Source organism: Heteronotia binoei, chromosome 19, assembly GCF_032191835.1.
Source record: "Heteronotia binoei isolate CCM8104 ecotype False Entrance Well chromosome 19, APGP_CSIRO_Hbin_v1, whole genome shotgun sequence".
Lineage (NCBI taxonomy): Eukaryota > Metazoa > Chordata > Lepidosauria > Squamata > Gekkonidae > Heteronotia > Heteronotia binoei.
The window spans coordinates 20,529,979-20,818,336 of NC_083241.1; the positions used below are offsets into that span (position 1 = coordinate 20,529,979).

At 46.1% G+C, this 288,358-nt stretch overlaps 1 long non-coding RNA gene across 1 annotated transcript; it reads left to right on the forward strand.

Moving 5' to 3' along the window:
- Nucleotides 1-150,709: 150,709 nt before the first annotated feature.
- Nucleotides 150,710-156,666, forward strand: LOC132587512 (uncharacterized). The gene is made up of 2 exons (XR_009556444.1): nucleotides 150,710-150,818; nucleotides 156,531-156,666. It is a non-coding gene; the product is annotated as an uncharacterized LOC132587512 (long non-coding RNA).
- The last annotated feature ends 131,692 nt before the right edge of the window (nucleotides 156,667-288,358 follow it).

The following is a 288,358-nucleotide window of genomic DNA, read 5'->3' on the forward strand; positions in this document are numbered from 1 at the left end:
TGCGAGGGGAACCCTGTAAACTAGAGACCTAGCCCTTACCGATGGGGATCAAGGAGCACTGGGACCAGGAATCCTTCGTCATTGCCCCATCGTGCTCCTACCCGGTGGTCCTGGGGGTTGGCTGGCTAGAGAAACACGAGCCCCGCACTAGGTGGGGAGCGCAGACCATTAGGTTCATAGACCCCCTTTGGGCAAACCACCTGTGGAATCCAGCCTGGGGCCCACGAGCTCCGGTAGCTAAGGAATGGGTGTGCATGTCAGTAGAGGAGGTCCACGCCATCCTGAGAGCCTATCGGGATCTGATGGGGGTGTTTAGCGAGCAGGGAGCCAACCAGCTACCCGCCCCCCCATCGGGACACGGACTGTGCCATAGAACTAATTCCGGGGGAAACCCTGCCCCGAGCAAAACTGTACCTGATGGGGTGGGCAGAGAAGAAAGAGCTCCGCAAGTTCCTAGACCAGAACTTGGAGAGGGGCTTCATTAGACCGGCCACGGCCCCCCACGCTGCTCCAGTCCTATTTAGGAAGAAGAAGGATGGCTCGCTTAGACTTTGCCTGAACTTTCGCGGGATAAATGCGATTTCCACCTCCAACGCCAACCCCATCCCCATCATCCGGGACTTGTTGAGTACGGTGTCGGGGGGCAAGAGCTTTACCATATTGGACTTGAGGGATGCGTACTTCCGAGTGTGCATCAAGGAGGGGGACGAATGGAAGACAGCATTCAATACGCCCATGGGACAGTTCGAGTACCTGGTTATGCCCTTTGGACTGCAGGGGGCCCCAGGGGTGTTCATGAACTTTATTAACGATGTACTCAGAAAGTTTTTGTACAAGAGGGTGGTGGTGTACCTGGATGACATCATTATTTACTCGCAGGACGAACAGTCTCATGTGAAACTTGTGAGGGAGGTGCTCAGCAAAACTATGCCAAACTGTCTAAATGCGAATTCCACCGGACTGAACTAGACTATTTGGGGTTCCGCGTGTCAGAAAAGGGGTTGGCGATGGACCCAGCCAAAGTGCAGGCGGTCTTAGAATGGGCTCCCCCGAGGACACGTAGACAGCTCCAATCATTCCTCGGGTTCGCAAATTTTTAAAGGACCTTCATAGAGGGGTTAGAACAATTCTGCAGGGCCTGCAAAACCATCCTGTTCCAAATGGCCTTCACCAGCTGATACTACTAAATTGCCAAGTAAACTTGCCGATGAATAGCACTAAATGTATTAACGTTTTTAGAATTTTATGGATTTTAATTTGTCTTCAAATGTTATTTATTATATAATGTATGTACTGAATTTTATGCTGTTAGCCGCCCTGAGCCGCTTGGTCGGGGAGGGCGGGACACAAATAAAATGTGACTGACTGCCTGACTGACTGACAAATCGCCCTTCCTTTAACAGAGCTTCTAAAGACGAAAGGGAAGGGGCCTGACGCCAAGAGGCCGGGAGCCCGATTAGATTGGACCCCAAAGTGCCAAGCGGCCTTCAACAAACTAAAGCGCCTGTTCACAAGCGAACCGGTCCTGAGCCACCCCGATGAGCAGCGGGCCTTTGTTGTGCAATGAGACGCCTCATTGCACATGGCCGTCGGCACCATTCTCATGCAGAGGGACGAGGGCGGGAAGTTGAAACCGTGCACCTACATCTCCCGGAAGTTCTCGGGAGAGCAGAGAAATTGGTCAGTGTGGGACAAATAGGCTTTTGCGGTGATATTCGCTCTAAAAACGTGGCGGTCCTGGTTGGAGGGGGTGAAAGTGCCATTTGAAATTTGGACTGACCACAAAAACCTCGAAGCCCTCACGGGAAAACAAAAATTGAGTGAGAAGCAAATCTGGTGGGCAGGATTTTTCTCCAAATTCTATTTTACCTTGCAGCACATGCCAGGAGCGAAAAACTTCTTAGCGGACACCCTCTCGCATCTCCCGCAGAACGAGAGCCAGAGGGAGGAAATAGTAGACTCCTTAGTTCTGCCCTCCCAAGTAGCGGCCATGGTCACCACCCGATCGCAAAAGAAGAGGGAGTTGGAGGGGCTGAGTAAGGAAAAACTAGCCGCAGAGACAGAGGGGGAAGGGGAGGATTGGCCCGACGGAGTACAGAAGGGGAGAGACGGGTTGTGGTACAAAGGGGAAAAGCTGTACGTCCCGAAAAGCTTAAGAGCAGAGGTGCTGCAGTTCTGTCACTCTAATAAGCTGGCGGAGCACTTTGGCTACATAAAAACCCTGCATCTAATTAGCAGGCAGTTCTGGTGGTCGTCCCTAAAAAAGGACGTGTCTGAGTACGTGGCTTCTTGCCCCATTTGTATCATGGCCAAAAGAAGGGGAGGGAAGACCCCAGGACTCCTCAAGCCCTTAGAAACGGCGAAACGCCCCTGGTCAGTGGTGTCTATGGATTTCATTGTGGAGTTACCCCCCTCCCATGGGAAGACAGTGATCCTGGTGGTGGTAGATACATTCTCCAAACAGGCTCACTTTATTCCTTGTGCACAACTGTCAACCGCAAAGAAATTGGCCACGCTGTTCTTTACCCACGTGGTCAGACTCCACTCATTCCCGGATAAGGTCATTAGCGACTGTGGCCCACTGGTCGTTGCCACCTTCTGGCAGGAGTTCTGTAAACTGGTGGGGATTGAGCAAGGCTTGAGCTCTGCCTACCACCCCCAGACGGATGGACAGACTGAGCAGGTAAACGGGGTTCTAGAGCAGTACCTACGCTGTTTTGTTAACCACCCACAGTCCGACTGGGTCGACCTGCTCCCATTAGCTGAATATGGGTATAACAATAGTATGCATAGTTCCACCAAGGCCTCCCCCTTCTCCACAGTATACGGGTACGAGGGAAAGCCCATGCCCCTATTGCCAGGAGGAGAGTCCCCCTCGGAGCCTACCGCCTTTGAGCAGTGGTGGCAGGGACCAAGTGGGAGCTGGAAAATGATTCAAGAGAATCTAGAAGCAGCCAAAGAAACCTACAAGAGGCAATATGACAAGTCCCATGCTCCTGTGTGGGACTTCAAGGTGGGAGATTCTGTGTTTGTGTCAACTAAGAACCTGCCACTCAGCCAACCTTCCAGGAAACTAGCCTATAGGTTTCTGGGGCCATTTAAGATCAAAAGGGTCATAAACCAGGTGACGGTGGAACTAGAGCTGCCAAAGGCACTTAGTAAAATACACCCTGTATTTCATTGCAGTCTTCTTCGTCGGGACCCCAGGGCTTCGGCCTGGCATCCTCGAGCACCAGCCCCCCAGCCTGTGTTAATTGGAAACCAAAGTCATCACAAGGTCCAAGAAATCCTGGACTCTAAAATCAAAAGAGGGGTCCGGTATTACTTAGTGAAATGGAAACACTTTCCAGCCAGAGAAAATGAATGGGTGGCTGAGGAAAATATCTCAGCACCAGATCTGATCAAAAGGTTCCATCAAAAATGTTCCAATGGGGCTATGGAGGCGGCTTAGGGGGGGCAGTATGTCAAGTCTGTCTATAACTCTGGCTCAGTCAAAGAGCATTCTGGGTAGAACCAAAGTATAATCAAATGCTGCTACCCCTCCCTTCCTGTAGTGAGTAGCCCTGCTTTGAAATGGAAAGATGTGAAAGTCTTATCTGTGCCTTCTCAGGCCTGGTTCTCTGAAGGGAGTCAGGAGCCCACTACGATCAAGGCCATGCAAGCCTGAGAACGAATTGGTAACATCAATGTGTGAATGTTCCCTGCATAATTCTCCCCCCTTAGGAATCTCTTTGAAGTATCCCTTATATGCAATGTATCTACAGTTTATTCTTTAGTCTTTTCAATGCTGGCCTAGCCTCAAGTATCAGTATCAATAAAGTAGTTTCTTTGTATCAACGACTCGTTATTGAATCTGCCAACTTGACAGTTGGCCCCTTTCCTGGAGCACGGCAACCTGGCAGCAGTGATCCATGCAACTGTCACCTCGAGGTTGGACTACTATACTGCCCTCTACATGGGGCTGCCCCTGTGCCGAACCCGAAAGTTGCAGCTAGTGCAGAATGCTGTTGCCCGGCTGTTATTAGGGCTTCCTAGGTGGGAGCACATTCAGCCGGGGCTCCGGGGACTGCACTGGCTGCCAATAATATACCGGGTTCATTACAAGGTGCTGGTTATTACCTTTAAAGCCCTATATGGCCTAGGACCTACCTACCTTAGGGACCGTCTCTCCCCACATGTTCCCCAGAGAGTACTCAGATCTGGTTCCCAAAATCGGCTAGTAATCCCCGGGCCAAAGGAGGCCCGTCTGAAGTCAACTAGGGATAGGGCCTTTTCAATCACAGCCCCCTGCTGGTGGAACCAGCTACCAGAGGAGGTGAGAGCCTTGCGGAACCTTGGGCAGTTCCGCAAGGCCTGTAAGATGGTCCTCTTCCGGTTGGCATATAACTGACTGGTATTCAAAAACTGCGGAGGAAGGCTGTGAGAATAGCACCGAACTGTTAGACTGTTTCTTCTTGTTTACTATTTTAACTATTGTAAATTATTGAATATGTATTTTAATATTTATTAATCTTAATTGTTCTGGATTTTATGTTGTAAACCGCCCTGAGCCCACCTTGGTGGGGAGGGCGGGATATAAATCAAATAAATAAATAAATCGAGTTGCTCACCATTGTATTATTATTGGCAACAAGACTGACCTTTTGTAGTATAACCCCATGAAACCTTCCAGCATCATCAGTTGTTGTGTAAGAAAACACACATGCACACACAGAATGGAAATGAATAAATTATACATAATGAACAAAGAAAGTTAAGGTAAGACCTTGGTGATTGGGAGGCCCTCACCATTTGAGGACAGAGATTCAATGACGTTATGATATTTCCACACAGAGTCCATCTGTTCTTCATACACCATATGGACATCTTGCTAACAATTAACATGAAGACTGGCAGAAGACATTTTGTTCCTCGTGTACCAAGCGATATGCCAGACAGTTAATCCACAGGAACATCTGAAGCTCCTAGTCCATTCTGAACCAGCCTCCTTTCTTCACAGAAAATGTACTCAGTTCTGTTAAATGGTGGGAAATAAGAAAAGCCTTGCTGGATCAGAGCAGAGCTCTCTCTATTTCAGCTTTGTTTCCAACAGCGACCACTCAGATGCATCTTGGAAGTCCGCTAGGGAAAAAGCGCATCAGGAATTGAGGAGGCCAGCATCTTCAGAGATGTTCCCTCAAGGTACATGCGTGGTTGAACAGCAACTCCAGAGCCAGTTTAGCTGGCTGCACTAGGATAGCTAGTAAGATGCCAGGGCAGCTAAGATGTTAGGACAACTCTCTACCAAAAAAGTACCTGAACCTTCAGACGTTACATAGCTTTTCTCACCCAACAGTATGGAGAGGAGAAAAGCAGTTCTGACACTGCTTCTCTTTGGTACGTCAGCTGTTAAGAGCACAGACATAGACTACAGTTGGGGTCTCTAGCATGGGGCATCTTCTTTCAACGCAAGCCTTGCATTTGTGCCACCGACAACTTATTTGCTATCGACATCTCATCTTTATTGGCATATCTAGCAAGCCAACAGACCTCAGAATAAAGGAAAGAGGCACTGTTGTGCTTAACAGAAGAGAAGCCAAGGGCTCAGAACCAGCACTGTATGTAGAGGAGAGCAACAGCCAGGTGTGGTCTACAACCGGGACTGAGGCACAGGACACAGGATTTGAGGGCATTCTCCAAAGACAAGATCAAACAAAGCACACATACCAGTGCTGCTCACCATGGGAAGACTTACCTAGCTTGCACTTATTTTAATGGTTTATTGTTTTTATATTGATAAATTATTAATTTAATTGTAAACCACATTGAATAGAACTCTGGAGAAATGGCATAGAAAATAAATAACTACATTCCTGGCACCACAATTTTATATATGCATTTACAGTGCATCCCCCCTTGCAGATATCAAAGGGTAGACATCCCCTCTCTGTAATGCAGTTATTTCCCCTCTTATTAATTATGCTGGATTTCAGTTCTACACTGCAAGACTATACAGAATGTAAAGTAGGGTTGTCAATTTCTAAGTGAGAAACAAATGGATACACAGAGGTATTGTAACCCTGAATAACTAACCACATTACAGTATATCAAACTTACGAATGTTTCTTATCAATAAACTTTTATCCCAAAACCTCAATATTTGTAGACTCATTTCTAAACAATATCAATATACAAAAATATATAATTTCCCAAACATTCAAAGGTGACTGAGTACCGTGTGTCCAATTTCTCCAACACTCAAAGGTAATTAAATACAGTATGTCCATAGAAGTCCAGAACAGTAAAGATGAGGCACTGTATGCTTCAATGAAGAAATTATTCAAAAGTCCCTTATGGACATGCTATAAGAGACTCTTGAATAATTTCTTCATTGAAGCATTAAAGATAAAGATAAAAGTAGTCCCCTGTGCAAGCACCAGTCATTTCCGACTCTGGGGTGACGTCACATCACGACGTTTTCACGGCAGATTTTTTACGGGGTGGTTTGCCATTTCCTTCCCCAGTCATCTACACTTTCCCCCCATCAAGCTTACATTGAAGCATACAGTGTTTTATTGCAAGGGAACTTCAGGAACAGAATGGAAAGGGAAGTTTTTACAATTACAAGTTATTACCAAACTTGGAACAAACACCCATCCAGAACTTAATAAGGATATCGGTTTCTTATCTCATTACATATACTAACCTCATTCTCACCAAGAAGGATTATACATCCTCTGTAAGGACTACACATCCTATGTATTTTATGCATCTCTCTCTCTCTTTCTCTCTCTTCTATACATTCTCTGTATCTTTATGCATTCCTGTCTCTCTCTCTCTTTTTTCTTCTTTTGAATAATATAACGGAACACTGTTTGTAATAGAATGCAATATATAGGTAGGGCTTTCTTTGAGCAGGAACACACAGGAACGCAGTTCCAGCTGGCTTGGTGTCAGGAGGTGTGGCTTAATATGCAGATGAGTCCCTCCTGGGCTTTTTCAACAAAAACCCTGTGTGAAATAATGGTGATGTAAGGGGGTGTGGCCTAATATGCAAATGAGTTCCTGCTGAGCTTTTTCTACCAAAAAAGCCCTGTATAATAGGTATTGATTTCTTCAGACACAACACCTCTAAGAACATATTGGTATAGTTTTTGGAACATATAGCAATTGTTACTGTCACACTTAAGGGGAGGCAGATGGGCATTATAAAGTTAACTTTTCCACAATTAGAAAAGATTCTCTTACACACATCTTTGTCAGGTTGTATGAACCCCCGCTTAAGGTTTTTGTCCAAGAACTTTCGGAGTTCCGCTTTCTCCGCCCAACCCATGGAGTATAGTTTCGCCTTGGGAAGCTGTTGCCCCGGGATCAATTCAATGGCGCAATCCGTGGGGCGATGGGGTGGTAGCTCATCTGCTTCCTTCTCGCTAAAAGCTAGCCTTAAGTCCCGATACTCCTTGGGAATCGAAGCGACTTCCTCGAGTGTGAGGCAAGCCCGTTCGTTTTGGGGGGGAGCGTGCGGCCCCCATTCGGGGCGCCAGTGGTGGTGTTCGCACCTCCAATCGGGGAATCGGACGATCTGTTCCGCCCACCTTATGTCGGGTTGGTGGCGGGCGAGCCAAGCTGAGCCCACCACCACATCGAAAGAGCAAGAGGGGGCGATTACGAAAGTCTCAATCCCCCAGTGCTCTTCGGTTCCTACCGGGACTGCTTGGGTCTCAAGAGTACACGGTTCCCCCCTCATGGGTCCCCCGTCCATCTGTTGAAATTGCATCGGTTGCGGTAGAGGCGAGGTGGCTAATCCCAGTGCCTCTACTAAGCGGGGGGTAATTAGGTCTCTGTTACACCCTGAGTCGATTAGCGCTCGGGCGTGCATGAACCGCTTCGCTGAATATGGCTATAACAACAGCCTCCACAGCTCTACCAAAACTTCTCCCTTCCAAATCATTAACGGCTACGAGGGCAAGCCGTTTCCCACGCTCGCCCTCCCCGCCAGCCCATCCGAGCCCACTTCTTGCCAACAATGGTGGGAGGGCCTTCGTGAAGGCTGGAAGGGTATTCAGGAAAATCTGGAGGAAGTGAAAAAGGCTTACAAAAAGCAGTTCGACAAGAAACATTCCCCCAAGTGGGAATTGAGGGTGGGGGATACGGTCTTCTTATCTACAAAGAACCTCCCCCTCCCACAAACGTGCCGCAAGCTTGCTCTAAAGTTCCTGGGGCCCTTTAAAATCAAAAGGGTCATAAACAAGGTAACCGTAGAACTCGACCTGCCCAAGTCTCTAAGTAAGATCCATCCTGTTTTTCATTGCAGCCTTCTTCGGAAAGACCCTGGTGCTACGTCATTCCATCCCAGGGCCCCGCCGCCCCCTCCGACGACAGTGAGGGGTCAGAGTCACCATGAGGTCCAGGAAATTCTGGATTCCAGAGTAAAAAGGGGCCAGTTGTATTACTTGATCAGATGGAAACACTTCCCTCCGAGCTGTGACGAGTGGGTCAAGTCACAGGATGTATCCGCTCCGCAACTGCTGAAAAAGTTTCACCTACTGTACCCACACAAGCCCAAGTTGGTTCCCCGTGGGGGGGGGGCGCTTAGGGGGGGCAGTATGTCAGAACTTGTAACTATTGCTGAGGCTTCACTGTAATGTAACCAGTACCTGCCTTGTACTTTCAGTATTGCTCATGCTCAGATTATAACTGAACCAAACTGACTCCATGTTGTAACCTCTTAACAACCCCGAGTGCCTATGTAGTAATTAACCTTGCCCTGCTGGTATCCAAAATATTTAGGGCTGTAGAATGAATTATGGTGTGTCTCTGCACATTCTCACACTGGTGCCCTTTGAAGCCAAGCCGTGTGGCCTTCAGAACGAGGAGGTAACCTCCTTACTGATAGTGGATGGTGGGAAGACAGATGTGCTTGCAATGGTGTGAATTGTGGCTTTGTGATGTGTTTGCTTTAGTGTATAAAACTGTACCAGTGTTGGCCCTTGCCATCACTGTTATCTCGTCTCTTCCAGTACTTAGTTCTCTCTAATAAAATCCTAGCTTTGAAACCAAGTATGGGATCCGTTTGAAGTTCTTAAGTTCTGACAATCTTCTATTTTGACATATTTATTGCTTCGAATGTTGTTTCCCTTTAATTGAATCCATACAGCTGTTGATCCTATGCACTTTGTTGTCCCTTCTTTATCTCAAAATGTCTACATCTTGTTATATGTTTTTCTCAACCCTGTCTATAAGTCTGAATGTTTTTCTCCCATTTCATTGTATCTGAAGAAATGTGCATGTACACACAAAAATTTATACTTTGAATAAAACTTTGTTGGCCTTAAAGATGCTATTAGACTCTATATTGTAGTGTGGTTAGTCATTCTGGGTTATGATACCTCTGTGTATCCATTTGTTTCCACTTCACTGTAACCCTTCTCCCTGTTTTCTTTATCAACTTCTACGCAGGGCCTGGAGATGTACTGGAATTACAGCTGTTCTACAAACTCCCCTGGAAAAAATGGCTGCTTTGGAGGTGGCCTCTATAGCATTACACCCTAGTGATGTCCCTCCCCTTGCCAAACACCACTCTCCCCTGACTCCATCTCCAAATCTGTAGGAATTTCCCAACTCAGAGTTGGCAGCCAAATTGTAAGCCCATTAATGTCAGTAGGATGAGACTGGAGTACTTCTGCATGGAATTGCAATGCAGATTTACAAATGAGTGTGAGGCCCAAGCTGGCCTAACAGTAAAGGGATCTTGCTTCTGCTACTCCAAGAAAATAACCCTCTAGAGTGTATACTGTCAGCACACCACACTTTTGATAAACTGCTTAAAAAAAAAGTGATGCTCTTATTCTCAGTAAACACACATAAGATCAGGTTGCAAATCACATTCTTTCAGGTTTGTGAGAACCATAGGTCTGATGTGCATGTGTATGGAGCTTTGCATTCTATTTTGTCCACCAAATGACACACCACTGAATCTGAATAACATGGCCAATTGGACAAACGCTAATTTTCAAAGTCCACTGTGTGAAGTTCATGTCTTGTTCCAATATAGCCCAAAACTTGCCTTCCTGACAGTGAAGATGACATGGCTAAGGGGAGCAGGGGAGCAAACACATAGATCTCCCTACTGGGCCAAGTACTGCCTCCCTAGGGCCATTTCAGGTTAGGAAAAGAGTGAGGGAAAGAAGGAGGCTGAAGCCTTTTCTCCATGCATGCTGCAGTGATGGACCTAGAGATACTAGCCTCCAGGTGGGGCTTGGGGATCCCCTGGAATTACAGCTCATCTCCAGACCACAGAGATCAGTTCCTCTGGAGCAAATGGATGCTTTGGAGGGTGGACTCCAATGCATTGTACCCTCCTGAGGTCCTCATCCTCTCCAGGCTTCACATCCAAATCCCCAAGAGTTTCCTAACTTGAATCTGGCAACCCTACTCCCATTCCCCACCAGTGACCTGGCAACCCTATCTGGGCACCACACAGGCAGGAACTGAGGTGAAACAAGAACTCAGAACTAGAGTTGCCAACTCCAGTTTGGGGCGCTCCTGGAGTTTTGGGGCACAGCCTGGGAAAGATGGGGTTTGGGGAAGGAAGGGACCTCAGTGGGGCATAATGCCATTCATTTCACCCTCCAAAGCAGCTATTTTCCCCAGGGGAGCTGATCTGTGCTGTCTGGAGCTCAGTGGTAACCCCTGGAGACCTCTAGGCCCCACCTGGATATTGACAACCCCATTCACATCTGACTGTTACAGGAGAACTGAACTCATGTCCTCTGCAAGCAGTATTTTCTTCCACCTGTTAATAATGCATTTTATCGGGGTATCATGAATTCTAAGACCATATGAAAAGGTAAAACACACTAAATAATCTGTCCCTTCACACCATCCACCCTGACCTGGATAGCCCAGGCTAGCTCGATCTCATCAGATCTCAGAAGCTAAGCAAGGTTGGCTCTGGCTAGTACTTGGATGGGGGACCTCCAAAGAATACTAAGGGTGTGACGTTCATCTGAACGTCTCTTGGCTTGGGAACTACAGGGCTGCCATCAGTTGTGACTTGACAGCACTTTTCAGCACCACCAGCACCACATAGATTATCATCATCTAGATCTCTATCTCATTTCCCCTAAGGTCACCTTTTCTAAACTAAAAAGCCCCCAGATCTCTGTGAGGACAGGCTAAGGTGAACTGCTCCATCCCCTTGATTATTTTAGTTTTCTAACCATCTCTAGGCTGAACGTTCTTTATGATCTATTTTTGGCAAGCTGCCTTTGCCTTTTAATGAAAAGGGCAGTTCATATGTTTTTGGAGTAACTGGTAGACTTTTAAAAATGAAAATAAAACCAGAGCTTGAAACGCACCCTTGTAAAGACATCACAAGCGACTCAATGGATAGTCTTCTTAATAGCATCTTCTGTACTGTAAGCCAACGTGCAATCTTAACAGTTTGAGATCTCAAGATTCTCATTTACAAACTAAGCTGCAGAATATGAAGCCAAGAGAGAAGTTGGGGAGGGGGAAAACAAATTGCAGTTCTAAGTATAGTTCCAGCCGATCATCTGCACTGCGCACTGGAAAGGGCTCTTGAATGTAGCAGCCTTTAATAAAACCAGGCAGACGGATCACTTATTCCGAGTGTTATTGTTATCAAAGAGCCCCCTCTCAGGCTTCAAAATGGGCAGACATCTGTTACATCTGTGTTGCAATGAGGAAAAAAGACGATGAAAAACACCCCAAGGAATATTCCACAATTTGGCTCTGTGCTCAAATCTCATAATGTCAAATATAGAGAATGTTACACAGTGGGGTGTCCAGGGATATGGGACGCCTATCCAAAGAGCTGCCCTAGTTTCCTGTTAAAGGAAAATAGGTCAAAGTATAATCCAAGCCTGGCAACGAATACACATGAGTTGCTGGCAGCGGGTCTTGCACATGCTTGGAGTACTCCAACTACAGGCAGCAGGGTTGACCAGGACCTTTCTGGGGCTCAGCTCACAAGGTGAAAATGGGAACACAGACAACCACTTCCAACAGCCATTCTCTATAGATGAAGCCCTCTTCAAAGCTTTTAAAGCTCCAAACCTTTTCAACAAATTTTCGTTCAGTAGATTGCCTCTTCTCTAACCTATTTCTGGTAGCCTATCTCCTGAAGTACCTGCCAAATGACTAAACCTTCTCTGTACTTTCTAATAAAGAGGTATACAGTGGCCCCATTCTTGGCCATTCTCAGCTGCTGACTCAGTGCCCTTGAACAGTAGAAGTCCAATCTATTCAGGCAGAGTAAAACTGTGCTATTTTGAAGGGCCTTTGGCTGATTGGAATCAAACTGTTTGGCTTATAGCTGTGATGGTGTCTCAGTTCCCTTATTGGGATATAGTATCTTTGGGATTTTAATTGCCACTCATGTATGCACATTTGTTTTTATGACTTGAACTTATTGTGTTTAACTATATATACAAGCCACCTTGGTCCCACGTTTGCAGGAGAAGTTGGTATAAATATTTTAATAAATAAACAACTTTACCTTTATTTCATTTTCAATCCCTTCAACCACAGCTTGGTGGGATTATGGATAAAATGAAAACAGAACAAATCAATCAATCAATATTGCAGGGAGCGATAGAGTCAGAACCCAGCACAACCCAAACATTTCCTTTTATGTTTTAATTTATTTTAGATACTTATACTTTGTTTTTTTGCCCCATGAAAACCCAAGGCAGCTTGCAGCATCATTTCCCTCTGTTCCATTTTTTCCTCACAACAACAACCCTGTAAGAAAGTTGGGCTGAGAAAGAGTGGCTGATCCAAGGTCATCCAGCAATTTTCGACAGCAAAGTGGGATTTGGGATTTGAACCTGGGTCTCCCAGATCCTAGTCTGGCATCCTAACCACTACATCACACCAGCCCTATCCTGATCTCGTATTTGTGATGAAGATCAGCAGTGCTCCTCACTCTTCCACTCCTTCCCACATAAATGTTCTTACCTTTCTTCTCAGCATGAAGCACGGTAAGAATAAACGTCTTGTGTTGCCATCAACCAGGATTGTCAATTCAGCTTCTAAACTTGTTTTGAAGTCAATGCTGTGTAAACAGACACGGTGTGTCTGTTAAGTGCCATCAAGTCACTCCCAATTTCTGATGATCGTATGAATGGATGGCCTCCAAAATGTCCTATCATTAGCAGCCTTGCCCAGGTCTTATAAACTGAAGGCTATGGATTCCTTTATGGAGTCAATCCATCTCATGTCCAATCTTTCTCTTTGCCTGCTGCCTTCAACTTTTCCTAGTATTATTTTCTTTTCCATTGGCTCTTGTCTTCTCATAACGTGACTGAAGTACAATAGTTTAAGTTTGGTCATTTTAGCTTCCAGGCAGAATTCAGGCTTCATTTGATTTAGAACACACTAGTCATTTTGGCAGTTGATGGCATCCAGTTCCATTGTAAAAAGAGTGCCTGCATGCAAATAAGCACTTAGGCAAGAATTAATTATATCTTTGGACAAATCTTCAAGGCAGCAGTTAAACAACGAGCTATGGATAGGATAACAGCCTTATCTTTGTCAGATAGCAAATATAATTAATGATAATTGTGTGAAAATAGTGGAAAGTGTGAAATCAATAAAAGAAGATTTTATAGAAGAATATAAATCACAACGGAATAAAAAAATATGAGTGTTTCCGTCTTCACATATCCACATGGACTACATGAAATCTGCCAAATAATTCATTAAGGGGTAATGCATTATGTCTGTCCAAGAAGAAAAGTCTTCGAAAGGTTGGAATATTTAAAAATTTTAAATAATCTGGAAGCACTCAAAAAGATGGGGTGCTCAGTTCAGAAAGGAGGTGCATATTTCCATAGTATCCTCCAATATCACATTTCAAATTAATCAACTTTATTCCTGTTATAGAATCAGAGAGTTGGAAGGGGCCATACAAACCATTTAGTCCAACCCCCTGCTCCATGCAGGATCAACCTAAAGCATCTCCAACAAATAATCATCCAGCAGCATTTTGAAGACTGCCAATGAAGAGGATCTCACCACCTTCCTAGGCAGCTGGTTCCACCTCTGAACTACTGTTAATTTTTTCCCTCCTAATATCCAGCCGGTACTTTTCTGCTTATAATTTGAGCCCTTTACTTCGGGTCCTGTTCTTGGCTGCCAAGTGGATCAGCTCCTTGTCCTTCTTTAAATTACAGCCTTTCAAATATTTAAAGAGAGCAATCATGTTCCCCCTCAATCTCCTCTTCTCCAGACTGAACATTCCCAAGACCCTTCATTGTCCAACGTCACACCCATACATAGCAATGCGGAATACTATAGTATGAATTGTCTTTATCTTGGACTCCAGCAACACACTAAAAGCAACTTACACAAAGATCTTTTCTAGTTCTTTCATGTTGCCCTTCTCAGCCTCAATCTCCTTTTGATTTCTTGGTTGCAGTTGCCCTTGGTGATGGCACCAAGAAATAGAAACACTTTACTAATTTCAGTTTCTTCAGCATCAACTTTAAAGTTGTCTAATTCCAGGAGCTTCCAGTGTGAATTTCCAACAGAGCTGTTGTTTCCTGAATAAGAGGGAAACTTAATCTTTTGTTCAGGGTAGTAAAGAGCCTTATCGGGTTCTCTGCCTGCATATCTCAGTTAGAGATTTGCCCAGGATGACACCATAAATACTTTGAGCCGTTGATCTCAGCTGAAGATTGATACCGGAGGGTATCTTTCTGAGGCTTTGTAGAGCCGACAAGGAAAAGGAGCGTCGTCCAGCATCTACCAAGGATTAAGAGCCATTCAATTGGATTAAGCATGTTTGGATCTCACTCTCTTTTGGGACTGATAAACATCTGAAAGACCAGGAAGACCGAAGTTTAAAGAACATAGCCGCTAAGGTACTTTGATCATTATCTATCACTCCAGGACATTTCTAAGCTAATCTAAATAACAGAAGGTGGAAAAGCCTGAACAGAGACGAAAGTGAGGGGAGGAGGAGAGACTGTGAAATTTGGACTTTGTTAAATTAAAGGTATTCATAGAATTTGGGAAAGAAGAAAATTGTTTTGAATACCTGTGGTCAGTGACGTAGGCTTCTGTGTTTTGGCTCTATACTTGCAATCAACATAACAAGCATTCAAAGACTGCGATACTTGGAGAATGAGATGTGAGCTTTGTGATACAGGAAGCAAAAGCTGAAGGTGTACTGACAGTCAATGTAACAAGGATTACAAAGATCGCGATAGTTGGAGAACGTGATCCAGGAAGTAAAAGCTGAAGGAGAGAAGAGCAAGAAGAAGGTCCTTGCTGGGAATTTTTAACCATAGAGAAAGTACAATCACCATTTTGAAAGAGGGGAAATTGCCAAAAATTGATAAAAATCAACATCTCAGCCCAGGAAGGTAGGAGAAAGACGAAATTAGTTTTAAGCTACTGGACTTGGTGCTGAACTTAGATTTGGAGCCCTCTGAGTTTTTTTTTTTTTGGGGGGGGGGTTATGTCAGAAGGAAGATTAACTTGTGCAAGATCTCATTCTTTGGACAAAATGCAAAGCCGGTTTGATACCATGGAAGCCAGGATTATGAAGGGCATGGAGAATATGATAACAGCTAGTAAAAAAGAGCTTAAGAAAGATATTGGAGATCTTAAAAAAGAAGTTGAAGATTTTAAAGATGAATTAGGTATGGTTAAAAACAGGGTCAAAAAGGTTGAAGAGAAAGTTGATACACATGCTTCCACCTTACTAAAACTTACTAAAAGAGAAGGTAACAATCCATGACTGCAGATTAATGGAAACTCAAGTGCGTCTGAGAGGAATACCTGAAGGGGAGGAAACTGATTTAATGGACTATATGGTGAAAATAATGGCTGATTATTTAGAGGACGATCCTGAAAAATTTAGAAATATGCTGGACAGTGTTTATAGAGTTAATTCATAATATGCAAAAGACAAAGGCCTACCAAGAGACATAGTTATAAGACAAAGGTCCAAGGATATGGCAGGGAAAATTCTAAATAAAGGTTTTCAAAAAGCCCTGACAATGGAAGGGAGTAGAGTCAAAATAATGAAAGAGCTGCCAAGACAAGTGATAAACGACAGGAAGAAATATAAGAGATTAACAGAGAAGTTGCGTGCAGAGGGCACGAGATACAGATGGATACAACCCGAGGGTGTGGGCTTTGAACAACGTGGAAGAAGGGTTACAATAAGGAATGAGCAAGAGATGTACAGTTTTTTTTGAAGAGAATAAAGACTCTGCACCATAATGGAGTACAAGTTATTATCTTGGAATATAAATGGACTAAATTCACCACAAAAACGAAAAGCAACATTTCATTGGATTAAAAAGCAAAAATGTAATATAATTTCTCTACAGGAAGTTCATATACAACAAAAGGATTATAAATTTTTGTGGAATAAACAATTGGGTTTGGAATTTTTTTCATTGGCGGATCAAAAGAAAAGGGGTGTGGTCTTTTACATCAAAGAACTATTAGAACCAAAACTGATATTTAAAGATAAAGATGGAAGATATATAGCAGTGGAAGTGATGATGGATGCAAAGAAAACGTTGTTATTAGGATTATATGCGCCCAATGGAGCAAAAGATATATTTTTAAAAGACATTAATCGACAGTTGGATGAAATGTCCTATGACCAGATCCTGATGATGGGTGATTTTAATTGAACAATACAAAATAATATAGATAGATCGGGCCAAAAGAGGAAAGAAGGAAAACTGCCAAAATCATTTTTTGAGCTGGTTAAACAAGAAAGTTTGGAAGATATTTGGAGAAAATTTAATCCTGAAGTAAGAGACTATACCTTTTTTTCAGCAAGACATAATTTTTTTTCCAGAATAGATATGCTATGGGGCTCCAAAAGTTTGGGCCTCATAACTAAAAAAGTAAAGATTCTACCAAAGGTGTGTGCAGATCATAACCCAATATTTTGGATTACAAAATTGAAAAAGAAAACAAGAAGATGGAGAATAAATGAGGACTTGCTACAAGATAAAGATATTGTGACCTCCCTAGAAAAGGAAACTGCAGCGTTCTTTCAAATAAATGACACTGATGGTATAGAATTCCAGACAGTTTGGGATATTTATAAAGCAGTTATGAGAGGACTATTAATCACATTGAATAATAAAGATAAGAGGGCCAAAGAAAAGCAGTTGTTAGATTTACAAAATGAAATTAAGAAAAAAGAAGGGGAACTAAGAAAAAGACCAGGAAAAAAGAAATTAATAAAGGAAATTACAATACTACAATCCCAAGTAAGGCATTTGTTGAATAAAGAACTAGAATGGAATTTAAAAAGTTTGCAACAGAAATCGTTTGAAGGTGTGAACAAACCTGGGAAGTATTTAGCCTGGCAACTGAAGAAAAAGAAAGAAAATAAAATCATTAACAAAATTGTGGCAAATGGAAAAGAAATAGTGGATCAAGAAGGAATTAAAAGAGAATTTTTTAAATATTATGCAAATTTATTTAAAGGTGTGAAAATTAAAAAAGAAAAAATGGAAGAGTATCTGTGAAATATTAAGATAGCACCCCTGACTGAGTGTATGAAAAAGATTTTGAATGACCCAATAGAAAAAATTGAAATCAAAGCAGCAATAAATGTAATGAAAGTAGGTAAGGCTCCCGGGCCGGATGGACATACAACTAAATTTTATAAAACTCTTAAAGTTTTATAATACCAAAATTGCAAAAACTGTTGAATACGATAAGAATTAAAGGGGAAATCCCAAATACTTGGAAAGAAGCTGTAATTTTGCTGATCCTTAAGGAAGATAGAGATGTCACAAATGTAAAGAACTATAGACCAATTTCATTACTAAACAATGATTATAAGATTTACACAAGAATCTTTGCAGAACGACTTAAGCAATATTTGATTAACTTTATAAAGGAAGATCAAGTGGGATTTCTCCCTAAAAGGCAAATAAGAGACAATGTAAGATCTGTTGTAAATATTGTAGAATACTATGAGAAACATCCAGAAAAAGAGGCGGCATTATTTTTTGTGGATGCAGAAAAAGCCTTTGATAATTTGAACTGGGACTTTATGTTTGCAGTAATGGAAAAAATAAATCTGGGAAAACATTTTATAAGAATGACGAAAGCAATATATACGGATCAATACGCAAAATTGTGTATAAATGCAGACCTTACAAAAGAAATGAAGGTGAGCAAAGGTACAAGACAAGGATGTCTGCTTTCACCATTGCTGTTTATAATGACTCTTGAAATTTTGTTAAGGCAAGTACAAGATGACAAAAATAGAAGGATTGAAAATTAGAGGATTTTCTTATAAAGCATTTGCAGATGATATCGTGTTTATAACTGAGAATCCGATTCAAGTGATACCTTTGTTGATAGCTAAGATAAAAGAATACGGAGAAATGGCAGGACTTTATATAAATAAAGAGAAGTCAAAATTTCTATGTGAAAATATGCAACCAAACAGACAGAAAAAATTGCAGACTTTGACGGGATGTGAAGTTACTCCTAAAGTTAAATATCTAGGTCTAGAAATAACTATGAAGAATATTGATTTGTACAAAAATAATTATGAAAAGTTATGGTGCAGGATGGACAAAGATATGATGAAATGGAACAGACTTTATTTGTCTTTGCTGGGCAGGATTGCTGCAATCAAGATGAATATTTTGCCAAGAATAATGTATTTGTTCCAAACTATTCTGATTGTGAAAGACAGTAAACCATTCAATAAATGGCAAAGGAAGATTTCTGATTTTGTATGGGCTGGGAAGAAACCAAGGATTAAGATGAAAATTTTAACAGATGCAAAGGAGAGGGGAGGTTTTCAACTTCCAGACTTAAGACTGTACCATGATGCAGTTTGTTTGACATGGATAAAGGATTGGATAATGCTGTTAAATAAAAGCTTTTATTGTTAGAAGCTCATGGGAACAAATTCGGCTGGCATGCTTATATGTATTACGGGAAAAATAAGATGGACGGTCTTTTTTCTCACCACTATATTAGAAATAACCTGCTAAATACATGGATAAAATATAAGAAATATGGTGATGAAAGAAAGCCACTTTGGATAGTGCCAGCAGAAGTAATAAAAATAACAGCTGAATCTGATGAAGAGAGAGGGATGTCATATAACCAACTGTTAAAGATTCAAGGCGATAAAGCTGAATTAAAATCAGCAGAAGAGTTAAATAACAAGTATGACTGGTTTCAAATGCAACAAATAAAAAGCTTGATGGAAAATGATATTAAATCTGTTGGAATTAGACGTGAGCAAACGGAATTGGAAAGAGTTCTGCTTGGAGATAATGAGAAATTAATATCGAAAATATATAAATTATTGTTGAAATGGTCTACAAAAGAAGAAGTAGTAAAATCTCAAATGATTAAATGGGCAATTAATGTAAATAAGGAAATACAAATGGATACATGGGAGTATCTTTGGAAGAACTCGATGAAAATATCAACATGTCAGAGTATTAAAGAGAACTGTTTCAAGATGATGTATAGGTGGTATATGACGCCGAAAAAACTGGCAAAGATGAGTAATAAGATGTCGGATAGATGTTGGAAATGTAAGAAACATGAAGGTTCTTTTTATCATATGTGGTGGACTTGTGAAAAAGCAAAAAGTTTTGGCAGATGATACAACAAGAAATAACTCAAATTTTGGGATATGACTTTAAGAAAGTTGCAGAGACCTTTCTGTTGGGATTACAAATGGAAAAATTTCCAAAAGAAGATAGAACTCTAATTTGGTACTTGCCCTCAGCTGCTAGGACATTGTACGCGCAGTTGTGGAAGCAAGAAAAAATACCAGAGAAATGGGATTGGATTGTGAAAGTTTTATCGTGGAATGAGATGGACAAACTAACAAGAACTTTAAGAGACTATGATTTGGAAGTGTTTAAAAGGGAGTGGAAGAAATTTAGAGGATATATAGAGAAAGAGTGGAATGTAAAAGGACATTGGACAATTTTTTAATAATGAGTATGAGAAAAGGAAGAAATTGAACTGTGATTGGTTAAGGGTACCTTTATAAGTGAACTCAAGTATATCACTTCGGTGGGAGTCTAGTAACGGAGGGAGGGGGGATCAGAAAATATCATATGGGTTAGGGATAGTAATGATATAAACAGACACTGTTACCATATGTTATTAATAAAATTGTTTAAACCGTAAAGTTGTCTAATTCTTTAGCAACTCTTCATGTTCAGCTGTAATCCTGCTTTGACACTTTCCACTTGTACCAAGCTTTGCTATTTTCTGCCAGTAGTGTGATATCATCTGCATATCTTAAACTGTCAATATACCTTCCACCAATTTTCACTTCAACTTCATCAAAATAAATTTTTCTTATATGTTCTACATATAGCCTGAACAGATAGGGAGATAAAATACATCTGAAATTTTTGCCAATCAGAAATCATTCTGTTTCTCCATATTCTACCCCAACAATATCCCACAGTACAAATTGTGTATCAAAACCAATCAGAGGCTGTGGCATACCCATTTCTTTTAAAATCAACCAGTGGTTTGTTCTTCCAATTGTTCTCATTGCAGCAATTTCTTCACTTCTAAACCTGCAGGTTCTTCCCCAAGAAGAACCTATCATCCTTTGAAAGAACCTATCATCCTTTCATAGATTTCATACAGTCCTTCGATGCATTCTTCCCATCTTTTTTTTTGTCCTGTTCAATTAATGTATTTCTGTGTTGACCTTTCAGCATGCCTAACCATGCCTTAAATTTCCCTTTTGATTTCTTGGATCTTGTGGAACAGATCTCTAGTTCTTCCTTTTCTGTTGTTCTCTTCTATTTCTTTACATTGGTTATTATAATAGTGCTCCTTGTCTCTGTGTGCAAGTTACTGGAATGTGGTATTAGATTTATTCTATTTCTGACACAGTTTATTTTGCTCTTGTCTATCTTTAGCAATTTTAATCATCCATCAAAGTTTTGCCTTTCTTTTGGCTACAGGAATAATCTTTGCACATTCTTCCATGATAATATCTTTGGTTTCAACCCATAATTCTTCTTGTCCATGTTCACTTGAACTTAATAATGCAAATACGTTCCTGACATGGTCTTTAAACTCTTCAGTAATGTTGTTTAAATTGTATTCTGGCAGTATGAATATTCTAGTGCTTTTCAGCTTTTGTCTATTTGATATTAACAATATACCATAATCCGTTACTTTTCTTGTTTTAGCATAGAGAGTAGAGAGTATCCTCTTTCTCCTTTCTTCACATTCTATAATCTATTTGATTACTGTGTCGGCATCTGATGATGTCCACACATGCAATCATCTATTTTGGTTGCATGAAACATGTGTTTGCAAAGAACAAATTTTTGTCTTCACAGAATTCTATGAGCTGCTCTCCTAACCCAAATCTTTTAATAGTGTTTGATTCTGCTTTGTTTCTTACTTCTGCATTCCAGTCACCTGTGATTATCAGCATACCTTGTTTAGGTGTGTGATCAATTTTTTTTCCTGGGTACTTGCATAAAACTTTCAATTTCTTCTTCATCAGCATCTGGAACTTAAACTTGAATGATGCTTATGTTGATAGTCTTTCCATGAAGTCTGATTGATATTATACAGTTACACTTTGCATTATAGCCCCTGACTTCTTGTCCTACATCTTAACTCACTATCAGAGCAACTCCATTTCTTCTGTGTTTGTCATTTCCAAAATAAAACAGGTACTTTTCTGACTGAAAATATCCTAATCCAGTCCACTTTAGTTCACTTGCTCCCAGGATTGCAATACTGACCTAGATAACATCAGTCTTCTGACTCAGTAGAAGGCAGTTTCATGTGTGTGTTCAATGAATTACTGATTACATGATTATTTGGGGTAGGATTGTGGGGAGGATCATCTGTTTTGCATGTCAGTTTGCCATTTGCCCACTGGTAGCAGGCTCACTCCTGTTCCCAACCCTCATCCTCTGCCTTCAATTATTTGAGGATTCAGGAGAAAAATGGAGGGAATGGGGCCAATGATAGTACTCTAAGAATTTCTCATAATCTCTATGATAAAGACCATTAGGAAAAATACCTAGAGCATCACCCAGAAGTGATGTCATATCCTCCTGAAAATTCACCATCCCTTGGCACTGTCCCCCAAATTTCCTAATGTTTGGCAGGACATGCCTAGGAAGTTTAATCCCTACCAAATTTGGATAAAAAGATGAGGCAGTAGGCGGGCTTATTTTGAGCAGAAACACACAGGAATGCAGTTCCGGCTAACTTGGTGTCAGAGGTGTGGCCTAATATGCAAATGAGTTCCTTTTGGGCTTTTTCTACCTGGCACTAGGTAATACGAAAAGCCTGAGATCCAGGAGCATTGCTGCTGGTCAGAGTAGACAATACTGACCTCAAACAGTCCAAGCATCTGACTCAGTAGAAGGCATCTTCATGAATCATAGAGCATCATGAGTCTCCAAGTCTAGTTAGTCTTCCAAATGCCTAATTCTAGATTTAAAAAGTCAGATGCAATGCAATGCTAAGAAATGAACTCCCTGTAGTAGTAAACTTGCTTTTTAAATATAACTTCAACCCATAATGAAGCTTAAAACAAAACAAGCTGTAGATATTAGTTTTAAATACATGGAATTCTTCCCATTCTAATGGGTTCTTCTGTCCCACAGATTTTGGCAGATTAATTTCTATTTAAATCAATAGTTAATGCACATTTCAGCTAATGACTTAACATGCATTACTACACAGAGTATTTACTGAAATCACATACATATTTGTACTGAGCATTTTAAGCAGCTATTTAGCTGTAGCTACTGTAGCATGCAAGAGCATCTGATTTGGTACCAGATAGGCACTTGTTGTTGTTCAGTAGCACAGTCGAGTCCAACTCTTTGCAACTCCATGGACCAAGTCACACCAGGCCCTCCGGTCTTCCACCATCCTCCGAAGTCTGCTCAAATTCATGTTAGTTACATCAGTAACACTGTCCAGCCATCTCATTTTTTTGCTGTCCCCTTCTTCTTTTGCTTTCTGTCTTTCCCAGAATCAGGATCTTCTCCAGTGAGTGCTCCCTTCTCATTTGGTGGTCAAAGTATTTTAGCTTCAGCTTCAGCATCTGACCTTCCAGGGAACAGTCAGAGTTGATTTCCTTTAGGAATTACTGATTTGATCTTCTTGCAGTCCAAGGGACTCTCAAGAGTCTTCTCCAGCACCACAGCTCGAAGGCATCTATTCTTCTGCGCTCGGCCTCCCTTATGGTCCAACTCTCACAGTAGACTCAGTTCCCAGTATTACTACTGGGAACACCATCGTTTTGATTATATGGACTTTTGTTGGCAGGGTGATGTCTCTACTTTTTATTATACTGCCTAGGTTTGCCATAACTGTCCTCCCAAGGAGCAAACGTCTTTCAATTTCATGGCTACAGTCACCATCTGCAGTGATCTTGGATTAAACCCCTCCCCCCCCGATAATGCTGGGGTACACTGAGGGAGATCAGCAAAGAGTTTGGCAATTGCATAAATTAGTTTGCTCTGGGGCCATCCTTCCTGAGCTAAGACAAAAATGTGTGAGCCGAAGTTGAAAAAACTGTGAGTTAGTTAGCTCACACTAACTCAGCTTAGAAGGAACAGTGCTATGCATACCTTCCCTTCCAACCAATTTCTCACCCCTGCTTCAAGCTCCTCTCCTGCCACTACATCACACAGCTCTGACCTTCTGAAACATAAAAGTGATAACTGAAGTGGGACAGGATGAGCCCCTTGTGGCCTCCAGGGCCCTGGCACTTCTGGCCCCAGAGGGACAGCTCAGCATCTTGTGGACTAAGAATTCCATTCCACATGCATCTGAGTTGCTGGCTTGCAGCCACCATAAACATCCAACCTGCTAAGCAAATATACTCATTGTTAAGTGACTTATTAAAATCCAGCAGCTACATAAATCCTCCAAAAAACAAACACTGGTCATAAAACAAGTGTAAAGAAACAGCTATAAGCTTAGAAGAACAAGTTCTGTATGCTGTAATTCACATGTAAATCTGTTAAATAGCAGCAACAGAGACTAAGGAACATCTCCTCGTTCCTCTCTCTTAAAATGAAGTGTTCAACCAAGTGGCAAATCTGTGACAGGAATAATGTGTTTAACTGAGCAGAGATACTACAGGTATACAGCAGAAGACATCAGGAGAACACTTATGTTAATTTATTATCCTTGAGGAATATTGCCCCATGTTTAATGCAAGCATTTTGCATCAAAGCAATGTGAAAATAAAAATTCTAACAGCAATTTTGTAACTCAAGCGGGAGATTAAGATTTGAAAAGAAGAGCAAGGGAGAAAGATGGAACGGGAACATTTCTACAAGCCAATTGTTTTTTCCAGTTATGATTATGTTGCCAACAAATAGCAGTGCTAAACTTTTTAAAAATCTACTAGTTATTCTATAGACTCTTAAATAAGATAGGCAGAACAAACATTTGTGCACTCACTGGATAATTCTTATTAAGTCTAAACTAAAAATTTGTGCGTGTTTGAATTCTTCCATCAACATTTGCATGGTCAGTGTGGGAGAATCTTTTGCTGGACAGTGAAGCAAATTGCACAACAGTCCAAAATACATCTCCATTATGTTTTGGTCTTGTTCCAGAGATTCCCAAAACTAATTTTAAAGGCTCTTTTGGCAAACTATAGAGTCCCTCAGGTAAGTCTGACAATAACAGACTGAGGAAGCTGCAAAACTGCAAAGGCCATGCTTAAATTTCTTGGATTATGCTCTGTTTGAAGGAGAGTTGAAGGAGAGCTGCCTTTACCTGATGCTGGCAGAGGTCAAAAAACTTACCTGTGAGAACATACCTATCCCAAGCCATACTGCTTTCTGCACAAAGCAGTTACACATAATGAACTACTCTACTACTACAATATCTCTGCCCAGGTTGTGAACTTCTTGGGAAGAGAAAGAGGTCTTTCCCAGCTCCTGTGATTTCCAAAATAGAGATACCAGCTCTACCACTGACAGCTCGGAAATTCTCTAACCTCTGAATTGCATTGAAGGATTTTTTTTAATTTAAAAAAAAATCACATCTTTTTTTAACGAATTTCCTTTTCACACTTTAGCAACTGTCAAAATCTGTTTGGTTGCACTGAATTTAATCCATATTGTCAAGCATGAGATTTCAAAATAACCAGTCCTTGGATTTTTGAAACAAAGTTTGGTTTATTGATAATCCATCTGGCTCAGCCGAGCTGGGTATTGGAATTGATACAGTATAACAGTGAGATGCATACTTAACGATGGCACATCAAAGGCTTCTATAAACAATTCTACATTCTCTAAACCATTCTACATTCATGTGTGAAACTTCACACAGTAACTTTCTTATCTCTATTATGGCTGGCGCTTCCTGGGCCCAAGCCTGGCTGGCCTGGGAATTGGTCCCAGGAGGTTTTATCTTCAAAGAGTACATTCCTGCATTTGTTAGTCAAAACGAAAGAGTTCTCTACTTTGATGTGCCTGAGTGTTATTCATGGTTAGTAACATTTCTATATTTTGATAGCTATCATCAGAAAGAAATAAACAATGCTTGACACATATACCAATGACAAAATTGCCTTGGGGCTGCAATCCTGACAATCTTCTGACAGGACAATGTATCTAAACCCTAACATGTTTTGGATGGCAGTTTGATACACAGGGCAGGGGGGCATGACAGTAACTTTGCCACACTCAGTGAAAGCAAGAAAGCAGAGCAAGAATTCTGAATGCCTTAATAGATTCCAAACCCCAACCTGACTTCCAGGATGGTGGGAGCAGGGTCAGCGCTAATGAGTCAGCAGCAGGGTAGGCCCCCACCTATGGCAGCAACTGGCCACAGGGGTCCCCTGCAGGAGGAAGCTCAAAGTGGGCTGGGACACTGGAGAACCCCATGAGGATGAGATGGAAGAGGCGGCAACAGGGCTGAGCAGGGAGGCCTCCCCGTTGCCCCTTTCCCTCCCTCCACCACCCTGGACCAAGGGAGCAGCATGGCCACCAACCTGTAGATGGACAACGTGTCTGTGGCCAAAGGAGGCAGTGATGGGGACGGGTGGTGACAGCATCCAGGGCTGTTTGCCTGCCAAGCATGGTGGCAGTGGCAGCCCTGGCTCAGGCAATGGTGGAAGAAAGCCTGCGTGATTGAGCCCGCCCACTGGAAAAAGCACGGCTACTGAGGGGCCGCAGCCTGGGGAGCAGTGGGAAGCAAGGCACAGGCCAGCCAGCAGGGAGGTGAGCTCCATGATGTCACTGCCTGGGCTGACTAGAGGCTGTGTGCTGAGCTCCCCAAAGTGGTGGAAGCTCTGGCTCTGCCTGCTTCAGTTTGGTGTAGTGGTTAAGTGCGCAGACTCTTATCTGGGAGAACCGGGTTTGATTCTCTACTCCTCCACTTGCACCTGCTAGCATGGCCTTGGGTCAGCCATAGCTCTGGCAGAGGTTGTCCTTGAAAGGGCAGCTGCTGTAAAAGCACTCTCAGGCCCACCTACCTCACAGGGTGTCTGTTGTGGGGGTAGGGAGGTAGAGGAGATTGTGACCACTCTGAGATTCAGAGTATAGGGCGGGATATAAATCAAAAATCATCTTCTTCAGTCAGTGCTTTCCAGAGCCTGGAAAGCAGCTGAAGCTGGTGGCGCTGTGGCAGTGCTTTGAGGGGGGGGGGAGGAATGAGGGAGGGTTGTCTTTCAATCAGGTGTTTGTGTGCAAATGCAGAGCTAGCCAGGGTAGGGGGGGGGGGGGCTCCTTCATGCCTTTTCTCTCTTCTCCCCTCCCCCCATCCCGGCAGTACTCTGTTACCTTCCCAGGTGGGCCATGGAGACCTGGGAAAGGAGGTGGGTGAAGAGCAAAAAACAAAAGAGCCAAGCGGGAGCTGCTTGCACACTGGAACTGGAGGATCAGGAGCAGCAAGGCTGCAGCAAAGCATTGCAATGGAGGGCCCCTGGAGGGGGAGCAGAAGGGCAGAGTGGGCCGCAACCTAAGATAATCAGAACAGCCTTGTTGTGCGCTTGAGTCCAGCCTCCTGCCTCATCCCAGCTTCCTCCCTCTGCTCCCTTTCCTGCCAAGCCTCTTCCTGCTGCCTGGGCCATCCTTCACCCCCCCCCCCCCACCTTCTGCTTCCCTTCTTCTGCTCTTCCCACTTTCACCCTCCTTCAGCATCTTCTGCCTCCCTCTTACTCTGCTGCCTGCCCTTACCAGCCATCCAGTGCTTGCTGCTTCTCCTCCTAAGTACCCACCCAGCATTCTGACCACACAGCTGCTCCCTCTTCCCCTCCTAGGATGAACAGCTGCCCCTCTGCTGCTCCCTTGTCTCTATCCTGGAGTTCCTGCTTCTTTCCATCCAGCTATCCTCTTGACAACTTCCTTGGCATCTCTCCCCCCCTTTTGTGCGGCCCTTTTCCAACCAATGCAGAACACTGAAGGAGGAGCATTCCTGGGTCTCAGGGCATTAAAAAAGTTGAACTTGAACAACAATGAATTAAAAGGTCCTCTGAGCTGACACTTTCCTTGTCGTAGAGAACTTGGAGTATCTCCAAGCTGAAGGGAGGGAATTGGGAGAGTGATGGTTTCCAGTTATTGCTGACCTAGCCTACCTCACAGGGTTAAAACGGATAGAAGGAAGTACTTCTTCACCCAAAGGGTGATTAACATGTGGAATTCACTGCCACAGGAGGTGGCGGGGGCTACAAGCATAGCCAGCTTCAAGAGGGGATTGGATAAAAATATGGAGCAGAGGTCCATCAGTGATTATTAGCTACAGTGTGTGTGTGTGTATTTGGCCACTGTGTGACACAGAGTGTTGGACTGGATGGGCCATTGGCCTGATCCAACATGGCTTCTCTTATGTTCTTATGTTCTGATAAAATAGAAACAGAAAAAAATAACACACACAAGCATGAGCTTCTTGGGGGAAAGTGTAAGACAAGTTAGTGCTGGAGAATAATGCCCTCCATAAATGTCTAGATAAGCCTCCCTGATTCATTTGGAGGTTTCCTCCGCAAATAGGGAGGATGACCTAATTTGCAGGGCTGTTGTAGAGGGATGTTGCAATAAATAGAGTCCACGCCCACCCACCCACTGCCTTTGGCCGCCCGTTATTCTGTTTTTTAACACTGGTTGGGGAGGGGCGCAAGTAGGCAGCCTCGCTGAGGGCGCCAAAAATCCTGGCACCAGCTCTGGGTGGGAGTGAGGGTAAGGTGGGGGTGGGGAGAATGATGTCATGAGCTGTTTTTGGTCTCCATTAAGGAGAACAGTGGGATATAAATAAGCAATAAAGTTACAGATAACCCTGAAACATCAATTTATACATAGTTGGGCAAAGATGGTTCGAATATGACAGCAATGCAGAAAACAAAAATACTTCTTTTTCTACATTAGATCCTTCTTATACTCAATTACTGTTGCTTTGATATATCTTTATCCCCCTGGATGGAAGCTGAATGGATTAACAATCCTTAAATGGCTTTACCTGTCCATATTCTTTAAAAGCCCAGATCTCACTACTGGGTTCCAGCTGGAAGCTGGATCACACCATCATGCAGTGCCATTTCACCCCCTCCCATTTCCCTCCCTGCCACTCCACTGAATACTTGTGGGGGGTTTGTCCAATATAAGCAGGCAAATGATGACTCCACCAGGCAGGTGACCTTGGCAGAGCAGGCATCCAAATCTGGTTCTCCCAGGCAGGGCCAGCACATCCATTAGGTGACCATAGGCCTATGGGTGCGACCATAGGGGGGTGCTGAATTGGGCAGCCCTCTGGGGGTGGGTGGGGGGAATGACTAAGTGAGCGAGGAAGGGAGAGCCACTGCCCTTCCCCCTCACAAATAAAGCCCCTGCCAATCAGCTGATCTGTGGGCCCTTCTAGTGCCCTTCCACGCATTTTAAATCAAATGGGAGGGAGGAGGAGGCATGCGTCCAGATCACAGCACCCACAACCAGGCCATGTGGTGACACAATGCATGGTGGCAAAGAGAGGAAGGGAGCTCTGGCTGGTAAGGCAGCTATGGTGAGGCTGGCCAGGCACCAGAGGGGGGGGCAAGATCAGGGGAGCATGGTTTGCCCAGGGGGTAGGGGGGCATCTTGCTTGGAGCAGCAGGCATGGTGGGGCACTTTAGTGCTGGTGATGCTCCCAGGTTTTAGTCTGACACTCAAAGCACTATTGAAAGAGCTGGGGAACAGGAGATTAAGAGCCATCAGGAGACTCCAATATTTGCATTTTGAAATAGGGATGTGATGAAAGCAAAGCTTTTAAAAACATAGAAAAATATGTTTCAGGAGGTCTAGAAAAAGAATTCCTAACAATGGAACTGTGTAAAATTATTGTTTATCTTAATCTCAACACAAATAACAAAGGATGTGAAATGCACTAGTAAATATTCCAGGAATAGACAACATTTTAACAGTAGACAACATTTTACCACCCAAGATCTGCTAAGTTACAAGATTTAAAATAGAAACTAGCATTATGTACCTTGATTACAAGAATTATCACAAGCTGAATTAGAATTATCTTTATTATATTCTTAGAGTCTAAACCACAGGTGTCATATACTTTTGGTTAACTTTCTCTCTTTGTAATATATTCCTGTTATCATAGCACATATACATTAATGTTTGCTATCTAATAAGTAGAAAAAATATGAGTTAAAAAGAAACCACAAGCATCAACTATATTATTTGGTAAAGAAAAGGGTGATAGAAAAGAATAATATCTGCACAACTATATGTAGTCCCAGCCAGATACTATCTTCTTCCTTCTGTGCCGGGTTTTCCCCCCAAAGAAAAAGCCCAGCAGGAACTTATTTGCATATTAGGCCACACCCCCTGACACCTAGCCAACCGGAACTGCGTTCCTGTGCATTCCTGCTCAAAAAAAGCCCTGCTTCTGTGGCTATTGATTAGAGAGAGTTCAGATCTCAATGAAAGCAGTTTCTACCCCATCTCCTGATCTCTGTTCCCTCCAGCAAAGCAGGGCAATAAGCTACTTGTTGTCCAGTCTGTGGGCATATATATCACAGTGGTTTGAGTGAAAGTTGAAAAGGTCAACCAGAAAGAGTCAAGGACACCAGAAGGCATGCAAGAATTGAGAAGGTCAAGATGGGCAGCTATGTTAGTCTGTCTTTAGCAGTAGACAAGAGTCCAGAAGCGTCTTAAAGACAAACAAAATTTGTGGCAGGGGAGGATCCTTTGTGAGTCAGTCGTATCTTGCCACAAATTTTGTTCATCGTTAAGGTGCTACTGGACTCTTGCTCTTTTCTGCAGCAACTATTGAGAAGCAATGAAAGAATAAGCAATCTCCCCTCATAAAGATTAAGTATACTTCTAAATGCATCTTGGATTTAAGAGCAGTATATGTCTACAGTATGCTCACCTTGTATTTAAAAGCATTTCATTCATTCTAAAAGAGAGAATATTTCACAGGATTTCCCTCTCCCCCCCCCCCCCCGGTACTCCCCAGAATTTCCAATTTTTCCATCAGAAAAACTGGGGAGGAAAGGCCTCAGGAGGAAAATCCCCCCCACAAAGTTTCTATTTTCTTCCAGACCATCACATCTCTATCCATCCAATTTCTTATGGTGCTTGACAAGACCCTAGAAAATGCCATTTGTATATCTCCATTTTCCAGAAAGACCTTGCCGTTACCTATCTTACGATAAATGTAGACAATGTCCAGGGACTAGGCCTTTTCCATGGTGGAACCACATTTTTGCAACTCTCTTTCTCAAGATGGCCATAAGAGCCTTGATTACTGATCTTTAGATGCCAAATAAAGACCTTTCTAGTTAATTCTGCTTTGGGTTGAGTTCCTCCCAGCTTTGATTTATGCTGTTTTGTTTCCTGGCCTGTAGTTATGATTCATTTGGCATTTATTTATTTAGATTTCTATCCTGCCCTCGCTGCAAGTGGGCCCTGGGCGGGTAACAACACAATGAAGACATTAAAAACTAATTAGAATAAATTCTAAAAACAATTCTACAATTTGAAAACAACTAAAGATGGCAAAACATACACAGTACTTGTAAATAAGCTGAACAGAACGGGATGGAATCGAGTGGAGTCAAACAATATCACTGCTCCTCCACATGGGCAGATGGCTGGGCAGTATCAACAGGGAGGCCAAGTACATGAGTTGGCTCCTTTGCAATTCATCTGCCTAGGTTTCAGAATTTTTGCCATTTATTTGTTTAAATTACTCTTGTGGTTTCACTTTATTTCATTTTCACTTCTAGCTACTCAGAATACTTAACTTTAAAAAGCAGAAGACGTAAAACTTACAATCTATACATTACCTTGTACACTGCCTTATATTTTGCATTGTTAATTTATGTTTTTGCTCCCAAATCACATGGCCTTGCTTTGTTCTAGTATAAGCCAGAGAAACCACTGAACATAGGGTTATCAACTATATAAGGAACTTCCTAGAAATGTGGAGGTGGAAGGTGGATAGGGCAGGGATGGTTTAGGGGAAGGAACTCAGTAGGGCAGGGGTGGCCAACGGTAGCTCTCCAGATGTTTTTTTACCTACAACTCCCATCAGCCCCAGCCATTAGACATGCTGGCTGGGGCTGATGGGAGTTGTAGGCAAAAAAAAAATCTGGAGAGCTACTGTTGGCCACCCCTGAAGTAGGGTATAACGTAGGGTTGTCAGTTCTGGGTTGCAAAATACCTGGAGATTTTGGAAGTGAAGCCTGGGGTGGGCATCCTCCAAAGTGGCTATTTTCTCCAGGGAAACTGATCCACATCATCTGGAATCCACTGTAATAGCGATCTCCAAGCACCACCTAGAGGCTGGCAACCCAATTAAATGTCATGGAGGTAGGGTGGCCAGACCGTCCCGGGCACCCGGGAATGTCCTGGTTCTGGCCCCCTATTCCCGCCTCCCGGGCTGGCTATACCGGGACCATTAGAGGTCCCAGTTTAGCCAGCCCCGGAGGCGGTGGGCCGCGGGCGCCGGCGGGGAAGGCGGCGAGTGAGGGAGGGAGCGTCCCTGCGCGTGCGCAGGCCCCCTGCGCACGTGCAGGGATGCTCCCTCCCTCACTCGCTGCCTTCCCCGCCCGCGCGCGGGGCCCGGTGGCGGAGGCCTCTCAGCGGCCTCCGCTGGTCGCTGGAGGCCCTCCAGAGACTCTGGAGGGCCTCCAGCGAGCAGCGGAGGCCGCGGAGAGGCCGCGGAGAGGCCGGTGCTGGTCCCTGGAGGCCCTCCAGAGACCAGCGCCGACCAGCGGAGGCCTCTCCACGGCCTCCGCTGGTCCCTGGAGGTGGGGGGGCGGCTGGCGGGAGGGGCCTTCCTTCCTTCCTTCCTTCCTTCCTTCCTTCCTTCCTTCCTTCCTTCCTTCCTTCCTTCCTCCCTCCCTCCTCCCTTCCTTCCCTCCTCCCTCCTCCCTCCCTCCCTCCTTCCTTCCCTCCTTCCCTCCCTCCTCCCTTCCTTCCTTCCCTCCCTCCCTCCTCCCTTCCTTCCCTCCCTCCTTTCTTCCTTCCTTCCTCCTTTCTTCCTTCCCTCCTTCCCTCCTCCCTTCCTTCCCTCCCTCCCTCCTTCCTCCCTCCCTCCTTCCTTCCTCCCTCCTTCCTTCCTTCCCTCCCTCCTTCCTTTCTTCCTTCCCTCCTTCCCTCCCTCCCTTCCTTCCTTCCTTCCCTCCTTCCTTCCCTCCCTCCCTCCTTCCTTCCCTCCCTTCCTTCCTTCCCTCCTTCCTTCCTTCCCTCCCTCCCTCCTTCCCTCCCTCCTTCCTTCCTTCCTTTCTTCCTTACCTCCTTCCCTCCCTCCCTCCCTCCTCCCTTCCTTCCCTCCCTCCTTCCTCCTTCCCTCCCTCCCTCCCTCCCTCCTTCCTTCCTTCCTTCCTTCCTTCCTTCCTTCCTTCCTTCCTTCCTTCCTTCCTTCCTTCCTTCCTTCCTTCCTTCCCTCCTCCCTTCCTTCCCTCCCTCCCTCCTTCCTCCCTCCCTCCCTCCCTCCCTCTGGCCACCCCTGGAGTAGACAATACTGACTTTGGTGGACCCAAGCACTGATTCAGTGTAAGGGAGCTTTGTGTTTGTGACTGGACTAGACAATACTGACTTTCGTGGACCCAAGCACTGATTCAGTGTAAGGGAGCTTTGTGTTTGTGACTGGACTAGACAATACTGACTTTCGTGGACCCAAGCACTGATTCAGTGTAAGGGAGCTTTGTGTTTGTGTCTTCTGGTGCGATTTTGTTCTCAGATCCTGTATTTACTTCATCAGTATATGGGATAAGGCACTTTCTCAACTGTGCTGCATAATGCAGCCTATTTATTTTGTCCTGTTTGCTCTGTTGGCTCTATCTGCGCCACCTTCATCACTTTCGGGGTGTGGATCCCCCAGTGGGGTGGTCTCCCGACTCCCTCCGCCGGCTGTTTCTGATAGCCCTGTGCCCCCTCTTTCATTTGATATGTGTCCCGTGCGGGTGCCACCCTCCCGCCGGGAGATGCCGCAAAATGAGCCCCCTTGAGGCTTATGGCGGCAGGGCTCGGGGGAAGCGAACTAGACTGCTGTTCTTTTGAGGGGTTATAGAGTGTTTCGAGCCCGTCCCTGTGGCATCGGTCCCATCGTTGTGGGGCCCAGGGGGCCGGCGCAGCGGCACGCTGAAGCAGCCTGTCGGTCACTTCCGGGTTCCTGTCCTGCATCTCGACCTGTGTTATTCGTGACAGGCTGCTTCGGCGTGCCGCTGCGCCGGCCCCCTGGGTCCCACAATGATGGGACCGATGCCACAGGGACGGGCTCGAAACACTCTATAACCCCTCAAAAGAACAGCAGTCTAGCTCGCTTCCCCCGAGCCCTGCCGCCATAAGCCTCAAGGGGGCTCATTTTGCGGCATCTCCCGGCAGGAGGGTGGCACCTGCACGGGACACATATCAAATGAAAGAGGGGGTGCAGGGCTATCAGAAACAGCCGGCGGAGGGAGTCGGGAGACCACCCCACTGGGGGATCCACACCCCGAAAGTGATGAAGGTGGCGCAGATAGAGCCAACAGAGCAAACAGGACAAAATAAATAGGCTGCATTATGCAGCACAGTCTCACTGGAATCTGACTGGCTTTTCAGCATGGAACCCGTTCTCTCTAGTCTTCTCACTTTGAAAAAAGGGGGAAAAAAAGAGTTTCATTTAACTTTACTTCCCCCTTTCCCTCTCTATAAATAATCTTGGTGTTTCCGGCGGTGATATTTGGGGGATTTTTGGGGACGTCACAGGAAGTGCTGTGAAGTCACTTCCTGTTTCCGGCAGTGGCATTTGTGGAAATGATGTCATTTGGGGGAAATGATGTCACTGGAAGTGATGTCACTTCCTGTTTCTGGCAGGTGGTGTGGGGGAAATGATGTCACAGGAAGTGATGTCACTTCCTGTTTCTGGCAGGTGGCGTGGGGGAATGATGTCACCGGAAGTGATGTCAATTCCTGTTTCCGGCGGCACGCCATCACCGGAAGTGATGTCACTTCCTGTTTCAGGCGGCGCACGCGCTTTGCGCGCACACACCCCTGCCTTCCCCCCCAAAAAAGGTGTCCCTGGCTGACCTTCAGACATTATGACACCCTACATGGAGGTCTATGTTTTAGCTGCTGTATATTAAAGTTTTTAAACCTGTTCTTTATTCTTTGTGGACCCAGAAATATTGTAATAAATATCTGTAGCAAACAAAACAACCTGCTCTTTTTTCTGCAACCATAGCTGGATTTGCTGGCTGAAATTCCGAAGCAAGATGCACAGCAGGTCAGAACACATGGCTTTCCTTTGACACCTCATTCTCCAAGGCCTTATCTCTCTATGCAGAGTGGAATTCTTAGTATGGACACAATTAAGAAGCGTTTGTTTAGCACAGGATGCGTACCCTGTGGGTTAAGCCGTTAGCAGAGTGAGCCCCTTTTAATAAAAATCTATCTTAGCCTTCCTATAAATGTGGCATTTACTTTCATAGTAAGCCTCCTTCAGAAAAAAAGAGAATAAAGGCACCATGTGTGAAACACAGCACAGTTCTGTCTACTGATGTGTTGCCATGGGATAGAATAATAGAAAGACCAGAATAAAGTTTGGATCCAGTGGCACTTTTAAGACCAACAAAGTTTTATTCAAGGTATAAACTTGCATGTGCGTGCACATTTCTTCAGATATAATCAAATGCAAATTACCGATCCATACATATAGGTAGAGGGTGAGCAGTAAACTAGCATAATGAATGAAGATGCTTAGCAGACTCAAGGACCAAACAAGCTTCATTTATATGGTTATCATTTGTTTGAGTTTAATTCAGGGAGGAAACATAGTGAAAAAAATAAATACCGGTATGTCAAAGCTGGAGATGGATGGGCAGATCCATCCTTAATTATGGAATGCTGAGAGTAACTGAGACTCTGTTGTTACACTCCGGCTGTCTCCTCTAGGCATGGAGGCCACCTTACAGCATCTTCTTCTTTGAAGTGGGGAGAATGGCTGCGTAGAGTTCTCTCCCTTGTATCCAGACCAGAGAAATACATTCCAATCTACCATTCATTGTGTTACATAGAACCAGAGAATCATAGAGTTGGAAGAGACCTCCAGGGTTATCTAGTCCAACCCCCTGCACAATGCAGGAAACTCACAAATACCTCCCCCTAAATGACAAGCTACTATTATTCCAACTAACTACAACAAAAGCCTTTTCCTTGTAATGTATAAAACCATGTTCATGGTTTTTTAAAGGGAAAAAACTGAGCCTGGAGAAAAATTCCTGATAATGATTAGAATTTTTTGGAACAGAATCTTTGAATGCTACTGGATCAGGGTCAAGCTTCACGCTTTCATTAGAATTTAATGGGAAGGTGTTGTGTAGGTTGTGCTGCTACGGATAGGAAGTTCAGCATCTGCACAGTCCATGGGGGGAGGGGACAAGACCTGCAAGTGAAAAACCAGCATGCCAAGGAGAAACTGCTTCTCCTTGACAAGCTCTTGTATTTCCTTCTGTGGATATTCAAATATGCACTTTCTCACTTGTACACACCCCTCTATCGATATGCTGCCTGAAGTCATAGAAACCAGGAACAGAATGTGTCCCTACCAGCAAAGAGAGTGCCTAAGTCAGAGGTGGCCAAACTTGCTTAATGCAAGAGACACACAGAATAAGCGTCAGATGTTTGAGAGCCACAAGACAAGAACATCAATGTTTGAGAGCAGGCAGGAAGGCAAATAGATGGAGAGGTGGAAAGAAAGCGATTTACCTTTAAATGCCTTTTCCGGCCAACCTTCACAGGGTGGCAGGGGCTTCAAGAGCCACACAGTATGTGTGAAAGAGCCACATGTGGCTCCTGAGCCACAGTTTGGCCACCCCTGGCCTAAGTCAAATAAAGAAGCTTTGCAATGTTAAACTGTACAAAGCCCTTCATGGGGGTGGGGGAGGGGAGAGTTTTCACCAGCATGTAAATTGTCCCTCCAGAAGATAGGTGGGCAAACTTTCTGTCCTGTAGAATGCCTCTGAAATCCTTCCCACCATCATCTGATGCACAGGGAAATGGTAGAGGCAGGGAGTGAAGAGTGGGGGATAGAAAATAAACAGGTACCAAGAGAATGACACATTCTCCCCTCCACCTCAGTCTGGATTTTAGGCAGGAGGGATGGAAAACATGGTGACCTCTCAGCAAGCAAAAACCACACACAGGCTCAAAAACAGAAAGTGCTTCTCCAAACAGCTGCTGTCAATTTCCCCTCCCTTTCAACCAGCTTCAAAGAGGTGAGAAAATATTATACCTTTCTTGATGCTATCACTGTGCTTTCCTTTAAAAAATAAAATAAAAAATCAGTACTTGCTTTTTAAGTACACTTAGTGGGGGCTTTTTTCCAGATGAATATATGAAGCGGCCTTTTCAAAGATAGACCTTATGGGACCGTTTAATGTAATACCTTCTACTCCAGTGAACAATATTATATTTCCTAACAACACCAACTTGCTTCTTTTCAAAAAACAAAAGGCCAGTCTTGGTTTTCCTCCACCTCTCTAGAACAGAAGGGGTTTGAGAAGATCCAAAAAAGGTATCACCTTTGAGTACTTGAAGATGGTGATCATATCACCTCTCAGCCGCATCCTCTCCAGGTTAAACATCCCCAGCTCCTTCAACCTTTCCTCATAGGACTTGACCTCCAGACCCCTCACCATCTTCATCACCCTCCTCTGGACCCGTTCCAGATTGTCTATATCCTTCTTAAAATGTGCCCAAAACTGAATACAGTACTCCAAGTGAGGTCTTACCAGAGCAGAGTAAAGGGATACCATCACTTCACATGATCTGGATACTATACTTCTGTTAATACAGCTTGTGTGTGTTGCACTGCTTTTACTGCATTTTACTGCATATACATTATATTGTTTTCCTTGTGTGGAGAAACGCCATCTTGGTTAATGTTGGTGCTTGGTTGGAGGGGAACACGAAACTACTAGGCAGGCTGTGCGGCCTAGCCTTCCCTTCACTCCCCCCCTCCCATTTTGAATTTGATACATGCAAGCACCCAGAGGAAGCAACAGAGGTTTTGTTTTATTTTCGGGTCAACTGGAGTAGGGAAAGTTTAGTTTAGTTAGGATGGAGCGTGCCCAGAGATGGGACATCCTGAAGATGACAAAGCCACAGCTCCAGGAAGAGTGCGCAAAGCAAAAGCTGGAGTGTGACAACATGACTGTAGTAGATATGCAAGACCTGCAGGGGCACCTGCAGAAGGGCACCCCACCCAGTCAGAAGCAACCTTACGGCTACAATTGGAACTGGAGAGAATGCATATCGAGGCAGACCGAGACCGCAGATGGGAGGAAAGAGAGAGGGATGAGATCCACAGCCGGGAGGAAAGAGAGAGGGATGAAAGACAGGCCGAGATCCACAGCCGGGAGGAAAGAGAGAGGGATGAAAGACAGGCCGAGATCCGCAGCCGGGAGGAAATAGAGAGGGATGAAAGACAGGCCAAGATCCGTAGACGGGAGGAAAAAGAGAGGGATGAAAGACAAGCTGAGATCCGCAGACGGGAGCAGGAAGAGCAACGTCGCCATGAGCTTGAGGTGCTACGTCTGAAAGCTGAACAAAGCAAAAAGATCAAAGTCACCCCCAAAGACTTTGCAGTGTACAAAGAGGGAGAAGACCCCTCCATATACCTCTCCAACTTTGAGAAGGCAGCCAAACAGTGGGGAATTGCAGAGGAAGACTATATGTCTTACCTCTGTAGCATCCTGACTGGAGAACTTTCAGCCATCTATCACAGCATGCCTATGGAAGATGGGGGGATAACTTTTGCAGCCTACAAAGCCACTGTATTTAAAAGGTTTAAACTGGGGGCAGACCACTTCCGAAAGCAGTTCAGGGGTTTAGCCCCACAAGAATGTAAATCCTATTCTGAATTTGGTGTAAAGCTAGGTGATCTTGGGAAGAGACGGGTAGAGGAAGAAAAGGCCCAGGATTTTAAGGCTTTGTTTCAGTTGTTGATTTTAGACCAGTTCTACTTCAGACTTCCCAAAGAGTTGAAATGCCTGGTAAAAGATAGGAAACCTAAAACCATTACAGAGGCCTCAGAACTGGCGGATGAGCTGGTGCAGAACAGAGAGGGGTTGAATTGGATCCCTTCCCAGTTGGGAAGGGGACAAAAGGGGTCCCTAAGGGGTGGAAAGGAACAACCGTCACCCAAAAGGGAAGGGAAACCTGCCCAGGAAGAGGGTAGGAAATCCCCTGATTTGACTAATCAAGATCGACCCCAGATTCGAACGTGCTACAGCTGTGGCCGGCCTGGGCACTTAAGGTCAGCCTGCCCAGAGCTGCAAGTTGAAACCCCCAGACCCACAACAAAAGCACCAGTCACTCCAAAGGTGAAGGAGGAGTATGTGGCCGTGATAAGCCATGAATGTCTTTTCACCAGAATGGAGCCTGCAGAGGCCTGGAGTGATTTTGTTGAACCAGTAAGGCTTAAGGACAGGTTGGTTTTGGGATATGCTGACACTGGCTCTTCAGTCACCCTTGTGAGGGCAGATCTGGTGTCAGAAGCTGACATTGTCCCTGATATGGCATTCAGAATCAAGGGGGTTCTGGGACCACCCGCCGAGATTCCTGTGGCCCGGATGCCAGTAGAATGGCGAGGATCAGCAGGTCTTATGGAGGTTGGGGTAATGAAGGAACAGACAGTTCCAGTGTTATTGGGCCGGGATTTGTTGGTTGGCCAGTACTCTATCAATGCGGTAACCCGCAGCCAAACCCTCAGAGGAAAGTGGGAGGAGGAAGGCAACTTTAGGGAAGCCACCTCACCACCAACCAGGGAGGGGGAAATAGTCCAGATTACTGAGGACGAAGAGAGGTCAGTCACCCAGAAGGGGGAGGACCAGCCTGTCTCAAGCCCTGCAGGAGGGGGTGCCCAATGGGAAGAGGGGTGCCAATTCCCCCAAGGGCAGCAGGATGCTGTGGAGCCTTCCAGGCAGGAAGGAGTTCAGTTGGTTGACACTGAAAAACCAACTGGGGGGGGGGGCGGAGAACCCAAACCAAACTTTGGCTGAGTGTCCTGGGAATAGTGGGACTATGGGTGGCTTGGAGGAGCTGAGGGCAGAGAGTCTAGGAGACCCAGAAACTTTCCTGTCAGAGATCCAACGTGACCCTAGTCTGGAACCGCTGCATAAGGTAGCAAGGGACCAGGAAGTGGAGTTCTCAGAAGCTCTGACTGAACAAGTGGTATGGAAGCAGGGTCGCTTATATAGTCTTTGGTTGCCATCTGGTAGACAAGTGACTTGGGAAGCAGTTCAACAGCTTGTGGTTCCCAGGAAATACAGGCTGAAGCTCTTGGAGCTGGCACATGACATACCATGTGCTGGACACTTAGGGATTAACAAGACCAGACAGAGGCTTTTGTTAAATTTTTACTGGCCGAAGCTGGCTCAGGATGTGAGGGACTACTGCAAGTCATGTCCAACCTGCCAAAAGGTGGGCAAAAGTGGGTGCAAAGCACGAGCTCCTTTGCAGTCCCTTCCTATCATGGGAGAGGCATTCCAAAGGGTAGGAATCGACATTGTGGGCCCGTTCCCAAAACCCACTCAGAGAGGCAAGCGATTTATATTAACTATTGTGGACCACGCAACCAGGTACCCAGAAGCAGTGCCTCTAGCCTCCACTGAGGCTCCAGTAGTAGCAGAAGCCCCGATCAAGGTGTTCTGTCAACTGGGGTTTCCTGCTGAAATTCTGACAGACAGGGGGCGTAACTTTCTGTCAGAATTAATGGAGTGTTTGTGGAAATGCTGTGGAGTGAAACATCTGAAAACCACAGCCTACCATCCTCAGTCAAATGGGTTAACGGAGAGGTTTAATGGGACTTTGAAAGGAATGCTAAGAGCCTATGTTGATACTCATCCCCAAGACTGGGATGAAAAACTGCCACAATTATTATTTGCTTATAGGGAGGTACCCCAGGAATCCACCGGGTTCTCTCCTTTTGAACTTATGTTTGGCAGAAGAGTCAGGGGACCTCTAGACCTGGTCAAGGAGAGATGGGAGGAGAAAATCCCAAAGGCTAAAATGTCAGTAGTGGACTATGTGTTGTCCTTCAGGGAACGACTGCAAGAGATGATGGATCTGGTGAGGGAGAACCTGCTCAAAGCTCAAAGCAATCAGAACAGTTGGTATAACAAAACAGCCAGATCCCGAACTTTTGAAATAGGGGATAGGGTGATGGTTTTCCTGCCACTGCGCACTAATAAACTAAAAGCTGCATGGGACGGTCCCCATGTAATTGTGGACCAATTGGACGATATCACATATGCAGTGTCTATGGAGAGGTCTGGGCAAAAGACTAAAGTGGTGCATGTGAATATGCTAAAGCCCTTCTGAGAGAGGCCCATGGTGCTGCATATAACCAGACAGGAAGGAAATCTTGAGATGATAGATGATGACCCATTGGATGTTCTAGCCTATTTTTCAGAACCGGTACAGTGGGAAGAGTTGTTGTGGTCTGAAACTATATCCATGCCAGACAAAGAAAAGATCCTTGTGGTTTTGCACCAGTTTAAGGATATTTTCAAGAAAGAGCCAGGAAGAACAGGCCTGGCACGACATGGGATTGACACAGGTACTCATGGGCCTATCAGGGGCCCCCCTTACAGAGTCAACGGTAAGGTGCTGGCAGATATCCGGAGGGAGGTCCAAGAGATGCTGAGGATGGGAGTCATCCAACCCTCAGTAAGTTCGTGGGCAGCTCCAGTGGTGTTGGTGGCCAAACCAGATGGCTCAATTAGGTTTTGTGTGGACTACCGAAAATTAAACAGCATCACAAAACCAGATGCATATCCTATGCCCAGGATAGATACCCTGCTGGATATGCTAGGCTCAGCTAGGGTGATATCTACTGTGGACTTGTGCAAAGGTTACTGGCAAATGGAATTGGAGTCTGAGGCAAGGGCCAAGTCAGCCTTCATCACCCCAGATGGACTGTTTGAATTCAGGGTGATGCCCTTTGGCCTCCGAAATGCTCCCGCATCCTTCCAAAGGTTGGTGAACAACCTGTTAAGTGGCATGTCGGACTATGCTGTAGCTTATATTGATGACATCGCCATTTTTAGTAAGGACTTGGATTCTCACCTTGAACATTTGGTCAAAGTGCTGGAGGCAATCCAGAAAGCAGGCCTCACGATTAAACTGAACAAATGCCAGTTTGGAATGTCAGAGGTGGTGTACCTCGGACATAAGGTGGGGAGTGGGAGAATCACTCCACTGTGGGACAAAGGGGAGGCAATCCAAAAGTGGGAGGCCCCAAAGACTAAGAGGCAGGTCAGGGCCTTCTTGGGACTGGCTAACCATTATAGGCGTTTTGTCCCAGACTTTGGATCCATCGCCGACCCACTGTCCTCTCTCACCAGGAAATATCTACCCGACAAGGTGGCCTGGACTCCTACCTGTCAGGCGGCTTTTGAGCAGCTGAAGACAGCTCTGGTTTCTATGCCGGTACGCAAAGCTCCAGATTTTGATAAAAGGTTCTTTGTTGCCACCGATGCCTCAGACCATGGGATTGGGGCTGTTTTGATGCAGGACTGGGATGAGGCCAAACATCCTGTAGCTTACCTGAGCAGGAAGCTCATTCCTCGAGAAAAGAACCTATCCTCAGTACAAAAAGAGTGTCTAGCAGTTGTATGGGCGCTAGATAAACTTCGCCTTTATTTGTGGGGACAAGAGTTCACCCTCCTGACTGACCACTCCTCTCTGCAATGGTTACAGACTATGAAGAACACCAATTCTAAATTGCAGAGATGGTCCTGGAGGATTCAGGAGTACAATATGAAGATCGAGCACATTGCTGGACGCCACAATGTGATCGCAGACTTTCTGTCCAGAAAGGATGGTGACGCTTAAGGTATCAGCCTTCATGTATTGGAGAAATACCTGAATGTTTGTGTAATATTTTGGTTAATGGGTTTCTCCTTGTTTGGTTGGATTCGGCTACGGGGTCACCTCTGTAGGAGGCAACCCCTCCGGCTCAGAATTTAAGGAGGGGGACATGTGGAGAAACGCCATCTTGGTTAATGTTGGTGCTTGGTTGGAGGGGAACATGAAACTACTAGGCAGGCTGTGCGGCCTAGCCTTCCCTTCACTCCCCCCCTCCCTTCCGGAGTTAAACCATTGACTCTTGGAGGAAAGCCTCCTAGAGAGGCAGGAAGTTCTTTTGTTTCTTTTTATTTGAATTAGAGGGGAACAGGCAGTCCGCAGCTGGCTCTCCAAGAGGGAGGTTGTGAGTCTGTGGGCTCCTGACTGTGGGAGAGGCCTACTCAAGAGGAGGACCCCAGGCAGTCAGACCGAGTAAGTGATTCACAAGGTAGACCAAGTTTACACCAGGGACGAGGGGATGCGTTTGAATCCACCTTTTATTTGCCCTTCTTGTTGCTGATCGGGTGCTGTGCTAAACTTTTACATGTAACTGTTTTTGTTTTTTTTAATTTTTTATTTCTCTTCTTATTAAATATTTTTACTGTTTTGAATGCTGGCAGTCAAACTCTGTACCACATAGATCCCCAACCGCTTTAGACCACGCTGCTTTATGAAGGGGGCACCAGGGAAGGAGGAAGGCATGCAGTTGGATAAGGTGCCAATCCTCCAAAGGTTCCCCGAAGAAGTGCTGTGGTCTCTGTGATACCCAAGTACAGGGTGGCAGAGGACCTTGAGGCCTGGCCTCATAGCTGGAGAGGGGGATTGGGAGTCCTGTTCCTCTCAATCTGAACCCCTAGACTGAGCAGGTGGTGGCAGCGAGCCCAAGTGGCCGGAGGAGAAATAGCTCCCTCCAGGAGTGGGCAACTCAATAGGGAGTTGACGGGACTGGGTCTGAAGGCAGAATCGGGCCGGTTCCGTCACACCTTGCATTGCCTTCTCATTCTGTAATCTGCCTTGAGTGTCAATGAGTGGAAAAGGCAGACTATAAACATAATAAATTGGGTTGGAATTGGAAGTTAAATCAGGGTTTTGTTATGAAAAAAAAGTTAAATATTTAGGTATTTATTTAACGACGGAATTGAAAACCCTTGTAAGGGATAATTATGAAAAAATTCTAAAAGAAATTAAAACAGATTTGGAATGGTGGGGTGAGTTACAAATTTCTTTATTGGGAAGAATCGCCTCAGTTAAAATGAATGTACTCCCGAGAGTTTTATTTTTGTTTCAAATGATACCAATCATCCTACCTAAAACCTTTTCCCAACAATTAAATAAAATAGTGACAAGATTTATTTGGCAAAATAAAAAGCCCAGGATCAAGTTAAAAGTTCTGCAAGACAGTAAGGTAAGGGGGGGGGGGTTGCTCTACCAGATTGGCAGACTTACCATAAAGCCTGAATTCTGACCTGGGCCAAAGATTGGTTGTTGTTGAAAAATAAAAGACTTTTAACATTGGAAGGAGCCGACTTGGTAAGAGCCAACATATGGTACAAAGCGCCAACAAAAGGAAGTGTTTTTCTTAGACATGAAGTAAGGAAATCATTGTTTAAGACATGGTCAGAAATTAAAAGTCAAGTGTATAGATATACACCTAGATGGCTTTCCCCCGTAGAAGCATCTGTACAACCAAACCCTTTTTGTTGGGAAGACGACCATACATATGAGTGTTTACTAGATACTAAGTATGATCTGAATGTTGACGAAAATCCTAAAATGGACTGGTGGCTTAAAATGCAAATTAAGGTATAAAGTGGATAAGGGAGTAGGCTTCTCTAAAAAATTAAATGAATTTGACCTCATTATATTGGAATCAGATCGAAAACTTATTTCCAAAATTTATAATTGGTTACTAGAATTGAAGATGCAAGACAAAAGTGTAAAAGAAAGTTGGGTTAAATGGATGCAAGAATTTGGCTACACTATTGAATTAATAGAATGGGGAATAATATGGAGGGAAAACTTGAAATTGACAAAGTCCTCTATTTTTAAAGAGAACTTATACAAAATGGTATACCATTGGTATTATACCCCTGTAAAGCTTTCCAAGCCTTTCCAAATACTTCTGATAAATGTTGGAAATGCTGCAAAGTTAAAGGCTCGTTGTATCATATTGTCAGGCATAGGTTCATTGAAGCTCACAAGTAAGCAGACTTGGTATTTTGAAACAAAGTTGCATTTATTGGATACTTCAGAGTTACTTCAGCATGGCAGGTATTGGAACTGAAGGAGATCAGCTCGAACTATTGGCATTTAACCTTCTACATCAAAGCAATTGTTTCTACCCCCTAATTCCCAAAACAAAAGGTTACTTTGCATGTGAGACTTTTCCCAATGCTCCCCCCCCTTATCTCTTCCATTGGTGGTTATATTTCCCAGAGGCAATGTCCTTGGGGGCCTCCGGAGAGGAGGTGAGAATCTGGCACATGCTGTCTACTTCAAAGAGACCTTGGCAACCTTTGATATTCCTTCTATTTTCTACTCTCCTCCCCCTCCTTGCTACCCTGGCTTCTATGTTAGTAGGCCTTTCTAAGCAGCATTGAATATGATTAGTAACAGCATTGATTAATAACATGGATGAACAGAGCCTGACATACTGCCCCTCCTAAGCTTTTGCTCGGGGTTTGTCTGGGTGCAGTAGGTAAAATTGCTTAAGCAGTTGTGGAGCGTTTAGATTGGAAGCTTTGACCCATTCATCGCAGCTGGGCGGGAAGTCGTGTCAGTGCACCAAATAGTAAAGCACCCCCCTCTGGATTTTAGACTTCAGGATCTCCTTGACTTCGTGGTGCTTCTGCCCCTTCACCAAGATGAGCTTGGGCTCTGGCCCCCGAGGGTGCCACCTCGACCCACCCGGATCTCGACGCAAAAGGCTGCAATGGAAAACAGGGTGCACTTTACTAAACAGTTTGGGCAAGTCCAGTTCTGCAGTCACTTGGTTGATCACTCTCTTTATTGTGAAGGGCCCCAGGAACTTGTACGCTAGTTTTCTGGATGCTTGGGGCAACGGCAAGTTCTTAGTTGAAAGGAACACAGTCTCCCCCACTTTGAAATCCCAGTTTGGGCTGTGCTTTTTGTCAAATTGGGCTTTGTAATCCTTTTTGGCTAGTTCCAGGTTTTCCTGGATCACCTTCCAGGTTTTCTCCAGATGGCCCCACCACTGCTGACACTGTGGGCTTGGAGTCGCCCACCCCTCCCGGCAGCGAAGGGAACGGCTTCCCCTCATAGCCATTAACCGCTTGGAATGGAGTCATTTTGGTGGAGCTGTGGAGGCTATTGTTATATCCATACTCGGCAAACGGCAGCAGCTCCACCCAATTAGACTGTTGGAAGTTTATGTAGCACCTTAAGTACTGTTCTAGAAGCCCATTCACCCGCTCACTTTGTCCGTCCATTTGCGGGTGATAGGCCGAGCTTAATCCTTGCTCCATTCCTGCCAGTTTGCAAAACTCCCGCCAGAAGTTGGCAACGAACTGCGGCCCGCGGTTGCTAATGATTTTATCAGGAAATGAGTGGACCCGGATCACATGCAGGAAGAATAAGTACGCTAGTTCCTTAGCCGTGGGCAGTTTGCGGCACGGAACGAAGTGCACCTGCTTAGAGAAGGTGTCCACCAGGACCAGGATCACTGTCCGCCCTTGGGAAGGGGTCAATTTTACAATAAAGTCCATCGACACCACCGACCAAGGTCTCTCTGCCGTGGGGAGAGGTTGCAGTTGCCCCGGCACTTTGCCCCCCCTTCTTTTGGCCATGATGCAGGTTGGGCAGGTCTGCACAAAATCAGAAATGTCTTTCTTCATTTGGGGCCACCAAAAGTGCCGGTTCACCATGTGGAGGGTTTTTACGTAGCCAAAGTGGCCGGAGAGCTTGTTGGTGTGGCAGTGCTGTAAAACCTCCAGTCGCAAGCTCTTTGGGACATACAATTTTCCTTCATACTACCAACCCCCCCTCACCTTTCAGCAGTCCGTCTGGGCGCCCCTCTCCCTCCTTCTCGCTTTCCACTATCAGCCTATTCCCCCCCCCCCCCAAGGGTCCGATCCCTTGCGTTTTGCTTTTGATCGGGTTTGCACCACCACAGCCACCGCTTCCGGGGGCATTAGGGAGTCTATCACTTCCTCTCGCTGGCTTTCATGCTGCGGGAGCCTTGAGAGGGCGTCAGCTAGAAAGTTCTTTGCTCCGGGGATGTGCCGCAGGGTGAAGAAAAATTTGGTGAAGAAGCCCACCCACCGGATTTCCTTCCCTGTTAGTTTACGGCGCCCCGTGAGTGCTTCCAAATTTTTGTGGTCTGTCCAAATTTCGAAAGGCACTCGCGCCCCCTCCAACCAAGATCTCCAAGTCTTTAATGTAAAAGTCACTGCGAACACTTCCTTGTCCCACACCGACCAGTTGCGCTGCTCTTGCGAAAATTTTTTATAGATGTAGGCGCATGGCCGTAGTTGACCCACCTCGTCTTTCTGCATTAGTATGGCTCCTATGGCCACATCGGAAGCGTCACATTGAACCACGAAGGGCTTAAGTTCGTCTGGGTGCACTAGCACAGGCTCACTCGTGAACAGTCTCTTAAGGGTGTCGAATGCCCACTGGCACTCCCGGGTCCAAGTTAGTTTGGCGCTCGTTTTCTTAGTGTCCAACCCCTTCCCCTTCGCCTTTAGGAGGTCGGTGAGGGGCAGGGCCACCTTTGCGAACCCCTGAATGAACAACCTATAGAAATTTGTGAACCCGAGAAATGATTGTAGCTGTCTACGTGTCCTCAGGGGTTCCCAATCTAGTACAGCTTGTATTTTAGCCAGGTCCATGACCAAGCCTTTTCTGGACATTCTAAACCCCAGGTAATCCAGTTCCTCTTTATGAAACTCACACTTAGACAGCTTAGCGTACAGCTTATTCTGATACAGGGTGGTCAGGACCTTCCTCACTAGCTTCACATGTGAGGGAAGGTCTTTAGAGTAAATAATGATGTCATCCAGGTACACCACCACGCCCTTGTACAGGTACTCCCTCAGCACGTCATTGATAAAGTTCATAAACACCCCCAGGGCCCCCTGCAGTCCGAACGGCTTCACTAAATATTCGAACTGGCCCATCGGAGTATTGAAAGCCATCTTCCACTCATCCCCCTCCTTGATCCTTACTTGGAAGTAGGCGTCTCGCAAGTCCAACTTCGTAAAGATGGACCCTTCCGAGACGGTGCTTAACAAGTCTTCGATTAGGGGGATAGGGTAGGTGTTGGACATGGAAATCCCGTTTATCCCTCGAAAGTCAGTACAAAATCGAAGGCTCCCATCCTTCTTCTTCCTGAAGAGGACCGGGGCGGCATGAGGCGCCATGGCGGGGCGGATGAAGCCTCGCTTGAGGTTTTTCTCCAAGAACTTCCTTATCTCTGCCTTCTCTGCCCACCCCATGGAGTATAGTTTTGCTTTAGGGAGGGATTGGCCCGGGATTAATTCGATGGCACAATCCGTGTCTCGGTGGGGGGGTAGTTCATCAGCCTCAACCTCGATAAACGTCCCCCGTAGGTCCTGGAACTCACGAGGGATGCTTTGCACTTCCTCGACAGACACGCACAGCCTCTCATTCTTCAACGGGGCTTTGGGGCCCAATTGCTCCCGCCAGAGGTGAGATTTGCAGCGCCTGTCGGTGAAGTCTATAGTCTGGTCCCCCCACTGGATGTCTGGTTGGTGCCGCGCTAGCCACCCCACTCCGAGCACTAAGTCAAAGGATGAGGAGGGGGCAATCACGAAAATCTCCAAGTCCCAGTGATCGTCAATCCCCACCGGAATCTTCTGGGTCTCCTCCACACAGGGCTCGCCCTTCATCACTGTCTCGTCGATTTGCTCGAACTGGATCGGGCAGGGGAGGGGTTCTCGGGGCATCTCTAGCATCTCTACCAGTCGGGGGGTGATGATTTCCCTCGTACACCCTGAGTCTATAAGGGCTCTGGCATGCACGAACCTCTTCAACTTCACATTCAACAAAGTCAATGGGACAAACAAAAGGGACCCAGATATAGTCACCCTCAGCGGCGCCCTGACTTCAACGACCTGCCATCCAGCACCCATCAGTGCAGGTCGCTCCCGTTTCCTGCCGGCTCGGCCTCCCAGGCATCTCCTCCCAGGTCTTCCATCATTATAGAATCCTCGTCTAGCACCATTGATAGGGCGGTGCTGCTTTGACTCTGCTCCTTAGGCCGGGTCAGCTTCTTGGTTCCCGCCGGCCCCGGCTTGGGGGTTCCGGGGAGCCCACGGAGAGGGGGCTCCGGGCAGTTTGCCGCCAGGTGGCCTGGGTCTCCACACCGGTAACACTTGCGGGTCGAGGGGGGAGGCTTCGTCACCCCCCACCCCCCGTGGCTTTTTTGGGCTCGGGCTTCGTGCTTGGTCTGGATTCTCGTGTGGTTTTGCCCCCCTGTTGCTGCTGGTGTTGGAGGGCCACCATCTTCATATTGGTCTCAACCTCGCCCGCTAGTTGTATCCACCCAATTAGTGTGGTGGGTCTAGCTTGTCCCAGAGCCCGGTCCAGCAGGTTGGCGTTCAGGCCCTTTTGGTATGCTGTTATCTTCATCATTTCGCTCCACCCCCGGATTTTTGCGCAGTGGGTCCGGAACTCGGCAGTGTAGTCCCAGATAGACATCGTTCCCTGCTGCAAGTTCTGGATCGCGGTGATGGCCCTCGTCTCTTACAGGGGGTCCTTGTACTGCGACAGTAGTGCTTGGAGGAAGCCCCCTATGGTATCTAGTTCGGGCCCCCTGGTCTCGTACAGGCTCACGTACCATCTCTGGGCGGCCCCTTTCATCTTCGACCCCAAATAGTCCACTCGGCTGAACTCGTCGGGGAAAGTGTTCCCCCAATAGCGTATATAGCTGGTCACCTGGATTATAAAGTACTCCACTCCCTCGGGGTTCCCATCAAACGTGGCGTCCAGCTCGTGGGATTTTGCTCGCCTCCCTCCCTCGGCCGGAGCGGCCGGTGCAGCTGGGGCTGCTGGTGCTGCTGGGGCAGCTGGTGCTGCCGGGGTGGCCAGAGGGGCTGCCGGTAGTGGTCTGGTCAGTCTCCCGATGCCCTCGACCAGGCTTTGGTTGATCTGCTTTTGAACCTCCTGTAGCATCAGGGCCATGTTCTCCTTCATTTGCCGTCTCAGGTCTCGGGCTAGGGTGGACATCTCTCCCCGCAATGTCCCCAACGGCTCTGGGCCTCGGGAAGGTCCCTTGTCCTCCTCCTCCGACCCCCGCTGTCGGTCCTCTGGGGTGGGGGACCGCTCCCCCTGGTACGTGCCAGTAGGCAAGCCGCTGCCACTCCCCGGGTTCCCTTTCGGTCTGGGCTGGTTCAGGATGGCCTTGTGCCAGATCGCAGCCTCGTCCATCAGGGTGGTTGAGGTGCGGGGGTGCCACGTCATCGGAGTGATAAAGAGTCCTTGTACGTGCCTCGTTCCCCTGAGTTTGACCGCCCTCCTTTCGGTGACATGCCGCACTGGAGACCCTGGGATGTCAAGTGGTTCTGAAAGTTCTCGGTCGCCGGGTGCCCTTTCAGCCATCCGCTACAAAGTTACCCATGCTGATAAACCTTCTGCGGAAATCAGTTCCAAAATGTCAGGCGTAGGTTCATTGAAGCTCGCAAGTAAGCAGACTTGGTATTTTGAAACAAAGTTGCATTTATTGGATACTTCAGAGTTACTTCAGCATGGCAGGTATTGGAACTGATGGAGATCAGCTCGAACTATTGGCATTTAACCTTCTACATCAAAGCAATTGTTTCTACCCCCTAATTCCCAAAACAAAAGGTTACTTTGCATGTGAGACTTTTCCCAATGCTCCCCCCCCCCTATCTCTTACATTGGTGGTTACATTTCCCAGAGGCAATGTCCTTGGAGGCCTCCGGAGAGGAGGTGAGAATCTGGCACATACTGTCTACTTCAAAGAGACCTTGACAACCTTTGATATTCCTGGGAAGCTATTTTCTACTCTTCCCCCCCCACCCCTTGCTACCCCAGCTTCTATGTTAGTAGGCCTTTCTAAGCAGCATTGAATATGATTAGTAACAGCATTGATTAATAACATAGATGAACAGAGCCTGACACATATGTGGTGGAAATGTGATTTGGCTAAAAAATATTGGGTGCAAATATCGCTATGGAGCCAGAAGATATTAAAAATGCAAATCCCTCATGTACCAGAGTTATATTTATTAAATATATGTAAAATGTCGATATCTAAAACAGTGAAAAAGTTACTGCTTCATATTGTTACAGTGGCAAGAATTTTATATGCTAAATATTGGAAAACGTCTCAAATACCAAATAGAGAGGAATTTATGTCTAAATTGCTAGAAGCATCAGAAATGGACTTGTTAACTAATAGATTGAGAGGAGGGAATATAGAGGAATGTGAGAAAACTTGGAATCCTATGTATGAGTGGGCAAAACAGTTGGGTTTTGAATTGACAGGATAATATATATGTATTAGTTTTAGTTCATACGCTTCATTAGATGATATGTATTGGTTAAGAAGTATATATGCTTTTTATGTTTGTTGTGTATTTTGTATGTATGTTTACGTTGAAGTGTTATCAATAAAAAATTAAAATCGAAAAAAATAATAATAATAATTTGGGTTGTCAGCCTCCACGTTGGGCCTGGAGATCTCCCGATTTTAAAACTGATCTCCATCTGGCAGAGATCAGCTCCCCTAGAGAAAATGGCTGCTTTGAAAGGTGGACTCTATGGCATTGTGTCATGATGAGGCCCCTCCCCTCCCCAAATCCCACCCTCTCTTGGCTCCATCCCCAAAAGTCTCCAAGTATTTTCCAACAAAGACCTGGCAATAAGACCTAGAAGTACGTGAATAAATATATAAATGGCAAAGTCTTTACTAGTCACGAATTCTCCAAGCTAGGAGCTGTAATAGTCCTGAAGCAAAAGCCCTGCAAAGGAGCTAGAAACTGGATCAAGCAGGGATTTTGCTGGGAGGGAGGGCTGGCAGAAATACAGAGTCTTAGAGAAGAGGTAGCCCCAGCAATAATTAACCAGTGAGGCTATCAGGTAGGGTTATCAAGTCCCTCCACCACTATGCACACACAGCACAATGACATCACCCAGAAGTGATGTCATCATGCCAGGCACATCGCACAGGGGATGCTCTAGGAATCATGGTAAAACTCTTGGTACCAAAGAGTTTTACCACAATTCCTAGAGCAGGAGTGTCAAACATGCAGTTTGGGGGTCGAATCAGGCTCCCGGAGGGCTCCTATCAGGCCCCCAAGCAACTGGCTGTCATCTGCTTCCTTCTCCTTATCTCTTAATATTTTTAACACATTCTAGGCTTGTTGCAGGGAACAAAATCTCCCGTGTCTGAGCCCTGCTTGGCTGTTTTACACTATCTGCCCATCGGAGTGTAATCCATTTCACCTATATATTCCCCCCACCACCAACCACCTGCTAAAGCAGTGAACCAGATTAAACCGGTTTGCACTGTCTGTGGCAGGATATTAGCTATTGAGAGACTGCATATATTAACTGCCAGAAGAGACAAGAGGGTTTTAACACATAAGAATCACAGAAGGAAGAAGAAAAGCGGTGGAGGGGATCATTTATGTGCCTCTCATTTCTGTGGCCTTATAGCTTATCAGTTCAATCCGGAAAAACACAGATATGTTAGGTCAACGGAATCCAAGCAGAAACCATCTATAAACAGCAGACATGGAAAAAAGATATACTGCTGGAGATAAACCTTACAGAAAAAGCCCCTCTAAGCATGTCTGCCAGTTCAGCCTTTTATGCACTGGTGTTTTGCGTCACTTTCACCATACATGTCCCTTGGATTCTCATTGTTGTTCTATACTCCCATCACTTTCACCTTGCATCTCCAGTGGGTTTCCTCCCCCCCATTCTGCATTGTTTTTCATCCCTTCAGTGCTCAGTTCACTTTCTGTTCACTCTTTGCCCAGAGTTTCTGAGAGTCGTTTTGCTGTGGCTTTCCCCCTTGTTTCGCTTCCAAGATGGAGGCAATTCAAAAGCAGACATACTCTCTCAGATTTCCCCCCTCCATCCATTTCCAGCCCCTCCAAGGCCACTCCTTGGTCCACAATGAGGTCGTTCCTCCCACTCCTTGTTGGTTAGTTTCGCTCGGGACATGTGTTTTGAAATAGGAGACTCTTCAAGCCACACTTACTCTTGGGTTGTCTTCATAGAAGAATTTATTTATTTATTTATTTATTCGATTTATATCCCGCCCTACCCCACCAAGGCGGGCTCAGGGCGGCTTACAATACAAAATGCTAACAAATGATCAGTTTAAAATACATTAATAATTATACAATAAAATACATTAAAATACATAAAAATACATAAAACTCACATCAATATGCACTATGCTACCTTTTCCTTAAATCAATTCTTCAAGTATTCCAGTGTTCAATATTCTGATGTTCATAAGTTTAAATATTCAGGCATCCCGATATCAATTAGTTGTATGCCAACCGGAAGAGGGCTGTTTTACAGGCCCTGAGGAACTGTTCAAGGTTCCGCAGGGCCCTCACCTCCTCCGGGAGCTGGTTCCACCAACAGGGGGCTGCAATTGAAAAGACCCTGTCTCTGGTCGCTTTCAGACGGGCCTCCTTTGGCCCAGGGATTATAAGGAGGTTCTGAGACCCCGATCTCAGTGCTCTCTGGGGAACATGTGGGGAGAGACGGTCCCTAAGGTAGGTAGGTCCCAGGCCATAAAGGGCTTTAAAGGTCATAACCAGCACCTTGTACCGAACTCGGTATGTTATCGGCAGCCAATGCAGTCTTCGGAGCCCCGGCTGAATGTGTTCCCGTCTAGGGAGCCCTAACAACAGCCGGGCAGCGGCATTCTGCACTAGCTGAAACTTCCGGGTTCGGCACAGGGGCAGCCCCATGTAGAGGGCATTGCAGTAGTCCAGCCTCGAGGTGACCGTTGCATGGATCACTGTTGCCAGATTGCCGTTCTCCAGGAAAGAGGCCAGCTGCCTTGCCCAAGATGAAAAAATGCGGACTTGGCAGTGGCTGCTATCTGGGCCTCCATAGTTAGAGTAGGCTCCAATAGCACCCCCAGGCTCCTAACCCTGTGCGCCGCTGTCAGAGGCACACCATCGAGGGCCGGTAAGGGCATCTCCCTCCCTGGACCACGGTGACCCAAGCAAAGGACCTCTGTCTTCGCTGGATTTAGTTTCAGCCCACTCAGCCTGAGCCATCTAGACACGGCTTGCAATGCCAGGTCCAGGTTTTCTGGGACACAGGCAGGCCGGCCGTCCATAAGCAGATAGAGCTGGGTGTCATCAGCGTACTGGTGGCAACCCAGCCCATATCTCTGGGCAATCTGGGCAAGAGGGCGCATGTAGATGTTAAACAACATCGGGGAAAGAACTGCTCCCTGAGGGACCCCACAATCAAGCGGGTACCTCCGGGACAGTTCACTTCCAATTGCCACTCTTTGTCCCCAACCCTTGAGGAAAGAGGCAAGCCATTGTAAAGCCAACCCCTGAATCCCCACGTCGGCGAGACGGCAGGTCAGCAACCGATGGTCGACCGTATCGAATGCTGCCGATAGGTCTAATAATATCAGTACCGCCGAGCCGCCTTGGTCCAGATGCTGCTGAAGATCATCTACCAGGGCAACCAGCACTGTCTCCATCCTATGACCCGGGCGGAAGCCCGACTGATGGGAGTCTGCTGGTTCTCCCCCTTCATCAATGTACAACTTCCACTATTGCTTACCCATTTAATTTTTTTTTATATGCAAGCAGGATGAGTCTAGCAAAATGAGTTTTTTGTTAGTCTTGGACTGCTGGAGGAAATTACTGATGGGAGCCTCTTGGCAAGCTCTGAAAAGAGGGAGGGAGGGAGGCATTGTGTCTGAGTTGTTTCTCTTTATTCTCCATGGATAACCTGCCTTTTCCTCGGGGAACTGAGGCATCTGAGCTGTCCTTTTTCTGCAAGCAGGACCCAACGGCTCTGAAAAACAGGCACATGCAAGCAAACACCATTTGCCAGCAGTTTTGTTCAAGCATCAGGCTGAGAGACCTATTTCTGGGAATGACTGGTTAGCTCATTTGGTTACAATGTGGTGCTAATCATGCAGAGATCACAGGTTAGATCCCTGTATGAACCAGTTCCTTTTTGCAAAACAAACAAACAAGCTAGCTTTAATTGGTCTTTCCACTTTGCCATTGACAAAACCTCAGTTTAACAAACTGAACTTCTTTCGTTGTTAAATATGGGGACATTCTGCCAAAGGAAATGTCATGTTTCTGAATGGCTCTGATTTTGGCATTCATTTGGCATTCTAAAACAAAGTGCATGTATATCTCTGAACTTTCTTTAGTATTGTAGCCTGAATGTACTGAATGTACATTCAATAATCACTTCAGACCCTTTTTTGTGAGTCACTGATGATGTGCTGAACTGTTTTGAGAGCTATATGTGACCACTAATGGTATTCTGTTATTGTTTCTTTGGGGCCTGTCTTCTAACAGGCTTTCTCTGGTTATCGTTCCGGCATTGTCAATCTGTTCAGGTGGGTATTTTAGTTCCAAAAATATTTGTTGTAGATCCCTCAGGTGACAATCTCTGTTTGTAGGACTGGAACAGATGCAGTTACAGCATAGAGCAGGGGTGGCCAAACTTGCTTAACATAAGAACCACATAGACATCAGATGCTGGAGGGAGGGAGCCAAACAGATGGGGAGCAAAGGAGGGAAGAAAGCAACTTTAATTTAAAATGCATTCTCCAAGCTGCCAACTGGCTTGGAGAAGTGATTTAAAGTGATAAATGCCTTCTCTAAGCTGCCTGATGGAGTGGTAGGGGCTTTGAGAGCCAAACAATATGTGTGGAAGAGCTACATATGGCTCCCAAGCCGCAGTTTGGCCACCCATTGCATACAACCTGGCTATGGTCAGTCCCTAGTTTAAAAATGGTGGTTTTGAAATCTTTAAAAGTTACTTCCCCCTCCAGTTTGAAAAATTAAAAGACCTAGGGATTGATGCAAGATAGCTTTTCTTTTGTGGAATGTAGACTTTAATCTGGGAAAATTAGGTTTGATTCCCCACTCCTCCATATGCATCTGCTGGTGTGACCTTGAGTCAGACACAAGGCTGTTCTCTCAAGAGCAGTTCCTGAAAGAGGTCTCTTAGCTCCGCCTATCTCACAGGGTGTCTGTTATGGGGAGGGGGAGGGAAAGGAGATTGTAAGCCACACTGAGACTTTGAGTGAAAGGTGGGATAAAGATCCAATCTCCCCCTCTTCTTCTTTCTCATCCTCCTCCTCCTCCCTTGGCATGCTGTAGGAGATAGCAGCTAGCTTCCCAGTTAGGATGCTATGGAGGTAGGATATGAAGTTTACCACTGCAAACTGCCCCCCCCCCACACACACACTCTGCATAGCTGCTTTCTCAAAAATTGAGAGATATACTGAGGGTTCTTTCCCCTTCTTGTATGGAACAAAGTCATTGAGGGTAATCTTTATTTTGCTGCTTTCTTCAGCCTGCAGGCACAACATCTTGAGGTCATGTTTCTGCTGCTCTTCTTGTATCTTTTCCTTTCTCTCCTACAACCAGTTTGGTGTAGCAGTTAATTGCACAGACTCTAATCTGGGAAAACCGGGTTTGATTCCCCACTCCTCCACCTGCACCTGCTGGTATGACTTGGGCCTGTCATAATTCTCTCAAAGCTGTTCCTCTCAAGAGCAGTTCTCAAAAGAGCTCTCTCAGCCCCACCTACCTCACAGAGTGTCTGTTGTGGGGAGGAAAAGGGAAAGGAGATTGTAAGCCGCTCCGAGACTCCGAGCGAAGGGTGGGGTATAAATCCAATCTCCTCCTCCTCTTCTTCCCTCTTGAGCTTTTTTTTTGCTGCTCTTGCCTGCAGGCTTCCCTCTCCTCCTCCTGCTGCTCCTCCCACAGCTTCAGTTTCTGGAACTCTATTTCTGCCTGCAACTTCTCCATCTCTAGCTCCTTGAGTGGGACTTTGTACTTCTGGCTTGGGTGCTCAGCTGCAGCTGTCGCTAGGGACTTGCCAGCATTTAGCAGGAGAGCATCAACAGCCCTGGTATTGTAATCTATATTCTGCTTCTGACATTCTTCCTGCAGCACTTTCTTAAGAATCTCACCTGCTCTGGTCACCTTGAGCTCAGCGGGGGTCCACGGAGCTTGTCTCTTGCAGTCCCCCTGAATCAGGCTGTTGGAGAGGTGCCAATATGTGGCACCTCTAAAAGAGACCCTGGAGGGGTTTCCGATTGGCATGGGGCTTTTGCAGGGAGACAGGGATACAGCAGTTCCTGTCCTTCTTGTGTGCTCCACGGCCATGATCGCCATTACGGCAGAAAGAGGTGAACACCCGACTGCTTGCTTTCTTTTCTGCTAACAAGCCTTTGATGCATTGCTTTCCTACTTCAAACACGGCAATTCTACTCTGCAAGTAAGTTTGCTTTTCATACCATCAGCTAATGGGTCATTTTACATAACAACAAACGGGTCAGTTCAAAGGAAGGGAGAGAGGTGAATCCCCCCCCCCCCCACTTTCCAAAAGATAAAAAGAACAACTTTAAATGCCAGCAACAATCTGAATTTGACTGAAAATAGATACTTAAATTGACCCGGATTATGATTGAATAAGTGATAAAGAGACTATTATTTGGTTATAATTTCGTCTGAACAAATGAAATATATTCCAAAGATTTGTTGTCTGAGTGCAACTGAAATGGCAACAATCAAGATATACGGCTGGTGGAGATTTGGAAGGATAAACTAACTGGATTTCTGAGTTACTTTTCAACTTTGATTATTAGACTGAGTTATTCTGTGGAGTAAAATGGCATCACAAAGCGAAATGTTTCATTAAAAAGTTACAATGGATATCATATTTTCTCTAAAGCAGGACCTTGGTTTATTAACAGAGTTGATAAAAAAAGCAAATGGGAGCTTTTATGTTGAAAGCTAGCGAAAACTTGACTCTACATGGGCAGAGTGACAAAGAGATCTTGGTGATGTCTGTGGAGTTGGAAATGGAAAAAGATCCGCCGGGAAACGAAAAGGAGAAAACTAAAATAGAACCTTATGGCGCAGTTACTAAGAAGAACCGGAAGTTAAGGCTGAAGGTTTTTTGAGAGGATCTAATGGCGTGGGATTTTTACTATCATTACTGAGAGGGGTGCTTGCATTAAGGAGAGAGGATGCACATTTCATCAAAAAAATCAAAACGTGAAAAACTTTCAGGAAGAAGGGATTTTAAATTGTTTTCCCTCTCTGTAGGTAGCTGGATAATATGGAAGATTTTAGTTCACCAAGATATGAGATTTTAAGGGAGGATGGAATCCCGCTGGGAAAGTGCGGGCCGGCCTGGCTTCAAAGGCCATCTGCAAATGTTGACCCTGGGCTATCTGTTACACTTCAGTGATCACAGTTTGTTTGAAATGCACAGGCACACACAACAAGGGGAATGGTTAGCATTTTGGGCAAGCTGCTTGGGTTAGTATTTGTTTTCAATATGGAGTCTGTTAGGCTAACAGCGCATAGGAAAGTTACAAGTTCTGACAAAGTTACAAGTTCCCACTACCACCACCACCTGACCTTTCCCCAGAATTGCCCAGTGAGAGGGTCAGGACCCCCAGCTTCCTGTCAAAGTTCTGAGGCCTTGCCTCTCTGTCTCCTGCTGCCCAGTGTGGTTTGCCACATAACACCCAGACAGACTTACACTAGGCTTGCCAATTCCCAGGTCCCAGCAGGGGATCTCCTGGTTTGGCAGGCTCTTTCCCACCCCCAGTCAGCTAGTCAGCAGGGGGAAGCCCTACCCCAACAGTCTCCATGTGTCTTCAAGTCTTGGAAGGCTTAAGAAGATGCTGGGAACAGCTTGCTTCTAGAAAGGTGTGTGTCCCTTTAAATCTTCGAGTCAGGCTGAATGGGAGTGGAGTGTGCCTGCAGAACAACACCCATAAGATACAAAGGCAGCTAGAAGTAAAGAAGACATAGTATTCATGGCATGGATTCTGACATCACCACAGGGTGATGCTGCATTGTGTGCCCCTGGATGAATAGCCACTCAACAACTGCTGGCCTGCCCCCGGCATATCTTTTAAAATAGCGTGTCCAAGACATTGGAGGTCTATGTGGTACAGAGAAACACAGTCAGCATCCAAAGTTATAAAGCATTTATTTAGAAGAAAATATTTACAAAGCATACTTTTAGTACAGCACCAAACTGAGAAAGTTTACAAACTGAGCACTCTGTCTCTTTCACTACACATGCCCTATCAGATGTTAAAATACAGGACAGCCCCCTTTAGCGTATGTAGTTACAAATCCCTACAAAGGTACCTTTACCTCAAAGCTCCTTCAAGTTTTTAAGGTGAGCACATGATAAATGACTAGGGTTGCCAGGTCTTTGTTGGAAAATACCTTCAGATTTTGGAGGTAGATCCAGGAGAGGGTGGGGTTTTGGGTGGGGAGGGGCCTCAGCATGGTAAATGCCACACAGTCCATCCTCCAAAGCAGCCATTTTCTCCAGAGGAGCTGATCTCTGCCAGCTGGAGACCAGTTGTAAAAGTGGGAGATCTCCAGGCCCTACCTGGAGGCTCTACTAAACAAAAAAAAACTTCTGGCATATGAATAACCACATTACAAAAATATATCTAGCCAGGAATACTGTCAGTTCAATAAGGGCAAAATTATCACTGCCTACCAGCTATATGCAAGTCTGCTCACTGTATCCCATTTCATTGTCTAATATTAGTACATTGTGATCTGGGTATGGAGGCTGGCAACTCTATCAGTGACTGAGAGGAAAAGTCTGTGTATGCTCATGGATGCAGCATCCCAGGAAAAAGAGAGCACCTTCCTGTTGCAAGGAGATTTTATCATCTCTTTTACTCCACCCACTGACAAGGTCACACCATGTTAAAGAGGTGTTTCCTGGAGATTTCTAGGAATCTCTTTTCTGGAGACCTTCTAGCAATGTTCCCCCCAAACTCTGTTCCTTGCTTGAAGGGGAGATCTTGGCTCTAGCTAGATCTATCGGCATTTGTATGAAGCTGAGCTGAGCTGAGCCTGGGAGTAGGGATGTGCAAAAAAAAAAAATTCGGAATTACACGGATTCGGAAGTGCACAGGGAAAAAAATTTCGGATTCCCCATGCACTACTGAATACCGTATTCGGAATAGCCGCATATACGGTAGATGCACGGCTATTACCGAATATACGGCCCTATTATACCCTATGGGCCATTGAAATCAATGGCAAATAGGGTATATTTGAAGCCGCCTGGAGGGGGGGGGGTTTGAGGGAGAGCACCCAAATTTGCAGGGGACCTGAAGGGGACTCTCCCCTCCAACCCCCCCAAGTCCCAAAAAGATTGGGCCAGGGGATCCCATTCCAGGGGCACCCAAAGAGGGTGCCCCTATTCCATCATTATACCCTATGGGCCATTAAAATCAATGGCAAATAGGATATAATTGAAGCCGCCTGGAGGGGAGGGGGTTTGAGGGAGAGCCCCCAAATTTGCAGGAGACCTGAAGGGGACTCTCCCCTCCAACCCCCCCAAGTCCCAAAAAAATTGGACCATGGGGTCCAATTCCTGGGGCACCCAAAGCCAAACCTAACTTCACACCAGAGAATCTCTATAGGCCCCAAATGCACTACATCCCTCTATCTAATCTATGAACCCTGGGCCTGCAGGCCTGGCACCAACATAAACCCAGTTGCCAACCTCACTGCCACACAAAACACAATCTGCTCAAGGTCTGCTCTGCAGACCTGCTTGCAGCAAACCCAGATGCCAGCTCTCCAGCCCTGCCCCAAACAACACGGGGAGAGCTTGTCAACCACAAAAAGCCTGCTGGTTCTGGGTCTCTCACCCAGGTGCCAGCTTCCCTGCCACAGAACACACAATCTACAGATGCCAGCTCTCCAGCCCTGCCCCAAATAACACGGGGAGAGCTTGTCAACCACAAAAAGCCTGCTGGTTCTGGGTCTCTCACCCAGGTGCCAGCTTCCCTGCCACAGAACACACAATCTACAGATGCCAGCTCTCCAGCCCTGCCCCAAATAACAAGGGGAGAGCTGGCAAACCACAAAAAGCCCGCTGGTTCTGGGTCTCTCACCCAGGTGCCAGCTTCCCTGCCACAGAACACACAACCTACTCTATAAAAACAAGAAAGTGACCCAGCCCACACACACCCTCACCAACCCCCACACCAACCAGAGGCAATTTAAAAAACCAAAACAAAACCAGCAGAATCACAAAAGGCCAAGTGTTAAAAAAAAGTGGCCTTTTCACCAACAAGAAAAGGGGGACAAAAGTGGCCTTTTAAAGAATGGAAATTAGGCCAAACAGCACCCGCCCCAAGAACCCAAAGAAAAGAGTAACAGCAGCAGCACAACACAGCACAGCAGCAACAAATCAAACACTGAATACTTTTAAAACAGTAAAAAATTAACTTTTAACAATACAGGAACTTTGCCACCCCCTCCCCCCCAAAAAACCCTTCACCCTAACCCCAAGAAATTAAAGCCACCCAAATCAGGAGAAGTAAAAGGACACTGCACTTTTAAAAGTCCTCTCACTAAATTAAGATATGGGCAGATTGTCAAACCCCCCCCCACCCCAGGCCCCCTCCCCAAGCAGAAACCCCAAATAAGCTACCCCACCACCACCCAAATCTGGATAAGTAAAGGGACTCTAAGTCTTTAAAAAAAGTCCTTTTACCAACAATAAATAAAAACAAGAACCCAAAGAGTGTTTTACCTTGTCTTCCAGGGAAGTCTGAGTGAGAGAGCTGCAGCAGGCAGCAGCTTAAGCAATCTCTTACACACAGCATGGAGGAGTCAGCCAGGAAGTGAAGACTCCTTAGAAAGCCCTTCAAAGCATGCATTTCCAATGTATTTTACAAATGCATGCTTTGGATTGGCTGTTGGGGCTCCTCTTCCCCCTCCCCCCTCCCTGATCCCAGGGATGTTAAGGCAGAGGCGGGAAGGTGCCAAAGGAGCTCCTTTGAAGCTCCAGAAGCTAATTGCCGCCTTTTGTTTTGAATTGACAGCTGTTTGCTTATGAATAGCTATTCGTAACTACACAGCGAGCCTATTCGGCTGCCGTGTAATGGGCGCTTATGGAAGTCGGCTGCAGGCTATTCCGTATGCGGCCGAATCAACACTGGTTCGGCTGTAAATATGGCTCGGCCGAGCCGAATGCACATCCCTACCTGGGAGGTCACTGACAGACTGCCTCCTTCCCAACCTGTTCTCTGCGCAGAGAACAAAACTGTCAAAATGCAAAGTGGAGGCTTTGCTCATCTCAGACCTCCCAGGCAAAAATGTATTTCTTTACAGCATGTTTCCAGTTCTCCAGAACTCTTAATCAATCTTTGCACATCATTCCAGTTTGCTGATACAAAAAAGAATACATTAGAATGTGGGAGATGGGTTTAGTACATGTAATGAGATAAACAACCAGTATCCCTTAAGTTTGTTAATACAAAACATTATTCTGATACTCTATTCTAAAAGAGAAATACATTGGAATACGGTGGATACTGTGGCTCTACTTGGTGAGAATGAGTTTAGACTTTCTTGACTTTACTGTTGTCCAACAAATGGTATCTAAACCAAACTGGTTCTTTCAATTTGTTAATTATAGTATTTTGGCATGACTTGGTACTATTTTGCATGCTTAATCACTGCCCACCAGCTATATGCAACTCTGCTCACTGTACCCCATTGCATTGTCTGATGAAGTGTGCATGCACACAAAAACTTATATTCTGAATAAAACTTTGTTAGTTTTAAAGGTGCTACTGGACTCCAGCTTTGTTCTGTCGCTTCAGACCAACATGGCTGCCCACCTGGATCAAATGTTTGTTTTTGTATTTTCAATGGGATGCTTCTGCTTTTCCCTGCTTCTTTCTCCCAGAGGGCCATGGGTACAACCTGACATCAGCACCATTTTAAATTTGCAGACATGTTCAGCCATTTCACACAGGATGCTTAACACAAGGCCCTAAGCTCATGGGCTGAGATGCCCCCCCCCCTTATTAAGCAGCTGTCAAGCATGGGATTTCTTTCTTAGTAAAACTGTATTTTCCCACTGTTGTTTTATTGTATTGCACATCAAAGCCATGTAACGTATTCTGTAGTTCTCACTAGTAGCAAATGCAGGAATGTCCGCTTTGAAGATAAGGTCTCCTGGTGTACTTTCCCAGGGACAAACCTGGACCCAGGATGTTGCTAAACTGCAGGAACAGATAAAGTAGTGAGAGTGTTAGTTTCACATGCCTGTTAGAATTCCTAAGATATCTTTGACGTGCCCTCTTAAAGTTAGTATTCTTGAGTTACTCTGTATCACTTCCAATTTGATATCTACCAGAGCACAATGGATTATCAATAAACCAATACTTTGTTTCAAAATCAACGGCTGGTTATTTTGAGATCTAATGCTTGACAGCAGCCTGATGAACAGCTCTGTTGAACTCAAAAGCTTGCACATTTTTCGGTGTCCTTTTGGTTTGTCCTAATAAAAGGTATGCCACAGCTTTTGTTTTGGGATTTTTCTGATATGTTTTGCTGCTCATATGAACTGTTGTTAATGCAGATCCACTCAAATATGCATGGTGTGTCTTAAAAGTTGATGAAAGCAGTAGACAAGTGCACCTTTAAGACCAACTAAGTTTTATTCAGAATGTAAGCTTTCATATGCTCTTACATTCTGAATAAAACTTAGTTGGTCTTAAAGGTACACTTGCTTACTGCTTTGTTGTATTGCTTCAGACCAACACGGCTGCCTACTGGGATCTATCTTAAAAGTTGATGGTAAGTCACAGACACCAACGGGCACGGAGAGCATCTCATCTTTCAAAAATCAAACCCAGTTTTGCCTAACGCCTACATGCAAGAAAAGTTGCAAAGCAGCTGCCTAAATATGGCTGGCGGAAGCGGTTAAATGAAAAACAATCTAAATGGAATGAAGAAATCACCAGGTACGTCCTAGTGCAGGCACACTCTTAACTTAAACCATGGTTTGAATAAACACTGCTTTTAATTGCCTCTTTGCAAGCCTCTGCAAAGTGGGATTATCAGCAGCTGACCAGTACAAAATGCTGGTCTTGTCCACCACAATTCTCAGAGGTGAGACACACTAATTTGTTTGCTTAAATGTATAAAAAGTGTGGGTGGGTAGCTGAGGTTGCTGAGGGAGCCATCTAGCAACCATCTCTCTGCACCTCATTTTACTTCCCATAAAGGGGGGTTCTTATGGTGTTAGTTGATTCCACTAGGATGTTAAGAATATGAAAGTAATGGAAATCTAAGCAGAGACCAGGAAGGTAATTAGCTTTACATTTCCTAAAACACTGCACATTCTCACCACCACCCCTTTGCCTTTTTTGGCTAGGTAGATTTCAGCTATTAAAAAAGTCTAACTATTTATTTAAGTATGTGGGGGGAAGAAACTCTGTGAAAGGAAACCTTGTTAGAGAAAAAAAGCTTGTATTTTACAGCAGCCAGGTCTTTTCCATAACAGGCTCTGTAAGAACCTGGGGTTATCAGTTCAGAGCCAGTGAGGAGGAGGAGAAGGAGGAGGAGATTGAATTTATACCCTGTCCTTCACTACCTGAAGGAGTCTCAGAGCAATTTATAATCTCCTTTCCCCTCTTCTCCCCACAACAGATGCCCTGTGAGGTAGGTGGGGCTGAGAGAGGTCTTCAAGAACTGCTCTTAAGAGAACTGTAGCTGATCCAAGATCACTCCAGCAGTTGCATGAGAAGGAGTGGGGAATCAAACTCGGTTCTCCCAAATAAGAGCCCGTGTACTTAAGCACTACACAAACTGGTTCTCAGTGGTTAGAGACCATGTGCAAAAAAAAAAAAAATCGGTATTACACGGATTCGGAAGTATACGGGGGGGGGGATTCGGAATCCCCGTATACTCCTGAATACCGCTATAGCAGCGCCCGCCTCACGGCCTCACTGGATCTCTATATTTTAGTCTCTTCGGGGTATTTTTACTTGTTCTGTTGATGGGACCACAGCCGCTTTGTTTATTCTTCCCACAAAATATATAGGCTCACGAGAACTTTAACTTAAACCACAGATTTATTGTAACAAAAAGTCTTAAACTGGGGATATGGGAGATATTTACACAGGCTTATATGTTGGTTAGTTGTTTCAAACTTACAATCACTTTTTCTTTTGTTTTGAGTCTTTCACAGTTACACAGTTCACCTTTCACTCACTCTCCACCTCTAGCCAAGGTCTGGCCTCTTGGGATTGATGTGTCTAGTCTCACCCCTCGACTGGAGTCTCTCCTCTCAGCCCTTCTTGGTGTCTCAGACCCACATCCACTCCCTCAACCTCCTCACTAGATCTTCAGAGTGGTTCCTAGGTGTTTGTGACCGTTCCGGTCTTAACTGACTCACACACACACACAGCCCTCTTGGCTGGTTTTGGTCGAGCTTGCAGCCTCTGGAAGACTTCCCCGTCTCCGCCTCAAGCGCCTTCACAGGATCAGCTGCCCTCTCAGCCCTTCTGGCAGGCTCGAACTGACCCTCTCAGTCTCTGTCAGGTCCCCACTGACAGACTTCTCTGACAGGCACCTTCTCTGTCAGAAGCCAACTTGACTGAACCACTGCCTCAGCAGCTTCTCTCACTCCACTTCTTTTCCCTCCCTGAGAGCTCTGAGCACTTTGCCCGCACCCTCAGGTCACCTGACGCAGCCCTGTGCGTCTTCAGTTTATGGTTAACCCATTGCTTTCCGTCCCTCCCCCTTTTGAGACATTGCGCAAGGCGAAAGGTCTCAGCCTTTTGCTGAGCAATGGGACATGGGCACACTTACTTGGGTTACACTATGTCATAACTCTTTTGTCATAACACCAACTTCAAAATTACATGCATTCTTCATCAGTTATACAGACTAATATCTTATAACATTACCATACATACGGACTTTTAAAATTTTACATTCTTCTTGATAGTGCATCTGCCATCACATTTTGCTTCCCAGGGATATGCTGGATGTCAAAGTTGTAATGTTGGAGCTGTAAACTCCACCTTATGAGTTTGCTGTTCATATCTTTAACCTGGTTCAACCATTTCAGGGGAGAATGATCTGTACACAGTGTAAACTTCCTTCCCCATAGGTATGGTTTCAATTTACCTATTGCCCACACAATCGCTAAACACTCTTTTTCAATTACTGAGAGGTGTTGCTCTCGGTCCAATAACTTTCTACTCAAATACAGAACTGGATGATACAGTCCTTCCTCTCCTTGCTGACTTAATGTTGCACCTACCCCAACATTAGATGCGTCAGTAAAGAGGGTAAACTCCTTTGAAAACTCTGGAGTTTTCAACACTGGTTCAGTGGTCAGAACCACTTTCAGATGTTCATACGCTTTTTGACACTCTGCATTCCAGATTACTGGATCAGGGTTCCTCTTCTTGGTGCACTCACATAGCGGTGCTGCTATTGTGCTAAACTCAGGTATGAACTTTCTGTAGTATCCTACTACGCCCAAAAACGCTCGAATTTGTTTTTTGGTTTGGGGTCTAGGCCACTCATGTATGGCTTGCACCTTTCCCCAATCTGCTTTGATCTTACCTCCTCCTAGCACATGTCCTAAATACTTAACCTCGGTCATGGCTAGTTGACACTTAGATGCCTTGATGGTGAGACCCGCATCTTTCACTCGCTGTAACACAATGGCCACATGCTGCAAATGTTCCTTCCATGTAGCACTGTAAATAGCAATATCGTCAATATACGCAAGAGCAAATTCTTTCAGTCCTACTAGCATCTTATCAATTACTCTCTGGAATGTGGAGGGAGCATTCCTTAACCCAAATGGTAACACAGTAAACTCAAAGAGTCCCTCTTTGGTTACAAACGCTGTTTTCTGCTGATCTTTAGGATCCATAGCTACCTGCCAATAACCTTTTGTCAAATCTAAGGTGGTAATAAAATTGGCAGCTCCAATTGTCTCGACCAACTCGTCTATGCGAGGCATTGGATACACATCCGGTACTGTGATTTTATTCAACCTCCTGTAGTCCACACAAAACCTCATAGTTTTGTCCGGTTTGGGTACTAGGACTACAGGTGAGGCCCACGGACTTTCTGATGGTACAATCAAACCCAATCTCAACATTTCTGCTACCTCCTGCTGAACATATTTGGCATTCGGGCCAGTCACTCTATATAGTTGGAGTGCCACAGGCCTCGAATTCCCTGTGTCAATCTTGTGACACGCTAGGTTTGTCTTACCTGGTACATCTGAAAAAAATTGTTTTGTACCTTCCCAATATTGTTTGTAACTGGCCTCTTTGTTCTCCATTAAGAGAAGGGGCGAACTGAACCTCATTAATGGTTTCTTCCTGGGATATTTTCCCCCAACCCGACAATTCAGTTCCCACACTCACTCCCTTCTTTGCAATTAAAACCAAATTACCCCTGTCAAAATAAGGTTTTAACATATTTACATGGAACACTTTACATTGTTCCCCATCTTCACGTAAGTTCACTACATAGTTCACGTTGGAGACCTTATGGGCGATGGTATAAGGTCCCTCCCAGGCCACATCTAACTTGTTCTTCTTCCTGGGCTTCAACACCAGCACTCTGTCTCCTGGCTTGAACTCTCTGTCTCTGGACTTGGAGTCGTACCACTGCTTCTGCCGTCGTTGCGATCTTCTCATGTTGTCTGCAGTCTCCGTCATCTGCTTGGCAATTCTTCCGGCGGTGCATTGTTCTTGCTTCTGCTGAATGAGCCGCTGCAATTCTGTTTCATCAGTTGTGATGCATAGCTGGTCTGTGGATGGGGAAGCCATACTGCTCAAAACTTGTACAGTTGGTTTCCTAGCTTGGACAACAGTTCCATTAGTTGTCTTGGGAGAGGATGACAAAGGAGCACACCTGCCAACTGACAACTCTGATCAAAAAGGCTCGCTGGTCTGGACGGTTTCTTGCTCTGTTGCTTGGCTGTGTCCTCTGCTCACTGGTTGGGCCACCTCAAAGGGTTCCAAAGAGCCAAACATGCTCTCCCCTTCTTTTTCTGTCATCTCCCCAGTTCTCTGCCATAGTTCCTTCAGGCTGTCATCTTGTTGCTGCTTTCTGAGGAATTCTGCAGCAGGGATGGTCTGCAACATTGTTTCCTCTTCTTCTGCTGGTTGCTGTACACACACTTCAGGAGCTGCCTCTGGCCTGCTTCTTGTAACAATGTTGACAGGATTAGCTTGCTGTCTCTTTAACTCAGAAGCTAAATCATTGCCCAATAAAAGCGATGTTCCTATGTCACTCAGGACTCCCACAATCCAATCACCTTGGAACTCTCTATACTTGACAGGAACTTCTGCCAGGGCCACTTCAAATGTAGGTCCTTTAATGCCTTTTATGGTGTAAGATCTCCCAGGCAAATACTGATGACTTTTTACTAATCCTGGCTGTACTAGGGAAACCTGCGCCCCTGTGTCCCTATAAGCCTTGACTTCCTCGTCATTTACTGTCACAGTCTCAGTATACTCCTCACTCAAGCTTTCCTGTACCTTCCACACTTTCAGAACACTAGCGGGTCTTTCTGGTGGTGTGTTCTCTGGAAGTGAGGGGTTTGTTTCTACTTCTTTCTGTTGACCTTGTACCATTTTAACTGTCTTAGCTGGTGGGGTCTTTTTTTCCTTTTTCTGGGCAAGTTCTGGCATAGTGCCCTATTGCCCCACATTGGAAACAAGCAGCCTGAGTCTTTCTGTATGGAGGTGGACTGTACCGCTTTGCAGGGTTGTTGTTACCCACCCCAGACTTCTCTGGAGAGTTCCAGACTCGGGTTTTTTTTGTTGGAGCAGTCCACATTGATCTCCCTAGATCTGATTCAATCTCATCTAGAATCACAGCTGCTTCTTCTACTGTTTTCAATTTCTTGTCTCTCAGAACCCACCTATACTGAGAGGGGACTTGGTTATAAAACTGTTCCAAGCCGACTAAGTTTTTCAGGTCTTCAAATGTGGAAACTTTACTCCCTTCTACCCATCTGTTAAGGGCTCTGTCTAACCGACAACCTAGTTGAGAGTATGTTTCTCCAGGCTTTCTTCTGATTTCTCTAAATTTTTTCCTGCTTTGCTCTGCTGTTAAGCCAAAACGGACTCTGACCCTTTCCTTATATAATTGATAGTCAGAAGTTTCCTCATCCCTCAGTTCAGAGTATATTTCACTCAACTCTCCACAGATCTGAGGTCTCAAATAAGTCATTCTGTCCTCATCAGCAACTCTTAAATCCTTACAGGTTCTTTCAAAATTAAACAAAAAAGCTTCTACATCATCCCCTTTTGGTACTTGGGGAATTTCTTTTGTTCTACTGTGAGTCGCCTTTCATTTCTAGTATCACGTTGAAACTCTGGCCTTCCCTGAATCTCCTGGAGTTTCAAACTGTACATTTTTTCCTCATGTTCTCTCTCTCTATTTTCTGATTCCAGCCTAGCCATCTGTATTTCTCTCTCTCTTTGTTCTCTCTCTGATTCCAGCTTAGCCATCTGCAATTCTTTCTCTCTTTCTCTGTGTTCTCCCTCTGCTTGAATTTTGGCCATCTGAATTTCTTTTTCTGCCTCTATTCTGGCCAATTCCAACTGTATTTTCATAGCCTCTATGCTCTGACTAGGATTCTCCTCAGGAATCTCTTCTTGTGTCTGCCCATCCCCCGTGGCTGTGGTAGTTCTCTTAGGAGGAGCCATTTCTGACAGGAATTTTTCACAAAACTGTCTTAATTCCTTTATTGCAGTGTCCCTCTACTTTCTGTGTGTCTTAGTGACACTTAGTTTGGGGTTTTTCTTCGAAATCCCGACGCTGGCAACCAATTATAGCAGCGCCCGCCTCACGGCCTCACTGGATCTCTATATTTTAGTCTCTTCGGGGTATTTTTACTTGTTCTGTTGATGGGACCACAGCCGCTTTGTTTATTCTTCCCACAAAATATATAGGCTCACGAGAACTTTAACTTAAACCACAGATTTATTGTAACAAAAAGTCTTAAACTGGGGATATGGGAGATATTTACACAGGCTTATATGTTGGTTAGTTGTTTCAAACTTACAATCACTTTTTCTTTTGTTTTGAGTCTTTCACAGTTACACAGTTCACCTTTCACTCACTCTCCACCTCTAGCCAAGGTCTGGCCTCTTGGGATTGATGTGTCTAGTCTCAACCCTCGACTGGAGTCTCTCCTCTCAGCCCTTCTTGGTGTCTCAGACCCACATCCACTCCCTCAACCTCCTCACTAGATTTTCAGAGTGGTTCCTAGGTGTTTGTGACCGTTCCGGTCTTAACTGACTCACACACACACACAGCCCTCTTGGCTGGTTTTGGTTGAGCTTGCAGCTTCTGGAAGACTTCCCCGTCTCCGTTTCAAGCTCCTTTACAGGATCAGCTGCCCTCTCAGCCCTTCTGGCAGGCTCGAACTGACCCTCTCAGTCTCTGTCAGGTCCCCACTGACAGACTTCTCTGACAGGCACCTTCTCTGTCAGAAGCCAACTTGACTGAACCACTGCCTCAGCAGCTTCTCTCACTCCACTTCTTTTCCCTCCCTGAGAGCTCTGAGCACTTTGCCCCCACCCTCAGGTCACCTGACACAGCCCTGTGCGTCTTCAGTTTATGGTTAACCCATTGCTTTCCATCACAACCGCATTCGGAATATCCGCATATACGGTAGATGCGCAGCTATTTCCGAATATACAGCCCTATTATACCCTATGGGCCATTGAAATCAATGGCAAATAGGGTATATTTGAAGCCACCTGGAGGGGAGGGGGTTTGAGGGAGAGCCCCCAAATTTGCAGGAGACCTGCAGGGGACTCTCCCCTCCAACCCTCCCAAGTCCCAAAAAGATTGGGCCACGGAATCCCATTCCAGGGGCACCCAAAAAGGGTGCCCCTATTCCATCATTATACCCTATGGGCCATTGAAATCAATGGCAACATAGGGCATAATTAGAGGCTACTGGGGGGCAGGGGGTTTGAGGGAGAGCCTCCAAATTTGCAGATGACCTGCAGGGGACTCTCCCCACCAACCCCCACAAAGTCCCAAAAAGATTGGGCCAGGGGATCCCATCTTTGGGTGCCCCTATTCCATCATTATATCATTGAAATCAATGGCAACATAGGGCATAATTAGAGGCTACTGGGGGGGCAGGGGGTTTGAGGGAGAGCCCCAAAAACTGCAGGGAACCCGCAGGGGACTCTCCCCTACAAAACCCCCAAGTCCCAAAAAGATTGGGCCAGGGGGTCCCTGTCTTTGGGCTCCCCAAAAGGCCCATTGCCAACAATGATGGGGAAAGCCCAACTACAATTGCTGTGGGGAAAGTGGCTCTGGCCAGAGGGGGGTTTGAGGAAGAGGCCCCAAAACTGCAGGGCAGCTTCAGGGGACTCCCCAGCATGCAACCCCCCTGGCCCAAAAAGACGGCACCCATCTGCGGGCACCCCAAAAGGAACACTGCTCCCAATGGTGAGAAAAAACCAATTAGAGCCACTTCCTCACTGTAATTGTCGTGGGAAAAGTAGCTCTGGGGAGCAGGAGGTTTTGAGGAGAGCCCCCCAAACTACTCTGCAGCTTCAGGGCACTGTCCCACACAAAACCCACGAGGCCAAAAAAAAAATTGGACCAGGTCCAATTCCTGGGGCACCCAAAGCCAAACCTAACTTCACACCAGAGAATCTCTATAGGACCCAAATGCACACTACATCCCTCTATCTACTCTGTGAACCCTGCAAGCCTGGAACCAATGTAAACCCAGTTGCCAACGTCACTGCCACACAAAACACAATCTGCTCAAGGTCTGCTCTGTAGAGACCTGGCTGCAGCAAACCCAGATGCCAGCTCTCCAGCCCTGCCCCCAAACAACACGGGGAGAGCTGGCCAAGCACAACAAGCCTGCTGGTTATGGGTCTCTCACCCAGGTGCCAGCTTCCCTGCCACAAAACACACAGTCTACAGATGCCAGCTCTCCAGCCCTGCCCCAAACAACACGGGGAGAGTTGGCCAACCACAACAAGCCTGCTGGCTCTGGGTCTCTCACCCAGGTGCCAGCTTCCCTGCCACAGAACACACAGTCTACAGATGCCAGCTCTCCAGCCCTGCCCCAAACAACACGGGGAGAGCTGGCCAACCACAACAAGCCTGCTGGCTCTGGGTCTCTCACCCAGGTGCCAGCTTCCCTGCCACAGAACACACAGTCTACAGATGCCAGCTCTCCAGCCCTGCCCCAAACAACACGGGGAGGGATGGCCAACCACAACAAGCCTGCTGGCTCTGGGTCTCTCACCCAGGTGCCAGCTTCCCTGCCACAGAACATACAGTCTACAGATGCCAGCTCTCCAGCCCTGTCCCAAACAACACGGGGAGAGCTGGCCAACCACAACAAGCCTGCTGGCTCTGGGTCTCTCACCCAGGTGCCAGCTTCCCTGCCACAGAACACACAATCTACAGATGCCAGCTCTCCAACCCTGCCCCAAACAACACAACTCTCAAACAAGAGACGTGGTGGACCACCACACCTAGCTCCACATCATTCTTTATCTGACACAAAGCAAGAAGCATTTTGACTTACCTTGAGTGATGGATGGTTGGCTCATCCAGGCTCTTTTGCGTTACCCAGGTGCACCACGAGGAGGCGAGCCAGAATTGCACCCCAAATGAGGAAGATCTCTGGGAGGGCCTCAGATTATGTGAGAGGAAGGCAACCATTCCTTCTCTCTCAGCTCAGCAGTAACACACCAGCATCACTGTCCCATTAGAGGGACCTCAGCATTGGTATGGCTGCTGGTTGCTGGCTGCCTGTCATCATCACTGGCACCTCCCTCTTTCTTCCTCCTGCCCCTGAAAAAAAACTGGGTGGGTTATCCTGGCTAGGCCTGTGGGTGCTGTCGGTTACAGTTGGGGGCTGCAATGGCCCTTTCAGTATTATTAGGCATGTGTGGATGGAGGACTGGAGAAATTTGGATTGCTTTGCCGTTTTTAAACCAGCATTCACTTTTGGTTTGGGGAGGGATGGGGGGGGGGTGCACTGCCAATCAATTTGTGAGTGAGTTTTTGGGCTGTCTTTGGACTCTAGTCAATTTTTATTGGAGGAGCGTTTTACAACCACCTTCCAAGCGCGGGCCAAGAGAGGATGCAGGCACAAGTAGGTGCTCACTTCATTAACTCTCAAAGTCCATGTTCGAGGAGCCGAACATTGGCAAGTTGACCTTCAGGAAGACCAACTGCTCAACTGTCCAGGGTTGCAGGCGATTGCGATGTGGGCAGACAATGTCGCCCATATGTGAAAAGATGTGCTCACTCTGCACGCTCGTCGGTGGGCAGGAGAGGAACGCCTTGGCCACGGATGATAGGGCCGGCCAAACCCCCTCCTTCGTGACCCAGTAGTCCAAATGAGACGCTTCCTGCGGCTCAAGGGGCTCAAAAAGATAGTCCCTCACCATCGCAGCACCCGTCTTCGCTCTCGGTACCCTACCGCTCCTAGAGGGGCCAACGCCCCGCCCGATGAATGTCACCTCAGCACTCTTCATGGTGTGAGTCTGGGGGAAAACACTGCCTAGCTGGGGAGGCTGGGGATGAACAACAGCAGCGGAAGTCTCAGATGAGCTGCTTCCACCCCCCTCCTCCTCAACTACCGGCACTGGGCCCCCCCTGACTCTGGAACGCTCGACCTTCTGGGAGAGCTCATCTCGCCAGCGATCGAGCTCATTGGCCCGCTTGGCAACTGTGCCCTTAAGGCACGGGTCTAACATGGTCGCCATCATGTAGACCTTATCCTGGGTGAAAGTCTGAAAGCGGGCCTCAAGCCCTTCCTGCAGCCTAACAACCAGGGCACGCACCACTGGACAAACGTCTGAACGGCCTTGAGCTGGCACTAGAAAGGAGGCCAGTTCCTCAAGGGCCATCTGGACCATGGGGACGACCAGTGCGATGCTCGCCGTGTCAGACGAGAGCATTTCTGTGTAGGTCTTGAAGGGCCCAATAACCTCCACAGTCTGAGAAATGACCACCCAATCCTCTTGGGTGAGATGGTTCTCATCCCGAAAGACACTCGTCTCAGAGACAAAGGCATCCAGGGCACCCCAGCAGCAGCCTCGATGAAGGGCCCAAGGCGAGCCTTCTTCTTCATCACACTCTGGCCAGAGGTCGGAGTGCTGGTAGGCGGCTGTGGAGTGACCCTACGCACAGGTGGGGGTAGAGACCTGGGTCCTCCCCCTCCCCTCCACCCCTCTAGTCTTCTCCTTGGCCTTGCCACCAGGGCCCCTCTTCTGCTGCCTGTCACTCATGTCACCCCTGGCCAGTCTCACAGAACCTGAACCGAGAGTGGGGTTTTTTACAAACCTAACTCACTGCACTGTACCCTGAACCAACAGGTGCCCTGAGTTCTTTTTAAAAACCCTCCCACCAAAGCTTGTTTATTTGTTTTTTTTGGTCCCTAACCTGTCCTTCTTTGGGTTGGGGTAGTAGTCTGGTAAAGTTTAGGAGACTAGGTGATCCTGCCTCTACCTGGCTGCAGTTTTTAAAAGGCTACCTTGAGATGAAGGCAATCCTTGTTATATCCTCCTAGTTAAACTTCTCCTAACTAGATCCTGGGACAAACCTGATTTCCTTGCAAACTAGAAATCAGGTGTCCCCTATAACGTGAGAGAAGCTGTGGTTTACCCTATGGAAATCTAAGGATGCACCAGCTTTCAGTGGCTGAAAGCCAGGTGCACCGCTGCTGCAACCCTAGTCTCTTTAAAAGGGAGCCTGATGTGGCCTAGTAGTCACGCTGCCTTTTATGAGAAACCTAAAATCTTTTTAAAGCACCCCTATCTGGCCTACTTGAATTGTGAAAGGAGATAAAGCCCTAAACTGGATTAATTTTGTTTTAAATTTCAAAAAAACACAATCCCTAAAAACATCCTTATTAGTGGGGCAGCCTATTTAGTGGCCCTAGCCAAACCGAGAGCACACTCAGATTCCAACAGGAAAAAAGGCCAAGCAACTCAAGTGTTTAAAAAGTGGCCTTTCACCAATAAGAAAACTCAGGCCAAATCAGTCAACAACAACACCCCCACCCCTAAAACCAGAACCAGGAAAAGGGGGACAAAAGTGGCCTTTTAAACAATGAAAATTAGGCCAAACAGCACCACCACCACCCCCAATAACCTGAAGAGAAAAGTAACAGCAGCAGCACAACACAGCAGCAACAAATCAAACACTGAATACTTTTAAAACAGTAAAAAAACTCAACTTTTAACAATACAGGAACTTTGCCACACCCCCCCCCCTAAAAAAAAACCCCTTCACCCTAACCCCAAGAAATCCAAGCCACCCAAATCAGGAGAAGTAAAAGGACACTGCACTTTTAAAAGTCCTCTCACTAAATTAAGATATGGGCAAATTAGCAAAACCCCCCACCCCAGGCCCCCACCCCCAGCAGAACCTAACCCCAACTCCAAATAGGCTACCCACCCAGTACTCACCCACCCAAATCTGGACAAGTAAAGGGACTCTAGTCGTTTTACTAACAAAAACTAAAACAAGAACCCCAAAACTGTCTTACCTTGTCTTCTCTACTCCAGGGAAGTCTGGTAAGGCTTAGTGAGAGAGCAGCAGGCAGCAGCTGAAGCCAAGGGCCAGCCAGCAGCAGCACAATCTCTCACACCAACCCACATACACCAACATGGCAGCAATGGAGGAGTCCAGCCAAGAAGACTCCTTAAAAAGGTTCTCTGGCCCTACAGAGAGCAATTTCAAAAAATAGCACTGCTCTCTGATTGGCCAGACAACAGTGCTTACTTGGATACCCAAGTAAGCAAAAGATCAAAATAACAACAATGTAGCTGATGGCTGGGCCATCAGCTGCACAACAGCTCTGCAAAGCATGCATTTGCAATGCTTTTTGCAAATGCATGCTTTGGATTGGCTGCTGGGGCTCCTCTTCCCCCTCCCCCCCTCCCTGATCCCAGGGAGGCTATGGGAGAGGTGGGAAGAGGCTACTAAAGGCGGGAAAGTAGGCAAGCAGCTCCCCTGCAGAAGCTATTTTCCCGCTTTTTGCATTGACAGCTATATACTTCCGAATAGCTATTCGGCAGTATACGGCGAGCCGTATTCGGCTGCCGCATAATGGGCCTTAATGGGAATCCGCTACAGCCGATTTCATATACAGCCGAATCAGTGGTGATTCGGCTGTATATATGGTTCGGCCGAACCGAATGCACATCCCTAGTTAGAGTGTCAGACTAGGGTCTGGAAGACCCAGGGTCAAATCTCCGCTCTGCCAACAAAGCTTAGTGGATGACTTGGAACTTCTCTTTTTCTTTCTCAGCCTAACCTACCTTGCAGTGTTGTTGTGAATATAAAATGGAAGAGGGACTAATAGGCTGCTTTGAATCCCCATCAGGGAGAAAAGCCAGGTATAAATATCTAAATAAAATACACAAAACTAATCATGGTCAAGAACATGTTGGATCAGGCCATTGGCCTATCCAGTCCAACACTCTGCATCACACAGTAACCAAAACTCCAGAAGCCCTCCCACCAAGAAAACAGAGTATAGAGCCAACCAATCACACAAGTTCGAACTATGGTTTCAAATTAAGGTTGCCAGGTTCCCTTGGCCACTGGTGAGGAATATTTGGGGGGGTGGAGACTGGGGAGGACTAGAGAGGACAGGGACTTCAGAGTCCACCCTCCAAAGCATCCATTTTTCTCCAGGGGAACTGATCTATAGATGAGCTGGAAATCCCCAGGTCCCATCTGGAGACTGGCATCCCTTTTCATAGCTTGATTTGGCATATCTTGGTTTGTGAGTGCATTAAGTGTTGTTAACTTTATTCAAGATTGATTGGCATTTATGTCAAGCATGCAGGTTCAATGACGAGTCGAAGTTGATACAAAGACTACGTTTATCGATAGACCGATACTTTGGTGTAACAGGTTCTTGAGAGTAATACTTCTAATACATTGAAACAATACTTTTAAGGCTTACTTCAAAAGGATTCCAAGGGAGGGGGTTGCAAGGTAGCATTCACACATAAACCATTATAAATGTCTACTTTCCCATAGTGTTATCAGGACTGCGTCCTTGCTTCTCCAGATGTCCTGTACTCCCTTACAAGAATAGATGGGAAGGTGCTGATTACTTAGTTTCTTTCTCACTACTTCTAGTTACAGGCTATAAAGCAAGGCGGGAAGGGGGGAAGGGAAAGAATAACAAGCTAACCGAGTCAGGTCCACCATGACACTTCACAGACCAGGTTTTAGGCAGGACCATTAAACAATCAATTACCAATGGAATTTTACCATGCTTGATATACTGCCCCCCCTAAAATCAACCCCGGGGTTTCTGCGGAAACTTTTTGTGAAACTTGTTTACCAAATCAGGAGCTAAAACATCCTTTTCAGCCACCCATTTATTTTCACTAGCTGGGAAATGCTTCCATTTAATCAAATAATACAAAATTCCATGCTTCAGCTTTGAATCTAATATCTCCTGTACTTCATGATGACTCTGATTCCCAATCTGGATAGGTTGTGGAACTGGTGGTCGAGGGTGCCAAGGAGAACCACCCAGGTCTTTTCTCAAAAGACTGCAATGAAAGACAGGGTGTATTTTACTAAACATTTTGGGCAACTCCAATTCTACGGTTACTTTGTTAATCACCCTCTTGATCTTAAAAGGAACTTATACCCCAACTTCTTGGACGGTTGGTTCAACGGAAGGTTTTTAGTTGACACAAACACCAAATCTCCCACTTTGAAATCCCAAGCGGGTACATGGGACTTGTCATACTGTTTTTTGTACGCCTCCTTGGCAACCTCTAAGTTCTCTTGAATCCCCTTCCATCCTTTCCCCAATTTTTCCCACCACTGTTTGAATGAGGTGGGGTCGCGGGTGCGTTCTCCCCCTGGTAACATAGGAACAGGCTTCCCCTCGTACCCATTTACAATCTGAAATGGAGAAGCCTTGGTCGAGCTGTGCACGCTGTTGTTATAACCATACTTGGCGAAAGGCAAAAGATCCACCCAGTTAGACTGCTGGTGGTTCACATAACACCGCAGATATTGTTCTAACAACGCGTTCACTTGTTCCGTCTGTCTGGGGATGGTAAGCGGAACTCAATCCTTGTTCTATGCCTGACAGCTTACAAAACTCCCACCAGAAGTTGGCAACAAACTGTGGCCCCGTCACTAATGATCTTATTGGGGAACGAGTGTAATTTCACAATATGATGGAAAAACAGATAAGCCAGTCTTTTAGCGGTTGGCAATTGCTTACAGGGAATGAAATGCGTTTGCTTAGAAAAAGTATCTACCACTACCAGAATTACAGTTTTGCCATGCTAGACTGGTAGCTCAACTATGAAATCCATTGAGACCACAGACCAAGGCTGCATGGCCATCTCTAGAGGTTTCAACAGTTCGGGGGGCTTCCCTCCCCTTCTTTTCGCCATTAGGCAGATAGGGCAGGAAGCCACAAACTCCAAAACGTCTCTTTTCATGGAGGGCCACCAAAATTGTCTGTTGATGAGATGTAAGGTTTTCACATACCCAAAGTGGCCAGCTAGTTTGTTGGAATGGCAAAATTGCAAGACTTCTGATCTTAGGCTCTTGGGGATATACAGCTTGTCGCCTCTATACCAAAATCCATCCTCCCTCTTCTGTACCTCCCCCGGGCGGTCTTCTCCCTCTTTCTCAGTTTCTGCCAACAATCGCTCACTTCCCCACTTATCTGGTTGCAGATTCCGCTGGGCTTTGGACCTGGTGATTACCATGATAGCTATTTGAGTGGGGGGAATTAGCAAGTCCACCACCTCTTCCCTTTGGCTATTGTGCTGAGGAAGGTGCGAAAGGGCATCCGCCAAGAAATTTTTTGTCCCAGGGATGTGCCTCAGCACAAAGTTGAATTTAGAAAAGAATCCTGCCCACCTAATTTGTTTCTCACTCAGTTTGCGTCACCCAGTGAGCACCTCCAGATTCTTATGGTCGATCCAAATTTCAAATAGCATTTTAGCGCCTTCCAGCCACAACCGCCATGTTTTCAAAGCACAGCAAAAGCTTCCTTGTCCCACACTGACCAATTCCTTTGCTCCTGGGAGAATTTTTTGGAAATATAGGCGCAGGGCTTAAGCCTCCCCTCCTCATCTTTTTGCATGAGGATGGCTTTGTCAGACACTGGAATATAACTACAGTAAATGCTTAGCCTTACTGACTCCATTTTCTTAGCATTGATACTAACCATGAGAAAGCTTGCTGCATATCAAAGTAGAGGCCACAGAATGTTACTAATAGTTGGTGTGAACATTCCTTTCCCTGTAAACTAACAAAAGATACTTTCCTTTGAAGATAAGTGCAATTCGGCCTTTCCTGTGAAGCAGCAATAACAAAGAGATAAGAGGAAGTACCTGTGTGAAACCTTGCACCCTGACCTAGCAATGTTTAGATGTGTGGGTTTTCCATAGCTAGCTTTGATGTAGAATTCTTTAAGATATGTGCTCATATGCAACACTGTATCAGTTCCAATCTTTCTTCGCTCAGATGCTATGGATTCTCTAATAAAGCCTAAACTTTGTATCAAATCAAAGTCTGGTTGATTTGAAGTTCCATTGTCTGACAGGCTTTGACGGCGACATCAGAGGCGTCACATTGCACAATGAAGGGCTTTAGTTCATTGGGGTGGCTCAGTACAGGCTCACTGGTAAACAACTGTTTGAGCTTGTTAAATGCCTCTTGGCACTTTGGTGTCCAAGTTAATTTCGCTCCTGGCTTTTTGGCATTGGGGCCCCTCCCCCTGGTTTTCAGTAGTTCAGTGAGGGGCAACATGATTTGGGTGAACCCTGGTATGAAGGTTCGGTAAAAATTGGTGAACCTGAGAAAGGATTGGAGCTATCTACGTGTCCTTGGGGGAGTCCAGTCCAGTACCGCTTGAACCTTGCTCGGGTCCATAGCCAGTCCCTGCGCTGACACCCTGAAGCCTAAATAATCCAGTTCGGTCTTATGGAACTCACATTTTGACAATTTAGCATACAGTCTATGCTTCAAGAGAGTGCTGAGGACCTCCCTCACCAACTTCACATGTGATTGGAGGTCTTGTGAGTAAATAATTATATCATCCAGGTACACCACTACTCCCTTAAACAAATATTCCCTCAACACCTCATTGATGAAATTCATAAACACTCCCGGTGCCCCCTGCAACCCAAACGGCATGACTAAGTACTCAAATTGTCCCATCGGCATATTGAATGCCGTTTTCCATTCGTCCCTCTCCTTGATGCGCACTCTAAAATACGCATCCCTTAAATCCAATTTTGTGAACACCTTCCCCTCTGACACCGTGCTGAGTAAGTCCTTGACGAGGGGGATTGGATAGGCATTGGAAGTGGAAATCCCATTAATCCCACAAAAGTCCGTACAAAGTCTGAGCGAGCCGTCCTTCTTTTTCCTAAAGAGGACGGGGCAGCATGCGGGGCCGTAGCAGGTCGGATGAAACCTCATTTCAAGTTTTTGTCTAGAAATTTCCAAAGTTCCACATTCTCTGCCCACCCCATCGAACATAGTTTAGCCTTAGGCAAAGACTGCACTGGGATCAATTCAATGGCATAGTCCGGGTCCCTATGGGGCAGGAGTTCATCAGCCCCTTGCTCGCTGAACACCCCCCTCAAGTCCCTATAGGCTTTAGGGATCGTCCGGACTTCTTCCATAGTCAGGCAGATTTTCTCATTTCTGGGCGGTGGACTGGGGCCCCACTCTTTACTCCAGTGGTGTGTTTTACAATTGGGGTCATTGAATTCTATGGACTGGTCACCCCACCGAATATCTGGTTCGTGCTTAGCCAACCACCCCACCCCCAACACCACATCATAAGAGGGGGGGGGCAATTACGAAGGCCTCTTGGTCCCAGTGATCCTTGATGCCCACTGGCACTAATTGAGTCTCTAACACGCAGGGCTCCCCTCTCATTACTGACCCATCCATTTGCTCAAATTGGATGGGGTGAGGCAACGCCATCGTGGGAAGCCCCAATGCGTCCACCAGTTTAGGGGTGATTATGTCTCTTGTGCAACCTGAGTCAATCAGGGCTTTTACCGCAAGAACCTCTTGAGTTTGCTGTTTAGTAAAATCACTGGTACAACCCCATTACTCTCACCCTGAGTGGTGCCAGTTGGTCAGCGACCTGCTAGTTGGCACCGTTTAGAGCAGGTCGTCCTTGTTTCCCGACGTCTCGTCAGCCCAGGACATCTCACTCAGCTGCTTGGTGACACTAGTGCCATCATCCACCATCGAGCTCACCGCTGTGCTGCTTCACCGCTTCCTTAGGGCGGCTGGTCTGCTTCTTGGGAGCCGAAGTACTCGACTTGGAGGCGCTGGATGGTGGCCGGGGCGGGTTCGGACAGCTGCTGGCCAAGTGGTTTGGGTCCCCGCATCTGAAACATTTGTGAGTGCCCGGGGCTTTCCCACCGGCTCCCCCCCCCCTTGGGGTTTCTTCGCTTCCGCCTTCCCTCCAGGCTTTGGATCATGCCCCGACTTACTGCTCTGATGATGGTGTTGCATAGCCACTCTCTTCATGTTGGTCTCCACTTCCCCTGCCAGTCGGATCCATCCCACCAGGGTGGTTGGTCTGGCTTGCTGCAGGGCCCGGTCTAGGATGCTCGCATTTAGGCCGCGGGTGAAGTGCTCGATCTTCATCAGCTCACTCCATCCTCTCACCTTCGCTGCGTTTATGCGAAACTCTGCCGCATACTCCCGAATCGTCTTGGAGCCTTGCTGCATGTCCCTCAAGGCAGCTAAAGCGTGGGTCTCCTGCAGGGGGTCCTCGTACTGAGCCAACGAGGCCTGAAGGAAGGTGGCCACAAAGTCCAGCTCTGGGCTCATGGCTTCATACAGGCTCACATACCATCTTTTGGCCGCCCCCTTTAATTTCGATCTCAGATAGTCCACACGACTGAATTCGTCAGGGAAGGTTTTTCCCCAATAGTGCATATAACTATTTGCCTGGATCGTGAAATACTCCACCTCCTTCGGGTCCCCATCGAAGGTTGCTTCCAACTCCCTCCCGCAACCCCCTTCTCTGGGAACCGGGGGCACCGCCAGTTGGGGTGGTGCCACTGGGGCTCTGGCCACAGGTGGTTAGGGGGCTCTCCCCGTCCCCAGGACTCACTCGATTTGCCGGTTGAATTCTCTGGCCATCATGGTAGTCATCACCTGCATCTTGTCCCGCAGTCCTTTGGCGACCTCCTTTCGGACCATTGCTCGGAATTCTCAGGCCATCTCGTCGTCCTCTCTCGGGCCCGGCCCTTCAGGGTTTCCACCTCCCGCACCCAGAGTGGGTTCGACATCTGCCCCGAGTATGGCGGCGGTGGCCACCTCCTCTCCAGGTCCCGGGTGTCAGACGTGTAACTTGCTGGAACTGAAATGTAGAATAAAATGCTTGACATGACTAACGCCGTGATGTACCTTAGTATGAACTCTGCTTTACTAACCCTGAGAGTTGTAGCAAATGCCTTTCCCTAGCACATTGTAACCGCAAGAGTGACATATCACCCCTATATGAAAAGCCAGCTGCAGCTTTGAAGTACATATCCTCAAGGACAATTCCTCTGGGAAAGAGATAACACCCTGAGAAGAGCTAGCTGTCTCCGGGGGTGTGAAAAAAGACTGTATTGTTTCCCGCCTGTAGAAACCTAGAAAAGACTGACTCCAACCTTGGGCCAGTATCAAACTCAATCTGCTTCTATACTGCATGTGTGTTCTCAATAAATGGATTAATTGTTAAAGCAACATGGTCCAACTTTGCTTGAAGTTCCACGTCTTGACATTTTGAGTTTGATCACTCCGGGAACTTATCCGAACTGGAAACTTGGCTGGATGGCCGCCAAGACGCCAGATAATGGAGAGCCCACCGAGCCGATTGAAGAGCCAATCATCCCGAAGGGAGTAACGGTGGTGCGGAGGAAGGTGAAGTCACCGACACAGTTCTTGACCTTACTCTACACCCAGAAGCAGTGGAAGCCGCGGACCTCAACTGCGTTGATGGACGAAGCGGCAGGGCACTACACAGCGCTACTGACCGGGGCAGAAGGAGGAGATGCCGTCGCGGGGACAAGCGGGGACGAGGAGGAGAGAGAGAGGCCGCGCCGGGGAGAGGACCTGCAACTTTTACGCAGCGAGATGCTCCTCTGGGCCAGAGAGATTCAGAACGAAGTCCAAGCCAGCCACCTCCAGATCACCCGAGAGATCCAGGAGCAGCTGGACGATACAGAGGCAGGCCGGCGCCATCTGCAGAGAAGAGCCCAGTGGTCCGCCCAGGGGGGAGCCAGGCGAGGAACCCAGAGATGAATCGGAGACACCACCGGGGGGGGAGGAACCGGCGGAGCCGCCGGCAAGGCCGCCGGACACGGCAGCACAACCAGTACGGCTGGTGCCCGCCCTGCCGCCGGTGCCCCTCCGACCCGGGGGACCTCCGCCACCGCCTGCACCAGCTCCGTGGGATACCGCGAGGGGAAGGGAACTCCAGATCACCTTTGATGGGGACCCGGACGAGGTGGAATACTTCACGATCCAATGCAACAGCTTCATGACCCATTGGGGGGTGACCTTCCCCACTGAAGCCAGCAGAGTAGACTACCTGGCTTCCAAACTGAAGGGGGCTGCCAGAAAATGGTTCGTCAGCCTCTATGCCGCGAGGGGCCCGGCATTGGGCTCGGTGTACGAATTCCTACAGGCCATGCTCCGCCAGTTCGGGGACCCGCTGCAGGAGACAAAAGCCCTGGCCCAACTACGCAAGATCGAGCAAGGGCCGAGGTTGATCCGAGAATATGCAGCGGAGTTCCAATCACTCTGCTCAAAAGTGAGGGGTTGGAGCGAGCGCATGAAGTACGAGGCATTCATGAACGGCCTCAATGCGAGCGTTCTCGATCACTGCTATACCCAAGGCCGGCCCGAAACGCTTGTGGGATGGATCCAGTTGGCGGGTGAAGTTGAGACGAACCTGCAGCATGTAGTAATGCGCCACCAGCAGCAAATCAGCGGAAAGAGGGTCCGCACCCTTAAGACCCCCCCTAGGCCAGAGGCAAAAAAGACCTCGATCCCAGTGGCGAGCTCCACCCCGAGTGCGGGGAGAAGATGCTTCCAATGTGGAGACCCCGGGCACCTGGCTGCCAACTGTCTGGAAAAGCTGCAGGCCACCCCCCCACTGGCAAAGGCACCGGCGAGCGCCCCGAAAAAAGGAACGGGAAGGCCTAAAGAGCCCAGTTGGGGCAACGTCGCCACATTGGTGGCGATTGACGAGGATATTATGACCATCGAGGATTCCAGCGAAGAGTCGTGGGATGTCGAGCCGGCGGGAAACAACAGCGACCTGCACTGGTGGGTGCCAAGACGCAGGTCGTAAAGCCACTGGCACCAATCACGGTGAGCATAACAGGAGAACTGATGTTTATACATGTAACCCTCCTGAACCCCAACCTGAAGAGGTTCATGCATACCCGGGCACTAATAGATTCAGGGTGTACCCGGGAGATAATTACCCCTCGCTTGGTGGAGGCCCTTGGGTTGGCTAGAACCCCCCTCCCTCAACCCATCCAGTTTGAACAGATGGACAGGACAACGATGAAGGGGGAGCCGTGCACGGAAGAGACTCAGGCGGTGCCGGTGGGGACAAAAGAACATTGGGGGATCGAGATTTTTGTGATAGCCCCATCATCAACGTTTGATATGGTAGTAGGAGTGGGATGGCTGGCCAGGCACCAGCCCGACATCCAGTGGGGCCCCCACACCATAGACTTTACGGACTGGAGGTGCACCCACCACAGGTGGAGGGAGGAGTGGGGTCCCAACCTGCCGCCGCGGAACGAAAAAGTCTGTGTCACGGTGGAAGAGGTTAGGTCGATCCCCAGGGAGTACCGGGACCTGAAGCAGGCGTTCAGTGAGGAGGACGCCAATGAACTGCTGCCCCACAGACCCACCGACTGCGCGATCGAACTGATCCCGGGGCAGGAGCTTCCCCGAGTGAAATTATACTCCATGGGGTGGGCAGAGAAGGAAGAACTTAGGAAGTTCATCGACAAGAATCTGAAGCGGGGATTCATTAGACCCGCCACGGCACCGCACGCCGCCCCCGTCCTATTTAGGAAGAAGGAGGACAGGAGCCTTAGACTTTGCACCGATTTTAGGGGGATCAATGGGATTTCCATGTCTAACGCATACCCCATTCCCCTCATAAAAGACCTCCTTAGCACTGTGTCAGAAGGGAAAATTTTCACCAAGCTCGACCTCCGGGACGCTTATTTTCGCGTTAGGATCAAGGAGGGGGATGAGTGGAAGACAGCGTTCAACAGACTGATGGGACAGTTTGAGTACCTAGTGATGCCATTTGGCTTACAAGGGGCACCGGGAGTCTTTATGAATTTCATTAATGAAGTGTTATGGGAATTCCTGTACAAGGGGGTGGTGGTGTACCTGGATGACATCATTATTTATTCCAAAGATCTAAAGTCCCATGTGCCCCTGGTTCGGAAGGTATTGACCACTTTATACCAACATAAACTGTACGCCAAATTGTCCAAGTGCGAGTTCCATCAAACGGAGCTCGACTACCTGGGGTTTCGAGTATCATCGGATTTGCAAATTTTTACAGGGGATTCATAAAGGGGTTCGCCCAGGTGATCTTGCCCCTGACCGAGCTGCTAAAAACGAAAGGGAGGGGGGCCAAGGCGAAGTGGCCCGGGGCGAGCCTGCACTGGACACAGGAATTCCAAGCCGCTTTTGAGAAGCTGAAAAGGCTTTTCACTAGCGAACCGGTGCTAGCCCACCCCGACGAGCTAAAGCCCTTCGTGGTGCAATGCGACGCCTCCGACGTGGCTGTAGGAGCAATATTAATGCAGAAAGACGAGGATGGGAAGTTAAAACCCTGTGCATACATATCCAAAAAATTCTCCAATGAGCAGCGGAACTGGTCAGTGTGGGATAAGGAGGCGTTCGCCGTTACCTACGCCCTGAAAGCTTGGCGGTCATGGCTAGAGGGGGCTAGGGTTCCCTTTGAGATCTGGACTGACCATAAGAACTTAGAAGCCCTAACAGGAAGGAGGAAGTTAACCGCCAAGCAAATTAGGTGGGCGGGGTTTTTCGCCAAATTTGACTTTGTGCTGAAACACATCCCCGGGTCAAAAAACTTTCTGGCGGATGCGCTCTCGCGGCTGCCACAGCACGAGAGCCAGATGGAGGAAGTAATAGACTCTCTCATTCCCCCCTCAGCCATCACAGGGGGGGGTAACTACCCGATCGAGGAAAAAGACCGACCTCGAGGAACCATGGGGAGGGGAGAAACTGAAAAACGAAGTAGAAAAAGAATTGGGGAACCTCCCCGACGGGGTTGAAAAGGGGGAAAAGGGGTACTGGTACTATCAAGGGAAAATCTATGTGCCACAGAGCCTCCGGTCTGAAATTTTACGGCAGTGCCATTGTAGCCGGCTGGCCGGGCACCTCGGGTACGTGAAAACCCTGCATCTCGTGAATAGACAATTTTGGTGGCAACAAATGAAAAAGGATATCTCAGAGTATGTCAGCTCCTGTCCGATCTGCATCATAGCAAAAAGGAGGGGGGGAAACCCCCGGGGTTGCTCCAGCCCATTCCAACGGCAACATGCCCCTGGGCCGTAGTCTCCTTAGATTTCATAGTGGAGCTACCCCCCTCTCAGGGCAAAACGGTGATCCTGGTAGTAGTGGACACTTTCTCTAAGCAAGCCCACTTCATCCCATGCTCCCAACTCCCCACCGCAAAGAGACTAGCGCATCTCTTCTTCCACCACATGGTATGGCTCCACTCATTCCCCGAAAAGGTAATTAGTGACAGGGGGCCGCAATTCGTTGCCAACTTCTGGTGGGAGTTTTGTAAAATAACCGGCATGGAGCAGGGGCTGAGCTCCGCCTACCACCCTCAAACAGACGGACAGACGGAGAGGGTTAATGGGCTGCTAGAACAGTACCTGCGGTGCTTTGTCAACTACCAACAAACCAACTGGGTAGAGCTACTGGCCTTTGCTGAATATGGGTATAATAATAGCATCCACAGCTCTACCAAGGCCTCCCCTTTTCAAATTGTCTATGGGTACGAAGGGTTTCCCCGCCTTGCCGGCCCAGAAAGATTCGCCCGTTTCAAACACGTGCCAGCAATGGTGGGAGGGAATCCAAAAGGGGTGGAAACTGATTCAAGAAAACTTAGAGAATGCCAAAAAGACTTACAAGGACTACTTTGACAAAAAGCACTCCCCCCAGTGGGAGTTTAAGGTGGGCGAGACAGTGTTCCTATCTACAAAGAACCTTCCCCTGCCCCAGACCTGTCGCAAATTGGCCTACAAGTTCTTGGGACCGTTCAAAATAAAACGAGTCATCAATCAGGTTACTGTGGAGCTAGATCTGCCTAAAATGATTAGTAAGATCCACCCTGTTTTTCATTGCAGTCTTCTTCGGAAGGACCCTGGGCCCACATTTTGGCACCCCCGCCCTCCAGAGCCATGTCCTATTCAAGTGGAGGGCCAGAGCCACCATGAGGTGCAAGAAATCCTGGACTCCAGGGTCCAGCGGGTGATCCTGTACTATCTAGTCTGCTGGAAGTACTTTCCCCCCAGCTGCGATGAGTGGGTAAAATCAGGAGACCTACGAGCCCCTCAACTGTTGAAAAAGTTTTACCTACTGCACCCAGACAAGCCCCGATCAAGAGCTTAGGGGGGGCAGTATGTCAGACGTGTAACTTGCTGGAATTGAAATGTAGAATAAAATGCTTGACATGACTAACGCCATGATGTACCTTAGTATGAACTCTGCTTTACTAACCCTGAGAGTTGTAGCAAATGCCTTTCCCTAGCACATTGTAACCGCAAGAGTGAAATCTCACCCCTATACGAAAAGCCAGCTGCAGCTTTGAAGTACATATCCTCAAGGACTCTTCCTCTGGGAAAGAGATAACACCCTGAGAAGAGCTGGCTGTCTCTGGGTGTGTGAAAAAAGACTGTATTGTTTCCCGCCTGTAGAAACCTAGAAAACACCTAGAAAAGACTGTATTGTTTCCCGCCTGTAGAAACCTAGAAAAAACCTTGGGCCAGTATCAAACTCAATCTGCTTCTATACTGCATGTGTGTTCTCAATAAATGGATTAATTGTTAAAGCAACATGGTCCGACTTTGCTTGAAGTTCCACGTCTTGACACCGGGTTGTCACCCCCTTCGTTGGCCATCTTCAACCGGCTATGTGCCTGGTTAGGATGGCTTCTCGGCATGCCGGTGCCTCGTCCATCGTGGTGGTAAAGGTATGTGGCTTCCACTGCCGCGGGGTGACCAAGAGTTGTTGAATGTGGAGAGGGGAACTCAGTCCAGCAACTCTCTGGGCATCCAGCACGTGCCACGGGGGGGGGGGGGGGTTGGCCCTCTCGCCCCTTCTTCAGGCTCAGGAAGTTCACTGCTTACTGGAATCTTTTCAGCCATTCGGCTACAATGGCCAGGGTGGTTAAACTTCTTGTAGATTACTCTCAAAATGTCAAGCATGCGGGTTCAATGACAAGTCGAAGTTGATACAAAGACTACGTTTATTGATAGACCGATACTTTGGTGTAACAGGTTCTTGTGAGTAATACTTCTAATACATTGAAACAATACTTTTAAGGCTTACTTCAAAAAGATTCCAAGGGAGGGGGTTGCAGGGTTGCATTCAAACATAAACCATCATAAATGTCTACTTTCCCATAGTGTTATCAGGACTTCGTCCTTGCTTCTCCAGATGTCTCGTACTCCCTTACAAGAATGGAGGGGAAGGTGCTGATTACTTAGTTTCTTTCTCACTACTTCTAGTTACAGGCTATAAAGCAAGGAGGGAAGGGGGGAAGGGAAAGAATAACAAGCTAACAGAGTCAGGTCCACCATGACACTTCACAGACCAGGTTTTAGGCAGAACCATTAAACAATCAGTTACCAATGGAATTTTACCAAGCTTGACAATTGATACACATTGGCTTTGCCTTTCTTTCCCCACTTGGAGGCTGGCATCCCTTTTCATATCCTGGTTTGGCATATCTTGGTTTGGCTTATCCTAGATAGGGCTGCCCAGCATGTGGACCATCACTCTAACTTAATTAAAACCATGATTTTGAGTGACGTTTCAACTGAATTGGTATGTCTTCGTGCCCATATCACAAATGTCATAAATACCATGTATCCCCTAGACTAGTTTTCATGAGAATAGGGTGGGAACAATGGAACCAAAGTCAGTATCATTTCTTAATCAAATGTGATTTGCGTGTTTGCCTCTACTCTTGTTGTTCTCTGCTCCTCCTTTTTGTTGGGACCCCAGGATGTGACTAGAAGGAACTCTCGCCTTTGCTCCCATGCTGTTACCACAAACTGGTATGATTCAGCGAAGAGTTATTTTATTTATTGTGGAAGACCACAACAGCACCACGGCTTGAGCACCAAGACTCTAAGGCAGGGGTGTCAAACATGTGGCCCGAGGGCCGAATCAGGCCCCCAAGCAACTAGCTCTCGTTTGCTTCCTTCCCTCTCTCTCTTGCTTCCTTCTGCATCTCAACTTGCCTTGCCAGGCTTTCTCAATTGCACAGCAGAGCTACAGAGCAAAACCTCCATTTTCTCCACTGGCTGAGGCTCCTCATCCTCTTGGTCTCCTGAGGAAGGAGGGAAAGAGCCAGGGCTTTCTTTACCCAGTTCCCTGGATACCATGGGAGAAATACAAAGAAAACACCCTTAGAACCAATGAGTGCTAACGTTTTAAGCATGTTTTTAAAAAAATCTTTAGCATGTTTAAAAAAAAAATCTTTAGTTGTGTTTACCTGTGTCCTTTAAAAACTTTATATCTCTGTTACCTAATTTTAAACAGGTGCACACATGGCCTGGCCCGACACAGCCCAGCCCGGCCCAACAAAATCTCATTTATGTCCGATCCGGCCCTCATAACAAATGAGTTTGACACCCCTGCTCTAAGGCGTGAGAATGGTTCATTTTATTTCTTATTTTGTTTTACTTCATTTACTTGTCTTTCTCACCCATGATGACCCAAAGCAGCTTACATTGTTCTCCTCTCCTCCATTTTATCCTCGCCAACAATCCTGTGAGGTAGGTTAGGCTGAAAATGTATGACAGGCCCAAAGTCACTCAGCCAGCCTCCATGGCAAGAGTGGGGATTCGAACCTGAATCTCCCAGGACTTACACTGTATCATTTACACCACACTGACACAACTGACTGGTTGGCAGCCTTTCCTATAAGCCCAGCTGTTTTATTCGTCTCCTTAAGTAATGATGACATTTCAGTTCAAGAATTTTTGTAAAAACAAAAAAGCCATGACTTACAGCCTTCAGCCTAAAATGACTGGCTATCATTCTGAACTGACAGTAACATGAAAGTAGTATGGGTTATTGCCAGGTTTTTTTTTGCCCCCTAGGGCATGTTTTGTCAAGCTCATGTTTCCTGAATTCTAACAGCACCACTGATGAGATTTACAAGCCTGTATACTCTGAATGGCCTCACTGCTTCTCTTTTGCTGAATTTCCCATTTCCAAAAGGATGAGTTGATACTGCCTGTTGTAGCAGGGACATCAACGCAGGACAAAGCAGTCCAAAACAGGATGGCCATTTAGAACAGAAGACAGTGGGCTGGCAGGCCTTAGATGGTTCAGTTAATGGCTAGCTCTGAGCACCATCCAGGCTTAGGCTATTTTTCCTTCTAGTAACTCAGATCTGGTGGTAAATCTCTGCTAGCAGGGGGTGAAATGCTGAAGATGTCAGCAGAATGGGCCTCCCTCCCCTTCCCCTATCCTGCTGCAGCACAAAATGATCTGCAAAATGCTGCTTCCGGGGTACCGCTTGAAACAACAGAAGGGGGAGTTCAAGGTCTGAAGCAGGAGGAGGGAATCAAGAAAAGCTGGAATGTGTCCAAACTTGGAGGGCAATGAAAATGGGGAGGGGTCTGAAGACTGAGTCCTATGAAGAAAGGTTGAAGGAGCTGGTCACCTATGGGCATGGCCCTGGGAGGGCCAAATTGAATATCCCCCTCCCAGGGGCAGGTATGGGAAATGAGGGAGGGAGAGCTGCTGCCCTTCCCACTCGCAAATAAAAGCACCACCAATCAACTGATTGTGGGCCCTTCTGGCGCCCTCCTACACATTTTAAATTGCTTGAGAGGGAGGAGGTCGCGGAGGGGGGGGGTTCATCCACATCGGCGGAGCTCCAGCTGGTTAGGCAGCTGTGGCGAGCCTGGCTGGGCATGCTGGGAGGGAGACTAGGGGTGGGGGGCATGCTTTGCCAGCAGGCGGTGCGGTCAGGGGGTGAGGGGGTGCCTTGCCTGGGGTGGTGGGCATAGGGGCACCCTAGTGCTCAGAGCTGGGTATGTTTAGCCGCCCTAAACTTGCTTCGGCGGGGAGGGTGGGATATAAAACAAAACAAACAAACAAACAAACAAACAAATAAATAAATAGCTAGCTAGCCTGGAAATATGACTGAGAGGTGATAAGATAACCATCTTCAGGTACTTGAAGGGCTGTCATATAGAGCAGCGGTCCCCAATCCCCGGGCTGCGGACTGGTACTTCTTAGCAGTCTGGCCGCCCTGTCCCCCCCCCCATGGCATTGCGCAGCCTTGCCACCCCCCCCCCGCAGCGCCTCCTCCTCCCTTGTTTTTACCATTTTAAGGCTGGCACAGGGGCGGTGAAGCGCCGCCTTCCTCGGCTCTTTAAAGGCTGACACCATCACCAGCTGATCGGCAGGAAAACCACAGCAGCAGCGACAGGCAACCCAAAAGAAGCGGTGCTGCCCTTGCCTCCTCCCCACTTCCTTCCCACATCCAGGAAGGAAGTGAAGAGGAGGCGAGAGCAGCACCACTTCTTCAGCAGGTCACCAGCCACTGTTGCGGTGGTTTTCCCAGATCGGTGGGGGGTGCCTTTAAAGAGCTGGGGAAGGCAGCACTTCACTGCCCCTTCCCCGGCCTTAAAATTGTAAAAACGAGGGGGGGAGGCACCATGGGGGGAGACAGGGCTGTGAGGCTGCATGGAGCTGCGGGGGGGAGCAGGTGGGCGAGGCTGTATGGAACCACGGGGGGAGGCAGGGGCGACGAGACTGCATGGAGCCACAAGGGGGCGGAACAGCGAGGCTGCATGGGGGCGGCGAGGCTACACGGGGGTGGCAAGGCTGCACAGAGCTGCGGCAGGGTGGCCGAATTCTGTGCCGCCACCCTGCCAGCCCTGGGGCCGAGGTGGGTGGGCCGGCCCTGGTGCCGGTCTCCAGTGGCAAAAAGGTTGGGGACCACTGATATTGAGGATGGTGCAGAGTTGTTTTCTATGGCCCCAGAAGGTTGGACCAGAACCAACAAGTTGAAATTAAAAGAGATTCCAACTATTAGGAAGAACTTCCTAGCAATTAGAGTGGTTCCTCAGTGGAACCAGCTTAGAATCATAGAGATGGAAGGGACCTCCAGGGTCGTCTAGTCCAACCCCCTGCACAATGCAGGAAACTCACAAATATCCCACCCTACATTCACAGGATCCACATTGCTGTCAGATGGCCATCCAGCCTCTGTTTAAAAACCTCCAAAGAAGGAGAGCCCACCACCTCCCGAGGAAGCCTGTTCCACTGAGGAACTGCCCTACCTGTCAGGAAGTTCTTCCTAATGTTGTGTTTTAACAATTTATTAATAACACATGGTTACAATATTTAATTAACTCTTTCTTATACTAAACCATATGATATTTCACCCCCCCTCCCTCCAATGTTGACTTCCCCGAAGTTATAAATTTCCAGTTAATTCTAAAGGTACCACTAATCTATCAAAATGTAATACTTTTGATTAATACTAAAAAATTGTCCAATGTCTTTTTACGTTCCACTCTTTCTCCATATATTCTTTGAATTTCTTCCACTCCTTTTTGAATGTCTAAATCATAGTCTCTTAAAGTTTTAGTTAATTTGTCCATCTCACTCCACGATAAAACTTTCACAATCCAGTCCCATTTCTCTGGTATTGTTCCTTGTTTCCAAAGCTGCGCATACAATGTCCTAGCAGCTGAGAGCAAATACCAAATTAAAGTCCTGTCTTCCTTTGGAAATTTTTCTAATTGTAATCCAAGCAAAAAAGTCTCTGCAATTTTCTTGAAGTCATAGCCCAAAATTTTGGAGATTTCTTGTTGTATCATGTTCCAATACTTCTTCGCTTTTTCACAAGTCCACCACATATGGAAGAAAGAGCCTTCATGTTTTTTACATTTCCAACATCTATCCGACATCTTTTTGCTCATCCTAGCTAGCTTTTTCGGAGTCATGTACCACCTATACATCATCTTAAAACAATTCTCCTTAATACTCTGACAAGTTGAGATCTTCATCGAGTTCTTCCAAAGGTGCTCCCATGTATCCATTTGTATTTCTCTATTCACATTAATTGCCCATATTACCATTTGAGATTTTACTACTTCTTCTTCTGTAAACCATTTCAATAGTAATTTATATACTTTCGATATTAATTGTTGTCATTTTGTATTTGTTGTAGTAGAATTTCAAGAGTCATTATAAACAACAATGGTGATAACGGACATCCTTGTCTTGTACCTTTGCTTACCTTCAGCTCTTTTGTGAGATCTGCATTTATACACAATTTTGCATATTGTTTCGTGTATATTGCTTTTGTCATCTTTATAAAATGTTCCCCTAAATTTATTTTTTCCATTACTACAAACATAAAGTCCCAATTTAAATTATCAAAGGCTTTTTCTGCGTCCACAAAAAATAAAGCTGCTTCCTTTTCTGGATGTTTCTCATAATATTCCACAACATTAATAACAGCTCTTACATTGTCTCTTATCTGTCTTTTAGGAAGAAATCCGGCTTGGTCTTTTTTTATAAAATTAATCAAATATTGCTTCAATCGTTCTGCCAAAATTCTTGTATAGATCTTATAATCATTATTTAGCAATGAAATTGGTCTGTAGTTCTTTACATTTGTGACATCTTTATCTTCTTTGGGAATCAAAGAAATTACAGCTTCCCTCCAAGTATTTGGAATTTTTTCATTTTCTCTTTTTTTTTTTTTTTGAATTTTTACCATTTTATTTATATTTACACAAAACATATTACATAAACACTTTAAACAGATTGAGGTTGGTTGTGGATTATACTGTCGTTAAGCATTCATACATATTGTTACATTACCTAAGTACTATTTCCATAGCTTTATTATCATAATCTCTTGGAAACTCTTCCCTCAATTATCTCTTTTTATTAACCCAATCATAAAATTTCCCCCATTTCTTAATTGCATCAGTTCTAGATAAACCTCTTATCATATTAGACAGAATATCCATTTCAGCGACATTTAAAATTTTTTGTATTAAATCATCCCTTTGAGGTATCTCTTTCTGTCTCCAAACTTTCGCAAATAAAATTCTAGCAGCCGTTATAATATAAACTGTGATGTATTCATCTTCTCGCGGGATATTATCTCTAACCAAAGATAGGAGCATTATCTCTGCTTTAAATTGTATCTTTACTTTTAATATCTCCCTTAATAGATTATAGACCATAACCCAATACTTTCTTGCTAGATCGCATGTCCACCAACAGTGAAAAAACGTGCCTATCTTTACTTCACATTTCCAGCACTTCGGAGACAACGTGGACTTTATTTTACTCAACTGAAATGGGGTGAAGTGCCATCTGTGGAACATTTTAAAAAAGTTCTCTCTAAAGTTAACCGGTTTAATTATTTTATAATTATTTTTCCATAAGGTGGCCCATTGTTCTATCATAATATTTTTCTCTAAGTTCTTAGCCCACCTTGTCATTGTCTCCTTAACCACTTCATCTTCTAAGTCCATTTGTAACACAAAGTTATATACCCTTTTGATTGTTTTTTGTGGGCCTGACAGTAATAGTTTATCAAAGTCAAAGTTCTGCCTTGTAAATCCTGAGACTTTGTCTCTATTATAGAGACGGAATTTTTCCATTTTCTCTTATCGTGTTTAACAATTTCATCAGTTTGGGTGTTATCTCGTCCTTGATGATTTTATAAAATTTAGATGTGAATCCATCTGGCCCAGGGGCCTTACCTTCTTTCATTGCTGCTTCGATTTCAATTTTCTCTATTGGGTCATTTAAAGTCTTTTTCATGTACTCAGTCAAAGGTGCCACTTGAAAATTCCGTAGATACTCTTCCATTTTTCCTTTCTTTATTTTCACACCCTTGAATAAATTTGCATAACATTTAAAAAATTCTCTTTTAATTCCATCTTGATCTACTATTATTTTTCCTCCAACCATAATTTTATTAATAGTTTTATTTTCTTTCTTTTTCTTCAGTTGCCAAGCCAAATACTTTCCAGGTTTATTCACACTTTCAAATGATTTCTGTTTCAGACTTTTTAAGTTCCATTCTAGTTCTTTATTCAGCAAATGTCTTACTTGTGATTGTAATATTGTAATTTATTTTATTAATTTCTTTTTCTCAGGCCTTTTTTTCAATTCCCTTACTTTTTTACTTATTTCATTTTGTAATGCTAACAGCCATTCTTCTTTAGCCCTCTTATCTTTATTGTTCAATGTAATTAATATTCCTCTCATTACTGCTTTATAAGTGTCCCATACTGTTTGAAATTCCATGTCATCAGTTTCATTTATTTGGAAGAAAGCCACAGTTTCCTTTTCTAAAAATGTCACAATATCTTTATCTTGTAGCAAGTCCTCATTAATTCTCCATCTTCTTGTTTTCGTTTGCAATTTTGTAATCCAACATATTGGGTTGTGGTCTGCACAAACCTTTGGTAGAATCTCTACTTTTTTAGTTATAAGACCCAAAGTCTTGGAACCCCATAACATATCTATTCTAGAAAAAGAATTATGTCTAGCTGAAAAGAAAGTATAGTCTCTTACTTCAGGATTGAATTTTCTCCATATATCTTCCAAATTTTCTTGTTTGACCAACTCAAAGAAAGAGTTTGGTAGTTTCCCCTCTTTGTCATTCTTCTTTTGACTTGATCTATCAATATTGTTTTGTATTGTCCCATTGAAATCGCCCATCATCAAAATTTGGTCGTATGTCTTTTAATCTAATTGTTGATTAATTTCTTTAAAAAACTTATCTTTCACTCCATTGGGCGCATATAATCCTAATAATAACGTTTTTTTCGCCTCAATTATCACTTCTACAGCAATATATCTTCCTTCCTTGTCTTTGAATATTAGTTTTGGTTGTAATTGTTCTTTAATATAGAAGACTACCCCTCTTTTCTTTTGTTCTGCCAATGAAAAAAATTCCAGTCCCAAATTTTTATTCCACAAATATTTACGGTCTTTTTGTTGTATATGAACTTTCTGTAAACATACTATGTTACATTTTTGCTTTTTAATCCAATGAAATGTTGTTCTTCTTTTTTGTGGTGAATTTAGTCCATTTATGTTCCAAGATAGTAACTTGTACTCCATTATGATGTAGACTTTTTATTCTCTTCAAAAAAGCTATGCATCTCTTGTTCGCTCTTTATTGTAATCCTTGTTCCATGTTGTTCAAAGCCAAGACCCTCAGGTAATATCCATCTGAATCTTGTGCCCTCTGTACGTAGTCTGTCTGTTAACTTCTTGTATTTCTTCCTGTCATTAATCACTTGTTTTGGTAGCTCTTTCATTATTTTGACTTTGCTCCCTTCTATGATCCAATCTTTTTGAAAACCTTTGTTTAAGATTTTTCCTGCTATATCTTTAGACCTTAGTCTTATAACAATATCTCTTGGTAGGCCTTTATTCTTTGCATATGCTGAGTTAACTCTGTAAGCTCCATCCAACATACTTCTGAATTTTTCAGGATCTTCTTCTAAGTATTCAGTAATAATATTCACCATGTGATCCATTAGATTTGCCCCCTCCCCTTCAGGTACTCCTCTCAAGCGAACTTGTGTTTCCATCAACTTGCAATCATGTATGGTAACCTTCTCTTGGAGTTTTAACAAGGTAGAAGCATGTATATCCACTTTTTCCTCTACCTCCTTAACTCTAGCCTTAATCTCATCCTTAAAGCCCTCAATATCTTTCCTGAGATCTCCAACTTCCTTTTGTGATCTTTTCTTATTGCCAATTGCATCTTATCCATTGCCTTTAACATTTTCGCTTCAAGAGCATCAAATTGAGATTGCATTTTGTCAAATGAGTGGGCCCTTGCTAGGGTTACCCTTCCTTCTGACATGAAAAAAAACCCACCAAGCCTTAAAAATTTTTCCAATCAAAGTTCAACACAAAATCCAGTAGCTTAAGGCCTGCTATATCAAACAAAACTAGTCCTCTCTTTTTCTCTTAGCTTCCCAAGCTGAGATATTGATTTTTAACCAGTTTGACAGTTTTATTTCCCTTTAAAATGGCACTCGTTCTTTCTCTATGGTTAGAGGGGTCCTTCTTGATCTTTGTTTTAATTCCTTCCTGGTTCAAATGTCTCAAATTAATGACTTTTTAATCCTCTGCAGATGTTGTTTTGACGTCCCTCTAATAACGCCGGACATCAAGATTTAAAAAAGGTGGCTCCCCACCTTTTCCAAATCAATATCAACAGCTCAAGGGTCGTGATGTCATCTTGGATTAATTCTTAACTAGAATTAATAGGCATAGACCCCCCCGAAGAGGTCTTTAATACCCTAAACAGAGAAATAAAAATCCCCCTTGATAGGGAGCTTCAGTCTGCCTTCCAAGCCAAACAGGAAGTCCGAAGTTCTTCCTAATGTTGAGCTGAAAACTCTTTTGATATAATTTCAACCCGTTGGTTTTGGTCCTACCTTGGGAAGTGGTAGGCTCTCCTTCCTTGGAATGGCCTTGGGTAAGTCATAGCTCTGGCAGAGGTTGTTCTTGAAAGGGCAGCTGCTATGAGAGTTCTCTCAGCCCCACCCACCTCATAGGGTGTTTGTTGTGGGGGTTTAAGATAAAGGAGATTGTGAGCCGCTCTGAGACTCTGAGATTCGGAGTGGAGGGCGGGATATAAATCCAATATCTTCTTCTTCTTTGAGTTTTTTAAACAGAGGCTAGATGGCCATTTTGAGCAGACTTCAGAGGATGGTGGAAGACAGGAGTGTCAGCGAAGGGGCATTGAAGTTTCAAGAATGAACAGACTTGTCTTTGTTCAAAACAAAGTTTCCATTTATTGATTACAGCAATGCTATTCTCTATGCAGGTTCATTGATACTAATAACGAGAGGGGTGCAAGCATGAGCATTTATGGATACACATCAAAGCCTGGGGTTTTTTAAATCATTTCCATAATAAAACTAGGGCTCTTCCGTTGAAAGTAACCAGTTCACATATCTGTTATCTCCCACATACATAGCCTGTCTCTCCTCCCCTGCTGTGGCCTTGCTCGGCTCTGCCAGGTGCCTGGGAACTAGCTAGATGTTTTGCACTTCAAAGACCTCTGGCACCTTAGTTCCCCCTCCCGGTCATCCTTCACATTCCCCCGCAATACTATGGTTAGCAAAGCAAGGGGTTGTAGGGTTAGTTTAGCAGTAAATAAACATTTCAGCAAGCTTCAATGCATACAAGCTGACATACTGCCCCCCCTAAGCTCTTGCTCGGGGCTTGTCCGGGTACAGTAGGTAAAATTGCTTTAATAGGCGAGGGGCGTTTAAGTCAGAGGATTTCACCCACTCATCACAGCTAGGTGGAAAATGGCGCCAGCGGACTAAGTAATGCAACCCCCCCCCCCCATTGTAGCTTAGAATCCAGAATTTCCTTCACTTCGTGGTGTTTCTGGCCCCTCTCCAGAATGGGTTCTGGTTCGGGGCTCCGAGGATGCCACCTCGACCCACCCGGATCGCGATGGATAAGACTGCAATGGAAAACAGGGTGTATTTTACTGAATAGCTTGGGCAAGTCCAATTCTACAGTCACTTTATTGATCACTCTCTTTATTTTGAATGGCCCCAAAAACCGATAGGCGAGCTTCCGGGACATCTGGGGCAATGGCAGATTTTTGGTGGAGAGAAAGACTGTCTCCCCCACCTTGAAGTCCCACCCCAGGCAATGTTTCTTATCAAATTAAGCTTTGTAGTCTTTCTTTGCTTCCTCCAAGTTCTCCTGGATCACCTTCCAGGATTTTTGTAGGTTCCCCCACCACTGGTGACATTCGGGGGATAGGGGCGGATTGCTTCCTCCTGGGAGGGAGGGGAAGGGCTTTCCCTCATAACCGTTTACTGCTTGAAACGGGGAGACTTTTGTCGAGCTGTGGAGACTATTGTTATAGCCATGCTCGGTGAAAGGTAAGAGGTCCACCCAGTTGTATTGTTGGAAGTTTATGTAGCATCGTAAATACTGCTCCAGAAGTCCATTCACCCTCTCGCTTTGACTGTCCGTTTGGGGGTGATAGGTGGAGCTTAGCCCCTGCTCCATGCCAGTTAGTTTACAAAATTCCCACCAGAAGTTGGCAATGAACTGTGGCCCGTGGTCGCTAATGACCTTATCTGGGAATGAGTGGGCCCGGACCACGTGGAGGAAGAATAGGTGGGCCAGCTCCTTCACAGTGGGGAGCTTTCAGCAGGGAATGAAGTGAGCCTGTTTGGAAAAAGTGTCTACCACCACTAATATCACTGTCCAATCGCGAGATGGCGGCAACTCCACTATAAAATCCATTGACACTACTGACCACGGCCACTCCGCTGTGGGAAGCGGTTGCAGTAGTCCCGGTACTTTTCCCCCCCTTCTCTTCGCCCTGAGACAAGTGGGGCATGTTTGAATGAATTCTGAAATGTCCTTTTTCATTTGGGGCCACCAAAATTGCCTGTGAACCAAGTGGAGGGTTTTCACGTAGCCAAAGTGCCCGGCCAGTTTATTAGTGTGGCAGTGTTGCAGTACTTCTACACTTAGTGACTTTGGTTCATAGAGTTTCCCCTCGTGGAACCAAAATCCTCCTTCCCCCTTCTCCAGTCCGGCCGGCCGGTCTTCCCCCTCTGCTTCTGCCTCGGTTTTCAGTTTACTCCCCCCCCAAGGGTCTCTTTTTTGGGTGGCGGTCTTGGATCTGGTTTGCACTGTTCCCACTACAGCCTCGGGGGGCACTAGGGAGTCTATCACTTCCTCTTGTTCGCTCTCATGTTGGGGGAGCCTCGAGAGAGCATCGGTTAAAAAGTTTTTTGAGCCCGGGATGTGCCGTAGCGTGAAATCAAATTTGGCGAAGAACCCTGCCCACCGAATTTGTTTCCCAGTCAATTTTCGGTGCCCCATGAGGGCCTCTCGGTTTTTATGATCTGTCCAGATTTCAAACGGGACCCTGGCGCCCTCCAGCCACAATCGCCAAGTTTTCAGGGCGAACGTAACTGCATAGGCTTCTTTGTCCCACACCGACCAATTTCGTTGCTCGTCTGAGAATTTGCATGAAATATAGGCGCATGGTCGCAGGCGGCCCTCCTCATCCTTTTGCATTAATATTGCTCCTACGGCCATGTCGGAGGTGTTGTACTGGACCACGAAGGGTTTGAGCTCGTTCGGGTGTACTAACACCGGCTCACTGGTGAACAGACGTTTCAGGGTGTCGAACGCCTCCTGGCACTGCCTAGTCCATGCTAGTTTGGCCCCGGGTTTCTTCGCCTCGGGGTCCTTCCCCTTGGTCTGGAGAAGGTCGGTCAACGGTAGGGCCACCTTGGCGAACCCCTGAATGAACGACCTATAGAAATTTGTGAACCCGAGGAAAGATTGGCGCTGTCTACGTGTCCTCGGGGGTTCCCAATCTAACACTGCCTGTATTTTGGCCGGGTCCATGGCCAAACCCTTGCCCAACACCCGAAATCCCAGATAGTCCAACTCCTTCTGGTGAAATTCGCATTTGGACAGCTTAGCATAAAGTTTATTTTGGTACAGGGTGCTTAGAACCTCTCGGACCAGTTTCACGTGGGAGGGCAGATCATTGGAATAGATAATAATGTCATCCAGGTACACCACCACCCCGATACAGGTACTTTCTCAGCACATCATTGATGACGTTCATGAATACTCCCGGAGCCCCTTGCAGCCCAAATGGCATTACTAAGTACTCGAACTGCCCCAGTGGGGTGTTGAAAGCTGTCTTCCATTCATCCCCCTCCTTGATCCTTACTCTGAAGTAGGCATCTCGAAGGTTGAGCTTGGTGAATATTGAGCCCTTCGAGACTTCGCTTAACAAGTCTTTGATCAGGGGGAGGGTGTAGGCGTTGGCCATAGAAATCCCGTTAATCCCGCGAAAATCAGTACAAAGCCTCAAACTCCCATCCTTCTTTTTGCGGAAGAGTACCAGGGCGGCATGGGGGGCTGTGGCTGGGTGGATGAAGCCCCGGCATAGGTTTTTGTCTAGAAATTTGCGCAACTCCTCCTTCTCTGCCCACCCCATAGAGTAGAGCTTTGCCTTGGGCAGTGACTGGCCCGGAATGAGTTCTATGGCGCAGTTGGTGCTCCTGTGCGGCGGCAGCTCATTGGCTTCAATCTCGCTGAATGCCCCTTTTAGGTCCCGGTATTCCCGGAGAATAGTTTTTATTTCCTCTATGGTCACACAGAGCTTCTCGTTCTTAGGGGGTGGCTTCGGCCCCCACGGTTCCCTCCATAGATGAGGGGTGCACCGTCTGTAGAAGTCTATGGTGTGCTCCCCCCACTCTATTTTCGGTTGGTGTCGAGCTAGCCACCCCACCCCCAGGACGATGTCAAAGGAGCAGGAGGGGGCGATGACGAATACTTCCAGATCCCAGTGGTCATCTATGCCCATCGGGACCTCCTGAGTTTGCTCAGTACATGGCTCCCCCCTCATCCTAGTCCCATCCATTTGCTCAAACTCAAGGGGCCAGGGCAGCAACTCCTTAGTAAGTTCTAACATTTCTACCAAACGGGGGTTATGATCTCCCGCGTACACCCCGAGTCTATGAGGGCTCTGGCATGCACGAACCTTTTCAGTTTCACGTTTAGTAAAGTCAATGGGACAAACATTAGTTCCCCCGATATTCTCACCCATAGTTGTGCCGCTTTCTCCGGGACCTGCCGCTGGGCACCGTCTAGTGCAGGTCGGCCCTGTTTCCCGCCGGCTCGATTTCCCAGGGGTCTTCCCCCAGTTCTTCCAGCATTATAGAATCCTCGTCAAGCACAATCGATAGGGCGGTGCTGTTGCGGCTCGATTCCTTCATTTGGTCGGCTTCTTCACCCCGCTCGGGGGCCCCTTTGCTGCTGGTGTGGTCGCCCGACTCCACTCAGGGCAGTTGGCGGCCAGGTGATTCGGGTCCCCGCACTGGTAGCACTTACGTGGGCCAGAGAAAGGTTTGTTGGCACCCCCCCTGGTGTCTTCTTGGGCTCAGCCTTTGGTGCCGGTCGGATCTCCCGGCTCGGCTTGCTTTGATGACCCTGGCGTTAGAGGGCCACCTCTTTAATGTTGGTTTCGACCACTCCGGCCAGTTGGACCCAGCCAATGAGGGTGGTGGACCTTGCTTGTTGGAGGGCCCGATCCAGGATCCCGGCGTTCAGCCCCTTTTTGAAAGCTCTAACTTTCATGGCCTCGCTCTAACCTCGTATCTTTCAGCAGTGGTTGTGAAACTCCAGAGCGTATTCTCTGATTGATTTGCCCCCCTGCCGGATCTTGTCTATCGCAGTGATGGCCCGAGTCTCTCGCAGGGGATCCTCGAATTGGGATAGGAGGGCCTGCAGCAAACCTGCCACGGTGGCGACCTCGGGACCACGGACTTCGTGGAGGCTTACGTACCACAGCTGGGCATCCCCCATCATCTTCGACTTGAGGTAGGCTACCCGGCTGTGCTCGTCCAGTAAAGTGTTCCCCCAGTAGTGCATGTAGCTGTTCGCTTGGAGGATGAAATATTCCACCTTGTCTGGGGTGCCATCGAAGTTGACGTCCAGTTCTCGGGTCTTCACCTTCGGGGCAGCGGCCGCCCCTCCCGGTGGTGCAGGTGGAGAGAGGACCGGAGGCGCTTGCCCGCCAGCCCCCCCCCCCGGTGCCTGGGCTAAGGCTCGATCGATTTGCTTCTGCACCTCTCGCAGCATCAAGGACATGCTGGCTTTCATTTCTTGCCTCAGGTCGCACCCCAGGATCTCCATCTCTCTCCGGAGGTCCTCGGTTGGGTCGCGCCTCGGTGAAGAGGCGCTCGAGTCGCACCCGTCCTCACCCTCCGAGTCAGGGCGGCGCTCGTCCCGTGTTTGTTCCCGGCTTCCCCCTTCCCTGGCCATGCCATCGCATGGATCACTGTTGCCAGGTCACCTCGCTCCAAGAAGGGGGCCAACTGCCTCGCCCGTCTAAGATGAAAAAAGGCAGATTTGGCAGTGGCCACTATCTGGGCCTCCATTGTCAAGGAGGACTCCAGTAGCACTCCCAAGCTCCTGACTTCCCACACTGGTACCAGTAGCATCCCGTCAAAAGCTGGAAGGGGAATCCCCCCTTCTGGGGTGCTGCGGCCTAGGCAAAGGACCTCTGTCTTCGCTGGATTCAATTTCAACCCGCTCAGCTTGATCCAATCAGCAACGGCTTGCAATGCCCAGTCCAGATCTATAGGGGCATCAGCAGCCCGGCCTCCCATCAATAGATAGAGATGGATGTCATCAGCATACTGGTGACAACCCAGCCCATGTCCCCGGGCGATCTGGGCAAGGGGGCGCATAAAGATGTTAAATGGCATTGGAGAGAGAACCGCCCCCTGAGGCACTCCACAATTAAGTGGGTGCCTCTGAGACAGCTCTCCCCCAATCGCCACCCTTTGTCCCCGACCTTCAAGGAAAGAGGAAAGCCACTGTAAGGCTAACCCCTGAATCCCTGTGTCGGCAAGGCGGTGGGTCAGCAGCCGGTGATCGACCACATCGAACGCCACCGATAGGTCTAGCAACAGGAATACCGCCACACCGCCTCGATCCAGATGTCGCCGGAGATCATCCATGAGGGCGACCAACACTGTCTCTGTCCTGTGGCCTGGGCGGAAGCCGGACTGAAAAGGATCTAAGGTGGAAGCGTCATCCAGAAAACTCTGCAACTGCAACGCCACAGCCCTCTCTATTACTTTGCCCAAAAAGGGCAAATTTGAGACCGGCCGGTAATGCGCCAATTTGACCGGATCTGATGTAACTTTTTTCAAGAGAGGGTGGACCACTGCCTCCTTCAGAGGAGTTGGAAAGAAGCCTCTGAAAGAGATCTATTTATGATGTCCCGTATAGGACATCTTAGCTCCTCCTGGCAAGCTTTAATTAACCAGGAGGGGCAGGGGTCCAGATCGCAGGTTGTTGGGCGTGCAGCCGAGAGAATTCTGTCAACTTCCTCCAAGCTGAGGAGGTCGAAACGATCCAGGATCAAACCAGAAGGCAGGCACGGAGCCTTGAGTCCACTTACTGTATTCAACTTGGCGGGGCAGTCGTGGCGGAGCGATTGGACTTTGTCTGTAAAAAATTTCGCAAAAGCCTCACAGCCTATCTCCAATTCCTTAACATTTGGCTTGCCTTGCGGCAGTGTAGTTAAAGTCCGAATTGTTCTAAATAATTGTGCCGGGCCCAAATTTGCAGACGCAATCTTAGCTGCAAAGTATGTCTTCTTTGCGACCTTGACTGCCATCTCATAGGACCTCATAAATTCTCTATAAGATGCTCTAGTCGCTTCGTCCCGAGTACGCCGCCATTGCCTTTCTAGCCATCTGAGGCCCTGTTTCAGCTGGTGCAATTCCGGGTTATACCACGGAACCAGCCTAGTCCGAGGTCGCAGAGGGCACCAAGGTGCGATCTCATCGATGGCCGTAGAGAGCCGGCTATTCCAAGACTCAATAAGGCCATCGAGGGAATCGCCAAAAAGCCAGGAATCCCGTAGAGCCATCCAGAACCATTCCGGGTCCATTTGGCTCCGCGGGCGAGCCATAATACGCTCGTCGCCTAAGCAGGTTTGGGATGGAATGTCCATATGAGCCCTGAGAGCAAGGTGGTCCGACCATGCCACTACCTCTGTAGTTACATCGTCCACCATAACCCCTGCTGCAAAGATCAGGTCTAACATGTGACCAGCCTGGTGGGTGGGGGTTGTGACAAATTGAGAGAGTCCCAGTGTTGCCATGGATGACACTAGGTCCATCGCTGGCTTAGAGGTCGGGTCATCCACATGGACGTTGAAGTCACCCAGGATCATCAGCCCTGGGTGCTCCAATGCCCAGCCTGCCACGGCCTCAAGCAGGGTCGGTAAGGCGTTGGCTGGTGCGCTAGGCGAACGGTACACCAGCCAAATCGCCAACCCCTCTCCAACCTCCCACAACAGGCCAGCACATTCAATACCCTCGATCTTTGGAGCCGGGAGTGCACTGAAGGAGTAAGCCTCACGTATGAACAATGCCACTCCTCCCCCCCGCCCACTAGTCCGCGATTGGTGAAAGACCGAGTAACCCGGGGGAGCTGTTTGAGAGAGAGCTACCAGATCTCCCTCTTATACCCAGGTCTTGGTCATGCAAGCCAGGTCCATGTCCTGCTCGAGTAAAAACTCTCAGAGGACGGAGGTCTTGTTATTAATGGACCTGGCATTACATAACACCAATGACGGAGGTGGGTAATTTAATCTGGCCCTACTACCTGCCACCCTTGGGATGGGACACAGACTGGAAGGTGACCGAGCCCTAATTGGCAAAGAGTCCACCTTCCAAACCAGCCATTTTCTCCAGATGAGCTGGTCTATGTTGCCTGGAGATCAGTTGTAATGGCAAGAAATCTCCAACTACCACATGGAGGTTGGCAACTCCGGGACTAGCACTTGGCAGAACAGGAGTGCTTTGTGGGGGGGCAGCAGCGGGAGGGCTTCTGGTGTCCTGGCCCCACTGATGGACCTCCTGATGGCACCTGTTTTTTTTGGCCACTGTGTGACACAGAGTGTTGGACTGGATGGGCCACTGGCCTAATCCAACATGCTTTTTCTTATGTTTTTAAGAGAGCTTTCTTCAATTTAGAGGATTTTAAGATCCCTCTGAAGAAGTGGAACAGACTGTACATTGATTATTTCCCCGATTTATGCAGAATTTCCAATCTGTCGGCATCCCAAACCTCCCTGTAGAAAGGCAGGGAAGCTGCCCCCCTTTCCAGTTGCTGCCCCATCCTTCACTTGATCCCCGGTCATCAGCCGGCTGCCACAACAGTTGTGGTGCCAGTTTTAGCTCTGAATACAGCTCTCCCCAAATTGCCCTAGATCCCTGCCAGTCTTTTCAATTGCATTATACAATCAATTAAACTTTCCTGACCTTCCTGTCTCTAGTTAAAAATCCAGCCTTTGAGGCTTTGGAGAAGCAAATCATGTGTGCAAATTGGGTCTAATGACAGCTGTAGATGTGCCACCATATGCAAATAGGAGTATTATCAGATGTTTAAATGTCCAGGAGTCCTCACTTGATGGATGTCATCGAGAAAATTAACTCAGGGATCCCTTCTCCGGATATTTCCCATGACAGCATATAATGCAATTTAAAAAGGCAGCAAAGGGTTGCTCAGCTCGGCCCTAGAAAACTGGTTTCTTTTCATGCCCAAACTGATTTGTTTCCCTTCATTTGTTGTGGAGTGTCTTCACCCTGAATCCCATTTAGGCAAATCTCCTTGGCTTAACAGAGGCACACCCTCTTTATGACTGTATACTTAAGGTACAGAGGGGCAAAACAGGTTGCTGTCTTCAGAGCTCTTGAACACAGGGCTCCTAATCATAGAATCATAGAGTTGGTCATCTATTTATTTATTTTATTTATTTATTAGTAGGCTTATATTCCACCCTTTCCCATAACGGGCTCAGACTAGATCACAAAATAAACTGAACAACAATAAAAACCTACCATTTAAATTTAAAACAATACAAACAATAGAACAATAAAACAAATACATGCATTATCAGGACACATTTCACAGGATACAGCAGTTTTCAGCCCAAAACAAATGATGGTGATAATAAATAGGATAGCACCATAGTCTGTAAAGCCTGATGTCCCAACAAGGGAGGCCAACTGATGGAATAGTTGCTGGAACAGGCCTGCTGCCTCAACCAAAGGCCCAGCAAAACAGCTCCATCTTACAGGCCCTATGAAATGATAGTAACTCAGGTATGGCCTGGATCTAGTCCAACTGTTTGTGCTATTGTGGAAGCTCACCAGAGAAGCCTCAGCCCCATATTAGAATCATAGAATCATAGAGTTGGAAGGTACCTCCAGGGTCATCTAGTCCAACCCCCTGCGCAATGCAGGAAACTCACAAATAGCTCCCCCTAAATTCACAGGATCCACATTGCTGTCAGATGGCCATCTAGCCTCTGTTTAAAAACCTCCAAGGAAGGAGAGCCCACCACCTCCCGAGAAAGCCTGTTCCACTGTGAAACCGCTCTAACGGTCAGAAAGTTCTTCCTAATGTTGAGCCGGAAACTCTTTTGATTCAATTTCAACCCATTGGTTCTGGTCCAACCTTCTTGGGCCACAGAAAACAATTCCACACCATCCTCTATATGACAGCCCTTCAAGTACTTGAAGATGGCGATCATATCACCTCTCAGCCGCCTCCTCTCCAGGTTAAAGATCCCCAGCTTCTTCAACCTTTCTTCAGAGGACTTGGTCTCCAGACCCCTCACCATCTTCATCGCCCTCCTCTGGACCTGTTCCAGGCTTCCTCCGGAGGTGTTGGGTTCTCCTTCCTTGGAGGTTTTTAAACAGAGGTTAGATGGCCATCTGACAGCAATGAAGATCCTGTGAATTTAGGGGGAAGTGTTTGTGAGTTTTTTGCATTGTGCTAGATGACCCTGGAGGTCCCTTCCAACTCTATGATTCTATGATTGTCTATATCCTTCTTAAAATGTGGTGCCCAGAACTGAACACAATACTCCAGGTGAGGTCTTACCAGAGCAGAGTAAAGTGATACCATTATACCAGTGAGAGACACACTTTGATTTAGCAAGAATGTTCTCAGTGGACTCTAGACCTTGAGGGATGCTGGCAGCCAGAAGCAAGGGAGCTGAGCCCCAACAGCTCTAATACAGGTGCTTGGCTGGAACCAGAGATGCTCCAAACACCTGCTGATTCAGCTCACATTTGAACAGGGAGCTGATTTTTTCATGGCTGTTCGTCAACATTTTCATGGGAGTTTGGCAGATGGCTTCACCCCATTTTTTCCTGACAGAGCGGCTTGTCCTGCACACAAATTCTCACCTACCCTGATAGACCTCTGCTCTCCAGTGCTGGGCTGCTGCTTGATTCAACAAGCATTCTTTAAATAGACAAATCAGTCACAAACCATAAAAACAAATCATACAAAAAGGCATGGGATGGAGAAAGTAGAGAAAGAAATACTTTTCTCCCTTTCTCACAATACAAGAACTCGTGGGCATTCCATGAAATTGCTGAGCAGAAAGGTTAAAACGTATAAAAGGAAGTACTTCTTCACCCAAAGGGTGATTAACATGTGGAATTCACTGCCACAGGAGGTGGTGGCGGCCACAAGCATAGACACCTTCAAGAGGAGGTTAGATAAAAATATGGAGCAGAGGTCCATCAGTGGCTATTAGCCACAGTGTGTGTGTGTGTGTTTGTGTGTGTGTGTGTGTGTGTGTGTATATATATATATATATATATATATATATATAATATTTGGCCGCTGTGTGACGCAGAATGTTGGACTGGATGGGCCATTGGCCTGATCTAACATGGCTTCTCTTATGTTCTTATGTTGCATTTTGTTCCTTAATAATAATAAGCTTTTATTTATATCCCGCCCTCCCCACCGAGGCAGGCTCAGGGCGGCTTTAAAAAAAAATACCTTATTGCTTGGTTTTCATCGGAGTAGTTCTTAACAATGACAGTGCTGCCAATCTGTTTGGATCAGCATCATTTTGGTACGTGTAAACTTTTTTTTTGGGGGGGGGGGGAGCCAAGCCAAACCTATTTTGGCAAGTGTTTGCTTATTCCCAAACTGAAGAGACCTAACCAAACATATCTAATCATCACCACTGAACATGAATCATAGAATCAAGGAAGGGACCTTCAGGGTCATCTAGTCCAATCCCCTGCACAATGCAGGGAATTCACAACTACCTCTCCCTGCCCTCCTTCTCATGATCTTCCTAAGTTCACAGAATCAGCATGGCTGTCAATTGGCCATCTAGCCTCTGTTTAAAAACCTCCAAAGGAGGAGAGCCCCCCACCTCCCAAGGAAGCATGTTCCACTGGGAAATTGCTCTAACTGTCAGGAAGTACTTCCTAATGTTTAGCTGAAAACTCTTCTGATTTAATTTCAGCCCGTTGGGGCCATAGAAAACCATTCCACACCATCCTCTATATGACAGCCCTTCAGTACTTGAAGATGGTGCTCATCAGGGCTTTTTTTGTATCAGGAACTCCTTTGCATATTAGGCCACACACCCCTGATGTAGCCAGTCCTCCTGGAGCTTACAGTAGGCCCTGTAAGAAGAGCCCTGTAAGCTCTTGGAGGATTAGCTACATCAAGGGTGTGTGGCCTAATATGCAAAGGAGTTCCTACTACAAAAAAAGCCCTGGTGATCCTATCACCTCTCAGCCACCTCCTCTCCAGGCTAAAGATGCCCAGCTCCTTCAATCTTTCCTCATAGGACTTGGTCTCCAGACCCCTCACCGTCTTCGTCATCTTCCTCTGGACATGCTAAGTTAGACTGTCAAAAACACTCAATGCAAAATATGCAGCCTGCCCAGCTGGTATCTATCCAGTGGCAGTGACAGAGGCTTGCCCATCCCACATCACCATGTGCTGGGTCCAGCCAATCAACCCTAAAGCACTGCTCCACGGGGGCTGCTTGACTCTGCCAAATGGCAACAAGCACAAATTCCCCTTTTGTCATCTTCTCTTGCACCTGCCTTCATTTGGGTCAGAGCTGAGCAGCTGGTAGAGTTCTTTCCCATCCCCACAACCTGAGATCCTTTAACTGGCAATAGCAGAGATCAAGCTTGAGAGTGGTACAATGTATTGTGCCACTGTACCCCACATAGGTGAGGTTGTACCTGGAGTATTGTGTGCAGTTCTGGAGGCCTCACTTCAAAATGGATGCAGACAGCATGGAGCCGTGCAGAGGAGAGTGATGAGGATGATCAGGGGCCTGGAGACAAGCCCTGTGAGGAAAAGCTGAGGAACTTGGGAATGTTCAGTCTGGAGAAGAGGAGGTGGAGGGGGGGACTCAATTGCTCTCTATAAGTATTTGAAGGGCTGGCATGCAGAGGAGGGCAGGGAGCTGTTCCTGTTGGCAGCAGAGGAGAGGACTCACAATAATGGGTTTAAATTAAGGGTGGGAAGATACTGGCTGGATATTAGGAAAAACTTCTTTAGAGTCAGAGTTGTTCAACAGTGGAATCAGCTACTGAGGGAGGTAGTCCCTCACTGGCAGTCTATAAGCAACAGCTGGACAAACACTGGCCAGGGATGCTCTAGGCTGGTCCTGCATTGAGCAGAGGGCTGGCCTGTATGGCCCCTTCCAATTCTATGATTCTATGGAGTATGGAATTTGTTCAGAGATTTCCACTCTTGCAGCCTCCAAATCACAAGCTTGTCTCTTTTGTAAATTCCAGTAGTCTTAGGTCTGTGGTATTCCTCCAATTTAGATATTTAATTTATTTCCCACCTGGAAACAGAGGCCATCTGACAGCAATGCAGATCCTGTGAATTCAGGGGGAGGTACTTGTGAATTTTCTGCATTGTGCAGGGGGTTGGACTAGATGAGCCTGGGGGTCCCTTCCAATTCTATGATTCTATGATCCTTCTCTGAAACTCTAGGCAGCCTATACAGGTTTGATTTGTTTGGATCACTTTATCTGGAACATTTTGGTGCTTCCTCTGCAGAGAACCTGACTGAGGCAGCTTATAAAGTCTGAGGCTGTTCTCAAGGAGGTCTCCCATCCAGACAGAGACCAAGTTTGGACCTACTTAGCTTCAGCAAGATAGTTCTACTGTGTGCCTTCCAACTACACCCTGGGACCTAATTAGCCTAGAATTGCTCAAACGCTCTGTTGACCCTGCTGGTATAGCAGAGTATGCCTTGTGTCTTAATGCATGCAAAAAAACAAACCAAAACAACCAGATCTTTCAAGGTTCTTTCCCCTCCGCTGGTGACTTGCATGAGGCAGGGGAGGGGAGGGGCTGTGACTCAGTGGAAGAGACTCTACATTGCATGCAAAAGGTCCCACGTTCAACCCCCACTATCTCCAATTTAAAGGCAAAGGGTGATGTGAAAGACCTCTGGCTGGGACCCTGGAGAGCTGCTGCCAGTCTGAGTAGACAATACTCACCTGGATGGAGCGACAGTCTGACTCAATATAAGGCAGCTTCATGTGCCTTCGTGTAGACCTTGAAATCTTGTCTGAATTGTTTCCAAGATTAGAAGAGCTGCCACCAAGTCTGTTTTCCAGGAACCTTGAACTGTTCCATAGTCTCAGCTCAGTTCACAGTCTCGATTTTTTCCTCTTTCCCTTTTTTGTTTTGCCATCCCCTTCCTGGCACCATGTGCTAGATCCAAAGTCATGCTCTGGAGAAAGGGTGGCAATATGTGTTCAATATGTGGCAATATGTGTTCAATACAGAAAAGCAATATTATTCCGGAGAGGAACAGACGAGGCTCCAAGATCCATCTCCAAAACCCAGGAAGCCTCTCAACCTCAAACGGGCGGGCCGGACCGACCCACTGCCAGTCCACCGAGAAGGAAGCTTCACGGTAAGTGACCAAATCTTCCGTTCTCCGGTGGTCTGGACAGTGGGTCGATCCGACTACTGGGACGTAACAAAGCTGAACATCCACGGGCGGGACGGCTTCCCTGTTTAGAGTGCATGCTGCAGCACACGCCTCCCAAAGGCCGCCTCCACTGAAGCCCATTTATCCACCTTATAGTGCCTGGTAAAGGTATGTACCGATTTCCAAGTTGCTGCCTTACACACCGCTTCTAATGATGGGAAGGACCGATACACAGCTGATGTTGCAGCACCCCTCAGAGAATGAGCCGTGATCCCCTCTGGAGGGATCTGACCTTGGGCCTTGTAAGCCAGAACAATGCATTCCCGTAGCCACCTGCTAAGGGAAGAGGTGGAAACCTGTCGTCCCTGTGATTTTTTACTGAATGAAACAAACAGGGAATCAGACTTTCTCCACTCTTTGGAATGCTCAATATAAAAACTAAGTGCCCTCCTAACGTCTAGGCAGTGCAACTCTCTTTCCTTAGAAGACTGAGGATTGGGACAAAAGTTCGGAAGAACCAACTCCTGGGACCTATGAAAAATGGAATTGACTTTAGGAATAAATGATGGGTCTGGCCTCAGCACCACCTTTTCGTTATGGAAAACACAAAGTTCCTTGTCAACCAATAAGGCCCTCAATTCAGACACTCTCTGTGCCGTGGTGATGCCTACCAAAAAAAGAGTTTTAAGGGTTAATTCCTTGATCCCGCAGGAAGTCAGAGGTTCAAAGGGACGCCCACACAAGGCCTGTAGGACTACATTCAATCTCCAGGAGGGAAACCTGTGCACCTGTGGAGGTTTAAGAAGAGCAGCACCCCTCAAAAACCTTTTAATATGTGGATGCGCTGACAAGGTCTTACGCCCCCGCACCCCTTGTATGGACGATATGGCACCCACCTGCCTTCGCAGCGTGCTAGTGGAAAGCCCCTTATCTGCCCCTTCCTGCAGAAAACCAAGAATACCTTTAACCTTAACCAACATCGGGTCCCACCCTCGTTGGGTCGACCATGAGGAGAAGACCTTCCAGGTAGTATTATACACCCTATTCGTGGAGCATTTATGTGATGCCAACATAGTGTCCACCACCCTCTTGTTATAACCTAGCTCCTCGAGCTGCAACCGCTCAACCTCCAGGCTGTCAACTGTAACAGGTCTGGTTGAAGTGGGGGCTTCCGGGGTTGAAGCTTAGTGAGCTGCCCTGTTTCCTTGTGTGGAGCAGACCAGGTTCTTTGTTTTTGGACAGAAAAGGCTTTATAAAGCCTACTGTTTACTTTTTCCAGTAAAGGAAATTGTCTATGGCATGCGTGTTTATTTCGAGGGGGATTCACTTTGGCTGACGAACGATCCCAGAAGGGGTTTTTTTTCGGCTTTGAAGATTCCCCAATGAAGAATTGCATTCTACCGCCTACAAAGATTCCTTGGAGTCATTAAATTGACATAAACTCACTAAAGCTTCAACTTCCTATGGACTATAATAACATCTGAGATAAAGGGGATGGTAATGAGAATTAGACGTCGCTAACGAGGTAAAGATCCTTATCTTTTATTCCGGGAGTAATTTAAGCTTGTTAAAAGGGAAGATCTGGGACCCAGAACTATTTTTCAAAGTGGAAAATCAAGGAGAAGTGGAAGGGGGTAGAAGTGGTTTCTTTGGACTTAAAAGAAAGCAGAAATGTGCAGAAAAATACTTGCTGTTATTGATTCCTGTGGCTTTCCCCAGTCAAAACAAAATTGCAGACTCTCTCCTTAAAACCGGAAGTGACGTTTTCTGTAACCATTGAGACACTTCAATGCTAGAGAGTAAGGAAGTAAGTGTGGAGTGAACAGGAGCATCCAAGTATCCGGATATCTGCAAGAGTCAGTAATCATAGAGAAACATTGGAGGCTAATTACAGAAAAGCCAAAAGATTTTCACTAAATAACCTGAAAGTGGACTATAAAAAGACTCAAAACATATATAAACAATCCCCTAAGGGCTAAATAATTTGGACTATGTGCTTAAAAATGGAAAATAAGCCCTAGAGGGTAAAAGGAAAACTTTTTAAAAAGTGAGGCTTGGAACTTTAAAAATTAATATCTTGTGCTAGGAAGCTTTGAGGACGGCGTTTTTAGGCTTGTTGAGAAGGGCATGCTCTGCTCTGTTAAATGCAACTATCAGATTGGAGATTGAAGATACCAATTAAAAATCCACTATTTGTAATGGGCAGTCAGTAATGTCTGAGCAGAAGTTGGAATCAAGAGTTACAAGGTTAAGAGCTGCCTCACTGAGAGAAGGTAAAATGTCTAAACAAGTTCATGAACAACTGGAAGCTATGGAAGCAAGAATTTTGAAGGTAATGAGAGATCTAATAACTGGAAGTGAGAAAAAATTAACTATGGAAATAAACTCCAGTGCTGAAGAGGTAAAGAAAGAATTTAAGAAGGAAATTGATGACCTAAGGAAAGAGTCTCAAGCAACAGCTAAAAAGACTGATGAGATAGAAGTGAAAATTAGAGATCAAGATGCCACCATTAAGAAAACGCAAGACAAAGGAATACTACAAGACTAAGTTGATGGAGAACATGATTCGGCTAAGGGGAGTGCCTGAGAATGAACGGGAGGATGTAAAGACTAACATTGTCGCAATTATGGCTGAATTTTTGGAAGAAGATCTGGAGGAGGTGGAGCGTTTATGTGACTATGCATATAGAGTTAATTCAGAATTTGCCAGGAAGCGTAAATTACCCAGGGATGTAGTAGTGAAGTTTACCAGGAGAGACGTGGTGGGAAGGATCCTAAGCAAGCAATTTGAAACCCCAATGGTGAGGGAGGAAAGCAGAATACGAATAATGAAGGAGCTGCCGAGAAAGGTTATTAGTGACAGAAAACAATTTAAGAAATTGATGGACAAGCTAAGGGAGAAGAACATAAGATACAGATGGATGCTACCAGAAGGTCTTAGCTTTGAATATAAAAGACTGCGAAAAACAATAGTTGACACCCAAGGAATGAATGAATTTTTTGTGGACAATAAAGAATTTGAAGGTACAGAATAACTGAGAAAACATTATGGATTACAAATTAATTTCTTGGAATGTAAATGGACTTAATTCACCACAAAAAAGAAGGGCAATTTTTCATTGGATTAACAAGCAGAAATGTAATATAATTTGTTTACAAGAAGTGCATATTAAACAATTGGATTACAAATTTTTATGGAATAAGGCATTGGGAGAACAATTTGTTTCATTAGCTAAAGAAAAAAAAAGGGGAGTGGTTTTTTACATAAAAAGGAACTAGAACCTAAACTGGTCTTTAAAGACAACGATGGCAGATACATTGCAGTGGAGGTGTTGATAAATGAAAAAAAAAACATTGTTGTTGGGTTTATGCGCCCCTAACGGGGCGAAGGATGTTTTCTTTAAAGACATTTTGCAACAACTTAACCAAGTGACTCATGAACAGGTTATGTTAATGGGAGATTTCAATGGAACCATTAACAACTTTCTAAACAGATCTGGAAACAAAAAGAAGAAGGATGGGAAGCTACCAAACTCCTTCTTTGAGTTAATGGATCAAGAAAGTCTGGAAGACATTTGGAGAAAGTTTAATCCTAATGTACGTGACTATACCTTTTTCTCAGCAAGGCATAACTCCTTCTCAAGAATTGATATGTTATGGTCCACGAAGGACCTGGGACTTATTACAAATAAGATGGAAATTCTTCCGAAAATAGGTGCAGACCACAATCCATTAATGTGGTCAGCGAAGGCTATGAGAAAGAGCAGAACATGGAGAATAAATGAGGATTTGTTGCAAAAAGTGGAAGTAGTGAAGTCTCTGGAAAAAGAAACTAAAGCTTTCTTCCAAGCAAATGAAGACCAAGAGGTTAAAACACAGACTGTTTGGGATGCGTATAAAGCAGTGATGAGAGGATTACTAATTACATTGAACAACAAAGACAAAAGAGCTAAAGAAAAGCAATTGAAAGACTTACAAGCAGAAATAGGCAAAAAAGAAAAAGATCTAAAAAAATGACCGGGGAAAAAGAAAATAATGCGAGAAATCACAATTTTGCAGAATCAGCTGAGACATTTATTGAACAAGGAGGTGGAATGGATGCTAAAAAGGTTACAGCAAAAATCATTTGAAGGTGCCAATAAACCAGGGAAATATTTGGCTTGGCAACTTAAGAAAAAAAGGGAGAAAAAGTTTGTTAATAAAATTTGTGTGGAAGGGAAAGAAATTGTGGATCAAGCTGGAATTAAAAGGGAGTTTTTTAAATTTTATGCCAAATTATATAAAGGTCAACAGATAAAAAAAGAAAAAATTGATGCCTATCTGCAAAGATTAAAAGTGAAACCCTTGAATGATAATATGGAAAAAATCTTGAATAAGCCAATTGAGAAGGTTGAAATTGAAGCAGCGATTTGCTCAATGAAATTAGGCAAAGCTCCAGGTCCAGACGGCTTTTCAGCAAAATTTTATAAAGTCTTGGCGGATGTACTAGTACCCAAAATGCAAAAGCTGATGAATTGTATTAGAGAAGATGGGAAGGTACCAGATTCTTGGAAAGAAGCGGTTATTTTATTAATACCGAAAGAAGAAAGAGACTCCACGAATGTTAAAAACTATAGACCGATTTCACTACTGAATAATGATTACAAAATATTTGCTAGAATTTTAGCGGAAAGACTCAAACAGCATTTAAACGTTTCTATTCAGGAAGAACAAGCAGGTTTTCTCCCTAGGAGGCAAATAAGAGACAACATCAGAAATGTAATAGACATTGTTGAATACTATGAAAAACATCCAGAAAAGGAGGTGGCCTTATTTTTTGCGGATGCGGAAAAAGCTTTTGATAATCTTAATTGGGACTTTATGTTTGCAGTTATGGAGAAAATGAATTTAGGAGATGATTTTATAAGGATGACGAAAGTAATATATACAGAACAACAGGCAAAACTCTGTGTGAACACTGACTTAACTGAACAACTGAAGATCAGCAAAGGCACTAGACAAGGTTGCCCTCTATCTCCATTGTTGTTTATAATGACCCTAGAGGTCTTGTTGACGCAAATTGATGAAGATAGTGAAATAGAGGGATTGAAGTTGAAAGGTTTTTCCTATAAATACAGAGCCTTTGCAGACGATGTGATGTTCATTAACGAGAACCCAGTACAAGTGATGCCTTTGTTGTTAAAGAAAATTAAAGAGTATGGTGAGCTAGCTGGCTTTTATATTAATAAAGAAAAATCGAAAATCCTTACTAAGAATCTGAAACTAAACAAACAGAAAGAAAGAACTGCAAAATGCCACTGGATGTGAAGTTGCCTCCAAGGTAAAATATTTAGGTGTGGAGATGACGATGAAAAATATTGACTTATATAAGAACAATTATGAAAAGCTCTGGCATAAAATAGAAGGTGATATGTTAAAAGGGAATAAACTAAACATATCTATGCTGGGGAGGATATCTGCAATTAAAATGAATGTTCTACCAAGGATGATGTTTTTATTTCAAACTATCCCAATAGTGAAAGATAAGAAACAATTTAATCTGTGGCAAAGAAAGATTTCAGAGTTTATTTGGGCGGGCAAGAAACCAAGAATCAAAATGAAAATCTTAACAGATGCAAAAGAAAGAGGCGGCTTCCAATTACCTGATTTAATGCTATACCATGATGCAGTTTGTTTGGTATGGATTAAGGAATGGATGACATTGATCAATAAAAAATTATTGGCGCTAGAAGGACATGGAAATATATTTGGTTGGCATGCGTATATGTACTACGGGAAAGAGAAGATGGATGGTTTTTTTTCACATCACTATATAAGGAGGAGTTTGCTGAATACTTGGAAAAAATATAGTAAATATGGAGATGAGAGGAAACCACTTTGGATTGTGCCAACAGAAGTAATAAGTATGCCGCAAAGTGTAAGGGAAGGGAAAGGGGCATCATACGAACAACTGCTAAGTTCAAGGGGGGCAAAGTTGAAATGAAGTTGGTTGAAGAATTGCAGGACAAATTTGATTGGTTTCAGCTGTTACAAATTAAAAGCTTGATAGAGAAAGACATTAAGAGTACAGGTATAAGACGAGAGAAAACAGAAATGGAGAAAATGCTCTTGGGCGAGAATGAAAAATTGATCTCAAGGATGTATAAATTGTTATTGAAATGGTCTCAGAAGAAGAGGTGGTGAAGCCTCAAATGATTAAATGGGCGATTAATTTTAATAAAGAAATACAGATGGAGACGTGGGAACACCTATGGAAGAATTCAATGAAAATATCTATGTGCTATAACATAAAGAGAACTGTTTCAAAATGCTGTACAGATGGTACATGGCACCTAAAAAGTTAACAAAAATGAGTAATCAAGCTTCAGATAGGTGTTGGAAATGTAAAAAACATGAAGGTTCTTTCTACCACATGTGGTGGACTTGTGAAAAGGCGAAACAATTTTGGACAATGATTCAACAGGAGATCTCGAAAATCTTGGGTTATAATATTAAGAGAGCACCAGATGTCTTTCTGGTGGGATTACAAATGGAAAGCTTTCCGAAGCAAGACAGAACATTGTTGTGGTATTTGCTTTCAGCTGCGAGAACACTGTATGCGCAAATGTGGAAGCAAGACAGAATACCTGAAAAATGGGACTGGGTCTTAAAGGTTCTTAACTGGAGTGAAATGGACAAACTCACTAGAATCTTAAAAGACAACAATTTGGAGAGGTTTAAAGAAGATTGGAGTAAATTTCAAAGTTACGTGGAAATACAATGGAGGGTGAAGAGTCATTTAGTGGTTTATGACAACATTAACTGAACTTTAAATGATAAAGAAGAATCGTGATTATTGAATTAGTAGAATATAGTTACATGGTAATAATGCATATATGAGTTAAGATAAAATTAAGACAGCTGGAATTCCGGAGTTGATTTTATAACTTTGAGTTTTGTGTTTAATAAGCACTAAGTGAATTATAGAGACAGGGTAATTGAAAGATAACCCTTTGTGGAAAAATTTTATAATGGTGGAAAGATATTTAGTAATGTATGACAACATTAATTGAACTTTTAATGATAAAGAGGTATTGGGATATTGTGATAAAAGTATTAGTAGAACATAGCTATTTGGTAAATATATATATATGAGAGTTAAGATAAGACTAAGATAGAGGGAACTCTGGAACTGAATTAATAATTATGAGCGTTGTGTTTAATAAGTGCTAAGTGATTATTAGAGAAAAGGTTAGTGAATTATATATATTTTTTTTTCTAAAGATTTTATAATTGTGAATTTACCTTTATTATGCTTTTAATTTGTTTTAAATACCGGCGGAGGTCATGAATAAGAGTGGGGGGGGGGGGGGAGGAAAATATGCAATGTATTGGAGAAGTATACTTGAATTTGAATAGATGAATGTATTTCAATATATTGCAAAATAAAAGTTTGGTTACCACCAACTGTAACAGGTCTGGTTGAGGGTGAGGCATGTTGCCCTGAGTCAGAAGGTCGTCCCTCCTTGGCAGGCGCCAAGGAGGCTGAATCGACAACCTCAGAAGTTCCTGGAACCACGACCGTCTCGGCCAGAAAGGAGCCACCAGCACCACCTCCGCTCTTAGTTCCACCACCCTCTGAATCACCTTGGGTAAAAGAGGAAGGGGCGGGAAGGCATACAGAAGCCCCGCTGGCCACTCGGCGCTGAGAGCATCGGTGCTTTCTGCTCTTGTGTCTCTGTGTTTGGCAAAGAATCTGTCCACCTGACAATTTTCTGCCGTGGCAAACAAGTCCACTGTCACCGAACCGTACCTGTCCACTAACAGACTGAAGGTGTCTCTGTGCAACATCCATTCCGTCTGGTCCAGCCAGCGTCTGCTGAGCCAGTCCGCTAATAGATTGTCCTTTCCAGGAAAATGCACCGCCTTGATCGATAGGAGATTGGTCTCTGCCCACTCGAAGAGAATCTTCGCCTCGGCATGGAGAGATTTCACCTTGGTTCCTCCCTGCCGATTTACGTATGCCTTGGCTGTCGAATTGCCCGTTTTCACCAGGACATGGCGACCGCTCAGGACAGTCTGCAAAGCCTGCAATCCTAGCCGAATCGCTCTGAGCTCCAGGAAGTTGATACTCCTCTTCATCTCGTGGGGCTCCCATTGACCCTGGATCATTTGATCCTGTGAGTGAGCCCCCCAACCCCATAGACTGGCATCTGTGGTCATACAAACCCCCTGGGGGTCGCGTAGCGAATGACCTGGAAGGAAAAGATCCGGGTCCAGCCACCACTGTAACTGTGATTTCACTTTCGGTGGTAATGTCACTAGTTTGGGGATTTTGTTCCCTATAACCTCCTGGAACGGGCGGAGGAAAAACTGCAGGGGGCGAGTGTGGAACCTGGCCCAGGATAGTAAGTCCTGAAAGGAGACCATCATCCCTAACAACTGCGCTAACATCATAACCGACACCTTGCGTTGTTGAAGAATCCCTTGTAACAGGAGACAGAACTTCTCCCGTCTTTCCAGGGTCACGAAGACTCTGTCCACGGTTGTATCTATCTGCACCCCCAGATGCACTAACCTCTGAGAGGGAAGAAGATTGCTCTTCTCCAGATTCACCACAAAGCCGTGACTGCGCAACATGGTCACTGTCCGGTGAATGTCCTTCTGACATTGTTGGTATGACCCCCCCTTCACCAGAATGTCGTCCAGGTAAGGGAACAGGGCCACGCCCTGTAGTCTCAGCTCCGCCACCAGGGTCACCAGAACTTTTGTAAAGACCCGGGGTGAAGACTTCAGGCCGAACGGTAAGGCCCGATACTGGAAATGTTTCCCCCCGTAGGAGAAACGTAGAAACTTCCTGTGTGATTCCCGAATGGGAACATGTAAGTAGGCCTCTGATAGATCCAGGGAAGCCAGAAAATCCTGAGGCTGAATGGCTAGCAACACTGATCGAAGAGTCTCCATTTTGAAATGCTTTGTTAGAACAAACTTGTTGAGCCACTTCAGATCCAGGATGGTTCTGAACTCCCCGTTCTTTTTTGGAACTAAAAATATTATTGAATAAACTCCTAAGCCCTGTTGGGATATCGGAATGGGTTCCACTGCTCCTATATCCACCAGATGTTGAATGGCCGCCAGCATTGCTTTGTGAGCAGCCAGATCTCTTTTTCGCGGAACCCAATGAAAGTGGTTGGGAGGGGGGGGGGAGTGGAAATCTATGGCATAGCCCTGTTCTACTACCTCTAGAACCCATTTGTCCTGAATCGACTGGTTCCAGATGCCTGCGAACAAGGAGAGTCGACCCCCTATTTTTCCTGTCATCTGGTGAGGGGCATAGTCATTGAGATCCCCCTTTTTTGGAATAGGGTTTGGAACTCTGGTCTGACTTCCCAGAGTAATAGGGTTTGGAATCAAGCCCTTTCTGTTGCCACTTTCCTCTGAAGGAACGAAAGGAACCTGATCTGGATGGCTTTTTGGAGTCCCGAAAGGAAGAAAAGAGGAAGAAGGCTTCCTCTGTTTTGTTTCTTTACCCTTGGAGGGTAGGACTTTCTTTTTATCCTTGTTTTCAATGAGGTACCTGTCTAGGCCCTCCCCGAACAACAAGGTTCCTTTAAATGGTACTGCTGTGACCCTAGCCTGGGCTGCAGTATCGACCTCCCAATTACGTAGCCAAATGTTGCGTCTAGCCGCCACGCCATAAGCCATGGCTTTGGCCGCTAGTTGCATGGTGTCCAAAGAACTGTCTGCCACAAAGGCAGCAGATAGGGCAATCTTTTTAAGCTCATCCTTGAACTCCTTGGGAGCTCCACTATCCGCTGCTGCTAAGTTATTGGACCACGTGCACATTGCTCTAGCGAACAATGAGGATGTTGTGGCTGCTTTGATAGCCCATGATGTCGCTTCAAACTCTTTACGTAAAGCCTGCTCAATCCTCCTATCACATGGATCCCTAGGTAAACCATCTGCATCCATGGGTAGGACCGAATTAGAGATCAGGCTAGTCACAGGGTCATCCACCGTTGGCAATTTTAGCCTTAGTGGCCTGTGGAATAAGGGAATAAAGTTTAGGGATGACCTGTTGGTTGGCCTTAGGTTTAGCCGGGCGTTCCCACTCCGCCTTAACCAGAGCAAAGAAGGCCGCCGGTAAGGGAACCCCCGTCTGAGCACTGCTCAGCTTTGGCATCATCTCCCCTGAGCCTGTGGGAAGGTCAGGATCCAGCTCCGCATTCTCCTTAGGTGTGGCCACAAAGTTAAGGGTCCTCAAAACCTTGGGGAGCAACTTGGAGTAGTATTCAAGGGGGAAAAGTCTGGACTGCACGGTGTCAGGTTTTTCCTCCTCCTCATCTGATAGCTCGCCTTCCTCCTTATCAGACTGTTGATCAGAGTCCTCCGACTCTTCAGCCAAACTCAGGAGAGGGGAATCCAGGCCTAGGTGAGCCTTGCTCTTAGAGCGTCCCAGAGTGTCACTGGGGCTGGGGTCTCTGCCCCTTTTTCTTCCCTCTTGCCTCTTTTGCTTGGTCAGAGGAGAAGGAGAGCCCTGCCGCTGACTGAGGTCCTGCCCCAACTCCTTCAACATTTCCCTTTTAAGCCATTGCAGTAGGTTTGACTTGGCATATTCCCCTGTAAGGTCGGGATTCTGGGCCTCTTGCTGAGGTGTCAGGGTTCCTGATAGTAGAGGCAAGTCGAATTCGCTTGGGGAGTTGCTTTGGGAAATAGCCGCCATTTTGATGTACCACAGATCCCTATAAGGGAAGTGAGAGGAAAGACACTAGCAAAAAGGGCGGGAAAAAACTCAAGATGGAGGGCAGCAGTTTTAAAACTTCACCCCCTGACTGATCTAGCAGCCCTTACAGGCCAAACCCCTTGTAGTTGTCCATATCCAAGCTCTCCCCGTCTGCCAAACATGTAAAGCTAAGCAGATCAGGGTCCAGGCATGTGAAAGGCGTGCAGGATAAATTGCATCTTGTGCCTTGCTGCTTCCAACTTTTACACTGGCTAAAAGAAGATTTGGAGCATTGGACTCTATTCTCATGGCTCACCATACCACATCTTGGAGTTCCAGCTGTAAGTAGATGGACTTTATGTTCGGGTGTGGCTTATATTTGCACTTTGCATAGCATCGTATTATCTTACAAGTGAATTTTGTTATATAAAATATTTGAATTTTCTACAATTGAGGCTGGTTTGACGTGGATGCCTTAGGGCTTCTCACCTGCTCCAATTTCCACATTACTCTTTTTTGGTTGCTATAATCTCCAGGTGGGGGCAGGGGATCCCCTGGTTTGGAGGCCCTCCCCCACTCTTCAGGGTCATCAGAAAACAGGGGAGGGGAGGGAAATCATTGAATCATAGAGTTGGAAGGGGCCATACAGACCATCTAGTCCAACCCCCTGCTCCATGCAGGATCAGCCTAAAGTATCTTGACAAATAATCATGCAGTGGCATTTTGAAGATTGCCAATGAAAGGGAGCTGGGCACTCCATTATACTCTATGGCAGGGGTGGCCAATGGTAGCTCTCCAGATGTTTTTTTTTTTTGCCTACAACTCCCACCAGCCCCAGCCATCAGCCATGCTGGCTGCAGCTGATGGGAGTTGTAGGCAAAAAACATCTGGAGAGCTACCATTGGCCACCCCTGCTCTATGGAGACTGATTTCCATAGGGTATAATGGAGAATTTGACCTGTGGGTGTCTGGGTTTGTTTTTTGAGGTAGAGGCACCAAATTTTCAGCATAGCATCCAATGTCTCTCCTCAAAACACCCCCCAAGCTTCAAAAAGATTGGACCAGGGGGCCGTATCCTTCATTATTCCAAATGGAGGGAAGGCATTTATAAGGTGTGTGGTCCTTTTAAATATGATAGCCAGAACTCCTTTTAGAGTTCAATAGTGCTTGTCACATCCTTGCTCCTGGTTCCACCCCCAAGGTCTCCTGGCTCCATCCCTAAAGTCCCCAGGTATTTCTTGAGTCAGACCTGGCAACCCTACCAGAAAGCAGCACTGCAGTCACCAAACTGAATAGGGGTCAAAGGATGCAAGGGGTCCAGAGGGAGATGGAGAGCCCTGTAAAGCCATCCTGGCTCCTCAGTCTGAGCAACTTGTCACAAAACTGCTTGTCGACTGCCCTGCTGCTTGTCTGCCTCAGGGCACCCAGGCTCGGTCAGCCTCAGTTAACATAATAAGCTGAGGTAAAAATGGATTTGCAAGCAAATTCTCTTAGCTTGCATTTCCCCCCTTGTCTTGGATGAAGTCAAATTTGCATTTGAGTCCCTTGTGCCTCATTACGATTTGCAGAGCCTCCAAGGATGCCACTTAATGATAGCATCTCTGTGCCAGGCTTAGTCAGTTCACTAATAAGTAATATTTACTGGAAGAAGACATATGCAGGCAACGTGATGGAGAAAGGCTTTTCCTGTCACTCCTCTTTCCCCAGTTAACATAAGCATTCTTCCACATTTTGTATTCTTAAACACTTCCCTGAGTTCAAGAGGCAGCATTATAGGATTGGTTTTGCTTTTGGATGAAAATCACTGGAGGGGGTGGAGTTTTTGTAATATCCATTGATCTACAAATATCTAACCTGAGCATGGGGAGCAGAGCTAACTCTTGACCTGGAGAGCTAAATACCTTCCAGTGCCTTCCATTAGGCACTATGCTGCTCCATAGTGCATATGTCACAGTGCAAGCGGTATGGGGAACAGAATGGAGCCTTCCCATCTTTAATAGCTCATGGAAGAAACAGTAACTGAAGATCAGCCAACAACTGAGTTCAAATGTCCTTCTCCTGTCTACTTTATGACAGGAGGATTGCACTGAGAACATAAGAGCAGCCTTGCTGGATCAGACAAGTGGTCCATCTAGTCCAGCATCCTTTTCCACCTGGAAGGCATAAAGGCCAAAGATGTACCCTGAAGGTGCCTTCTAGCATTTGGATTCAGAGGATACGCACACTGGATGTGGAGTTTCCCTCTAGGAACTGTGGTTAGTAGTGATTAGGGTTCCAGCCCTTCACAGTAAATGCCAGGAGATCTGAGAGGTAGTCAGGGCCAGCCCGTCCATTAGGCAGCCCTAGCTGGTTGCCGAGGGAGCAGCCTGGGGGGTCACCGGGTTGGGTCCGCCTGCTCACCCTTACCTCCTTGGTAAGGGAAATGGACAAGTACAGCAGTGTGGCACCTGCACCTCAGAGCGCATGCACCACCCAGGCGGACTGAGCGATGGCATCCAGGTGGCATACACACCCTGAGGCACAGGTACTACAATGCACCACTGCCACGGCCCTCACCAGGGGTGAGGGAGAAAGGATGCAGGCAGTGGAGCAGGGGCGGGGCCTTGCCCTGGCTACCAGACGCCCTGAGGCCAGCCCTGGAGGAAGTGCCTGTGGAGAGTGGAGTTACAGAGAATGTGGCATCACATCCTTCATGGTCTAGAAATTTCCCCAGTCTCTATGGTAAGGACCATAGCTACTGTGTAAATTCCTAAAGTGTCACAATGGAAGTAACAACTCCTCCAGGAAGAGGGTTGAAAAATGTGACATCATCTCCATTTTTCTTGTACTCTTCAAATAATTGAATGTAGGGCACTGGGACTAAGTTTAGGGTATTTTTTTGCTGCAGGCAGGAAAATGGTAAGTCTAGTAGCCACTGATGGTCCTGTCCTCCATGCATCTGTCTAAACCCCTTTAAAACTCATGTATGCACACGAGCAGTACTATATCCTCTGCTAGTGAATCCCACAATTTAATTCTTACTGAGGCTGGATCATTTTTTATTTCTTTTGACTATGGGCTTGACAAATGTCAGCTCCTGAGAGGTGTAGCAGAGAATGTAACTGGCATTTTTGTAAGGAGAGGCCTAACCATTTCCCCTCCCCCCACTCCTCCCAGGAGAAGCCTTATGATTTTCTTGTTTATACAATCCCTGTCCTCATGGGCAGACTTCCATTTAACCTGGAATACCCTGGTCTCTCCTTCCAGAGATACGGATTTTGCTTAATGCACACGGAGGTTATTTTCATCCTGGCACACGGCCAAGTCCTTGTGTTCAGGAGAAGGAGTGAGAGGTTCCAGTGACTGACTGGCCCTATTAGAAAGTTCTCCCAGAAGCTGTAGTGAGCTCTCAACATGGTGTGCAGTTTCATCAATCAGAAAATAAGCCTTCAAGCAAAGCTGAGGGAGGGTGGCCAGTGGGGGAGGGGAAAGCTAAAATGATGCGCACACCCAACAGCATGTATTTGACAGAGCTAATTACATTTTTTCCCCTTTCTGCAAATTTTCATGGAAGCTTTTTATTATTTATTTATTTCGATTTATATCCCGCCCTACCTCACCGAAGCGGGCTCAGGGCAGCTCACAACACAAAAATTCTAACAATAAAATTAAGAATTAAAATACATTAATAATTTACACAATAAAAATAAACAACAATTCATCGACGTGCTATCCCATAGTCTTCCTTAGAAGTATTCAGGTGCCGGTAAGTTGTATGCCAACCGGAAGAGGAGTATCTTACAGGCCCTGCAGAATTGCCCAAGGTTCCGCAGGGCCCTCACCTCTTCCAGCAGCTGGTTCCACCAGCAAAGGGGCTGTGATCAAAAAAGCCCTGTCCCTAGTTGACTTCAGATGGACCTTCTTTTATTTGAGGTTGTCAAGCAACTGAAGGCTTTCTAGCTGATTAATCACCAGCTCTTACCGCCATGTCCTTATCAATTGCATCTTTATCCCACCCTGCCTCCAAGCAGCTCAGCACTGTGCACATATTTCTTCCTTCCTCTGTTGTATTCCGATAACGACCAAGAAGGAGGCCAGGCTAACAAAGTGAAACCCAAGGCCACCCAAGGAGTTTTATGGCTGAGTGAGGATCTAAGGCATGGATCTCCCCAGTCAAACCGCTACACTACACTGGCTGTCATGCCAGCATGTGATAAATAAATACATAACATAACACATTTGGAGAAACATAGACCTTAGGAAAGATCCCATCTAGTTTTTCCTCATAATAAATGTGTCAGCCCTTTGTACATGTATGCACACACCTGTAGATCATAGAATCATAGAGCTGGAAGGGACCTCCAGGGTCATCTAGTCCATCCCCCTGTACAATGCAGTAAATTCACAAATACCTCCCCCTAAATTCACAGGATCTTCATTTCTGTCAGATGGCCATCCAGCCTCTGTTCAAAAACCTCCAAGGAAGGAGAACACCCCCCCCCCCAAGGAAGCCTGTTCCAATGAGGAATCGCTCTAACGGTCAGGAAGTTCTTCCTAATGTTGAGCCGAAAACTCTTTTGATTTAATTTCAACCATTGGTTTTGGTCCTACCTTCTCGGGCCACAGAAAACAATTCCACACTATGCTCTATATGACAGCCCTTCAAGTACTTGAAGATGGTGATCATATCACCTCTCCGCCACCTCCTCTCCAGGTTAAACATGCCCAGCTCCTTCAGCCTTTCTTCATAGGACTTGGTCTCCAGACCCCTCACCTTCTTTGTTGCCTTCCTCTGGACCCATTCCAGCTTGTCTATATCCTTCTTAAAACATAGTGCCCAAAACTGAACACAATACTCCAGGTGAAGTCTTACCAGAGCAGAGTAAAGCAATACCATCACTTCACGTGATCTGGACACTATACTTCCGTTGATACAGCCCAAAATTGCATTTGACTTTTTAGCCACCTCATCACACTGTTGACTCATATCCAGCGTATGATTCACTAAGACCCCTAGACCCTTTCGCACATAGTACTGCTAAGACAAGTCTCCCCTATCCTATAACCATGCATGAGATTTTTCCTACCTAAATGCAGAACTTTACATTTCTCCCTGTTAAAATTCATTTTATTGATTTTAGCCCAGTTTTCCAGCCTGTCAAGATCATCCTGTATCCTGCTCTGTCTTCTGTGTTTGCAACCCCTCTCAATTTAGTATCATTGGCAAATTTAATAAGCATTCCCTCCTTCATCCAAATCATTGATAAAGATGTTGAACAAAACAGGTCCCAGGAGAAATCCTTGAGGCACTCTACTTGTCACTCCTCTCCAAGAGGATGAGGAACCATTTACAAGCATTCTTTGGGTGCGATCTGTCAACCAGTTACAGATTCACCTTTTTTATTTATTTATAACGGTCACAGACCAGCAAACAACTCATAAAAGTCCAGTTCATAACCAATAAAATGATATAAATATACAACAATTATTATACACTAAAATATACCACCTAAAATAGACATAAAATACGAATACAGACTTTAAGACACTGACACTGAAGATGTAAAATTAGTGTTAAAATGAAGGATAAACTAAAAACCCTGTCTAGACCTCTTTGTTTCTTCCCTTAATAAATAATTCATTCACTGCCTAAGACAGCATTTAAAGCAGTAAAATCATACAAAATTAAAACTGACTGTCCATAAAATCATACATAAAAGGCATAAAATACTGTTATACAACTACAAATATAACAAAACATGGCAGTTATAGCCAACAGATTGGCAAAGGTGCTTACCCATTTCCTGACTGAATCATTAGAGTTTTTCTTATTCTTGTGGCAAACCAGCCAAATTTTGCTGATTTGTATGTAACCTCAGGGTTCCTATCACTAAGAAGATTCTTAAGAAGTTGCAATTTTTGGCTACTGGTAAAAGGTATGGCCGTGGAAAATGGAAGTACTTCTCGATGATCATTATAAGCCTCACAGTCAAATATGACATGGACTAGAGATTCGATACCATCATTGCAGCAGCAGGGACATAATCGTTCTTTGAATGGCACCTTTTTGTATCTCCCCTCCACCACCACTGAAGGGAGAACATCCCACCTCATAAGCGTAAATGTTCTCCTGTATTCATTGTTTGTTAAGTGGTATGGGTAGGGCATCAGGGTCACTCTGTTGATTGGTTCTGTCAGAGCTCGCCATTTGGTTGTGCTATTGAGGTCGTTTTGTCTAACAATGTCCAATATTCTGTTTCACTATCTCCCTAGCATTATCATAAGTGAGAGAACTGAGATATTGTTTGGAAAGGCCGTAATAATTAATTCTGTCCTCTATGGCCTTAATCCATCTTGGGACCAAGGTATCTTGCAGAATTAAACTGATCAAGCCCTTAGGAAAAAAACATAAGTTTCAACTAGAACTAGATGGCCAAAATCCAAAGCCTCGCTTCTACTGTAATAATGCCAGTTTTTATTCTAATTAATGCATCCGGAATGTCCTTGGGTACCTGGAGAACTGTTCTTAAAAATTTTGATTGAACACTCTCCAGTTTTTTGTAGTTTGTAGTGATGTTGATTGGAGCACCAAATATTAGCTGGCAGAGGGATTTAGCCTTAAACAATCTAAGGGCTGCAATTATGCATTTACCCCCTTTGCTCCAGTAGAATTTTTGGATAGCCCTTTTGGCATTTGAGGTAATCATGTTTATATTGGTGGTTCTTCCATTCGCTTGAAACATGACCCTCGGGTACTTAAAACATTAAACTTGTTCAATGGGAATAGAATTTAAGTACCAATGGTGTGATCTGGGTGTCTTTTTGCCAAAGGCCATTACTTTGGTTTTAGCGTAATTTATCTCTAGATTGTTTTCCAGGCAATATTGAGCGAAAGCTTTCAAGGCTCTTCTGAGGCCTAAGGGAGTCCCTGAAAGTAAAACAGCATCAGCATAAAGGAGCATTCCTATATGTTTGTTACCTAGCTTTGGTGGGTGGCATTCTGGTTTATTTATATGCAACGCCAAATCATTGATATAGAAGTTAAATAAGTAGGGGGCCAGGAGGCATCCTTGCTTAACCCCTTTGTTGGTAGAAATGGGGTCTGTCAAATAGCCTTGATGGGAATATTTGACCCAGATGGTTGTTTGATCATAAAGGGCCTGAATAAGAAATAACAGCCGTCTATCAATGTTGGTGGCTCTTAATTTATCCCATAGGATGGTCCTAGAGATAGAGTCAAAGGCTGACTTCAGGTCTAGAAATGCAGCATATAATGACACACTTGAGTTTGAGGAATATTTTACAATCAAGTGGTCCAACAGCATGCAGTGGTTTAATAAGGCACAACCTTCTCTGTTCTTCACCTAGGCAAAAATCGTTCTCAAGCCAATCTCTAAATTTCCACAGTAAGTGTCTAGCATATAGCTTGCTTGTTTTGCTCAACAGGCTGATCGGCCTATAGTTGTTTGGCTCTTCTTTGTTACCTTTTTTATATATGGGGATGATGATAGCTGCTCCCCAGTCCTTGGGAATTTTCCCTGATTGATCAATTTGTGAAAACAAAGCTGCCAAAACTGGGGCCCACAATTCTGCATTCATTTTAAATAGCTCTGGTGGAATTAGGTCAATGCCTGGGGCTTTCCCTGGCTTCAAAGTATCAATGAGCTGCTTTACTTCTGTACACCCCATTGGAGGCCAAGTTGGTAAATTATGGATGATATCAAGATTAAGTGGGCTTGTAATTGTTTCCCCATATACCATCTTATAATGATGTAACCAGACATCTGGCAAAATAGGGCTATTAAATATATTTGGTGACCTACGTGATGGATCAGAGACTAGTTTCCAGAATAGTTATGAGGTTTTTTCTTTAACTGCCTTCCAAAGTTCCTCCCAAGAAGCCATAATGTCTTCCTGTTTCTTTCTTCTAATGAGGGCCTTATATTGGGCTTTTTGGTATTTTAGAGCTGTTATGGATGTTGCTTCAGGGTTAGTTCTATATTTTGCATAGTTAACATTAAAGGTATACTTTACCCTTTTACATTCTGCATCAAACCATGGTTTGTGTGCTCCAGTTCTTTGGCTTAAAAGCCCCGACTTAGCCCTTTTCAATTCCTTCTGTATTTCCTTTGAAATTAGGTTATATTCCTCTAGGCAGGTATCAATATTGACTGCATTCACCAATCAGTGTAGGACAAAAAAAGACCCATCTTCCTTTCCAATGAGGATGTCCATCTAGGGCTGTGGAGAAACACCATCTTAGAGTGTTGGTGCTTCATTGGCAGGGATCAGTAAATTCCCCAGCAGGCTTTGTAGCCTCCCTCCAACCCCCCCCCCTCCCTTCCAGAGCCAAACTAACAACGCTACGGGGAAAGTCTCCTAGAGAGACAGGAAGTTCTTTTGTTCTCTGCATGTGGGTTAGGAGGAAGAGTTTTCAGTTCTCAGCTGCAGCTCGAAGGAAGAGGTTGCCAGTGCCTGTGCATGCGGCCTATTCAAAAGAGAATGAGGCCTCCAGGCAGTAAGACAAAGTAAGTCATCCAAAAGGGCAGGGCATGTTTAGATCAGGGCCAGCAGGAGGCGTTTATAATCAACTTTTCTTTGTTAGGGTGTTTGCTGTACGGGTGCTGTGCTGTGCTAACTTTTTAAAGGCAACTGTTTTTGTTTTGTTCTTCTTTTCTTTTCTTTTTCTCTTTTAAATAAATATATTTTTACTGTTTGAATGCTGGCAGTCAATCTCTGTACCACCTAGATCCCCAACCGCTCTAGACCACGCTGTGTTGAGAAGGGGGCCCCGGGGAAGGGGGAAGGCATGCAGTTGGATATGGTGCCGATCCTCCAGGGGTGCCCCAAAGAAGTGCTGAGGTCTCTGTGAAACCCAAGTGCAGGGTGGCAGAGGACCTTGAGGCCTAGCCTCATAGCTGGAGAGGGGGATTGGGAGTCCTGTTCCTCTCAATCTGAACCCCTAGACTGAGCAGGTGGTGGCAGCGAGCCTAAGGGGCAGGAGGAGAAATAGCTCCCTCCAGGAGTTGGCGACTCAATAGGGAGCTGACGGGACCGGGTCTGAAGGCAGAATCGGGCCGGTTCCGTCACAAGGGCGATTATAGCTAGGGCCATCTGTTGGTTTTAGCCTAGTATTATGGGATTTACCGTAAAGCATGACTAGCTCTTGTAAATCAGTTTTTAGAACTAGAAGCAAATGGTCGCTATCACAATATGGAGCAACTTCAAAATGCTCTATGTAGGGAACCACTTCCTCTGATACCATGATGTAGTCAATGATGCTCATTCTAATGCCTGACCAATATGTGAACTCTGCTGGATGATCGCTAGGCAGGGACCCATTTAAGATTTTTGAGGTTAACTCTATTTATTAGCTGGTTGAGGAAGACACCTGCATAGTTAACCTTAATATCTTTTGAGCACCTTTTAAAAGGCATAGCAATACAATTTCTCTTCAATGGGTAATACCTAGTCTTAGCATTGGAGCAGAGAACATCGGGTCAAATTTGGGCATTAAAATCACCACCCACAATAACATATGCTGCTGGATAAGTGGAAATTAGGTGACATGTATAGGATTCCAACCCTAAAAAAATTGCCTGAGCTTGATCATTTGTCCTATTAGGGGGTAAGTACACATTTACAACTATGCAATAAAAATCTTGGGAGATAAGCAAAAGGGCTAAGGCAAAATGATCATAGTGAGGGAGCACTATTACTTTTAATTGGAGCAAGATGGATACAGAGACACCTAACGGTAACAGAATCCAAACCACATTTTACTAACTTGTCAACAAGGATAGTATGTGGAACCTTATCAAAAGCCTTAAGATAAAGATCAAGATAAACGATGTCTATAGCATTCCCCTGATCCAGCAAGATAATCACTTACTCAAAAAAAGTGATCTGGTTAGTCTGACATGATCCCCTGCTCCACTTTTAATATATGATAATGTCAGAGCCCAACCTTGCAGAAAATGGGAGATTTCCCAAAGGCTCCTGCAGCTTCTCCCATTCCTGGTGGAAGCAAATGGGCCAAGTTCCTTCCTCCAAGAAACTGTCACAAAACTCCTGTGAAGTAGGCTGGCTGAGAACGTAATTGGCTGAACATCTCCCAATGAGCTTCTCAGGGATTTAAATATGGCTTCCCAAACCCTAGTCCAACACCCTAACCATTATGCCATATTAAGGCTCTGCTAACTGGAGGGCCTTTTGCTGGGACATGGAGATGCCAACTCTTGGCACTCAGGATGCTTGGACACCTGCCAGTTCAATTCACATCCTGTTTACCAGTCATGGAGATGGTTTTTCAATGAATTGTTTGTTTGTGGCTGTTTGGCAGGTTGCTTCACTCTATTGGTTCTTAATAGTACCTTTACCTTACAGCACAGTCAAAGGGAAGGCAGCATGGTATAGCTCAATCTTGTCAGATCTCTAAGCAGGGTCAGTACTTGGATGGGAGACCACCAAGGAAGACTCCGCAGAGGCAGGCAAACCACCTCTGCTTCTCACTTGTCCTGAAAGCCGTTTGCTGGGATCACCATAAGTCAGATGCAACTTGAGAGCACTTGACACACACACAACACAATCCACTTTGTGGGCAAGCACAATCTCACTCAACCAAGTTTTTCAGTTTTAGTTGCTCAGTTACCCTAGTGGCTTAAACAAGTTCATCATAAACAAGTTCATCATAATTTAAATCATGCATAATTTAAATCAGTCATAAATAAAGGCTGGATTTAAAAAAAAACCCACTCCCATTCAGTGTTTATCTAAGTAGTTCATAAGTGACTTTAATGGCTGCCAATCTGTTTTGATTGGTAGTGATTTCGTGCATGTGCAGGGTTTTTTTGGGGGGGGGGGGCGGGGAAGCTGTGCAAATCTGATTGGCAGTGTTTTCATGCATAATCAGGCTGAGGGGAGGGGACACAGGCAAACCTGTTCATCAGACATTTGAGTTGTTTGGTGCCAAACTGAACAGACCAGGTAACCATCTCACATTTGATTTTCACAGCTGAACAAGGTACATTTGACAGTCAAACATATTCTACACAAAATTCATGGTATCCCTACTTGGCACTGTCTCCATACAGTTTATGAGAGTGCATAAGCTTATGCACCTGAGTAGAGCTTTACTTGTAGCAGGATCCTCTTTGCAAATTAGGCCATACACCCCTGATGTAGCCAGTCCTCCTAGAGCTTACAGTAGGCCCTGTACTAAGAGCCCTGTAAGCTCCAGGAGGATTGGCTACATTGGGGGTGTGGCCTAATAAGCAAAGGAGTTCCTGCTATAAAAAAGCCCTACACCTGAGTGTCTTCATCTCTCTGCTCACCCCCACAACACTCCATTATGACCATGCACCATCTTGTAACCTTTCTCATGAGAGCCCAGTCAGGTATTTTCTTTACTCAAGATTAATTTTGGGTAAGGCATGGATGTGTTCACTGTCTAATCCATTGGCTGTATTCCCATAATGAAATGCCTGTTGCCTAAATCAGATAGAGGCTTTAAACAACAACAAAAAACCCACTGTACATAGAGATCACACACAGGTGCTTTCTATGAATGAGCTCCCAAATCAGCCATTACCACAAAGCAGGCTACAGCCTTGCTCCTGTGTGATCACAACTCCTCTTTGGAATAGGAATCAAAAGAACATGTCATGTCAAATGTCAGGAAATTCTCATTAAAAAGTGAAATCCAGACTAACTATTGCTCTCCGGAGGCTTTTGTGTCTTCTTCCTGCATGACCAATGCCCTGTGTGTCACCTTATTTCAACATAAAACCTCTCTTAATTACCATCTTTATCAGCTTGAGGTGGAAAAATATTCAGATGATCATTTTCCCTAGAGATGAGCTGCCATCAGGAACCATATAGTCATTTGGGCTTCCTGTGTTATTTAATTCACCTTAAGTTCCAAGGCAATTAGAGATTTTCTCCACTCATCTCTCCCGGTGTTGCCCCTCCCTTCTGAATGACATCAAACTTCAGCCTGGGGCCCCAGCAAGAGACCTCCTGTGGACTTTGCTGTGAAAGAAAACCAGCCCCACCCCCCCACCCCAATTGCAAGACCACAGGATTTGCTCTGTCTGCCTTAAGCCTTCCCCACCCAGCTACAATAGTCTGAGTGGAGTCTGATTTTTTAATCATTGGGACTTTAGAGAGCTTAATTGTGGCTGAATCATCTTTTTAAATATCTGTCTGTCTGTCTGTCTGTCTGTCTATCTATCTACTGTATTGATGTTTTTGAATTATGTTCTGCTGTTTGTTGGTACCTGGTACAACTATCCGGAATCATTTCTTACCAGCTGGCCTTTTGGAGGGTTGTTGTTTTTAATTGTTATAGCTTCCATTTGCTGATTTAGTATTAGGGCTGTTGGAAAGGCAGCATCATTTTAAAGTAAACAAATACACCCTCATATGCGCAGTCAATGGAAGACCGGATGTTTCATTTTCATAAGGTGTTAACAGACAGGACGGTATTTGTGGAAGTTGTCTGAAGTTCAACAGAAGGACGAACATGAAAGTGTATACTGAGATATAATAGAGTTCTGCTACACGGATAATATCAGAGCCAGGCAAACACAAAAGATGCACCAGGGATGGTTTTGTATTGTAGCAAAAGTTATTCTCTATTCAGGAGATAATGGAACATTTCCTTTTGCTTGCTTTTCCATTCAATTTCCCTGGGATAAAGCAGCTTTTTGACCAGGTCAAATGTATGTACAGCTATGAATGGGGTGAGAGCTTCATAATCTCTCTCTGCTTTAGATACACAGACATCAACACCTATCATTTGCAGAAAACCTTGAGCAACTAGACATTCTTTTCTATTCTTGTTTTTTAATTGTTGTCCATAAATCCTCTAATGAGGGGGCTGAACAATGAATCCCCCGTGGAGGATAGATCTATCAGTGGCTATTCAACCTGGCAATCATATATTATTATTTTTAGCTTCAGTACACATTACACCAAACCCTGATTTTTCAGAGTTTGCATTCATATGTACTGAAGATAAAAATGTGTGGGGTGCCTATTTCAGATGGAAAGATGACCACATGCATCAGAGGGTCATGGGTATCTCACACACCAGGTATGCATGATTGAATACCTCCAACATAACATGTGCAAAGGGCTTTCCCCCATAATGTTTGTAAAAGAAGAGTGCTGGCTCTGAACTAATTTCAGCTGGTCCAGTCTATATTAAAATAGGCACTGAAAAAGAAGCTGCTCCTGACAAAATGCTGAATTTGCCGTCCCTCCCAAGGAGGTCTACGCATCACACAACCTCCTTTCCCATGCTCTTTCTCCCTGGAAGCAAGAGGGAGTCATTTCCACTGCTAGTTTGTAGCCTAGTCTTAATCCTTGCTTTTGCTGGATTTTATAAGATTAAGAGCTAAACCCGAGCTAAGCATATCAACAGAGGATGTTCCTTAGTTATTTGTTGAACATTTGTATCCTGTTATCTCCACTTGAACTTCTGCAATGGGTAAAACAGCCCAGAGAAAATAGAAGGACCGGGAGAGAATTAATTGTTTGGTGAAATCCAGTTAGTGTTAATGAACTTGACTGAAATCTCCTTTAAAGTGGCCTTTGAATGGGCTCCAAAATGTGTGGGTTACAGGTGAACATTTATTCTGAACACCTCTGTTGAGGCTATCAGGTTGTTCTTTCAAGAGCCTGCAAAACAAATTACAGGTGAAATGAAGCACACTGCCCATGAGCTATACAGCAAAGAAGATGGAACAGTGCTCCTTACAGCCATGAAATCCCAGTTTTAAATAGACAACCAAACCAGTCCAAAAGTCACCATGTTGCTCATAGTATCATAGAATCATAGAGTTGGAAGTGACCTCCAGGGTCATCTAGTCCAACCCCCTGCACAATGCAGGAATTTCACAAGTACCTCCCGTTTACACCCCAAGTGACCCTCTGCTTCATGCTCAGAAGATGGCAAGAAAAAGCCCTCCAGGATCCCTGGCCAAACTGGCCTTGAGAAGAATTGGTACCTGACCCCTAAGTGGCAAACAGCATTTCCCTGGGTGTGTAAGAAAGGGCCACAAGAACTAGGCACTGATGCAACCCTTCCTGTCCTCCTACTCATGATTTGTCTAAATTCACAGAACCAGGATTGCAGTCAGATTGTTCCTTTGATTAGAGAAAGAATAAATCACTGGGGGCATCAACCAACCAATCAAAATTTATTACAGTCTATGACCAGAATTTAAAAATAACCTAAAGCACTCAAGTTTTTTTAAAAATCTGTACATCGATAAAAAAAAATCCATACATTGATATAAATCAACAAATACAATCCGAAGACTCCTCAGGACGATATTAATAATACTGATGATGATACAATATCATCTAAATTCCAATCAGACAGTTATAGATAGGAATTTTCACCACTCCAGCTGAAATATAAACTATCTCCCTCAACCATCTTCTTCAATACCCCGAGAAATCTGGATCACTTGGAACAGAACCACTGGGGATATCAATCTAGATTAGTGATGGGAGATACCACTAGGATATCACTCTAGAATGGGTCCAATTTTGATCCCACTGGGATGAGTGGACTGCTCCCCATTCCATCCTTGTCTTTCTTATCAAGTGCATTTTATACCATTTTATAGTTTGGAGTGAAGAGCCAGTTTTTAAAAGAAAAGAAAAATCAATCAAACTATTAAAAGAATAAATACCAAAATATACATATCTTTCTTTGTATACCAAACAATGGCAAATATAAGAACAAAGTGCATATCCAAAATCTCAGACACAATGAATATTATAAATTCTGGTGACCACATAAAGAAGAACCAGTTTGGTGTAGTGGTTAAGTGCTTGGACTCTTATCTGGGAGAACTGGGTTTGATTCCCCACTCCTCCACTTGCAGCTGCTGGAATGGCCTTGGGTCAACCATAGCTCTCACAGAGTTGTCCTTGAAAGGGCAGCTTCTGTTAGAGCTCTCTCAGCCCCACCTACCTCACAGGGTGTCTGTTGTGGGGGGGAGGTAAAAGGAGATCGTGACTGCTCTGAGACTCTGAGATTCAGAGTATAGGAAAGGAAAGGTGCCCTGTGCAAGCACCAGTCATTTCCGACTCTGGGGTGATGTCGTATCATGACATTTTAACGGCAGACTTTTTTTACAGGGTGGTTTGAAATTGCCTTCCCCAGTCATCTACACTTTCCCCCCAGCAAACTGGGTACTCAATTTACCGACCTTGGAAGGATGGAAGGCTGAGTCAACCTTGAGTCAGCTACCTGAATCCAGCTTCCACCGGAATTGAACTCAGGTCATGAGCAGAGAGTTCAGACCGCAGTACTGCAGCTTTACCACTCTGCACCACGGGGCCCCTTCAGAATATAGGGTGGGATATAAATCCAATATCTTCTTCCTTCTCACTTTATCCTCACAGTGCTAGTTTTTTCCACATTTTACAGCTTCAGTTGGGTAGCCGTGTTGGTTGGAAGCAACAGGTCAAAGTTTGAGGGAACAGAGGCAGTGACATGTAATGACTGTGGGATGTTTGTATTTCTACCTGAGAGTAACAGCAATTACACTTGCAGCAAGTGTAAGTTAGTGATCCAGCTGTAGAAGATATGAGAACTGGAGGCACGATTGTCCACACTGCAGTGTATAAAGGAAGGTGAAGATTTTCTTGACAGAACACATGAGGCGCTCTTGAAAGGACAAGGAGGGAGAGGAAGTGGGATCTCAGCAATTAGAAGAGAACCCAACACAGGAGGAGGGTTCCTGGAAAAATGTAACCCAAAGAAGAAAGAAAATCAGGAGATGTTCTGAGCCTCTGCTGCTCAGCAATAGGTTCCAGGATCTCCCCACAGTAACTGATTCTGAACCATTGGAATTAGGGCTACTTCCCCAGCCCCCACGAAGCTTGAAGAAAGTTTCTCAGGATCCTGTGGATAAGAAGCCTGGAGCTTCTGCTCCCCAATATAGGATGAGGAAGGTGGTGGTGATTGGAGAATCCTTGCTCAGAGAGGTGGGGCCCAAAGTGTGCCAACCGGATTTGTCATCCCAAGAGGTCTGCTGTCTGCCAGGTGCATGCATCCAGCATGTGACAGAAGGATTGGAAGACTTATCAAGCTCACGAGTTACTATCCTGTCTTGCTGATTCACATGGGAACGAACGGTACTGCCTGTCATAGCCCTGAACGTATTAGAAAAGACTATGTGGCTCTTGGTCTGAAGGTGAAGGAGCTGGGCGCACAGGTTGTGTTCTCGTCAGTTCTTCCTGTTGAAGGTCATGGCTTAAGACGAAAAAGAAGAATACTTCAAACAAATGACTGGCTACATTGATGGTGTCGTCAGGAAAGATTCAGATTTCTGGACCACAGCTTACACTTTTAAGATGGTGGGACTTGTGAGCCATTTGGGGGAGTTTGGGTGTAAATTTGGGGTTGCAGTGTTGACTGTTAAGAAGAAACGGAATATACAGGTGGTCTCCTTAGTTGTAATTTATTTTGATGGAGAAGAATTGAGAAGAATTGAGCAAAACTGACTAGTGCTGATCAGAGTGGTGTAAGGAGAAATATATAGTGGTGTAAGGAGTGGTGTAAGGAGAAATATATAGTAAGATTAATGGTGGTAATCCTTAAAGGGATAAAGTATTAGACATAAGGGCTAAGGCTAAGGCCTGCTCCAGAGTCCACTTTAAACTCAAACCTATTGTAGTAATATAACACCAATTGTAGTAATATAATTTGTAATTTGCTTATTTTCTGGAATATGATTTCACTAAGTGGTATAGTTTGCTGCAGCAGGATCCCAATCCAACGGTCTTAGTCTAAGGTTAAATAGTAGAAGGTGCCTGCTGTAGTCTTCTTTAAACGTAACTATAAATGATAGGTGGGTACAGTGTCGGGGCAGGAGATTTACGACGTTATAATTATCCCTGAAAGTAATGAAAATGTCCCAGCAAGTTAAATATAAACTGTCACCAGGCCAACCAAAATCAGTGGGAGCGGGAATATCACAGGATGCCCTCAAAGATATTCAACAGACCTTTTTGGAAGCACTGAGTCAGATGCAGCTGACCTTAGCTTCCCAGATGGAGGGACTAGCGAATAAGTTGGAAGGCTTGGACAATAAGTTTAAAGACACCAAAAAAGATATATTAGAGGTAGTGAAAATTACAAAATCAATTGAAGACAAACTTAAAATAACAGATAATCGTGTAGGAGAAATTGAGCAAAAACAAGATGAATTTACTGGAAAGTTAGCTCAAATTGAGATGGCCCAAGCAGACTATATCCTCAGATTCTTGAATGTCCCAGAGGAGAAAAATGAGTATTTAATTAAGGTAATGGGAGAAGCATTGACTGACATATTGGATATGAAAAAGGATGAAATAGAAAAAGAAATAGATTTCGTTTATAGAGTCCATACCCGTTATGCTAAAAACAACGCCCTACCCAGAGAGGTGCACTTAAAATTTGTCTGGAAGGGCATGAAAGAGAGAGTATGGAGAGAGGTAAGGGAACAATCGTTCAGAATTAAAGGGACTAAAATAAAAGTTATGAAAGAAATTCCATGGTTAATAAGATCCAGGAGAAAAGATTATATGAAATTGGCAGTGATGCTACAGGAAAAAGGGATAATGTACAGATGGTTGATACCAGAAGGTCTGTTGTTTACATATGCAGGTTGTAGATATAAAATTGACTCAATTCTTAAATTAGATGAATTTCTCAAAAATCAAACTTGACATTGGTCTAAAAAAAACAGAACATAGGAACTCGAAGGAGACAGAGGATAAGACAGCCCTGAGGGACGATACAGATTTAGTGGATTTATCATATCTGAACGACCAAGAGGAAGGCGAGGTACCACAAGGGGAAGAAATGAACCAAAGAGAAACAAGGCTACAGAAAAAGAAAAAAACTCAACAAAGCGAGCGTTAGGAATTTTGAATTATGGCAATGATTAATCAATTAAGGATATTATCTTTAAATGTTAATGGCTTAAACTCGCCACAGAAAAGAAAGCGTGTATTTCTACAAATAAAAAAATTGAATGCAGATATTATCTGTTTGCAAGAGACGCACATAAAGAGAAAAGATGAATCTTTGTTAGTGGAGAAGGGTTTGGGGAAAGCAATAATAACCTCAGAATTAGATAAGAAAAAAAGAGGTTTAGTAACATATGTTAAGGAAGGCTTGCAGGCTGAACTGATATTTTATGCCAAGGACGCCAGATTTCAGGGAATTGAAATAATAAGAGAACAACAGAAATTTTTATTGGTAAATGTGTAGGCACCCAATGACAAACAGGCAATATTTTATAAAGAGCTATATTCTGAAGTCAGTAAATTCAAATATGAACATGTCTGCTTAACTGGGGACTTTAATGCAGTAAATTGTCCGGAAATAGATAGAAGTTTTAGAATTAGTAAAAAAAAACAAGGTCTGGCAAGTAGTAATTCATTACCAGAAATTTTTTGTAGACTGGCTGAAGACTTTTTATTAGTTGATGCTTGGCGCACATTAAATCCGGATAAAAAGGACTTCACTTTTTTTTCTAATAGACATGGCTCTTGGTCGTGCATTGACATGGTGTGGATAACGGCAGGATCAATGAAACTGATTGAAGAGGTAGAAATCCTCCCTCGTACTATAGTGGACCATAATCCTATTATGTTACTTATGAGGGGGGGGGAGAATGGGCTGGAAAATGAACACATGCTTAATAGAAGATAAGAAATTTGTTGAATATATAGACCGAGAGATGAAATATTTTTTAAAACAAATGTGCAGAATGAGATCTCCCACAGAACTGTGTGGGAAACAAGCAAAGCATTTTTAAGAGGGTTAGCTATAAATTTTAGTGCCTTCAAGAGGTGTGAAGAAAATAAAACTTTATTAGAACTGACTGAATTATTAAAAAGAAGAGAAACAGAACTAAAGAACAAACCAACATTGACAGAAATTAAAAATGAAATTAAGCTCTTACAGCACAAGATTCATTTAGTTTTTTTGGATGAGATGGAGAGAAAAATACATTATACTAAACAACAATATTTTGAGAATGCTAATAAGCCAGGCAAGTGGTTGGCATATAAAATTAGGAAAGAACGTGAAAAAAAGATAATAAAGGTTTTAAAAGACAATGATGGAAGGCATAGATCTCTTCTAGAGGAAATGAAATTAATAGTAAGTGAATTTTACACGAAATTATATAGTCCGGATGAAATAAAGAGAGGGAAACAGGAAGAATACCTACTGAACAAAGTATGTCAAAAGTTAACGGAAGAACAAAGATTGGCTCTGAATAGCCCAATTACTATGTTTGAAATAGAAGAAGCATGGAGTAAGTTGAAGAAGAATAAAGCGCCTGGACCAGACGGCATACCGGCGGAGTATTACATAACTTTTAAAGAGGTTCTTATAAGTCAGTTTAAAGAGCTTATAGATGAGGTCTGGCTCGCAGCAAATCTCCCAGATTCATGGAGACATGCTAATGTTGTTCTTATTCCCCAAATGGAAAAAGACACAGATGATGTTAGGAATTATAGACCAATATCTCTACTCAATGTCGATTATAAGATATATGCTGCGATATTAGCTCAACGGCTAAAGAAGGTTCTCAACACCTTGATCCATCCTGATCAAACGGGTTTTCTCCCTAAGAGGTACATGAGAACGAATGTTCGAATACTTTCTGATATATTGGAATACTATGAATTGCATAGAGATAAACAAGTGGCGTTATTCTTTTTAGACACTGAAAAAGCTTTCGATAATTTAAATTGGGAATTTATGATTTCACTGTTAAGAATAATGGATTTTGGAGATGGTTTTACAAAAAATATCCAAGCAATTTATAGGGATCAAGTAGCTAAAATAATTCTCAATGGTGACCTCACAGAAGAGATCAAGTTATGTAAAGGCACGAGACAAGGCTGCCCTCTATCGCCGTTGTTATTTATCCTTTCTCTGGAGATCTTAAATAATGCTATCAGAAGTAATAATAAAATTAATGGGTTGAAAGTAAAGGGCGAAACATATAAGGTTTTAGCATATGCGGATGACATGGTCACGATTTTGCAAAAACCGTTAGAATCCATAGATGAGATGTTAAATGAAATAGATGAATTCGGGAAAGTAGCTGGTTTAAAAATGAATAAACAAAAATCAAAAATAGTCACTAAAAATATACCAGCCCAAGATATTCGGAATTTAGAAAGAAAAACAGAATTCAAAGTGGAAAAAAAGTAAAATATTTGGGCATAACAATGACAAGCAAATGTAGTAACATTTATGAGAATAATTTCCTACCCTTACTAAAAGAGATTGATTCGGACTTGAAAAAATGGAGTAATTTGAGGTTATCTTTTATGGGAAGAATTGCGTTGGTTAAAATGAACATTCTTCCAAAAATAATGTTTTTATTGCAAATGATTAATTTTGTAGTTAAGAAATCGTTTTTTCCCAAATTAGATCAATTGATACATTCTTTTGTCTGGCAAGGGAAGAAGCCAAGGATCAAATGGAGAATTCTAACAGATAAAAGAGAAAACGGGGGGTTAGGCCTCCCAGATTGGGAAATCTATCATACAGCTTGTGTAGCACTCTGGCTAAAAGAGTGGATAACCCTGGATAACAAACGAATACTAGCTGTAGAGGGCTGTGACTTACAGGCTGGATGGCACGCCAACCTATGGTATATAGGGAAAACCCAAAAGTACTTTAGTAATCATCTAATTCGCAAAGCTTTGCTTGATGGATGGTTAAAAATAAAAGGGAAAATATATAACAAAACACCAAGGTGGCTATCTCCGGAGGAAGCCTCAGTTCATCCACAACTATGGAACTTTAATAGGGCCATTAGATATAAGGACTTATTAGATGATAATGATAAGTTGAAAAGGAAAGAAGAGCTGGAAGCCGTCGGAATAAAAATACACTGGTGGGAGATGACCCAGATTATGACAAAATACAATAAGGACAAAATAAAGGGATTTACTAAAGGAAACTTCGATTTCGATAAAATATTTTTCATGGAAAAGAATAAGGTTATCAAAAAGGTTTATAACTATCTGATCCAAATAAAGCTAGAAGACAAAATTGAAACCATGATCAGATGGGCTAAAAATTTAGAAAGGAATATTAATCTAGATCAATGGTCCTTTTTTTGGAAGTTAAATTATAAGACTCTCAAACCGGTTAATTACAGAGAAAATTTCTTTAAACTATTTCATCGATGGCATATGACTCCATTGCAATTATCTAAAATTAGTAAAAAAATTTCACCTATGTGTCGGAAGTGTGGAGTAATGATAGGTACCTATTATCATACATGGTGGTTATGTAACATATAAAAAAAAATTGGGTAAAAATTCACGGGCTGTTAAAAGAGATTTTAAGTATAGACATTTATTTTAAACCGGAGATGATGTTATTATCTCTAATAAGAAATGAAGTTCCACAAGAGGATGAGTATCTAACAATCTATATTCTTACAGCGGCAAGAATATTATTTGCCAAATATTGGAGACAGAAGATCTGCCCTCCTCAAGAGGAGATTGTTGATAAAATTCTACAAGCCGCAGAGATGGATGTTCTAATTTATTGAAAGGGGTGTCAAAATGTGATGCTCTCAAAAAATGGGAAAAATTCTATAACTGGTTGAAGAAATATTAACTGGGGGAATGAGAAATTGTCCAGAGTATTTATGTTTGTACTATTTATGTTCGTACTATAGGTTATAGTTTTTTTTTCCCTAAATCCCAAATATGATAACTATTGAAGTTTTTTGATTGACCACTCTCACTCCCCTCTTGTATGAACATTGTAATGTTTTATTTAATGTTATAAGTCGTTAAATGCTGAATGAAGCAATAAAAGTATATATATATAAAAAAGAACATTAAAGATTTTCAGAGAGTGGCGCATACGCTAGGTAATGTGAACTTGCAGGTTTGTATGGAAACTAAACCCTCGGGATGCACAAAACGTGGATTCCAATGTCTCTACACTAATGCAGAGTATGGGAAACAAACAGGAGGAACTGGAAGTCCTAATATGGGAAGGAGACTATGACATAAGAACATAAGAGAAGCCATGTTGGATCAGGCCAATGGCCCATCCAGTCCAACACTCTGTGTCATACAGTGGCATAATAGGCCTTACTGAAACTTGGTGGGATGACACTCACAACTGGAATATTAGGATTCAGGGGTACAACTTATTTAAAAGGGACAGGCAAATGAGAAAGGGTGGAGGCTTAGCAGTATATGTGAAGGAGGAAATACGTGAATCTGAACATGACAGCTCAGCTGAGAGTCTCTGGGTAAAAATAAAAGGAGTAAGAAAAAACAGTGATATTATTGTGGGGGTCTGCTATAGACCACCAATCCAGGCAGAGGAATTGGGTGAGATAATCCTACAACAGATTGCAAAGTTTTCCAAGAGAAGGGATACAGTGAACATCGAAGATTTCAATTACCAGGACATCTGTTGGAAGTCCAGCTCTGCTAAAAATGAAAAGTCAAATAGATTTCTGACTTGTCTTGCTAACAACTTCTTTTTCCAGAAAGTGAAGAAGGAAACAAGGGGATCTGCTATCTTGGATTTGATTCTCACCAACAAGGAAGAATTGATTGAAGAAGTGGAAATAGTGGGCACCCTGGGCAGTAGTAACCATGTGATTTTGGAATTTTCAGTCTTAGGGAAGGGAAAAGCTATATGTAGTCAGACTTATAGGTTGGACTTCAGAAAGGCAAACTTCGATAAACTTAGAACTATGCTGGGTAAAATCCCATGGTCAGAAATACTTAGGAAGAAGGGGGTTCAGGAGGGGTGGAAGTTTCTTAAAAGCGAAATACTGAAAGCACAATCACAGGCGATTCCTATGAGAAGAAAAAAAGAAAAAAACCTAAAGAAGCCAAGATGGCTTCATATACAGCTCTCTAAAGACTTGAGAAATAAAAAAGTCTCCTTTAGGAATTGGAAGGAGGGCCTTATAACCAAGGATGAATATAAACAAGTTACCAGTGCTTGTAGAGAAAAAGTTAGGAAAGCTAAAGTTCAGTATGAGCTTAGGCTGGCCAAAGATGCCAAAAACAACAAAAAAAGCTCCTTTTCTTATGTTCAGAGTAAGAAAAGGAGCAAAGACATGGCGAGGGCAGAAAAGTGAAATTGTAGTGGGTAATGAAGAGAGGGCAGAACTGCTCAATTCCTACTTTTCCTCAGTCTTCTCTTCTGAGGGAAATGGTGCTCAACATGGCAAAAAAAGAACATATAAGGAGAGTATGAAGTTCTAACCTAGGATCAGCATAGGGGTAGTACATAAACACCTAGTTTCTTTAAATGAAATTAAGCCCTTGTCTCTTGCAGTGGATCTTCATACTGGGAGAGTAGGGCTTGGAGGAAGCCCCCCACGGTATCCAGCTCGGGACCCCTGGTTTCATACAGGCTCACATACCATCTTTGGGCGGCCCCCTTCATTTTCGACCCCAAGTAGTCGATTCGGCTGAACTCGTCTGGGAAGGTGTCCCCCCAATAATGCATATAGCTGTTCACCTGGATTATGAAGTACTCCACTCCCTCGGGATACCCGTCGAATGTAGCATCCAGTTCCTGGGCTTTCCCCCCATCTTCCTGGCCCTGCTGGGACCGCCGGGGCGGCTGGTGCTACTGGAGCAGCAGGTGGGGCCAGGGGTGGCGGTTGTGGCAGGGGTAACCTCCCGGTTCCCCTCGTTGGCATGCGGTCGATCTGCTTTTGGACCTCTCGCACCATCAGCGTCATGTTCGCTTTCATCTCGCTTCTCAGGTCTCGGGCTAGGGTAGATACCTCGCCCTCCAGTGCTTCTACGGGATCAAGGTCTTTCGGGGAGGGTCCTTCCTCCTCGTCCTCCGACCCCTGCCGCTTGTCATCGGGTTTGGGGGATCCCTTCTCCTCGCCCTCGCTTGGCGGCGATTCATTTCCGCTCCCCGGGTTCCCCCTCTGCACTGGCCGGTTGAGGATGGCTTCGTGGCGGAGTGCAGCCTCGTCCATTAGGGTGGTTGAGGTGCAGGGGTACCACGCTCTCGGGGTGATGAACAGCTCCTGTATGTGCGTCGTCCCCCCTAGCCTGGCCGGTCTCCGCAGCTCAGTGACGTGCCACGCCAGGGACACCGGGATGTCGATTGGGTCTGAAGGCTCTCGGTCGCTGGGTGCCTTTTCAGCCATCCGCTACAAAGTTACCCGAGCTGATAAACCTTCATAAAGGATCAGTTCCAAAATGTCAGCAAACGTTCATTGAAATTCCCAAAATGAGCAGACTTAGTTATTTGAAACAAAGTTGCATTTATTGTATACTCCAAAGTTACTTCAGCATGAAAGACATTGGAACTGATGGCTAGCAGTTCGAGTCATTGGTATTTAACATTATACATCAAAGCATTCACATCTACCCCTAATTCCCAAAACAAAGGCTTTCTTTGCATGTGATACATTTCACACGGCTCCCCCTTATCTCCTACAGTTGGTGGTTACACTTCCCGGCGACAATGTCCTTGCCACCTCTCGGGGGAGGTGAGAATCGGCCCAGGAACTTTCTATTTCAAAGACCACCTTTGATATTCCTGGGAAGCTACCCTTGGGTTAGCCTCTACTTGGCCCCCCCTTCTACTACTATACCAATGCAAGTTAGTAATCATATATCTTTTATTAATCAGTATGGTTAGTGGTTAGTATTCAAGAAGAGCATCAATGAACACAGTCTGACAAGGGCCAGATGAACTGCATCCAAGGGTTCTAAAAGAGCTTGTGGGTGTAATTTCTGAGCCTCTGGCTATTATTTTTGAGAGGCCGGTTTAGGCAGATTCCTTTTCAGGAAAGAGTTTGTACTTGTGACCTAACATCCATTGAGGACCTCTATCACTCCCTATTTTATTGTCCTAATTTTAAGATTGAACGGAATAGGTTTTTGGATCATATTTTATCTTCTCTTTTTGGTAAGTCAAATCAGGAGAAACTAGTCTTCTTGCTGTCTGACAGAGATAGACATATTACCCTCCAAGTTGCAAGATTCATGACTGGCATTATGGAAAAGAAAATGAAGACTGTAACACACTAATTGTTCATTATTATTATTCTGGGTAGTTTACTAGTGTGGTACCGGTTAAATTTTTTCTGATGTTTTAAATTTTATATCTTGTTTTTAAAATTGAGTTTTATTGTATCTTATTGTATTAAGGCATGAGGTATTCTGGGTTTTTTTCTCTCTTCTTGTTTCTTTTGTTTTATTGCTGAATCTGGTTGTTTGATGCTATGGCAATATGTGCTAATGCAATAAATTGAATTGAAATTATTTTTGAGAATTCTTGGAGAACAGGAGAGGTGCCAGAAGATTGGAGGCGGGCGAATATTGTCCCCATCTTCAAGAAGGGGAAAAAAGACGATCCGGGCAACTACCAACCCGTCAGCTTGACGTCTATACTTGGAAAAGTTTTAGAACAAATCATCAAACAGTCGGTCCTGGAACATTTAGAAAGAATGGATGTGATTACTAAGAGCCAGCATGGGTTTCTCAAGAACAAGTCATGTCAGACTAACCTGATCTCTTTTTTTGAGCAAGTGACTACCTTGCTGGATCAGGGGAATGCTGTAGACATCGTTTATCTTGATTTCAGTAAGGTTTTTGATAAGGTTCCACATACTATCCTTGTTGACAAGTTGGTAAAATGTGGTTTGGATCCTGTTACCGTTAGGTGGAACTGGTTGACAGATCGCACCCAAAGAGTGCTTGTGAATGGTTCTTCATCCTCTTGGAGAGGAGTGACAAGTGAAGTCCCTCAAGGATCTGTCCTGGGATCTTTTTTGTTCAATGTTTTTATAAAAGATTTGGATGAAGGAATAGAAGGAATGCTTATTAAATTTGCCGATGATACCAAATTGGGAGGGGTTGCAAATACAGTAGAAGACAGAAACAGGATACAGGATGACCTTGACAGGCTGGAAAACTGGGCTAAAACCAATAAAATGAATTTTAACAGGGAGAAATGTAAAGTTCTGCATTTAGGGAGGAAAAATCCAATGCATGGTTATAGGATGGGGGATACTTGTCTTAGCAGTAGTATGTGCAAAAATGATCTAGGGGTCTTAGCGGATCATATGCTGAACATGAGTCAACAGTGTGATGCAGTGGCTAAAAAGGCAAATGCAATTTTGGGCTGTATCAACAGAAGTATAGTGTCCAGATCACGTGATGTGATGGTATCGTTTTACTATGCTCTAGTAAGACCTCATCTGGAATATTGTGTTCAGTTTTGGGCACCATGTTTTAAGAAGGATATAGACAAGCTGGAATGGGTCCAGAGGAGGGCGATGAAGAAGGTGAGGGGTCTGGAGACCAGGTCCTATGAGGAATGGCTGAAGGAGCTGGGCACGTTTAGCCTGGAGAGGAGGTAGCTGAGAGATGATATGATCACCATCTTCAAGTACTTGAAAGGCTGTCATATAGAGCAGGGCCAATGGCTGAGGCTGATGGGAGTTGTAGGCAAAAACCATCTGGGGAGCTACCGTTGGCCATCCCTGATATAGAGGATGGTGTGGAATTGTTTTCTGTGGCCCCAGAAGGTGGGACCAGAACCTATGGGTTGCTATGAAACGTTGAGTTTCCAGCTCAACATTAGGAAACTTCCTGACCGTTATAGCGGTTCCTCAGTGGAACAGGTTCCTCAGGAGGTGGTGGGCTCTCCTTCTTTGGAGTTTTTTAAACAGAGGCTAGATGGCCATCTGACAGCAATGAAGATCCTGTGAATTTAGGGGGAGGTGTTTGTGAGTTTCCTGCATTGTGCAGGGGGTTGGACTAGATGACCCTGGATGTCCCTTCCAACTCTATGATTCTATGTAGATCCGGTCCTGACAATGACATGGAAATTACCAATCCATACATATAGGTAGAGGGTGAGCAGTAAATTAATATACAGTATAATGAAGATGTTTAACCAATTCAAAGTCCAAACAGATTCGCTTACATGGTTACCATTTGTTTGGGTTTAATTTTGTGGGAAAACATACATCGACACCATCTCAGGCTTATTCACATGCTCATCTTCTAACATTGTATATGAAGCTCCTATTAGCACCTGTGATCTGGTAAATGGAGAGAGGGCCTTTTCAGTAATTGCACCTTAATACATAATACCTTGTCCTGAAAGGTAGAAAGGCTTCCAAACTGATTTCATTTACATCTTTTTTAAAAAAAAAAAAAAGTCAAGGCCCTTATTGGCTGATTTCTGCTGGTTTTGGAAGATTGATTGACATTTGGTTTTATCTGTCTTTCTACTTTTGGGGGCAGTTCCATTAATATTTTGGTTCGCCGCTCTCATTTATTGTATTACTTCTTTTAATACTGCTGCTATTGTATGTCATGCTGTGTGCTTTTTAGTATAAAAGCAACCTAGAAAATTCTCTGAATAAATTATCAATTTGTATTTTAAATGTCAGAATTAAGATTATCTGTATGACTCTGGCATAGCAACACTAGATTTTACAAGATGATTCTTAAGAAATTCCACTGCGTTGATTCACTATCGAAAGCCTCCTTTCTGGTGCCAGAGATTTCAGGGGACAGTAAATTCTTTTGCAAAGTTCCTAGAATTTTCACTGAAGTTCTCAAACTTAGAACTCAGTGGAACTCAGTACCTATTTTCTTCATCTATTAAATGTTTATCCTGCCTTAACACAAATGACCTCATTTTATCCTTGCAACAGCCTTGTGAGGTAGGCTGGGAAACAGTGACTGCCCCAGGGGCTACCTACTAAACTTAACCTACTAAACTTAACAGGGCTACCTATTAAACTTAACAAGCATGAATCTGAACCCAGCTCTCCCCAGTTACTCCAACACTCTCACCACTACACGACATTGGCTGTTTCCGTTAGACTCCTGCTTATTCTAGCACACAAAAAGCAGCCCAACATAGCTTCAAAACGTGTTGTCATCACAATTAATTGATCTCGACAGATCTTGGCTATTAATTGGAATGTCCAGTTTCCTCATTCAGGATGGTCTTTCACTAACCTAATTCAGTGATTTCATTCTAACCAGGCTGGCTAAAGAATTACTGAACAAATTCACAGAGGTTCATAAATGTGCATTCTAAAATATTTCTAGAGACTACCATTAATAATAATAATAATAATAATAAAATTTTATTTATATCCTGCCCTCCCCGCCTAAGCAGGCTCAGGGCGGCTAACAACATCCATACAATTATACAATGCAGTAGTTATACAAAACTTTAAAATCAACATTATCTAAAAACCATTCTAAATGTACATTTAACGTAACTTGACAGTAACAATGGTGTTCCTGGCGCTATTCTGTCAGTTTACATGATAGCGAAGATCCCTGGGGCAATATCTAATATATGCTTCTTAAATAAATAAATTGCTTGTCTCATGTTTTTTTAAAAGCTGGAAGCAGCTTGGGGTGGCTTGGCAGGTTCACACCGCCTATCCTCCTCACTGGGGTGCATTGTATTCACAAATTCATTTCAAAGAAAAGCAGAGGTATGCCATTGGTATAGCCCTATCTCACATTCAGTTAGCCCCACTGGGGCTAGTCTAGCACCCAAACAAAACACCTAAATTTTCATTGCTGCTTCATTTCCAAAACCGTCTCCTTCTTGCACCACACTGTGCTTGCTAGTGAAAACTGGGAGGGGGGGGGAGAATACCTTATCATGGGAAACGCTAAAGAAAAGGTTAACTTGCATACAGTCAGCACACAGATTCTGGAGCAGCATCTCTAGCACTGGTTGACTTCAGTGAGTTCACCCTTGATCGTTGCTAAGCAATGAAGGAAAAGGAGCAAGAAAGAGAGAGAGAGATTGCAGAAAACAGACTGAGATCCTAAGAGCAAGATTAAATGTAGATGCTCTCCCTGCAAGAACTGGCAAGCAATGCAACCTTCCTCCCATACCACTGGCAGCCTGCGCATAGCCTCCCCCCCCCCAAAAAAAGTGGTCCAGCATCAGCATCACCAGCACATCCAGTAGGCAGAGAGAAGCTGCTTCCTAGAACTCACAAGAACCAAGTGGTTAGCATCTGCCTCTAATCCAAAAGGTAAGAAACAAAATGTTTTGTTATCACTGTGCTGTCTCAATGTGGTGAATGGCTACAGGAAAGCAACACTGAAATAGTTTTGCTCTGATGCAGTTAACAGCTTACCATAGTGGCAAATATATCAACATGCTCATCTTTATGAAATACAGGATTTGTGTAACCATAGATAGGAGCAAACCTTTAACATAACCATGAATATTCCTTATTGTTGCAACCCTGTTTGCCTAAATAAAGAGGGCATACAGTGTACAGTGGCAATTTAGAAGGCTAACGAAATTTGTTCCAGAATAAGTCTTTACAGTGCAATCCTAAAGAGAGTTACACCAGTCTAAGCTTATTCATTTTAATGGGCTTAGACTGGAGTAAGTCTCTTTAGGATTGTACTGTTAGTCACCTAAACGTGATTGTCAACACTGAGGCATGTGCATCCCAAAACTGGAGAAACTGAACCTGCTTGGGGGAACTTAGAACATTTGTGTGCAATAAGCTAATATCTGTATTTTGAACATTTGCTGTAAATATGCAAATACGTCCCATTCAAGACTGTCAAGGGTGCAAGCACAAGTGTATGTGTGTCCGTGTGTCCCTGAGCATCTGTGTTCTAGTTTCATATGGATAAGCTTTTGTCATAATGAGGGAACCATGTATTTTGTATTGTTTCTGTCTCTCATTTTAAACTCACAAATCAGTTCAATCGAAAGTGTATTATGTTTGTTAGTATCAGGAGTATTTCACAGCAGTGCTGCATTCTCAGTTCCCATCTATTCAAACACAAAACTCTAGCACACCTGTCTGCAGTGCTCACATTCAGACCTGGTTTTCTGTTGTAGTTTTTACATGCAGGAGTTTATAGGGGTAATTTCCTCCATTTTGTCCCCCCCAGCATAAATACTGTGCCATGCTTATCTTTTTATTACTAGGAATTATGTACCATATGCTAGGGTATTTTGTAGCCTTACCAATTATTTCACAAACATTAAACAGTTGTTCTTTGCCTGTATTTTTAAACATTTGCTGATGGCTTATCTGAAAAAAAGAATGACTTGTGTTGGTGAGTGGTAGGTGTCTGCAGATACGGCAGTGAATAGCTTGCATTTCCTTGCCTGCCACATCATCTACTGGGGGCCTTTTTTAATACAGGGGAATATCTAAAGCATCACCCCACTGTTCCCCTTCCCTCAGCAGAACACAGCATTGTTCAGATCCACAACATCAACAGAACAGTTTATTTATTGCTAGCAATATATCCATCATTGATGACTACATTTAAAAAAGAGTTCTTGTGCATTACAAGGACCTGGGGAAGAAAGTACAGTGCATTTCTGACTCACATTACACTCTGCAGAGTATGTGTGTGCGCACACATAGGGGAGATTTTTGATCCTACTAAATGAATAATGTGGCACTGAGTGACAACAAACTCATGGCAACTCCATCTGCAGTGTTCAAGGCAAGAAATGAGCAAAGGTGGTTTGCCATTGCCCTCCTCTGTGCTCTAGTTTCATATGGTTAATGAACACAGCAACCCTGGACTTCCTGGGCGGTCTTCCGTCTAAGTACTAACCGTGGCAGATCCTGCTTAGCTTCCGTGCTCTGATGAACTTGGGCTGTTCAGGCTCCTTTTAGTGTCCCCTAAATGTGGAAGGTGATTGAGACTGGGAGTGGGAGGAGCAGCCATGAAGAAGCTAAAAAAGACCCACAAGTAGAAGGCTGCGACTTCGGCGATCAAGATCAAAATAATTCATAACCTAGCATTCCCCATTACTCTGCATGGGTGTGTAAATTGGATAATGATAATAATGCTAGGAAAAGCTGAAGGCAACAGGAAAAGAGGAAGACCCAACATGAGATGGATGGACTCAGTCTCAGTTTGCAAGACCTGAGCAATATGGCATTTTGGAAGTCATTAATTCATAGGGTAGTTGGAAGTCGGAAGGATCTTTTTGGCACTTAACACAAAAAAATGTGGTGCGCATCACTGTATTTTTCTTTATAGGAAAACATGGCAGCCAATCACTAATTTACACAGAATAAAGTAAAAAGGGTTCATTTGGGGAGACACTATTGGGCTGGGTAATACAATCTTTCTTCCTGCTCCTAGGGACCTTGCCATGAGAACCAAGCTGCCTTGCATTTTCATGACCCCACCCTTCCATTCATATTTCAAGTGCCCTGGTCAGATCAAAGCACAGCAGAATTGTGGGAGCAATTGTCCATATCTCACACATCCCCCCTTCCCAGGAGATTACAGCAACACCCATAAGTGTTTTTCATTTATAGAACATCTCAAAGACTTCTCGTGTGTACAAACCATGTACATGAATGTATGAAAGGGGGAGGGGACAGTATTAACAAGCCTGTCCTAACCTAGATGCTTTTCAGTGTCCATGAATTCAAATCTGTCCATGTTTTGTTGTGCATATGGGCATCTCCAGAGGAGCAGGAATTCTGTAAAATTCCATGTATATTTTAAGAGATCTTACAATGAAAACATGCAAGCAGGGGACCCAGTTTGCTCCCCTTCTACATTCATTCCATTGTATGCACTTTCACCATGTAAAAGAGGGATCAGGAGGTAGTTCAGACTGAGAATGAATGTCAGAGTTAAAGTCACCGAGGGAGCATTTCTATACTAATGAGACTAATTTAGCCATCATTGCTTCCCCCCTCCCCAGAAAACCCATGGTTATTAGTTCAGAGATAAACATTTCTGGCACAGATTTCTCATCGCTAAAACATCACGAAACTACAATTCCCAGGATTCTCTGGGAAAATATCTGACACTTCAACTAGTACAAAACCAACACAACCTTGCCTTACCAATGCAGCAGAGATCTGAGACTAAACCCAGTTTTTTTCTAAAGCCAAACCTAATTAATAGACCATGGCTGGGTACAGACCGGCAGCTTCAGGGCTGCCAGAGGCTCCTCAAATTGTGCCACCCCAAACTGGAGCAGACAAAGAAAGATCAGATGCTCCTGTGCAAGACCCGCTATCACACACGAGGGGCACTTCACCGCAGTCAGATGGTTGTTGTGCACCATTCCCTTAGTGTGGTTTGAGTTTCTTTTGTTCCTTGCATTTTTTAGTAGCCACGCACTCATGCACCCATGCAACTGCGGCAGTTTTTTTTTAAAGAATACTGGTGAGCGCATAGAGCAGATTGGTGGGTTCACACTGCCAATCCGCCTCGCTTGCACACTACCGCGTTCGGACACCAGGAAAGGTGGATGGTGTGCAGCAGAAGAATTTGCTACCACTTCATACGTGGTGGCTTTCTGAGCCACCTCAGAGACGCCAGAGGATGGGGTGAGTGGGGGAGTGGGACAGGCAACAGATGTGCACGTTTGGAATTTATTTTTAAATCTGCCTGGCAGCCGTCCCTGTGTTGGCTTAAACTGCCAGTCTGGAACCAGCCCTGTGAGGTTTTGCCGGTTACTGATCCCAGTCAATTCAGATCATATGAAAATGGTCAGAAGTTTATTGGAGATCAATACAGAGCAATGAACCTTTGTGCTTCAAAGCCATGCCCAAGAATGGGGTAACTTACAAACATATACCCAGGGCCAGTTCACCCACTAGGCAAACTAGGTGGTTGCCTAGGGCACTGGGAGGGTGGGGGTACCAAATTGGGCTCTCCACCCCCCCTCCTGGTGCCCCAGGCAAGCACCTAGTTTGCTTGCCTCCACTGCCCGCTGGCCGCTCCTGCCACCCGCCACCACTGCTGCCACCACCCACCCCTCCATTACCTTCACCTCCCCCTCATGGCTCTGCAACCCCCACACCTCCCCCCTCCCTCCCTTTGTACCCTTCCTCCCCATGCCAATTTCAATGCCAGAACTGGCTCTAGCGCTGCGTTCCAGTTAACAAAAGCCCCCCCCCTCCCCGGCCGATCACTCAATCAGGGGTAAAACTGCACCACAGGGCCGGGATTTGCTTCAGTTTGTCAGGACCAGCGTCCTGAAAAGACAACCCCGCTGCTGCTGACTCCTCCCCTCCCCACTTCCTGGATGAGAGAGGAGTCAGCGGCAGCGGGGTCGGCCTTTCAGGATGTTGATCGTGACAGACTGTGTGTCCTGGCCCACAGCGTGGTTTTACCCGCAATTGAGTGATCGGCCGGTGGGGGGCTTTAGATAGCCAGAACCAGTGCTAGAGCCAGTTCTGACACTGAAATTGACATGGGGTGGGGAAGGGTCCGAAGGGAGGGAGGAGGAGGAGGTGTGGCAGGGAGGGGGGAGGCACAGGGGGCATGGAGCCATGGGGGAGAGGCACGTGGGCGCTTGGGGGGGGCAACAGGAAGCAAACCTGCCTAGGGTGCCATGGGGCGTCAGGCCGCCCCTGCATCTACCAAGCAAAAAGGCACACAAGCTAAAGCCAGCCCCTTGTCCATTAAGGTTCCCAGGGTTAGGTGTATAACAGAGAGAGTCTTCTTTGGACATTCAAGGTCATCTGGCCAGAGCCAGATGTTGACATGGCTACTAGATAACAGTTCCACTGCTAAAGTCTTCCTCCTGCGCATCTTTTGAAAAGTTACAGCAAGCAAAATGCCAAAGCGAGCACAATTGGATACACATTTAAGCAAGGGAGAAAATGAATATATGAACCAAACCATCAGGATATGATATAGGATTCCAAAACAGTGTGAAGACATAAAATGACTGAATATGCATAAACACCACAATGCAGTACAACCACCTGACACTCTGACCCAATTGTCAGGGAACCTGACAGACCATAGGATGAGAAAATTAAATACTTAGTTTTAGAGATTTCTGTAGTTTGAAAAAACTGCCACAGAAAAGAATCATCTCCAGAAAATAGCCCCAGATGCATTCTGTATTAATTGGACTCGAAACTTTTTAGAATAGTCTCTTCTGTAAGAGATCAATCAAATCCAAGCTGCAGAAGAGAATAAGTTACAAATTTGCCACCAGGCCTTTTTTTTTGAGCAAAACTGCACAGGAACGCAGTTCCGGCTGGCTTGGCATCAGGGGGTGTGGCCTAATATGCAAATGAATTCCTGCTGAGCTTTCCCCACAGACAGCCCTGTGTGAAACAATGGTCGTGGCAGGGGGTGTGGCCTAATATGCAAATGAGTTCCTGCTGGGCTTTTTCTACCAAAAAAGCCCTGCTTGCCACTAAGAGATCACAGTTAAAATGTTAACATTGAAAAATTCTGCAAGCTCTTTTGCTGGTGGTGAAAAATGCTGTCAAGTCGCAGCCAACTTATAGCAATTCCAGGGGGTTTTCAAAGCAAGAGAAGTTCAAAGGTGGTTTGCCATTGCCTGCCTTTGTGTGGCTATCGTGGGCTTCCCCAGTGCTCTCCCATCCAAGTACTAATCGGGGCTGACCCTGCTTCTCTTCCACAGTTGACGAGATCAGGCTTGCCAGGGTCATCCAAGTTACAGCAGCTCTTTTGAGGGAATATAAAATAGCTCATCATGCTAGACATACTAGTAGCGTTGTAATTCTTTTGAATAGGATACCTTTTCTCTTTCCATTCACATTTCAAAATTCATCTCATGACAAACATCCTTTTGGAAAGGAATGGAAGGATTTTTCTAACTGGAATTGTCTTCCCCCATATAATGCTGTAATTTTTTTCGTATACCAAAGTTTTCTGAAAACTGAAAATGCATGTGAGCTGTTGTACAAAGATATATAGGCTGTCTGAATTTATCTCTTTCCCATCTCCCTTTTTTATTGCTACAGGGAAAATGAAATCCCCTCTCCTATCACTGGCAACAGGGATTCCTGCAGACGGATGATAATTCTACCCAGCTACCTCACTGACAGCCAAGGAAGCTTGAAAGACAGAAAGACCAAAGGGAAATGGATGTATTTTTTTTTTTTTTTAAGCTTGGAATGAATGGCACCGTTTGCTTCCTGGAATGTCTTCTTCCCTTGCTCGATGTATACAGGCTGTGTCTCTTTAGGATTGTATTATATAGGAGGGAATATTACATAGCAGAACAAAGCCCACACACTGCTTTATATTTCTAATTCATTCTGGGTTTTTCTGTTTGGTTGGTTAAAACTTCTGTGGGTGCAATCAAATGCCCAGTAATGTTGGTAAGTGCTGGATATGTACACATGTTGTCAAAACTGTTCATTGGACCTCCCAAGGCTATGAAGGATGGAAGAAGGGAGTGAAAGGGGGTGGTTTTACCCTTGGCTTGAAAATCAACCAGTAAAGACCACATCCAGGGACCCAGGAACGCTTCTGTAAATTGAAACAAAAGCTGGTTCTTCTTTTTCCTTCAGGCCATCCATATGCCTTCAGTGTAGGCTTCCCAGCCCTCCCGCTCTGGCGGGAGTCTCCTGGGTTTGCAGCCTCATCTCCCGGTCTTCAAGAAGTGGGAAGCGGGGGGTGGGGGGTGGAGGGGGGAGAGAACATACCTGTAGGCTTCATTATAGAGCTCCTGAGCCGTTTGTAAAATGTCTGCTCCTTTAAGGCTGGGCAGGGAGCAGGAAGGGCTTGGGAGAACAGCCCCGCCCTTTCTTTTGCTTTCGCTTTCACAAGAGTTTTCCGGAAGAAGATCTGGTAAGTGTGTGTGTGTGTGTGTGTGAGAGAGGGAGGGGGCAGGGGATTCCCTGGTTTGGAGGCCCTCCCCCCTTTTAGGAAGCGTGGGGGGGGAGGGAAATGTCTACTGGGCATTCTATTATTCCCTATGGAGAACGATTCCCATAGGGAATAATAGGGAATTCATCCGTTGGTATTGGGGGCTCTGGGGGGGGGCTATTTTTTGAGGTAGAGGCACCAAATTTTTAGTATAACATCTAGTGCCTCTCCCCAAAATACCCCCCAAGTTTCAAAACGATTGGACCAGAGGGTCCAATTCTATGAGCCCCAAAAGATGGTGCCCCTATACTTCATTATTTCCTATGGAAGAAAGGAATTTTAAAAGGTATGCTGTCCCTTTAAATGTGATGGCCAGAACTCCCTTGGAGTTCAATTATGCTTGTCACATCCTTGTTTTTGGCTCCACCCCCAATGTCTCCTGGCTCCACCCCCAAAGTCTCCTGGCTCCGCCCCCAAAGTCCCCAGATTTTTCTTTAATTGGACTTGGCAACCCTACTTCAGTGACAAGCAGAGGTAGGTACCAGAATTAGGCTAGTAGAAATTTCTTGCAGCCTAGTAACTCGCAAGTCTGTCTTGTTTTATTTTTATTTAAGGTAAACTTATATAGTACACTCTTTAAAAAAGAAAAGAAAACCCTTCCCCGGCAGTTCACATTTTCAATAAACTCCTCACAACTGGCACGATTATAAAACAGTTAAACAGCAATACAGCTATCCTACCCAAAGTTGTCCTAATAGGTTTGCACTAACAGACTTAAGCAAAAAGCTTTAACAAATTAAATGCATCTTCTTAAACCACAGAAGCAGAGCAAACTATTACAACAATTTTCTATCAGCCAAAGAGTAAACAGAAGTAGGTATGGGCATGAACCGCATTTTTGTGGTTCAGTTCATGGTTCATGGCTGGAACCAGTTTGTATTGGTTTGTGAACTTACTTTCTGCTTCCCACTGCTTTTCACAGGGAGCAGAAAGCAGGACTTTAAATGGCTCTGAGCTATTAAAACTCCTACTTTCTGCTTCCTGCCACTCGCCTGTTTTTTGTGAACAGTAGAAAGAAGGTGTTTCAATGGCTCTGAGCCATTTAAAGCCCTTCTTTCTGCTCTTTACAAACCACTGCAAACTACCTTAAAATTCTTGGAAGTTCATGGCAGTTCTTTAGTTCACGAACATCACTTTGCATATTATGAACAGGCCAAAATTCATGAGGAACTTTAGTTCATGTGCCAGTTCATGGCCATTGCTAAACAGAAGTACAATTCTGTTTTTAAAGAACGTTTTTAAAAATTAACAGAATCTCTGGAGTATAACCGTAATCCATCCTACAACCATGTGAGAAAAGGCAGTTTATATTCCCATATTACAGACTTGGAAGAAAGCTTTCTTCTGTGGCTACTTCACTCCACTTGCTTTCTGCTCCCTGTGAAAAGCAGTGGGAAGCAGAAAGTAAGTTCACAAACCAATACAAACTGGTTCCAGCATGATTCCAGACCCTGGGAGATTTTGAGGGAGTTCCATGGAAAAGTGGAGTTTGTGAAGGATGTGACATCTTTTGCAGATGATGGCTCTAGGACACTCCCTTAAGTTCTATGATATAGACCCTAGAGACATGGGGAAATTCCTAGAGTGTCAACTACGGAGGTCATCTGCCAGCCATTTTTTCTCCTGCTACTCAGTTTCTTAAAGGTGGGGGATTAAGACAGGGCAAAGTTTTATCTCCCAAGGATAGGCATACCTATGTTCTTCTGGCAATGTTGGTGAAGATTCACTACATACTCAACAAACTGCTAGTGAAATTGCATGGAATGAAACCTTTATACAAGTCCTAGCCAGCACAGAAACAACCACAGAGGCTGTAACCATGTCAGTTACGTAGTGGAAGGAACAATATGGGTGGGGCCAATACCCTGGCTCCTTCCCTTGCCTATCCAGGAGTGGCAACAGTGATCATATGGAAAGGAACTACATGATCCTTACAGCAGTGTGGGGAGAAGCCGAAGGAAGCAGTTGCCACACTAAGACAAGGCCAGCAAGCATGTGAATTTGGCCTTAGTGACAGCATGCCATGTCTTTTCCCATACTTTATATGCCATTTTTGGCAGTACTTCTTACTTCAGTGCTAGGAACCAACCACCTCTTCTTTGCCCCTTATCTACAAATTCATTTACAATTTTTCTCCATCCTCCCATTTATATGTCAGCCTACAGAACAATCCAAAGCCCCTAATAAAACCCCGCAGATCAACAGTAAAAACAAGCCAAATCAACACAATCAATTTAATACAGCAGTTAAAACAGCATTAAAATTAACTGATTGGCAGAACCAGAAAACAAACCCACAGGAATCAAATTTACTGACCAAAAAAGACAAAGAGGTATAAGCAAAACAACAGTGACCATTACAAGCTTGGAGAGATTTAGCCTAAAAGACAGTTCAAGTGGCACCCATGGACATCTCTAGAGTGAGAATTCCATAAGTGAGGTGCAACCACGGAAAAAGTCCTCTCTCAGGTAACCCCACCACCACCACCTCTGTTCCACAAACAGAAGCAACCCAGAAGAAAGCCAATTCCTAGCTCTACAGAAATCAACACATCAATATATTTACCGTAATAGTAAACTGGCTGTTTCCTGTGTGGGTAACAAAAGCCAAGCATCCCTCAGCATGTGCATTTGTTCCCCCAAAAGGGAAAAAAAATACCTCCCCCACCAAGCACTGTTCATTCTAGTTGTTTGGCAAGGAAAGCAAAGGTGAATGATGATAAAGGAATACCTTTCAACTGTTCACTCTTGTTCCTCTTCCCCTCTTCAATAGCACTTCCAAGTTGTGCTGGATAGCTGCAGGTGCTTCTGCTGCAAGAGCAGTTATGGCTCCAGGAAGCAACCGATAAGGGGGGTGTAGGGTTGCCAACTCTGGAGTCGGAAATTCCTGGACAACTCAGGGTGGAGCCTGGAAAGAGGAGGAGGAGAGCCTCATTAGGATCCAAGTCTAGTGTCCACCTGTCAAAGCGGCCATTTTTTCCAGGGGAACTGACTTCTCTAGTCTGGAAATCAATTGTAAATCCAGGATATATCCAGGCCCCACCTTAAGTTTGGTTGGAAGTGGGCTTGCCATTCCCTCAGTGAGATAGTCAACACACAGCTGCATGGAGTTACCTAGAATGGTTTTCTTTGAGTTAGTTTTCAAGCTTTTTGTAGAGAGCATTTTGCCAGCAATATTCAGAAGGCTTTGCATCTGTTAAAAAGAGTTTCAGAACTGGCTTGCTCCTAAATTAAACACTTCCATGATAAAAAGAGAGAGAGAGAGAGAATTTTGCCTGCAAAAGAGCATTTTTGCCTCCTAAATTTAGAAGACCGTTGCATCTGGTTAGATAGACAGACAGACAGATAGATGACAGATTTTATTTACTTGCTCCATATAAACACTTAAGTCAGGGGTCTCAAACATGTGGCCTGGGGACTGAATCAGGCCCCCAGATGGCTCCTAAAGGGCCCTGAGCAACTAGTTGACATCTGCTTCCTTCTCCCTCTCTCTTTTGCTTCTTTCTGGATCACAGCTTTGGCTGAGGCTCCTCCCTTGGAGAGGAAGAGGGGGGAGAGATAGCTTGCTTTGCCAGGCTCTCTCAATTGCACAGTAGTGCTACTGAGCCAAGCCTCTCTTCCTTCTATTGGCTGAGGCTCCTCCCCCTCCTGATCCACTGGGGAAGGAAGGAAAGAGCCAGAGCTTCCCTGGATCACACTGGAGAGAAACAAAGCAAGCACCTTTAAGACCAACAAGTGCTGATGTTTTAAGCATATTTTATTTTGTTTTTAAAAAAATGGCCCAGCAAAGTCTTATTTGTGTCATGACAAATGAGTTTGAAACCCCTGACTTAAGTGGCACTGAGAGGTAAATTCTTAATTTTAAAAAAATTACTCCCATTCAGCTTTGTGTTGTATCTTGTTATAATTGTCCTGGTTTATTCCAGGATGCTAATTCTGAATGAAATAAAGAGGTTTCAGAGAGCATTATGCCAGCCAAATCCAGAAGGCTTTTGCATCTGTGTAGAGAAATTGCTCCCAATATGCACACTGAATTATTATAAGAGGCTGATAACTTTGGAGTGTATAGGAATACTCCTGACTCTGAGAAAGACTAATGAAATGAGCCTACATCTGGATGTTCATTGGATGGACTTTTCTTTGCAATATTGTAAGGCATCTTTATAATGTGACAAAAGATTTGTAAGTTTCTTGATAAACATATTCTTGATAAAAGTTTTACTAAATGCGTTAGCCAGCATACCACAGTGTTTGCTTGTTTGCACCACCTGGAAGTTGGCAACCCTAACTTGAAAAGTTTGGAGGCTACAACAGTACAGACCCTGCTTCTCCATGAGGCCATCCTGACCTCACCTAAGAACAGCAGTGTACAAACCAAGCAAGGCTTCAGTCCCATTGATTTTTTTTTTAAAGGAAGTAATGCTCTTATGCAAGTGTGCACAAGCACACCCAGCTTTCAAAACCAACCTTGCAGAAAGAGGGAGACTGTTGTGCCTTAAAAGAGAATTTGCAATCTGAGCACACACAGCAACTTTCTTCAGCTGTGTCGGGCACGTGGCACCACATCTGTTAGAGACACCAGAAAGAAAAAAACCGAGGCGCTCTGGGCAGCTGCCAACTATCTCCAGATCTCCTTTCCCCCCTCCACTGACTGGGCTGCCAATAATCGGACAGATGGCATTGGAGAGGCAGGCAGGAGAGCTTCATTAAACAGCCCAAATGTGTTAAATGATTCCATGTTTGGTTTTCTGCACCAGGCACTGCCTTCTTGCCTGTTACCATTAAAGCCATTTTGAATGCAAATGAGGCTCTGCATTTTGAAGGGGGGGGGAGAGAGAGTGTAGGAACAAAGAGCTGTTCTGACATGGTGGAAGCCAATATGGAAGCTGCCAAGCCCACCAGACGGGCACATTCCTAATCAGTTCTCCCACAATGGTGCCCCCTGGGTGTGGAAATGCAAGCTCAAATATACAGGAGATAATATCAGCTGCTGCCAGCCACACGATGCAATTTCAAGTTCCCAAATGACAGAATCTGAGGGTAAAAATCTACATCGGTCTACCTCCTTAAGTAACACATTCAGCTTTCTAATGTTTAAATGCAATCAGCTTCGCACAAGGAGGGGGAAGTTGTAGATCTCCTCCAGTTTTCCTGCAAGAACATGGTGCCCCCCTAATAATCTATTATATTGATCATTACCATTGTTCCATAAAAATACCAAATATCAAGCAAACAATGCATATATTTGCATTGGCATACAGTTAGAAGCAGATGTTCTGCAACAATGTCTCTCCCCTACCCATCAGATATCTATGGCAAATTTCCCTGTGTCAGGATGATGACCATTTTCTTTGGTCTTGCCACCAGAAACCAATAATGGGCAGAGTTTATCACCAGGACACTGCTTTATATGTACAGGGCTGTTTGCCCATGCCCACCTATCTTGGCATTGCCTACTTTAGCTGGCAATACTAGCTATCGAGAAAGACCTTTCCTATTACCTGCAAGCCAAGATGTTGTCCATGCCACGGATTGAACCTTGGGATCTTCTGACTACACAACTTGTATTCTTCCACTGAGCCACAGCTCCTCAGATGCCAGTATTAAGAATCTCACTTGACATTCTGAAATATAGTGGAACTTCTGGAGGAACACATACTTGGCTCATAATGCCACCAAGCAAGCTGGATAATTTGAACTTTCAGTGACATCACTAGTTATGGAGAGGGAAAGAACTCAACACCAGACCACCATTTTCAGCAGCAGCAGTGAGTTCCTTATTGCATGTTGTGGTGCCTTTTAATCTGAAGCTCCAGGAATTTATCATTTCTGCTTATGCTACTCTGCAAAACCCTGGATATGCTGACCATGCTATACAAATATTAAACAATAACTGAATTAGATTGGAGAGACTTTTTCAGATGTTACATCTATATGTACCATGAGCCTTCCTAACTACATAATTCCTCCTGATATATGCAGTTGCCTTGCAGTCTGAACAGAGGCAATGTGCATAGTTTGTATAAAATCATAGGGTTGGAAGGGGCCATACAGGCCATCTAGCCCAGGGGTGTCAAACTCATTTGTTATGATGACAGAATCTGACATGAGACTTTGTCGGGCCAGGTCATGTGTGTCATAAAATGTGATATGATCACCATCTTCAAGTACTTGAAGGGCTATCATATAGAGGATGGTGTGGAATGGTTTTCTGTGGCCCCAGAAGGTAGGACCAGAACCAATGGGTTGAAATTAAATCAAAAACGTTTCCAACGCAACATTAGGAAGAACTTCCTGACCGTTAAAGAGATTCCTCAGTGGAACAGGCTTCCTCAGGAGGTGGTGGGCTCTCCTGCCTTGGAGGTTTATAAACACAGGCTAGATGGCCATCTGAAAGCAATGAAGATCCTGTGAATTTAGGGGGAGGTATTTGTGAGATTCCTGCATTGTGCAGGGGGTTGAATCAGATGACCCTGGAAGTCCCTTCCAACTCTATGATTCTATGTAATGCCAGGCAGCAGAGATATATACTTTAAAAAGGACAAAGGCAAACACAATTAAATATATATATTTTTAAAACTTAACATAAAACATGTTTTAAACATTAGCACATTGGCCTTAAAGCTGCTTTCTTTGTATCTCTCCCATGGGATCCAGGAAATTGAGCAAAGGAGGCTCTGGCTCCCGTCTCACCCATCTCACCGAACACAAGAGACATTGTCGCTTGTTTCAGCCAGAAAAATCAGCTGTAGCTGAACATGCACTTCAAGAAGGAGACCACGTCATCCACTGAAGTCCTTTCTATGGTCTTGCATTATCATACCCGCCTGAACAGAGAAGTTATTGAGATTTACAAACACCAGCAGAATTTTAACAGAAAGGAAGAAGGCATTTTCATCCACCAATCTTGGTACCCAGCTCTGCAAAACACCCTACAGACTATAAATTGCAGAAAGTCTCAGAACAACCAGCAAATTCCACAGAACAATCAGCACAGTCAACAACCATCTTCCTTATCTTCAAACCCCTTCCAACCTTCCCAGCAATTAACACAGAACAATGGTCACATTCAACAGCCAGTTTCCTTATCACTACCCTTCCAGGAAGCCCCACCAAACAATGGGCACATCCACAAACCAATTGCCCTTTCATCACACCCCCTCCAGCCTACAAATAGCAGCTCTCCAGCAGCCCTGGCCCCACTTAATGCACAGCAGCCAAGAAGGTCTGAGCGCCTGCTCCGGCTGCAACGCCACTGAGGATGTTCTCCGCAGCTGAGAACGAAACGTCTGGAAGGAAAACTTTCTCCAGTAGAACACGGCACTTGATCCCGAAAGATTCTACAAACCTTAATGATGTTACCAGCCGTGAAAACCTGAAATTTTTGATACTCTGGCTCTTTTCTTCCTTTCCCAAGGGACCAGTTCCCTATCCACCTAACTATCTTTAGAGTCCAGTCTGCAATCCCCCAGTTTGCCCATTAGGGCATCATGGTGAATCTTATCAGAGTGTCTCTTGCCATAATGATATTTCCTATTGCTGTAACCTGTAGTAACCCTGAGGCCTTGCTTTGGTGCTATCTTTCTGCTGCTCACTGTGTACCATTCATAAAGTAACGTTCCACCCTGAGCCAGACAAGCCAAGGTCGACTTACCTGGTCAGTGTCTGCACCTACTTGTCTTGGGAATGTTATGCTGGACTATGGAGGGAGGGACTGGCATGGGGTTTTGGGTGCTTAAACTTTCAAATGTGTCATGGCTGGACCTTAAGTATATGTAGAGGGGCTTTGCCCACCAAAAGCAGTTTTAGCAAGAGCCATCTTGCCTGTCATGCTCTTCAGTCAATAAATTTTCTTATAAGAAATGGTGTGTTGGATGTTGAAGACTTGCAGTACTTGACACTGACATCCAGGTAAACATCTTGAAGATGATAGACAAAGGCTCTGCAAACTCTCTAAAAAGTTCTATGAGTGCTCAGGGAGAGATTAATACCCATCCAATGCATCCAGGTGCCTCCACTCTGCCCACGTCAACCAGCAGCCTGGAGACTATGCCTTGTCCACGACCATCTCTAGATGAGAAGCTGTATTTGAACTTTCTGTTTGGGGGTTATGGGTTTAGTATCTTGTGAGCATAATTTGTCTTATGCTGTATATCTCATTGTAATTCAATAACAATTGAAAACTGGGAAAAGGGGAAAAAAGAATGTATGAAGTGACCACTGGATTTTTTTTTCAGTTTTATCAGCAATGTTCCCATTGAATTTTATTAGCATGGGGGGGTTGCATTCTGTTTTTTTAATTAAACTTTTAAAAATGATATACAACAAGTGCAGTCAAATATTCACAAAATACTTAACCCTTTAAATCCCACTCCACCCCCCAGACAAAAACCTATAACACCACATCTATACCATCATCCTAGGATCAGATTCAGACAGGTGAAGTTCAAGAGGTAGATACAACAGCAAGACAATAGGATCAAAATTTAAAAGCTGCATAATAAAATCCATACAAAGAGAATAGGTTCTGACTGCTGGGCTCCTAATATGTATGGCTGTCATGAATAAAATAGGCCAAGATGTAGCAGATATGGCTACATACTATCCCAGCTCCTGATCCTGAAAAGAGCAGATTCTGAGAGTATCCATGACTTGCCCAGCATTGCCTTTCTTGCAGGGGTTTCTCCAAGCTGCTTGCAGTGCGCATTAGAAGCACAATCGAAGCAAGGTTGGGGGGGGAGGGGCCTAGAAATGGCAAGTTTCTTTTGTCTTTGACTGTCATTCTCTGAAGCAGCAGAGTGAGCAAAGGAAAAGTCAATTCCTGCCTTGTGTGTGCTGAGGCATTTTGGTCCCCATGAATCACCTCAGGAGGAGCGATGCCAACAATGCCAGGCAAGGCTGCCTGGCACTTCAGGTCAAGATTGATGTGCAAAGCAAGCGAGCACTTGGGAGCTAACAAAAGAGACCTTTTTTCTTTATAAAGTGCCATGGGTACCAGATTTGCCTGGAGGAGTGGTAATCAAGCTTCTTTAAACACAAGAAGCACTTTATCCTAGACAGTTACAGAGGACTCTTGGGAGTAAAGGAACTGGTCTAGTTAGAAGATGCAATTTGGAACAGTCATCAAAATAAATTAAAACAAACGTTCTTGTCTGCATTACATGAAGCTGCCTTGCACTGAACTAGACGAGGGACCCATTTCACTCCATGCTACTTCCTTCAGCCAGCTCTCTGTGGTCTCAGGCTGAGCCTGTTTCCAGCTTGGAGACTGCAGATGCTTTGGATGGGTTGCCAGGCCTCCTGCTATGGCAGAAACTTCCCACCAGCAGCCCTGGACCTCTGCTGCCAGTGGTGGCAAAACCAGGGAAGGAAGGATTAGGCATTGTTTGGATGCTGAAACATCACTTACACAATGACCCCAGAAGTGATCAGCACAGTGCTCTAGGACTCCCCCAAAACGCCATGACTGGGGCATCAGAACAATGCCCATGTGCATGTTCCCCCTGACCACTTTACTATCTACTAACACTGGCCTGGCAACCCTGTATTTTAGCAGTTCCAAAAATTGAACCTGGGACCTTCCATACTCTACCCCTTCACAGATATGAGCATATTACACTTCCTTACATCCAGGGCCAGAAGAGACGCAATGTAGAAGACCCATGGTCAATCTTTCTCTGTCTCTCTCTCTTCCTAAGAATAGTAAAAGCAACTAACCATGGTGATCCTTGAATCTTATTGAGGCAGAAGCAGTGAAAAGAATGGAAGCAGCCTTTTCTCTGGTGCTGTTTCCACAGCTTGAATCCCCTTGCATTTGGCAATGTGGTCTTGTTACCATGTGAAGCTGCCATTGTACCCACCAGAGCCGGATTAACAATTAGGCCAAGTAGGCACTGGCCAATGGGCCCCTATGCCTTTAGGGACCCTGGGCCAGCTTTTCCCCACAATTTCCCCACTGCTTGCAGCCCTCCCAGCCTGCTGCTGGCATCGTCACCAAGCTTGCCTCTTTCTGCCTTTCCCCTGCAGTTTAGTAAAAGGGGCTTTTAAGAAGTTGCCTGCAGGCTGCAATGGGGGCCATGGGGTGGGTACTCAGACTCTGAGATAATTTATAAGGGGGCCTCCAAGATTTCCATTGCCTAGGGGCCTCCACAGCTGGTACCCACTGGTCTCTATCAAGGTCAGATTAGCAGTGGCTCTCTCCAGAGTCTTACTCATCACCTTCTGCCTAATCCTTTTTACTGGAGATGCAGGGGACTGAACATGGGACTTTCTGTATGCAAGGCAAATGCTCTATCACTGAGCCATGAACACTCTCCTCAAAGCTGTTGCTCTTAGACCTGCAGTGGGGGAAAGACAGGTATGATCGGCATACTTGCTTTGGGGACAGTGTTTAAAGCAGTTTCAGGATGCCAAATCCCAGCAAGAGTTACCAAACTCCAGGGAGGACCTGGAGATCTCCTGGAATTACAACTAATCTTCAGGTATACAGTTCAGTTACCCTGAAGAAAGCAGCTGGTTTGGAGGTGAGACTCTATGGCATTATACCCTGCTGAGGCTCCTTCCCTCCCTAAACTCCACTCTCCCCAGGTTCCACACCCAAATCTTCATCAATTTCCCTACCTGGAGTTGGCAGTCCTAATCTTAATCCTCTCCCCACTGGCCCCTATAGGCATGTTCTTACACTATATTTTTTGACAGCGGTGCAGGGGAAACAGCATGCTACTTGATACATTTGTTCATTACTTGCATTTTTTGAGCTGCACAAATGTTCTTTCAGAACCTCCACATCCACATTTCGTGTCCAGTTAAATATTTTTAAAAGCCTGCAGTGCAAGGGAATTTAGTAGCAATCCTATCCCACCTGGGAGGTGTAACCTGAGGACAGGATTGTGCTATGAGAGCATATGCACACATGAATAGATTTTTGCTCCCTTAGTCCTCACTAAGGCATCACAGGGGATCAGTTACTGCCATGCAGGGCTTTAATAACAACTGGGTGTTCCAATTGTGCATTGCCTAAAGGAGCAAGGAACAAAAAGCAATATGTTGCTAAATCAAGCTGTGAAAACGAATTGCATAGCCCATGCAGAATTCGGCAAGTTGTTTCTCCAGCCTTTGATCTAAGGTAACACAGGAAGTGTAAACTACAATCAAGTTTATGCCATTGGGCCTTAACTGCACTTCAAAGCCAGGCTCCCAAGACTGATTACAGATGACAATGGATTCCCATGGAAGTGGGACACACATCTTGCCATATCCATATATCAATGCTGGTCACAACATAAATAAATTGCAATGTTTGTGCTCTCCTTTTTGCTGGTGGATGGGAGAAGGATTGCCAGGCATGAAGGAAGGCTCTTGCACCAGTCCAGGTAGCTTTAGGAAAAGGAGAGAGTGTGTTATTTTGGTTGGTCTTAATAGACAGGTATCAGGTAGCTGTCTTAACAGCTGTGGGATACGCAGTCATTAGCAGGTGAGAACTTAAACACCCAGCCAATATCTACATAAGGCTCAGCAGCAAACCAGGCAGTTTCTTTTTCCCTTCTTCAGTTGGCAGCCCTGGATAGGAAAGCAGTGGCCCCATGTTTCCAAAGTGGGTTTATACTGCCACAGGAATAGGGTTTCAGTTTCCAACCACAGGGTGTGGCCCAGAGTTCTCCCAGAATTACAGCTGATCTCCAGACTACAGAAATAAGTTTCCAAAGAGATAATGGCCTAAGATTGTCAGGTCCCTGTTGGAAAATACCTGGAGACTTTGGGGAGGGTGGGGTTTGGAGAGAGGAGAAACCTCAGTATGGTACACTGTCCTAGAATCCACCCTTCAAAGCAGCCATTTTCTCCAGGGGGTATGAAAACCAAAAAAACCTGTGGAAAATTAACAAATAAATACTAAAAAATTTATAAATATAAATTGATTATTCAAAAATACATTTAACAAAATACGTATCACTTCACAATATACAAGCCACAAGTTCAAAATTCCAATGTGCAAAGAATAAAGTTTCAAAAATGTTTCCCATTCATCATGTCAATTTCCGACTTAAAGCGGCTGTAGATCATTTGTCCGTCTCCACGGGTAAATTAAAGTACCAATGCCAAAAGTATTTCGCGTGCAGTCAATTCTGATTTTTCAAGAATATCTCTTTGATTTTTAAAGATGCCAGACTGAAGGCTTCACCATTTGTGCAAGCTTTTATGAAAGTGGGTAACCAGTAGCCTCCGACAGTAAAGCAGCCTATAGTACTGTTTCCGAAAATACCTTTGTCAAAGAGACATATCCCACTCATCACAACATCACGAAACACTTCGTGTAGCACTAGCTCTGGAGAAAACTCCAGGGGAGTTGATCAGCTGGAGATCAGTTACAAAAGGAGATCTCCAGAGCCCACCTGGTAGCTCACAACCCTAAATTGGCAGCTTCAGAGTGTGCGCTCTATGGCATACCACATAGTAAGGGAAACTGAAGTCCTAGAGACCCATTGAGCTCTCTCCCTAGAGAGCCAATTTGGTTTAGTGGCTAGCTTATCTGAGAGAACCCGGTTTGATTCCTCACTCTTATCTCTTATCTGAAAGAACCGGGTTTGTTTCACCACTTGCAGCTGCTGGAATGGCCTTGGGTCAGCCATAGCTCTCGTAGGCGTTGTCCTTGAAAGGGCAGTTTCTGTGAGAGCTTTCCCAGCCCCACCCACCTCACAGGGTGATAATTGTGGGGGAGGAAGGGAAAGGAGATTGTGAGCCGCTCTGAGATTCAGAGTATAGGGTGGGAAATAAATCCAATATCATCATCTTCTTCTCCCCAGGCAACACCTCATAAAATCTCCAGGATCTTCCCAAACTGGAATTGGCACCCCTAGAAGAAATCTAGGCCAAGGAGCTGAGGCTAGTAGCTTCTTCAGGTAGCACCAAGGGCCTGAGGAAATCAGCTGAGGCAGCCCATCATCTTCCATCTTCCCTGGAGCGACTCCAAGGCCACTGAGTCTGACCAATAAATACAAAAAACTGGTGGCTGAGAAAGGAAAAAGGGAGCAGATCTCGTTATTTATTATTTGCTACATTTATGAGTCACTCTTCTACTTTAAAAGTTCTCCAAGTGACTTAGGAAATATGAATAACAATCCAGTTCTGAATGGCCTCCAGCGGAATGGTTGTAAATGGTCAGGTAGAGTCTCTCTGCCCTTCTGGCTCCCTCAGGACAGCAATTTTCAACCCACATACAGACTCATCTTCTGGGTCAGGGTCCCTTGAGAGCCAAGTGCACCAGACTTTTTTGCTTGGTTTCACAATCCAATGACATGCTCAGGTTTTTTCCCGTTTAAAAATATGCTAGGATAGCTTTATTCTCCTACTGTCTGTGACCAAAAAGAGCCTCAACAGGATGTGAAACAACAAACTGCAAGCTACAGGACAACTCAACAACTGTGTGTTTGTTTGGCTGCATGTGCATTTCAGTTGGTGCAGGATGCTGCAAGCAGGACATGGCCTGGAGTGGTTCATAGGGATAGAGTTGCCAGGCCAGACTTTCCTGGTGTCTGAACATGGGAGCGAGCAAGTGAGAAGGATTGGCGGTGTGGACCTGCCAGGCCACCCCAAGCTGCTTCCAGCTTTAAAAAAAAACATATCCACTGAACACATGAGCACATATGCACATGGCTACTAAAATAAATGGGTGGAGGGGAAGAAACCCAAACCATTCTAAGGGGATAGTGCACAACAGCCATCTGACCATGCCAAAATGCGCCCCCCCCCCCCAATATGGGATACGGGTGACTTGCATGGGAGCGTCTAACCAGGAATAATCCACTCCATTTTGAACTGGCCCAGTTTGGGATGCCTCCCGTGTGCCCGAAGCTGCCCATCTGTACCCAGCCCAGTACACTTTTTTCTAGCTTAAATGAGCTCAGAACAGGACTGTTGTATATGTGATTTGAACCCACTATATTATAAGGACAGATTCCATTTGAATCGTCTTCATTTTATCCCCACAACAATACTGTGAGGTTGGTTAGACCAAGGAAAACTGACTAGCATAGGGTTACTCAGTGAGATTTGTGGGTGTGAGGGGTTCAATCGGAGGCTCCCAGGTGCTAGTTTTAACCTCTATGTGAGCTCCCACAGGAACAAGCACTAAAAAAGAGGGTCTTTTGTTGGTAAATAGGGACAGTTGTTGCCCCTAAGAGTTGTTGCCCCTGGATCTTCTCCACTTGCAGCTGCTGGAATGGCCTTGGGTCAGCCATAACTCTCACAAGAGTTGTCCTTGAAAGGACAGCTTCTGGGAGAGCTCTCTCAGCCCCACCCATCTCACAGGGTGTCTGTTGTGGGGGAGGAAGGTAAAAGAGATTGTGAGTCACTCTGATACTCTGATTCAGAGAGAAGAGCAGGGTATAAATCTATTGTCTTTTCGTCTTCTTCTTCAAACAGAGATTTTTTTAAAAAAGCTCTGTTATCTTTTTTATTTTAATTGGTCCCATAGTAAATTGAAACTGGGATCTTCTGCATACAACATGTACTATATTCTACCACTGTGCTCACCCCTTAAAATCTGTTCTAAATGGATCGGCCCACCTGTACCCATAAACTGTCAGTTTGATTCCCTTGGGAAAATCTGCTGTTTGAAGTGGGAAATTCAAGCAGGGACCCTAAATTGTCACATTTTACTTATTTCCAGAATTTATATGTCACCTTTCCAAAGCCCTGCTCAGGACAGTTTACAATACAATACCACAGATTCATAAAAATGTCACAACTTATTCCTATAGCAACAAGTCTTGTTCTTTATCCCTTCCTTCCCATGTCAGAAAGCCCATGAGAGATGCACCTCACCTTGTCTTTGCCCCATGCACCAGCTGCTTGGCTATAGTGTGATTTAAAAATTATATAGTGTGAAAAATCTGTCTCTGTGTGTGCATGTGCTGTGTATGCCTGACTTCCATGCAGATCCCTGATCTTAAGCAGATAAAGGCCTCTGGAATGACATTCAGGTCTGACAGCTCTTAAAAAGCAGGAAAGAATTCTGTCACCACGTCCCACCCAGGATTTATTGAGGATTTATTTTTAAATGGCCTCCAAGCTGCTTATTATCGCCAAGGAAATGTCTTTGGAAGGAAGCAAATTCCAGCCATGCAAACTCAGGGGACAGCATGGAGAGGGGAAGGAATTCATTCAATTAACTATCCTTTAGACCAAGCAAAAGTGAAATAATAATGGAAGGAGAACAGAAAGATTTCTGCTCCCCCCCCCCCCTGAAACCGTAGAGATTTATTCAGCTATTAAGCTGAACCTCCTATAGGGAAAGTCCCAGATAAATTGGAGCCCCTGGGGAGAGATAATTATCTCCAAGCTCCCAAAAGCATCGAGACAGTGCTCGCCCACTTTGGAGCACTCGGCTCCCTGGAGCTGAGAAGACGGTGGCCATTTCCTTAGGGGGCTTCCCATAAATGATGCCATGCTTCTGAAGCCCTCCCCTCAATCCTTGTCACATTTTTGCATTATTTTAACCAATGCTTCCATCCTTCCTTTGTTCACAATCTTGCATCCTGTTGGTCAACACTGATTTCACAGAACAATGCCCCCAAAGCTCTACACAGCTGAAAATTAAGTCAGGCCCTAAAAGACCAGAGCTAAATCTCATCAGTAGTAGAAATTAAAGCACCTGCAAACAAATGAAATGATTACTAGAATCAGTGCAGACCTAACATCCCCAATTTCCTGATTTTTTATACCAAAATGAGACAGCCAGTTTGGTGTAGTGGTTAAGTGTGTGGACTCTTGTCTGGGAGAACTGGGTTTGATTCCCCACTCCTCCATAGGGTGGCCAGACCGTCCCGGTCTCCCGGGACATTCCCGGATCTGGCCACCCAATCCCGGATCCCGGGCTGCCTATACCGGGACCATTAAAGGTCCCGGTTTAGGCAGCCCAGGAGCCGGTGGGCCGCGGGCGCGGGCGGGGAAGGCGGGGAGTGAGGGAGGGAGCGTCCCTGCGCCTGCGCAGGGCCCCTGCGCACGCGCAGGGACGCTCCCACCCTCACTCCCCGCCTTCCCCGCCCGCGCGCGGGGCCCGGCAGCAGTGGTGGAGGCCTCTCCGTGGCCTCCGCTGGTCGCTGGAAGCCCTCCAGAGACTCTGGAGGGCCTCCAGCGACCAGCGGAGGCCGCGGAGAGGCCGCGGGGCACCCGGCGCTGGTCCCGGAAGGCCTTCCAGAGCCTCTGGAAGGCCTTCGGGGACCAGCGCCGGCCAGCGAAGGCTTCCCCGCGGCCTCCGCTGGTCCCTGGAGGCCCTCCAGAGTCTCTGGAGGGCCTCCAGGGACCAGCGGAGGCCGCGGGGAAGCCGCGGGGCACCCGGCGCTGGTCCCGGAAGGCCTTCCAGAGGCTCTGGAAGGCCTTCCGGGACCAGCGCCGGCCAGCGAAGGCTTCCCCGCGGCCTCCGCTGGTCCCTGGAGGCCCTCCAGAGTCTCTGGAGGGCCTCCAGGGACCAGCGGAGGCCGCGGGGAAGCCGCGGGGCACGCGGCGCTGGTCCCGGAAGGCCTTCCAGAGCCTCTGGAAGGCCTTCCGGGACCAGCGCCGGCCAGCGAAGGCTTCCCCGCGGCCTCCGCTGGTCCCTGGAGGCCCTCCAGAGTCTCTGGAGGGCCTCCAGGGACCAGCGGAGGCCGCGGGGAAGCCGCGGGGCACCCGGCGCTGGTCCCGGAAGGCCTTCCAGAGCCTCTGGAAGGCCTTCGGGGACCAGCGCCGGCCAGCGAAGGCTTCCCCGCGGCCTCCGCTGGTCCCTGGAGGCCCTCCAGAGTCTCTGGAGGGCCTCCAGGGACCAGCGGAGGCCGCGGGGAAGCCGCGGGGCACCCGGCGCTGGTCCCGGAAGGCCTTCCAGAGGCTCTGGAAGGCCTTCCGGGACCAGCGCCGGCCAGCGAAGGCTTCCCCGCGGCCTCCGCTGGTCCCTGGAGGCCCTCCAGAGTCTCTGGAGGGCCTCCAGGGACCAGCGGAGGCCGCGGGGAAGCTGCGGGGCACCCGGCGCTGGTCCCGGAAGGCCTTCCAGAGCCTCTGGAAGGCCTTCGGGGACCAGCGCCGGCCAGCGAAGGCTTCCCCGCGGCCTCCGCTGGTCCCTGGAGGCCCTCCAGAGTCTCTGGAGGGCCTCCAGGGACCAGCGGAGGCCGCGGGGAAGCCGCGGAGCAGCCGGCGCTGGTCCCTGGAGGCCTCCAGAGGCCAGCGCCGGTATCGGAGAGGCCCGGCGCTGGTCCCTGGAGGCCTCCAGAGGCCAGCCCCGGCAGCTCCCTCCCTCCCTCGCCGCGAGGCCGCCGCCAGAGGACTCCCCGCCGCCGCCGCCGCTGGATCCGCCGCCCTGGATTAAGGTAAGGGGGCCGAAAGCGGGGGGGGGGGCGGGGGGCGGCCTTCCTTTCTTCCCTCCCTCCTTCCTTCCTTCCTTTCTTCCTTCCTTCCTTCCTTCCTTCCTTCCTTCCTTCCTTCCTTCCTTCCCTCACTCCCTTCCCTTCCTTCCTTCCTTCCCTCCCTCCCTCCCTCCTCCCTTTCTTCCTTTCTTCCTTCCTTCCCTCACTCCCTTCCCTTCCTTCCTTCCCTCCCTCCTCCCTCCCTTCCTTTCTTCCTTCCTTCCCTCCCTCCCTTGCCTTCCTTCCTTCCCTCCCTCCTCCCTTCCTTTCTTCCTTCCTTCCTTCCCTCCCTCCCCCTTCCTTCCTTCCTTCCCTCCCTCCCCCTTCCTTCCTTCCTTCCCTCCCTCCCTCCCCCTTCCTTCCTTCCTTCCTTCCCTCCTTCCTTCCTTCCTTCCTTCCTTCCTTCCTTCCTTCCTTCCTTCCTTCCTTCCTTCCCTCCCTTCCTTCCTTCCTCCCTCCCTTCCCTCCCTTCCTTCCTTCCTTCCCTCCCTCCCTTCTTCCTTTCTTCCCTTCTTCCCTTCCTCCCTTTCTCCCTTCCTTCCTTCCTTCCTTCCCTCCCTCCCTCCTTATGTTGTTATGTGATGCAGAGTGTTGGACTGGATGGGCCACTGGCCTGATCCAACAGGGCTTCTCTTGTGTTCTTATGTGACACAGAGTGTTGGACTGGATGGGCCACTGGCCTGATCCAACAGGGCTTCTCTTATGTTCTTATGTGATGCAGAGTGTTGGACTGGATGGGCCACTGGCCTGATCCAACAGGGCTTCTCTTATGTTCTTATGTGACGCAGAGTGTTGGACTGGAGGGGCCACTGGCCTGATCCAACAGGGCTTCTCTTATGTTCTTATGTGACGCAGAGTGTTGGACTGGATGGGCCACTGGCCTGATCCAACAGGGCTTCTCTTATGTTCTTATGTGACGCAGAGTGTTGGACTGGATGGGCCACTGGCCTGATCCAACAGGGCTTCTCTTATGTTGTTATGTGATGCAGAGTGTTGGACTGGATGGGCCACTGGCCTGATCCAACAGGGCTTCTCTTATGTTATTATGTGACGCAGAGTGTTGGACTGGAGGGGCCACTGGCCTGATCCAACAGGGCTTCTCTTATGTGACAATACTGACTTTGGTGGACCCAAGCACTGATTCAGTGTAAGGGAGCTTTGTGTTTGTGTCTTCTAGTGCAATTTTGTTCTCAGATCCTGTATTTACTTCATCAGTATATGGGATAAGGCACTTTCTCAACTGTGCTGCATAATGCAGCCTATTTATTTTGTCCTGTTGGCTCTGTTGGCTCTATCTGCGCCACCTTCATCACTTTCGGGGTGTGGATCCCCCAGTGGAGTGGTCTCCCGACTCCCTCCGCCGGCTGTTTCTGATAGCCCTGCGCCCCCTCTTTCATTTGATATGTGTCCCGTGCGGGTGCCACCCTCCCGCCGGGAGATGCCGCAAAATGAGCCCCCTTGAGGCTTATGGCGGCAGGGCTCGGGGGAAGCGAGCTAGACTGCTGTTCTTTTGAGGGGTTATAGAGTGTTTCGAGCCCGTCCCTGTGGCATCGGTCCCATCATTGTGGGGCCCAGGGGGCCGGCGCAGCGGCACGCTGAAGCAGCCTGTCGGTCACTTCCAGGTTCCTGTCCTGCATCTTGACCGGTGTTATTAGTGACAGGCTGCTTCGGCGTGCCGCTGCGCCGGCCCCCTTGGTCCCACAACGATGGGACCGATGCCACAGGGACGGGCTCGAAACACTCTATAACCCCTCAAAAGAACAGCAGTCTAGCTCGCTTCCCCCGAGCCCTGCCGCCATAAGCCTCAAGGGGGCTCATTTTGCGGCATCTCCCGGCGGGAGGGTGGCACCCGCACGGGACACATATCAAATGAAAGAGGGGGCGCAGGGCTATCAGAAACAGTCAGCGGAGGGAGTCGGGAGACCACCCCACTGGGGGATCCACACCCCGAAAGTGATGAAGGTGGCGCAGATAGAGCCAACAGAGCCAACAGGACAAAATAAATAGGCTGCATTATGCAGCACAGTTGAGAAAGTGCCTTATCCCATATACTGATGAAGTATATACAGGATTTGAGAACAAAATTGTTTCCGGCGGTGATATTTGGGGGATTTTTGGGGACGTCACAGGAAGTGCTGTGAAGTCACTTCCTGTTTCCGGCAGGTGACGCGGGGGAAATGATGTCACAGGAAGTGATGCCACTTCCTGTTTCCGGTGGTGGCATGACATCACCGGAAGTGACGTCACCGGAAGTGGCGTCACTTCCTGTTTCCGGCGGCGCGCGAGCTTTGCGCGCGCGCACCCCCCCCCTCCCAGTGTCCCTGGCTGGCCTTCAGACATTATGGTCACCCTACTCCTCCACTTGCAGCTGCTGGAATGGTCTTGGGTCGGCCATACCTCATGCAGGAGTTGTCCTTGAAAGGACAGCTTCTGTGAGAGCTCTCTCAGCCCCACCTACCTCACAGAGTGTCTGTTGTGGGGGAAGAAGATAAAAGAGATTGTAAACCACTGTGAGACTCTGATTCAGAGAGAAGGGTGGGGTATAAATCTGCAGTTTCTTCAAATTTCTATCCTCATCTTTTCACACAAATGTTACCAACTTATTCAAGATAAACTTCAAATAATTTAAAAACTGGGCTAAAACAGTTAAACACTACAAGAAGCTGCAGCGGAACAAACTGAAGGACGGATCAAATCTAACAGAAATCAAACAGTCTTTACCAAATAGAGAGGCAAATATGTCCTAGGAAAGTATTCTATAGCAAAGATGTCACAACTAAGGCAGCCTGCAACTTCAGAAAGCAGGGCCATCTAGTTCATGACCTCTTTTGGCAATAACAGTACATGGGCAATTTCATAGCAGAAGTGAGAAGATCCTGCACATACCTTCTCTGCCAATGCAATGTCCCTCTTTATTCTATGTTTTGCTTAGCGTCTGCATTAGCAACAATTTCCCACCTAGCCAAGGTTTGCACTCCTACAGCAAATCCAAATATAATGAAGGTCGAATGAAATGAAAGGTTAGCATTAAACATGCCTAGCTTAATTGCACATGTACTGCTAATACCAAGAGAACAGATTTTGAGTCCAGCGGCATCTTTAAGGAGTGGGGAATCAAACCCGGTTCTCCCAAATAAAAGTCTGCACACTTAACCACTACATTCCAGTGGCACCTTTAAGAAGAAGAATTGCAGATTTATACCCCGCCCTTCTCTCTGAATCAGAGACTCAGAGTGGCTTGCAATCTCCTATATCTTCTCCTCCCACAACAAACATCCTGTGAGGTGGGTGGAGCTGAGATGGCTCTCACAGCAGCTGCCCTTTCAAGGACAACCTTTGCCAGAGCTATGGCTAACCCAAGGCCATTCCAGCAGCTGCAAGTGGAGGAGTGGGGAATCAAACCCGGTTCGCCCAGATAAAAGTCTGCACACTTAACCACTACACCAGACTGGCTCTCTAAAAAAGTTTATTCAATAAACTCCAATAAAACGTATTCAAGGTGTGCACACACACTTCTTCACATAGAAACTCCATCATATGTATGAAAACTCCATCTGGCTATTTCCACACACGCATTTATCCCAACACAGACCAGCAAAGTAATGATTCTCCACATCCCACATCTTACTGCTTCCCCCCCCCCCCCCCACGGTTTCCATACTCTTGTTTTTTTCCGATTTTCCATTTTTGCCTCGCCTCTAAACTCATGGCTACAGATGTGGAATTCTTCCGTCCTGGGTGAGTATCCCTGCCCTACTCCTCATCATCCTTTGTTTTTCACATCCACCATCCCACCTCCTTGTGATGAGCGCCTTGTGAGGCAATGAGTGCCTTTTTTAACAATGAAGACTGTTCGCATTACAATGCAACTAAGCCCAATTTCGCTTCACTCTGTTCTCCTGGTAGGCTGCCCTATGTTGCCACTGTCAGGAAAAACTCTTCCAGCAAATGTCGCTCTACCTTGTATGTGCTGTTGCATTCACAAAATTTCCAGTGGTCATGTGCTTTTTCAGCATTGCAGGCTTGTGGCTGGTTGTGCATTGAACTCATCATGCTTGTGAGCCTATTCATGTGCATCCCTAATCAGATCCAAACAAATGGAGGTCCTTTTAGAGATCTGTTGATACTAGATGTTAAGTACTGACTTATTTTGAGAATTAATCCCCCAACTTTCTCCCTGTAACATGGCCACCAAGCAAGCCAACACATGAGAAACACATAAAAACAAGTCTTGAAAACCACTTCTCCTGGGTCATCTTCCAGAGAAATTTAGGGGCTCTATGTTTTTACTGGTGTTTTAGTGGGCATTTGAACCATAGGTACCTTGCCACCATGTTTGAACAACAGTTCTGCAGTGCTGAGCAGGATCCAAGACGGCAATTCTTGTTTTTGAATTAACTTTTCAAGACTCAGTTTAAGTAATGGCAGCAAGTTTGTAGACCACTTTGTAGGCTGCTTTCACACAGAGAAAGAAGTAGGTGGGCTGACACGGTGGCTCCTATTGGTTGTGCTATATCATAACCATGCATGCGCTTTAAAAAAAGGAAGGGAAGGGGGTGGAATGTTGGGCTAACGAATGATGACAGCTGCAGGGGAATGGTCAAGAAAGATCAAGCTTGATGTGAATGCAGAAAATATTCTGCAGCTCGACTAAAAAGAAACCTCGAAGATAAGGCACTTGTGCAGGACCAACAAATCAGACCCAAGGACAAACAACACATGGAGAATGAGAGGCAAGCAGATGGTGCAGAAACAGCCTCTCTCTCCTCTCTCTCTCAGATCAGTAGTACTTCGAATTATCAGTGCTCCAGTCCCTCGGGCATCAAGTCGCATCAGATGTATGTGATCCCTGGTAGGGTTTTCAAAGCAAGAGATATTCAGAGGAGGTTTGCCATTTCCTGCCTCTGCCAAGCAACCCTGGACTTCCTTGGTGGCCTCCCATCCAAGAGCTAACCTGGGCCAACCCTACTTAGCTTCTCAGATCAGACAAGTTCAAGATAGTCTGGGATACCCATAGGGTTACCAAGTCTGACTCAGAAAATATTTGGAGACTTTGGGGATGGAGCCAGGAGCAAGGTTGTGACAAGCACAATTGAGCTCCAAAGGGAGTTCTGGCCATCAGATTTAAAGGTACCAGGCTTCTTTTAAATGCCTTCCCTCAATTGGAAATAATGGAGGATGGGATGCCTTCTTTGGGGACTTGTAGTATTGAACCCTGTAGTCCAATCTTTTTGAAACTGGGAGAGGGGGTTTTGAGGAGAGGCACTGGATGCTATGCTGAAAATTTGGTGCATCTACCTCAAAAAACAGGGCCCCCAGAGTCCCAGATACCCATAGATCAATTCTTCCTTATACCCTATGGGGACTGATCTCCATAGTGTATAATGGAGTTCCCAGCAGACAGTCTTCCTTCCCCCCAGCTTTCTGCTAATCTTGAAGTGGGGGGAGGGCCTTCAAACCAGGGAATCGCCTGCCCTCAACTGGGGATTGAAGAATAGAATAAACCCAACTTTGTCCAAACAAAATGAAAACAAGCCACAATAAAATAAACACTGTTCCAGTTATATTGGAAATAAATTCCACAAGTTCTGGAGTTCAAACACTAGGGGTGCGGTCAGACGGAACATTAACCGCGATTCACCCACGCCCCCCATGTGGAGTTAAAGCGGATGTTCAGACATCCACATCTGTCAACCGATGTGGAGTCGTGATCATCCCGGCTTGCGCCGCATGTATATCGGGATAATTTGACTGCAGAAAAAGTCTGGTCCTTTTTCGAAGACCCGCAACAAGGTCGGGTTTTTACAGTGTGGATGTTCGGCGTGGGATACAGGCACGACAGAACACCACCCTTGCCCTAGTGCTCACTGTTGTAGTTTGCGTATTCTTCCACTCAACAAACCAAAAGGCATATTCCTCAAATTAATATAAAATTAAATGCCAAGGCATTAAAAGAAAGGAAATGTAACCTTTTCCCAGATGTAAAGAATATAAGAAATGAGTTTCTCTTTTGTTTTAAATCGACTGCACAACAAAGTAGTCCCCCCGCCAAAACTTGATTTGAAATCCACTGGTTGGTTGACGGAACTACCTGTTTTCCCGCCTATCGCTCGAAGCACTTTTGTCCGGCTTGCACAGAACGTTTTGAACACGCTGCACAATATGGCTGGAGGTCGGGGCTTATTATGGAGGAGAGAGGAGGTTTTGGACTTGCTCGCACTCTGGGGGGAAAGCAGGGTGCAAAGAGTGCTCAAGCAATCCCACAGAAATATCTACATCTACGAGGAGATTGCGAAGGGGATGGTGGCAAGGGGCCACAAGAGGACAGTGTTAGAGTGTCGCACCAAGACCAAGGCGCTTCGTTCGGAGTATCGAAAAGTCATTGCGGCTAATGCGAAATCGGGATCCAACAAGAAAAGCTGCCCGTACTTCGATTGTGCTGGTTTTCTTAAAATAAAGGCTCCTGAACCTGCCATTTTGTAGTAGGTTTTTATGTAAACATCTACATTGAAGCTGTGGTTGTGGGTGGGCGTGGCACAGGCCCTCACTAAGTCACAGAGATTGAGAGCTCCACCCTATATGAAAAGGGGGGGGGCACGCCAGGCCAAAGCGTGACAAAAACCATACAGAGAACTGTATATCAAATTCAGGGAATGCCTCGAGGACCAACACTGTCTGCCTATGCACTCCTCTTAGACTGAGGACAACTAGACCAGATACCGGACTTTCCAGATACCGCAATGTGAGGAAATGCTCCTTACAGAACATAGAGAACCCTTCCCCTCTTTTCTCTTTTCTTAAAACACCATGCACATACGCACACTCACTGTACATGCATCCACACACATAGAAGACTGCACAGCTGGGCAGTTAACGGATCAGCTCTGGGCAGCACATAAATCAAGTCCTTAAAACCTGGACAAGGTTCAGTTTTAAGGCACTCGTTTAAGTCCCGAGGGCCCGCTAGGAAAAGCGCCACGCACCCTCACCACAGCAAAACTTCTGTTTAACCACATTTGGACTTTCTGGGGGATCCCTCGAGTCATGGACTCATATTTAGGCTCGCGTTTCATTGGGGAGGTAACCAAAGAACTTTGCAAAGCCTTAGGGGTAGAGTGGCGCTTCCATATTGCGAGATACCCACAAGCATCCGGAGCAATCGAACGGACTAACTGGACCATTGCAGAGGCACTGCCTAAACTAGTCCAGTCAACAGGCAGGGATTGGGATAACGGTCTGTATCCCAAGGAACTCATGCTGTGCAAAGTAATTAAGTCTAGCTACAGAGACAATGACAGCAGACTCCTCGTTTGCAGTTACGATATTCGTGTTTGTGACGAGGAATGGGTCAGACCCCCAAATGTGATTTCATTATGTGTAGGAACCAGAATAACAACTCAGCAGTTGTATTGCTTCTCTCATGAAGACACACTAAGACCTCTGGTAGCAATGAACTGTGCGTATGTCTCAAAAGGCCCACGCGGACTGCCAACATCTCCAAAGACAACCCCAAACGTCAGTCCAGCCTCTAAAGGGTTTACAGAGGATATGGGGCCATACTGTGACATAGCCATTGTGTTGATTGCGGTACAGAAGGAAGGGGATCCCTTTAAAATTATGATATCAGTTGGCTCTAGAGAAGAAAAAGAGGTAGCTCTCTCCATAAGCTCGGCCACAGGAGAGATATTCCGATACAATATAACCACATGGAAGGACCAGAATTGGATAGTTACTAAGACACAACTAGAGAAACAAGGTCCTCCAAACTGGTTTTTAAAGACAACCTGTGCCACGAGAAGCAGGTGGCAGCCATGAAGTATGCTAAATTGGGAGCTTTTACTGCAAACCTTCACTTCAAGCCCAATCCATGAATGTAGCCATGGCTATGGGAATAATTAGACAGGCAGTGGAAGGACATATTCCTGTAGAGATTAAGCAAGTACTCACACCCAAAATTTCAACCTTGGAACTGGAACTAGAAGCATGGTGGACCCTAGTAAATACCTCTTTCATGGCTGAGACCCAGGAATTAAGACTTCTCCTTTTATTAATTTATGCAAACAGTTTTTTTTATGTGCATCCCATCATCCCACCAGGACTACAAATGGGACCTAATGAAGTCCTGCACTCTCTAGACTCAGAGAAATAGGAAAGCAGTGAACCTGCAAGCAAGGGAATACTCTTCCCTGACACAGGAGAAAGTATAATAATTTCATCTTCTCCCCAAAGCTTTCATTGAAGGTCAATTTTTGGTCTGTGTTTTCTCTAGCTTTTAGTTTTTCTGTCTTTTACTGTAATAAGGCAGGGCTAAAGAGCCCTGCCTTATTACATAGCCCTAGAGTTATGGGTCCGAACCAGAGAGTATGTCAGCAAGAAGGAGACAAAGTCCAAATGCCCGGGCAGTTTAGAAGTGATGGATCACAGAGACAACACACAACGGACATTTCCGTCTGATGAAGGATTTGGATCAGACCCTTTGAGACCCTGGTAATGCAGCCCTAAATGCATAACTGCATAAGGGACCAGTCTGGTCATAGCCTAAATTCCACAGCGTTCCTCTGCTGACCCTGTCCTATTGACTGACTGTAAGGTCATAAGAAGGACAAAGTCAGGTGGGTTCCTTTCCAAGTATTTCCCTACCTTGCCTAAAGGTTTTGGGAAGCTCCTCCTCCTTACCCCCGCCCCAAGCAGAGTTTTTTTTGGGGGGGAAAGACCATTGCTTCGCCGCTTCCAATAAGCCGCAGGCTTGAGGCATTTGCATGATCCCACTCTGCACATGCTCCAACCTGAAGCCAGGGCACAAGGAAAGATGGGAAATGGAATCCGTCTCCCATTCACCAATTCTTCCAAGTTCAAGGTTAGCCTTATTGGACTGAACACCACAGAAAAACTTTTTGTTTTTCTTTCTTTTACTGTAATAAGGAAGGGCTGAAGAGCCCTAGAGTTATGGGTCCGAACCAGAGAGTATGTCAGCAAGAAGGAGACAAACTCCAAAAGCCCAGGCAGTTAGAAGGCATTGGATCATGGAGCCAACACACAACAAACAATCATTTCCGGGCGCTCCAAATCAGCACCTGGAAAGATGCTGTTCTGACCCATTGAGCCAACAAGAGTCTGAGGGAGTTGACTAAGGAAACGCGTCTGACTTTTTAAGCCCCTGGTAATGCAGCCCTTCTCTGCATAACTGCAGAAGGGACCAGAGCGGCCATAAGATCCAGCCAGAACAACGAAAATAGGCAGTCTTTTTCTGTTGACCCGGCGACTAGCCGTATGGTCATCAGGAGACCAGAGCTATGTGGGTTCCTAATAGCCATGGATTTCACTTATGGTTAGAAGAAGTCCCCGTTCTTTTCCATCTTTTTTTCCACCCCCGAAACATGTCTAAATTTAAATGAAATTAATAGCAGTCTTGCTTCCCGACGGCCATGGGCTTGAGGTATTTGCATGATCCCACTCTGCACATGTTCCAACCTGAAGCCAGGGCGCAAGGAAAGATGGGGAATGGAGTCCACTCCCATTCACCAATTGTTGCAAGTTCAAGGTCTATATTTTACTGAGTAAAAGGAGGGCTCAAAAGCCCCAGGATGTTGTGACAGGAAAACAGGCCTTTCCAGACTCCAGATACCCTAGCAGTAAGAATTGCTGCATTTAGACTCCAATAGCATTTTTGGAGCACCAGCGTCCAGCAAGCAATTCATTACTGCAGGGTCCAGAGTTGACACGTTGGCAGAAACTGTCTTGGCCCTTTGAGGTACCCAGTAATCTGGCAGTCAACCCAACTTCTTCCCTAGTGATCCATGATCCTGAGGTATTAGAGGGATCTGGAGAGGGAAAGCAGTTGCAGCCAAAAGTGCCAACTCAGGGAACCTGGCAGTGAGTTTGTTCTGACCCAAAGAGCCATCTGGGAGTGCAGCCCTTGCTCACATAACTGCAGAAGGGACCCAGAATGGATATAGGGCACCGAACCAGGAAGCTTGGCGCAGTGACTTTCCGCAACCAGCCCTTGTCTACCAACTAGCTTTCAGGTCCGAGCGAGGGTCCTGTACTGACAGCATTCCCCGCGCGGCATGTTTTCACAAGGCCATAGACCCTAAGTGTAGACCTCCTTCTTGAAGCAATGATTGTGTGTATGTTTCTTTTTGATAGGACCATCATTTGCCCCTTGTTCCCAGCCTGCCTCGGTTTTGGCTCATTTGCATGACCATGCTCAGCACATGCTCCAACCCGACGCATAGGAACGGGTGAAGCTGGGAAAGAGAGTTCTTTATTCTTGGGGGTTTTTTATATATATATTTCACCAAAAAGGTTGGGCCGACCAGCAGCCCTGAGGATTAAAAGAGGGCAGGCAGTGACACTTGCCCCCCGGAGCACGGGCTCCCCTTCTAAAAGTTCCGCCCCTCCAGGGTCTCAAAGGGCCAGAACAGAGTCTCCCCAGATGCCAAACTGCAAGGGCACCCGGAGTCTGACTGGCACGCGAGCCCCTGAACAGGGAAGAATGACTTGGCCCGCCCTCTCCGAGCAAAGTCAAACTATGCAAGGTTCTAATAAGTTGCAGTGACTACCAATTAACACGTCTTGTCTAATGGGAAGAGGAAAAATCTGCATAGGTCCTCCTCCTCGGACCCTAGCACACAACCCCTTCCATAGTTTCCTCGTAGATCGCCTCACCCACCAGTGGGAGGCAGCACCGATTAGGAATCATGACGTGTCAGGTTGCGAGCTGCCATCTCCCGGGCGGGAAACATACTCAAAATGTCACCTTCAGACACTCATGGTTGTGCCTATATAGTTGTGAGTCTATTTTTCAACAAGAGATGTGGGCCAGCCCTAAAAAGGGCCAGCTTTGAGGTAGTTGTGTTGTCCGAACCGAGGAGTGTGAGTCTTATCTGTTGTCACCTTTGTGGTGCATATTTCTTGAGGTGTGTTAATGTCATGTCATGTCATCACAGAGTCACCGAGAACAGAAGCAAGGAGGGAAAGCCCCTGCTCTTGCAAACTGGGTTCGGAGCAGTTCGCCCCAAGCTTCAGCAACCTCTCTCGAAGGGCCCATGAACCTTTACCCCCATAGGCGGTTAGGTCTATGTGTCACAAGTTACCCCAAAAAGGGAAAGAGCCCCTACCTAAACAGCAGCAGTCCAGCATGACTTGAGGTCCAAAACAAGTGACCCGTCTAGATTTATGATCCTGGTTATGAATATTTTATGAAATATATGTACCAGCATGCCTTGCATGAATACATTAGCATTACCCAGCCCACGTTCCAGATATATCTAGTAGACGCTGGTAACATCTGCACGTGGACAGGAAGTATGCAGCACGAGACTACACAACCCCCCCCCCCTTCCAGCAAAAACAGTCTGGTTGAGGGACGGACCCTATGTGGAGTGACAGGACGGGTTGAGAAGTGGAATGTTCTATCTTTCACCATGTAAAGGGGGAATCCCCCCCTCCTCGACAGGGGGGGGATTCCAAATAGGCCCTAAAAGAGGACCCAGCTTTATGACCAGCCCTCCAGAGCCACAAAGGTTCTAGTTTAAAAAGGAGAAATTGGCACACTGAGCTAACTTCCCCGAACCCAGTGCAAGGGGAGAGGCTACCCAGGAAGAGCCATACTCCCTGGTTCGGGCTGTTAACTCAGTGGCCGGTGACTCCCAGAAACATGACCTTCTGCATGAAATAGTGCATGAAGTATGCCAAGTAATATACTTTTAAATTAGAATGTGTGAACAATGCAATGGAAAATGTAACCCTAGAACTGAAATGTTGAAAAGCACTGCACTTATTGTCATGTGTGCGTGAGGAAAATAGGTTAATCACGTACAAGAAAGCATGCACATTTTACCCAGAATCCCTCAGCTTGTTACTGTTTGCATATATGTATGGGAGCCCCTTAATGATAGGGCATCACTAAGCCATGTGGGCCCAAGATTGAGGGTGGTGGAAAGACCCAATTGGACACGGAGAACTCCGCGCTGAGCAGGCTCTTCGCAAAACTTGGCTTCAATCCTGGATATTCTTCCCTACGGGGCGGGGGGGGGGGGTGAGACGACTAAGGGCCTCCGACGGACGTTTTTATATTTCACCCTCATCAGGACTCTTGTTTACTGAATTGGTACATTGAAGAAGAACCTCTCCAAACCCCAGCATAAGGAATCTTTTGAGGGGGGGAGACGAAATGAGAATTCGATAGTAGTAAGGAATTGCAATGTATTAGAATAGATATAGAATAAAATATGAATTTAACTTGTAATCTTGGATTCTAATATGCATGTATGCTTTTATACTGTGATAAATTGTGTGCTTTAACCAATCGAATATTGCCGCTTTCCTGTCGTCCCGCATGACGCCCATCTTGGCCATGGAGCGCAAGAAGCTGCGCCGCCAGGAGCTGTCCATGTGAATGGCTTTCAGCACCGCAGGGAGCTGTCCAGGCAAACGTTTTTCAGCAGTGAACATGGAATCCACCATGGAAGGCTAACACCACTTGCAGCTATCTTCCCGCCAGACCAGACTCCATCACAATGAAACGAAGGACTCACATACTCACCAAATGTCACCTTTGTACACAGTGACCAGCATTGCCTGTGAGTAGGAAGCTGAGCCAAAGGGAACATTGACAGACGCATGGAATGCATTTTCATTGGGAAAGGGGAGATCAACGACCACCACGGTCAGGATGACAGCGCAAATGGGGGCTTGAGAGCTCCCTGGATTAGATTAGATTGGGTGGTAAAGAGGGAGTAGACAGCTTGGGTCCACCTTGTCAGGGGGAAAAGGGCGGTTTGTGGACTCTGGGACACGATAAATTGGCAATACAGGAAATTTAAAACCTCCAAGGACAAATTGAAACGTGCAAAGCGAGATTGACAGTAAGCTGAGTCAAAATATCAATTTAGTTTAATAAACACTTGTAAAACCTGGGGATTGGGACAAGTGAAGATTGGGGAAGGATCACAACACCAGAGAGAAACTAAAAACCAATCTTGGTGACAGGTATGCCTCACCGGCTTGTAGCTCATAGTTAGCAATGACGTTGGGACGCTGGGCAGCATGGCACATCTGTAGGCGTTCGGTGTCAACTCCACGAAGCCACGATCCATGCTGTATTGCAAGGTATGTCAAGGCGCACGCCTATGCACACACTGAAAGTGTGGGGTTAGTGCTGCACGTACAGCACGACCCATCTACAGCTGCCGCTCATCCACATGGTCATCCACTCCTTCATCATCATCCTGAACTACCACTGGAGGGGTGTCTTCTGGAAGCATCACAGCATCATGGCCTCTCGCGTCACAGAGGTTGTGTAAGATGACACAGGAGGCAACTATAGCATTGACATTGCTAATGTCCACAGGGATCTCCGAGTTCAGGCAACGCCATCGTGCCTTCAACCTTCCGAAGGCACGTTCCACGACATTTCTGCACTTGTTATGCGCCACATTGTACCTAGCCTGCTCTGGTGTCAGGTCCCAGTGTAAGGCGTCATTAGCCAACATCTCAGAGGGTAGGCTGCATCAGCCAGGATCAGAGGAGGAACCTGCACATTCTGGATTGTCCCCGTGGGATTGCCAGGAACCCAATCACCAGAATCCATCAGGTCTATCAGGTTGGAGCACCGTAGAATATAGGCATCATGGCACTTGCCACTGTAACCTATCACCACGTCCGTGAAGCAACCGGTGTGGTCCATTGTGCCCTGAAGAAGAATGGAGTAGAAATGTTTCCAGTTGATGTAGTCGTCTGCAAGTCCGGGCGAGGCGTGGATTGGTAAATGACACCTATCCAGGGCACCCACGCAATTTGGGAAACCCATCGCCGCGAAAGCTTGCATAATCTGTGGGGGGGGGGGGAAGCTGTGAGCTACCAGAGGCCGCCCAACACCCAAAGCTTCCCCGTCCTCAAAACAAGATCCTTTTATCATCGAGCAGGAGAAAACAACTGTCCCCCAAGCTCAATGTAAATGTGAAGTTTGACTATCCCACACATTGCACATGGCCATCATGATGGGAGTGCTGGAGCACGTGTTTCTGGAAGATCACTTTGATAGGTGGCCAACACAAGGGAGGCATCTGTGGACTATTTTCTACAAGAAATGGATCTGCACTCTGCGTCATGCCATCAAAACCATGAGGGCTGTGAAACCTCTCCTCTCATTGTTGTAGTGTTTCGGCCAACCCTCATTGTGATACTCTGAGTGCTGCGTGTTGCACCATCTCCCTAATCACCCTCCCCAACATCTCCCAAACAACATAACCCGCGGCATACCCGATCGTGAGAACCAAGGTAGACTGCACAGTCAAGCAGATCCTCCTCCATAGCCTGTGTGACCTCTTGCACGATGCCTGCCATTGTCGAGCGAGCCAGGCCAAATTGGTTTCCCATCAGCCTGTAGTTTGTGGTGTTGGCCAGCCACCAGATCGCAATAGCAACCCTTTCCTCAACAGGGACTGGCTGCCACATGCACGTAGTCTGCCGCTCCAATCTTGGTCTCAGGCAGCGGACCAGCCACGCAAATGTTCCCCTGCAAACAACACATGGCATTTAGTTTCTGCAGGTTCAACGTTGAGCATGGTCAAATGGATCTCTGGCCCACTCAAGCATTGTTAAACGAGATCCCTCATGATGGCATCTCGCTGCTCCCCTCACACCAGTCATTAAGCACATGGTGGTGATCCACCTTCCCCCATACATGTGCAGTTTTTTCACAAAACTGAAACCATACCCACCCCTTAGAGAGCAGGTGGGGGGAATGTTTGATGGCCAGCACATCATTCGCCATGAAGAAATACTCCCAGGGTTAACACTGGATAAGTTACCCTTGGGAACCTGTGCGGGGGAGGCATGAACTGGGGGCAGCTGATCTTTACATTGGCAGGAATTGACTCCTTCAAGACCAGTCACGAAGCTTGAAGAACATGGAGTAAACTTGTAGGTTCCACGAAGGGAAGAAACCCATCCATCATTTTCACAACTGGAGGGAAGGCTTAAAAAAGGAGTGCGGTGGCTTACATTGTGATGGCCACAGGTCCCATGGAAGATCATTCATACCAGCATTCACCAGCACTCATTCTCCTTTCCTAGCATCTGTCTTTTAGCTTGAAGGACTTCCCAGGTAGCGCAGGCCACTGTAAGTGTAGACCTTTATCCCATGACATCAGTGGCTCCTCCACAGCCCATCCTTCCAGAAATCATATTAAATGCTTTCTCACACCCCAGCGTGAGTTGTCATGTTGTGTGCTTCCTGGTTTATCTGCAGCCGTGCAGCACTGCGGAGACAGGTCCCTTTCATTGGACATCAGTGCGCAGATGAGTGTCAGCGCTGAGTCCACCAGGATGGGGTGGGACATTGAGAGCAGACCAACCCTGGGGTGGTGGAGTAATCCTTTAATGCACGCAGCATCACGATACTCTGAGACATTGGGGATGGAATCATAACTGAGGGGACCCGAGGGAAGGGCACTGATAGTGGCGTGTGTCAATCTTGAGTGGTCAACTGTTACCACATTTACCTGGACATCCTAAAGTGGAATATCCACTGCTCATCCTCCCACACATGTGTTGCAAAGACACGCCACCACTCCATGGACCATGGGTAGGTCCACCATCTCCGGTGACATGTCAGCGTTGCGAGTCGGCAAACGTTAGCAACGTTGGCACTACGATGTTGGGTGAGCTGCCTAAGCCGTCTACGCCGCCTTCGTAGGCAGCTGCAGGCAGTCGATAACCTCACTCTCCTTGCACTCGCTGGCTCATCCAGACCATCGCATACAGCCAGCATAATTGTGAAAATCACAGGCAACATCTCGGCCAACAGACCGAGCACAGTAGCCAAGATTTCCAGCTCCATCTTTCAAATTTAGGCGGGAAGCCTGGTGCCTGCCCATACACAACACATGCGAGCGGGGAAATTCTGACATTGTTTCAAAGCGGGCCCATTCAACCAATCAGATCTCTGCATGAAGCAGAAGGGCATTTTGAGCGAGATCAGCACACATCTTAGTGAGCGGTTCATCCGCGACATTAGGTTGATTCCTGTGCATGCTCGGAAGGAAAACCCAACACACAATCCAACGTGTGATCGCTGAAAAGCGGGACACTGCCGCAATGCAATGGTGTGCTCTCGCAACCCTCACGGCATTGATGCGCGACAAAGCTTCTCGTGTGATCGATCAACTGCTTTTCACTAACGGGACCAACCCTTTATATGACCGTTCGTGTGAACGCCACCATGTCGGATTTTTCTGCCCCGGTCCAGAAAAAGGCTCTTCCGTCTCGCTTTAAGTGGTACGTCTGACCGCACCCTAGGAGAAGGTACCATCCATATACAGGAGAGATACTTTCGGGGTGGAGCAGCAAATCCTTAGTCCTTAAAAAAGAGAAGCCTCTCAGTTCATAGATCCAAATGTAAGTCCTCTCCCACAGATTGGCTTGAAAGGGGAATGATTGCCAACTTGTAATAAATCACATTTCACAGATTGCAGCTTTTTCCATAAGCCAATTTACAAATTCATTGTATATCTAAAGTCAGAAGTCAACATCTTACAGCATCTTTCCAAAACCAAAGCTTACAGCATCTATCCAAAGTCAATCATTACCCTTTCAAGCCGATCTATGGGAATGGACTTACATTTGGCTCTATGGACTGAGAGGCTTCTCTTTTTTAAAAACTAAGGATTTGCTGCTCCACCCCGGAAGTATCTTTGTCCCCTGTATATGGATGGTACCTTCTCCTAGTGTTTGAACTCTAGAACTTGTGGGATTTATTTCCAATGTAACTGGAACAGTGTTTATTATATTGTGACTTGTTTTCATTTTGTTTGGACACAGTTGGGTTTATTCTGTTCTGCTTTCACTGTGCTGCCACTTTGTCTGCTCCCCAGCTGGAGATTGGCAACCCTAGCTATCCAGGTCAGGGCTCTTGCACATTTACCTTAGAGTAAGCCTCAGTGGCATTTACTTCTGGGTAAAAGGTGTGTACGATCAAGCAACATGTCTTCCCCACTGAAATAAATGAGGATTAAGAGTTTAGCTAGGACTGTGCCTTAAAAAAACAAAGTTAGCTTTTTTTAAAAAAAAAATTCTGGACAGGACTCTGTTCTGCAGTGTGTTATTGTTTCTCTGTCTCCTCTTTAAAGCTGCTTCCCACAGGATTTCTTTTTGCTTGCAGAAGCAATTTATCCTTACCACCTGTAATAAGAGAACATAAGAGAAGCCATGATGGATCAGGCCAATGGCCTATGTACTCTTTGAGATGCCACCAGACTGATCAATATTAACAAGCTATCAATTGGCTTGATTACCTAACAGTATATTCTTCTGAAAACTTCTGATGTTTTTAAACAGTGTTGCTTAAAAATAACATTCTTCTCATATGCACATAATGCTTTCATATTGATGCTCTTATATGCTTGTAAACGAATGCCTTAGCATTTCTATCAATCTAACAGCCCAGTCCTTAGGGAACCAATTTTCTGAATCTGGTTAAGTGCTACGCAAACATCATCTAGAGACATTAATTGGCTGTTACAGTTTGATTGCTTTGCAGTCCCTTGGTAGTAGTTTGTAAATGAAAGGGGGGGGGGGGTTAGAGAGTGATCTTTTGTTGTTACAGAAATACCTAAAAGGACAGAAAAAAGAATGCTAAATTCTGAGAGCCTTCCCCCCAAACAGGCATGACCTTTTCCATGCTAACCCTAGAAAGTTAAGCCACAAGCTCTTTCTAATAAGACAGTAAGCTGCAACTGGGGACTCCCCAGGCCAGCTCAAATGCACTAGGTGCCTTTGGGTAAACCCTTACAGCCTCTGTCCCACCCCTTGCATCAGCAAATGTGGGCGTAGTAATGCTGAACTGTCTTGCAGAATGATTGTAAGAACTCCTGTGCAAATGTAAGCTAACAATAACTATTATTATCCAATTATTATATCCAAGTAATGTAGACTTCAGGTTCTTTTACATACGTGTATCTAAGTTAGAGGTCCCTAACCTTTTTGAGCCTGTGGGCACATATGGAATTCTGACAAGACATGATGGGTGCAGCAACAAAATGGCTGCCACAAAATGGCTGCCACAGAAAAAAGCCTAAGAAGCCGAGTTGGCTCCATAAACAGCTCTCTAAACACTTGAGAAATAAAGAAGACTCCTTTAGGAATTGGAAGGAGGGTCTTATAACCAAGGATGAATATAAGCAAATTACTAATGCTTGTAGAGAAAAAGTAAGGAAAGCTAAAGCTCAGTATGAGTTTAGGCTGGTCAAAGATGCTAAAAACAACAAAAAAGGGTTCTTTTCTTATGTTCAGAGTAAGAAAAAGAGCAAAGACATGGTAGGCTCATTGCGAGGGCAAGAAAGTGTAACAGGTAATGAAGAGAGGGCAGAACTGATCAATTCCTACTTTTCCTCAGTCTTCTCTTCTGAGGGAAACGGTGCTCAACATGGCAAAAACAGAACATATAAGGAGGATATGAAGTTCCAACCTAGAATTGGCATAGGGGTAGTACATAAACACCTAGTTTCTTTAAATGAAACTAAGTCCTCAGGGCCAGCTGAACTGCATCCAAGGGTTCTACAAGAGCTTGCAGATATAATTTCTGAGCCTCTGGCTATTATTTTTGAGAATTCTTGGAGAACAGGAGAGGTGCCAGAAGACTGGAGGCAGGCGAATGTTGTCCCCATCTTCAAGAAGGGGAAAAAAGGCGATCCGGGTAACTACCGACCCTTCAGCTTGATGTCTATACCTGGAAAAGTTTTAGAACAAATCATCAACAGTCAGTCCTGGAACATTTAGAAAGAATGGATGTGATTACTAAGAGCCAGCATGGGTTTCTCAAGAACAAGTCATGTCAGACTAACCTGATCTCTTTTTTTGAGAAAGTGACTACCTTGCTGGATCAGGGGAATGCTGTAGACATCGTTTATCTTGATTTCAGTAAGGCTTTTGATAAGTTTCCACATACTATCCTTGTTGACAAGTTGGTAAAATGTGGTTTGGATCCTGTTACCATTAGGTGGCTCTGTAACTGGTTGACAGATCACACCCAAAGAGTTCTTGTGAATGGTTCCTCATTCTCTTGGAGAAGAGTGACAAGTGGACTGCCTCAAGGATCTGTCCTGGGATCTGTTTTGTTCAACATCTTTATCAATGATCTGGATGAAGGAATAGAGGGAATGCTTATTAAATTTGCTGATGATACTAAATTGGGAGGGGTTGCAAATACAGTAGAAAGCAGAAACAGGATACAGGATGATCTTGACAGGCTGGAAAACTGGGCTAAAATCAATAATATGAATTTTAACAGGGAGAAATGTAAAGTTCTGCATTTAGGTAGGAAAAATCCAATGCATGGTTATAGGATGGGGGAGACTTGTCTTAGCAGTAGTATGTGTGAAAAGGATCTAGGGGTCTTAGTGGATCATACGCTGAACATGAGTCAACAGTGTGATGCAGTGGCTAAAAAGGCAAATGCAATTTTGGCCTGTATCAACAGAAGTATAGTGTTCAGATCACATGGTATGTGATGGTATCATTTTACTCTGCTCTGGTAAGACCTCACCTGGAATATTGTGTTCAGTTTCGGGCACCACGTTTTAAGAAAGATATAGACAAGCTGGAACAGGTCCAGAGGAGGGCAATGAAGATGGTGAGGGGTCTGGAGACCAAGTCCTATGAAGAAAGGTTAAAGGAGCTGGGCATGTTTAGCCTGGAGAGGAGGTGGCTGAAAGGTGATATGATTACCATCTTCAAGTATTTGAAGGGCTGTCATATAGAGGATGGTGTGGAATTCTTTTCTGTGGCCCCACAAGGTAGGACCAGAACCAATGGGTTGAAATTAAATCAAAAGAGTTTCCGGCTCAACATTAGGAAGAACTTCCTGACTGTTAGAGCGATTCCTCAGTGGAACAGGCTTCCTCGGGAGGTGGTGGGCTCTCCTTCCTTGGAGATTTTTAAACAGAGGCTAGATGGTCATCTGACAGTGATGAAGATCCTGTGAATTTGGGTTGGGTATTTGTGGGTTTCCTGCATTATGCTAGATGACCCTGGAGGTTCCTTCCAACTCTAGGATTCTATACTTCTATGAAGGTGGAACCAGCCATAAAATGATTGCCTAAGCTTAAATTTAACACAATTCTATTATGGCAGCTGATGCCAAAGAAACATTAATTTTTTAATTTGCACAGCCAATCAAATATCTAATAACCTACCAAAAGCCATGCTGGTCAAAAGCCCTACTTGGCCCCACCCACTCCCAAAAATACTTGGTGGGCATGAGAAGAAGGATCAGTGGGCATCATGTTGGGGACTAGGGTTGCCAGGTCTTACCTGGCTGCCGACGAGGGATAATACAGTGGATGCCATAGAGTTTTTACCCACATGCTAGAGCAGGAGTGTCAAACATGCAGCCCGGGAGCCAAATCAGGTCCTCGGAGGGCTCCTATCAGGCCCCAAGAAACCAGCTGGCATCTGCCTTCTTCTCCTTCTCTCTTGCTTCCTTTTGCATAACAGCTTGCTTTTCAAGGCTTGCTCAATCATATGGGAGCTACAGAGCAAAGTCTCTGTTTTCTCCCTTGGCTGAGGTTCCTCCCTTGGTGAGGAAGGAGGGAAAGAGCCAGAGCTTCCCTTGTCCCGTTCCCTGGATCACATGGGAGAGATACAAAGAAAGCACCTTTAAGACCAACAAGTGCTAATGTTTTAAGCATGTTGTAATTTTTTTTTAAAAAAAAAAATCTTATTGTGTTTGCCTGTGTCCTTTATAAAGTTTATATTTCTGCTACCTAATCTTAAATAGGTACACACACACAGACCAGTCTAACATGGCTCGGCCCAACAAGGTCTCATTTATATCAGATTCTTCCCTATAACAAATGAATTTGACACCCCTGTGTTAGAGCATCCCCCATGCAACGTGCCCTCTGCAATGACATCATCACACCAGGCACTTTGGGTGTCGATACAGCTCTTTGGGGGTGGGGATCCCCCCACTGGCCAGTTCTGTGTCAGCAGGTTGGGGGCCCCAAAACCGGGGGAACCCCCGCCCCCAGCAGGAGACTGGGAACCCTACTGGGGACCCTGACCCACACAATCTATAATGAACATACCTGTGAACTGGAATAGACCAATGTTCCCCTGTGTAGTTCTAAGAACACTATGACACCTGCCAATGCATTTCCTGGTAGCTACTTCCTTCTTCCCTAAAGCAGAGCCAATAGTGCCTTTTCACCCTCTTAATGGACAGTTGGTGCTTCAGAAAAGCCCAAGAGAGCATCACCTTGCAGAAACCGCTGCTTCCATTGTAGAAAGATGTTTGGCTTGCCACCTCTCAATATTCTGCAGTTTAACCCAGCCCCCCTGACAGCCATTTTGTAATTTGTTTTGCTACCCCATGGCAACCATTGTGTGGTGGTGGCGCCCTCTTCCTGTTCTCAACATTCCAATAATGCTGACAGGCTCAACAAGGTTGGGGAGCCCTGATGTATATGCATACTGGCTCATTTAAGGCAGAGATTCCAAATTCCTGCCCCCTAGTCTCCAGTGCCAAGGGATGCAGAAACAGTGCAAAAAGTGGCACTGAATGCAGAAATCCGTCTCTGCTTTCTTTTTTTAAAAAGGCAGTGCTACCTATAGAATCTGCAGCACCCACAAACAATCTTCCCCAGTCTTCCCTTTCACTGAGAGAGGAAGATTAGGGAAGATTGTGTGAGGGTGCTGCAGATTCTATAGGTGGCACCGCCCTTTGCCCCCCTGCTAGCTATGGCCCTGGGTGGACCAAGGACATGGTTCATTGTCACTATTATGTGTAAACAGACAGCTTATAGCATGTGCTGCAAAACAGAAAGTAGATCTAGAGGCAGTAGATGATCTACTTGACAGCTGGTGGCTGGCTGCCAGAAGGATTGCATCAGCCAAGCAGAGTCAGCATGACACAGCAAGTTGCTGATTGGCTGTCCCATGTATAAATGTACAGAGTAACAGTGGTGAGTGTGGGTTAAAGGAGTTGGAGTGCAGCGGAGCATATTGTCAGTCAGGAGAGTGAGTTGGTGTAAATAAATGTATATAGTGGTTTTACAGCTACTGTGTACAGCCTTCATTCTTGCGTTGCTAAGCATCACCCTCTGGGTCTCTCTACGCGCATCGACAGGGTTATGGGCCCAGCACGCTTCCGCTGCGCCTAGAACCTGAGACCTGAGAGAGAGGTGGTAAAGGAAGGACGCTGACTTGCTCCAGAAGCTGCCTAGGAGGTGAGACCAGCAGTGGCTGAAAGGAGTCTGAGCAGGATGGCTACAGCAGCAGCTACAGTGCTGGTGGATAAGCTCACCACTACCAACTACAACACCTGGTCACTGAGGTTAGAGCATTTCCTGAAGAAAGAGGGGCTTTGGGGCTGTGTGTCAGCTCCTCCAGCTAATCCCACAGCGGCAGAGGCCGTCAAGGATCAAAAAGCTCTAGCCAACATCATCCTAAGTGTTGCAGACGACCAGCTGGTGCATGTCCGTGGGCACCAGAAAGCAAAGGAGGCTTGGGAAGCTCTCAAGGCTGTGTATGTGCAGAAGTCAGCCGGCACGCTGATATCCCTATGGAGGAGGCTCTACAGGAAACGTATGCTGGCCGGGGAGTCGATGAGGGACCACCTCGACGGTATGTCTAATTGTTTCCAAGACCTTGAAGCAAGAGGGAAGGCCGTGGCTGACGAAGATAAGGTGTACATCTTACTGAGCTCTCTGGACGAGAGATATGACATGCTGGTGTTAGCATTTGAAGGGCAGGATGCTGACAAGCTAACTTTGCCTTATGTGACCGGCAAGCTCCTGGCTGAAGAGCAGAGGCAGCTGGAAAGCAAGAGAGAGCAGACTCGAGCCAAGGAAGAAGAGAAGCCAAGGTCTGTCGGGGCTGGTTCCAGCTGGCAAGCCGAGGAGGAAAAAGCCTTACAGGTGCGGAGGAGGCGCTGCTATCTGTGTAAACAGCTCGGACATTTACAAAGATTTTGTCCTCAGCAGCAGAAGAGGAAGAGCCGGCAGCAGTCTTCAAGGACTCCCCAGATGACTCTAGTAAGAACTGGTCCGGGACTGCAGAGTCTGCCTTGGGTTGTGGATTCTGGGGCTACTCAGATATTCTGCTGCTGTGAAGAGGAGCTTCAAGACTGCAAGCCAGCTGAGCAGAAGACTGTCAGCTTAGCTGATGGGAGACAAGCTAGTGTTCTTTGCCAAGGTGCAGTCTATTTTCCTGGACTCAAACACAGGTTTGAAAATGTATTATGTGTCCCCGAGCTAGAAACTAACTTGTTAAGTGTCTCTGTTCTGGCAAAAGCTGGGTTTACCGTAGTATTTGATAAGCAGGGCTGTGCAATTTTGAAACAAGGTAAACAGCTGGCTAAAGGCACTCTAAGAGACAATGTGTATGAGCTCATGCAAAATGTGGGAAAAGCTCATACTGTGTGGAATAGGCAGCCACACAACAGGTGCATTCACAGGCTGCATAGAAGGCTGGGTCACGCCAGCTACAATACAATAAACAAAACTCTGGAAATATTAGAGGGAGTGAAGGTTGACAAATGCAATGCCTTTTTAGATTGCAATGTTTGTAAAGAATCCAAATCAAGGGCAGTTCCATCGACCAGAAAGAGTGTGCGTGTGTCGGAGAGACCACTCCAGTTAATACATGCCGACCTGGTGGGGCCGTATGCACCCAGTGTTTCTAAAAATAGGTTTGGCTTAATTTTGGTCGATGACCACAGCAGGTTTGCGTGGGTATATGCTATTAAACACAAAAGTGATGTCTGTGCCACCTTCAAGTACTGGGCAAAGAGAGTGCAAAAACAGTTGAATGCAAAGATTGCCTCAATTCAGACTGACCAGGGGGGTGAGTTCCTGAATAAAGAGTTTGCCAATTATTTGAGGCAAGAAGGCATAGAGCATAGGGTTGCTAATGTTTCCTCTCCATGGGAAAATGGGATTGTGGAACGGAAAGCTGGAATACTCCAAGGTATTTGCCATGCTTTGTTGCAAGATAGTGGTCTCAGGCAGGCATATTTGGGTGAAGCCTTAAAGGTGTCCTGTTATATTTCTAACCGTTTATGGACAGAGGCTATAGACGATATACCCTACAGGGTTTTGTATGGGAGGAAGCCATCCCTAGATCACCTAAGGATATTTGGCTCAAAGGCTTGGGTGAACATCCCTCTGGATAACCGGGTAGTCCATCAGTGGCTATTAGCCACAGTGTATGTGTGTATATAACATTTTTTGCCACTGTGTGACACAGAGTGTTGGACTTAGAACATAAGAACATAAGAGAAGCCATGTTGGATCAGGCCAACGGCCCATCAAGTCCAACACTCTGTGTCACACAGTGGCAAAAAATGTTATATACACACATACACTGTGGCTAATAGCCACTGATGGACCTGTGCTCCATACACTGTGGCTAATAGCCACTGATGGACCTGTGCTCCATACACTGTGGCTAATAGCCACTGATGGACCTGTGCTCCATATTTTTATCTAAACCCCTCTTGAAGGTGGCTATACTTGTGGCCGCCACCACCTCCTGTGGCAGTGAATTCCACATGTTAATCACCCTTTGGGTGAAGAAGTACTTCCTTTTATCCGTCTTAACCTGTCTGCTCAGCAATTTCATCGAATGCCCACGAGTTCTTGTATTGTGAGAAAGGGAGAAAAGTACTTCTTTCTCTACTTTCTCCATTCCACTTGATGGGCCGTTGGCCTGATCCAACATGGCTTCTCTTATGTTCTTATGTTCTTATGTTCTTATGTTCTCTTATGTTCTTATGTTCTTATAAGAGGAGAAAGGGAGGTCCCAAAGCCAGAAAGCTTGTGTTTATAGGGTACCAAAATGACATGAAGTCCTGGAGGTTTGTGGACAATAATGATTTGATAAGGCTGAGCAGGTCTGCCTTGTTCTGCGAGGATGAAAACTGGTCAAAGATTCATGCCAATGAAATGCCTGGGGAAAATAAACTGCAACTGTCTCTAGAGAGTGAGGAGGGGCAAAAGCCAGAAAGCTCACTGAAGCAGGAGAGAGACAGTGTGAGCAGTAAAGCAGGCAGCAGTGCACAACAGGAGACAGCTGAGGCTGTAAAAAGGGAGCCAGTCAGGGTCTCTGCAAGAGAAAATAAGGGGGTGCCGCCAAAAAGATATGGTGTTGACACTGATGTGAACTATCTGGGCAAGGGAAACAGTTTGCCAGATGGAAAGCCAAGGGGCTGTGTAAGTGCACCAGAGGTACATGTGGATACTTCCTTCACTAGGGAGGAAAATGGTTATACTTATGTATACGATGACCACCCTAAAACATATCCCAGTGTGTTGGAACTGTTGAATGAAATGTCTCTTGGAGAGGAAGGAGACACATGAGCAAAGCCTGAAGTAGAGGCTGTAAGCAATAACTGAATTAAAAAGGGTGCAATGTGCAAATGAATAAATGCTGAAAACAATGCTGTAAAATAAAACAAACTTACTGTTTGAAAATGTAACTAAACTATGTGACTATTGTAAAATTAAACTGGACTGAGATGTAACAATTTCTAAAAAAACTGTAAAAATGTGTGAAAAAACCCTGAAATCTGTAACAAGTCTGCAAGCAAATGTGATTTGAAATGTAGGTGCACCTTTACACCACAAGGTACGGTAATCTGTGTTAAGAACAAGTCTGGGAAACAAGCCAGCAAAAGATAAGGCAAGTGCTCAGTCTGGGCAGAGATCCAACTGAAGAGATATGGTCAGTCTGGGCAGAGAGCCAACTGATAACAATGTGCTTGCAGGTTAATTGGCAAGCGGAGAAAAATGTGTATGTGTCCAGGAAGAATGGAACTGAACTGTAACAAAGTAACTGAACTGTAATGTATATATGGAAAGCTATGTAACCAATGTATTGATGGTAAATTGATCAATATGTATAAACAATGGTGTAATGGATGGATGGCAGCACCGCTATAACCTGAGGAGGGGTGTCACTATTATGTGTAAACAGACAGCTTATAGCATGTGCTGCAAAACAGAAAGTAGATCTAGAGGCAGTAGATGATCTACTTGACAGCTGGTGGCTGGCTGCCAGAAGGATTGCATCAGCCAAGCAGAGTCAGCATGACACAGCAAGTTGCTGATTGGCTGTCCCATGTATAAATGTACAGAGTAACAGTGGTGAGTGTGGGTTAAAGGAGTTGGAGTGCAGCGGAGCATATTGTCAGTCAGGAGAGTGAGTTGGTGTAAATAAATGTATATAGTGGTTTTACAGTTACTGTGTACAGCCTTCATTCTTGCATCGCTAAGCATCACCCTCTGGGTCTCTCTACACGCATCGACATTCATATGGTCAATCAACTCAATTAAAAACTGCAGAATAAACTGCAAAATAAAAGAAATAATGCACATGTCTTCTCACAGCACAGAATTTCTCACATTACCTAAACACAAAACTGAAATAGAGTAACACTAAACAGAGTCTCCCATACAGAATCTCACTATGATTTATGTTGTGGAAACAGTAATTAAGAAGAAACTATACGGAATCATTTCACTCTAAACCTATAGATCTAAAAGAGCTTAGATGGGAATAACTCATCAGTGGATTGCTTCAGAAGCATCAGAAAAAGCCACATTTTGTAGGCCAGAAAGACTGGGAGTGGGGTTAACCACATGGCGCAGAGTGTTAAAGCTGCAGTACTGCAGTCCTAAGCTCTGCTCACAACCTGAGTTCAATCCCCAGTGGAAGCTGGGTTTTCAGGTAGCCGGCTCAAGGTTGACTCAGCCGTCCATCCTTCCAAGGTCGGTAAAATGAGTACCCAGCTTGCTGGGGGGAAAGTATAGATGACTGGGAAAGGCAATGGCAAACCACCCCGTAAAAAAAGCAACATCACCCCAGAGTTGGAAACGACTGGTGCTTGCACAGGGGACCTTTCCTTTCCTATTTGTTTGTCTTGAACTCTTTTACCTGACTCTTCCACAAACTCAGAGCAGCTAACCGCACAGAAATAAAATCAATCATAAAATAACCTTCATTAAAAAAAACAAAAAAAACAAAAACCCTACCCTTTTAACAATAGTAATAACATCATGACTTTTGGACAAAACCACACTTTAAAAAAACTAATAGTTTTGCCACCCATATATAATGGTCTTTTAAAGCATCAGAAAAAGCCACATTTTATAGGCCAGAGAGACTGGGAGTGGGGTTAACCAATGATATAGGCCACAGGCTGTAAAGGGCTTAAAAATAACAACTAGCTCCTTGAACTTGATCTGGGAGCAAAATGATAACCAGTGAAACTGTTTCAAAACTTGAGCAATATGCTTGCTCATTTTGGCTTATTTTAGCATCTGTTGTTTATTGTAAAGTATGTCCATTGCTGACCATTACTATCTTAGTAGATGGAACGACAGGAACTGGGTACAATATGATTCAGCCAGAACAGCAGTTCTTGGAATACAGGAAAGGTGGCCAGCTCTAGGCTGAGAAATACCTGGAGATTGTGGAAGTGGAGCCTGGGAAGGGTGGGGCTCAAGGAGGGGAGGGACCTCAGGAGAAAATACATGCCATAGAGGCAGCAGAGTGGAACAGTCCCTCCACAACAGCCCTTTTCTCCAGGGGAACAGATCTGATCATCCAGAGATCAACTATAATAAAGGGAGATCTCCAGGTACCACCTGGAGGCTGGCAACCCAAAAGGTGGGTCTGTATAAAGATCTGTCAGGTAGTTGCCCTAATTATTCCAACCCTACCATAAAGTAGGTATACAGAACCTGCTTCAGATGGCAGAATTCAGGGGTACTGAACTGCAGTAGACTGTCAATTATTTTACTACCGTACTTCTCATTCTCTCTCTCTCTCTCTCTCTCACACACACACACACACACATTTGCCTCTAGAGAACAGAATTTAGACTTTATGCCTCAGGCACTAAACTGTCTTCAGGCCAGAACTCCCATGTACTCTCAATTCAAGAATGACTGTAACTCTCATTTCCAACAAATGTTGTGTATATAAAAAGGAAAGAACTTTTTGCCCAGGAAAGAACATGGCACAATTTACTGAGAGTTTGCACAAGCATCATCCCAGTTCCCAGGGCTGGGCCCTGGCCCTCTCTTGTTAACCCCGCTGCTGGACAGCCCTGCTCTTCATCAGCCTCTCTCTCTCCAGAAATAGCCATTGTTAAAAGGTATAGGTCTGTCTGACAGAAGCAGAAGCCTCTGAGATGGAAGACAAGACACAGGGAGAATGCGGGTGCTTTTTCAGCAGAGGGAGGAATAGCTTTTACAACTCCTATTAAAAAGACCACACTAAATTGCATGTTTTCAAAGGAAAAAATGGGAAACCACCAGAAAACCTGAAACACCATGCCACTCCAATAGAATTATGCCAGGTTGTGTCCCCCCCCCCCACTCCGTAAGACGAAAAAGGATCCACAAAGGGTGTGTGGGCCTCCCATAGCTTTCTACCAGATCTGTTGTCTCACCTGCTAATCTCTTGGCATTTAGGGTCTGTGCTGCTAAACAAGAGAGCCAAAAGCCATTTTTCACCTTGTGGCAGATTGGACCTGCATCTGCTAGCTGGCCCTGGCCCTGCCCACCCCTTCCCGATATGCTGACCTGAAGGGACTGTTCCACTCTGCTGCCTTAGGGTATTTGCTGCAACCACTGTCCCTGTCTGGGCTCTGGTTAGGCTGGACAGCCTCCTAACCTCGCTCTGGACTCACTAAGAACCCTTCTCAGGACTTCCCTGGGATCTTTGGGGCTCCCCTGAAGAGTTGGCAAGCAGCTATTCCACTATTTCTCTCTACCCTAGGAGTTCCCCAACCCGCTCCTAGTGTTTCAAGTGGTTGGGGGAATTAGAAGGTACAGAGGGACTCAAGATTGCAACGAGCAACTATTTATTTATAGTCTATAACTATTTACAAGCAATTCAAAAAGCTAATGGAAAAAACAAATAAAATTAGGGGAAAAACGCTTCTTCTCTCCCTGTTTTAATACTTGCCCTAACTGGATGACATGCAGGGCAGGCGCTTTACTTAGACTGTTGCAAGCTCCAACCACACTTTCCTCAAACTGCTGCCACACTAACTGACTAAGGGCTTCCCGCCCAAAATTCCCTATATAAAATGCCGTTCCCACCCAGGAACTAGTTCACCCTCCTGCAGCATTCTGGGAGACAGGCCTAAAGAACTTCCTGGCTCTCTAGGAGACCTCCTCAGAATTGCTGGTTCCTAGGGTTGCCAAGTCCAATTCAAGAAATATCTGGGGACTTCGGGGGTGGAGCCAGGAGACTTTGGGGGTGGAGCCAGGATCAAGGCTATGACAAGCATAATTGAACTCCAAAGGGAGTTTTGGCCATCACATTTAAAGGGACGGCACACCTTTTCAATTCCTTCCTTCCATAGGAAATAATGAAGGATAGGGGCACCTTCTTTTGGGGCTCATAGAATTGGACCCCCTGGTCCAATCTTTTTTAAACTTGGAGGGTATTTTGGGGAGAGGCACTAGATGCTATATGGAAAATTTGGTGCCTCTACCCCCAGAAACAGCCCCCCCCCAGAGCCCCAGATACCCGCAGATCAATTCTCCATGATTTTTTATGGGAATAAATCTTCATAGGGGATAATAGAATTCCCAGCAGACATTTCCCTCCCCTCCCCCCGCTTTCTGACGACCCTGAAGCAGGGGGAGGGTCTCCAAGCCGGGGGATCCCCTGCCCCCACCTGGGGATTGGCAACCCTACTGGTTCCAGAAAGGAGGGGAGGGGGAAGGAGGAAGAGACTAGGCCAAAGCCTGCCTCAAGTTTGACAACCTCCTCATAGCCAACTCCCAGTTAAATACCAGCCAAAATGGCATTTCTCCACACTCCTATTCATTTTTTCCCACCTATTTTTGCACATGGGTGACTCAGAAGTAGATCAGTGCACGCAATATGTTGGCCCATACAAACATTTGAAAGGGTTCTGCATAGGCTTCCCAATCTCCAGGTCCCAGAGGGGGATCCCCCGGTTTTACAGGCTTCCCCCCATCCCCACAGCCACCATGCAGCTATAAATCTCCGGCAGGTTTAGAAACCTGCAAATAGGTCCGTTTCAAAGTGTGTATGTGTCTGTGTGCCTTTAAAGTTGAGCAGGAAGTACTTCATGGGAAGGGTCAGTCCCTCGGTTTGTTTTGCTTTCGTTTCAGAGTGTGTGTGTGTGTGTGAGAGAGAGAGAGAGAGAGAGAAAGAGAGAGCTCAGCCTAGCCCCTGTTCTTTTCAGATGTCGTGGAGGAATCAGACCCAGTAAGTGTCAAGTCTGTCTGTAACTTTGGCTCATGCAAAGAGCATGCTGGGTAGAACCAAAGTATAACCAAATGCTGCTAGCTCATCCTCTCCTATTCCCCCCTCCCATCAGAGAACTGTTCCTGCTTTGAAATGGTAATGTGTGAAAAGTCTTATTTGTGCCTTCTCAGCCCAGGCTTGGGGGAGAGGAAGGAGCCTGGGAGTATCAAGGCCAAATGGGCCTCTAATCAACATGAGAATGTATTTGTAGCATCTATGTGTGAATGTCCTCTGCACAATCCTCCCTCCCCGTAGGAATTCCTTTGAAGTGTACCTTATATGCAATGTATCTACTCTATGTACTTTAGTCTTTTCAAGACCTGGCTTAAGCCACAAGTATCAGTATCAATAAAATAGAGTCTTTGTATCTATACTGACTTATCATTGAATCTGCAGACTTGACATTTTGAAAAGATGCCCCTTTGGAGCTCAGCCACCCTGGCAACTTTGTAACCTGATGGCTGAAAAGATTCCAGGAGATGGGGAGCTTCCTAACCTGGAGGAAGAGCCAGCGGCACCTTGGCATGTCCTAGACGCCTGGCGAGCCGCGGCTTCCCCTCCACAGTTCCAGCTCGTGGTCACCCCCCGACAGTGGCAGCTGCGGACCTCAATCACTACCATGGACGAGGCACCCGTTTGCAGGGAAGTGATCCTGACCCGCCACATGAGGAGGATGCAGATGACCGAGATGGAGCCGACCAACCTGGGCACCTTAGAGCCGGGCGAGGTTGACTCCATCCTCATTGTCCAGGTACCTGAGGATGACCCTGAATCTGAGGAGAAGGGGGCAGAAGAACCGCTGCCGAAGGACATGCACGAGGAAGACGCTCGCCTGTTTCGGGCCATGGTCCAAAAGGAAGTCGACGGGGCAGTCAAGGACCTGAAGGACGAGATGCAGGCTATGACCGCCCAGATATTCCGTGCCCTGGGGATGGCCGGCCCGCACAGACCCCATCAACCTCTGCCAATCCGCCCGCCCCCACCCCCGGCCCCACCGCAAGCTCCAGAGATGCCCCAGCTGGTGGGACTGGCACCACAGCCGGGGGCACCCCGCACCCCCAGAGACGGAGGGAGAGGGCATGAGCTGGAAGCCACCTTTGACGGGGACCCAGACAAGGTTGAATATTTTGCCATCCAGGCAAATAGCTACATGCACTACTGGGGGAACACCTTCCCTGACGAGTTCAGCAGAGTGGACTACTTGGGGTCGAAGCTGAAGGGGGCCGCGAAGAGATGGTACGTAAGCCTGTACAAGGCCATGAGCCCGGAGCTGGACTATGTGCAAACCTTCATTCAGGCGCTGCTGGCCCAGTATGAAGACCCCCTCCAGGAAACTCGAGCTCTGGCCGCCCTGAGGGACATGCAGCAGGGCTCAAGAACCATTCGAGAGTACGCTGCTGAGTTCCGGATTAACGCAGCCAAGCTGCGGGGGTGGAGTGAACTGATGAAGATCAAGCACTTCACTCGGGGCCTGAACCCTGGTATCCTGGATCGGGCCCTTACCCAAGCCAGACCTGCCACGCTGGTAGGCTGGATACAATTAGCAGGGGAGGTCGAGACCAACATGAAGTGGGTAGCCATGCAACGTCAACACCAGTCCGGCAAGGGGCCGCAAAAAGCTCCCCCTAAAGCGGAGCCCAAGAAACCCACCGGGGGGAAACCCACCGGACCCCGCAAGTGCTTCCATTGCGGTGACTCGGGCCACCTTGCCTCCAGCTGCCCAGCCCCCCCCCCCAGGAATCCATCAGGAAGGCCAAAAGCGAGCACCCCAGCCCCTAAGAAGCCGCCCAGCTGCCCTAAGGAAGCGGTGAAGAGCAGCCTCGCCATGGTGGAGGAGCCGGACGAGGATGTGTTTCTATTGGTGGAGCTGAGTGACCTAACTTGGGCGTCTGAGCCGTCAGAAAACGAGAACGACCTGCTCTGAAGGGTGCCAACCAGCAGGTCGAGGAGGAGCCAGTGAGAGTGACGGGACGATTGTACTTTGTGGTAGTGAAACTGCTGAACACTAAAATGAAGAGGTTCATGCAGGTCCGGGCCGAATTACGCCCAACCGGGAACTAATTACGCCCAACCTGGTGGAAGCTCTGGGACTAGAGAGCTCGCCTTTACCATGCCCGATGCAATTCAAGCAAATGGACGGGTCGGTAATGCGAGGGGAGCCATGCAGAGAGACTCAGTTCTTACCGATGGGGATTGAGGAGCACTGGGATCAAGAATTGTTTGTAATTGCCCCCTCGTGCTCCTACCCGGTAGTACTGGGGGTGGGTTGGCTAGCAAAACATGAGCCCCGCATAAGGTGGGAGGAACATAAGGTGGGGGGACCCTGCCTGGGGTCCACGGGCTCTGGTGGCCAGAGAAAGAGCGTGCAATGTCAGTGGAGGAAGTCCACGCCATCCCTAAACCATACCAGGACTTGATGGGGGTGTTTAGTGAACAAGGAGCGAACCAATTACCCCCACACCGGGATACAGACTGCGCCATAGAGCTGATCCTGGGGCAAACTCTGCCCAGAGCCAAACTGTACCCCATGGGATGGGCGGAAAAGAAAGAACTCTGCAAGTTCTTAGATCATAACTTGGAGAGGAGTTTCATTAGGCTGGCAACGGCCCCCCATGCCTCCCCAGTACTTTTTAGGAAAAAGAAAGACAGCTCGCTTAGACTTTGCACAGATTTTCGCGGCATTAACGCGATCTCAACTACCAATGCCTACCCCACCCCCCTCATCCGGGACTTATTAAGCACGGTGTCGGAGGGAAAGGTTTTCACCAAATTGGATTTAAGAGACGCGTACTTCCGAGTGCGCATCAAAGAGGGGGATGAGTGGAAAACAGCCTTCAATACGCCAATGGGACAATTCGAATATTTGATCATGCCTTTCTGACTGCAAGGGGCCCCTGGGGTATTCATGAACTTTATAAACGATGTGCTCAGGAAATACCTTTTCAAGGGGGTGGTGATGTACCTGGATAACATCATTATTTATTCGCAAGATGAACAGTCCCATGTGAAGTTAGTACGGGAGGTACTTAGCACATTAATGAAGCACCAACTGTATGCCAAGCTGTCTATGTGCGAGTTCCATAAAAGTGAATTGGATTATCTGGGATTTTGGGTGTCGGGGAAGGAATTGGCGATGGACCCGGCCAAAGTACAGGCAGTATTAGACTGCCCCCGCCCCAAGGACACGTAGACAGTTCCAATCATTCCTCGGATTCGCCAACTTCTATAGGACCTTCATAGAGGGATTCGCCCAGATTGCCCTCCCCTTAACGGAGTTGCTAAAAACCAAGGGGAAAGGGCCAGAGGCCAAACGGCCGGGAGCCCGTCTCAATTGGAACCTGAAATGCCAGTTGGCTTTCGACAAATTAAAGCGCCTGTTTACTAGTGAGCCGGTCCTGAGCCACCCCAATGAACGATGACCCTTCATTGTGCAATGTGACGCATCCGATGTGGCCGTCGGAGCCATACTCATGCAAAAGGATGGGGAAGGGCGACTGAAGCCATGTGCCTATATTTCCAAAAAGTTCTCTTCTGAACAGAGAAACTGGTCGGTCTGGGACAAAGAGGCTTTCGCAGTGACTTTTACACTAAAAAATGGAAATCATGGCTGGAGGGGGCTAAAGTACCGTTCGAAATTTGGACTGATCACAAAAACCTCGAAGGCCTTACCGGCAAGAGGAAGTTAAGTGAGAAGCAAATTAGGTGGGCAGGATTCTTCTCTAAATTTGATTTCAGGCTAAGGCACATCCTGGGGACAAAGAACTTCTTGGCGGACGCCCTCTCTTGCCTCCCTCAGCACGAAAGTCAGAGGAAGGAAGTAGTAGACTCCTTAGTTCCCCCCTCACAGGTGGCTGCCGTTGTGACCACTAGATCCCAAAAGAAACGGAGCCTGGAGGGCCGGGGGACCGAGAGACTGGCCACCGAGACAGAGAGGAAGGGGACGATCACCTGGGGGAAATCCAGAAGAGGGGAGACGGACTGTGGTACAAAGGAGACAAGCTGTATGTTCCCAAAAGCTTACAGGCGGAGGTGTTACAGTTTTGCACCTCAAATAAATTAGCAGGGCACTTCAGCTACATCAAAACGCTCCACCTAATCAGCAGGCAATTTTGGTGGCCATCCCTGAAGAGGGACGTGTTGGAATTCGTGGCCTCTTGCCCTATCTGCATCATGGCCAAAAGGAAGGGTAGGAAACCACCAGGGTTGCTCAAACCTCTAGAGACGGCCAAAACACCGTGGTCAATAGTGTCGATGGACTTTATTGTAGAACTGCTGCCCTCTCATGGAAAGACTGTAATAATGGGGGTGGTAGACACTTTTTCCAAACAAGCCCATTTCATTCCTTGCACGCAACTTCCCACAGCCAAGAAACTAGCCCATCTATTCTTCAATCACGTGGTCAAACTCCACTCGTTCCCAGACAAGGTTATTAGTGACCGTGGCCCATAGTTCGCTGCCAACTTCTGGCGGGAGTTTTGCAAGCTGGCAGGCATTGAACAAGGGTTGAGTTCCGCCTACCACCCGCAGATGGACGGACAGATGGAACGCGTGAACGGGCTTTTAAAGCAGTATTTACGTTGTTTCATTAACCACCGACAGTCCAATTGGGTAGATCAACTCCCCTTCGCAGAGTACAATAATAGCATGCATAGCTCATGCATAGCTCCACCAAGGCCTCCCCCTTTCAAACAGTATACAGGTATGAGGGGAAGCCGATTCTCTCGCTTCCTGGAGGGGCTTAGTAAAGTACACCCTGTATTCCATTGCAGCTTACTCCGTCGGGACCCTGGAGCTCCTGTTTGGCACCTTCGGAAAATAGCCCCCCAGCCCATCCGGATTGGGAACCAGAGTCACCACGAAGTACAAGAAATTCTGGACTGTAAAGTTAGGAGGGGAATCCTATATTATCTAATTAAATGGAAACATTTCCCCTCCAGTGAAAATGAATGGGTGGCTGAGAAAGATATCTCAGCCCCAGATCTGATACGAAAGTTCCATCAACAATGTTCCCACAGGGCGGTGGAGGCAGTTTAGGGGGGGCAGTATGTCAAGTCTGTCTGTAACTCTGGCTCACGCAAAGAGCATGCTGGGTAGAACCAAAGTATAACCAAATGCTGCTAGCTCATCCTCTCCTATTCCCCCCTCCCATCAGAGAACTGTTCCTGCTTTGAAATGGTAATGTGTGAAAAGTCTTATTTGTGCCTTCTCAGCCCAGGCTTGGGGGAGAGGAAGGAGCCTGGGAGTATCAAGGCCAAATGGGCCTCTAATCAACATGAGAATGTATTTGTAACATCTATGTGTGAATGTCCTCTGCACAATCCTCCCTCCCCTTTGAAGTGTACCTTATATGCAATGTATCTACTCTATGTACTTTAGTCTTTTCAAGACCTGGCTTAGGCCATAAGTATCAGTATCAATAAAATAGAGTTGTCAGAACTTGTATCTTTACTGCTGGTTCCCTATAATGTGACCAATGCTGCAATGTATTTTTACTATGACTTAGAGCTGCTTTGTTACTGAACCAAACTGACTCCATGTTGTAACCCTTGCTTGACCCAAAGTGCTTGAATAGTAATTAACCTTGCCCCACTGGTATCCAAAATATTTGGGGTTGTAGAATGAGTTATGTTATGTCTCTGCACATTCTCACACTGGGACCCTTTGAAGCCGAGCAGCATGGCCTTCGGAGTAGGGAGGCATCCTCTCTACTGATAGTGATGGTGAGAAGACAGATGTGCCTGTAACGGTGTGAATTGTGGCTTTGTGAGATGTTTGTTTTACGTGTATAAAATTGTGCTGGTGCTGGCTCTCGCCATCACTGTTATCTTGCCTCTTCCAGTGCTTAGTTCTCTTCAATAAAATCCTAACTTTGTAACCAAGTATGGGATCCGTTTGAAGTTCTTAAGTTCTGACATTATAACAGTGATCCCATTGTTCGTGGCTTATCTGTACTGGAGGCTTGGCCCGATGGCGGCAAAAGTGCCAGACGACGGAGAGCCCACCACCCCAATTGAGGACCCGCCACTCGACCCAAATGTGACGGGGGTCCGGCGCAAAATTAAGGTCCCGGCGCCTTTCTCGGTTGACGCCGCATTCCCAGCCCCGCGAACCTGGAGCCCACGGAAGTCCACGGCAGCAATCGACGCCGCGGAGCAGCGGTACCGAAGCATGCTGGGCGAAGGGGGAGCCGGAGACGGAGACGGCGACCAAGAGGAGGGCCCGGAGCCCCGAGGGGGAGACGACCAGATCCGGACCCTCCGCAACGACTTATTCGACTGGGTTCGGGAGATACACGACGACGTGCATCGATCCCGCGAGACGATGGCCGAGGAGTTGCAGCAGAACCTGGGCGCGATCTACGACCAGCTCCGCACCTTGCAAACTGCGGTCCTGGGAGTCCCGATTGGAGGGCTACCGCTGGGGCAACCGCCCGTAGCCCCGCCGGCTTCGCCGGCCCCAGCTCTGCAAGCTCCGGCCGCCCCGGCCCCGCCAGCTCCGGTTGCCCCGGCTCCGCCGGCTCCGGCCGCCCCAGCCCCGCCGGCTCCGGGCGTCCCGGCGCCGCCGGCTCCACCTGCCCCGGCACCACCAGCCCCGCTGGCCCCGGCTGCCCCGGCGCTGCCGGCCCTGCCCGCTCCAGGGGCCCCAGCGCCCCCCGCCCCGATCCTGCCGGCTCTACCGGGCCCCGCGCCGCCGCCGGGGGCGCCGCGAGCCCCAGGGGGGGCCGAGGGTCGAGGAAGAGAATTGAAGATTACTTTCGATGGGAATCCGGAGGACGTGGAGTATTTTACCATACAGTGCGACACGTTCTTCACCCACTGGGGTGCGGATTACCCGACCGAGGCCAGCCGAGTGTACCACATCGCGTCCCGACTGAGAGGCGCGGCCCGCAAGTGGTACGTCGGGCTTTTTATGGGAAGAAAACCCGAGCTAGCTACGGTGGCGGGGTTCCTGCACGCGATGCTCCGCCAGTATGGCGATCCCCTGCGGGAGGAGAAGGCTGTCGCCGCCCTTCAGCGCATAGAGCAAGGCAACCGCTCCACCCGCGAGTATGCCACCGAGTTCCTGGGGTACTGCACGGCGGCGAGGGGATGGAACGAGGTCATGAAATATACCGCGTTCATCAATGGTTTGAACCCGACAATCCTCGACCGCTGCTACAGTCAAGGGAGACCCGACACGTTGGTCGGATGGATCCAGCTGGCCGGAGAGGTGGAGACCAACCTCCAACATGTGGGGATGCGACGGCAGCAGCTGGCGAAGAAGGCGGCGAAGCTCACACCGACTAAATCCGAAGGGAGGAAGGCACCGGCGGCCTCCACCCCGTCTCCCGCTCGCAAGTGCTTCAAATGCGGAGACCCAAATCATCTCGCTGCCAACTGCCCAGTGAAAGTGGGTTCCACCCCACCCACGGCGAAGACAACTACCCCGGGGCCGAAGAAGAAAAAGAGCGGCCGCTCGAAGGAGCCCAGCCGGGGCTCTGTCGCCACTTCCTTGGTGACTGACGAGGATTTTACCACCGACTTGGCTACAGTGGAAGAATCGACCGAAGAATCGGACGACACCGAGTCGGCGGGAAACGACAGCGACCTGCTTTAATGGGTGCCGCAAAGCAGGTCCAACAACAGCCGGCACTCCTCACGGTGAGAGCAACAGGGGGTTTACTATTTATGGCCGTTACCCTCCTCAACCCTACCCTAAAGAGATTCATGCACGCCCGAGCGCTGATCGACTCCGGGTGTAACAGGGAACTGATCACCCCCCGCCTAGTTGAGGCGTTGGGATTAGCCACCTCCCCCCTACCACAGCCGATGCAGTTCCAGCAGATGGACGGGGGGCCCATGAGAGGGGAACCATGTGCGTTAGAGACTCAGGCAGTCCCGGTGGGAACCGAGGAGCATTGGGGGATTGAAACTTTCGTAATTGCCCCCTCTTGCTCTTTTGACGTGGTGGTGGGCTCGTCTTGGCTCGCCCGCCACCAACCAGACATAAGGTGGGAGGAACAAATCGTCCGGTTCCCGGATTGGAGGTGTGAGCATCACCACTGGCGCCCCGAATGGGGACCGCACGCTCCCCCCCAAAACATGCGGGCTTGCCTCACTCTCGAGGAAGTCGCCTCAATCCCCAAGGAATACCAGGATCTAAGATTAGCGTTTAGCGAGAAGGAAGCGGACGAGCTACCGCCCCACCGCCCTACGGACTGTGCCATCGAGCTGATCCCAGGGCAACAGCTTCCCAAGGCGAAACTGTACTCCATGGGTTGGGCGGAAAAAGCTGAACTCCGAAAGTTTTTGAACAAGAACCTTAAGCGCGGCTTCATACGGCCGGCCACTGCCCCCCATGCCGCCCCCGTCCTCTTCCGAAAGAAAAAGGACGGGTCTCTTAGGCTCTGCACAGATTTTCGTGCTATAAACGGGATTTCCATGTCCAACGCCTACCCGATCCCGTTGATAAAGGATTTGTTGAACACCGTAGCAAAGGGCAAAGTATTTACAAAGCTTGATCTCCGGGACGCGTACTTCCGCGTCCGCATCAAAGAGGGGGACGAGTGGAAGACAGCATTCAACACCCCCCTGGGACAATTTGAGTACCTAGTCATGCCCTTCGGACTGCAGGGAGCCCCTGGTGTTTTCATGAACTTTATCAATGAAGTGCTACGGGAATTCCTGTTTAAGGGGGTGGTGGTGTACCTTGATGACATCATTATCTATTCACAAGATCTAAAGTCTCATGTACCCCTGGTCCGAAAAGTGTTACGCACCCTTTGCAAACACAAACTGTACGCCAAATTGTCAAAATGCGAGTTCCACAAGACCGAATTGGACTATTTGGGTTTCCGAGTGTCGGGGGAGGGATTGGCCATGGACCCCGCAAAGGTCCAAGCGGTACTAGACTGGGAACCCCCTCGAACCCGCAAACAGTTACAAAGTTTTATCGGGTTCGCTAACTTTTACCGCGACTTCATTAAGGGGTTTGCCACCGTCATGCTCCCCCTCACGGAACTCCTCAAAACCAAAGGGAAGGGTGAAGAGGCGAAAAAGCCAGGCGCACGCCTAACGTGGACGCCTGAATGCCAAAAAGCTTTCAATGAACTAAAACGCCTCTTCACCTCCGAACCCGTGTTGGCTCATCCCGACGAGCGGAAACCCTTCGTGGTCCAATGCAACGCCTCCGACGCCGCAGTGGGAGCCATACTGATGCAGAGGGGGGAAAATGGGGTGCTCCGTCCATGTGCCTATATCTCAAGGAAATTTTCCAACGAACAAAGAAATTGGTCGGTCTGGGACAAGGAGGCGTTTGCAGTCATGTTTGCCCTGAAAACCTGGCGCTCCTGGCTCGAGGGAGCGAGAGTGCCCTTTGAAATCTGGACCGATCATAAAAACCTTGAAGCCCTCACCGGGCGCCGCAAAATGACTGCAAAACAAATCCGGTGGGCAGGCTTCTTTGCTAAATTTGACTTTGTGTTGAAACACATCCCAGGCTCAAAGAATTTTTTAGCAGACGCCCTCTCTCGCATGCCACAACACGACAGTCTCCGGGAGGAGGTAGTGGACTCATTAATTTCCCCCTCAGCCATCTCGGGGGGGGGTCACTACCTGCTCAGGCAGGCAGACCAGCCCTCCGGATTCAGATCTGCTGCCTCGATTCCTCTCAGAATACAACCAGGAGACCGACCGCCCACCTAACTTGGTTAAAGCCGAAAACGGGCTCTGGCTGCACAATGAAAAAATCTATGTGCCCGACCCTCTCAGAAAAGAGGTCTTGGAGCGCTGTCACTCAAGTCGCCTGGCCGGCCACTTTGGCTATGTCAAAACCCTCAACTTACTCACCCGCCAGTTCTGGTGGCCGAAAATTAAGAAAGATGTATCTGAATTTGTTCTTTCATGCCCCACCTGCCTCATGGCAAAAAGAAGGGGGGGTAAACCCCCGGGCCACCTGGTTCCCCTCCCTACAGCCACCAGACCGTGGTCGGTAGTCTCCATGGATTTCATTGTCGAACTCCCACCCTCACAGGGCAAAACAGTCATCCTGGTCGTAGTCGACACATTTTCTAAGCAAGCCCATTTCATCCCGTGCAAGAAACTACCCACGGCCAAAAAACTCGCCCAGCTCTTTTTCACCCACATTGTACGCCTACACTCATTCCCAGACAAGGTCATTAGCGACCGCGGGACGCAGTTCGTTGCCAACTTCTGGCGGGAGTTCTGCAAACTCGCTGGCATCGAGCAGGGGCTAAGCTCTGCCTACCACCCCCAGTCGGACGGACAGACGGAGAGGGTTAATGGTCTTCTGGAACAGTACCTCCGCTGCTTCATTAATTTCCAACAGTCCAACTGGGTGGACCTCCTCCCTTTTGCAGAATATGGCTACAACAATAGCCTCCATAGCTCAACCAAAACCTCCCCTTTTCAAATTATCAATGGTTACGAGGGCAAACCGTTTCCCACTCTCGCCCTCCCCGCCAGCCCGGCCGAACCCACATCCTGTCAACAATGGTGGGAGGGCCTCCGTGAAGGCTGGAAGGGTATTCAGGAAAACCTGGAGGAAGCGAAAAAAGCCTACAAAAAGCAGTTTGACAAAAAGCACTCCCAAGAGTGGGACCTGAAGGTGGGGGATACAGTTTTCCTGTCCACAAAAAACCTTCCCCTTCCCCAGCCCTGTCGCAAACTCGCACTGAAGTTCCTGGGCCCATTTAAAATAAAAAGGGTAATAAACAAAGTGACCGTGGAACTCGAACTGCCCAAATCTCTAAGTAAGATCCATCCTGTTTTTCATTGCAGCTTGCTTCGGAAAGACCCTGGTGCTACGTCCTTCCATCCCAGGGCCCCACCGCCCCCTCCGACGACAGTGAGGGGTCAGAGTCACCATGAGGTCCAGGAGATCCTGGACTCCAGAGTCAAAAGGGGGAAACTGTATTATTTGATCAGGTGGAAACACTTCCCCCCGAGCTGTGACGAGTGGGTCGAATCTCAGAACGTAGCCGCTCCGCAACTGCTGAAAAAGTTTCACCTACTGTACCCGCACAAGCCCAAGGCGGGCCCAGTGGGAGGGGGCGCTTAGGGGGGGCAGTATGTCAGAACTTGTATCTTTACTGCTGGTTCCCTATAATGTGACCAATGCTGCAATGTATTTTTACTATGACTTAGAGCTGCTTTGTTACTGAACCAAACTGACTCCATGTTGTAACCCTTGCTTGACCCAAAGTGCTTGAATAGTAATTAACCTTGCCCCACTGGTATCCAAAATATTTGGGGTTGTAGAATGAGTTATGTTATGTCTCTGCACATTCTCACACTGGGACCCTTTGAAGCCGAGCAGCATGGCCTTCGGAGTAGGGAGGCATCCTCTCTACTGATAGTGATGGTGAGAAGACAGATGTGCCTGTAACGGTGTGAATTGTGGCTTTGTGAGATGTTTGTTTTACGTGTATAAAATTGTGCTGGTGCTGGCTCTCGCCATCACTGTTATCTTGCCTCTTCCAGTGCTTAGTTCTCTTCAATAAAATCCTAACTTTGTAACCAAGTATGGGATCCGTTTGAAGTTCTTAAGTTCTGACAAGAGTCTTTGTATCTATACCGACTCATCATTGAATCTGCAGACTTGACAGTAAGTGTGTGTGTGTGAGAGAGAAAAAGAAAGGGTTGCCAATCCCCAGGTTTGGAGGCCCTCCCCCCACTTTATGGTCATCAGAAAGTGGCGGGGGGGGGGAGGGAAATGTCTACTGGGCAATTATTCCCTATGGAGAACGATTCCCATAGTGAATAATGGGGAATTGATCCATGGGTATCAGGGGCTCTGGGGGGGCTGTTTTTTTTTGAGGTAGAAGCACCAAAATTTCAGTATTACATCTACTGCCTCTCCCCAAAATGCCTCCCAAGTTTCAAAACGATTGGACCAGGGGGTCCAATTCTATGAGCCCCCAAAGAAGGTGCCCCTATCCTTCATTATTTCCTATGGAAGGAAGGCATTTAAAAAGGTGTGCTGTCCCTTTAAATGTGATGGCCAGAACTCCCTTGGAGTTCAATTATGCTTGTCACACTCTTGCTCCTGGCTCCACCCCAATATTTCCTGGCTCCACCTCTAAAGTCCCCAGATATTTCTTGAATTGGACTTGGCAACCCTAGTTCTGCACCCAATGCTAAACACGTCCAGTGGCATCTTTGCATATGGGTGACTCATAAGTAGATCAGTGCACACAATATGTTGGCCCATACAAACATTTGAAAGGGTTCTGCACCCAATGCTAAACACAAGTCCAGTGGCATCTTAAAGGCTAATAAAATTCATTCTGACATGGGCCTTCATGAGTCAGAGCTCACTTCATCTGCAAGCTGCCACTGTCCTGATCTCATTGTCTGAGGCCACGGTTTTCCATTAGTGTTCAAGCTCTATATAAGCTTGGCTGGTGCAGTGGCTCAGGCAAGACAGCATCATGCCAAAGTACAACATCAGTTGTACTAGGATTGGGCGTCATATCTGAATCGACAAAAGGTGATTTATGATCAGCCAGAAAACCAGGACATCTACTAAGTGAGGGGCCTTGGTCCGATGGAAGGCAGTTTGCTCTAGTGGAGGAAGTCTCCTCAATTACCAGAAGAGAATAGTTGGGTTCGGTCTCGTTGGAAGACAGCAAATCAAGGCTGGCACTAACTAGGGTTTGGTGCGATGTCTGAACTGACAAGCCATGGTTTTGTCATTGTTGCATCATGGACAGAACATCTGAATCCTGAGAGGCCAGAAAAACCCATCAAAATTCTAAACCACAGCTAGGCAGTTGTATGTTTAAGTGATTCAAACCATTGTTTGAGTTCTAAACTATGAGTTATATCAGCCATAATTGGTTTGGGTTCCGTCAGTATATTGATGGATTTTTACATTTGTTGCTCTATATAGCAATCATTCACAACTCGGTTTCCCTGCATGAACAAGCCAATTAACTTGAATGGGAAATATCCAAGAATGTCCAAATTTATTTGTACAACTAAGACATCCAGGGTGGAGCTAGATGTCATGCTGAACCACAGACTACTGCAGAAAATGGCAGTCCCTGTGCTCTCTCCATAACATTTTGGCAGTTTTAACCATGAGATTACCTTGGGTTGTCCACCCCCGCTAGTTAATCATATATTGGGCTGCCAATCCCCAGGTGGAGGCAGGGGATCCCCCGGTTTGGAGGTCCTCCTCCTGCTTCAGGGTCATCAGAAAGCGGGAGGGGGGGAGGAAATGTCTGCTAGGCACTTCATTATTCACCATGGAGACCAATTTCCATAGGGTATAATGGAAAATTGATCTGTGAATATCTGGGGCTCTGGGGAGCTGGGGGTTTTTTAGGTAGAGGCACCAAATTATCAGCATAGCATCTGGTGCCTCTCTTCAAAATACCCCCCAAGTTTCAAAAAGATTGGACTGGGGGGGGGGGGTCCAATACTATGATTCCCAAAAGAAGGTGCCCCTATCCTTCATTATTCCAAATGGAGGGAAGGCATTTAAAAGAAGCATGGTCCTTTAAAATGTGATGGCCAGAACTCCCTTCAGAGTTCAATTGTGCTTGCCACACCCTTGCTCTTGGCTCCACCCCCAAAGTCTCCTGGCTCCACCCCACAGTGCCCAGATATTTCTTGAGTCAGACTTGGCAACCCTAATCATATAAAAGAAAGGGGGAGCTATATGACATGGAGACAAAACACAGGCCCACCTAAAATGGAGAGGGAGAGAACAGGACACAGGACTATTTTCAAAAGTAGCCATGCATCAGGAATAATACCTAGACCAATTTCTCACTAGTGTTGCTCCCCCCCACAGGCTTCTGTTTCCCCCCGGGGCAAGCAACTGATTTCCTACCAGTTGCTCTATGGCCCACGTGGCATCACAATCCTAAAAAGACAGCATCACAAAACCACACGGGGAACTGGAGGGAGCCCTGTGTCAAAATTCGCCCATGGAGTAACTAGTGGGAAATCCATTGCTTGTATCGGGGAAAACAGAAGTCTGGGGAAGAGCAATGCTACTGAGAAATTGGTCACAGTTTTACTCTAGAATTCTGATCTTTGGAGGTTAGGATTAAGTATTACACAATGCACACTTGCAGTACATGCATACCATCAAGATTCTCTTCAAAGTCTGGAGTGTGCTGATCTTATTCACTCTACGTATAGTATTCTTCCTACAATCAGTCTAATTTATGCCACCTTTGATAAGTGTTATAGTTTCCCTTGATGAGAGTTCTAGAGGCATCTGCAAGCCAAGGGCTTCAGAATTCAAAGCAGTGGGTGTTTCTGCCCCCCTTTTAATGACTGACATGTTTTTCACTCACCTTGAAGGAATTTGACACCTGCAATTAAATTACATTCAAACAGTATTGTATAAACAGGTTATATTTCCCAGCACTGGCTTTTTGTAAATTAAATTTGTAATTTTGCTCAATGCTACTCATTAAGAGGTGCAATCAGCACCACAGCAGTTGCAATACAAAGACTTCTGATGAAGTCTCTCTTATCCAGCCATGGGTATTCTTCTGATGTCACACCGTTGGCTCATAGAGCGTCTATTGTAGCTTCCAGTGAAATAACTGCATTTGACACTGTTTCTGTGCGGTGTAAATGAATATCTGTTTCTAAGAGACTGACTGCTGCCTGATACCCAAAAGATACCCATTAAGAGTTGGGGATGAGATTCTGTGTGCTGTTCGGCTATGTGCACAGTTCCACAGTAAAGCAAATAGGACCTGTAGTACATATGTGGACTGTTCCTCAATAGAGCAAATAGCAACTGTAGTATTGGTTGCAAGCTGAAGTAGGGTTCTGGGTACATAGAAAATCACATTCCCCAGCTCCCAACTTGTGATTCATCTGGTGTCAAATTATGGTTGGGAAAACCTCTACCATATATGTTATGATTCTGGGACAAATGGTGGGAAGGGGGGCAGAGACAGGCTGGCTTCGTGCCAGTGTGTGATATTACTTCCAGCAAGTAAAACCCCATTTCCTCCTATTTGTATGCCTCTGGTCTTGGAAGTGCTGGTAGATCTCCTGTAAGTGGTGGGAGAGTCTCCTGCTAAAGTGGGAGACTTGTCCATTGTATATACACTTTAAAAATCAGTAGCCATTCCATCCAGGCCAGTAGCCATGGGGGAGGGGGACAGGGGGGCACGACCCCTCCACCCAACCCCCCCCAGACCTTTATGGCCCCTCCTTTCCCTGGCCCCTGGTCTCTTCGATGCCATTTTTCTCTCCACGGCTCTGGCGGCCCCCCACAGCACAGCACCTCTTCCTTCTTCCCTCCCACCCAGCCACCCACTCACCCATGGGGTGAAAGAGTAAAAAGCGAGCTCCTGGGGCTCTTGCAAGGCGCCCCCCACCCCTGCCGATCACGTGATCAGCTGGAAAAGCTGCTTTGAAGCTGGCGGTTCCTACGCCGGCTTCCCGGCGCAATCAGCAAGTTCACTGCTGCCCACTGGCTTGCTGATCGCTCTGGAAAGCCGGTGTAGATACCTCCGGCTTCAAAGCAGCTTTTCCAGCCAATCACATGATCAGCAGGGCCGGGGGGCGCCTTGCAAGAGCCCAAGGAGCTCACTCTTTACTCTTTTACCCCATGGGTGAGTGGGTGGCTGGGTGGGAGGGAGGAGGTGCCGCGTGGAGGGGGCAGAGCCACCAGAGCCACAGGGAGAAAAGTGGCAGCAGAGAGACAGGGGCCACCAGATGGGGAGCCCCTCCATCCAAAAAAAATTTTCTGTGGCCCCCCCCAACCAGAATTTTCTGGCTATGGGCCTGATTTCACCACAAATAAGACTGCAGCAAAACTAAATAAAACAGCAGCTAAAATCAGCATACTGTCAATACAAACCTAAAATCAGCATACCATCAATAGTAAACAAAAGGAGTTTTCATTTGGCTTCTTCATGATGCTTGCTATCTTCAAAGAGCTATTGCTTTGTTAGTGTTATGCAGAGGAATTCACAGCATGGGTTAGTAACATTTCTAAGACCGTTTGATATGCAAGGTCTTCTGCTTCATAGTTAGTAACAGGAGTTCAAAAATGGAGTTAGTCATGTCAAGAAGCAAGTTACAGAATACATTCAGCATAATGACACAGTAATGCTCTCCAATGTCTGACATATTGCCCCCCCTAAGCTCTTGCTCGCGGTTTGTCTGGGTGCAGTAGGTAAAATTTCTTCAACAGAGAGGGAGCTCTCAGATCAGTTGATTTAACCCATTCTTCACAACTGGTAGGGAAGTACTTCCAACGAACCAAGTAATATAACACCCCCCCTCTGGACCCTAGAGTCCAGCACCTCCTGCACCTCATAATGACTCTGACCCTTCACTTGAATAGGCGGGGGCTCTGGAGGGCGGGGGTGCCAAGACAATTCCAGGATCCTTGCGAAGAAGATTGGAATGCAATCCAACTAGTTACATGTGCTCCTCCCAGCATCAAATGAAGTAGTTGCAATTGCTCCACCCAACAGCCTATATTCCCAAAGCTCTAGTATAAGCAAGATTTATGCTCTTCTTGCTGAGGGTTTATTGTGAATCATCTTGAGAGCCATTGTGTGAGGAAGAGAAATACAATTAAATAAATATTCTCCAGGACTGCAGACAGACTGACTCACCAGCACCACCAGCTTTGATTTGTGCTGTCTGTCAAAAGCAAGTGAAACCAGAATGTTGACTTGAATGCTCCTCCAGAGCCATCTGTTCCGCAATTAATGGTAACATACGTTTGCTTTTCTCATGCAGTATGGCATAGAAGTACTCAGTTCCAGACAGTGGAACTGAAAAGACAATGCCCATCCACCATGGCATCCAGCTACCCTTCTTACAAACTGGCCTGGGCGAAAGAAAATGTTGGTTAGGTGCTCACCACTCTACAACCAGAAGTCTTTTGTTGATCAAATGAGCAAGAGAGAGACTTGAGCCAAGGGACAGATGAAACAATCTACCTCATTGTAGAGGAGTATGGCCTGTTTTGGGCTCTTTTCAAAACAATGCAAAATACCTAAAGAGTTTGTTTGACCACCAATGATCTTCTGGTAATATTATAAATAATGCAAAAAAGCACTCTCAAGTATGTGGCAAAAGGAAACATCCTTGAACTGAGCCTCTCCCACTAAGAAGAAGACTGCAGATTTATATCCCACCCTTCTCTCTGAATCAGAGTCTCAGAGTGGTTTGCAATCTCCTTTACCTTCCTCCCCCACAACAGACACCCTGTGAGGTAAGTGGAGCTGAGAGAGCTCTCACAGAAGCTATCCTTTCAAGGACAGCTCTGTGAGAACTATGGCTGACCCAAGGCCATTCCAGCAGCTACAAGTGGAGGAGAGGGGAATCAAACTTGGTTCTCGCAGACACTTGGTTAAGTCTGCACACTTAACCACTACATCAGACTAAAGTATCAGGCAACTCCTGCAGCAGCTATTGTATTCTTTGAGAGCCAGTTTGGTGTAACGGTTAAGTGTGAGGACTCTTATCTGGGAGAACCGGGTTTGATTTCCCACCCCTCCACTTGCACCTGCTGAAATGGCCTTGGGTTAGCCATAGCTATAGCAGGAGCTGTCCTTGAAAGGGCAGCTGCTGTGAGAGCCTTCTCAGCCCTACCCACCTCACAGGGTGTCTGTTGTGGGGGAAGAAGGTATAGGAGATTGTAAACCGCTCTGAGTCTCTGATTCAGAGACAAGGGCAGGGTATAAATCTGCAGTCTTCTTCTTCTTTTTGATTCCTTGTTGCCATTCCACAGGACTGCTTCCCTAATACCTCCCTCTATTAAACACTTTGGTTCCTTCATTAGGGTAACTGACAGTACAGTTCTGAGACCAGAGAAATACATGTTCACTCCTTGAGCAATGATAATTGTATCATACAAACTAAACTATTAGTTTAATGCATTAAATAAAATTTGCACAGATATTCTGAGGATTATTTTACACTCAGTTGTGTGATACGTTGCCATCAGGAAGAGTATACTCAGGCTCACGCACTCCTTTTCCACTCCACCTTGCACACAGCTAAAAAGTTGGAAGATTTCTACTGTGGTGGTAAACTATAAGTGTCCTTACGTATGAATCACACACTATAATCTAGATTTTTCCTTCTCAACAAAAAATTCAAGACTACAGTTCAACCGGAATACTGAGCCCTGGTTTGCAGGAACGAGAACAGGCAAACAAGAACCTTTGGTTCACACACAATGAATTATGACTTCCTATGTAAGTAAAAGGCTTTCACCATTGGACTACACATAGGATAAGAAGTTGGGGAAGAAGCTTGTTTAGTCATGTAAAGACAACCATGGTTTGCTGTTGCATAAGAAGCTTCTCTTTGACTCAGTTCCTAATGTCACTTGCAACCTTGGCTGGCTGTTACAATAGCAGACCTTGGGCTTCCTTGCTCCCTCCTCCCTACCTTCTCTTATGCTGTGAATCCACTTAAGGGTTGCCAAGTCCCCCCACCCTGTGGCCACCAACAGGGTATAAAGAGGTTAGGGTAGCCAGATTCAGGTTGGGAAACTTCTGGATATTTGGGGATCAAACCTGGGGAGGACAGGGCCCTCAGTGGGGTACACGGCCATAGTTTTCAGCCCACAAATCATCTATTTTTTTCTTCTTGTTGGTGCCCTAGTTTGCCAAACCAAGAAACCACATTCCGTTATTGCAAGTCACCAACAATTCTGACTGGGAATGTGAGAACAAATCATAGTCAGTTTTAGGCCTGCCAGGCCTCCCAGATAGGCAGAAGACCACCCTCTGACAGCCCTCTTTCCCCACCACCACTCCAGTGGGCTGGGGGCATGATTGCTGGCTATGATGACACAATGAATGATGTCACTTCTGCTGTAACCTGGAAATGATGTCACCACATGATTAAATGATAGAGTTTGGGGGTGCATGCCACTACATGATGGTGTCACTTCTGGGTTGCTCAGAAAATGAAGTCACTGCATTGCTGGCAATATTACAATATTACTGGAGAGCCCCTCTCCCCCATGCCAGTAGGACTCCTGCTGGACGCCAACCTTGGGTTGGCAACCCTAGTGAGTCTGTTTCATTAAGCTGAGCAGTGGGGGGTCTGTACGCATGCGTTAACCAAGCCGGCTGTTTGCTCGTCCTCCCCTTCGGATTGGAATTTTAAATAGCTCAAAAGAATGTAAATAGCTTTTTGGCAAGACTATTTGAAGAAGGAGCTTACTTACGAAGGTCTGAAGAACATAAGAATTCCTTTCTGGGGTCCCAAAGGGTAAGAAAACAACTTTTACTATCAAATTAACGAGGCAACGCCCAGGTTAATTACTCAGCGGTCGCGCGTAACTCCTGAAAATTAATCATCATGGCTAAGACAATTAAAGAGTTATCTGAGCAAATTACTGCTTTCCAGGCTTTATTAATGTCGTCCCAGGACCAGATAAGATCTGAAATTAAATCAGTCAGACATGCTGTTACAGAGCTGACTGCAGAGCTCAAGGACACACGGAACATTGCAATTTCGGCTAATGACCTTGCCTTATCTAACAAACAGAAAATACTCCAGCTGAACTCGCAGCTTGCAGAGCTCTCTGACCGTAACAGAAAAGCGAATTTGATCCTGGGTGGAATTTCAGAGGAAATAAATAATAAACTCCTGGAAGGAACCCTTATAGACTGGATGGGTGAGCAAGGAGTTACTCTGCAATCTCAGGATATTGAGAGAGCTCATAGACTGCAAAGGAGACAAGATGGGGGTGCCCCAAGGGAAGTCATAATTAAATTTTCAAGGGAAAAGACTCAGCAGATAGTTTTCAAGACTTTGAAAAAAAGGAAAGACCTTTCTTTTAGAGGAAGGAAAGTTTGGGTGAGAGAAGACTTCTGCCAGGAAACCATCAGAAAGAGAAGGCTAATGAGACCCTTTGGGCAAAAACTATATGACAATAAGATTAAATTCTCTTGGGGGTACCCCTCCTCTATAATTATTTTTAAAGACGAAAAAAGGCTGGTGGCCCGCAACCCTAAGGAAGCAAGAGATCTCCTCACTCGCCTGGGCATCGCCACAGATGACCTGAGAGACCCGAGAGAGGAAGAAGAAGAAGAAACAGTGGAGCTCGATGTGGACCCGGGAGAAGGAAGCTCAAGTAGACAAGAGAAAAGGCCAAGAACGGACTACTAAAGGGAAGTATAAAACATTTTGAGCTAAATTTAGCTAGAAGCTAGAAGGGGAGGGCGGGGTGCGTACCCCCTGGAAGGTGGAAGATAGGATGATGGTCTCATCCAGAAAGTTGTCTGTGCCACAGGGGAAGGGAATGGGGGGGTGGGTTTTCTGTTAGAAGTATAGTAAAATACCCTCAGCCATTAGGGCCCAAGTTTGTTACAAATAAAGAGAATGGATAGATCTTTAAGAATCCTTTCACTGAATGTGAATGGTCTAGCATCAAATCTTAAGAGATTCAGAGTAATTAAAATGGCTAAAGAACAAAGAATAGATCTGTTGTGCCTACAGGAAACTCACAAAAAAATAAATGATAGAAAACCATTGATAAAAGATTTGAGGTGGCAGATTTTAGCAGAAGCAAGAGGGTCTTCCAAAGCTAGAGGCGTGGCTACATTGATTCGTAAGGATATTAAGGTGGAGAACATGGAAAAATTAGTAGATAAGGAAGGTAGATATCTGTTAGTTAAGTTTAAGCTGGAAGCCATAAAAATCACTATAGTAAATGTTTATGCACCAAATAAAAGACAAAGGAAATTCTTAAACTTGGTTTTTAAGAAGATACAACAGTTTTCAGAGGGCGAACTAATTGTAGTGGGCGATGTAAATACGGACATAACCAAGAACAATAGTATTAAGCTAAGAGATTGGGGCTTGAAGGACGCTCATGAGTTTACCAACACGAGACCCAGCCCGACACATATTTCTTGTAGACATAAAACAGCATCCCGCTTAGATTATATAATTTTGGAAAAAAATAATAATATGGTGGTTAAAGAGATCAAGACCCATCCAATCTTGATTTCTGACCATGCCCCTCTAAGTATTGAATTAGAACTAAATCTTCCCTCGACAAATAGACCTTAGAGGTATAATAACCTGGTAATGGCAAAAGAAGAGGATAGGGAATACTTAATGACACAGTTAAAATTATATTTTAAGGAAAATAGAGGAACTGTGTCAACTAATGTATTATGGGACGCTGCTAAAGCGGTAATAAGGGGCCATTTGGTTAGGAAGGAAAAAGACATAAAAAGAGAATGGTATAAAAAAAGGCAAACAAAACTTAATGAATTGGAGGAGTTACAAAAAGAAATAAGGGGAAAGGGTAATCCTAGTTTACAGATTAGAATTAAAGAGATTCAAAAACAGTTGGAGGCCCTAGATATGGCAACAATGTGGAAAAAGGAAATAATGGTTAGGAATGACTTCCAGAGGAATAGCATTAATACAGCAAAAAGGTTAGCTAATTATTTGAAAGTTAAAAAGGCAGAACAATCAATTAGAAGTATTAAAATTAATAATAATACAACTCAAAACTCTAAGGAAATCACTAAGGCATTTGAAGACTTCTATAAAAAATTATATATGAAAAAGAATATAACGGAGGTGTGGGACGCACCTAAGCTAATCATAGAGGAGGAAGCAAAAGCTTCACTGGGTGCTGAGATAAAGGAAGTAATAAAAGCGCTCAAAAAAGATAAATCACCAGGGCTGGATGGCTTTACTTCTGACTTTTATAAAGAAATGGTAGAAATTATAGCACCAGAATTGCAGGTAGTTTTTAACGAAGTCTTGGAAGGAAAAAAAGCCCCGGACTCATGGAAGGAAACAGAAATAATTTTGATATTAAAGCCCCAGAAAGATCCAGAAGAAGTAGGTTCGTATAGGCCCATTAGTTTACTAAATCAAGATTATAAGATCTTTGCTAAGGTTTTAGCAAATAGACTTAAGAGAGTTATCCCGTTAATCATAAAAGGGGACCAATATGATTTTAGTGAGGGTAGATCTATTGCCCATCCTATTAGTAATATCTTAAATGTATTGCACCATGGCCAAAAGAAAAAAATAGCTCTGTTAAAGTTGGATGTTTATAAAGCCTTTGATACTCTCTCACATGAATTCTTGTGGCAAATATTAAAGAAGATAGGTTTAGAGGAACGGTTCTTACACGCTATACAGGAAATATATAACGGAGGTAAGGCCAAAGTTAGAGTCAACACTGACCACTCACAAGCGTTTCCAATTCAAGGGGGGGTAAGACAAGGCTGTCCACTATCCCCGCTCATATTTATAATAGCTATAGAGCAATTAGCAGAGCGAATTAGGAATGCGGGGAGAATAGAGGGGTATAAATCAGGTAATGAAGAAATGAAAATTAATTTATTTGCGGATGATATCATAGTAATTATGTCTAACCCAAAAGACGGAGTTGAGGAGATTAAGATAATTTTAGATGATTTTGAAAAGTGTTCAGGGCTCGGAGTGAATATGGCAAAATCAGAAATTCTATACCTTAATGTTAATAGAGAGGAAAAACAGGAAATAAATAGGATTACAAATATAGGAATGGGAGCCAAGAGACTTAAATATCTAGGGATAGTCCTGCAAAAAAATATGGACAAAATGATAAAGGAGAACTATGGTAAAATATGGAAGAAAATAGAGAGAGATATGAATAAATGGAATCATAAAATACTAGGGATATCAACTAGAATAAGATCTCTTAAAATGTTCTTGATACCAAAGTTAATGTATTTATTCCAAACGTTGCCTTTAGGTTTGAGGAAAAATCAAATTGAACAATGGAATAAAGCAATCAAAGTGTGGATTTTTTAATAATAAAAACTGTAGGTTTCATAAGAGAATTCTATACAACCTTAAATCAGAATTAGGCTGGGGAATCCCAGATTTAAGTAAATATTATGAGGCCTTCCAACTAAGAGCGTTACTAGATCTGAGTGAGGATAAGGCACAGAAGTGGATTAATTTCGAGAATGCAGTCAACAGTGGTATTGGAAGATTTGGAATTTTTTCCACAGTGTCGACAAAAGATCTAAAATTAGCTATAGGGCCCAGAAGAGTAGCATTAGAAACCTGGATGAAATGGTACCCACAGTGGCTAGGAAAGGTTTCAAGGTGGAGCCCCCTAGAAGCTATTGTTAGGGAGGTGCATGCTATAAAATGGTGGGAAAGGCTTAAAAACAAAGGCTATTTTAGAGTGGATGATATGTTTAGGGTTGGTAAACTAAAACCCTTACAGGAAATTACAGAAGATTTAGGTAATCAATACTGGTTAAACATAGCAGGTCTGTATAAGAGAGTTAAGAAGATGAGTGAAAAGGGAGAGCTTTGGTTAGACGCTCCAATGGAAGAGATATATAAAGTAATGGCCAAACAAAGGAAGGGTCTAGTGGGGTTACTATACAGGAAAATGATTTCAATTAAAGATAAAATAATAGTACATTTACAAAAGATTTGGAGTCATGAAGGTCAGTTAACAGAGAGGTTGGCTGGGAAAATCTTGGAAGGACTAGAAAGGATTAAAGTAATCAAATTTAAAGAACTGGAACATAAATTTTTCACAAAATGGTACAAAACTCCCACACAAATAGCCAATATATTCCCAGGAATGAGTTCCAAGTGCTGGCATTGCAAACAATTTAAGGGCTGGTTTGCACATATGTGGTGGGAGTGTGAAGAGGTTAAACCCTTTTGGGGGGAAATTATTCAATTTATTAGAAAAGTCTGCAATGTCCCACTAACCATTGGCTTTAATATGATGTTGTTAAGCACAATAGGAAGTCCGGCACTAAGTAGACCCACTCAAAACCTTGTCAAGGCAATGATACTAGCGGGGAAGGCGGTCATCGCTTTGGGGTGGAAAGATAAAAGTAAATGGTCAATAGAAATCTGGCACAGCTATTTGTTTGATTACATACAGTCTGACATCGTGGCAACAATCAACAAGGATTCCACGTGGGAAGATAAAGTCAAGGAAATCGAGACCAGATGGAACCCTTATTTAGAGTGGATCTCAGGAGAAACAAGGAAGGACATTCAGTGGAAGATCAAGACTTTGTGCCCTTGGCTGAGGGGAAAAGACTAAGAGAAGATGGGGAGGGTTGGGGGGGGGGGAGGGTTATTTGTAATTCCAACATTCATATGCTGTAATGGCCAATTGTATAAGAGTCAATAAAACATAAAAATATTTATTTTAAAAAAAATTAAGCTGAGCATTGTCTATGTTGACTGGTAACAATTTTCCAAGATCTCAGGTTGAGGTATTTCATGACACCTGCAACCTGAATTGAATCTGGAACCTTCTGCATGCATGCAAAACAGATGTTGACCCACTACCCTTCTTAATTTGTAATGGCAAACTATGTTTTTTTCTAAAAAAGGGGAAAGATGGGAGACAACTATAGCATACAAAGGAAGGAAGGAGAAGAATCATAGAATCCTAGAGTTGGAAGGGACCTCCAGGGTCATCTAGTCCAACCCCCCTGCACAACATAGGAAACCCACAAATACTTACCCCAAGAGGAATTTACAAGCCTGAAGTTTGCTAATGTTACACCAGACCTTAGTTTGGATTATGGCACTGAAAAGAGCCATTGCTACAATTTCTTTGAGTAACCAGTTAACTACAATTTATTCCTTTCCCTTAAATAATCAGGCACTCCTCAGAAAACAAACACATGAGAAGTTGGTCTAAGCCAAACATAATTTATGAGGGAGTAAACATGCTATCTTGCGAACAAAAGCAAACACATGCCACAAAAGTTACACTGTGCCAGGCCAGCAGTATTGTAGCCAGGAGAAATGTGAAAGTTTTATAAGCTCTCTTTATTGTCATTAAAAGTAGGATGGTTACCTTGGCAACTGCTGCATCACATGGGATTTGATAAAGAAACCCAAATGTCACACCGGCACATTTGATATCAATTTGTAGAAATCTATTGTGTGTGTGTTTAAATTACTTTTTCACATAAGGAATATACTTCTACAGGTTGACATTCTCCCTCCCCTCCTCACTAATCTTTTTATTGTTATATGAAATTATTTTAATACTAGCAGTAAAGCCTGTTGTAGGAAGAAATACAACGGGCCCTAGAAAAAAATATTTGGGAGGGGAGGTGATGAATGTGTAGGTGGCAGGAAGGAAGGAAGGTAGACAAACAGAATAAAAGAAACAGAGCAAGAGAGAATGGTAGGGAAAAGATGGGGAGAAAAGAGTGAGAGAAAGGCCCGTTCTCCATTCAGCTTTGCTCCAGATCTACTGAGCACTAAATCCACCTGCTACAAACTTGCATCATTCAAAATGCTTCTACATTTAAAAATATGCTCCTCACCTTTGCAGAGTTTTACTTCTATATCTAAAAAGAAGGAAGCCCCAGGCAAGAATTCCTGCCCCCTGTGCAGCAGCGCATACATTGCTACCACATGCCACCTCTTTCACCTGCCTAGGCCCCCACACCTAAATTTTTATCCCCTGCCCCCCATCTAAAATGTTCTGGCTACAGGCCTGGAGAGCAGGGGTCATTTTGTAGAAGAAAAGGTGTCAGAACTCATTAGCACAACTCATTGTCAAGATCGACTAATAACGACTTAAGACTGGAGGATCATGGCCTAAGCAATAGGCCCTGTTAAAATCATAATGGATCCACTGCTGCTGATGCTTTACCTTAGTTACTTCCCTTCCCCCCTTTTCTTATTTTGATTTGCAACTGGTGTGAAGGAACTAGTCGGCGCCTTCTCAGGGCCTGAGGTGGGAGGAAGCCTTGCATAACAATTCAAGGGCATTTGCTGGATATCACCTGAGAAAGTATTTAGTAGTTATGTGTGAATGTTCCTCCTGTAAACTCCCCCCCCCCCCGTAGGAATGTTTTTGAAGTGTATCTTAAAACCCATGTATCAATCTATTGGTTTCATTCTTAGCAAGCTAGAGGCTTGCGCCAGAGTACCGGTTATCAATAAATGGGAACTTAGTATCAACTCTGACTCATTTTTGAATCCATCGACTTGACACTCATTTGCATTACTCTTTTTAAGCTGCGCTTTGCCAAAGGCTGAGCACATCTCACAGAGGTCTGAGAGGAGCAGAACAGAGCAGAGCAGCTCTGATAGCTGAGACAGCTGGAGAAGTTGCTGAGAATTTCTGAGTTTTGAAAGACTTCATTCTGAGGTTTGTGGGGCTGCCTAAAATTCTGAGTTGTGATAGCTGGGGAACTGCTCTTTGTTTGGTTGAGTGGGCTAAAGGTGAAAGAGATTGAGAGTGATTGAGAGTGATTGCTGCTGATTGCTTAGGAGTGCCTCTGCTCCACCCTCTTTGCATTTTAAGCTGCGCCTTGCCAAAGGCGCGAGCCGAAGGGCGAGAACTAAGGGGCTCTTGGCCTGTGGCTCTTCGCCTAGGGGCTCCCTAAGGACCAGGAACCCAGATCCCTGATTTCCTTGTTCTCCCAATAAGGTAAGTTGACCCTCCAGAAGGGGAGCCACTTAAACAAACAGCATTTAAAGAGGACTGTATATTTTTAAAAATATTATATATCATGAAGATAGAATGCCAGTAGAGGGTTGGGGGCTTTCCAGTGTTTTGCACTGAGTATCACATGTACGACTATCTGCCCAAAGGACAGAAGTCTTGGGTGTGTGCTTGATGCTCCTGGTCCTCAGGGAATGACATCGTACCCTTGATGTCAAGTCAGCTGAATTCAATAACGAGTCCGTGGTTGAAACAAAGTAACTAGTTTATTGAACGCAGAAATGAAGACCATGATAGAGATTGAAGGACTGGGGTACATGGACAGTAACCAAGCATTTAAGGTATAGATCAAAGGATTCCTACAGGCGGGGCATCTATGCAGGATATTTTCGCACAAGGATGTTACTCTCTCGTTCCCAAGCCAAGGCCTTGGCGCTTAACACTCTCACAGACACCCAGCTTGAGAAGGCTCCACAATCTTGTTCACATATCAGCATTTCAAAGCAGACTACACAACAAAGGCATAGCTAAGGGGAGGAGGGGGGAGGAAAGGTAGCTAGCAGTATCGGTGTTCAGTAAAAGCCCAGAATCCCTTGCTTCCGAACCAGAGTTGGACTACATGTTAATAACAATACAGCAGACTTGACATACTGCCCCCCCTAAACCCCCCTACGGTGCGGGCTCGAGGTTGCTCCTGATTATGGCTCTGTGTTTCAGAACCGTGCTTCGTTGACTCTGATTGGTGCCAATCGGTCGAGTGCGGGCTTCGACGAAGTAAGCTGCAATGAAAAACAGGGTGGATTTTACCAAGAACCGGAGGCAAATCTAATTCCACCGTTACTGGGTTAATTACCCGCTTGATCTTAAAGGGCCCCACGAATTTAAAAGCCAGCTTCCTGGATGGTTGGGAAAGGGGTAGATTTTTCGTTGACAGGTATACTGAGTCCCCAACTTTTAGTTCCCAGACTGGCACGTGAGACTTGTCGTATTGCCTCTTGTAAGCCTCTTTTGCTGTTTTTAAGTTTTCCTGGATAGCTGGCCAGCACTGGCTAGGTCCCTGCCACCACTGCTCGAAGGCAGAGCCCGTTCCTGGACCTTCCCCCCCCCGGCAGCATCGGGATTGGTTTTCCCTCGTACCCAAACACTGTGGAGAAGGGGGAGGCTTTAGTGGAACTGTGAGCACTGTTGTTATAGGCATATTCTGCAAAAGGGAGGAGGTCTACCCAGTCGGACTGGCGTTGACTCACAAAGCATCGCAAATACTGTTCCAGCACCCCGTTCACTCTCTCCGTCTGTCCGTCCGTCTGGGGGTGGTATGCTGAGCTTATTTATTTATTTTATTTATTACTTTGCATTTATATCCCGCCCTCTCCGCAAGCGGACTCAGGGCGGCTTACAGTATCATAAAAACAATCAATTCCACAAAACATATAAAACCATAATACATTTATCAGTTTAAAACTATTACGCTATCTCAATCCAGTCTGGCGGTATTGGGTTCTGACTATGACCACCAGCTTCTGTAGGATGTCCGGTGGCAGCCCATTTTCAGTCAACCAGAAAAGCCTGTCTAAACAGTTCGGTCTTACAGGCCCTGCGGAACGCCGACAAATCCCGCAGGGCCCTTATAGCTTCTGGGAGGGTGTTCCAGAGTTCTGGTACTGCCACCGAGAAGGCCCTAGATCTTGTTGCGCATAGCCTGGCTTCTTTTGGGCCAGGGGCAGACAGCAGATTTTTTGTCCCTGATCGCAGTGCTCTCTGGGGGATATATGGGGAAAGGCGGTCCCATAGATAGGCAGGTCCCTGACCATAAAGGGCTTTAAAGGTTAATACCAACACCTTGAAGCAAACTCGGAACACAACAGGCAACCAGTGCAGCTCTCTCAGCACTGGCCGAATGTGCTCCCGTCGTGGTAGCCCCATTAACAGCCGTGCCGCAGCGTTCTGCACTAGTTGTAGTCTCCGGGTTAGCGTCAGGGGTAGCCCCATGTAGAGAGCATTACAGTGATCTATTCTTGAGGTGACCGTAGCATGGATTACCGTTGCTAGGTCGCTGTGGTCCAGGTAAGGGGCCAGCTGCCGTGCTTGCCAAAGATGGAAAAAGGCAGATCTAGCAGTGGCTGCCACCTGAGCCTCCATTGTAAGGGAGGACTCAAGGAGCACGCCTAAGCTCTTGACCTTGGGGACCGGTATTAGTGGCACCCCGTCAAGGGCCGGCAGCTGGATCTCTCTCCCCAGACCGCCCCGACCCAGGTAGAGAACCTCCGTCTTCGTCGGATTCAATTTCAGCCGACTCAGTCTGAGCCAGGAGGCCACGGCTTGTAATGCCAGGTCTAGATTTTCCAGGGTACAGTCAGACTGGCCACCCATCATTAGGTAGAGCTGGGTGTCATCAGCATATTGATGGCAACCCAGTCCATACCTCCTGACAATCTGGGCAAGGGGGCGCATATAGATATTAAATAACATCGGGGATAGGACCGCTCCCTGCGGCACCCCGCAACTAAGGGAGTGCCTCTGGGATGCTTCCTCCCCTATCACCACCCTTTGTCCCTGTGACGGAACCGGCCCGATTCTGCCTTCAGACCCGGTCCCGTCAGCTCCCTATGGAGTCGCCAACTCCTGGAGGGAGCTATTTCTCCTCCTGCCCCTTGGGCTCGCTGCCACCACCTGCTCAGTCCCGGGGTTCAGATTGAGAGGAACAGGACTCCCAATCCCCCTCTCCAGCTGTGAGGCTAGGCCTCCAGGTCCTCTGCCACCCTGCACTTGGGTTTCACAGAGACCTCAGCACTTCTTTGGGGCACCCCTGGAGGATTGGCACCTTATCCAACTGCATGCCTTCCCCCTTTCCCGGGGCCCCCGTTATAACACAGCGTGGTCTAAAGCGGTCTGGGGATCTATGTGGTACAGAGATTGACTGCCAGTATTTAAAACAGAAAAAACATTTATTTAAACAGTAAAAATGATAGGAAAAGAAAAACAAAACAAAAACAGTTGCGTTTAAAAAGTTAGCACAGCACAGCACAGCACACACACAGCAAACAGCCTGACAAACAAAATGTGTTATAAACGCGTCCTGCTGGCCCTGATCTAAACTTGCCCTGTCTTGTGAATTACTTACTTAGTCTGCCTGCCTGGGGGCCCCCCAGGCAGGAGCCTCCATTGCTCACCACATGCTTGCTCGAGCCCCAGTTCAAATCTGCCTTCTCTTCCTGCCTAACACATGCAAGGAACAACAGCACTTCCTGCCTCTCTAGGAGATTTTCCCCCTAGCGTTGTTGGTTTGGCTCTGGAAGGGAGGGGGGGAGTGAGGGGAAGGCTACAAAGCCGGCTGAGGGATTTACTGATCCCTGCCAAATGAAGCACCACCACTGACTAAAATGGCGTTTCTCCACAGTCCCCGATCTTGGAGAAAGGAAGTCAGCCACTGCAAGGCAGATCCCTGTATCCCCACATCGGTGAGGCGGTCAGTCAGTAGCTGGTGGTCAACCGTGTCAAAAGCGGCTGACAGATCTACTGCACAGTTTTAATGTAAAATGTAAAATTTTAAGGTTTTTAGGTTTTAAATGTTTGAATTTAAATGTATTAATTTGTTCCGATTTTATTGTCTTATTATTTGTTGTAAGCTGCCCTGAGCCACTTGTGGGAAGGGCGGGATATAAGTTACGGAATAAATAAATAAATAAATAAATAAAATAAAAATAATAACAGCAGCACTGCAGAGCCGCCCTGATCCAGATGTCGCATAAGATCATCCATGAGGGCGACCAGCTTAGCCCCTGCTCCATTCCTAACAGTTTGCAGAACTCCCGCCAAAAGGTGGCAATGAACTGAGGCCCCCAGTCACTTATAACCTTGTCTGGAATTGAGTGGATTTTGGCCACGTGATCAAAGAATAGAGCGGCCAGTTTCTTGGCTGTGGGTAATTGGGCACAGGGGATGAAATGGGCTTGTTTTGAAAACGTGTCCACCACCACCAAAATGACTGTTTTCCCCCTCGACGAAGGGAGTTCTACGATGAAATCCATGGACACAATGGACCAGGGGTGTTTGGCTGTTTCTAGTGGCAGCAAGAGACCCGGGGGCTCCCCTCCCCTCTTCTTCGCCATTATGCACACCGGGCAACCGGTCACAAATTCTGACACGTCCTTACGTAGAGACGGCCACCAAAACTGCCGGTTCACTAAGTGCAAGGTTTTTACATAGCCAAAGTGACCGGCCAGCTTGGACGAATGGCACAGTTGCAAGATTTCCCTTCTCAGTGACATCGGTACGTAGAGTTTCTCCCCCTTGTACCACAACCCGTCCTTTCCCTTCTGCACCCCCTCGGACCGCCCACCTCCCTCCCTCTCGGTCTCCAAGGCGATGCACTCGCGGCTGAGCCCGTCTAGCTCCCTCCTTTTCTGTGAGCGGGTGGTGACCATGGCCGCCACTTGCGTGGGGGAAATTAGCGAGTCAACCACCTCTTCCCTCTGACTTTCGTGTTGCGGGAGCCTGGATAGGGCATCGGCTAAGAAATTCCGGGTCCCCGGGATGTGTTTTAGGGTGAAATCGAACTTTGAAAAGAATCCTGCCCACCGGATTTGCTTTTCACTTAATTTCCTCTTCCCGGTGAGGGCTTCGAGATTTTTGTGATCAGTCCAGATCTCGAATGCCACCTTAGCTCCCTCCAACCACGATCTCCAGGTTTTTAGTGCAATCATGACTGCGAAAGCCTCCTTGTCCCACACTGACCAATTTCTCTGCTCGTCAGAGAACTTCCGCGAGATGTAAGCACAGGGCCGTAGCTTCCCCTCTCCATCCCTCTGCATGAGAATGGCTCCTACGGCGACGTCGGAAGCGTCGCATTGGACCACGAAGCCCTTTTGCTCATCCGGGTGGCTCAGGACTGGCTCGCTAGTGAACAGTTGCTTGAGCCTGTCGAAAGCCACCTGACAAGCGGGCGTCCAGTTTAGCTTGGCCACGGGGCGTTTCGCGTCCTCCCCCTTCCCCTTTGTCCTGAGGAGGTCAGTCAGGGGTAGGGCGATCTGGGCGAACCCCTCAATGAATCCTCTGTAAAAATTGGAGAATCCGAGAAATGATTGGAGCTGTCTATATGTCTTCGGAGGAGCCCACTCTAAGACCACCTGGACTTTCGCAGGGTCCATGGCTAGTCCGTCCCTGGACACTCGGAATCCGAGGTAGTCCAATTCAGTGCGGTGAAATTCACATTTAGACAGTTTGGCATACAGCTGGTGCTCTAGCAGGGTGGCCAGCACCTCCCTCACCAATTTTACATGGGACTGCTCATCCTGCGAGTAAATAATGATGTCATCCAGGTACACCACCACCCCCTTGTACAGAAATTTTCTCAACACATCATTTATAAAGTTCATGAATACCCCAGGCGCCCCCTGCAACCCAAACGGCATAACCAAATACTCAAATTGTCCCATTGGGGTGTTGAACGCAGTCTTCCACTCATCCCCCTCTTTAATGCGCACTCGGAAGTACGCATCTCTCAAGTCGAGTTTTGTGAAGATTCCCCCCCCCCCGCCACCGTGTTCAACAAGTCTTTGATGAGGGGGATGGGGTAGGCATTGGACATTGATATCGCGTTTATCCCGCGAAAGTCAGTGCAAAGTCTAAGCGTATTATCCTTCTTCTTTCTAAACAAAACTGGGGCCGCGTGGGGGGCCGTTGCGGGTCTGATGAAACCTCTCTTTAAGTTCAAGTCTAAGAATTTGCGCAGTTCCTTTTTCTCAGCCCACCCCATCTGGTAGAGTTTGGCCCGGGGCAGACTTTCCCCGGGGATTAGCTCTATAGCACAGTCTGTGTTCCGATGGGGGGGGTAATTGGTTGGCCTCCCGCTCGCTGAAAACCTCCATCAGGTCGCGGTAGGCGCTCGGGATCTGGTGCACCGCCTCTACCAGGACGCACGCCCTCTCTCGGGCGGCGGGCGCTCGCGGCCCCCATGCCGGGTTCCATAGGTGCCCGCTACAGTCTGGGTCGGGGAACCTGATGGTCTGTGCCTTCCAGCGGATAAGGGGCTCATGTTTTTCCAGCCACCCCACTCCCAACACCACGGGATAGCTGCACACTTGGGCAATGACAAAAGTCTCCAGGTCCCAATGGCCCTCAATCCCCAAGGGGCATGGCTCTGTTTCCTGCGTACACGGTCCCCCCCCCCATCACCGACTCGTCCATCTGCTCAAACAACATGGGGTGGGGCAGTTGTGCGCACTCCAGTCCCAGGGCCTCCACCACCTTGGGGGAGATTAGTTCCCAGTTGCACCCTGAGTCTATGAGGGCTCGAATCTGCAGGAATCTTTTCAATTTTGGGTTCAGTAGTTTTACCATCACAAAGTACAGTCTTCCCGTGGTTTTTACCGTTAGTGGTGCCTTTTCCCGATCGACCTGCTGGTTGGCACCGCTCAAAGCAGGTCGGAGTCATTTCCCGCCGGCTCCTCTTCCCACGCGAGGTCGGCCAGTTCCGCGGACAGGCGGACCTCTTCTTCCTGCAGCTCCTCTTGCACCATCAACGCGCTGCTTTTCGCCGCGTCCTTAGGGCGGCCAGGGGCCTTCTTGGGGGCCAGGGTGCTCTGCCTGATTGACCCCGGCGCCGGGGCGGTCCCAGAGGGAGGCTGAGAGCAGTTGGAGGCGAGGTGACTTGGGTTGCCGCACCGGAAGCAACGGCGGGGCCCCGCCGGCACGACCGTCTGCGGTTTCTTGGCTTTAGGGGAGTCGGCCTTCCCCGGGGTGGTCTTGAGTCCCCCCTTGCCCGCCGCCAGCGCCTGGCGCAGCATGGCCACTCTTTTCAGGTTGGTTTCCACCTCTCCCGCGAGCTGGATCCACCCCACTAGCGTGTCTGGTTGGGCTTGGGTGAGAGCCCGATCCAGGATGCTGGGGTTCAGCCCATTAGTGAAGTGCTCGATCTTCATCACTTCGTTCCAGTTCCGGGCTCGGGCGGCGTTTGCCTGGAAATCTGCCGCATATTTTCGGATGGATCGGGCCCCCTGCTTCATGTTCTGCAGCGCTGAAAGCGCTCTGGCCTCTTGCAGGGGCTCCTCGTACTGGGTCAGTAGAGCTTGCACGAATGTGTTCACGAAGTGCAGGAGCGGGCTGTTGGTTTCACACAGGCTCACATACCACTTCTTAGCAGGACCCCGCAGCTTCGACCCCAAATAGTCCACTCGGCTCACCTCATCAGGGAACAGATCTCCCCAGTAGTGCATGTAGCTATTCACTTGGATTGCAAAATAGTTCACTTCCTCCGGATCCCCGTCGAAAGTTGCATCCAGCTCTCGACCCCCCCCTAGGTCTCGCTGCCTGGCCGGGGCGGGGGCCGCCGGCGCTTGGGGACCCGCTTGGGCGACGGGTGGAGGTTGGCTCGGCCATCCTCGCGGCCCCGCTGGCACCGGCTGTTGCTGGCGGGTCCCGGTTACCCCCAACGCTCTCCCCAGCTGGGCGGTTAGGGTCTGCAGTTGTTCCTTGAGGTCCTTCACTGCCCCGTCGACCTCGTGGCGGACCATTGACCGGAACATCTGGTAGTCCTTGTCGGGCGGGTCCTTGGGGTTCGGCCCCCCGTCCTCCTCTTCATACTCCGCACCTTCGCTCCCGCTGCCCGGGGCTTGTGTCCGGTCGCCTCGGCTCCTTCCTCCGGCTCACCTGGGTTGGTAGCCGCGGCTTCGGCCAGCTGCACCCGCCTGGTGTGGCGGGTCATGATCGCCTCCCGGCGAATCGGGGCCTGGTCCATTAGCATGGTCGAGGTCCTCGGCTGGTATTGCCGGGGAGTAACTACCAGCTGAAACTGGGGAGGGGAAGCCGCGGTCCTTCTGGCAGTGTGAATGTGCCAGGGTGTCTCGGCCCCCTCCGCTCTTGTTGGGAGTTCTCCGTTGTCCGGAGGCTGGTCGGACATTGCCTTTTCAGTTGCCGGAAAGGTTGAACTCCAAAAGAGTCCTTCAAAATGTCAAGTCAGCTGAATTCAATAACGAGTCCGTGGTTGAAACAAAGTAACTAGTTTATTGAACGCAGAAATGAAGACCATGATAGAGATTGAAGGACTGGGGTACATGGACAGTAACCAAGCATTTAAGGTATAGATCAAAGGATTCCTACAGGCGGGGCACTCTATGCAGGATATTTTCGCACAAGGATGTTACTCTCTCGTTCCCAAGCCAAGGCCTTGGTGCTTAACACTCTCACAGACACCCAGCTTGAGAAGGCTCCACAATCTTGTTCACATATCAGCATTTCAAAGCAGACTACACAACAAAGGCATAGCTAAGGGGAGGAGGGGGGGAGGAAAGGTAGCTAGCAGTATCGGTGTTCAGTAAGAGCCCAGAATCCCTTGCTTCCGAACCAGAGTTGGACTACATGTTAATAACAATACAGCAGACTTGACACTTGAGGCCGAGGTGACTGCCCTGGAGAAGCAGAGACGGTCAGTTAGGCACTTGCGGAAGACTCTCGGGGGCGTATTAGATGAGCCCCGCTCTGAACGTAGCAGCCCCATTGCTGCCAGAGAGCGTGAGGGTCGAGAGGGAACAGGGCACCGTGCTGAGGATAAGGGGAATGCGCCCTCAGAAGGGACCTCTTCTTCAGTTGGTGAGCGGGAATCCTTTCACGCCAAGGAACCATACCTGGGCAGGGGGAGAGGGGTTTTTTTGGTAATTGGTGATTCGATCCTTAGGCAAGTAGATAGCTGGATGGCGAAACCACGTATTGACCGTATGGTGACTTGCCTGCCTGGTGCGAAGGTAGCGGACATTACGCGTGTAGTAGATAGGCTGATAGACAGTGCTGGGGAGGAGCCTGTGGTCGTGGTGCATGTTAGCACCAACGATGTGGGGAAATGCAGTTGTGAGGTCCTGGAGGAAAAATTTAGGCTGCTAGGCGGGAGACTTAAGGCCAGGACCTCCAAGGTAGCCTTCTCAGAAGTGCTACCTGTTCCACATGCAGGGCAGGAGAGACAGGCACAAATTAGAAGTCTCAATGTGTGAGTGAGACGATGGTGTAAGGAGGAAGGGTTTAAGTTTGTTAGGCACTGGGATGCTTTCTGGAACAAGCGGGAGCTGTACAAAAGAGACGGTCTCCACTTGTCCTCAGATGGAACCAGGCTGCTGGCGCTTAAAACCAAAAAGGTGGCAGAGAAGTTTTTAAACTAAATCTTGGGGGAAAGCCGACTGGAGATGAAATGTCTCTGGTTCGGGAGGACTCGTCTCAAAGAGATGAAGGGTTGGCTGCTATTTTTCTACCGGTAACGGATCAGAGTTGTCCACTGTGATGGTGACAAACAGTATGGACTGTCTGCCAGAGTCTCGAGGCGGCAGGAGAAAGGTGGCGTGCCTAGCTTGCCTGGAAAATTATAGATGTTTGTACACAAATCTAGAAGTGTTCAAAGTAAAACTGGTGAGTTGGAATGTTTAGTGTTGGGAGAAAACATAGACATTGTGGGAATTTCAGAAACTTGGTGGAATAAGGAGAATCAGTGGGACATGGTGATTCCTGGATATAAGTTATATTGGAAGGATAGGGAGGGAAGGGTTGGAGGTGGGGTGGCTCTGTATGTCAGAGAGGATATACGGTCCAGTAAGACTGAGGTCAGAGAATTAGATTCACTTTTAGAAATCCTTTGGGTTGAAATAGAGGGCCCAAAAGGAAATTTAACTATGGGAGTTTGTTATCGCCCACCAAATCAAAAGAGAGAGGACGATTATAATATGATGGAAGGCTTAAAGATAGCAGCTAAACGTAAAAACTGTGTCGTAATAGGTGATTTTTACTACCCGCAGATTGATTGGGTCAATATGTGTTCTGGTTGAGAGAAAGAGATTGAGTTTCTTGATGCTCTCAATGACTGTGCTATGGAGCAGATGGTCTCAGAACGTACCAGGGGTGGGGCGATCCTGGATTTGGTCCTAAGTAATGCCCAAGACTTGGTGAGAGATGTAAAAGTGATTGCGCTGCTTGGGAGCAGTGACCATAATGTTATTGATTTCACCGTTTGTATTTTTTTTTTTAATTTTTTAAGGCAGCTTCATATGTTCATATGTATGTTCAAAGATATCATTTGGAGTGGGCTCTCGCAGGGAAGCGGATGTGCGCTTGCGATGAGTCGGCTACAATGGAGCATTCAAACATAGAAAGTACGCGCGGGAGTTGTCGGAAGCATTCTTATTCTGGATTTAATGTACTATCAAAAAAGTCCGCGTCTCAGTCGTGGCAGTTTGAAATTTGAAACACCCCTGTCCTGGATAGCCCAGGCAAGCCTGATCTCGTCCGATCTGGGAAGCTAAGCAGGGTTGACTCTGGCAAGTACCTGGATGGGAGACCTCCTTGGAATACCAGCAGTTGGGAGGTGGAGCAGGCTTTATTCAGCCACCTCTCTGAATATCTTCCAGGCACCCAAGTAGGAGTCAGTCACCAGAGGCACCATGACTTTCAGGTGCAAACACACACACACCCTCACAGGGTAGGGAGATGAAAGAAGGTGATAGTAATCCAACATCATCATCATCATCATCATCCTCTTCTTCTTCTTCTTCTTCTTCTTCTTCTCCTTCTTCTCCTTCTTCTCCTTCTCCTCCTCCTCCTCCTCCTCCTCCTCCTCCTCCTCCTCCTATTTGTATAAATAGGGAGTTGCCCAAAAAGACCGCCACAACCATGTTTAACTTTAAAAGGGGTAAATTCACTGAGATGAGGAGGCATGTGAGGAGGAAACTGAAAGAAAAGGTAAATACGGTCAAAACCCTTGGGGAAGCTTGGAAACTATTTAAAACTATAATCCTAGAAGCTCAGATAAAGTACATGCCACAGTTAGGAAAGGCACAAACAGGCATAAGAAAAGGCCTGCATGGTTAACAAAGTAATGGAAGCTGTAAAAGGTAAGAAGGACTCCTTTAAGCGGTGGAAAACCAGTCCAAGTGAGATTAGTAAAAGGGAACACAGGCTGTGGCAAATCAAATGCAAGACTGTGATCAGGCAGGCAAAAAGGGACTATGAGGAGCATATTGCAAAAAACATAAAGACCAACAATAAATATTTCTTCAAATATATTAGAAGCAGGAAACCAGCCAGGGAGGCAGTGATGACCATGGGGTAAAAGGATTACTGAAGGAGGATAGGGAAATGGCTGAGAAGCTGAATGAATTTTTTGCCTCCGTCTTCACTGTGAAAGATGAGAACTTTTTGCCCGCCCCAGAACCACTAATTTTGGAAGGGGTGTTGAAAGACCTGAGTCAGATTGAGGTGACAAAAGAGGAGGTCCTACAACTGATAGACAAATTAAAAACTAATAAGTGACCGGGTCCAGATGGGATACATCCGAGAGTTCTATAAGAACTCAAAGTTGAACTTGTGGATCTTCTAACAAAAATCTGTAATCTTCCATTGAAATCTGCCTCAGTTCCTGAAAACTGGAAGGTAGCAAATGTCACCCCCATCTTTAAAAAGGGTTCCAGAGGAGATCCGGGAAATTACAGGCCAGTCAGTCTGACTTCAATACCGGGAAAGTTGGTAGAAAGCATTATCAAGGACAGAATGAGTAGGCATATTGATGGACATGGGTTATTGAGGAAGACTCCGCATGGGTTCTGTAAGGGAACATCTTGCCTCACTAACTTGTTACATTTCTTTGAGGGGGTGTACAAACATGTGGACAAAGGAGACCCGATAGATGTTGTTTACCTTGACTTCCAGAAAGCTTTTGATAAAGTTTCTCATCAAAGGCTCCTTAGAAAGCTTGAGAGTCATTGAGTAAAAGGACAGGTCCTTTTGTGGATCAAAAACTGGCTGAGTAATAGGAAGCAGAGAGTGAGTATAAATGGGCAGTCTTCGCAGTGGAGGACGGTAAGCAGTGGGGTGCCGCAGGGCTCGGTACTGGGCCCCATGCTCTTTAACTTGTTCATAAATGATTTAGAGTTGGGAGTGAGCAGTGAAGTGGCCAAGTTTGCGGATGACACTAAATTGTTCAGGGTGGTGAGAACCAGAGAGGATTGTGAGGCACTCCAAAGGGACCTGTTGAGGCTGGGTGAATGGGCCTCAACATGGCAGATGCGGTTCAATGTGGCCAAGTGCAAAGTAATGCACATTGGGGCCAAGAATCCCAGCTACAAATACAAGTTGATGGGGTGTGAACTGGCAGAGACTGACCAAGAGAGAGATCTTGGGGTCGTGGTAGATAACTCACTGAAAATGTCAAGACAGTGTGCGTTTGCAATAAAAAAGGTCAATGCCATGCTGGGAATTATTAGGAAGGGAATTGAAAACAAATCAGCCAGTATCATAATGCCCCTGTATAAATCGATGGTGCGGTCTCATTTGGAGTACTGTGTGCAGTTCTGGTCGCCGCACCTCAAAAAGGATATTATAGCATTGGAGAAAGTCCAGAAAAGGGCAACTAGAATGATTAAAGGGCTGGGACACTTTCCCTATGAAGAAAAGTTGAAACGCTTGGGACTCTTTAGCTTGGAGAAACGTCGACTGCGGGGTGACATGATAGAGGTTTACAAGATAATGCATGGGATGGAGAAAGTAGAGAAAGAAGTACTTTTCTCCCTTTCTCACAATCCAAGATCTCGTGGGCATTAGATGAAATTGCTGAGCAGACAGGTTAAAACGGATAAAAGGAAGTACTTCTTCACCCAAAGGATGATTAACATGTGGAATTCACTGCCACAGGAGGTGGTGGTGGCCACAAGCATAGCCACCTTCAAGAGGGGTTTAGATAAAAATATGGAGCAGAGGTCCATCAGTGGCTATTAGCCACAGTGTGTGTATATATATATTTGAATAGAAAGAGCGAAGACTATTTGCAGGTGGAAAGAGGGCTTGAGTATAAAGAATATAGAGCAGGGGTGGGGACCTCTTTTCTGGCAAAGGCCATATAGATATCTATAACATCATTTGCGGGGCATAAAAAATTATCAACTTAAAAAACAGTGCTCCACCAAGGGAGAATGATTCAGGCCAGCAAAATTCATGGAAATAATTGTTTTTCTAATTGAAGTCATGTGGGGAGAGCCTAATCTGGTGCACACACACACACACACACATACACATCCAGCCCGCCGCCCTAGGCAAATGCACAGGTCCAGGGCTTTTTTGTAGAAAAAGCCCAGCAGGACCCAGTAGCATATTAGACCACATCTCCTAATATAAGCATATTAGGTCACACCATCTGAGATAATCAAGTGCAAGCTGAATTGTGATAGTAACTTTTCCAGGCCCTGCAGCAATTCTGGCCTGCCAGCCAGGCCCCAGGGAGGCTGCCACACAGTACATCTGGGCCCTGTGATCTCTGCCTGGCCCTGGGGAGGCTGCCGCAGAGTACATCTGGGCCCTGTGATCTCTGCCTGGCCTTGGGGAGGCTGCTGCACAGCATGGCTGGGCTACACGATCCTCGCTGGCCAGCCAGGCCCCAGGGAGGCTGTCACATGCCAACCTATGTATCTGTCCAGTAATCCCCGAGGGCCACACCAAGTGACCTCGAGGGCCGTATACAGCCCTCGGGACAGAGGTTCCCCACCCCTGATATAGAGTATAGAGAGCCTGTTTATCTGCTCTGCTGAACTGCCCCTCCCCCCGTTGTGATGGAACATTCCTTTTCTGTTGAAGAGATTTAACTGTTTTCTGTCAGAGTTTGCTTCCATATATATAGTTATTAAATGATGTTCAGTGTTACTTAAGCAAGTATGTGTGCCACATGATATTAATGCACATTGGATTCAACCACAGACTGTGCTGTAAATGAAGAGGTGGAATACTGTCCCATAAGGAGGATTTTCTGACATATTTCTAAATCTAAATACCTCACCTCCCAAACTGTAGGGGCGGGGGGAACGTACTGGGTGAGTGCAGCTTTGGCGGGCAGTGCTAGATGGAGGCGGCAAAATGGTGGCAGCATTGTTTTGGGGTGGGGAGATGGACTGAGGAAAGGCAGTAGTAATCAGCAAGGCTCCAGGAGAACCTCTCAGCAGACAACTGTCCATCAGAGGTCAGAGGCTAACTGATGGGATTCTGGCCGGACAGGGTCGGCAGTAGGCGGGTCACAGCATGGCTACCCAATGACAGGGGAGAGTGGTGACAGACAGAGTGCAAGGCCACTCCTGTGGTAGCCACAACTTTCAATAAAAATTGAGGATTGAGCCAACACGTTCAGCTTTCATTATAATCTACAATGTAGGTAACATAAAACTTCATTTTCCACCCCTAAAATAAATTCAGCTGTACTAAGAGGAAAATCCTTGAACTGCTTATGAGTGTCACTTTTTGGCTTTAATTTTGGAACCCAGGAAGAAAATTCTTGGAGACCAGACTTGTGGTGACAGGGGGACCCCTGGGGGCCCTGCCCCAACTTATTGAGGAGGCCCCCCCTCACTCAGGGCCTCTAGGCCAGCCCCGCGTCAGACTCTGTTCATTGATACTGTTGCTGAATGCTGATTACTAACCAAATTGATTAATGCACATATATGCTCACTAACCTATGACAGTAGAATAGTAGAAGGGGGGCCAAGTAGGGAATAGTTGAAGAGTAGCTTCCCAAGAAGATCAAAGGTTGTTGGGCAGTCTTTGAAGTGGAGAATGCCTGGCAGATTCTCACCTCCCTCCCTAGAGGCAGCAAGGACATTGCTGCCGGGAAATGTAACCACCAACTGAAAAAGATAAGGGGGAGCCGTGTGAAAAGTCTCACATGCAAAAGCAGCCTTTGTTTTGGGAATTGGGGGGGTAGATGCAATTGCTTTGATGTAGAATGTTAAATACCAATGATTCGAACTGCTTGCCATCAGTTCCAATGCCTATCATGCTGGAGTAACTTTGGAGTATACAATAAATGCAACTTTGTTTCAAATAACAAGTCTGCTCATTTGGGAACTTCAATGAACCTTCGCTGACACCCTGTCCCTCTCTCCCCTCCTGCTCAGCTGACCAGGACAGTGAGAGATGGGTGAGAGATGGTAGCTCTTCATGCTTCTTGCAGCTGGCCAACTGTGGAAAACAGAAAGACCCAGCCCAAGAAGGGCCTTTTAAGATTAGGGGGCTTTTAAGAAATTTGAGTACCTCGCCAAATTTTAAAAGTCCCCTGATCTAAAAAATGCTGGCTATGCCCCTTTTGGGGACTCGATATCTGCAGGCTAAGCAGAGCTTTTGTTTTCCTTTCTGGGGCAGGAATATAAACTTGGGCATGGCCAGAGATTCTTTCAGTAGAAGGGAATTTCTGGAAACATCCCCACAGTACTGGGTCCGCAGGACTCAGTACTGGGTCCCATGCTCTTTAACTTGTTCATAAATGATTTGGAGTTGAGAGTAAGCAGTGAAGTGGCCAAGTTTGCAGATGACACTAAATTGTTCAGGGTGGTGAGAACCAGAGAGGATTGTGAGGCACTCGAAAGGGATCTGTTGAGGCTGGGTAAGTGGGCGTCAACATGGCAGATGAGGTTCAATGTGGACAAGTGCAAAGTAATGCACATTGGGGCCAAGAATCCCAGCTACAAATACAAGTTGATGTGGTATGAACTGGCAGAGACTGACCAAGAGAGAGATCTTGGGGTCGTGGTAAATAACTCACTAAAAATGTCAAGACAGTGTGCGATTGCAATAAAAAAGGCCCACGACATGCTAGGAATTATTAGGAAGGGAATTGAAGAAAGGTTAAAGCCCAACTAGAAATAGCAGCTCTCCAGCAGCCCTGGCCCCACTCAATGCACAGCAGCCAAGAAGGGCTGAGCGCCTGCTCCGGCTGCAACGCCACTGAGGATGTTCTCCGCAGCTGAGAACAAAACGTCTGGAAGGAAAACTTTCTCCAGTAGAACACGGCACTTGATCCCGAAAGACTCTAAAAACCCTAATGATGTTACCAGCCGTGAAAACCTGAAATCTTTGATAACACGCCTCTATGGGGAGGAATCCTACCACCTGATCCGACGGCTGGAGACACTTCTCAAGAGAAAAGCCCAACTAGAAATAGCAGCTCTCCAGCAGCCCTGGCCCCACTCCATGCACAGCAGCCAAGAAGGTCTGAGCGCCTGCTCCGGCTGCAACGCCACTGAGGATGTTCTCCGCAGTTGAGAACGAAACGTCTGGAAGGAAAACTTTCTCCAGTAGAACACGGCACTTGATCCCGAAAGACTCTACAAACCCTAATGATGTTACCAGCCGTGAAAACCTGAAATCTTTGATAACACGCCTCTACGGGGAGGAATCCTACCACCTGATCCGACGGCTGGAGACACTTCTCAAGAGAAAAGCCCAACTAGAAATAGCAGCTCTCCAGCAGCCCTGGCCCCACTCAATGCACAGCAGCCAAGAAGGTCTGAGCGCCTGCTCCAGCTGCAACGCCACTGAGGATGTTCTCCGCAGCTTAGAACGAAACGTCTGGAAGGAAAACTTTCTCCAGTAGAACACGGCACTTGATCCCGAAAGACTCTACAAACCCTAAAGGTTAAAACGCTTGGGACTCTTTAGCTTGGAGAAACGTCGACTGCGGGGTGACATGATAGAAGTTTACAAGATTATGCATGGGATGGAGAAAGTAGAGAAAGAAGTCCTTTTCTCACAATACAAGAACTCGTGGGCATTCAATTAAATTGCTGAGCAGTCGGGTCAGAACGGATAAAAGGCGGTACTTCTTCACCCAAAGGGTGATTAACATGTGGAATTCACTGCCACAGGAAGTGGTAGCAGCTACAAGCATAGCCAGCTTCAAGAGGGGGTTAGATAAAAATATGGAGCAGAGGTCCATCAGTGGCTATTAGCCACAGTGTGCGTGCATATATACATATATATATTTGACCATTGTGTGACACAGAGTGTTGGACCGGATGGGCCATTGGCCTGATCCAACATGGCTTCTCTTATGTTCACCAGCTACTGAACTCTAAGCTCAGCTTCTGTTCACTTTCTTCTTTGCAGATATTCACGTTCTGCTGGAGGACAGCCTGAAGCCATGAGTGAGCCCGCCCTGTGAATCCAGCCCAGGATAAGCCCAGGATTTGGACACTTCAATTAATTCTAGTCTTTCATTATCTCTTCTGTACCCTTCCTGCATTTTACTGTACTAGAAAAGGGGTTGCTGTGTTTGGCTTTTTGGTTTTAAAAAAAGCTATTTAAATTGCAGTTTTGTAAGCTGCTTTGGGTCCCTCACTGAGGTGAGAAATGAGATTAAAAATGCAAGCATACATTTTGTAAAATCTACCCACAAATTCTACTAAAATTCATGAAGCTCATTTACCTTACTTTCGTATTTTGTTATTGCTCTACAAAGTAAAAAAAGAAGACAAATCCAGGACAGCTAGTAAGAGGAATCATGAGATAAAACAGAACAGACATCTTTTAACCTTACAAATTAAGCCCATCTAGCTAGTCACAGTGTCTGAGTGACAAAACAAACGGGGATGTTGAATGATAGCCGCTCAATAGTGATAGCTACTTAGTCACATTGGTTTAATTATTTTAATTGTTTAATGTGGAAGTGGAAAAAAAGAAAGCCACTAATGTCTGAGGGCCATTTGCTGCTCACCAGCTTAACAAGCTAGCTTTTGAAGTTGGTACATGGATAACAAAGCTACATAATGTCTTTGTATAACAGAAGATTTTTGGTGGGCTTTTAATTTGTTTTTAATAAGTATTTTTGTCACTCTTGACAGCTTTCAGAATGTCTCTCTGTTCCCCCTTTCCCTCCCAATATAATATTTTTGAAACAGAAAGAATAACTGATAGGAAATGTCTGGACACACATTTCTGTCTTTACAGAACAAAACAGCCAAGCTTAAAACTTTTCTCATTGGAACTCTTATTCTTCTAGATATTTACACCCCATTTTTCTCCCTAATGGGGAGTCAAAGCACCTTGCAACATTGTTCACCCTCTTGCATTTTTATCCAGATAACAACAACCCTGTGGGGTAGGTAGGGTTGCCAACTTCCTGGTAGCAGCTGAAAATCACCTGAAATCACAGCTGGTCTCCAGCTAACAAAGATCAATTCCCCTGGAGAAAATGGCTAGGGGTAGGTATGAACCACCCCACAAACTAAAGTTGTGATGAATTTTGGCCAGTTTGTGGTTCATGAACTTTCAGGCAGTTCATAGTGGTTCATGAATGGATACATTTTCAGACACATTGGGTGCATTCACACTAGAGTAATTAATGTGTTTTGCAACTGAATTTTTACTGTAAAAGGCAGGGCTTGAATTCAGCAGTAGCTCACAGGACCACAGCTCCTGAACCTCCAGCCAGGGTCTGCATGCAGTGGGGAGCTCCTGCACCTTTTTTTCCTACAAAATGACCCCTGGTAAAAGGTAAAGTTGTGCAAGCACCAGGCATTTCTGACTCTGGGGTGACGTCACATCATGATGTTTTCACGGAACTTTTTACTTGGTGGCTCGCCATTGCCTTCCCCAGTCCTCTACATTTTACCCCCAGCATGCTGGATACTCATTTTATGGACCTCGGAAGGATGGAAGGCTGTGTAAACCTTGAGCCAGCTACCTTAACCCAGCTTCTGCTGGGATCGAACTCAGGTCGTGAGCAAACCTTGGACTGCGATACTGCAGCTTACCACTCAGCGCCACAGGTAAGAATAGCAAAAATCCAGTTGCAAAACACATTGAACGTTTTTGCACTGACCTTACTCGGGAGCGACGTCCTTCTTCACTGCGCAGTGTCTGCGCGGATTTCGCACTAATTGCTCCGCAGAACCCAGAAGAGCCGCAAAGTCCCGCGGCTTTTGCATCGCAAATGTAAACTGGCCAAAAACCAGTTTACATTTGCGACGCAAAAGCCGCGGGACTTTGCGGCTCTTCTGGGTTCTGCGGAGCAATTAGTGCGAAATCCGCGCAGACACTGCACGGTGAAGAGGGATGTCGCTCCCGAGTAAGGTCAGTGCGAAAACGCCCATTATTTAGTGTAGTGCAAATGCGCCCATTGTCCCAACTCAATCAAAATGTTTACCAAATTTCAGAACAATGGACAGGGGAGTGGGGGGTATTTGGAATTTGGCAACTTTGGAAACACCAATATGGTTTAACAGACACTGCTGGTTGCCAATAACAGCGTTCCCATTTTGCCCTATAGGATCAGAATGCTATATATACACCTTCAGCTCATTTCCACATCCTCTCCTCTGTTGGGTGTTGGCAGTTAGACAGAGAGGCAAGGAACTTGTTAAAAGCAAAGTGTGTTCACTGCCATTGCCTGAGCTCTGCATTCCAGACACCAATGCTGCCTTTTATCCAGGGGTCAGAGATACAGGCAGGGGTCATTTCGTAGAAAAATAAGTGCCACAGCTTATTAGCACAACTCATTTGCATAACTCATTTGCATATGCCATACACCCCTGACATTACTGGAAGGTATACTAAATTATATCAGCTCAGCATCTACCTTAAAATGCTTCTTGAATTATAATTGTCATAATAAAACCTTACTCCCATCATAATTTTTAAATGATTTTCTCCTCTGTGGCCACAGTGACATGATGAAGCTTTCCATCTGTCTACTTTATATGTTCTGGTTATTTTCCCATTTTTTGTGGGGGGGAAATATTAGAAAGTTTTTCAAATCTTAGAGCTCAGCAAAATTCTCACGGGGGAATGGAGTCCAGAAGCAAGTATTTGGCATGTGTGTGTGTGCGTGCGGGGGGGGGGGAGTGTTTATAGCACAAAAAAATGTAGAGGTTCAGAAGTTCTGCTCCTATGAGCTCTTGCCCAAAATGAGACCTGGATACAGGCCAGCTTCTACAGGAACAAATAAAGTTCACAGAGACCAGAAAACTCTGGATGGCAATAGCAGGTGTACAAACCAGAGGACTGAAAACAAACTTAGAGCACAATAAATGGATATGATATATTGTTGAGGAGTGAAGCAATTGTACCATTACAACATTGTATAAGACACACATTACAAGCATGCTCCAGACTTCTTATTCTGAATTATGAAGCAAGATGAAATAACTGTTTTGCTAAGGGCGAACAACCAGAAATGTCACCTAGGGTGGGCTCTGACCAGGATCTATGTGCTTGGGTCTGAGGGGGCCTGGGAGCATTATGGGCACACCATGCCGGGTTCCAGTGCTTGCCAGGGGTTTCTGCCAATTTTATTTTATTTATTTATTTACTTTAAACTTATATCCCGCCCTCTCCGCAGACTCAGGGCGGATAACAACAACCAAGAATTGCATATTAATCAATAAAACAATATAACACTAAAAACTATAAAATTATAAATATTACATAATGGTGATATTCACAGCTTCTTATGGCAGTTCATGGTTTCTTCAGTGGGCCAATTCAATTTCTGTTAATTTCATAAATGATCTATCTGTCAGTGGTCTTTGAGAAATTATCTAATTTCTCATAGCTGGTATTCACTCAATATACCATAGGATTATTTTGGGGAGCCGCTGTCAAAACTCTGCAGATATCTGCCTTTCTGTCCTTCAAGATGTGCCTTTGGAGACTTGGGGGGCTGTGATCATAGGGGGGATACTTGCAGTGTCTGGCTGGAAGTGCCCAGTCCAGGGAAAATTTCCCAGTTAATTTGGTGTCACTGTCTTGTTCCTGAGCCATTCCATAGACTGTTGTAACTGCAGCTGTCTTTTCCTGAGACAGCAGTGCAGAGAACTTCTTTGAGGGTCTGTAACTGGAATGCCAGAAATTTAATCTGCCCCCAGCTTGGACGATTTTAAAAGAGCAGGCAGCAGGATGATGTTCCCTATGCGTTTGGTGGGTCCACTTTTGAACCTGTGTCTAACATTTTCCCCAAAGCACTTTCCTGGTGGAATCTCTGGAAGGGGGAATAATTTAAGCCTCTCAAATCCAATCAGTACATAACTTGGAGGGCATGTAGAGGAGCACCACAGAGAGGTCTCCTGTGAGTTTTATGTCTCTAGCTTTCACAGGGCTTGTTGTATACACTCCTAAACCTGTGCCTGTCATTTTCCCAGAAAGCACTTTCCTGGGGACACCTGGGGGGACATAACTCAGATCTTATAAATCCAATCCTCATCAAACTTTGAGGGCATGTAGAGAAAAGTCAGCAGAGATACTCTGTGAGTTTGGTATCTCTAGCACACTGGGGGGCTGTTCTACCATATCACAAACATCACAAACTGAACTGGTTCATTTGGTGTCTAAAGGTTTGTGACAGTTCATGGCTCACAAACTTGGCACACCACAAACCATGAATCAAAATGAACCACATTTTCCTATTAATGCCCATCCCTAAAAATGCCTGCTTTGGAAGTTGGTCTTTATGGCATTATACCTGCTGAAGCCCCTCCCCAAACCCATCCTCCTCAGGCTACAACCCAAAAATCTTCAGGAATTTTCCAACCCAGAGTTGGCAATCTTAGGGATCAGCCAAGCAGAGCGGGGACTTGAATATGATTCTCTCAGATCTTAATTTTGCACTCTAACCACTATATCAGGGATAACCCAAGATGTCTGGCTAATAGCAAGTTTAGATTACTGTATTATGCATGAGGTTGCCGGTGGCATTTAGAAACTCCCACAGGTTCCAAATAATTGTGGCCAGGTTAAGAGGCATCCATCCTAATGAGCATCTCTTTGTTTCTATGGCATTTTTATCCTGCTTTTTCTCCAAGGAGAGCAATAGTTCTTCCCCAATTTATCAGTATAACAACCTTCCCGAGGTGAGTTAAGTCGACAACAATTGACTCAAGGACACTCAGCAAGTTTCAAGGGAGAATAGGGGATTCTTCAATACCTAGCTCAACATTCTAGAACATTCCTTCACTGAGAGCTCTGCACTGACCCACTACTTTACTCTGGTACCTTTTATGCTACTTCCTTCTCCAAAGGGAAACCAAAGCAGCTTACTAAAAATAGAAGTTAATAATAATTTTTAAAAGAATTCAGTAAAGTACAATAAACTGCAACTACAGCAAATTTCAGTGGACTTTATTTTGGAATGATCCTGCTCAGGATCTACAGGACCAGTTCACCTGTGTGTGGGAGCACTTGCAGCAAATTTAAAAGGTGAACTCCCCTGCTCTGGCAAATGAACGTCACACATCGGTGAGCCAGCCCCTCTCCTCCAGTTTTGGGTTTCTGCAAAAGTTCTGGTTTTTGGTGCCCCATTAAAGCCTTTTACCCCAGGTGCCTTACCCCCTGCCACCTAGAAATCTTTTAAGCCTTTTGTAAACAACTGCATCATGTTCACAAGCATCTGACCCATTTTTAATTGACCAACTCACATTACTGATACTGTCAGGGAGGACTGTCTTAAGACTAAACTCAGTTCACTTAACTACTCTGGGGCACAAAAAGGGGATCTGCAGACAGCCAATCACTTTTAAAATAAGGGGATGTACTCCTCCCCCCTCCACTCAGCTCTTACTCTTGAACTAGCTTCTATCATATCGAACGCCTCTTGAACTTACCCCAAAACTGCACTACTCACCAGAATGATTTATTGATTTTATTTATATACTAGCAGTAAAGCCTGTTGTAGGAAGAAATACAACGGGCCCTAGAAAAAATATTTGGGAGGGGGGTGATGAATGTGTAGGTGGCAGGAAGGAAGATAGTCAAAGAGAATGAAAGAGAGATATAAAGAAAGAACGGTAGGGGAAAGATGGGGAGAAAAGAATGAGAGAAAGGCCCTTTTTCCATTCAGCTTTGCTCCAGATCTACTGAGCACTGAATCCACCTGCTACAAACTCGCATCATTCAAAATGCTTCTACATTTAAAAATGTGCTCCTCATCTTTTGCGGAGTTTTACTTCTATATTTGAAAAGAAGGAAGTCTCAGGCAAGAATTCCTGCCCCCCCCCCCCACACACACACATGGCAGTGCACAGATTGCTGCTGCACGCCGCCTCTTGATAATATGTAAACTATGACTGACAGAAATATAGCACCTATTTCTACCTACTTTATATTTTTATATCTTTTAATCTCCTATTCTCTTATTTTTATATTTTTAAACTTTATTAATTCATGTAATTGTATTATTTAAACTATTGCTGTCTATTTTAACCAAATCATGCTTGTCATGTCTGTGAGCCGCCCTGAGCCCGCCTTCTGGCGGGGGAGGGTGGGATATAAAAATAAAATTTGCTTTGCTTTGCTTTGCTTTGCTCTTTCACCTGTCTGGGATCCAGGCAGCTGAAGGGGGTGGCAGGGCACTTCTCCATGACTTGGAGGCTGCTGTCCTTTGCCACCACCTCTTTCGCTTGCCTTGGATCATGGCAGGCTCATTACTAGGGCCTCGGGCACCCCAGGCTGGGACCAGTCCTGTGCCCCCCACCTGTACCTGCCCTGCCACCACACCACTGCCCATGGGGAGAGCAGGCACAACAGTGTGGAAGGAGGATTGGGCAGGCTCTGGCTGCGCAGTGTGCTCTTGGAGGCACAGAGCACCTCTGAGAGCGCACTGTGAAAGTGTTCTTCTCCAAGTTGTGCTCAGAGAAGCCACACTGATGCCCCCCCTGGCTGCGTTCACCTTGAAAAGAGCAGCCATGTGGGGCATGTTCTCCTCTGAGTTGGGCCTCCCTCCGAAGTCCAGCTCGGAGCTGTGCCGACGCCACACCCGACTGCCTTTGCCTTGAAGGTGAGAGCAGCCGGGCAGGGCACATTCTCCTCTGAGCTGGGCTTTTCTTGTGAGGGAAACCCTGCTTGGAGGAGAGCACATGTTGACGTACCTTTGAGCAACACACCTAGCGACTTCGGCCCTTTCTGCTTTTGTGTTTACTATGGCTCTCACCTCCCACCTCTGTCATTTTAAAAACCTTCTTCCACATTCACATGTACATTCACCTCACTCTCCCACCGTTTTTTTAAATTCCTTCCACAACCTTTTCCCAGCATTCTGCTGTCACTCCACTGTATCTCCATAGTTTCTTAGAGTGTTTTTTCAGTGGAGTATTTCCCCCCTCCTTCTCTTCATTTGCTTCCAAGCCTTTAAAAAAAGAAACATTTCTTCGGACTTTCCCTCTCCCCTCCCAGGTCTGTTCTTATTGGTCAGTTTCACATTATGCATGTCTTTTTAAAATAGGAGATTAGGAAAGTAATTGCCTTTGTCTGACGTTAAGTTAGCTTGGTTAGTTAAGTTGCTGGGCTATTTTGTATTTGGGGGGGGGGGGGTTCCTTTTAAATTTTTTAAAAAAGTCTGATCCATTTCAATATCTCCTTTTGTCATCTCATTTCTAAATAACTATGGGGAGAATTAAGGCTGCAAAGCAGTGACGTCTCTGCCTCCTCTCCAGCCAGGTGGTCAGCATTGACTCTCACTAAATTTTTAAAGCAGTGCCTGGCAGTGGGTTTTTTTTCTCCAGCAAAATTCTTGACTACTGATAAAGGGGGAGGAGCACTAATAGCAACCACATGGCAAATTCAGTTGGAAGAGTCTCCTATTTCAAAAGGCACACCCAATGTGAAACTAACTAATCAGGAGAAACCAATCCTAGAACACTATCTGGCTTTTCTCATTGGTAAGTAGAATATATACACCACAACTCTCAATAGAAATCGGAGAGAGAGAAAAAAGATGTAGAATGCAGGAACAGCATTCAAATGAAATCCAACTGACTCGACTTCAGTGAAAATCAGAAGTAAATGGTCTATGCAGAATGGGCCTTCCTGAATCAGTGCTCTCACAAGTAAACAATGGATGGGGTTTTGGGGAAGAGTTTTAAAACTCGGAGGGAAAGTTCTACAATTACAAACTTAGATCCGCATGTTCAGGAAAACTCCTGTTCAAAAGTACTCTTGAGAACTGCAATGCAACTCCAGGATGAAAGCGCTTTTATTGCCCATTAAAAAAAAAGAATGTAGAAGAGTTAAGAAAATGCAAAGCAAGACAGAAGTGACAGCGATATGCAATGTAGACGATTACTTTTAAATATGCACAAAGACAGGATTTTCTGCCAAGTGTAGAAACAGCCAAAGAGAAATGGAAGGAAGGAAGGCAGACAGACAGGGGCTGCAATCACACACGTTAAATGATGCAGTTTCAAAGCACTTTCCATTTGGATTTTGCCAGTTCACATAGTAAAATCCAGTTGGAAAGTGCATTGGAAGTGGATTGAAAGTAGGGTTGCCAATCCCCATATGGGGGCAGGGGATCCCCCAGTTTGGAGGCCCTCCCCCCACTTTAGGGTTATTAGAAAGCAGTGGAGGAGAAAATGTCTGCTGGGTACTCCATTATTCCCTATGGAGACCAATTCCCATAGGGTATAGTGGAGAATTGATCCTTGGGTATCTGGGGCTCTACAGGAGTTGTTTTTTGAGGTAGAGGCACCAAATTTGTAGCATAGCATTTGGTGCCTCTCCTCAAAGAACTGTCCAAGTTTTTAAAAGTGTTTAAAAGATCGGAGCAGGGGGTCCAATTCTCTGAGCACCCCAAAAGGAGCCCCTATCTTCTATGGAGGGAAGGCATTTAAAAGGTGTGTGGGCCCTTTAAATGTGATGGCCAGCACTCCCTTTGCAATTAAATTAAATTATGCTTGTCACACCCTTGCTCCTGGCTCCACCCTAATGCCTCCTGGCTCGACCTCCAAAATCTCCTGGCTCCATGCTCAAAGTCCCCAGATATTTTTTTAATTGGATCTGACAACCCTAATTGAAAGTGCATTATTTAGTGCGTTATCACAGCCAGAATGAAATAAAAACACAGAAAGACAGAGATACAGAGAAAGAATGAGAGAAAGAACAGAAAGGAGGTAGAAAAATGAGGGGGGGATGAGAGCAGGGATCATTTTGTAGAAGAAGAGGTGCCAGAACTCATTAGCACAACTCATTTGCATTACTCTTTCCATATGCCACACACCCATGACATCACCAGAAGGTGTGCTAAATTATATCAGCTCAGCATCTACTTTAACATTGTTCTTGAATTATAATTGTCACTTTACTCCCATCATACTTTTAAAATTACTTTCTCCTATGTGGCCAAAGTGGTATGATAAATATTTCCATCTGTCTGTTTTATATGTTTTGGTTATTTCCCCATTTTTTGTGGGGAAAAATATGAGAAAGTTTGTCACATCTTAGAGCTCAGCAAAATTCTCACAGGGGGTTTGAACAATGGAGCCCAGAAGCCAGTATTTGGGGGGGGGGGTGGCTTAAGAAAGAAAGAGTGCAATAACATTTTGAGGTTCTGGAACTCCACTCCTGTGAGCTCCTGCCTAAAATGAGGCCTGTGAGAGAAATAAAAAGGAAAAAGAAAATAGAATGAAAGAAAAAGACAGAGAGAGAGAGAGAATTAGAGGAATGAACGAAGTGAGAGTTATGTTAACATTTGGGAGAAAGCTGGAATAAAATAAAGGGAAAGGAAGGAAGGAAGGAAGGAAGGAAGGAAGGAAGGAAGGAAGGAAGGAAGGAAGGAAGACGGAGACAGAGAAATAACAGGAAAACAGACAGGCAAGCAGGCAGGAAGGTAGGCAGCCATTAGAAGCCTGTCTTTCACCTCTTCCCACTTGCAGGTGGAGGGGAGCGAAAGGGATCCTTCAAATGGCTTCCTGCCTCTTTTAAGCAAGCAGCCCACTGTAGCCTAATTTGAATAGAAAGAGTGAAGATATTTGCAGGTGGAAAGAGAGCTTGAGTATAGAGAGTATAGAGAGAGTCTGTTTCTGCTGCTGCTGAACTTCCCCCTCCCCCCATTGTGATGGAACCTTCCATTTCTTTCAGTTTTCTGTCAGAGTTTTCTTCAGTGTATATAGTTATTAAACAATGTTCAATGTTACCTAAGCAACTATGTCTGCCACATGATATCAGTTCACACTGGATTCAACCACAGACTGCGCTGTAAATAAAGACGTGGAATAATGCCCCATAAGGAGGAGTTTCTGGCATATTTATAAATAGAATATATATATCTCACCTTTCAAACAGTAGAGACGGAGTGTGTGTACTGGGCGAGTGCAACTTTAGCGGGGAGTGTTAGTTGGAGGCAGCAAAACATTGGCAGTGTTGTTTGTGCAGAGCTGGGGGATGGACTGAGGAAAGGCAGGAGTAATCAGTAAGGCTCCAGGAGAACCTCTCAGAAGAGAACTGTCTCGCTCAAAGATCAGCGACCTTCTGATTGAGTTCCGGCCTGACAGGGCTGGCAGTAGGCGGGTCACAGTGAGGCTACCCAATGACTGGGGGGAGTGGTAACACAGTGCAAGGCCACTCCTGTGGTAGCCACAACTTCCAATAAAAATTGAGGATCAAGCCAACACATTCAGCTTTTATTATCATCTACGATTATAGTAGATTCATAGTCTGCCCTTCTGCATAATGGGCTCATGGTGGATCACAAGCACAATAAAACAGTAAAAGTTTAAAAATAAAATAAAACCATAAAACAATCAACAAACAATCGAAATAAGCAGCATGTGTCCCGCCCATCCCGGCTCAGGACTCGGCTGGTCAACCACCCCCCCCGCACCTGTCAGACCCACCAACCCCGCACCCCAAGAGGCGACTTTTTTCCTCGGGCCCCGGCACACACACACCCCACCGCCACCAGCAGCACGGCACTCAATGCACCTGCCAAGGTGCCCCAATTTACCCTGCCACAGAAGTCAATGGCTCTGTTGGCCCAAGGTCCCACCAGGGAGCTGGGCACCGGCCGGACAAGGCCTCTGGCCTGGCAGGGGTGTCACAGTGGCCCTCCAGCAGCTCGGGAGGAGGGGACGACAGTCCGCCAGCCAGGGAGCCTGGAGGCCGGGAGAAAGGCAAGGGGCCGCGCCCAGAGCCACGGTGGCTGGCGCCGCCATGCCCTGACCCATCCCAGCGCCGTACACCAACCGGAAAGCCCACAGCCAGGAAACGCCCCCCCCTGGGTGTCAGGGTTTAAACGGAAGGGCGGGGCTCAGGGGGAGCAGTCCTGGTGGGGGGAGGGAGCAGCCAGAGGGGAATAAAGGGAGGCCACCAGAGGAGGTAGAGGAGGAAGTGAGGCTGGTGCTGCAGAGAAGGGCTGAGAGCAGAGAGAGAGAAAACGTGCGAAAGCGCACAAGCACCCAGTCGGGAGGGGGAGCCTATGGGTGATGCAACCCTGCCCCCCTCCATTTCTGGTTCTGGTCCTGCCTTCCGAAGCCACAGAAAACAATCCCACCCCATCGTCTCTAGGACAGCCCTTCAAGGACTTGAAGACGGCGATCCTCTCCCCTCTCAGCCGCCGCCCGCCTCCTCTCCGGGGATCTTGGCCACGTGCAAGTCTCTTACCCGGCAGGCAAGCGGCGACCAAGCAGCAAAAGAAGAAAGCCCACTCGGAGCAAGAAGCCCCAAGAAACCCAAGCCCGGCTGGCCAAGCGCGCAGCTTGCAGCCGCCGCCACTCCTTTGGTCTTGGACGGGGAGGGCTGGAGGCGAGTCGCCCCGGCCCCGCTGGGAAAGCTGCCCTTCATCTCGGGAAGACCCCGGCAGCAGCGACTCTCTTCTTGGGCCTTTGCTCACCCGCCGGCTCATCGTGGGGTGGTGATGCAGCTGGAGCCGTCATCGCCTGCTGAGTGGCTGCGGGCACCAAGGCAGCGAGCGCGGCCAGCAGCAACGGAGCTGACTTTTCTTTCATTTGTTTGCCTGCCTTAGTTAGCTTTGATGTTTCTGCTGCCGCAGAAGAGGCCCACAAGCGCGCTTCCCTCCTTTCTCAGCTCAGCATTAGGAAGGATTTCCTGAAAGTTAAGAGCGGTTCCTCAGTGGAACAGGCTTCCTCGGGAGGTGGTGGGCTCTCCTTCCCTGGAGGTTCTTCAACAGAGGCTAGATGGCCATCTGACAGCAATGAAGATCCTGTGAATTTAGGGGGAAGGGTTTGTGAGTTTCCTGCATTGTGCAGGGGGCTGGACTAGATGACCGTAGAGGTCCCTTCCAACTCTGATTCTGATTCCTCAGTGGAACAGACTTCCTCCGGAGGTGGTGGGCTCTCCTTCCTTGGACATTTTTAAACAGAGGCTAGATGGCCATCTGACAGCAATGAAGATCCTGTAAATTTAGGGGGAATTTGTGAGTTTCCTGCATTGTGCAGGGGGTTGTACTAGATGACCCTGGAGGTCCCTTCCAACTCTATGATTCTAAGATCCCTCCTTCCGCTGTCTCGTCCTCATCGGGTTGCCAGTCTCCAGGTGGGGACAGGGCATCCCCCGGTTTGGAGGCCCTCCTCCCGCCTCAGGGCCATCAGAAAGTGGGGAGGGGGGAAAATGGCCGCTGGGCACTTTATTCCCTATGGAGACCGATTCCCATAGGGTATAATGGAGAACTGATCTGCAGGCATCAGGGGCTCTGGGTGGGGTGGGGGCTGTTGTTTTAAGATGAGGCCCCAAATTTGCAGCATAGCATCCGATGCCGCTCCTGGAAAGACCCTCAAAGTTTCAAAAGGATTGGACCAGGGGGTCCAGTTCTATGAGCCCCCAAAGAAGGTGGCTCCGTCCTTCATTATTTCCAATGGAGGGAAGGCATTGAAAAGGTGTGCGGTCCCTTTAAATGTGATGGCCAGAACTCCCTTTGGAGTTCAATGATGCTTGTTGTAACCTCGCTCCTGGCTCTGCCCCCAGAGTCTCCCGGCTCCACCCCCAAAGTCTCCTGGCTCCACCCCCAAAGCCCCCAGATATTTCTTGAATTGGACTTGGCAACCCTAATAGGGAATAATAGAGTGCCCAACAGACATTTCCCTCCCCTCCCCCCGCTTTCTGATGACCTTGAAGCGGAGGGAGGGTCTCCAAACCGGGGGATCCCCTGCCCCCACCTGGGGATTGGCAACCCTACTCCAAGATTATTTGAGCCTGCGCTACTTTAACTAGGGCACGTGTATCTCAGGGACATAAGGAATGCATTTATTCCTAATTTCTTTTGTTTCCGTTTGCTGATCTGGTGCTGTGCTAAAAGTAGGTTTGTAAACTTTTCCTATTTAATAAATACTTTAATCTTTTGATGCTGGTTGTGGATCTCTGTACCACATAGTTTCCCCAGCCACTTTTAGACACACTAGCGAGCAGGAGGAACCTCCAGGAAGGAGGCAAGTGGTCATTGTTCAAGTGGCCAACTCTCCAGGAAAGTCCTTTAGCAGCATTTTAGTTTCTGTGGTAACCAGGTGCTTGGTAGCTGGAGACTCTGAGGCCAGTCCTCAGAACTAGGAAAGGGAACTGATGATCCTGTTCCTCTCAGCAGGAACCCTAACCCTTAAAATGAGCAGGTGATGGCAATGAAAAGTCTAGTGCAGGGGTGTCAAACACATTTATTTTATTAAAACAATTTTTAATTGGTAACACATGGCAATAAATCTATAGCTATATCTTACATCTTTTTTTAAAAAAAGATTATCTACCCCATATATTACTTTCCACCCGCCCCTCCCCCCATTACTTGACCCCCGCCAGTGTTATTTACTTAAAGAAAACAAATATTAAAGGTACCCTTGACTATTAAAATAAAAATTATTTTCTTCTTTTTTTTAAAACTTAGTCATTATCAAAAATTGTCCAATGTCCTTTTATTTTCCATTCTTTTTCTACATATCTTCTAAACTTCTTCCACTCCGTCTTAAAAACTTCTAAATCATAGTCTCTTAATGTTCTTGTTAATTTGTCCATTTCACTCCATGTCATAACTTTAATAATCCAATCCCATTTCTCTGGTATTTTTTCTTGCTTCCACAATTGCGCATACAATCTCCTAGCAGCTGAAAGCAAGTACCAAATTAAAGTTCTATCTTCTTTTGGAAATTTTTCCATTTGTAATCCCAGTAAGAAAGTCTCTGTAGCTTTCACTACTTCATATCCCAATATCCTAGAAATTTCTTGTTGAATCATTTGCCAATACAGCTTTGCTTTTTTACAAGTCCATCACATATCGTAGAAAGAACTTTCATGCTTTTTTACATTTCCAACATCTGTCTGGCATCTTGTTATTCATCTTTGCTAATTTTTTAGGAGTCATATACCATCTATACATCATCTTAAAACAATTTTCTTTAATGTTTTGACATGTTGAAAGTTTCATAGAGTTCTTGTCAAGTCGGCTGATTCAATAACGAGACCTTTTCGATAAAAATTTTCTAGTTTATTGATATCATTGTTTCCAACAGCTAAAAGATTGAGAGACTGAGGAACATACAGTAAAAGGTAATCATATAAGGTATCCTTCAAAGGAATTCTTTAGGGAGGGGGTACTATGCAGGGCACATTCACACATTGATGTTACAAATCGTTCTCAGGCCGGTTGGCCTTGGGCAAGGTGCCTCTCCCCCGGTGCCCAGTCTGAGAAGGCACTATAATCTCTTTCACATACTTCCATTTCAAAGCAACACTACATAACAAAGGAAGGGAGGGGGGAGGGAGGAGAAGTAGAGCTAGCAGCATTGGCATACAGTATGGCTTTTACCCAGAATGCTTTCCCCTGAACCAAAGATGACACACAGGCTTGACCAGAGTTGAAGCAGACTTGACAGTTCTTCCACAAATATTCCCAAGTTTCCATCCGTATTTCTTTATTTACATTAATTGCCCATTTGATCATTTGAGATTTCACTACTTCATCTTCTGTAGACCATTGTAGAAGTAATTTATATACTTTTGAGATTAATTGATCATTGTGTCCAAGCAGAACTTTTTCCATTTCTGTTTGCTCTTTTCTTATTCCTTCAGTTTTAATGTCATTGTCCACCAAGCTCTTTATTTGTTGCATTTGAAACCAATCATATTTATAATTCAACTCTTCAGCAGTTTTCAGTTATATCTTGCCACTTTGTATTTTTAATAATTGATTATATGACAGCCACTTTTCTTCACCCGTCTCAACTGTTATATTTATCACTTCAGCTGGCACTATCCATAACGGTTTTCTCTCATCTCCATATTTCTTGTATTTTATCCATGTATTTAGTAAGTTACTTCTTATATAATGGTGTCCATCTTCTTTTTTCCATAATACAAATATGCGTGCCAGCCAAACTTATTTCCGTGACTTTCCAACACTAAAAGTTTTTTGTTTAACAACGTTAACCATTCTTTCATCCACACTAAACAAACTGCTTCATGAAATAATTTTAAATCGGGTAATTGAAATCCACCTCTTTCTTTTGCATCTGTCAAAATTTTCATTTTGATCCTTGGTTTCTTCTCAGCCCACACAATTTCTGAAATTTTTCTTTGCCATTTATCAAATTGTTTGCCAACCTTCACAATAGGAATAGTTTGAAACAGATACATTATTCTTGGTAGAATATTCATTTTAATTGCAGCTATTCTACCTAACAATGACAAGTTAAGCTTGTTCCATTTTAACATATCTTCATCCATTTTACGCCACAGCTTCTCATAATTATTTTTAAACAGATCAATATTTTTCATTGTTATCTCCACCCCTAGGTACTTTACCCTAGAAGTGACTTCACAGCCCGTTAGTCTCTGTAATTCTTGTTGCTTATTCAACTGCATATTTTTACACAGAATTTTTCTCTATTAATACAAAGTCCCGCCAACTCCCCATATTCTTGTATTTTAGCTAACAGCAAAGGTGTAACTTGTATGGGGATTTTCATTTATGAACATTATATCATCAGCAAAAGCTCTGTCATCAGCAAAAGCTCTGTTGGGTATCAAACACATTTCTTATGAGGGCTGAATCTCCCATAAATGAGACCTTCTCGGGCCAGGCCATGTGTGTCATAAAATGTAATGTTTGGTAGCGGAGATAGAAACTTTATAAAGGACACAGACATACGCAATTAAAGATTTTTAATTAAAAAAACTTTAAATAAAACATGCTTAAAACATTAGCACTTTTGCAATATTTTGGTTATTTAACAGTTTCTGATAACTGACTCCTCTTGCTCTGAAATATTGCATCAAAATCTGGTGACAGCATCTGTGCTGTAGCAATCTTGAGTATGCTGTTCAGGTGTTGTTCAGGTGTGTATTTGTAAGTTGCAAATCTACTTTTCATTTACTGACATTCATTACAGAAATCTCACAGTCAATACTTTGAGCCTGAGATGCAGAGGAAAACATGAAATGGCAGGGCATTGTGAGCTTGTGTACATAAGCTGTGTCTTGTGCTGGTCAGCTAAAGGAGAGAATAGAGGCTTTGCTCTGTAGCTTGATTGAACAAACCTGGCAAAGCAAGCTGTGATATTGAAGGAAGCGAGAGAGGAAGAAGGAACCAGGCAACAGTGACTTGCTCGCTGGCCTGATAGGAGCCTTCTGGGGGCCTAACCTGGCCCCTGGGTTGCATTTTTGACCCCCCTGCCCTTGTGGAAAGAAAAGGAATAGCTCCTCCAGGAGGTGGCAACCTAAGGGAGGAAGTGGGCAGAACAGGGTCTGCAAGTCAAGTGCGCCTATTCTGTCATTATAGTAAATGTCAACATTTGCCAGTTTATGGGTACAGATACCTTACAAAGAGAGAAAAGGCAAGTGGATGTAAGCATGCCTGGGGGAGATTGGTCTCTCCCTACACTGTCATGGACACTGTTCAATAGGTACCCACAAGACTAACCAAGGCCTCTCTGCACTCACAAATTGTCTTGGAAGCATTAGCTGTGCAGAGAGATCATACTTTCCCAGGTGGGAAAAGAACAAATATTGGCTGTTGTAGATTTTCCTGGCTGACTTCCTCAGAGGTGTCACCCAGAAAACTGGAGTTCTCTCTGGTTTTCTGGGTGACACATCTGAGGATGCCAATCACAGTTGCTGGCGAAACGTCAGGTCTCACAATGCCAAGACCATGACCACACAGCCCGGAAAATCTACAACAGCCAAAGAACTCCAGCCATGAAAGCCTTCAACAACATATAGAACAAATATTGTTATTCAATGATTGACTGAAAAGCACAATTTACCTCTGCAAAAGCTTCTGCTTTCAGAAAAGGTGTCTGTGGTCTTCTGCAAAAAGGAAAAATGCCAAAATAACTGTACACAGTGTTTGTTACCCCAACTGCCTATGATCTGGAAAAGATCTCAAGACTTTCTTTTGAATAATGGATGTTGGGTAAGAGGTGAGCACAACAAAAGAGCAAAGCAGAACAGTTCCATTTGCTCCTGGCTATAAAACACAAATAAATATGCCTTCCTTCCTCCAATGCCCTGCATGCTGGTGCTTCATTTATACATGCTGAAGCAGGTGAAGATGAATCTGTATATTTCACAACTTGCTTGTTTTCCTGACAGTTTGCCAGGCTATCATATCCTTGGAAGCATATTTGGTCACTGGGTCATTTAATTGCTGCTTGGGAGTTTCAGAATATCCATAGTGGTTTGAATAATTAGGTCACCGTTCTGGGTGGTATAATTGTTTAGAGTCCCTGTCGCTCACTTTGCACAAATTGCTTCTGAGTCATTGGAAAGGAGGAGATCAGATAGGGACTGCTGCTGGGTGCTCAGGCTGAGAAGCTGGCAAGACTTCTCTTCTTGGATTCATGCTCGTGTTCAAGTGGCTCATGTTGGGGTTTTCTGCAAGGAGTCGAATAAGGCCCCATTTGGTGGCTCAGAAAGCTTTAGCAGCCCTCTGAGCAAGAACTCCCTACTACAAAACACCTGCTCTTTAGACTGAGTGCATTAGTCTAGATCCAAGCAGGCAGCCGTGCTGGTCTGAAGCAGCTGAACAAAGCAGGAGTCAAGTTTCACCTTTAAGACCAACCAATTTTTATTTAGAACGTAAGCTTTCATGTACTCTTAAACATACCACATCAGACGAGGAATCCAGCACAGTGAGCAAAGCCATACATAGCTGAGCAGAGCCATGCATAGCTGGTAGGCAGTGGCGTCTGATGAAGTGTGCTTAAGAGCACACGAAAGCTTGCATTAGTCTAAGCAGCACTCTCTTTTCAGAGATTATTTTTATGCCACTGGATTCAATCCCTGCACTTTTGAGGGTCAAGCTAGTTCACACCATTAAGTTGAGATCGGGAACAAGGTGATAAGCTCTCTGTTTAAGAGACATCAGACAGCTATTGAAAAAGGAGACAGAGTAGATCTTGCTATGGTCTGATTGTATTCTTACATTTTAAAAAAAGAAAGCAAAGAGGGGGATCCTTGATCCGCCCCTTTGTGATGGAAGGCAAGAAAGCAGGACTGAGAGACACCTATGGAATTTACTATCACTGCACCATTGAGCAATACAACACCAAGCATGGGCTCGGCTAGGCTTGTCAACTTCCAGGCCATGGCTGGACATCTCCAGGAATGACAGCTGGTCTCCAGCTGACAGAGAGCAGTTCTCCTGGAGATAATGGCTGGTGGGGCTGAGATATCTTTGAAAGAACTGCTCGAGAAAGCAGCTTTTTCAAGAACTCTGATTTACCCAAGGTCATTCAGTAGCTGGTGTGGAGGAGTGAAGAATCAAACCTGGATTAGAGTCAGCACACTTAACCACTATACCAAACTGGCTGTAGTTTGGTATATGGCCCCATATGCAAATACTTAAATCCACAAATCAAGGCCAAGGAACTTGGAGGATCCCTATGTTACATAGTGAGTTCAGACAACTCTTTATTAGCAAGAACAGTCACATGAAACACAGGCAACACAGCAAACTATATACAGTTTGGCAAGGTTAAACTACACCCTACTGGCAGGCCTCAGCAAATCCTATTTTGCTCTCCAGGAGCCTTCATTTGCATTCCCTGGAGAATTCCTTGCATCCTGATTGGCCAATCGGAATGTCAGCATCAGGTTCCAGGAGAGCAGTGGGTGCCTGCCTCAAGCTCAGACAAAACAGCTAATGCAAACTCAATACACAACACCCTATATTTGCAGGAAAATGTGAAACCCAGGAAAAATGAAGGGGTGATGAAGAAATCCCCTCAAATAGCTCAATTAGAGCTGCTGCCCCATGGCTAGAGACTTAGGATGTAGTCAGACAGGCAGGTTGCCATGGCAGTATCTTTAAATAAGCTGTTTGAGTTTGGGGTGGTTTCTGTTAATCAGATCACATCCCCTAAGCCAGCTTTATAGTGCCACAGGCCTGTGGTTGGTTGTTCACATCACTAACATGCCACAATCACGGACCTACAGCTGTATTGGCTTATTATTTTTCTAAGTCCAACTGTGTGCTCACAGAAACGCACACCCGTGCTCCTGGCCATTTCTATGGGGGTGCTGAAGCACACATCAGAGTGGCTTTGTGTGTGGTGAGGGGAGGATGCACTGTGAATGGAATGGAATGTTCACATTGTTTATGCATTTCCATGGTACACCTGGGCAATCTGACACCTGGAAACCTGCCATGGATGTGCTTTGCTGAAGTTTGCCCATGGCTATTTAATCTGTGTGGAAGTCATTTAGTGCAAGTTAGGGATGAGTGGGAGATGGCAGCCAGATGTGTGTCTGATCACACCCATTTGAGCTGGAGGGGAGGGGTGGTTATATCAGGCCAATCTGCTTGTATGATCACACCTTTCATTTTTAATTCTTTTTTACATATGAAAGTTCAAATTTAGAAAATCTGACAGATATTTTTATTAACATTTATAATGATATAGCAATATTCAGTTGCTATTCTAACAACAAAATTTGGGAAAGCACTTGGTGGTCTAGTGAGGACATAGAAACTATAGGGAACCTGCCAATCGAAAGCTTACTGCCACTATGCTGTAAGCAGAGAGTCGGGCTAGATGGCCTGTATGGCCCCTTCCAACTCTGTGTGATTCTATAATTCTAATTTTTCCTTTGGGCCAAGTACAGCAATGAGGAAGCTACAGATGCCTGTCCCCATACTGAAAAACTCTGCAGTAATGAGTTTGAAAATTCGAAGGGGGGAAAAGATGTTGCCTTAGTTCTTTTTAAACTAGATGGTCTAAGACACCCTACCCTCTTTCTCCCTGCAGCATCCTTCCTCTTGAAAAAGCAGCTTTAGTGTGAAAGAGAAAGTCATTAAAATGATCTTGGGGACTTAATGTCTTGTGTTGTTCTTCTCTAAGTTGTTTTTATTGTGTTGTGATAACAGTACAGACTCCCCTGTGCTTAACTAAGAACTGTTTATGTGAGGGAGGCGATGAGCATATCTGGGAAATCTAGGGTAAAACTTAGAAAAGTACACAGAGGCCGCGGTCAGACGTCCAAAAAACCCCGCTACGGGCATGAGTTGAGCCCGCAAGCATGTCGGATTTTACCCGGACGTTCACACGCCCACATCTGTGAAGCGTGCTTAGCCCGTGCCCGTCCCACGCTGATGCGCCTTGCTCGCGGATTAATTTGCTACTGCTTTTAATCCGGAACAAGACGCTTCCTGAGCGCTTCCTGAGCGCTCTGGAGCATCTGAACGGGCAATCGTTGGTGAGTCGCAACAGCGCTTCCTGCCTCCTGCTTCCCGCCACAAACAAAATGCATATCACTGCGCCATCGAAGGAAGGAAGGGGGCCTTCCGAAACGGCCTTTTTTTTTTTAATATTTAGTTTATTGCGTAATAGCGATATATCGATATATCGAAATATCAGTAATGGCCACAGACACAAGATTTATTGCTCGACAAATTGTTACTTCCTTCCCGCTCTCGGAGTTCCTTTCGCCTCTTGTAAATAACCGACGGCGAGGCTCAAGAGGCCGAAAGGCCGCGGCGGGCGGGCGGGGAGGGGCAGCGTTTTGGAAGCAGGGCGCCGGTGGGCACCAAAGGCCGAGCCCGAGCATGGCAAGATGAGCCAGACGGGCAACGAAACTTTCCCCTAAGCCGCCCAACAAGTCGAAAAGGGGCGCGGGGAGGGGGGGGGGCGGGCGGAGAGAGTTGCTATTTCTCCATTTCTTTTTCAAGGGTGCCGGCGTGTACCGCGTTACCCGAGGCAAAAGCCCCGCTTCCAGAACAAAGATCCAAGTGGGCCGCCGTGTTGGTCTGAAGCAGTAGAACAAAGCAGGAGTCGCGTTGCACCCTTAAGACCAACAAAGGTTTGTTCAGAACGTAAGCTTTCGTGTCCTCGAAGCACACTTCGTCATACGAGGAGCATACGAAAGCTTACATTCGGAATAAAACTATGTTGGTGCCGCTTGACTCCTACTTTGTTCTTCTTCCCGACCAAAGTTGCAGGCATCCCTCCCGTCTGCAGCCCAGCCACCGGAGGGTGCTCTTGGGAACGGTGGCCCTTTGAAGGCACGACGCCTCGCTTCGAAGCGGGCCCGAAAGCGCTCCTACTGCCCCTTTCCAAGTGGGACTGCCCGGGACCTTTTCGTAGCAGGACCTTGGGAATGCGTCGCGTCTGCCTGTCACCTCCAAGAGTAGACCCTTCCCTAGAAGCAAGCCCGCTCCGTGGCTGGGCTGCTCAGGTTCCACTGTGGACCTCAAGTCCTCTGCCGTGGAAGCTCACTGGGTACCACTGGGTCGGTGCCGCTCTCCCGGGATTGCCTCGGGGCAGGGCTGAAATGGAGGCGAGAAGAACGATGTAAAACCAGGGGGGTGTTGGGGGGGGCTTCATTGGACCGCCTCTGAAGCAAAAACGCCAGAAGGTACCTGCCCTTCCTCTCTGCTGCCGCGGAAGCCAAGGAGAGTTTACTCCCAGGTAGACTATTTGGGATCAAGAACCGAAATCGTCTACCTGGAAGGGGCGGGGATGTGAGGACAGCTCTAGCCGCGCTCTGCAGTGCTTCCCCAGTGGGGCCCTGTGCATCCCGGCGACGAGCTCTCCTTCCAACTGCCCGTTGTCTGTGGGCTGAATGGATGACTGGGGAGTTGCGGTTTTCCGTGAGGCCGCTGGGCAGCGCGCTCTGCAGCCACCTCCTCCTCCTCCTCCTCGTCCAGATCAAGCCCCAGCCTCAAAGGGCTCTCTGATTAATACTTTGGGGCCACCAAAAGCTCGGGGGCATAATTAGAAAAAATGTTCTCAGAAAGAATCGCTCGACCACATCTGACGTCCCGCCCTCGGTTCGAAGCAGACCACATGAAAGGGCCTGCCGATATATCGATATATCGATATATCGATAGAGCAGCCGGGGAAACAAAAAAAAAAAGGTTTAAATAGTTGGAAACCCCGCTATTGCAAACGCGGACCCACTGCAGCACGCATCAGTGCGCCTGCGCAAATAGAGAACCCGCCCAGCACTGCGCCTGCGCTTATCCGGATTGTCGCCATCTGAAAGAAGTTCCGGTAGAGCTGTGTGATCGAGCAGGGGACAGGATCAATACGGCATGGCATCGGAACTCCATGCTGTCTGATCGGGAAACAGGATGCGGCGGATTATCTGAGATACGAAATAACGGCGCTTTAAAGATGGGTTGCTGATGGATTTAATGTAAGTGTGACCGCACCCAGAAATAACAAAACAGTTATTCCCAACTTTCTATGCAGCTACTCAAGGAGGTGGTGAGCTCTCCCTCCCTATCAATCTTTTAGCAGTAGCTGAACAAACCCTTGTCAGGGATGCTCTAGGCTGACCATGCATTGAGCAGGGGGTTGGGCTAGATGGCCTGGATGGCCCCTTCCAACTCTGTGTGATTCTATGATTCTAACTCGGCCTTTAGGCCAAGCACCCTCTTGCATCCCTGAGATGAAGCAGCGCTGGCTGCTGACTGGTGTCACATGTGTTGCTGGGTCACAGGGTGGGTGGTGTAACAGGCTGGCTGTAATGGTGCTGAAATGCAGTAATTCTAGGATGATGATCTTCTTGTCATAAAGCATTGCTAAAATATGCAATAAGATTCAACAGACCCCAGACCTAGAAGAAAGTCTAAGTAGCGGAGAACTTGCTGGGGTGGGAGACAGAAGGAAAGAATTGTTGGGTTATGACAGGGGTAAAATCACCCTCCTTCTGCACACTGATCTCACCGTACAGTTGCCCACCCTCTGCAAATATGGGCAAATATGCCTGCTGAGTGGATGTTTGTATTAGTGAGTGTAGTGTAAGGGTTAGAGAGTTAAGACTAAGATCTGGGAGACCCAGGCTGGAATCTCCATTCTGCTATGGAAACTTCCTTGGGAGCCCTCGGGCCAGTGACTCTCTCAGCCTAAACATCTTCACAGGAGTGGCAAAGATGAAGGTAAAATGGAGGAGGGACAGCAACACTGCAAGCAGTCTTGGGTTCTCACTGGGGAGAAAACTGAGGTATAAGCCGGGCTTTTTTTGTAGCAGAAACTCCACACAACTCTGATGTAGCCAGTCCTTCAAGAGCTTACAGTAGGCACTGTATAACAAGAGCCCTGTAAGCTCTTCAAGGATTGGCTAAATAAGAGGGGTGTGGCCAAATATGCAAAGGAGTTCCTGCTACCAAAAAAGCCCTGGGTATTAGTATATAAATAAATAGTCGAACTGAATTGAATTCTGCAGGATGGGCATTTCCAGCTAAAGTGATGCAAACAGCAAGGATAAGAAAGACTTCTAACAGATGGGAAACACCCCAAACAACCACTTTAGCCGATCAAGCCCTTTAAATTGGGCAGTATTTCTACAAAAGGATCAGAGTCTAATTTCTTAAGATGGGGTGTAATTCATGAATAGTCTCCACTGCTGGGTCAGTCACTGATGCATCGACTCATTGGACGCTTTCACCAGTGTTGCTGTGATGGAGAGATTGAAAGGGATAAACGGCTATAATAGCCCATTGTCTGTGGAAGCCCCTGTAATCTGACAGGGTCTTCCAAAGAACTGCATGGGAAAATCCACCTCAATGGAGGCCCCTTTGAGGAAAGCCTTAAGCTTGTCCCTGCCTTTGCTTTTTAACTCCTTCCTGAGAAAGTCTCTTGGAAGTTCTTTTAAAATTCCGTATTCTCCAATATCACAAAAAAGGATGGTTCTATGAGGACAAATGCAGGGTTATAAAATATCACCAAGCAGTTTGCAAACTAAGCAGTTTAAGGAGTCCAGTAGCACGAAAGCTTATACCTTGAATAAAACTTTTGTTGGACTTAAAGGTGCTACTGGACTCTAACTTGATGCTGTTGCTTCAGACCAACACGGTTGCTCTCCTGGATCTATACCACAGAGTCCAGTTTACCATCCAAAGCTGCCATTTTCTCCAGGGAAACTGATGTCTATAGCCCAGGGGTGTCAAATGTGCGGCCCAAAGGCTGGATCAGGCCCCTGGAGGGCTCTTATCAGGTCCGCAAGCAACTCACTGTCATCTGCTTCCTTCTCTCTTTCTCTCTTGCTTTCTTCTGAATCACAGCTTGCTTTGCCAGGCTTGTTCAATTGCATTAGACAGAGCAAAGCTTGTATTTTCTCCATTGGAATATTTACAACAACCACCAGTCAACAATAAAGATATTCACACTCTCAATGTGTGTACATGCATTTGATTTAGTGTAAATATAAGACAAAAAAAGACAAAGGAACAATAAAGTAATAGTACTCCCCAAGAGCCCCGTGGTGCAGAGTGTTAAAGCTGCAGTACTGCAGTCCTAAGCTCTGCTCACGACCTGAGTTTGATCCCCGGTGGAAGCTGGGTTTTCAGGTAGCTGGCTCCAAGTTGACTCAGCCTTCCATCCTTCCAAGGTCGGTAAAATGAGTACCCAGCTTGCTGGGGGGAAAGTGTAGATGACTGGGGAAGGCAATGGCAAACCACCCCGTAAAAAGTCTGCCATGAAAACGTGAAAGCAACGTCACACCCCAGAGTGGGAAACGACTGGTGCTTGCACAGGTGACCTTTCCTTTCTAGTTCATACACTTTCAAATTTCTACTGCCGGCTCTAGAGGTTCAGAGCATGCATTGATCCGTGTCTGAAACAAAGTTACTGTTGCTCCGGAAAACGGTGAGAAAAGAGGCTGACGAAGTATGAGACAAGCGAAACCATGAGGACTCCTTTCTATACAGTTCCTCCTTATTCTCTCCATTACAATGTCATAAGTGGAACTTTTAAGGACTCCACCCTACAGCACTTACTTATGATCTTTGCTAAGGCTGCTTCCTATGTAGAAATTTCAAACTGGGGGAGTACTAATACCTTATTGTTCCTTTGCCTTTTTTGTCTTCTATTTGCACTAAATCAAATGCATGTACACACATTGAGAGTGTGAATATCTTTATTATTGACCGGTGGTTGTTGTAAATATTCCATTTGTACATCACTACCAGTTACTTATATTGTATTGTATTGGCTGACCAGCACCTGAAGCTATTTATGTACAAAAGCTCACAATGCTCAGCCATTTCATGTTTTCTCCTGGGCCATAGGCTCAAAGCATTGACCATGAGAATCCTGTAATGAATGTCAATAAATCAAAAGTAGGTTTACAACTTACATACATACACCTGAACAACACCTTTACAGCATACTCAAGATTGCTACAGCACAGACACTGTCTCTAGCTTTTGATGCAGTAATTCAGAGCAAGAGGTGTTAGTTATCAGAGAGCGTTAAATAAACAAACTATTATAAGAGTGCTAATCTTCTAAGCATATTTTAAGTTTTTTTTAAAAAAAAATCTTTATGTTTGTCTGTGTCCTTTAAGACCTGGCCTGACAAGGTCTCATTTATGTCAGATCTGGCCTTCACAACAAATGAATTTGACACCCCTGCAATAGTCTGAAGATCAGTTGTAATTCTGGGAGATCTCCAGGCCCCATCTGGAGGTTGGCCACCCTAGCACAGATCTTGGCTGATCAACCCAGGAAAGCCATCTGGGCAGATGAACAACAAACTATCTCCCTTCTTTCCGTGCTCTACTATTTGTGTGCCCTGGCTTTAGAAGTGTGCCCTCCCCCAGATACTATGTTTTTCTGACTTTTGAGCATTCAGGTTACATCTGCATGGCTTTTTGTCACAGACACGACAGCAAGAAAACTGCCTTAATTGACAACTCATGTCAACAAGATAAGGCTTTAGGAAAACATTGTCCCCCAAGGTTCATAACAACGATTCTGGAATTTGCCAAACATTGTGTCTCACTTAAATCCATGTGGAAACTGGAACTGGAAAAATCCATGTGAGGAGAAAGGCATGCCAAAGGAAACAGTGGAATTTACTGTATGTTTTATATCACAGATATTAGAAGTGGAGAACTCTGCCTGGAAAACACATTCAAACCAATGGTATTTAAATGCCAAAAGAAATAAGACATCTTTCCTTCTGCTAAAATCCTTTGGGGGGTTTTCAGTTTCTCAGAGGGAAGCGTTGAGGCGTGGCTTCCATTCCTGCGATTAAGCCTGATTCTATTATTTGGTTTCTGCACTCCTCCAGCTTGATGGTATCCTGCAGAGTTGCAGATGCAGAATGTGACCAGAGCCAAAAGGATACTTAAAAGAAACCTGGATTCTAACCCGATTTCATTTGTTTCCTTCTTTTCTCAATAGTAACAGTAAAAAGCCCTTTCAGAAATAACACCCAAAATCCATGAGGAATTGAACTCTGAACATTAAATAGACAAGCTACATGTAGACAAAACTATTATCACCAGCTTTGCAGATTTTACTTCTAATTAACTTGAAACTGAGAGATAGTAACTAATATTTAACAGTGCAATCCTAAGCAGAGTCACACACTTAAGTGCACTCTGTTTAGGACTGCCCCTTAAGAGTCAAAAGGTAGCTCTGACCTGGATAGTCTAGCCTGATCTTGTCAGGTCTCAGAAGTTAAGCAGAGTGAACTCTGGCAAAAATACTTGGATGGGAGACCTCCTTGAAATACCAAGTTGAGAGGACAGGGGCAGGCTTTATTCATTCTCCAGGCCTCCAGTAGGGGTCAGTCACCAGAGGTCAACATGACCTCCAGGTGCAGATAATTTCCATAACTCCCTTCTCTCAGCACTGTGGTGTTCTAGTGACAGTAAGCTGAATTTAGCAGACGGACAACTATTAAGGCTCTTGAATAAGACTGGCTTTACAGTTCTCAATGGTTAAACTCAATCTGATCTCAAGTTTTTTTTACTTATATCTCTACAGAAGGTGGCAGTATAGTAGATTACATCCTTATTTCATCTTCTCCTTTTGATCCCTTCAGTAATTTTGATGTATTCCTGTACAGGTGTAGTGACCATCAATCCATTCACTCATAAAATTGGGATAATTCCTGATTAGAGTGGACAGTACAGATCTGCCTTTGCATTTGAGTCTAAATGCTTAAGTGGGAAAGGTCAGGCAAACACATGCAGGTCATAAAGCAAAAGGAAAACAATTGAGGAAGACACACTAGTTCTTGCTCCTCAGGTTGAAATGATCAGGGTATGGAGAGAGATGAAGAACAAGGGAGAAGGAAACCCCCTTCCCTCTCTGTCTGAGAGCCTGTGGGAGGCACACAGTGCCCCCAGCTATCAAATATCCTCCACCAAATTCAGGCAGGTCTTCTAAGACATCCCCAGATAGGCTTCCCAATCCCCAGGTCCCAGCGGGGGATCCCCCGTTTTTACAGGCTTCCCCCCCCCCCACCAACCAGCTGGCCGGCAGGGGAAACCCCACCCCCACAGTCAACATGTAGTTTTAGAGCTCCTGCAGGTTTAGAAACCAGAAAAAACAGGTCCATTTTTAAAATGTGTTCCTTTAAGGCTGAGCAGGAAGCAGGAAGCAGGAAACAGGAATGGCTTCATGGGAAAGGGTCAGTAACAGTTTCGTCCAAGAACGGCCCCTCCCTTTGTTTTGTTTTCGTTTTCAGAGCAAGTAAAGTTCTGCAGGAACAATACCCAGTAAGTATTTGTGTGTGAGAGAGAGTGGGAGGGGGCAGGGGATTCCCTGGTTTGGAGGTCCTCCGTTTAGAAAGCATGGGGGGGGGAGGGAAATGTCTACTGGGCACTCTATTATTTCCTATGGAGAACGATTCCCATAGGGAATAATGGGGAATTGGGGGTATTGGGGGCTCTGGGGGGGCTATTTTTTGAGGTAGAGGCACCAAATTTTTAGTATAGCATCTAGTGCCTCTCCCCAAAATACCCCCCAAGTTTCAAAACGATTGGACCAGGGGGTCCAATTCTATGAGCCCCAAAAGATGCTGCCCCTATCTTTCATTATTTCCTATGGAAGAAAGGCATTTTAAAAGGTGTGCTGTCCCTTTAAATGTGATGGCCAGAACACCCTTGGAGTTCAATTATGCCTGTCACACTCTTGTGCCTGGCTCCACCCCCAATGTCTCCTGGCTCCACCCCCAAAGTCCCCAGATATTTATTGGATTGGACTTGGCAACCCTATCCCCAGACTTACTCAGGAAGTCCACTTTCCACCCACCTACACCCACTTTTAAAATGTTCTGCAAACCCAAGATCCCTTTTCTAAATTGAATTTTCTTGTTTGATGGTATGCCAGCCACTGAGATGGATAGGCTGATGGGCGGCCTCCCTTTGAATAAGGAACCTGGGAAAGCCTGTGTCCTTCCAGAAGTTGATAAAAACAATGCCATCACCACCAGCTGGTGGGTACCTGTTATTTGTAAACTTTTTGGCAAGGTCCCAAATGGAAAGGAGCAAGGTATCATTACCTTATCAGTGAAGGTCTCCCCTCAAACTGTAGAATTATTTAGCCTACTGGACACCATGGCCAAACTATGGAAAGTATCTTTTCTTCAAACTCAGATCCTGGGCAGTGGCAGACTGGGTCTAAAAATATTGGTTGCCAGGAGACAAAGGGGGCCCACCCACAGTTATAAGGCTATCATTTAATTTTTATAAGAAATACAATTTTCAAAAAAATATATAAGTGGGAAAAAGGTAAACTTAAAACTTTTGCAAAATAAATGTATATTCTTAGTAATTTACAGTGTACATATATTGTACATATTACTGACAGTATAAGTAGATTCTAAATGTAAATACAGATTGTTATCATTGAATTTTTAAGTTATTTTTTTAATTAAATAAATGGTGAATATTTTTAAATAGTTTGCTCGTACTGACCATTTTGCTCAAAGGCTTAGCATTTAAAGGCTAATTAGCATTCCCTACTTCTATTAACATTGTATTAACTCACCGCAGTTCCAGGTGAGAGGGACAATTCTCTTGCTGAAGCACCCTCCATCTCACCATCCCAGAGAGAACCAGCCTCCCTCTCTAGTGAGGCCTATTTATCCTCTCCTCCCAGGTGACGGTCCCATCCTCTTCTGGGTCAGTTTCCCTCAGAAGCTGCTTTCACCCAATCAGAGGGAAAGAAGGGATGTAGGCCCACTAACCAATTGAGGTAGGCTTCCCCAGGCCTCTCCTAGCCCTCTAGGCCCCAGATCATGATACCTCATGGAAAACTGTAGAGAGAACCCAAAGGATGAAATATTGTCTTTTGTATAATTAACCTGTACAATTAATTCAGGGGCACAGGAGATCAATATGGCCAAGAAGAAAAATGCACCATTTGTTACAGATGAGAGTATCAAAAGCCATATAGACTAGATGAATGTTTTTGAAATGCAAGTTTCAAAAGGATAAAATTTTACCCAAATAGGATGTCTCCTAATTAACTGGGGGAATTAGCATATTGGAGACCGGTGAGATGGGGGTAGGCATGCCAATCCCCAGGTGGGGGCAGTGAATCCCCCCCATCTGGAGCCTCTCGTTCTGCTTCAGGATCACCAGAAAGCAAGGGTGGGGTGAGGGGTTATTCCCTATAGAGACTGATTCCCATAGGGTATAATGGAGAACTGATCTGCAGGTTTCTGGGGCTTGGGGGGGGGGCTGTTGTTTGAGGTAGAGGGCCCAAATTTGCAGCACAGCATCCAATGCATCTCCTCAAAACACCCTCCAAGTTTCAAAAAGATTGGACCAGGGGGTCTAATTCTATGAACCCCCAAAAGAAGGTGCCCCATCCATCATTATTTCTAGTGGGGGGAAGGCATTAAAAAGATGTGTGGTCCCTTTAAATGTGATGGCCAGAACTCCCTTTGGAGTTCAGTAGTACTTATCACAAACTTGCTCCTGGGTCCACCCCAATGTCTCCTTGCTCCACCCCCAAATTCCCCAGATATTTCTTGAATTGGACTTGCCAACCTTAGATGAGGGTAACTAGGAGATCCTCACCAATGTTTTACAGGGATTATTCCCTGAGAACACTCAAATAAACCAGGCTGGATAACCAGGAAGGTATTTTATTACAAAAAAGAACAAAGACTAAAAACATACATACATAGCACCTTGGTCTCACATAACCCAAATCAGAGTTTCAGAGTTATTTATTATATTATTAAGTATAAAGTATCCTCAAAAAGGATTTGATTAATTTTTTTATTAAAACAGTAATACAATGTAAATTTTAGTTGCATTACAGTAATAATATTGGAACTTCTATTATATTTCCAAGCTATTAAAAGGTCATTAACATTTTTAATATATTATCTAATGTTTAAGTGGACCCAATTCATCAGGGGCCCACAGGGCCCACTTGCCATCGGGCAAGCTGTACCCTGGCCAGTCCGCCACTGTCCTGAGCTTTACAACATGAGATTTTTCTGAGGAGTGAGGGAGCTGGTTTTAGAGCTGAGCATTCTACTTTAGATTTGTCTTCTCTCACCTTAATATCAAAATACACTTCTTGGAAAAACTCAGCTGCACATAGATTTGTTGATGTAAAAGTGATTTTTGATACCATCAACAGAGAATTACTTTGGAGTATAGACTTCTGAAATGAATTTGAATTCTTTACACATGTAAAACTCACTTTGTTGAATGGCCTGGAAGTCTCCCTCTTCCCTGGCTTTCCACAAACCATGCAAAAACTGAATTATTCAAGAGGGCTTTTTGAGGCAGGTAACTCCATACAAAATAATTCACAAAGTTCTGTTGCTTCAGACCCACCTGAATCTATCTTCCAAGTCACAGCTTCCCAGATCAGAGGTCTTGCTGACAGTCACAATAAGTGACAGGGTTGTGCCAGTTTGGTGTAGTTGTTAAGTGTGCGGACTCTTATCCGGGAGAACCGGGTTTGATTCCCCACTCCTCCACTTGCATCTGCTGGCATGGCCTTGGGTCAGCCATAGCTCTGGCAGAGGTTGTCCTTGAAAGGGCAGCTGCTGTGAGAGTTCTCTCAGCCCCACCCACCTCACAGGGTGTCTGTTGTGGGGGAGGGAGATAAAGGAGATTGTGAGCCGCTCTGAGACTCTTGAGTGGAGGGCAAAATATAAATCCAATGTCTTCTTCTTTTACAAATGATGGCTGAACTAAAGGGCTGTAAATTCTTCCCTCTTATGGTCAGTCATAGAGATCCTTTCTGCTCTATGCTGATGCTATTAACCAATACATGAACATATTAAGCTGCCTTATACTGAATCAGACCACTAGTTATTTAAGGTCAGTATTGTCTACTTGGACTAGCAGCTGCTCTCCAGGGTCTCAGACAGAAGTCTTTCACATCATCCATAACCTAATCCATTTAACTGGAGATGCCCAGGATTGAACCAGGGATCGTCAATATTCTTTGCATATAATTCCTGTGAACACAGGTGGCAGATGAGTTCTCACGACACTGAACAGGTGAAGAAATTTATCTACACAGAGATCCTCTGCTCCCATATCAGTGTAGCACAAGCCATGTTCAGACAGTATACATTATTGTTAGAGGCTCTAGAGAGGTAAAGAAGTGCTTCCTATTTTGGATCTATCTATCTATCTATCTATCTATCTATCTATCTATCTATCTATCTATCTATCTATCTATCTATCTATCTATCTATCTATCTATCTATCTATCTATCTATCTATCCATCCATCCATCCATCCATCCATCCATCCATCCATCCATCCATCCATCCTTTCCCAAATGGGCTCTGAGCAGGTAACAATAGTCGATAATACATTAAAATCAGATACATATAATAAAACAATATACAATCTAAAAGCAATATAATCTAAAAACAAACTCAAATTCTGCAGTTGGTGGTATCACTTGCCTCCACTCCTTCCATATATTCCCCAGCTGGTGTAAGATAAATGGGCCAACAAAGAGTTATTTCATCAGGGTCCCTGCAACAGGGAGGCTACAATAACAAAATGTCCACCACCTCAGTTAAATGCCTGGTGGAACAGCTCTGTCTTCCAGGTCCTGTGGAACTGCAACAGTCCCCAAAGGGCCCTAATCTCCAATGGGAGCTTGTTCCACCAGGCAGGGGCCAGGAGAGAGAATGCCCTGGCCCAGGATGAGGCTAAGTGAACTTCTTTTTGTCAGACATTGGAGAGCATTGCTGTGTCATTATGCTGAATGTATTCTGTAACTTGTTCCTTGACATGACTAACTCCATTTTTGAACTCCTGTTACTAACTATGAAGCAGAAGACCTTGCATATCAAACGGTCTTAGAAATGTTACTAACCCATGCTGTGAATTTCTCTGCATAACACTAACAAAGCAATAGCTCTTTGAAGATAGCAAGCCTCAAGGAGAGCCAGCGGGCTCCTCTGTGAAAAAGGGAGCCGCAAGCAATAAGAAGTGGGGAGAGTGTTACTTGTAACATTAGAGTGTGAGAGGGGGGTGGGCTCCCTCTGGGCGTCCTGCCCCCCCCCCAGGAAAGTGCACGCGCAATACATCGCCCCTCCTTTCCTGGTGTAGTGAATGCTGCGTGGTCACTGTCTGGCTATGCCTGGCAGATGGTCACTGCAATGGCCTCTCCTACATTACTGCATCCGTGGCAACAGCTTCTCGCTGGTCCCCCACGTTTTCACAGAGTTTTCCACGTCATGGTGCGACTGAATGTCCGGCGGTATAACCGGATGGGCAGGCTGGGCTCACCAACCTCACCAGCCAAGAGAAGGAAAACTCTAACATCAAGCCCGGGCAGACAGAGCTTGTTAATGTAACATCTACCACCTGGAGGACTTGCTGCCGGCGTCCCAGCTTACTGGGCCATTGCAGATGACCCCATGGTGAAAGGGTGGAGTCAGTACTGCGCACACTATGCTTCACCTAAAAATTCCTCTGTGCAGGCCTGAAGGGTATCCACATCCACAACCCACAACATACCAAGACCTGCAGCGATGGGCAAAGGGCGAAACGGCAGGTGGAAGATGCCACTGAAAGCCGCAGTCCCGATCCTGCATGTAGGCGGTTCAGGGTATTGGTCGCCTGATGCTGACCCGGAGACGAAAGCATTTTTCGGCAGCACCCTGAACGACCAAGCAGCCTTATTTAGGGACAGCACTGCTTGCACTGTATGGAGAGTGGCCTAGAAAAGGTGGCCTAAACAAAGCTCGTCTCCTCCCCCCCCCCCCAGTTGGCTAGCCGCGGTCAATGGGCATCCTTACTTGCGGTCGAAAAATAACAACAAAGAAAAGGCATGCACCTGCCTCACAAAGTGTGCAAAGACTAAAGCTTGCATGTTGGAACATCAGAATCATGCTTGACACAGTAGACAGTGGTCGCCCTGAACGACGCTCTGCCCACAAACTTCTCAGGTTGAATATCGACATAGCAGCTCTCAGTGAGGTCCGTTTCCCTGAGGAAGGTAGTCTTCAAGAACACGGTGCTGGCTATACCCTCTACTGGCCGGGTAAGTCAAAGGCTGAGAGCTGCCTTTCTGGCGTTGGCTTCATGGTCAGGAATTCCATTGCCTCTAAACTCGAAAACCTGCCAACAGGTCACTCAGATCGCATCATGTCTATGCGCCTCCCACTTCAAAACAAGCAGCATGCAACACTCTTCAGTGTGTATGCCCCAACCCTTCAAGCAGATTCTGCAGAAAAGAACAAGTTCTATGCTGATCTACGCTACCTCGTACGGAAGACCCCTACAGAGGACAAGGTGATCATCCTTGGCGACTTCAATGCCAGAGTAGGTAAAGACTCGGAAGCCTGGAAAGGAGTATTTGGCAAACACGGCATTGGCAACTGCAATGATAACGGGCGCCTCCTGCTAGAATTCTGCACGGAGCATCAGCTCACCATTACCATCACTATCTTCCAGCAGAATAACAGTCTGAAGACAACCTGGATGCACCCACGGTCCAAGCATTGGCACCTTATTGACTACATTCTGGTGCATCAGAGAGACCTTCGAAATGTCTTACACACCCGAGTAATGCCAAGTGCAGAATGTCATACGGATCATCGTCTTGTACGCTGCAACCTCCATCTTCACTTTAAATCTACACCCAGGAGAGGCGGTATTCCCTGGAGGAAGTTTCAGGTTGGCAGCCTTCAGTCAGCAGAAGTTAAAGCTGCCTTTCAGGCAAAACTCCAGACAAGAATTGAGGACCCCAGTTGCCTCACAGATCCTTCTCCAGAAGCACTCTGGGAACACCTAAAAACTACCATCCTGTTGACCTACCAAACACATCTTGCTCAGCCCTCCTGTCCCGGGAAAAAAGCAACCTTTCGCACTGTATGTAGCAACCTCCAGTGCAAGCTTCGAAACATTCAGAACGAGTGGTGGACCAAGCTTGCAGAGAGAACCCAGCTGTGTGCAGACACTGGAGATTTAAGAGGGTTCTTCGAAGCCCTGAAGGCAGTATATGGTCCATCATATCAGGCTCAGAGTCCCTTGTGTAGTACAGACGGCCAAGTGCTCCTCACAGACAAGGCATCCATACTGAACCAGTGGTTTCAGGTTGGCAGCCTTCAGTCAGCCGAAGTTAAAGCTGCCTTCCAGGCAAAACTCCAGACAAGAATTGAGGACCCCAGTTGCCTCACAGATCCTTCTCCAGAAGCACTCTGGGAACACCTAAAAACTACCATCCTGTTGACCTCTGAAGAAGTCCTCGGGTTCTCCACAAGGAAGAACAGGGACTGGTTTGACTAGAACAATCAAGAGATCCAAGAATTACTGGCGAAAAAGAGATCTGCCTACCAAGCACATCTTACTCAGCCCTCCTGTCCCGGGAAAAAAGCAACCTTTCGCACTGTATGTAGCAACCTCCAGCGCAAGCTTCGAGACATTCAGAACGAGTGGTGGACCAAGCTTGCAGTGAGAACCCAGCTGTGTGCAGACACTGGAGATTTAAGAGGGTTCTACGAAGCCCTGAAGGCAGTATATGGTCCATCATATCAGGCTCAGAGTCCCTTGCGAAGTGCAGACGGCCAAGTGCTCCTCACAGACAAGGCATCCATACTGAACCGGTGGTCGGAGTATTTTCAGGTTCTCTTCAGTGCCAATCGCGTAGTTCAAGATTCAGCAATGCACCTCACCCCACTTCAACCGGTGAAGAGACTATTAAAGCCATCAAGCAACTGAAAAGTGGCAAGGCAGCGGGAGTTGATGGAATCCCACCAGAGATCTGGAAGCATGGGGGCATAGTACTACATAGCACACTTCCCAAAGTACTTGTCACCTGCTGGGAACAAGGCAAACTACCACAGGACTTTCGCGATGCAATCATCATTACTCCACATAAGAACAAAGAGGAAAAGTCAGATTGATCCAACTACCGGAGGATAACCCTGCTATCCATCGCAGGCAAAATCATTCCTAGAATACTCCTGAACAGACTGGTACTCACCATTGCAGAAGAACTCATCCCAGAGAGCCAGTGTGGCTTCAGAGCTAACAGGAGCACCACCGACATGGTATTTGTTCTCAGGCAGCTCCAAGAGAAATGCAGGGAACAGAACAAGGGTCTATATGTGACTTTTGTCGACCTTACCAAAGCTTTTGATACCATTAGCAGGAACGGCCTGTGGCAAATTTTGGAACATTTAGGATGTCCCCTAAGGTTCCTCAGTATGGTCATCCAGCTACATGAAGACCACCGAGGCCGAGTTAGACACTGCAACGATCTCTCGGAGCCCTTCCCAATAGGCACAGGTGTAAAGCAAGGCTGTGTTCTCGCGCCAACTCTCTTTATGATCTTCTTTAGCATGATGCTTCAAAGAGCCGCAGTAGATTTAGATGATGACGATGGTGTCTACATCCGCTATCGCACCGATGGCAGCCTGTTCGACCTGAGCCGACTAAAGGCCCACTCCAAGACAATGGAAAAACTTATCCGAGAGCTACTGTTTGCTGATGATGCTGCACTTGTCTCCCACTCGGTATCAGCTCTGCAGCATATGATGTCCTGCTTTGCAGAGGCTGCCAAGCTATTCGGCCTAGAAGTTAGTCTGAAGAAGACAGAAGTTCTCCACCAGCCTGCACCCCAGGAAGATTATCACCCTCCTTGCATCACTGTGGGTGAATCAGTTCTGAAGACAGTCCAGCAGTTCAGCTACCTGGGGTGCATCATCTCCTCAGACACCAAGATCGACAAGGAGATTGACAATAGACTGGCAAAGGCAAACCGTGCATTTGGCCGACTGCATAAAAGGGTGTGGAGCAACAAGCATCTGAAAAAAGGCACAAAGATCAATGTTTACAAAGCGGTTGTGATGACAACCCTCATCTACGGCTCCGAATCGTGGGTTTTATACCGTCATCACCTGCGGCTCCTTGAGCGCTTTCATCAGCGCTGCCTTTGCACCATCCTCAACATCCACTGGAGTGACTTTGTGACCAACACTGAAGTCCTCAAGCAGGCGGAGGTTACAAGCATCGAGGCATTGCTGTTGAAGACGCAGCTGCGCTGGGCAGGGCATATCTCCAGGATGGAAAACCACTGCCTTCCCAAGATTGCCCTGTATGGCGAACTTTCCACCAGCCATCGAAATAGAGGGGCATCAAAGAAGAGGTACAAGGACTCCTTAAAGAAATCCCTTGGTACCTGTTGCATTAACCATCACCAGTGGTCTGACCTAGCCTCAGATCACAAAGCATGGAGGCACACCATCCACCAGGCTGTCTCTTCCTTTGAGAACGCACGCATAGCTGGTCTTGAGAACAAAAGGATATTGAGGAAGAATCGTACTGCTACAGCACCAACCCCAAATCAGACTTTTCCCTGCATCCACTGTGGCTGGACCTGCCTGTCCCGCATTGGTCTTGTCAGCCACCAGTGAGCCTGCAGCAGACGTGGACTACTGCACCTTTCTTAAATCTTCGTTCGCGAAGTCAAGCCGAGAGAGAGAGAGAGTGTGAGAATGTAGGATTGTTTGGAAATGCTTTGATGTAAGGCCGTAAAACCCATGTATGTTAAAATACTTGCTATCAGTTCCAATAACTGCCTATTCATAACTTTGAGATATCAAATAAATGCTTGGTGTTTGGTGTAAACAGTTTGGTGTAGTGGTTAAGTGTGCGGTCTCTTATCTGGGAGAACCGGGTTTGATTCCCCACTCATCCACTTGCACTGCTGGAATGGCCTTGGGTCAGCCATAGCTCTGGCAGAGGTTGTCCTTGAAAGGGCAGCTGCTGTGAGAGCCCTCTCCAGCCCCACCCACCTCACAGGGTGTCTGTTGTGGGGGAGGAAGGTAAAGGAGATTGTGAGCCGCTCTGAGACTCTTCGGAGTGGAGGGTGGGATATAAATCCAATATCTTCTTCTTCTTCTTCTACTACTACTTTTGCAACAAATGATGGTCCGTTTACTTTGAGCTCCAACGTCTGACACTTTTGGGCCAGGGATTACCAGCAGATGTTGATCCATGGAGCATAAGGCTGTCCGGGGGGGCGCGGGATATACAGGAAGAGGCAGTTTCACAGCTATGCTGGTCCCAGGCTGTTCAGGGCTTTGAAGGTCGGAACCAAAAGCTTGAACTGGATCCGGTACTCAATTGGTAACCAGTGCAGGCATGCCTGCATAGGTGCTGCAGCAAGCAGGCACACTACAGCCTTCTGCACCAGTTGGAGTTTCCAGATCAGATTCAAGGGCAAGCCCACGTAGAGCGAATTGCCATAGTCTAGTCTGGAAATGACCATTGCATGGATCACTGTGGCCAAATCCTGGACGGATAGGTAGGGAGCCATTTGTTTCACCTGCTGTAGGTAGTAGAAGGCAGACCTGTCTACTGCGGTGACCTCAGCACCGGCAACAGAAGTGCCCCGCCAATGGTTGGGAGCCTTATTCCCGTACCTATTTCATCCCAGGCCAGACACAGGACCTCCATCTTAGATGGATTTAGTTTCAGTTGGCTCTGTTGCAACCACCCCATCATGGGCTTGAGTACACAGCCAAGATTTTCCAGGGCAGAGTCTGGGTGGCCATCCATCAACAGATAGAGCTGGGTGTCATTGGCATATTGATGGCAACCCAACCCATACCTCCATACTAACTGGGCAAGGGGGCGCATATAAATATTAAACAACATTGGCGACAGGACTGCGACACTCTACATTCTAATGGGTACTGGTGGGAGACTGTGTCACCAATGGCCACCCTCTGTCCCCGACTCCGGAGGAAGGAGGAAAACCATTGTAAGGCAGTCCCCTTCACTCCTGTTTTCAAATTCTAAATGGGGCCCTTCAAGTAAGGTCCTTGAGAACTCCACAAAGCACTCCAACATCTTTTTGAGAGTGTTATAGCTGTTGGGTAGTAATCTTCTTCAATTTAGTTATTACATTATAAGAGTGCTTTTCTCCTGAGTCAACGCGATTTAAAACCTCTAATGCCTACCCCATCCCCCTCATCAAAGACTTGTTACGCACGGTGTCCGAAGGGAAGATTTTCACTAAACTGGACTTGAGGGATGCGTACTTCAGAGTGCGCATAAAAGAGGGGGATGAAAGGAAGATGGCTTTTAATATGCCCATGGGACAATTTGAGTACTTGGTGATGCCTTTTGGACTACAGGGCGCACCAGGGGTGTTCATGAACTTTATTAATGATGTATTGAAAGATTTGTTGTTCAAGAGGGTGGTGGTGTACCTGGATGACAACATTATTTACTTGCAGGATGAAAAGTCCCACGTAAAATTGGTGCGGGAGGTATTAAGCACCCTGTTGAGACACAAATTGTATGCTAAACTGTCAAAATGTGAGTGCCATAAGACTGAGCTGGACTACCTGGAGTTCCGGGTGTCCGCAAAGGGGTTGGCAATGGACCCGGCCAAAGTGCAGGCAGTATTGGATTGGGCTCCCCCGAGGACACGTAGACAGTTCCAATCTTTCCTTGGGTTTGCAAATTTCTATAGAAACTTCATAGCGGGGTTTGCCCAGATCATGCTCCCCCTCACCGAGCTGTTAAAAACGAAAGGGAAGGGTTTGATAAAGTGGAGACAGCAGGTTGTTCTGCAGTCTGGTTAGGATTGTGAGTTCTGCATAGCATGCTGTCCGTCTGTTTGGTGAAACCTTGGAATTTGTATTTGGACCATTCTCTGTAACTACTGCTATCTTTGACTGAACTGTATGATTGACCCTGGCATGGCTAAGATTTCGAGTATTGGACACTGTTTTGGTAAATATATTCACTGAAACCAGAGTTTGCCACTGTCTGCTAACTGTGTGTGCACTTCTGTTCATACTATATGCTTCCCCAGCAGCAGCTTCCGATAACCATGCTCTGCTAATTCTCTAACAGAGACCGTGTGCCTATATTTCTAAGAAGTTCTCCGCAGAACAAAGAAACTGGTCGGTGTGGGACAAAGAGGCCTTTGCCGTCACATTTGCTTTGAAAACCTGGTGGTCGTGGTTGGAGGGGGCCAAAGTCCAGTTTAAAATTTGGATGGACCACAAAAACCTCGAAGCTCTTACTGGCAAGAGGAAATTGAGTGAGAAACAAATCAGATGGGCGGGGTTCTTTTCCAAGTTCGATTTTGTGCTAAAGCACATCCCCGGCACAAAAAATTTCTTGGCTGATGCCCTGTCTCGCCTGCCTCAGCACAATAGCCAACGGGAGGAAGTAATAGATTCCCTAATTCCCCCCTCGCAGGTGGCCACAGTCGTAACCACTCGGTCCCAAACTAAACGCAAGCTGGAAGGGTGGGGGACTGAAAAGATGGCGGCGGAAACAGAAAGGGAAGGGGACAACCGGCCAGGGGAAATTCAGAAAAAGGAAGATGGGTTGTAGTATAAGGGGGAGAAGCTATATGTCCCAAAGAGCATGAGGGCGGAAATACTGCAGTTTTGCCATTTGAACAAACAGGCAGGGCACTTTGGGTATGTAAAGATGCTCCACTTAATTAGTTGGCAGTTTTGGTGGCCTTCCCTAAAAAAGGATGTGTCAGAGTTTGTTTCTTCATGTCCCATCTGCATCATGGCAAAAAGGAGAGGGGAAAAACCTCCTGGGCTGCTAAAACCAATTGAAACAGCTACTCGACCCTGGTCAGTAGTCTCAATGGACTTCATTGTAGAACTG